Source organism: Biomphalaria glabrata, chromosome 1, assembly GCF_947242115.1.
Source record: "Biomphalaria glabrata chromosome 1, xgBioGlab47.1, whole genome shotgun sequence".
Lineage (NCBI taxonomy): Eukaryota > Metazoa > Mollusca > Gastropoda > Planorbidae > Biomphalaria > Biomphalaria glabrata.
The window spans coordinates 84,827,446-85,115,803 of NC_074711.1; the positions used below are offsets into that span (position 1 = coordinate 84,827,446).

The following is a 288,358-nucleotide window of genomic DNA, read 5'->3' on the forward strand; positions in this document are numbered from 1 at the left end:
CCCTAAATCAAATGTGAATATTCATTTGTTCTTCAAATTTGTATAGTTTCATTAGATTCTCTTCAGCTGAGGGCGAAGGGTCCCAAACAAAGAGACAATCTTGGTTTAATCACGTTTAAATGCAATTTTCTGTTTTAAGCTATTGTTTGATTTGTAAACATTTCTTTTAATAAACTCTGAAGCTTTATTTCATTTCTGTAAATAATTTGAACTGATTCTAAAATAAAAAAGCAGATTTTTGTGTACATTGTTTTTATTTTCCCGTTAACCCTTGGGGTGGTGCTCTTGTGCCCCAGATTTAAAGTATTTCTCCACCGTTTCAGCTCCAGGAATTCCCTCCAAAGAACTCAGGTTGTCAGGTATGTCTGACAAGTCCACTGTTTCATCGACAGCCCACGTGTAATTGTTAGCGTCCTTGAAGCAATAATTTGTCGGCTGCTGTTCGGGGTTGAAGGTCGAATACATTATATAAAAGTTGCACATCTCATCGTGATTGGTTGGCCTGTGAAGGAACACGTGAGTCAGTATGAGAAAAAGTGTGAATATTGAAAATAGATCAATAACAGTGTTTAGTAGCTGGGCCGGCCTTAAGTAATTGAAGGCCCTAGGCGAATGGAATAGGGTGGCCCCAAATGAAATAGAAAAACAAACAAATTAAGACTGAAAAATACGAGAAAATGAAAAACCTTCTTGTTAAGTTGTATCTATATTTAAACCAACAAACAAATTATATTTATATAGCGCGTAATGTGTTTCATGGACGATTCATGATTACCAGATTATAAATAACTTTACCACATTTCACCAGTGATCTTCTAACATTTGTAGTCTAGCTAATAGTCTAGCAATTATTCTTGAATAAATCTTGAATCATAGTAGAGACTTAAAGCTAGTCTAGTAGACATGATTCTTAATTTTTTTCTCTAAAAAATGTATTGGAGTCCTATGCCAGGGCCCCCAGCCATCGTTACGACCATTGAGATATTGTTATTAGATTTCTGAGAGTTTTAGAATCTCCAGTAAAATGTAGTTTTCTAGTTAGTTATCCTACCCAAGCCTGTGATTTGCTGCAGTGTATTTACAGTTTACTTTAATTATCTTATTAAATATGTATTTTCCTTTGTTAATCAATTCCTGATATTTCTTGAGACATTGATAGCCCTAGCTTTGTAAAGTCTTTGCATGGAGCACACTATCTTTAATACACTCCACATACCGCCAATCTTTCTAAAAAAAAATACATTAACCAACACACATAAATCCACTCCATACTAATTAATTTTTATCATGTCCCTTTGAGGCTTACCCTAGTTCTTACCCTATATTGGTTACTTCTGCTCTGGCCATACTGTTCATTGTACACCTGGACACCAAGACATCTCCATATCTGATGTCCATGCCAGGATTCGTTACTGGATAAAAAGTCTACAAAACAGTGAACAAAAATTATTTTATTACTCTAGATAAGATACGTACTTAAGTATAGTTACTCAAAGAGCAGAGTCCAAGAAATTAAAAAAATAAAAATCCACTAACCTGTGGCAGCTGTGGAGACATTCTTCCTATTTCCGTCCACTTCCCGTCGCGTATTCTGTAACCGGATGTGACGTAACCTTAAGGAAGAAGTAAACAAATAAGAAAGGCAATTATAATGGAGATACAAATAAAGGAAAAGGTAAACTTCAGATTTTTTGACAACATTGAATGCTACATAAGTTTTCTTCTTGCCAGCGTTTTGCTGCTGAGTTGTTAGCTATTATCTTCTTATCTTATATATTTAGCTACCTATTAGCTTACTGTAAGTTATTGAGAATGGACCATTCGAATATGTAAAAGTAAATTAAAGTTCCCCATTCAGACCTTGTGGTCTTTAGGGCAGATGATGTAAAAGCCATCTGTTTCTGTGGCCTACGGTTAACAAGGGTGTCACGTGGTCAGCACAACGACCAACCGCCTTTACTTTTCCCTAACTGATGTCAGGTACCCGCTAGAGCTGGGTGGACTCAGAGACGCCCGAAGATCCCGAAATTAAAAATCCCAGTCTTCACCAGGATTCGAACCCCGGTCCGGAAGTCAAGCGCTTTACCGCTCAGCCACCGCGCCTCCATTCGAATATGCCAAACATGAAATTTATTCTATCTTACAAACCAAGATTCTATGAACTATTTACAGTACTATGTACAAATACTATTATCACAGTAATAGTATTGAAACCCGAATATTTACCTAACTGAATCTACATTTTCCTTTATCTCGAGCCTTGATTTACATCTTATGTTAAGACTTTCCTATGTAATACCTAGACTACGTAAGATCGTCTAGCTTGCGCAATCTTTGTGATAATTTAATTTTAGAACATCTCTCATAAGTAGACTGTGTACAATCGTCTAGCTAGCGAAATTTTTGTGTTAACTTACCTTATAACATCTCTCATAAGTAAACTATGTGAAATAATTCAGTCTCAGTAACGTTCGTAACTCCTTATAACAAGTGACTTACCTAAATTATGAGAGTGAGTGCGATAACCGATTGGATAGATCGTAAAAGGTTGTCCAAACACGCAGGATGATTCCATATAGAAAGCTGAAGATAAAAACACATTAAAACAGAGATGAAATCTTTTCTCGAATTCAAGATTCCAAATAAAGAATAAATAATCTGTGTACTAGATTGGGTCAGAGTCCAAGCGAGTTTCCTTCTATTGGAGTGCTGTGTGGTCTTGTGGTATGCGCTCTGGACTGTTGCCCCAATGATCTCTGATGTTTGAACCCTGCCCGCTGCCATTCCACGTCGTTCTGTGGTAGGTTTGGGCTTGGAATAGGATGTAATAATCTTCAGATCTGAAGAAACATCCGACACATGTCAAACAAACAAGTGAAAATCTTTTGCCATGTCAATTACTGTATAGGCTATCCCCCTTTCGATGTGCGAAATATTTTTACTTGAAGACGCATTCAGCAGGGAGTATAAGGCGGAATAGCACAGATGTTGAACAGTACAGATGTTGAACAGTACAGATGTTGAACAGTACAAATGTTGTACAGTACAGATGTTGAATAGTACAGATGTTGAACAGTACAGATGTTGAACAGTACAGATGTTTAACAGTACAGATGTTAAACAGTACAGATGTTGAACGGTACAGATGTTGAACAGTACAGATGTTGAACAGTACAGATGTTGAACAGTACAGATGTTGAATAGTACAGATGTTGAATAGCACAGATGTGAATAGTACAGATGTTGAATAGTACAGACGTTGAACAGTACAGATGTTGAATAGTACAGATGTTGAATAGTACAGACGTTGAACAGTACAGATGTTGAATAGTACAGATGTTGAATCTGTTTAATGCGCCCAGAAAGCGCCCTAAGATCAACTCCGTCGTCAGTTTAGGCCTACCATCATTGTAATACATGTAAACAACTCGCTACAGTCGTCTGTTGAAAGAGACAGCTGGGGAAACTCTTGCACAGGTCGAGGGACATTCAGTTAACACCCAAAGAAAAAGCTTTGCCGAAGTCAAGAACTGACGCTCAAAATGAAAAAAAAAATAGGGAAATTTAAATGACCACTGGCGGACATCAGCTTTGCATCAGTCGTGTCAAAATATGTAGCTCGCAACTGGGGTATTCAAGTGAAAAATAATATGTAACAATAATACTTAATCTTCTGACTCGTCGTCAATACATTTGCCCTAGCTCAATAAGACAACTCAATCAAAATGTATGTTAAATAGATTACCTTTTTGTTTCGGTGGGATCCTGCCAAAGTTACCTAGGACTAGATAATTAGCTATCTGCTCTGGTCTGGGAATAGAAAAATCTTGATAATTATATCATTGACGTCCTTCTAAGAATTTTTTTTTCTTTATTTAAACAGCGCTTATCTAACATTAAAAGAGTATTGTTAATACACAAAATGGACAAACATTTGAGACACAAAGTAAAACCCTTGTTAAAAAAAAAGGCGCAGAAGACAAAAACTTAAATAGACTCCCAGCTTTGTCTGCATATGATGTGAAAAAAATATACAGGTCGCAACTGGTTTTGAATAGTCACGTGAAACACTGCACTCATCTTTAATCTTCGGAATCAAAGACATTACATTACATTCACTATATCACGTGATAAGGTATACACAGAGATTTTGCTAGAGGTGGCTTGCTTTGCAAATTCTGGCAATCGCTAACTTTTTTCGTAGGAGAGTTTCGGGGAAAGATACTTCCGCTCACCTTGTTGTGGTGATATTGTAAGCGTGGAGTATCGTTTCGTCCTTGACTGACGGTTGGTCGCCTTATGATAACAAGCGGTTGGACTTAGCGATAATTAAATCACTGTCAAGTAAGTAATCAGTTTTAATCAATTTTGTTCATTTATTACAGAATGTCTAGAGCAGTTTTTCTCAAACTTTTACCGGTGACGCCTCCAAATGGAAACCAAATTCGTTCACCCCCCCCCCAAAAAAAAATAAATAAATAAATAAATAAATAAAATAGGTGGGGACCTTGAGAATTTAGTGGCGTAGGAACTAGGAAGGTACTGGTGGGCCCAGGCTCAAGAATATGTTGTCAGACTCCCCCCCCCTTTTTTCCAATAAGACAAATTTAGTGTGTAGCTAATAAATCGAGTAGTCTGTATATTTAACAAAAGAAGACATTGAAATACAGGTAGTTTTAATAGGCCCATGTGGGCCCCGATCGGTCACGAGCCCCCAACGCAATGAAACCCACACTTGCTATGGTTGGTATGTCACAGGCTTTGGGCCCCTAATAGTCATAGGACTAGATGCTACTCCACTGGGAGCATTGTTGGCTCCCATAGTGTCGACCAAGTGGGTTTCAAGAATGTTATCAAAAAAAAAAATAAATATGCAAAACATTTTTTAAAAATGTTTCGTGTATAATTTTAATTTTTTAAATGTTAGATAAGGTTCTTTCTTGAGATTTTATTGGAAAAGTAGCGGGTTCAGCCCAGCGAGGAGATCAGGGGGATCTCTATACGGTCCCCATCCAGCAATGTCAGGGGCGTAGCTCCAGTGACACACGTTTTCCTGCAATCTGACCTTCAGAAATTCGTTTTCCTGACGTCTACAAAGTATTTTTTTTCGTAGTAAGAAGAGCGCATGTCGAAAAAAAAATAGTCATAGTAAAAAGGTTGAAGGTCAGGGCGATATTGACATGTTTTCTTGCAACTATTAATCCCAGTAAAAAAAAAAAGTCACAGGTAAAAAAAAGTCTAATAAACAAGGAGGCAGCTCTGGTCAATACTATTATGCGCGGAACATTGGAGGTACATATAGCGCACGTATGCTTGTCATGGAAGTAATAGTCATAACATCATCTTTGTATTAAGTAAGAGGTCTTACAGTAAGAAATCTTACAATGCATTCAAGAAGAGGTCTTACGGTAAGAAATCTTGCAATGCATTCAGTAAGAGGTCTTACAGTAAGAAATCTTACAATGTATTCAGTAAGAGGTCTTACAGTAAGAAATCTTACAATGTATTCAGTAAGAGGTCTTACAGTAAGAAATCTTACAATGTATTCAGTAAGAGGTCTTACGGTAAGAAACCTTGCAATGTATTCAGTAAGAGGTCTTACGGTAAGAAATCTTGCAATGTATTCAGTACGAGGTCTTACAGTAAGAAATCTTATCACTGACATTTCTTTCGTCCCAACAGAGTTCGTCATTATAACTATGTACAACAGATGTTTGTCTTTCCCCCACTTCTGACACCAGCCTAGAATCACGTTAGTGGAGAAGTTCTGAAAAGTCTTCTCCAAAAAATGTTCAGTTACAGTTGCTGACGACTCTTGCGAAAACAATATACATTTTATAATTTTTGAAACATTGGCTCAAGTGAAAGTTTCATTTTATTTTGTCAATATGCCAACATGGATTGATAAAACCATCTCCCAACCCCACCATTGTTAAGACGTTGGGGGTGCTTCTCCTAGTTTCAGAAATGCTGATCTACAGTCCCTATGCTGGCCCAGGACTCTGTGTATCTAAAAATTCCGTTAGATGAACAATATATGTATATAAAACTATTTGTGTTTTCTTATATATGAATAAAGTTCATTTTATTTTGGCCCATGTTTTAAAAATATTTGATAGCAAATAATAGCAAGCAATGCTTGTGTTATTTTCTTTCACTATAGCGATTAGACGTATCAAGGGAGGTAATCTGATATAAAATGAAATACAAGAAATTGACATAACTACCTCCCTTTAAATAAATACATAAAATAAATAATAATATAATTTTAGTATATTCAATACGTATATTAGGATAAAATGGAATGCTGATTTTAATAACTGCTATCGTACGAGTGAAATTATTGTCTTACCTTTTCTTTGTAAAGTCTATTGTTATTCCAGAGTTATCGGTAATGCCAGCTAAGGGAAGAAAACATTTTTAAAGACAACATCAGGGTAACATTTCCGGAAACACTTTCTCTGGCTAATAGCTGGAATTGGCTGGGAGGCTAGCTCATTTGGCATACAGTAAATGAATTTTTTTTAAAAGTTGTGTTCTTTAACTCCTGAATGTGACACTTGGCTTTGAAAGTAACCAAATTATTTCAAGTACAACCATGAACCGTTAACTATAAACTATCTCAGAATGACACATACTCTGAAATCTGAGATTTAGTTACTTTCTACGTAGGCCTACATTTAAAAGATAATCTCGTTCTGACTCCTCACTTGCGCTATTATATTTGCGACGATGAATTTATTATTGATGAGCTGCGGCGGGTATTTTACAACGAACAGTATAAATAATCATCAACTATATACAATGTCTCGATAACCCTGACTGCTCAACAATGCTATAGGGTCTGTCTCGTATGTTTATTTTCAGTTAAACTATAATGCGGATAAAGAAAAAGACATCAAAGAGTCTCTGACTTGATCTTAGAATGAAAACAAATGTTCTGGAAGCCAGAAATGGGAAAATTTGCCACTATGAGTTTTCTCCAGTGATTGCCAACTGTGTCCCTTCTTTTCTCCATCGACTGGCTCCAAACATCCCCCCATCCCTCGTTCCCCTTTCAGACCTTGTGATCTATATGGCTGATGATGTAAGGTGTTTCTGTGGCTAACAGTTAACGATCAACTGCCTTTACTTTTCCTCAACCAATGTCAGGTACCGATTCGAGCTTGGTGTACTCAGAGGCGCCCTAAAGATCCCGAAATTAAAATTCCCAGTCTTCACCTGGAATCGAACCTGGAACCCCCGGTTCCTTTACCAGTCAGACACCACGCCTTCCCAAAACATCCCTATAGAGAAAATAAAAGCAACAACCCACAACTTTACAAAGAGCTGCCTGATTGGGAAACCACCTGCGTAACACATCTCATACATAAGACTAAATACCTGAGTTTCACAACGCGATGATGAGAACAGACGAAGTCCGCTCTTCGAATCCCATGTGTCTTAATAAATCGAGGCGAAGTTTGAGATGCTAAGACCAGTAAGTAGGATTGATCAGTATGCACCTTAGTAACTGGTTGGTATGACATACCAATAAGAAGGACTAATAAGATGGTACCTTAGTAACTGGTTGGTATGACATACCAATAAGAAGGACTGATAAGATGGTACCTTAGTAACTGGTTGGTAAGACATACCAATAAGAAGGACTGATGAGATGGTACCTTAGTAACTGGTTGGTATGACATACCAATAAGAAGGACTGATGAGATGGTACCTTAGTAACAGGTTGGTATGACATACCAATAAGAAGGACTGATAAGATGGTACCTTAGTAACTGGTTGGTAAGACATACCAATAAGAAGGACTAATAAGATGGTACCTTAGTAACTGGTTGGTATGACATACCAATAAGAAGGACTGATGAGATGGTACCTTAGTAACTGGTTGGTATGACATACCAATAAGAAGGACTGATAAGATGGTACCTTAGTAACTGGTTGGTATGACATACCAATAAGAAGGACTGATGAGATGGTACCTTAGTAACAGGTTGGTAAGACATACCAATAAGAAGGACTGATGAGATGGTACCTTAGTAACAGGTTGGTAAGACATACCAATAAGAAGGACTGATAAGATGGTACCTTAGTAACAGGTTGGTATGACATACCAATAAGAAGGACTGATAAGATGGTACCTTAGTAACTGGTTGGTATGACATACCAATAAGAAGGACTGATAAGATGGTACCTTAGTAACAGGTTGGTATGACATACCAATAAGAAGGACTGATGAGATGGTACCTTAGTAACAGGTTGGTATGACATACCAATAAGAAGGACTGATGAGATGGTACCTTAGTAACTGGTTGGTATGACATACCAATAAGAAGGACTGATGAGATGGTACCTTAGTAACTGGTTGGTATGACATACCAATAAGAAGGACTGATGAGATGGTACCTTAGTAACTGGTTGGTATGACATACCAATAAGAAGGACTGATAAGATGGTACCTTAGTAACTGGTTGGTAAGACATACCAATAAGAAGGACTGATGAGATGGTACCTTAGTAACAGGTTGGTATGACATACCAATAAGAAGGACTGATGAGATGGTACCTTAGTAACAGGTTGGTAAGACATACCAATAAGAAGGACTGATGAGATGGTACCTTAGTAACTGGTTGGTATGACATACCAATAAGAAGGACTGATAAGATGGTACCTTAGTAACTGGTTGGTAAGACATACCAATAAGAAGGACTGATGAGATGGTACCTTAGTAACAGGTTGGTATGACATACCAATAAGAGGGACTGATGAGATGGTACCTTAGTAACTGGTTGGTAAGACATACCAATAAGAAGGACTGATGAGATGGTACCTTAGTAACAGGTTGGTATGACATACCAATAAGAAGGACTGATGAGATGGTACCTTAGTAACAGGTTGGTAAGACATACCAATAAGAAGGACTGATGAGATGGTACCTTAGTAACAGGTTGGTAAGACATACCAATAAGAAGGACTTATGAGATGGTACCTTAGTAACTGGTTGGTATGACATACCAATAAGAAGGACTGATAAGATGGTACCTTAGTAACTGGTTGGTAAGACATACCAATAAGAAGGACTGATGAGATGGTACCTTAGTAACAGGTTGGTATGACATACCAATAAGAAGGACTGATGAGATGGTACCTTAGTAACTGGTTGGTAAGACATACCAATAAGAAGGACTGATGAGATGGTACCTTAGTAACAGGTTGGTATGACATACCAATAAGAAGGACTGATGAGATGGTACCTTAGTAACTGGTTGGTAAGACATACCAATAAGAAGGACTGATGAGATGGTACCTTAGTAACTGGTTGGTATGACATAACAATAAGAAGGACTGATCAGATGGTACCTTAGTAACTGGTTGGTATGACATACCAATAAGAAGGACTGATGAGATGGTACCTTAGTAACAGGTTGGTATGACATACCAATAAGAAGGACTGATGAGATGGTACCTTAGTAACTGGTTGGTATGACATACCAATAAGAAGGACTGATGAGATGGTACCTTAGTAACAGGTTGGTATGACATACCAATAAGAAGGACTGATGAGATGGTACCTTAGTAACAGGTTGAAGATAAAATGATCCCCTTTTTCGACCTCGCGATCTATAGGGCAGACGATGTAAAGGTCACCTATTTCTGTGGCCTACGATTTACGAGGGTGTCATGTAACCAGCACAACGAACAACCATCTTTACCCTTCAACATCAGAGAGGTGCCATCGAATTCCGAAAATTAACAAAACCAGTCTTCACTAGAATTCGAACCCGGGACCTCCGGTTCGGAAGGCTAAAGCTTTATCTCTCAGCCAACGCGCCTACAACAAGTTAAAGGTATTTAAATCCAATTCAGGAACCAAAAATTCACATTGCATGCTATGTTAGAAAAAGATCTTACAGCGTGGCAATAACCGCAAATACAGAACTGGTACACAGAGGCACATTAACCCATATATACACTGATACACACATACATACACAATGGCAAATACATATGTTAATGTAAACACTTATATTTGTCATCAGCACAGCCACAGGCACAATTAATTCACATATCTACACATATTAACCTAAACAAGCATAGGTTACCGACAACAAACTACATACACCATTAAACACACACATGCATAATGCATATATATAGACCCTAAAAATGCTATTAACATAAGTCTTAAACTATGAAATTCTTACGCCTAAAAGCTGTCGCATAATGAAGTTGAACCACCAAATACTTGATGTTAGTTTGTCCTGAGACTCGGATCCCTACACCTGAAAAAAATAAGTTCCAACATAAGCTAAGATTTAATAAACAAATATAAACAAAGTTATAACTCATTGAAACAATGCTACTTTCTAAACATAACAATGGCAATCGTAAGCTATTGTATTTGACAAATTTGTTGAGCTCATAGAATTAGGCCTTGAATGAGATGGTCCATCAGACAGCGGTTCATCCATCTCTCTACGCAGCCGCTGTGTCTATAGAAACGGCAGATAACCAATAGTCTCACATCGCCAGCATGGGAGGATCAGCAGAGTGTAGCTCCTTGCAGAGGCGGCCTAGCATTAGGCCTTATTATTGTTGCAAAACATAGTACTTTCCATAGGTACTATAAAATGAGCTGTTCGATTTAATATCCTTGTAAAGTGTAATTGTTTTGCATATAAGATCTTGCTTGTAACATTTTGTCAGAATCTAATAGAATTAGATGCCATTAATCAATGTAACTAATGATTCAGAAAAAAAAATGGAAAAAAAAAATTGTCACGAGGCTCCCCCAAAAGCAGCCCCACTATCCACCCCCCCCCCTAAGGCCGCCTCTGCTCCAAGGTCAACGAGCCTTCTCCTGTCAGTGATACTGAGCTAGCTACACGTGAAGACAATGCTTTGGGCTCATGGTCAGAGGCTAAGTTAGACGCTTACCACTGGAAACATTTTGTATATATGATTGAGTGATTGAGTGCTTATATCTATTACCACTTTTGGCAATAATAACCGTACTGGACGAAATAACACAATTAAAGTTGTCTAATTGGTAGTTCTTATTAGCAAAATCCGATGTTCTTCCATTAACACCCTTTTGTCCACACGACCATTGGTGGACACTGGATTTTTTTAAATTTTAGGTTGGTATTACACAAAATGGTCACTTTGAAATGTCGGGATATAACCTAATCGCTTGCTCTAACGATAGTTTTCACCCGAGGGCTACTTTGAGGCATAGTAGCGTCCCAGGGATTGCAATACCATCAAACCGAGTCTTGTGTGTGTGTGTGTGTTCGCATGACTGTGTTTGTATGTAGATCTCTAATACTCCCAACTTCTTCTATTTAAATCATAATGACCATACCTTCTGGCAAGCTCTTGTCTGGAGCGTCCATAGCCCAAGCGAATAGAACCTGTCTTTCACCGTCGCCGCATACACCATTCTCGTCCGAGTTATCGGTGTTGAAACAATGCCTGGCAACAGTAAGAGATGACGTCATACAAGGTAAATCTCTTCCGAAACAATGAAATGTTACAATAATGTTACGAACAGGATATTATTGCCTTAAAGTTATTCTTTGACTGATATAAAAAAAATTGCTATGCTAATATTTGAAAGCGAAAGTACAACAATTACTGAAAGTAGAACCATTCGTATGAGCAACAAACACTATCTATGACACGGGTATGGGCAGTTTCGTCAGCTTGAGAGAAGGAAACATGCGGTTTGAGAAATGTCCGCATTGACATATCAGATGGAACAAAGAGTAATGGTCTATCAAAAATTTAGTTTCCTACGCGATTGCCTGACAGAATGCAGTTATATGATAAGAGATAAAGAGGTTAAAGGTCACATTATATGAGTTAGTCCTTTTTTTCTGTCTTCAACGACCAGAGTATTTTTTTTTACACTTATTTTTGGGAGACGGTAATGCTTTTATTTGAACGATCAAGCTGCCACTGAGAAACAGTTAATTATATGAGCTTATATCTGCATTCATTTTTAAGTACAAAGTTTATAACCAACTAGATTAATACCTACATTGATTAATTATATGATTTACAATGGCATTTAAAAAAAAATACATGATTTAAAGTAACACTAATTTACAATACTGTATTCCGAATTGTAGTGTTGGTTAAGCTTCACATATCTAGGAAGCATAGTATCAAATAGTATCAAATGACGCATCGCTTTCAAAGGAAGTTGATAAGTGTCTGGCCCTTGGGGGATTTTCTTTTTGGACCCCCTCCACCCCACTCTAGCTACGCCACTATCCTGTTTATTGGCATTTTCTCTAACTCTGATGACTACCTAAGACTCATGATAAAAACAACTTTACCAGCTGGCATCATGACTTGCTGGTTGGTGACAGCCATAGACCATCATATGGTGAGCGGTTTCTTTCTTGGCGTGTGGCTTGAATCTGACTGGGATAGGTTAAAAACATCTATATTCAAGAGGCTACATTGAACATTAAATAATATATGTTTTTATATAATGTAAGTGATATCGCAGTGGAAATTTAGTGAACGCAGGCAACGATAGGTACTCATTAGAGTTGGGTGGACTCAGGGGCGTCTTAAAATCCCAATATTAAAAATCTGGGACCCCCCCCCCCGGTATGGAAACGAAGAGCCCTACCACTCAGCCAACAATGCTCCTCCCCCATCCCCAAAAAATATTTTTTCGATATTTTGACTGTTCAACCGTGTTGTACAGTCTGGATGGGGATTCGTTCATATGTATGTCTTGTGTTTAATATATATATTAAAAGAAATTTCTATAAATTAAATAAGAACATAAAACTAAAATGTTATTTAACCTTGGTTAGGACAATAATGGAATATGCATCCTCCGTTTGGGACCCCTCAACTCAAGAAAACATTAAGAAACTGGAACAGACACAAAATAGAGCAGTGAGATTCATAACAAACGAATATTCACTAGAGTAACACCTTTAGTAAAATCACTAAATTTAGAAGGCCTTCAGAAGAGAAGACTCAAAAGTAAAGTAGCAATTGAATCATACATAAAACACTGAACCATAATCTTCAAATACAAAAACAAAATTTAATAAAATACTCAGAAAGTCACAAAGATAAAGGCACATTACTCGTCCCATATGCTAGGACAAATTTGTACAAATGCTCCTTCTTCTCTATTTTTGTTAGATCATGGAAAACCAGTGACTTGGCATAATTTATGTCATGCATGACTAGATGCATGACGCGTGGGACGAAATCCTCTTCTTTTTTGAAGTTACGTCTGTATTAATAAGATTAAAAGATTCAGACGATGGGTGAGGAAGAATTAACGTGTACATAAATTGTACCATACAGACAGACACAGCGAGTTGATATAACCTTTGTGAAAAAAAGACCATATATTATTGCTAATGGTTTGAACATTTAGCATGCGACAATAAACAATACACATCTTGTTTTGTCAAGAGATTGAGCCAATCATAAAAAATTCCACAGCCTTATTATATCAGTTGAATTATACCCAAAGAGATGATATAATTTGGGATTGTTCGAAATATTGTCAAAGAAATAGGTCCTGTCATCTTCATATTATTTACAGAGGAGTCTAAACAATCAGGAATAGCCCTCGACACTAAAATCAGACTGAGGCGCTACTAAAATCAGACTGAGGCGCTACTAAAATCAGACTGAGGCGCTCCCTGGTCACGCCATAATCTTATATGCTTGCGAATCTTAAACACTGACTGCAAATCTCGAGAGGAGCATCCTAGCAATTGAACTAAGAAGATCCTAGGTCTCACTTACAAAGAACGCATCACGAATGAAGAGATTAGAAGCAGGATTAATAAAGCAATTGGACCTTACGATGATCTACTAACCACTGTCAAATAACGTGAACTCAAACTCTATGGCCACATCACAAGGACCCCAGGGCTCGCAAAGACCTTTCTTCAGGGAACAAAACCAGGAAGAATAAGAATAAGAGGAAGACGAAGGGAAGACAACATTAATGAATGGACAGGCCTGTCAGTCAATAGAATTACATCCAAGGCAAAGGACAGAGAGAAATGGAGAAGGACGGTTAGGGATCTTGTGTGATGCCCCAACAGAACTAGGGATAGATGAAGGTGACTTAAGGTGAAAGAGTCCCGATAATCCAAACTTTGATTATCCAAAAGTCCGCTTAATCCGAATCCGAAATTAGTATATATTTAGGTTTAAAAAACTAAGAAATAATACGTGAATAATGCACTTGTGCACATTTGAAAGACAGACTTTATAATGAACAAAACAGTAAAATGTTATTTGTGGTTTTAAACAATACTATTCGACCCCCGGCGTAGCATACGCCGCTATTTTGCAGGGCCGGCATTTGGCCGGTGCAACCTATGCGACCGCACTGGGTACAGCACTTCCATAGGACCCGCGCTAATTCTAGGTGTAAATTATTAAATTAAACCAGTTTCTAACTTATAGCAGATTTCCAGCGGACTCCTTATTTACCGGGAGTTCTTGGAAATCTCCTGAAATTGCAAAATATACGAAAAAGTCCTGAAAATTATTAAAATTTTTTGAAAACACATACAAATCTCCTGAAATATAAAGACCACAAATGTCATTTTGGGGTGTCATTTAATATGGAAAAAGCCAATCCTATGCGCGATAAAAAAAAAGGCATTATGCATTACCCCTAATTGTGGAATCTGGTGAAAGAAGCTTCTCGCGCCTAAAACTAATTAAGAATTAGTTTGGGTGAAAACTATTCTCATAGATATATTTAAACATTTGGTAATTCTTTCTATTGAGCGTGATCTAGGTAGATATTTTTTATTATATGCTGTATGGCTTCGCTACACGCAAGGCTCGTAAAGTAATTCTGTACGTAGTAAGGAATGAATAAGATGCAAAGACGAATTTATTTTCTAATTGAAATTCTTAATTTTCACTTATTATCCGTATCCCTACCCTACTTGGCCCCTCCTAATCCGTTTCCATAGGACCCACAATGGTTATTTCCGATCCTGCTATTTAATGACGGGTGAATACAGAATAGATTACTTGTTTCCCCCCCCCCCTTTTTTTTTTACGTTGGGTAACTCTAGTCCGGCTTGCAGAAATAAAAGAGTGATCTTTCCATGACCTCTTGGCCATGTCTCAGTTTGGGCATTACTGGATTAGATCCATACCAAGCACCACACATAACACTTGTCACATTACAGGTACAACTTGTTTCCATGTCTGTAATGTTCATATGTATTCATACAATGTGTGGGCTATTACACCCCTAGCCATAAAGTGGTTAAGTCCGGCCCTGCTATTTAGTGACGGGTGAATACTACTTGTTCTCCCCACCCCCTCTCATTTTTTATCTCGCTAAAATTACGTGGGGTAACTCTAATCCGACATTTAGAAATAAAAGAGTGATCTTTCCTTTACGTCTTGGTGTCCAAACTGTTAAGCCGTGAAGAGAATTATATATATAGATTGGTTTAAAAAGGTCTGTTACATTTATTTTTTGTCGAAGAGAGGGTCGCTCTTTTGAAGCAAAGTTAAGGTATCCGCTGTTGTCAATGTGGACTACCCGGCTCTACCTGACATTAGTTGGGGAAAAGAAGGGGCGGTTGGTCGATGAGCTGGCCACATGACACCCTCGTTAACCGTAGGATGGCTGCCTGGGCGTGCAGTTTGCGCGCTGGACTGTCGTTCGGATTTATTGACGGTCGAGGGTTCAAACCCTGCCCGCTCCCATCCCCCGTCGTCCTGCGGGAGGTTTGGACTAGGAAGCAAACTATCTTCAACTCTGAAGGAACATCCGAAACATGTAAAACATTTTTACACCCTCTTTAACTGTGGGCCACAGAAACAGTTGACCTTTACATCATCTGTAAGATAGATTACAAGGTCTGAATGGGATCTTTTTTTAACAATGTGGACAATTGATGTAAGTAGCGTAGCGCTACATTATAGGTACTGGTATTTGACCATTGAAGAACTATTGTATTGCCTTCGAAAAGCAAAATGTTTATTAAATAGTAGTCTCGCATTTCATACACAGAATTGGTTTCAGAGAGATGGAATAAAATAACTCTGCTTATCATTATATCCTGTACCAGTTTATATCCTAACACGTTGCATTTGTTAAATATTGTAATAACTTAAGGGAGGCAACTCAACGAGGACATATACGTATATTTACATAGAGACATGACAAACACAAAGGGGCATCTGCCTTGAGTACAGCATCTCCATATTGGCTCTCTCCTTGGGCGGAAATCGTTAGTCTCTTCATGTCAACATCCGACTTGTCTGGTCACTGATAGTGCGCACCTTCTTTCTGCACTATCTTGGATGGCGGTGCGCATGGCAAAGTCATAACAATATGTTTATTTTCGTAAAGATTTCGGTAAATCCGATATATTCCTTAATCCGTAAATAGTCTCAATTATTTCTATCGCGTCTCTACCGTGTGATGAAATGTTATTGCGACGTTATTAAGTTGGAATTTGTAAATTGATTTATTTGTATCCTTTCGTTACTAATACTAATCTACTTATACTATCTGGCATTGATGTAGGTGCTGTTAGATTAGATCCATACCAAGCACCACACATAACACTTGTCTCATTACAGGTACAACTTGTTTCCATGTCTGTTATGTTCATATGTATTCATACAATGTGTGGGCTATTACACCTAGCCATAAAGAACAAATTGTACAATTTCGGAAGACCATATAGTCTTAACAGACAGACAGCCAGACAGACAGACACACACACACGCACGCACGCACACACACACACACACACACACACCCATATATCAGGGCCGGCCTTACAAATTGCGGGGCCCAATTTAATGAATGCTTACGAGGCCACTCTTTTATTTTTTTAAATTTTACAACAACCATTATTACTGTTGGTTATATCATTGTATCTACATGTATTATACAACATGCATGGGAAGCAACTCAAACGCAATAGATCCAGGGGCTTAATTAAAGCTACTTCAATCGTATGATACACTGAATATGTTAACCGTTTAAGTCCTACATCGCTAAAGGCCTGTGAAAGGAGCTATTAACGATATGCGTAAATGTAATTTTCGGGACCCCTTCCGTGGCGTGGGCCCAATTTGGAGCAATCGGTCAAACCAGCCTAAGCCCGGCCCTGATACATATGTAATATTTTTATACCAACACATTGTTGACATTGTGTTTATGTGTATGTGTTATATTTGCATGCAGAATTATTTCCCTTTGGTAAGAAAGTGATTATTATTGTGTTGTGTGTAACCCGTGGATAGTGAGAGTGTGTTATTAAAGCATATGAAATACCCAGCGTCTAGTGTTAGCGTCGCTTATTGAGTTCAGCGTTCTATAGTGTATAATTAAGCTTATACGTGTATTACTTAAGCTAACAAACATAATTTGCTGAATTTATTCTGGAAATACCATAACTTTATAAATAAACCTAACATATTACTTTTTTTTTAACTAGGATTTAAAGGGGGCTTGGACACTTTGTAACCTTCAGTACACAAATGGTTCACTTTCAGAATGTTACCAAGCTGTAACCTTTTTACATGTTTCGAGCACGATCCGAGAGTTGCTGAGATCTAATTTTTACAGCCCTTGTAATTTTTTTTTTTAAGTTCTAAACATGTCGACCATATTGGACAGACTTGCTGAGACAAACTCAAGTTAGAGTAACCCAGTGTGGCCTATTATCTAGTATTCTATTTTCCCAAAGATATATATCCACTGTCAGATTTCGACAAAAATCGTTAGAGCCATTTTCGAAATTCGATTCCAGTTTTTTTCTCAGTTCCCAAGAATTTGCAAGCTGAGTAGAGGAATTGTTAAAAAAGAAACATTCGAAATATTACTCCACTGTTTTAACACGTAGATAAAAAGCTAGCATTTTTTTAAACAATTATTTTCAATATAATAAAGAAGAAGAGGAAGACAGAGAAAGCGAAGGGAAGACAAGATCAAAGAATGGACAGGATTTTCGTTGAAGGACATTCTATCCAAGGCAAATCACAAAGAGCAATGAAGAAAGACAGTTAACAGATCTTATGTGGTCCTGCAATAGTTCAGAAGACTAAGGCAGTGTTTCCCAAACCCTTTTTCCGCGGAACCCTAGTGTTCGGTGAGGCCTGCATAGGTGTTCCAACAACTGCTGGAACTATTAACTAGTAGGCCACCACCGTGTTCCGATAAATACTCAAAACGTGCGAAGTGTTCCGATAAGGAAAAAAGGTTTGAGAAACACTGGACTAAAGGATAGGCGAAGAAGTTTCATAATATGTGATGGGTCTGGGTAAACCTTTACACGGTTCGGAGTTAGCCCTGGATGACCATTTCTCTGTAGTAACATGATCTTCTGACTATGTTTTAGATTTCTGTACACTGCTATTGGGGTTTATTTTTCGTCGGTATAGTATTCTTGCTCTAGCGGGGGAAAAATGTCATAGCGCCATCTGGTGGAGAAACCTGTTACACAAAGTGTTACAGGGCGATCATCCTGTTTATGTTTTCAAGTTGGACATTCGCGTTCATTACAGCGTGATGAGTTCACATGAGACAGATCTTAATGCCACGTGACTGGAGTATAAATTTAGCATTGACACACAGACAGCGACATTCTGTTAGGCAGACGTTTCACATATTCAGCAAGACTGAGTGTTGAAATGTATATTTTATAATATCAATAGTCGACCCACTGCGTAGCATACGCCGCTATTTTGCAGGGCCGGTCTAAGGCCACTGCAATCTATGCGACCGCAGTGGGCCACGCACTTTCATAGGTCCCGCGCTAATTCTAGATGTAAATTATTAAATTTAACCATTTTATAACTTATAACAGATTTCCCGCGGCTGACTGAATTACCAGGAGCTCTTTTTTTTTCGTGGCGTAAATTTAGTCCAACTTGCAGAAATAAAAGAGTGATCTTTCCTTTACTTCTTGATGTCCAAACTGTTGAGCGATGAAGAGAATTACATATATAGAGATTGGATCCTCTGACGTGTAATGTTTCGTTCCGATATTTGGTCGTGATTAAACCCTGCAAACAATGCAGTAACATTAAAAAAATTTAAAAAAAAAAAGACAATTACTCCCTACTTACGGGAGACATGATATGAGGCGTCTCCCCACACCCCACCTCCGATCGCAATTAGAAAGCCCCACCTCTTATCATTTGTATCCAGAAAATACAGTGAAAATAATTATAGTTGGTATTCTTGATAACGTCACCAATAGCCCATTGCCTAAAGATAAAAATATACGTTAAAATGTTTTAATTATCTTCAAAATTAAGGCAGCTATTAAAGACTGTCTGATTTTCCGGTTCCTAATTTTCTAGCCTTTCAGATAGTGCCCAATAAACCGGTGTCTAAATTTTAGTGTGCCCAAATTTGCGGTTGCCCAAATTTCCGGTTGCCCGGTTGCCTAAATTACGGAATGCATACATTTCTGGGTGTCCAAATTTCTGGGTGCCTAAATTACCGGTGCCTAAATTTCCAGTGCCTAAATTTCCTAGATTCCCCTTTTTTATTCATATGCTTTATACTTATGTATTTTATATTCATGTGCTTTAAAAGCAATCAGTAGAGATTTATGTCTATTTCACTTATAATCAGGCTTACATGCCCTCAATTCTCTTCTATAAATTCGTTATGCTGAAGCAGCTCAATCCAGGTGGTGAGATAGTGCCCATTACATTTCTTAACGACAGGATCATGCTATAAATATCCTGAGTTGTCATGTATTAAACATAATCTGGACCTCGGCGTAGTTTAATCACCACGCGATCCAGGGCCATAAAAGTATTGGACTAAATCTAGACTAGATTTCTATTTTTACGCTTTGTTTTGAACAAACTCACACGTTGGATTTAGAATATATACAAACCTAGAGTAGTTTGTTGATTATAATTTCAACAATTTCTACAGTTTTATGTAAGTAATTATTACTCATGTCAGGGAGCCCCCTATATTTTTTTGGCATTCGCTAGTTCAATTTTCGCTAGATGTATGTCTTTTTACATTTGTTCAATCTGATATAACATATAACTCTATTATAAGGCTGCTATAACATATTACTAAATTATGAGGCTATTATAACATATAACTCAATTATAAGGCTGCTATAACATACAACTCAATTATGAGGCTGCTATAACATATAACTCAATTATGACGCAGCTATAACATATAACTCAACTATGAGGCTGCTATAACATACAACTCAATTATGAGGCTGCTATAACATATAACTCAATTATGACGCAGCTATAACATATAACTCAACTATGAGGCTGCTATAACATACAACTCAATTATGAGACTGCTATAACATATGAGACTGCTATAACATATAACTCAATTATGAGGCAGCTATAACATATAACTGAATTATGAGGCTGTTATAACATATAGCTCAATTATGAGGCTGCTATAACATATAGCTCAATTATGAGGCTGTTATAACATACAACTCAATTATGAGGCTGTTATAACATACAACTCAATTATGAGGCTGTTATAACATATAGCTCAATTATGAGGCAGCTATAACATATAACTCAATTATGAGGCTGCTTTAACATACAATTCAATTATGAGGCAGCTTTAACATATAACTCAATTATGAGCCTATTTGGTTGATATGCGACTGTCTCTTTTTTCAGCTCTTGAATCTAAGTGTTATTTTTTCTATTAAACTTCATTCCTTGAGGTTATGGGCTCAAAGCTCAGAGAAGACTGGGATTTTGAATTTCGGGATTTTTATGCTGTCCCTGAGTCCGCCACTCTAATGGGTACCTGACATAAGTTGGGGAAACTAAAGGCGGTTGGTCATTGTGTTGCCCAGGTGACATCCTGATCGTTAACCATTGGCCATAGAAACAGATGACCTAAACATCATCTTCCCCATAGATCGCAAGGTCAGAACAACAACAAATAATGAATTGGATAATAAATTGGATGAGGTTGATGAGATTTTATCAGTGTATTTATGCCAGGCTCAACGAGCACTAATTTCATGTCGGTTTCTTTTTTGTTTTTATTTAGTTGTGATGAGGCTCGTTACATCAAAAATAAAGGTAGAGAAAGCAGTCAACAACTTCTTGACAATGACCCAGAATACAAATTAGGGATATGTTTTTCTTACCAGAATTTATGGTCTCTTTGTTTAAACATTGGGCCTCGTTTGGGCATATTTCAATAAGCTGCACCTGTATTAGTATATCTGTGATTGGGAACTGACTTTGCCCAAGCGCAAAAGGACTCATAACCCAGTCGGGAATATCGAAGTAAAGAATGTCTGCAAATCTTTGTATTAGGTTTCCATAGAATAGTAAGTAATAGATATATTCAACAGTAGTGAGTGGCGAGTCGATTGTTATTCAAACGATCTGATAGGATAAAATGGCTTTTAGCGAAGAAGTTGTTTAAAATGTATACAATTTTCATCTTTCTGCGGATCCGCGAACTGCAGTTTGAGAAACACTGTTCTACACCAACCAAAAGAGTGTCATGGAAGCTTACTCGTCCTCTTTACTTTATCTTTGCAGCCTGACATCTTCCTCAGTTCTCTACGCTTGTGTGATCTAGCGGTCCTTAGAGCTGGCCTCACCGCAACGCCTGAACTGCACTCGGCCTGTTTCCACGTCACCTGTCACCAATCCCAGTCCAAGATGCACCAAGCATTCAGCAGAAGCAGCTAGCCCTCTCATCCAGCTCGGCCAGAACTGCTCGGCATGAGGAAGAAACATAAGACCAGAGCATTGATGACAGTCGAGACACTCCCTGAGCACACCTAGCTATGACTACAATCTCTGACTAGAACCTAATGTTCATATTGGGTATTCGTCCATTTCTATACATGCTGTTGTAATTCTATCAAACCCTTTTTGTCAAACTCTATCTATGTACATAACTATTTAGAAATTCTAATTTCAAACCCGATCGTTGTCGTTTGTCTATAATAGTAGTGGGCCATATTCACACAATTGTATGTGCTAAGCGTAGCCAAATCACAAAACCCTAGACTTTACACACGCCAACATTCACAACAGCGCAGCGCAAGTCACACTAATGAGTGACAGATACAAAGGAACATTAGTTAAACAGCCCCTATTTCAGACCCTTGAAAAATGCTGGTTACGCCTTTGTATAAATCTACTCAGTCTCAGAGTGCTCGATACTCTCCCCTAAAACGTATCCCAAAACACGAGCACGGCCGGCGACCCGCAACAATAATATTATTAATGATAAAAGTATAATAAAAGTAATTTTGAATATCTGTGATGAAATTTGTTTTACAATTTTACATTATTAAATACCGATATATGCAGTTCACGCAATATAAGCGATTTTTTTTTAAATAGGCGCAGGGACCCTATACTTATTGTTCTCGCTATAAGCTTGTAAGTCCGGTACGTGACGTGTTGGCGCCGCCGTTTTGGCGCCGCCGTTTTGGCGACTGGACGTTTTGGCGCGAGCCGTTTTGGCGACGGGACGTTTTGGCGCGAGCCGTTTTGGCTACGGGACGTTTTGGCGCGAGATATCATTTGACGGTTATTTAATAAGCACGTAGCTTTTACAACAATGTTTATTTCACTCTACCATAATATTGTATGTATAGTATGAATTCTAACACCGTTCAGCGAATTGTTTTTTTTTTTAATTATAAAGGTTTTGCTTATTTCATGAATATAGGCCTTTAATAAGTCAGATTCCTGAATGGTAATGACATGCTATATGTGAGTTTTGCTAATCGCACTGGATGACATTTTTGGATTTCTTTCCAAAAGATTTTTTTTATTTGACATTAGTGTAATATACGAACTAGCTAAGTGTCACACTTTAATATAACAAAAACCATGTTAACATCTAAAGCTCTATTACGCTGAATGACGACAATAACTTCACACATAGTAAAGATCAAGACACGGAATGTGGTCAGTACAAACTCTAACGTGAATCCACAAATCTAAACAAACACTAGGGGCGACAATAGATAGAAACAAATTCACGACACTAAGATACTTTGAAAAGATATATTTTGAGAAATTGGGTAGGGGTGATTTGGGTGACAATACAGTCATTAAATAACAGTGTGCCTCTTAATAAACACACATACACAAGCCAAAATGTTTATTAAAGAAAACGATGTGAAAACAAACACACATTTACATTTATTACGTGAAAAATATGTGTTAACACACGACACTATTGCAAAACATAGATATGAATAATTCTTTTAAAAGAAATAATACAATAAACGTACATAATGTATTTAGCGCCAAAACGTCCCGTCGCCAAAACGGCTCGCGCCAAAGCGACCTTCGCGCCAAAACGGCGGGGCCAAAACGGCGTCGCCAAAACGGCGGCGCCAAAACGTCCTGCTTCGTTGTAAGTCTCAGACCATTTCGGCCTGGCCAAAACGAATAAGTCAATTTACCGAGACAAAATGTAACATTAACAACACATTAACAGTGTGACAACGTTCAGAGTTTGATTAAACCAAATACAAAACACAGTCCAAGCATTGATTTCCAACACATATTGTTATAGCAGATAGCAGGTTAAAGAATCCAATTTTTAAACTGGCTTTTTATTTAAAGAGGTTAATTAAAACTTAGTTTCTCTTTCCAAATCTTTATGCTTATCTAAATACTGTACTCACTGAGATACGCCTCTGCCGGGTCAAGTTTCACTCCTGTGCACACTAGATCGTCTGCCTGGTAGGAAAAATGTTTATTTTGATATTTGTCGACATTTTCTATGTTTCTATCTAGGTAGGTGAACGCAGGGATCTCATGAAAGTCTACACAATTAAACACATGTTCAAACATTTCATTAAAAAGAAACAAATCTACTCAGGTAAAAAAAAAAGATTAAGTTTTAAGACGCTACTGTTTCAGAGTCACACATTAGTATAGGGTGTATTTCTTGTACCGTATGACGAATTCCTATAAAGTTTTTTTTTTTTTTAGTAAGTGAATTCACATCAAAATAGAAGGTCCACTGGAGGAGAAATGTGACCCACTAGTAGATATATGGTCCGCCTATGCTGCTCACGAGTTCGACACATCCTTGCCTCCATTACTTGATGTTGTGCTATACAAGTATTTTAAGAAATATAGGCAGCACGGAACACCAACTCCTAGATACCCACTGGTCCACAAATGAGATTGGACCAAAAGCGCTCTGAGCATAAGCATGAAAGTAGTGCTATATAAAAGCTATAATAATAATATAGGGTCATGAAGTTATAGCATTAGACCAGGAGAACGGTAAAAAAATTTAAAATGTGTGAATTAGTGTTAGGAAATTTTCTATGAATTTAAAAAACAAGGAACGTTGTTCTTTGAAGAGTAATAGCTGAAAAACAGTAAAATTAACTCTCTCTAGTAGCTTGTAAGTCATTTATACTTGTATAAGGCGAGATATGGTCTTAGAGCAAGAGATACGTTTAGAGCAAGTGAGCGCTAGACTTAATTTGACAGAGTCGGTTGTTAGGTAATGGTGGATGCCATTGTGGAACTTTAGACAGGACTAGGGTTGAATAACTTCCGGTTCAAATCTGTCTGCATAGAGAGAACATGGGGCGTGTTGCTGCTCCGATTTCCCGAAATACACTTTTAAATAAGGTGGTCGTGTTGACATCTTCACTAAATAAAATTATCAGCTTAAGTCACTTAGTCAGCCAAAGTTTCACCTTCTCAACATCGAGGATGATTTGTCGCTGTACGTAGATCTACAGCTAGTTTATTAACACAATGAATCTGTAATTATATAATATCTGTGAGTTTGAATCTCTACTAATCACTATTTTCTCAACTCCATAGCGTGTGTAGTTTTAATTTTAAAAAAAAGGACGAGAAAGTGAGTAAATGTTAAAGAAAAAACTTAATCGTAAACTCAAAGGAGGCCCCTGAGAGTCAGCCAGTAGTATTACAATACACGCAAATTATTACTCAATCGCATTCACGGCAGTGATTTGAAATTATTAAGCATAAAAGTCCTACGGAAGCCATTGCTTACACGTCTAGTTTCACCATTTCAGCAAAGAAGCCGCCTCTTCTGTCCGCCATTTTGAAACACACACACACACACACATCGCAACAGGTGAGAAAACATCAAAAAATCACAATTGATTAAATTTATTGTAGTGTCTTTGGTAACTGTTTAATCCATTGTGATTTTTCCTAAGAACTCTAAAGTGTTATTGATTCAGCTTCTTTCTATTTGAATACAATGCAACAGTCTAGTCATCAAAGGTTCTCAAACTTTGTCTACCCTGGTATTTCGTTAAGCTTTTTCTAGTTTGTAGATTAATTATATTCTTGTGTTTCCATGATTGAAGTCTTTTACTAGCATCTTCTTATTGGAAAGGAAATAAACTTAAAATGGGTGTTCTTGGAAAAATAGTAGGAAGGACTTATTAAAACCCTAAAATGAGTATATTCTCTTTCCAAAGCAGAAATATGAATAATCAAATACCTCACTCAATACCACACACACGTTTTGTGTGGGGTGTAATTGTCATGGCGACATGTCATACCTCTAATTGTCTTGAATATATTAAAAAGGGCATGGATTTTCTGAGGAGCGACTTTAAAGGTGTGCAAAGTGTCGAAGTCTGGCTGCCCCGGCTTAAGTCTCATCTTCCTTCACCTTTCCCTTTCCTCAGTCTGTTTGACCTTTGGGGCACCACAGTAGATCTGTTCACCGTAACACTCCGTTCCTCTCTGTCTTTTGCCTTGAATACAATCTCTTTCAATGACATGCCCGACCATTATTTTATTTTGTCTTCCCATCGCTTTCTCTGTCTGCCTCTTCCTCTTTATCCTGTTACTGTTCCCTGAAGGAAGGTCTTTCCGAACCCCGAGGACCTTACGATATGGCCATAGAGTTTTAGTTTGCTTTTTTTGACAGTAGTTAGCAGGACATTTTTTTTTTAACTTACCAATCTATTAATTTTGAGGTAGCATGCCAGGATTGAGGGTCATTAAACAGGACCAATTCATTGTAGCCCCTTGACTGTGCCCAATGAGAAGTTTTTAAACGCGATGGCAGTTTATGAATGGTAGCAAGAGTTTCCTGTGGTATGTTCAGAGCCTTGGAGTTGTCAGACCACTTCGTATGGCATCGCTTTAAGGTATATAGTTATATTTTTTTTCAACTCTTAATCAAGATTCTGTCTGCATTTTTTATGCTACAAAATACAGAGTCACATATAAAAGAAGAGAAAGCGATATGGAAAAATGTGAGCGTGGGGCCATATAAAGGAATCTAAAAAAATAAGGGAAAAATCATTTCGAATATCGTATGTGTGAGATCTTATCTTATCTTATATAATACAGACGTTACTTCAAAAAAGAAGATGATTACGTCCTACGCATCATGCATCTAGTCGTGCATATTAACCAATGACTTAAATGTCTAAATAACTAGCTAAAAAAAGAACAACAATGTACTTGATGCTCAATCGTGCACAAAAATTATCATTTATCATTTAAAATACATAACTTATCAATACTTTCAATATTATGTACACAGAAAGCACCAAAAAAGTGAGCATTGATAGATATTTGCCAGTTCCCACGAAGTTGCAAGTTGAGTAGAGGAATTGTAAAAAGTAACATTCGCAATATTACTCCAATGTTTTAACACGTATAAAAGTCGTGCATTTTTTAAAGAATAATTATAATTTCGAACAATAAAGAAGAAGAGGCAGACAGATAAAGCGATGGGAAGACAACATGAAAGAACAGTCATGGCTGTCATTCAATGAAATTCTATCCAAGGCAAAAGACAGAGTGGAATGGAGAAAGACAGTTGACAGATCTTGTGTGGTGCTCCAACGGTTCATCAGACTTAAGTATAGGTGAAGGTGAAGATTCCAAAAATATGTGGTGGGTCGGAAAAGCATGTAACAGTTTAGGAGTTGGCCCATGACTCTCAAAATTATGTTTCATTGTTGTAGATTAATAAATAATCATTCAAGTTTTCTTCTAGAAAGGATTTTTAAAAAAAAATCGAATGTCTCTTAACAACAGGTAAATGTCGGACATTTCAAAGAAATGAAGTCTCATACGTCAAAACCCAGACTTTCTGCTGGGAGGCCGGGAATTCTGGAAGATTCTAAATTCCACTTGTATCCTGTAGTTGTTTTTACCTCTCCCATTTCATGATCGTACAAATGTTAAATGTCATGGTGCTATTTCATCAGAGGGCACTAACATTGGTAAGATACATTTTTCAACATTTTATTATTGGTTAAAAAATTGGGGGGGGGGGTGATTTTCTACTCTTTCTGCCGACGTTTTGGAGGGCCGGACGGAACCACGTTGCGGGCCGGATGTGGCCCGCGGGCCGTAGTTTGGGCATCACTGGTTTAGACTATATCTTATATGGCTTTGTTCAGAACAAAGAGAAAAAAAAAACGGTAAAAAATCTTACCCTGTCAGAAACTACATCTGGCATGCGAATGGTCAATGAGTACTCCTCTTTATCTATATCCACGTCTGTGTGGGGAACCACGCTGCATTGAGTAACGACGAACAAAACCACAACAGAAACAATATTTCGTAATCCCGCCACTTTCGAAGACATAATCAGAAGTCACACCAGACGACCAAATTTCCAATCCAGATTACGGGCACTGTTTGATCTAGCGATTTTCTATCCAGTGATCTCCCCCTTTTAAAAAACACAAGTAGGAAATAAGGGGAGTTAATGTCGTCTGCTTGACTATAAATAACCCGTGTGCATATTTCTGAATGACAGTGAATCTCTCTCTTGTTTACGGACAGTCGAACGTCAGTCTTTGCACAAAGTAAATTGTTCGTGATAGGTTCTGATTATAACCAACAGCTGGTGACGCACCCACGACCTCATCTGTGTGTACATTGTAGTTTTTTTTTTTTTTTTTTTTTAGAAATTATGTATGTAAGTGTGTGTGTGTGCGCGCGCGCACACGTGTTTGTAAGTACGATTGCGTCTGCTGTAACAGAAGGGGGTGGGGGGACTATTGTGATGAAGAGTTCGCTGAGCTTTTAAATGACTGGGATCAGTCCTGGTCGGCTATCATTGTGACAGTGAGGGCAGACCCTGTTATTAGATCTATATGCCAATTGTTTTTCTCTGGCCGAGGTGTAGGGCCTTATCTATGTGTCTCTTCGGTCTATGAATTTTAAACCAATGACAAGAAATTCTCTAAGTCTAACTAATCGATTGTATATATTCAAACCGTCCCTTTGAAGGATGAAAAAAAAAACTGTTGTCAGTCAAAATAAATATCAACTATTTCAACCCTAGTGGACTAGACTACGGAGGCGTGGTGGCTGAGCGGTAAAGCTCATGGCCTCTGAACCGGGGGTCCCGGGTTCGAATCCTGGTGAAGACTGGGATTTTTAATTTCGGGATCTTTGGGCGCCTCTGAGTTTGCCCAGCTCTAATGGGTACCTGACATTTGTTGGGGAAAAGTAAAGGTTGTTGTGCTGGCCACATGACACCCTCGTTAACCGTAGGCCACAGAATCAGATGACCTTTACATCATCTGCTCTATAGACCACAAGGTTTGAAAGGGGAACTTTATGGATGGATTGGCAACATGAGGGCCTGTATGGGGATATTAAATATACTAACATACAAATATTAATAAGCTTCCTGAGCCCTTGAATTCACTCTTATAATAAATAGATCTACATCTACTATAATTGTATCTGGACTCTGGGTCTAGATTTAAATATAATGTAAACCTACAAGCAAATGTTTTAATAAAAAAATGGATTTAGGTCGATTAGCAATTTTAATAACTCCATTCATACTCGCTTTCTTATAACATTATTATTTAGTTTAATTGTTTCTAATACACTAAATCAGTGACTATACCAGTGATACGCAATTGAAAACCTGCGGACCGCAGGTAATATATGGCTAGTATATATATATATATATATAGTTGCAAGCCTGCTGTTTTCCCCAATAAATATTTTAGAATCAATGGATAGTTCCCCTTTTTTTTTTTACAGGCGATGGTCTAAAACTCTAAATGAATGAAGAAACATTGTGTGCATGTAAATAACTCGTATAGGAATGAACAGAAGGCCTGAACACTGACCTGCCACGTCACAACCTCTGGGCAGTTTAGACCAACATCTATTTGACACGTCACATTTCTGTAAAACAAGGCAAAACTTAAAATATTGCATATGTGAGTAAGCATGGCAAAACATTGACAATACTTTTTTTTTATTCACTAACATTAAATGATGACATTTTTTGTTTGCAAATTTAATCTTTGTTGCCCTTTTTTTGGTGATGTAGTCTTATTTATTGAAAACACAGATTTAACAAAAAAAAGGGCAAACACTAATGATAACAACAAACTCTAGATCGAAAGTCTATGTCAGCTCGTTGAGCCTTTTACATTTCCTATCGACAACACACAACACACAACGCCCATCGTATATATCATTTAATATTGTTTCAATTCATTCAATTGTTATATCGCGATGTCTAGCTGACAGCTGAACATCGTCACTAGAGATTTCAGCGGTTATATTATAGAACTTACTGCTAAGACATTAACGCCAAGACATAAAAGACTTAATGGTCGTATATCCCCAAGTGTAAAACATTTCTAGACCGAGTCAAGCTTTAAATAGTTCGACCCCCCGGGGGCCAAGGTTCAAGAGTTTGTTGTTTTTTTTGCTTTACTTGCTGTGTCAATGGCTACGTAGTTCTAATCACATGGTTTGGTTACACGCTAATACGTCTTGAGTTTTTCTCCTTTAAGAGAGGGATTCCTATTGCTAACTGTACGTGTAAAACATTTTACAGTAATTAAAAAAAAAGGGTTCCCCTTTCAGACCTTGCGATCTATGTGGCAGATGATGTTAAGGTTATCTGTTTCTTTGCACAAAGGTTGAGGAGCAGGGTGTCATGTGGCCAGCACAACGAACAACCGCCTTTACTTTCCCCCAACTAAAGCCAGGTACCCATAAGATTTGGGTGAACTCAGGGGCGCCCTAAAAATCCCGACATTCGAAATATCAGTCTTCACCGAGATTCGAACCCAGAATCCCAGGTTCGGAAGCCCAGCGCTAACCTTTCAGCCACGGCGCCCCCATATTTTACAGTGGAGGCTAAAAAAAAACAAATTACAGGTCATTCTTGGAAGAAAACCAAAGTGGTCAGGAAACGCAATCTTATCGTTGCGCGCGGGTGGAAACGGTCGTTAGGGGAGACTATTAACCCAATCTGGAGTACCTAAGGACCGAGTCAGTTACCCTGGTTGGATGGAAGGGAGCCCTAACAACTAGGTCACTTTTCATACACCGTTCTTCAGTGGGCTGTGTTATGACGGACATCCGCACGGCTGATGTGGTACGTACAGAGAATGAATATGGTTGAGCTTCCTTGGTGTGTTCGACCTTCGGCCTCGCCTCTTACCCTAGTGTCTTCAGATAAGAGCCATCGGTAATAGAGATGTAACGGATTATATTAGCTTTGATCCTTACCAGGTGAAATAAACACACTTATTTTGTTACTATAGAACTTGGTTGAGCTGCTTGCCTTGAATTTACTACAGTATCCTCATGGAAGACCCAAAACAAAATGGATACCAGATGGGAAGAGGCTGTTAAGTTTGCTGGTGACTGATATCTGTGGAGACAGCTTGCCGGCTCGCCAACTCATAAACGGCGCATACAAAAAACGTGCTATGTCTAACATTTAATTTTAACATAAAGTCCAGGCCAAGACTTCAGTTGATCTATAATGTATATATCATAGCATTAAAATGTACAAAAAAAAAATATTTACATTCAAAATAGAGGAACATTATCGATCACTTTACTTCTTTTACACATGTACACAGCCCATGTCTCTAAACTAAACATTTTAGTGGAAAAACTAAAAAAAAAAAAATTACACTTGTCATAGAGCTTAACTGTGAGATAATGACATTAATAAAAAAACAGTGCACATTTTTTTCAGATGTGTTTAAACAAAGAGTTGTAGACTCCAAACACTGGATCAAAATTTCTATTAACCTTATTCTCACTAACCATGAGATATATCAATCATATGAAGACTAACCGATAGTGACTGAGATAAAAAAAAAAGAACAGACTACGTTGGGCAGGTCACCTTGAAAGAATGTCAGACAACAGAGGAGCGAAAATTGTATACAGGCAAAAAAACAAAAGGCAGGCGCTCCAAAGGCAGAACCCTATGGATTGATGATGTGGAGTCAGATCTGCAACAGCTTGGGGTTAGGGCGTGGAGACGAAGGGCCCAGGTGAGATCTGAATGGAAGAATGTGTTTATGCATGCCAGAGCCCCACATTGGCTGTAGCGCCACTGGGATGGATGATGATGATTATTCTCTCTACGAAATTAAAATTGTTCAATAAACTATACCATCAACTCGGACTATTGCTCCACTTATGATCTAAATAAAGCCATTTTTAATGTGGCGTCGATTGATAAACAAACAAATAAAAAAAAAAAGACTACTTATCAATAACCTAGAAATCCAGCGGTAAAACTCTATCTGGGAATTTAAACTTGGCAAAAAACACAGACAAAAAACCCTAAACGACAGTAGACTTGACGAAGAAGATTGACAGTCTTCTACATATGGGCTTTTGATTATTGAGACGATAAAGAAAAACATTAACTCTTTCTCTCCTAACAGACGATACCAACGTTGATTCCACCAGAATGTGGTAAATAGTTACGGAGAGAAAGAGTTAAAATAAAAATAAAAAAGAATGTTACAAGCTTAGGGACCTGGCCATTATACTATCAATTTTTTTTTTAAATTTCACGACTACCAATGTTACTTTAGTAATAACAAAATGAGGCTTTACATATCTGCAATACTCAGCACCATTAATTTAACCTCATGGCTTTAAAATTCTATAATTTTAGAACAATTCCTTAATCTTTTATAAGAGACATTTTTGAACGGAACTAGGTGCCTAAAGGTTTAGTAAAATATTGACCACACCCAAAGGTTCTAGACCCTCCTTAATAAAAAAAATACAAGATGGGGGTGGGGGGGGGGGCGGAAATCGCCATTAGCGACGCCTGATCGTTTTGCATGCGCCCTGGACTGTCGTTCAGTAGTTCGAGGGTTCCGGGTTCGAACCCTGCCCGATTAACCACCACACATTCATGCGGAATGTTTGGGCTAGCGGCTAGAATGTAATAATCTTCAAATCCAAAATGGATAAAAATATTTGTGAATGCATGAGCTATCTCTAATTCTCGATTTTTGTTATTTTATTGTTTTTTTCTTAGTTGTAAAAAGAGTCACTGATATTAGCATACTAACCGAGTAAGGACAATTGAGACACTTTTAGTCTGTCTTGGACGGAGCTATTTAAATATGCAAAGAACCAGCAATAATCCACTTCGAAGAATTTAAAAAACAAGCAAATTACAAATTAAAATAATACAATTAAATTGGTTATTTTTTTAATTAATTCGTTTATGGTCATCGACTATGACTATGAATAATTATGCAAAAGTTCAACTTGATCTGAAAATGGGACGTGGGAGAAAGAACGTGTACAATACGTAATAAAGGGACTTAATCCGGTTCCCGCTCATTTATAATCCTGCATAGCCTCAATGCGTTTAAACAGAACAGTGATTATTCAAGAGCATAAACTCACGCAAATACATATATACATATAACCACAAACACATATTTATAACAATATACAAACCCACAAATTTCGCATTATTATATCAACATTTACACTACCGAAAAGTTCTCTAGTTGAAAGTCTACAATTAGTCGAAACATTATATCAGCTACCAGAAAGTAAAAATTATGTATTATCTATAACAATTTTTTAGTTTAGTGTTCCAAACAAGTTTCCTATTCTCTGCTAAGATAATGAGGTTAAAATTCCCAAGAGCTTTATTACGTAATTTGGGAACCTTGTTTAAAAGAATCGCCATATTTACATCCACATCTGAGTCACTATTAGCATTTAACAGACATTTAACAGTATTTTTCGCACTAAAAAACAATAGACAATCTATAAACAAATGTTTCTCTTCCATTTCCACTGACCTGCTACATTTCTACATTTCGTATCTTCTTAACTTATACAATACAGACGTTACTTCAAAATAGGAGATGATTACGTCCTACGCGTCCTAAATTCTGCCAAGTCACTGGTTTTCCTGGCTGGCTCAGGCAACCCATTCCATGCTATAATAGCACTAGGGAAGAAGGAGCATTTTTTTTCAAACTTGTACAACAGATTTCAAAGATATTGACCTTCTTGTGCTTAATGGGTGTCCTTCCAAAAATAAGCCTATAGGTTTTTTCCCCTAGGCCTTGGGCGCAATGTGCGCATTACGAAGATTTATAACAGCGGTTCTCAACCTTTTAAGCTCGTCGACCCCTTTTTACAATCCCCCACTCTGACGCGACCCTTCTCCCACACACTGATACAGCAATAGAAGAATAGACAATACAAATCCATAGTTTCGATGGTCTTAGGCGACCAATGGAAAATCGTCAATCGACCCCTTAAGGGGTCTCGACCCACAGGTTGAGAACCCCTGATTTATAAAGTAATCTCTAATCTCTGTTATACACCTTTTATTTCCCCGTTTGATTCTTAGACCCAAGTTGTCCCTTAATGTGTACTTTAGTGCCGAGTAGATTTCCTTGAGCTTAATGTGTATTAAGCGTTCGTTTTACAAAAGGATTCGTGATACCGATCTATAAAATGGATGAATAAGTGCACCAAAGTAATGTGGGGGTATCATTCTGAATTGTGCACTAAAGTAATGTGGGGTATCAATCTGAATTGTGCACCAAAGTAATGTGGGGTATCATTCTGAATTGTGCACCAAAGTAATGTGGGGTATCATTCTGAATTGTGCACCAAAGTAATGTGGGGTATCATTCAGAAATGTGCACCAAAAAATGTGGGGTATCATTATGAATTGTGCACCAAAGTAATGTGGGGTATCATTCTAAATTGTGCACCAAAGTAATGTGGGGTATCATTCAGAATTGTGCACCAAAGTAATGTGGGGTATCATTCTAAATTGTGCACCAAAGTAATGTGGGGTATCATTCAGAATTGTGCACCAAAGTAATGTGGGGTATCATTCTAAATTGTGCACCAAAGTAATGTGGGGTATCATTCTGAATTGTGCACCAAAGTAATGTGGGGTATCATTCTAAATTGTGCACCAAAATAATGTGGGGTATCATTCTGAATTGTGCACCAAAGTAATGTGGAGTATCATTCTAAATTGTGCACCAAAGTAATGTGGGGGTATCATTCTAAATTGTGCACCAAAGTAATGTGGGGTATCATTCTGAATTGTGCACCAAAGTAATGTGGGGTATCATTCTAAATTGTGCACCAAAGTAATGTGGGGTATCATTCTGAATTGTGCACCAAAGTAATTTGGGGTATCATTCTAAATTGTGCACCAAAGTAATGTGGGGTATCATTCTAAATTGTGCACCAAAGTAATGTGGGGTATCATTCTGAATTGTGCACCAAAGTAATGTGGGTATCATTCTAAATTGTGCACCAAAGAAATGTGGGGTATCATTCTGAATTGTGCACCAAAGTAATGTGGGGTATCATTCTAAATTGTGCACCAAAGTAATGTGGGGTATCATTCTAAATTGCGCACCAAAGTAATGTGGGGTATCATTCTAAATTGTGCACCAAAGAAATGTGGGGTATCATTCTGAATTGTGCACCAAAGTAATGTGGGGTATCATTCTAAATTGTGCAACAAAGTAATGTGGGGTATCATTCTAAATTGTGCACCAAAGTAATGTGGGGTATCATTCTGAATTGTGCACCAAAGTAATGTGGGGTATCATTTTAAATTGTGCACCAAAGTAATGTGGGGTATCATTCAGAATTGTGCACCAAAGTAATGTGGGGTATCATTCTAAATTGTGCACCAATGTAATGTGGGGTATCATTCAGAATTGTGCACCAAAGTAATGTGGGGTATCATTCTAAATTGTGCACCAAAGTAATGTGGGGTATCATTCTAAATTGTGCACCAAAGTAATGTGGGGTATCATTCTGAATTGTGCACCAAAGTAATGTGGGGTATCATTCTAAATTGTGCACCAAAGAAATGTGGGGTATCATTCTGAATTGTGCACCAAAGTAATGTGGGGTATCATTCTGAATTGTGCACCAAAGTAATGTGGGGTATCATTCTGAATTGTGCACCAAAGTAATGTGGGGTATTATTCAGAAATGTGCACCAAAAAAATGTGGGGTATCATTCTGAATTGTGCACCAAAGTAATGTGGGGTATCATTCTAAATTGTGCACCAAAGTAATGTGGGGTATCATTCAGAATTGTGCACCAAAGTAATGTGGGGTATCATTCTAAATTGTGCACCAAAGTAATGTGGGATATCATTCAGAATTGTGCACCAAAGTAATGTGGGGTATCATTCTAAATTGTGCACCAAAGTAATGTGGGGTATCATTCTGAATTGTGCACCAAAGTAATGTGGGGTATCATTCTAAATTGTGCACCAAAGTAATGTGGGGTATCAATCTGAATTGTGCACCAAAGTAATGTGGGGTATCATTCTGAATTGTGCACCAAAGTAATGTGTGGTATCATTCTGAATTGTGCACCAAAGTAATGTGGGGTATCATTCAGAAATGTGCACCAAAAAAATGTGGGGTATCATTCTGAATTGTGCACCAAAGTAATGTGGGGTATCATTCTAAATTGTGCACCAAAGTAATGTGGGGTATCATTCAGAATTGTGCACCAAAGTAATGTGGGGTATCATTCTAAATTGTGCACCAAAGTAATGTGGGGTATCATTCAGAATTGTGCACCAAAGTAATGTGGGGTATCATTCTAAATTGTGCACCAAAGTAATGTGGGGTATCATTCTGAATTGTGCACCAAAGTAATGTGGGGTATCATTCTAAATTGTGCACCAAAGTAATGTGGGGTATCATTCTGAATTGTGAACCAAAGTAATGTGGGGTATCATTCTAAATTGTGCACCAAAGAAATGTGGGGTATCATTCTGAATTGTGCACCAAAGTAATGTGGGGTATCATTCTAAATTTTGCACCAAAGTAATGTGGGGTATCATTCTAAATTGCGCACCAAAGTAATGTGGGGTATCATTCTAAATTGTGCACCAAAGAAATGTGGGGTATCATTCTGAATTGCGCACCAAAGTAATGTGGGGTATCATTCTGAATTGTGCACCAAAGTAATGTGGGGTATCATTCTAAATTGTGCACCAAAGTAATGTGGGGTATCATTCTGAATTGTGCACTAAAGTAATGTGGGGTATCATTTTAAATTGTGCACCAAAGAAATGTGGGGTATCATTCTGAATTGTGCACCAAAGTAATGTGGGGTATCATTCTAAATTGTGCACCAAAGTAATGTGGGGTATCATTCTAAATTGTGCACCAAAGTAATGTGGGGTATCATTCTGAATTGTGCACCAAAGTAATGTGGTGTATCATTCTAAATTGTGCACCAAAGAAATGTGGGGTATCATTCTGAATTTTGCACCAAAGTAATGTGGGGTATCATTCTAAATTGTGCACCAAAGTAATGTGGAGTATCATTCTAAATTGTGCCCCAAAGTAATGTGGGGTTTCATTCAGGATTATGCACCAAAGTAATGTGGGGTAACATTCCGAATTGTAAGTAATCGCTCCATTCAAATTCTGTAATAATAAACTGCCAATGGGTAAAATATAGGGTTTCTTACTATGTGTTCGACGAACTTAGGTCTGAGTGCTTTAATCTGAACTCTAATATCCTGTAAATTAATTTCAACGTTTTACTTATCATGGATCTAATTGGGTTCCTGCCTGAAAATAAAGCTTCTAATTATTGCATTTATCTTGAATATGAAATTAGGAGTTTCTATGATATTAGCCACATAGACCCCCCCCCCTTTGGAATGACCGTATTATTAATCGAAATCGCCCTCCTAAATTGTATGTTTAAAATTGTTTATACATTTTAATTAAGTTTCAGGTGTTGTTATCAATGCTGTCCCACTGGTCTTTGGAATAATAAACAGGATTACATTTGAATACATGGGCGTAGTCATGACTTTTTTTCGCGAGGGGGGTTTGAGGTGAATTGTTTTCTTTCCTCCCGCCATATATCAATCAATCAATCAATCAATATTTATATATATATATATATATATATATGAATTTAGGCACCACATATTTACGGATATTTAGGCACCCGGAAATTTAGGCACCGGATAATTAGGCACTTTTTGAAAAGGCGGAAAATTAGGCACTCTTTAATTAGCAACCTTAATTTTGAAAATAATTAAAAAATGTTAGCATATATTTTATCCTTAGGCTATGGACTATCGGTGACGTTATAATAAATAGCAACTATAACGATTCTAACTAAAGAAAAGCTGACAAAATGGGAAAAAAATGGCAATCTGGGCAGGGAGGGTGTATAACTATTTTAGTGTAAAGATATACCCGGTATCTACGAACATGCTTGACTAGCCACGTCAGTGTTATTTTCTTGTCTGACCTCTCCACATTAAGCCAACACTATTGCATAACGCTTAATGCAGGGTAGTTTTACAGTATTATCGACTACACACGGACAGTACACTACATGTGGTCATGTGTATGTCTAGCTGACCAGGTTGTACACAGTCTATTTACTTTATGGTCAGAGAGGGTGTGGTTTAAGATTTTTTTTCTAGAGTTGGTTACTTAATAGATCTCAATAATAAGTCTATAAAAGGGTGAATTGATTTTTCTGCAGTTAAAAAAATATTGTTTGCCGCAAATGAATTGATTAAAACCACTAAATATTGACCTAACTCACTAATCAGATTCCCACTATAAACAGAAATTAAACACCTCCACGTGACTCACAACAAAATTCGGAACAACTCCATTCGTAAAACTGCATAGAAGCTTTTGGCAAAAAATGTTTAACATTTTATAATACTGCTACTTTCAAGTGCAAATATTTACTCCCATAACTTCTACCGGGATCTTACTTTACCCTCTTCAAATGCAGACTGTCTAAATAGTTGTTAACTGCATCATTTTTTTTTTGATAATCAAAGTTATCGATATCACATGACCAGAAAATAGGGAGTGCGTTTCAACCCTGACCACATGTTGAAAAGTTTTACAAATTTTAATTAAACTTTTTAGTTAGTAACTAAAATAAATTAATTAAACTACGATTTTTACTAAATTTTTCTTTGCCAGTTAAGAAATAGCCTTAACTATTTTTTTTTTTAGTGAAACTAAAAGTTTCTAACTTTTTAGTAAACTTTTGCCCATCACTAAACTTAATGGAGGAGGAGGTTTCAACACCAAACCCCTCTTGGCTTCCCTCATAGAATTTTGAGTGTGTAATTTGCTTTTTTCTTTATAAAAGACGTAGTTTTTAGCTTCAAACCCTGATGGGGGGGGGGTTAAACTCAAAACCCCTCTTGGCTACGCTCTTAGATTTTTGAGTGTGTAATTTGCGTTTTTTTTATATTGAAGAAGTAGTTTTTAGTTTCAAACCCCGCTGGAGGGGGGTTTTAAACACAAAGTCCCTCTTAGCTACGCTCATAGATTTTTGAGTGTGTAATTTGCGTTTTTTTTATTTTTTTATATTGAAGAAGTAGTTTTTAGTTTCAAACCCCGCTGGAGGGGGGTTTTAAACACAAAGTCCCTCTTAGCTACGCTCACAGAATCTGGTGAATGATGTATGCTTTAGTCTTATATTGAAGACGGGGTTTTATCGTAAAAGAATTTCGGGTGGGGTTTTAAAATCAAAATCTTCCTTAGCTATGCTCCTATGCTCTTGGAATTGGGGGATTTTTTTTTTGTTTTGTTTTATAGAAGAGGGGGATTTAACCGCAAAATCCGCTAGTAGGGGTTTTAAACTCACCCCCCCCCCCCTTGGCTGCGCTGGAACAAGTGATGGTTTAATATTAAAATCCCACCTAAAATAAACAATATCAAAGCAAAAAAACAGTCACTAAATTCCGACATTTACTGGCTACTCCCATGATTCAATACTTTGTCACAGATAATGCCATTACTGTCATGTTGAGCGAGAAAGTAAATTTAAACTTCCACTTTACACATCGCAGTCCTTAACAATATAATTTGTGAATTTTATTTGTTTTTATATCACAAAAAATCTATTTTAGAAATAGTTGAAAAGATTACGCATACAAAAATTTTAGGAAAAAAAAAGGTTTCACTTCAATGAAATTTAATTTAAACGTTGCAACTACTACTCCGAATAAAGCGCGATGGAAGATTCTTAGAATAGTTTATTGGAACTAAATGTGACAGACAGACAGAAAAAATCAACAGCAACACAATTGCGGTTTTTCCGTATATGATGTCAGAAACATGAATTCTAATTTTTGTAGTAACAACATACGCCTAGGGGTGTTTCTATGAACGTAACATTAGTTTATTCACACAAAATTAACAAAATATAAAAAATGTAAATGTAATTTTAAAAATCTTAATTTATTTAAGTACTTTTTATTGTTTGTAAGAAAAAAAAATTTTGTTGCTCTTACACAAATTGAAATTTTGTAAATCGTAATTTTTGGCTCTTCCGACTCAAAAGGTTGTTGACAACTGATCTATTCTACAGAATATCCAAAATTTGTCATCATCGATGTAGTAACTCAGTACTCTTCTGGAAGTACTTGTAGCATTTCATTAACTGCTTCTCACGCTACAAACTCTAGATCCTCACGTCTTAAGTCATACCAACTCTATCTTCTTGGCGATACATTCATAGCTACCATACAGGGTTTCAAGCCACACTGACACTGGCCCTAAAACATTAATATTGTAACAATCGATATAGTCTGATTCTAACAATTAAACAATATCCTTTACAATTACAAAATTCAAAGATCTTGAGAAAAAAACAAGGATTAACTTACCCACTAAAAGTGGATATTATACAACAAAGGTTTTTCAACTGTAACAACATTTGATAATAGACTAACCCAAACAATACTTAAGTCAATTACATGGCCTCCTCTTATAAGTTACATGGCTACTTCCTTCTATAAACACATTAAACAGTGGTCATCCTCGCAAATCAAAACAATGAGGGGTCATTCACAACAGAGGTCAGTTGAAGTCATCCACACAAACAGTCATAATAAACATACTAAAAAATATGTCTATTGGTTCTCAATAAGTGCAAGGAATCCGAAATTAAAATCTTATTCATAGGCTAAAATCATGTGCAACGGACTTACTAAGTTTAAGCTAGTTTTGTATCTTAATAATCTGTTAAAAATGGTTTTTAGATGGTATAGTCGTCCATTGCATCAATATTTTGCGCACCGTCTTGTGTAGAAATTAACTGGATTGTAATAGGTAAACTAGATTGTGCATGCTTACTGGAAAGACTCCTTGCAATATGCTGTTACTCGGTCGTTGGTTTTCAGTATTCCATTGTTATCAGTGAAAAGTGTAATTAAAATGATATAATGATGAAGTATTTTAAACTATTGTAAAATTGATATGAATAAACAACTCTGGCTAGAAGATTATAAAATATAATTTGATGAGTTGTGTCCCTTGGTTTGAAATGCATGCTAACCCTAAGGTACTTAGGTATTTGGATGACTGAGTTCGACAAAAATATTGAAGACCAAAATGTCTCTGAAAGCGTACAGATTATTTTCGGAAATTGAACATCTGGGGCAAGCGGCAAGCATCTTTCAAGGCTGTGCACTTATATTCCGGCGTCAGTTAGACTCTGACAGCTCGAATATTATGTGGTATATTCGTCTTTATTTTTTCATGTTATATATCAACATAGTCTATTCACCAACGACGTTCTTTGGACCGATGCTAAAAGTTTCCATGAAATTCATTTAAATAGTATAAAGCGAAGAATTTGTAGATTCTAATTTTGATGACCCAAAATAAAAAGAGCGATAACATCAGAGTCAAGATGATTTAATACAGGTTCAGTATAGCATGACAGACCAGTACAGTGAGTCCAGTATGAGACGGACAGTCCAGTACAGTTAACTCTTTCTCTCCGTAATTATTTTCCACGTTTCGACGGAATTCTTCATTTGGCTCATCGGTATTGTTCTACCCTGTTATGATTAAGCTTGAATCACTTTTTCGTATGTTATCAGAAAGTGTTTTATTTGGTATAGAATTAAAAGGGAATGCATGCTCTTTTTATATTACACAAAGTAAATTTTATACAATCAAACATTAATTCAATGAGGTCGAATTAAGGATGGCATTGTCAGTTAGGAGAGAAAGAGTTAAGTGATTGTGCATTTCGACATTTCGTGTGGCCAAGTGTGCAGTGTTGGCTGTGTAAAAGAGAACCCAGCTGTTGCTAATGTTGTCTTGTTCTTCATTTGGTTGTGCCATGACTCACAGTGTCCCCAGGGAGCCAGAGGCGTAGCAAGATGTATTTAGATTCTGAAAAGAAAGATTAGGGTGAGCCAACAAGCATCGGTCAACCTTAAAACTGAAGATCACAGGTTCAGATAGAATTATACAATCTTTAATGATTTTTTTTCACTATCAATATAGATAGCTTATAACAAGCAAAATATTAAAAAACAAACAAAAAACTAACAAAACTTACGTACGGGAAAGAACTCCGCACTTACAACTATATTCTCAACAATATTGAAGCTATTTCCCTTATTCAATAACAAACAAAATAATTAATTACCAATAATTGGTTAATTGACTCATGTTTGATAGGTACAATAAGATACTGTGTGAAGTTTCAACTTAATCCTATAATGGGTATGGGAGAAATAACGTGTACAAACATTTTATCAGACAGACAGACAGACAGACATACAGAGTGAGTTGATTTAAGATTTGTAAAAATGACAATATACAAGACTTCAAAGCGTTGCTTTGTGCTAATTATTCTCAGAATGAGGTTTATAACGATTGTTTTCCTAGCATACATTCTCGCACATACGAACACACACACACACACAATCACATACACGCACACTTACACCCCAAAATCCGCCAAGTAAAGCTAGTCATTTCAATTTGAAAAAAAAAATGTTTACGTAAAAAATACTAAGAAATTAAAAATATGTTAAAGGGACGTAACTACATACTTTTTAGACCAAAGACATTTTTGCAAGAGTTATCTCCATGCACGTGCCATTCTCGTTTTTCGTTCCAAGAGTGAAATCTGCGGTATATTTTAAAATGTAAATAATAAGGCTTATCTTCGAATCCGAAGATTAATTAGGATTGCAGTATTTCCCGTGGCAACGCAGCCCCAGCTGCGACCTACATATTTTGCCATATCCAGCGCGGGCATAACCATTGTCCGCCAGTGGTCGATTATGATTTTCGTTTCGCACTCCACGACTGTCCTCGGCAGCGGATTTTCTTTTGGTCTCAAATGTGTAAGTGACCTTGTAAGTGACCTTTAGCTGTCTCGTTCTAAAGCCGCATGCAACCAGGTGCTCTCTTCTATGTCAGCTAAAGCAAGTCTTTTTTTAAGCGTTTCCGTGGGGCCCCTCAGTTACGTCGACCACATTTCAGCTCACCATATTAATGCTTTATAAACCTCCTTGTTTTTAGGATAAAATGCTAAATGAACCTAGACACTATGCTGTACACAAGTACAGTAGACAAAGTGCAGTGAAAATAGAACACTTGTGTCGAGAGGCTAAGTACGCTTGATCTTGGCTTGGCTTGGCTACCTATGAAGGGGGCTCGAGATTCGACACCAGACTCGGGCAGAGTAGTGTTTACTGAGCGCTTAAAGGCAGCAAGGAAAAAACTTCTCTCAGATACCCCCTCCCCCCAATGGTCCGCAAATGAGATTGGACCAAAGCGCTCTGAGCATGCTATAAGCATGAAAGTAGCGCTAGTATAAAAACTATAATTACTATAATTAAGTAATAGTTCTCTCTCTCTCTCTCTCTCTCTCTCTCGTTCTCTCTCTCAACTTTTCAAAGCCAATCAGGAGCATGGATAAAACGTAAGAAAGACAATCTTGTATTGTTTTCAACTGGGAATTGGTGCGGAGCGTTTCATGATATGCCGGTAATATATAAATATTTTTGTATACAGTATGGGGATTTTTTCATAATATATATATATTTTATACTGATAGAATTTTTCTGAAAATCCACGAATATGGGAAAATCCTAGATATATTTTCCCCACTAATTTCTTATATATATATATAAAAAAACGCGAAACACTGAATTAGGAAAAGTTGAAGAACAGGGCGGCCAGGTTTCACTGCAATAGGAAATGCTCTTATGATGCCTGGAGGGGTTTCAATAAGAAAACAATAGATTTTAATTGTATGCCTTTGGGTGGTTGTAAAGGTCGTTGTCTAGTGGTTGGATCGCTAACAACTCCAAGACCCAGTTCAGTCTTCTGACGACAGTAAGACATCAACCTCCATGACCTACTATGTACTTTCTCTCTCTCTCTCTCTCTCTCTCTTTCACACACACACACACACACACAATTTCTCGTCCCCAACTCTCTCAAAGCCCTCTCTACAACTAAGACTAACAAAATTTAAACTTAAAAGAGTCCTGGTTAAGTGCTTGTATGTACCTACTCAGAGATAATAAATTCTAATGATAACCGTATAGATTTAGTATAGATCCAGACATAGAAGAAAGTGCGCGGAATGTATTTATTTATTTAATTCTTTAAAGAATACATGCAGGAATACGTATGCATGCTGAAGATATAGATTGTTAGACCTCAAGCCTAATTTAAATTTTTTTTATATTATAATTTGAAAAATTATAATGGTCAAACCAGAATTTTCCCAATATGGCTAATTGGATAGTATTAAATTTTTCTAGTCTGCCAAATGTCTAGAAAAATAGTTTTCAAGAACAGTGTCCACACTTGCATTTTTTGTTGACCCAATGAAGAATTTGTCAGCTGAATAGAGGGATTGTAAAAAAGAAAATGAGGCAGACGGAGAAAGAGACGGGAAGACAACATTAAAGAATGGACGGACCTGTCATTGAAAGAGATTGTATAAAAAAAAAAAAGCAACAACAACAGAGGAATTGAGAAAGACGGTCGTCAACGACTCATCAGAATAAGTGAAAGGTCAAGGAGACGTGAGGTGAAAGGTCAAGGAGACGTGAGGTGAAAGGTGAAGGAGACGTGATGTGAAAGGTCAAGGAGACGTAAGGTGAAAGGTCAAGGAGACGTAAGGTGAAAGGTCAAGGAGACGTGAGGTGAAAGGTGAAGGAGACGTGAGGTGAAAGGTGAAGGAGACGTGAGATGAAAGGTGAAGGAGACGTGAGGTGAAAGGTGATGGAGACGTGAGGTGAAAGGTGAAGGAGACGTGAGGTGAAAGGTCAAGGAGACGTGAGGTGAAAGGTGAAGGAGACGTGAGGTGAAAGATGAAGGAGACGTGAGGTGAAAGGTGAAGGAGACGTGAGATGAAAGGTGAAGGAGACGTGAGGTGAAAGGTGATGGAGACGTGAGGTGAAAGGTGAAGGAGACGTGAGATGAAAGGTGAAGGAGACGTGAGGTGAAAGGTGATGGAGACGTGAGGTGAAAGGTGACGGAGACGTAAGGTGAAAGGTCAAGGAGACGTAAGGTGAAAGGTCAAGGAGACGTGAGGTGAAAGGTCAAGGAGACGTAAGGTGAAAGGTCAAGGAGACGTGAGGTGAAAGGTGAAGGAGACGTAAGGTGAAAAGGGAAAGAGACGTGAGGTGAAAGGTCAAGGCGACGTGAGGTAAAAGGTCAAGGAGACGCGAGGTGAAAGGTGAAGGAGACGTGAGGTGAAAGGTGAAGGAGACGTGAGGTGAAAGGTGAAGGAGACGTGAGGTGAAAGAAACAAAACTATGAAAATGAAATTGGGAAGATTTTGAGAGATTTAATAATAATTAGACAATAATAAACATTATAGGGACACCTTTCTGAAATATCACAAAACTTTTACAATGTACAAACATGTGTAAATGGATTGTACGAATGTAATGTACTTTTCTTATTTATATACTTCTGTATCCTGTACACTGGACATACAAAAAAAAAAAAAAGAGGACTATTGTTGGTCTTTATATATAAACATCCTCAAGATTCCTTTATTCCCAGCTATTGTTTTTAAAATATCACGTAGACCCACTTTATTATATCTATATAGGCCAGTGAAACAAAATGAAAAAAAAACAAAAACTTTTAGTAACTACAGTACTAAGTAATATCCAAGTGCTGTACATTTTTGAGCAGTGATAAAACAATTAGCTAGTCCCAGTCTATGTATTAGTCTATGAGATGTATTTTTTAATTCTATTCTCTATATAAAAAAAGGATATATAACTTAAAAAACCATCGACCAGCTCTCTATTGTTTTGGAGTTCTTCCTTTTTTTTTTCCTTTTTATTTATTTACATGTTCATCTCTAGTTTCTGTCCCCACCTACCTCGCCCATTCATCTTCCTGTTCTCTCACGCCTTGCATGCCATTCTGTGGACCCCCACCCCACTCCCCCACACCACACACACACACACACGTGAAGGAATTGGCACCCTCGATTCCTTCGCGCGCTAACGGCTTCTTTCCCCCGTTGTGACGTAGGGATGGGAACGCTTTGATCGTTTATAGGCCAGTGTCGCTAACCAGCACGTCACACTCTCGGTCTAAGTGGGTGCTCTACTTCCGACTGGACTTTACCTTTTTCTACGTACATATAGGCAAGTGATAAAACAATGGCGTTAACAATTATGGACATTTTACAATGGGCGTTAATCACACTGTAAGGTAAGAACAAAATTCCATTAAAAAAAGGCGCACTTTATTTCATTTAAATGTCACGTCAATCCAGTGCTTTAGTGCAATCAATGACTTAGAGAAGTTAGCAAGGAACAAGCAGTACAGTCAAATATTTATTTTTAGTATTTGAGACTGACGTTTTTTTTTGTTTTTTTTCCAGGAAATTTTCTGCATTTTAAGTTTGCATAGATTTTTATAAACTATATGCTTACTCTGGAGACAGAGTGGTAAAACGCATGGCTTCTCAACCGAGAATTTTTTTGTTTATTTCGGGATCTTTAGAGCGTTATCCGAGGGCCACAGAAGCAGATGGTCTTTACATCTACTGATCCATAGATCGCAAGGTCTAAAAAGTGAACGTCACCACTTACGACTAAACGCTTACTCTAATTAGCAAAGTACAGTAGTTTTCCTTAAATGCATTTTTCGGTCGTCAGTAACAATTGTTTCATTAAATATAGAGAGAACCAATCAGTCATAGTTTTGAGAACGTATGAGTGTGTGTGCATTGAGAAAATTATGTGTAAGTGTTGAGTTTGCGGAAAAAAAGAGGTGGCACCTAACGCTGGTCATTAACAACAAAAAGTCAGGTCATGTCAAAAGAATAGTTCAGGTCAAATGGCTAATTTACGAGAAGGACCCTTCAACCGCAAAGACGCATTAAAATAGACTAAATAGACTATTATAGATTTATAACTTTACACATTTTGTTAGGAAGGCGAAAAAATCAGTGAATGAATGTATCTCATAGAAATCTCTATCCACATTGTCTTTGACTCCAAAAATGAGTGCAGTATTTCTCGTGATCAAGCCGACCCAATTTCGGCCTGTATATTTTGCTACAACAGATGCAGACAAATTTGATTTGTTCTTTGTTTGCGGGGGTCTTTTTTGCGTCAGTTTTCGTCGAGGACATTTCTTTTGGCCTCAAAATGTATTTGCCCGCGACTTTCTCGATATCTCTCTGTCTCTTTCAGAGGCCATCTGCTTTCAGCTGGTTTCCTCTATCCGAGTGAGGGCGAATGAGTTGTTCATTGTAGCGCTTCTGGAGGGAGGGGTCGTCTCTTTTGCGCCCTACCTCCTTTGAGGTCCCAATTAGATCAGCTTTTTCACGCGGTCGTCACCCATAAAGGATACTGACATACAGCCACACGCCTCGTTGACGAGCATTTCGCCATCGTTTTATATATATATATATTTTGCATTTTAAGCTATTACTGCCGTTTTTTGTCTATGAACTTGGTTTGATTGGTTACACACGACTTCTAAATAAGTAAGTAGTTGACTACAATAATTAACGCACACATCCACAGTAATGAAAGAACAAAATGAATCGCTCGAAATATGAGCAGTTAAAATCCGATGAAGTTTGGAACAGTCTAATGACGCTGAGTCCAAGAAGCTCTAACAGAATACGTGTTTACTTCTTAGAGTCTTCAAAGCAACTGTCAATAATTCGTCTTTACTCTAGGTCCGCGTAATATTTTTAAACTTCAGACACGTAAGTACAGAAATTCCGAATAGCTACTTCTTTCTACGTACAAGTCTGCTATATTATTACAACGTTCGTTATATACACTCTACTAAGATATAGGCTAATACTTTTAATAGCTGCGTAAACTCGTTACGAAGTTAGAACGCTGAATGCCAGTAGGTATATTAAGCTCTACACTATTCGATGGCCAAGCGCGAATTCTTGCAATAAAAAAATACACTTTAATAAATCGGCTTTCAATGTTAAAACGGTTGAACATATATATATATATATATATATATATATATAGTTATGTGTCTATCCAATACAATATCCATAAGTAGAGATGTCAACATTATTTTCATCAAAGATATAATGTTGTATGAGATGGCCTTCCGATAGGTAAGTCAGATTGATGTGTATGTATTTCTAAACTCCCGTCTGTTCCTCATAAAGATACTCACACAAAGGGTACTAAGTAGGTTGTGTAAAATTAAATTTTTACAGGTAACACTGCTTTTTAAAAAAAGATACCCATAGAAGCCCCTATTTGTCAAGGTCCCAGGCACAACGAACCCCTTCGAGCGTTGAATGATGTTAAGTGATCGTGTTATGTCTCTTATTATTTATGTTTGATATTTGTAATCTCCCCTTTGTGTCAATATAATCGCTTTATGAATTTATGCCTTCATATCTGAGTTAATCGTTGGCGAAAAGTGTAGCGACAATGCGAGATATGTGGCATTCTTTGCTAAACACATGAAGAAGTCAAGGCACTACTGAGACTACTCTGCCTGCTCCAGTTCTCCCGACTACATATCAGAATAGCAATCTCTTCTCTCTGAGATATCTCTTCTGTCATAACACTGCCATTTCACATTAAAATAAATGAGATCTATTTCTACAAGACTTCTTTTTTTATCGCCCTGCCGTCTCTCTTCCCTCCCTCCCACCCTCCCTCTCTCTTTGATTCACTTCTTATTCCCACCTTTGTATACCCCACACAAAAATTGGGGGTGCTTGCTGCTCTGGGGGTCCCCATCCTCCTAGTTTTTCATCTCCAAGTTCCAATTTTACGGTGACTAGTTCTGGGCCCGTCTTTCGAAAAGGGATAGGTTGAGCACGCCAGTGGAGCAAGAGCCAGTGGAGAGCACGCCGGTGGAGCAAGGCGGAGTTTGTCAATAATATCTTTTTTAGAAATAACCCTAGTATTGCGACATTCAGAATTACAGTTACACGTCAACAAAGTTTTGTATGTCGTAAAATGATGTGGAATGTTAAAGGATAATTTGTAAACTTCAGAGTAGAGTGTCTACCAGTTTCCCTCTGTCTCTCCCTCACACACGCACACTCTTTCTCTCACACACTCCTTTTCTCCATGGCTATCTATCTATCTATCTATCGTTATGTATGTATGTATGTATGTATGTCTATCATATCTATCTATCTATCTATCTATCTATCTATCTATCTATCTATCTATCTATCTATCTATCTATCTATCTATCTATCTATCTATCTATCTATCTATCTATCGTTATGTATGTATGTATTTATGTCTATCATATCTATCTATCTATCTATCTATCTATCTATCTATCTATCTATCTATCTATCTATCTATCTATCTATCTATCTATCTATCTATATCTATCTATATATATCTATCTATCTATCTATCTATCTATATCTATCTATCTATCTATCTATCTATCTATCTATCTATCTATCTATCTATCTATCTATCTATCTATCTATCTATCTATCTATCTATCTATCTATCTATCTATCTATCTATCTATCTATCTATCTATCTATCTATCTATCTATCTATCTATCTATCTATCTATCTATCTATCTATCTATCTATCTATCTATCTATCTATCTATCTATCTATCTATCTATCTATCTATCTATCTATCTATCTATCTATCTATCTATCTATCTATCTATCTATCTATCTATCTATCTATCTATCTATCTATCTATCTATCTATCTATCTATCTATCTATCTATCTATCTATCTATCTATCTATCTATCTCTATATATATATAAGAGGCCACTAGTGCGTGCACACAACACGTCGTGTTTAACACACTGGAATAACACAGTAAGATAACACACTAGGATTCGTCCAGTTGTAGCAGTCGTGCCCATCAAGGGAACGTCACTCGTCCTACACCGGAAATGTACCTCGCTAGCCTGTCCTGCCGAAATGTCTCGTGTGGCCGTCTAGGTCAAATATAATCACAAATCATTCAATCCCTCAAACTGACCACATAGCCAGAGCTATTTTAAATTTTACAGAGAAGGAATCCTATCTTTATTTCTTATCACAGCGTATGTTATATTCTAGGCTGCAAATAGATGCGTATGTTGTTTTATAAAAGAGGATAATTACCTCTTACGCGTATCGATGTGTAAATCGAACCATGCATGTTAATTAGAGACTTTAACTCTGCTGAGTCATTTGTATGCCGGGCTGATTCAGGCAACCCATTCCATGCAATGGGGAAGAAGAAAACTTTTACAAACTATTCTTTGCATATAGAAGAAGAAATATGCCCTTGTCTTTATGAGTTCAGGTTCAGTTTTTTATATCAACTTTACTTTTTTTTTTTTTTTGTGCCAAGTTCTGGGCAGGGTCGAAATTAAGGGAGGGTATGTGGGGCTACTCCATAAAATTGGAAAACAAAAATTCTAGAAAGTTGCCGTCTTGTCGGTAGATACCTTTTCGCAATTTAATGACAATAGTTAAATCTTACGATTGGTAACTCTGTCGTGATTAAGAAGAGTCCATTTGTAGCATGCTAGTAATATATCAATGTAGCTCCGGATTTACGGCAGTGCACTATTCTAGGGCCTTACCCTCCTCAAACTAAAAATATAATTTTTTAAAACCAAGATATGCAGATTAAATATTCTTTTTTTTTTTTTAGAACACTTTCAATTTCTTTCTTCTAAAATATGGCATGCTATTAGATAGAAGTATTAGGCTTTGAAAAAAGTATTTAGTCATGCATATTAACCAAGCATTTTACCATTCAGCCACTGCGCCCCTCAATATCATCTGACCTATTCCTTAGTCTGTTGAACCGTTGGGGCACCACATACGATTAGTCAACCGTTTTTCTCCATTCTTCTTTGTCTTTTGCCTTGGATAGAACGTCTTTCTATTGCAGGCCCGTCCATTCTTTCATGTTTTCTTCCTATCGCTTTCTCCGTTTGCCTCTTCTTTTTCCTGGTACTGTTCCCTGAAGGAAGGTCTTTGCAAGCACAGAGACCTTTTAATATGGCCTTAGAGTTTTAGTTAGTGTTGTTTTTTTTTTACAATATCTAGCAGGTCATCGTGGGACCCATTCTCTCAATATATCGTCCTCTAATTATCTTCTTCATAATTCATGTATGATGAAAATTGAAAGATGTTGAAATATATGTTAATTAAAGAAACCAACACCGATCTTGATCAACCTTAACTTGTATATAGGCAGACGACGTAGACATATTAGAACAACCCCCCCTCTTTGTTGAATAATAATAATAATAATTTTATTTATAAAGCGCTGTTAACAAACAAAATGTAGGTTCAAGGCGCTGCAATAACATTACAAACACAAACACGACATCAGTAATTAAAAACTGATCTAAAAAAGTTTTAAACAAGTAGGTCTTAATGTTCTTCTTAAAAGTGGTATTAGGGTAATGCATTTCGGTAACTTGATTTATACATCGACGATATTCCCTTCTCCCTTCCCAAGTTGTTTTTTTAAATTATGTTTGTAAGATTATTTTTAGAAGTAACAAACACCGAATTGAATGGATGTGGGTGTCCCTAAATTACAAGCAAACTGTTTCGAAAATTTGTTTTTCGACTGATCCAAAAGTAAGATCTTGAGCTATTGTCGTAATGTCCACCTAAAGGCTACCTCGCACATTACTTGGGCTATTCCCAAGTCAAACAACACTAAAGGAGATCCAAGCACTGATCTATGTTGGTGATAATGTCTTCATCGATTTTATTTAGCGAAGGTCCAGCCGATTGATATCAGAAGCAACGTTCCGTTTGCAACTATTCTAACGTGACTTAGTTCCGGATTAGACTTAGAGCGTAGATCTAAAAGTAGATACAATTTCTAGCATGAACGATCTTTGACTATAATATAATTGGTTTTGTAAAAATAATGAAAAATAACTATTGCAAATAGTTCAGTTTTTTTTGCAGTAGAATACTCTTTAAAAAATAAAACAGTTTGTCACTTTGTCACTGATATTAGGACGTAGGCGTAATCATCTTCTTTTTTGAAGTAACGTCTGTATTATATAAGATACTATGAATATAATGCCATTCATTTTTTAAAGATGCTTTTAGGCATGTTCTTGGTGCGTAGTATTACAGTCCGGAGATCGGACTAACAACATCTACTGGAACTACTTTCAGACGTGACCCATCAAGTCTTCAGTGTGTAACATGATGTTTATTAACAATAAAATAATCCGACTTACCGTCTTACCGTCCACCTATTGTAACAGACCCACTGAAACAACAAGAGTCTCAATGAATATTGATTTTATGAGTCCTCTTTACTCCCACATCTTGTTATTAATCTAACCTCCTTTTACACACAGTCCTCATTTATACACTTTCTTTGCTGTTCACTCAACCATGTACTATGAAGGTCAACTGGTCATTTCATATACACACGCACACACACTGCACTACCAGCCACTCAAAACACATACACTTACTATCACACCTTTCATTTAGTCTGTTGGACCATTGGGGCACCATACAAGAACTGTCAATCGTCTTTCTCTATTTGTATCTGTACTTTGCCTTGGATACAATTTCATTCACCGAAATTCTGTCCATTCTTTGATGTTATCATGTTCCTTTTTTTTCTTCTTCCTGGTACTGTTCCCTGAAGGAAGGTCTTTGAGGACCTTGTGATGTGGCCATAGAGTTTGGGTTTACGTATTTTGGGCAGTGGTTAGCAGGTCATCGTGGGTTCCAATTGCTGTATAAATTCATTTTATACATTCGTGATGCGGACTTTGTAAGTGATTTAAATAATTTACACTGTCTTGAAATATGCTGATCATTTTAAATTTCAATATGTACACACATTTTGTACACACTATCAGCTCTATTGTTCCCCTGGCAATCAAATCATTAAATAAGAACTAATCTGGTATAAACTTTGTCACATGTAAATTATGAGTGAGTCTGGTGTGAATGTACACTTTGGTTTTTTATAGTTATAATGTTTTTTGTTTGGTGTAATTCACAAATTGTAAGACAGATTTCCATACGGATAATAAAGATTATTATTATTATTATTATTATTATTATTATAACCATATTATTGTTTGGTCAAATTTCTAACTTCACTTGTAATATGGTCATATAGCGTATCATAACACCAAATTCAAAATTCACAATTTTTTTTCATAAACTTATTTCACTAACCAACAAAAAACTGACTTGTTATATCTTATCATATCTTATAAAATACAGACGTTATGTCCTACACGTCATGCATTTAGTCAAGCATGTTACCAAGGACTTAAATTCTGCAAAATCATTGGCTTTCCTGTATTAAAGTACGGTCTTATCTGACCTTGACTTTGTCACAAGTACTCCAGACATTTCAATCACTGAGTTATACCCGATTTAAACAAAATTTTTTTCTTTTCTAATCTGGAAGATTTTTTTAAAAGTCGTAAACCTAATCTCCTGATGAGAGCCCCCATTACATGTCCAGTATTAGGCACGCCTGCGAAGATTGATTGGTTCACGGTCATTTCCTACTTTCGATTGTTTCACCCTTGGGTGCGGTGTAGTTGAAAATTGCGTTTCGTTGTTTTAATTTTGAAAACATTTTTAGTCCAGCCCCATTCATCTTTCAATCTCCTGGTAGTCCGACCGTCAGCTGTCGTCCCTTAAACTTAAAAAACAACAAACTAGTCTGGGGCAGTTCTCAAAACAGGAATTTCAATTTCCTTTATGTTCTAAGTTTTCTAGACTTAACTCAATTAGGATTTGTAGAAGTCTAGATCTAAATTCTTAGGCAATAAAATTGAAATTAAAAGCTGTTTTTGTCATACCTCAATACATCCTGGATACAAGAGATATTCTAACGTAATTTAGATATAATAGTATTGCTGAGCTGGACAATTGTAAACAAAAAAAAGTAAGTTGCAGACCTTGTGATCTAGAGGGCTGATGATATAAAAGGCATCCGTTACTGTGGCCCACGGTTAACAAGGGTGTCAAGTGCCCAGCACAACGACCACCGCCTTTACTTTTTGCCAACCAATGTCAGGTACCCGTTAGAGCTGTGTGGACTCAAGAGGCGCCCTAAAGATATCGAAATTAAAAATCCGCTCAGCCCCCGCGCCACAATTGTAGTTAAACTTGATTTTCATTTGTTAGGAGCAATTATAAGTATCTTATCTTATCTTTTGATGGATAAATGTAATATCGCGACGAAATGATTCTTGTTCAGCCATGTCGACAATGATATAGGGGCCGGGCTTTCCAATGAACTTGGTCCTCTCGCCTACCCATAGCCCTAAACGAGTTCCAAAATTGTGTTGATCACACGATTGCTGATAGGGGAGATCACTACCTGAGAACATGGTTGTCCTTTGTTTTTCCCCTTTAGCCGCTTTTCCACTGTTGAATAAACATGCAGTCTCCCTTTACTAATAATGTATGATGTATAGCGCTGTTGTTTTGAAATTCAACCATATTTATTACAAAGCTTATATCAACTCACTCTGTCTGACTGTCTGTGTGTCTGTCTGTCTGTATGGCAAAAAGTTTGTACACGTTATTTCTCCGACACGCAATCTGGGATCAAGCTGAAATTTTGCACATTTCTTTTACCTGACTTGATAAATAGTTAATTAATTATTCGTAATAAATTATTTTGTTTGGTATCTCAAACAAGGGAAAGAAATAGTATTTGACTGAAGAGGAGGTATAAGCTGAATTAGTCCCCTTTATTTTAGCTTGTCTTCTAAGTGGGCTCAAACATGAAATAGAAGCAATAGATAACTCTACAATCTTCCATCTTCACTGACTCTTTGCTAGCAGAGTGGTTACCGCGTTGGCATTGGAATCTTCAGAAGTTCGAATTCAGGTCGCTTCCTTTAAAAAACAATACGTAGAAAAAGCGATCTTCCGGGGACCTTGTCACCCCCCCCCCCCAACCGTTCCCCCCCAAACCTTTCCAACAGGTCCAGAGAATGCTAAAAGCATAAAATAGCTCAAAAAAGTAAAAAAATATGTCTAACCGCACATATATATTATTGTTAGTCTAGATCTATTACAAATTTAATTACATGACTGATCCAAACTAATTGATACACTTAATGTAAGCTTTTTTTTTTGTGTAAAACTATTTTTTTTTCTGTATTTTGCTTGGGTCAGTCTAAAATCGATGATTAAAGTGTTCTCCCCTTTCAACGACACACACTATTTCCTTTCGACTTCATTTCGCGCGGAGTGATTTCAGAAACGATTCACACTGCACGACACAGCTTATCCATGGTCGTGTGATTCGTGCGCGGAGCTTTCCTAATGGTGGTCGTGAGTTCCTTCCCTTCTGGCTGTCATCCTCATACGCCCCGTCTTACGAGCTGAAGAAGGATTGGTCTAAGACGTAATATTCTTAATTTCAAAAAATTCAAATGCTCGTCAACGTACAATAAAATGAAGCCCAATGAGGCAGTTGAATCCAAAATAAAAAGAAAAAAAATTCTTTTCCATTGAGATAGAGGAGAAGGTTGTTCCGTGCTGCCTTTAGGTCCTGTAGTCATATCTTGTCATGTAATAATTGTATGTCGTGTAGTCATCTCTTGTCATGTAGTCATATCTTGTCATGTAGTCATCTCTTGTCGTGTAGTCATATCTTGTCATGTAGTCATATCTTGTCATGTAGTCATATCTTGTCATGTAGTTATATCTTGTCATGTAGTCATATCTTGTCATGTAGTCATATCTTGTCATGTAGTTATATCTTGTCATGTAGTTATATCTTGTCATGTAGTCATATCTTATCATGTAATAATTGTATGTCGTGTAGTCATATCTTGTCATGTAGTCATCTCTTGTCATGTAGTCATATCTTCTCATGTAGTCATATCTTCTCATGTAGTTATATCTTGTCATGTAATAATTGTATGTCATGTAGTCATATCTCGTCATGTAGTCATATCTCGTCATGTAGTCATATCTTGCAATGTAATCATACTTGTCATGTAGTCATATCTTGTCATGTAGTCATATCTTGTCATGAAGTCATATCTTGTCATGTAGTCATATCTTGTCATGTAATAATTGTATGTCATGTAGTCATATCTCGTCATGTAGTCATATCTTGTCATGTAGTCATATCTTGTCATGAAGTCATACTTGTCATGTAGTCATATCTTGTCATGTAGTCATATCTTGTCATGAAGTCATACTTGTCATGTAATCATACTTGTCATGTAGTCATATCTTGTCATGTAGTCATATCTTGTCATGTAGTCATACTTGTCATGTAATCATACTTGTCATGTAGTCATATCTTGTCATGTAGTCATATCTTGTCATGAAGTCATATCTTGTCATGTAGTCATATCTTGTCATGTAGTCATATCTTGTCATGTAGTCATACTTGTCATGTTATCATACTTGTCATGTAGTCATATCTTGTCATGTAGTCATATCTTGTCATGAAGTCATATCTTGTCATGTAGTCATATCTTGTAATGTAGTCATATCTTGTCATGAAGTCATACTTGTCATGTAGTCATATCTTGTCATGTAGTCATATCTTGTCGTGTAGTCATATCTTGTCATGTAGTCATATCTTCTCATGTAGTCATATCTTCTCATGTAGTCATATCTTGTCATGTAGTTATATCTTGTCATGTAGTCATATCTTGTCATGTAGTCATATCTTGTCATGTAGTCATATCTTGTCATGTAGTTATATCTTGTCATGTAGTCATATCTTGTCATGTAGTTATATCTTGTCATGTAGTCATATCTTGTCATGAAGTCATACTTGTCATGTAGTCATATCTTGTCATGTAGTCATATCTTGTCGTGTAGTCATATCTTGTCATGTAGTCATATCTTCTCATGTAGTCATATCTTCTCATGTAGTCATATCTTGTCATAAAGTTATATCTTGTCATGTAGTCATATCTTGTCATGTAGTTATATCTTGTCATGTAGTCATATCTTGTCATGTAGTTATATCTTGTCATGTAGTCATATCTTGTCATGTAGTCATATCTTGTCATGTAGTCATATCTTGTCATGTAGTTATATCTTGTCATGTAGTCATATCTTGTCATGTAGTTATATCTTGTCATGTAGTTATATCTTGTCATGTAGTCATATCTTGTCATGTAGTTATATCTTGTCATGTAGTCATATCTTGTCATGTAGTTATATCTTGTCATGTAGTTATATCTTGTCATGTAGTCATATCTTGTCATGTAGTCATATCTTGTCATGTAGTTATATCTTGTCATGTAGTTATATCTTGTCATGTAGTCATATCTTATCATGTAATAATTGTATGTCGTGTAGTCATATCTTGTCATGTAGTCATCTCTTGTCCTGTAGTCATATCTTCTCATGTAGTCATATCTTCTCATGTAGTTATATCTTGTCATGTAATAATTGTATGTCATGTATTCATATCTCGTCATGTAGTCATATCTCGTCATGTAGTCATATCTTGCAATGTAATCATACTTGTCATGTAGTCATATCTTGTCATGTAGTCATATCTTGTCATGTAGTCATATCTTGTCATGTAGTTATATCTTCTCATGTAGTCATATCTTGTCATGTAGTCATATCTTGTCGTGTAGTCATATCTTGTCATGTAGTCATATCTTCTCATGTAGTCATATCTTCTCATGTAGTCATATCTTGTCATGTAGTTATATCTTGTCATGTAGTTATATCTTGTCATGTAGTTATATCTTGTCATGTAGTCATATCTTGTCATGTAGTTATATCTTGTCATGTAGTCATATCTTGTCATGTAGTTATATCTTGTCATGTAGTCATATCTTGTCATGTAGTTATATCTTGTCATGTAGTTATATCTTGTCATGTAGTCATATCTTGTCATGTAGTCATATCTTGTCATGTAGTTATATCTTCTCATGTAGTCATATCTTGTCATGTAGTCATATCTTGTCATGTAGTCATATCTTGTCATGTACTCATATCTTCTTATGTAGTCATATCTTGTCATGTAGTCATATCTGGTCATGTAGTTATATCTTGTCATGTAGTCATATCTTGTCATGTAGTTATATCTTGTCATGTAGTCATATCTTGTCATGTAGTTATATCTTGTCATGTAGTTATATCTTGTCATGTAGTCATATCTTGTCATGTAGTCATATCTTGTCATGTAGTCATATCTTGTCATGTAGTCATATCTTCTCATGTAGTCATATCTTCTCATGTAGTCATATCTTGTCATGTAGTTATATCTTGTCATGTAGTCATATCTTGTCATGTAGTTATATCTTGTCATGTAGTTATATCTTGTCATGTAGTCATATCTTGTCGTGTAGTCATATCTTGTCGTGTAGTCATATCTTGTCATGTAGTCATATCTTCTCATGTAGTCATATCTTGTCATGTAGTCATATCTTCTCATGTAGTCATATCTTCTCATGTAGTCATATCTTGTCATGTAGTCATATCTTGTCGTGTAGTCATATCTTCTCATGTAGTCATATCTTGTCATGTAGTCATATCTTGTCATATAGTCATATCTTGTCATGTAATCATATCTTGTCATGTAGTCATATCTTGTCATGTAGTTATATCTTGTCATGTAGTCATATCTTGTCATGTAGTCATATCTTGTCATGTAGTCATATCTTGTCATGTAGTTATATCTTGTCATGTAGTCATATCTTGTCATGTAGTTATATCTTGTCATGTAGTTATATCTTGTCATGTAGTCATATCTTGTCATGTAGTTATATCTTGTCATGTAGTCATATCTTGTCATGTAGTTATATCTTGTCATGTAGTTATATCTTGTCATGTAGTCATATCTTGTCATGTAGTCATATCTTGTCATGTAGTTATATCTTGTCATGTAGTTATATCTTGTCATGTAGTCATATCTTATCATGTAATAATTGTATGTCGTGTAGTCATATCTTGTCATGTAGTCATCTCTTGTCCTGTAGTCATATCTTCTCATGTAGTCATATCTTCTCATGTAGTTATATCTTGTCTTGTAATAATTGTATGTCATGTATTCATATCTCGTCATGTAGTCATATCTCGTCATGTAGTCATATCTTGCAATGTAATCATACTTGTCATGTAGTCATATCTTGTCATGTAGTCATATCTTGTCATGTAGTCATATCTTGTCATGTAGTTATATCTTCTCATGTAGTCATATCTTGTCATGTAGTCATATCTTGTCGTGTAGTCATATCTTGTCATGTAGTCATATCTTCTCATGTAGTCATATCTTTTCATGTAGTCATATCTTGTCATGTAGTTATATCTTGTCATGTAGTCATATCTTGTCATGTAGTTATATCTTGTCATGTAGTTATATCTTGTCATGTAGTCATATCTTGTCATGTAGTTATATCTTGTCATGTAGTCATATCTTGTCATGTAGTTATATCTTGTCATGTAGTCATATCTTGTCATGTAGTTATATCTTGTCATGTAGTTATATCTTGTCATGTAGTCATATCTTGTCATGTAGTCATATCTTGTCATGTAGTTATATCTTCTCATGTAGTCATATCTTGTCATGTAGTCATATCTTGTCATGTAGTCATATCTTGTCATGTAGTCATATCTTCTTATGTAGTCATATCTTGTCATGTAGTCATATCTTGTCATGTAGTTATATCTTGTCATGTAGTCATATCTTGTCATGTAGTTATATCTTGTCATGTAGTCATATCTTGTCATGTAGTTATATCTTGTCATGTAGTTATATCTTGTCATGTAGTCATATCTTGTCATGTAGTCATATCTTGTCATGTAGTCATATCTTCTCATGTAGTCATATCTTCTCATGTAGTCATATCTTCTCATGTAGTCATATCTTGTCATGTAGTTATATCTTGTCATGTAGTCATATCTTGTCATGTAGTTATATCTTGTCATGTAGTTATATCTTGTCATGTAGTCATATCTTGTCGTGTAGTCATATCTTGTCGTGTAGTCATATCTTGTCATGTAGTCATATCTTCTCATGTAGTCATATCTTTTCATGTAGTCATATCTTCTCATGTAGTCATATCTTCTCATGTAGTCATATCTTGTCATGTAGTCATATCTTGTCGTGTAGTCATATCTTCTCATGTAGTCATATCTTGTCATGTAGTCATATCTTGTCATATAGTCATATCTTGTCATGTAATCATATCTTGTCATGTAGTCATATCTTGTCATGTAGTTATATCTTGTCATGTAGTCATATCTGTAGTCATATCTTGTCATGTAGTCATATCTTGTCATGTAGTCATATCTTGTCATGTAGTCATATCTTGTCATGTAGTCATATCTTGTCATGTAGTCATATCTTTTTGCAATAAAAAGAAACAAAAACAATTATCTATAATGTATATCTACATAGACAGTGATATCTCCATTATTGATGTTCTTCTTATTTTTTTTTAGCAAATAAATATTTTAGCTCAATATTAATAAACTGAGTAAACCCCAAGACCAACGCATACCGGAGAGCAAGAACTTTGGTTAAAAACTTCTTGTCAATTCTTAGTCTTTTCAATGACCAGAAAAGTCATATTTGACGTTCAAAATATATATTCCGTTGTTTTTCTACGTAAACTGTACAGCTATGGGATAACAGAGGAGGGTTGACTGTTAGTGCTTAGATCGTTGAAATGAGAGAAGACAAAGAAATCAGAAAAGAAGTTTAAAGAACAGAAGTGGACAATCAATATTGGCCATAGCGTGCTGGGCAGTCCAGATTGTCCATTTGTGTCCAGTCATCAAGAGCAGAGATTTCTGGCTGTCCAGCTGACCGAGGCGAGAACTTTAAACCATATTTTGCTCATCAACCTCTCGTTTCTAGATAAATGAGAGACAGAGAGACACAGGCAGACAGAAAGAGAAAGACAGAAAAAGATAGATAAAGAATGAGAGAGAATAGACGAAAGGAAGTGACGTATTCAGCTCTTAAACAGTGCAGACGACCTGGTGTTAGACAAGGCTGTGATTTTATGTCACGTCTCGTGTCATTTAGACCTGGAGTATTGCTGGTCATCCTTTAATTGTCCATTCCACTCATTCGTAACGTACTAGCATGCCAATGAAACTACAACCGGAAGGCATCTACAATATTCAAATAAAGGAATACCTATCTTAATCTCATGTTTTTTTGGTATGAATGTATGAAATAATGCAGCGGATCTAAGTGGAACAAAGTAAATGTAGGCCTTTTCTAAAATCTATATATTGTATTATATCTCAGTATTTCACTTTGCAAGATCGAACGGTGTTTTAGAAACAATCCTACCGAGAACAATACCAGGTGAATAAAAGAGAAAGACGATGACCGCCTGGTTGTGTGGAATGTGCTCTGGATTAAGGTCTTGATGGTCCCGAATTCAAACTCTGCCCTTTTGCCATTCCCTTCAGTTCTGCGTGACGCTTGTCTAAGGCAATGTTTCCCAAACTGTGTTCCGGCGAACCCTAGTGTTCTGAATAGGTGTTCTATGAACTACTGGAATAATTAACTAGTAGGCCACCACGGGAAATAACCTCTCTAAAAAAATAAGCAAAGTGTTTTGTCAAATACTCAGAATGTGCGAAATGTTCCATTAAGGAGAAGGTTTGGGAACCACTGGTCTAGGATGTAATAATCATAGATTCTGAAGGAACACCAGAAACATGTAGAGCTAAGAAATAAATAGAAAATAAAAAAAATGAAGAAAAAAACATACTAGTTGTTATTAATAACTAATAAATTAAAGCTTTTATATAGAGCTACTTTCATGCTTATAGCATGCTGAGAGCGCTTTGGTCCAATCTCATTTGTGGACCAGTGGAGGTGGGGGGAGGGGGAAGTATCTTGGAGAAGGTTTTCCATGCTTCTCTGTAAACACAGCTCTGCCCGAGTCGGGTGTCGAAACGCGAGCACCCTTCATGGGTAGCCAAGCCAAGCTTAAGTTCAACCACGCATTCCACCCACCTTTTAAAACATAAGTTCAAAACTCCATATTTTATCAAACGTGTTTCTTATTGTTATATATCATGTTACTATTTACGTCTGTCGGACACGAAACGCGTCTATTTCAGTAGTACTGTAATCTCTACAAATCTTATGTTATACTCTGGAATTCGGCAAATCTGGGATTTCTGACATAATTCAAATTGATTGGAAGACGATAACCTTATCAGTTGTTATGGACTGATGACATTTAATACATTGATTCGTATACAAAGCCTGTTCCCTAAATGAAGAAGTTAATTTAGACGTAGTTGTATCTTGAAAGACTCTCTGTCACTCAAGCCACTAAGTTCGTATAGATTGTTGATATCGGTTTCTCAAACCAGGCAGTTTGTATAAATAGAAACAAACCAAGCAGTTTGTATAGTTAGATTTTAACTGTTGTTCAAACCAAGCAGTTTGTATAGTTAGATTTTAACTGTTGTTCAAACCAAGCAGTTTGTATAGTTAGATTTTAACTGTTGTTCAAACCAGGCAGTTTGTATAGTTAGATTTTAACTGTTGTTCAAACCAGGCAGTTTGTATAGTTAGATTTTAACTGTTGTTCAAACCAAGCAGTTTGTATAGTTAGATTTTAACTGTTGTTCAAACCAAGCAGTTTGTATAGTTAGATTTTAACTGTTGTTCAAACCAAGCAGTTTGTATAGTTAGATTTTAACTGTTGTTCAAACCAGGCAGTTTGTATAGTTAGATTTTAACTGTTGTTCAAACCAAGCAGTTTGTATAGTTAGATTTTAACTGTTGTTCAAACCAGGCAGTTTGTCTAGTTAGATTTTAACTGTTGTTCAAACCAAGCAGTTTGTATAGTTAGATTTTAACTGTTGTTCAAACCAAGCAGTTTGTATAGTTAGATTTTAACTGTTGTTCAAACCAGGCAGTTTGTATAGTTAGATTTTAACTGTTGTTCAAACCAAGCAGTTTGTATAGTTAGATTTTAACTGTTGTTCAAACCAAGCAGTTTGTATAGTTAGATTTTAACTGTTGTTCAAACCAAGCAGTTTGTATAGTTAGATTTTAACTGTTGTTCAAACCAAGCAGTTTGTATAGTTAGATTTTAACTGTTGTTCAAACCAGGCAGTTTGTATAGTTAGATTTTAACTGTTGTTCAAACCAGGCAGTTTGTATAGTTAGATTTTAACTGTTGTTCAAACCAAGCAGTTTGTATAGTTAGATTTTAACTGTTGTTCAAACCAGGCAGTTTGTATAGTTAGATTTTAACTGTTGTTCAAACCAGGCAGTTTGTATAGTTAGATTTTAACTGTTGTTCAAACCAGGCAGTTTGTATAGTTAGATTTTAACTGTTGTTCAAACCAGGCAGTTTGTATAGTTAGATTTTAACTGTTGTTCAAACCAGGCAGTTTGTATAGTTAGATTTTAACTGTTGTTCAAACCAAGCAGTTTGTATAGTTAGATTTTAACTGTTGTTCAAACCAGGCAGTTTGTATAGTTAGATTTTAACTGTTGTTCAAACCAGGCAGTTTGTATAGTTAGATTTTAACTGTTGTTCAAACCAGGCAGTTTGTATAGTTAGATTTTAACTGTTGTTCAAACCAAGCAGTTTGTATAGTTAGATTTTAACTGTTGTTCAAACCAAGCAGTTTGTATAGTTAGATTTTAACTGTTGTTCAAACCAAGCAGTTTGTATAGTTAGATTTTAACTGTTGTTCAAACCAAGCAGTTTGTATAGTTAGATTTTAACTGTTGTTCAAACCAGGCAGTTTGTATAGCTAAGTGTCATCTCTTCTCAAACCAAGTTTGTAAAGTTACATGCCATTTGTTCTCAGAACTATTTAGTATAGAAACATGCTATCTGTTCTAAAACCTGGTTTGTATAGATACAAGCCATCTATTCAAAAACTCAGTTTGTATACAAACATATATATAAATATATATATATATATATATATATATATATATATATATGTTTATCTGTGTGACAAGCACGCTAACTCTTCCCGCTGTGAAGTGTCTAAAGTATCCTTAACTCTTTCTCTCCGTTATTATTTAACACGTTCTGATGGAATCAACGTTGGTATCGTCAGTTAGGAGAGAAAGAGTTAACTCTAAAGACACAGATTTACCGTTGGAGATTTACAGAAAACCTTTGAAGTCAGAGGCTATGAAGCACGTAAATTAGTTTTGAAAACTCATTTTGTTGCATAAGTTAAAGTCATTGGCAAAATATAAGTTTATAACGAAAGAAATAATAAAAATGTACAGACTATAAGATAATAATAATATTGCAACCAAATAACTTCGTCCGAACAAAAAAATTCTAAATCGATATTCAAACTGAAGTTTTACATTGATTAAACTAATTTCTAAAACATTATTCCAATGATTGAATATATCTACATAATAAAACATGAAAATAAAACAAGACTCATATAGCCATCCTTCATGAAATACCGACACAAGACAGACACTGGACATTGATTGATATGGGTAAAGTGATTCAGGAAAGTTGACTTCTCTTTTCACGCGCCACCACGTGAATGTAAAATTAATCACCGGAAAAGAAAGCGATAGCATAAAATCTGGGGCATACAAATGCAGTTATTCTGCACAATCTGGGCCATACAAATGCAGTTATTCTGCACAATCTGATCAAATTTGACTTTGAGTGGTAACAGATTTTAAAAAACAAAAATAACCGTCGTGCGCTTGGATACGTCTCGGAGATGTGTCTTCATTATTTTAGCAGCACTGTCAAATAGTTTTACACTTACTGGTCATTGTTTATTTATAGCTTTCAAGGATTAACTGGATTGTATCCCTTGGCAAAGAGTAATTTTGTAAAATAAAATACTTTTAATTTTTGTGTCAGATATTTCAGACTAGATATAAAAAACTAAGAACGATGAAAAAAAGACACTAATAAGTTTGTTTAATTGTTTGCATTTTTTTCGATGAAAGAGTTTACCTCTACGTTTCTTTAGAGTAATTTCTTTTAATTAATCAAAAGATTTATTGATTTTTTCGAAGGCCGCCTGGAAACGACTAGTCCGAAGCACCATAACAGTTTCCCTGACCTTATTGATCTCCCCTTGTCCATCTTCCCAACTCATTTGCTTTTAATCGTTAGTTTAAGGTTTCGTGGCTTGTTTGCACACGGCACTCTAAGGGTGTTCGCAATAGGTTCACCGCTCTTTTGCGTTGTATTGTGAACACGCTTGAAACGAAGATTTTGGGTCATTTTAAAATTAGGGAACGTGTGCAAAGAGGAACCAAAATAAAATAGTTGAGTTATGACATGTAGATAAGCTTCGATAAATCGACTTCTATACACGGATCAATGGGGGAAAGTAGTTCTTTTAATCTAACTTCACCTTAGGCTTTGATTTAACCTTACTTCAGTTTTGATTTAACTACACCTCAGACTATGATTTAACATAAACTCAGGCTTTGATTTAACTTTACTTCAGTTTTGATTTAACTTCACCCCAGGCTTTGACTTAACTTTACTTCAGTTTTGATTTAACTTCACCCCAGGCTTTGATTTAACTTCACCTCAGGCTTTGATTTAACTTCACCTCAGGCTTTGATTTAACTTCACCTCGGGCTTTGACTTAACTTCACCTCGGGCTTTGATTTAACTTCATCTCAGGCTTTGATTTAACTTCACCTCGGACTTTGATTTAACTTCACCTCGGGCTTTGATTTAACTTTACTTCAGTTTTGATTTAACTTCACCTCGGGCTTTGATTTAACTTTACTTCAGTTTTGATTTAACCTCACCTCAGGCTTTGATTTAACTTTACTTCAGTTTTGATTTAACTTCACCTCGGGCTTTGATTTAACTTTACTTCAGTTTTGATTTAACTTCACCTCGGGCTTTGATTTAACTTTACTTCAGTTTTGATTTAACTTCACCTCGGGCTTTGATTTAACCTCACTTCGGGCTTTGATTTAACCTCACCTCATGCTTTGATTTAACCTCACCTCAGACATTGGTAATTTTCATGGTTAATTCAAAGAAAATAATCTCCTTTATGTTTTTTTTTTTTTCAGATCCGGGTTACATTATGTAAAAAAAAATCAACATAGAAAAAGAAGGGATAACAATATGGAAAAATGTGGGTACAATATAAGGAAACCTAAGGAGAAACTTTGAAAAAAAAAAAGATAAACTAAATAATGTCAAGGACGTTTTATTAAAACATGAAAGCTACCAACTAAAAAACACAAATTGCTCTGTGCTTCAAGAGATAGTATTAGAAATTGGATTTTTTTATTTCTATAGAGTGGAATACAAAAATCATTTATCCTTTTATAATACCTACTATTTGTACACCTGATATACCAAATTAGCCAGCTATTAGTATTTTAGTTCATTAACTTCTGCTCAAGTTACACCTCTCATCTTCTACGTGGGTTTGTGACATTCAAACGAGGTGATAAAGTTTGATTGCTCGGGATCGAATCTCTTACATTCAGCTAATACACCGTTACCACTAGGTCATATTAAAGTATGATAAAAGTGGACACATATTTTAGAACAAAACATTTCTACGAAAGCTATAAAGATTTTAAGCATAAGGAATCAACCTCTCCTTCATGAGTATAACGTTTGACCATCACAAAGAAGATATAACACATCGATCACAAAAACATAATAGACACAAAAACTCTTTCGCTCCTTTGGCAATGAAATCGTTGAACAAAGTGTTACTTACTGTTGTAGATTTTGCAAGTAATGTTAAACAGAAACTGGGGTATGAACGTATAACTTGTGTGCTATTGTACAATGTTAGCTCTAATCGTGTATTGGTTTTTTGTATGTATTGAAAAACACATTTTCTCACGGATATTACTATTATTATGTTATAAACGAACGAGTATTCCTTCTCTGGCACTGCCAGGGTCGAGTTTGGATAAAAAAAAACAACACCAAAATTCATTGTAATCCCTTTATCAATTTCGACTGAGAAATGTTCTGGTGACGTTACAGATCTGCAGCAGTACCACCCTCTGGCAGACAACGCGAATCTTCTTAGGCATGTAAAGGGCCTTGAAGTTATCAGTGAGGTCAGTTGTCATTATCCCCTCGGTTGATATAACTATGGGGTATATTGTTATTTTAGATAACTTTCATAAACGCTTGGTAGTGCGGTTTGCGCGCTGGACTGTCGTTCGGATTTATCGACGGTCGAGGGTTCAAACCCTGCCCGCTCCCATCCCCCGTCGTCCTGCGGGAGGTTTGGACTAGTAAACTATCTTCAACTCTGAAGGAACATCCGAAACATGTAAAAACAAAACAATCTCCAAATTATTATTATTAAAAGCAAATATAATGTGTTCAGTGTGTCCTGGGCTACACGCATTCCTGAACTTTATGTCCTGGTTGAAACGTCTACAAATAGAGCGTGGAAATGATAAGACCTTTCTCCCAGTAGGTCAAACTACAAGCGAGGGATAGGGAGTACAAGACTTCATTCCTCTAGGGAAGAACGATAACCAGCGACTCGGAACTGAACTGGTAGTCTCCCCAAGACGGCAGAGTTCACAGCTAAGAAGGATCATTACAATTTACCATCTTTTGTCAATTTTGTCAAGCACGATGCTTTGAACATAGTGAAATACAAACTTAGAACGGTTTTGACCATAACGGATCATTAGCCAGAGAGAATGGATATTTCAAACATGCAAAATAAAAAATAAGAATAGTAATATGAAAAAAAAAAGTTTATCTAAGGAGAAGAGCTCCACATTTACAGTTCAATATAGCATTAATGTAGAATTTAAGATAAGATTACATAATGTTATTGGTCTAAACCAGGGGTTCTCAACCTGTGAGTCGCGACCCCCTTAGGGGTCGATTGACGATTTGCCAGGGGTCACCTAAGACCATCGAAAATATGGATTGTTTTTGTCTATTCTTCTATTGCTGTGTGGATGGGGGTTGCCGAAGAGTGAGATTGTAAAAAGGGGGTCGTCTAGCTTAAAAGGTTGAGAACCGCTGGTCTAAACAAATGGAAATGTAGTTTGACTACAATTGTCCACGCCAGCGTAACTGCTATAACAATAGCAATACAGATGCAATACGAACAGCATTTACACACAAAACACATACACTCATCACAACCAGCGCTTTTTGAATTAGGCATCTGTGTAATCCTCGGTTACGACTGATGACCTTTCAGTAGTTTAGCTATGGATTTGGGGCACGCGGGGCTTGACCTCTTTAGGGGACCCTGCATTTTGAAATTCGACATATCATGCCATTAGATAATGCTGTAATATGTAATGTAAAAACAAAATTTAGGACATTCATTTGGGGACCCCCTAAAGTGGGGGCCCAGGGGGGATTTTCAAATTTGGACTCCACTCCCCCCTCATAGTAACGCCACTGTGACCTGCAACATCAACCGAAAGTTGACCGAAAGTGGGATAAAGTAGCGTTTAAATATTTCTGTGATGGAAAGGAGACGACCATTTTGTCCAGATCTAATTATGGTTTATTTGGTGCAGATTGTCTTTAAGAATAGTGTGTGTTTTGGAAAGACATTTTTCATGATAAAGTCATTTAATAGATAGTAGCTATGTTTGAGTGATATACGATGCTTTTTTAATTAAACTATTTAGTCTAAAGTCTTTATGCCGAATGCCGGTGAAGTATTACCATACAAGCAGGTGATGGAAAATTTAATTATTTTTTTTTATATCTAACAAAATAATTAATTACCAGTATATAATTGACCAATTGGTTCATTTTTTTTTACTGATTCATGTTTTGTTGTAAAATGTTTTACATGTTTCGGATGTTCCTTCAGAGTTGAAGATAATTACTTCCTAGTCCAAACCTCCCGCAGGACGACGGGGGATGGGAGCGGGCAGGGTTTGAACCCGGGACCATCGATAAATCTGAACGACAGTCCAGCGTGCAAACCGCACGACCAGGCAGCCATGTTAGGTACCTTCCATCTGAAATATTAATTTCTCTTGTTGTTATGAAACAACAAAATTAATTATAAGTAATAAATTGACATTTTTAATGATTCATGTTTTGCCAGGTACAATAAATTAGTGTGTAAAGTTCCAACTTGATCCGAGATATGGAAGTGGGAGATATAACGTGTTTAAATTTTTTTACGAAACAGACAGAGTGGATGTAAGCTTTGTAAAAACAAACAAACTCCAAAATAAAGCAATGTAAAACCAGACTCATTAGTAGCTAAAACCAAAATCAAATGTATGTAAATCCAGAATCATTTGTAGGTAAAACAGAATCATATTTAGGTAAAACTGAACCATATGTAGGTAAAACCGGAATCATATGTATGATAAACCTGAATCAGATGTCCTTAAGGTTCGAGAACGTCCCGTTCCCTATTATGGACCTCTTGACCAAGGAAAGGATTTTATCCATGGCCAGGATGAGGCATCGGCTCTTCACCAATCCCTCTGTCCGACGTCCCGCCTTATCCGAAGTGATCATGTATTCACACCCGGTGTGTCGCTGGACACGACCCCCTTGAGCCAAGCTCGAGTTCCCTCTCTCCTGCGAGGCCGGAGTCCGAGCCGCTTGGGGGCCCTGCGTATGCCTATACTGTCCCACCGAACCTGTGCGAGGGCCCATCACCGCCCGTATGGCCCCCGTTAGGGAACAAATCGGTGGGGGGTTGGACGGGTTAGCGAGCCTTTGTTACATCCCCACCATGTGCAGTGTACAGCCCACTGAGAGCTATGTGCGCTACCGTACTTAGCCTATCCCACTCCCTTAGCGGACGTTTCCACGGAGGCGCCAAGCTGAGGAGACGGTAGTTGGAATTTCCTCCGTGTAGGTAATCCAGAATTATATGTAGGTAAAACTTGAATTAATAAATGTAAAACCAGAATCATATGTAGGTAAAACCAGAATCATATGTAGGTAAAAATCAAAGACCAACGTATGTAAAACCAGAATCATATGTAGGTAAAACCAGAATCACAAATAAATAAAAGCAGAATAATATGTAGGTAAAACCGGAATCATAATTAGTAAAAACCAGAATCATAAGTAGGTAAAACCAGAATCATAAGTAGGTAAACCAGAATCATAAGTAGGTAAAACCAGAATCATAAGTAGGTAAAACCAGAATCATAAGTAGGTAAAACGAGAATCATAAGTAGGTAAAATCAGAATCATATATATGAACAACCAGAAATATATATAATTAAAACCAGAATCAAACGTTTGTAAAGCCAGAATCCGTCTTTCATTTAAAGCAATCAGAAAACACTGGCTCCAATTCCAAGCAACATACAAGTTTTTAGGACATCGGATTTTCAATGACAGACGGACGTACAAACAACACAAAATCATAGACAGCCTTTTCTTTACTTGGGCTGCTAACAATTAGAAACAGTTTAAAAACAAAACAACGAAAAAAACATAAATAAGGAAAAAGTTTCGAAAACGACAAAAACTATAAAAAAGAATCGTTCTATTATATCCGTTTTTTTTTTTAAGTTGGCTTTTAAATTAGATCTTAGTGGGCTTAGAAAGAATATTAACAAGTTCTAAAAAAAAAAAGAGTTTAGAAGAAAGCAAAAAAAGAATGAAGTTAAAAAAAAAAAAAGGATAGCAATAAACTCAAGTAAATAAAGTTGGATTGGAAACATGAACAGAAAAAAAAAAAAATTCCCTGGGCGTAGTAGGACACTAAAAAGCTTTGAAAAAAAAAAATCCCATATATATAGCAGGGTTGAAATCTAGATTAAAATCATTCAATAAAAATCTGGAAATCGAGAGACAATTTGAAGTAGTCTAGAAATAATTCGCATACATTGGGGGACTCTCCGGGATGTTTACTTTGATCTTTTATGAGAGAAATATCATGTGATAGCGGTGCTAGAGGCTCTATACGCATGCGCACAGCTTCACAGCCCGTAGGTTATAGAAAAAAAAAACGTCGCGCGGAGAAATAAAAAAAATTGGAGCAGTGAAGAGATAGGAACCAGACAAAATGAAACAAACTAGATTTTTTTTTTTAATTCATAATCTCGGGTTTAATAAAAAAAAAAATTCTCATATATCTTTAAGTGTGTATCATGTATGTAGCGTGTAGATTGTAAATAACAATAAATAATCAAATATGTTTGACAGAGAAAGAAAGTACTGCATATGATTAAGCAGTAGCGTCACTACGTTTGGATTACATTTTGAGACTATTAAAAACGAAATATAGGAATCTTTATATATATTTATAGATAGATATAAATAAGGTGAATACTAAATTGTGTAAATATTTTTGTAGAAGTCACTGCGTTTATGCAATTTTTTTTTAGAGAGTTAATTTCTGAAATGTTATTTCCCTGCTTTTCATGTACACACACTGATTGTAAAAAAAACAATTATTATTTTACATGTTTATATTGCAATATACAGCTGCAAATGTGTGTATTCAGGTAAAATACTGCACTCTTTCTTAATCTTCAGGCACAACGACTAGTTCTTATTATTAATAATAAAATAAGAATTTTCTTCTTCTTTGTTCTTATTTTACATGTCGAAGGGTTCAAATCAGTTATACTGCGCAGTGGTTTCCAGTGGTTTCCATGTACACACACTGATTGTAAAAAAAACAATTATTATTTTACATGTTTATATTGCAATATACAGCTGCATGTGTGTATTCAGGTAAAATACTGCACTCTTTCTTAATCTTCAGGCACAACGACTTGTTCATATTATTAATAATAAAATAAGAATTCTCTTCTTCTTCGTTCTTATTTTACATGTCGAAGGGTTCAAATCAGTTATACTGCGCAGTGGTTTCCAGTGGCAGTTCTCCGTATAGTATTTTTTTCCATAGGCGTGTTTTGAGGCCAGGGTCTTGTTCGGGCCTCTTGATGTAGTATGCAGCTTTGAAGAACATTGTCAGTATCCTCTGGTGATGCTACACAAGGGCAGGTTTTGCTCGTCCCGACTTTAAGCTTCCGGAACATAATGTTGTCTCATTCTGTTCGGTTCTGAGTCGAAGTATTTACAAATGAAAATTCTGAATTTTAGGAAACATTTGTGACTTTTTTCAAAATTCTATTTTCTAACTGAGGACTTTTATTTTTCTTTAAACCTTGTAGGAAAATAACAATTTATTTTAAAATGTGTCAACGGAAGTTCAGAAATCAGCAGCTTTTTACGTTCAAGACAGATATAGAGAGACAATTTTAGCTTGTAATGGAAAGGTTCGAAATGTAGAGATATAAGTCTGATGGGATGCTTTACATCGCTCGGCCACCCGGGCCTCCACATTAACTATAGTTAAGACTTTTATCTGTAATCACCTTCTTATAAATAAATAACACTCTTATATCTTTTCTGGCATTGATTATATAGGTATTCTCTACAAACTATTACCCCAGATCTAGCACACGTTAGTCAGGTCTTATTTGAAGAGCCATGGTTTTGACCTCTCTGAATACATTCAATCTAAATCGAGTTTAAGACCACTTTTGTATACATATCCCTGCATAATGAATAAGAAATCAGTTTTACAAAGCTTAATATTAACTCACTCCGCCTGTCTGTCCGGTACAAAGTCTGTGCACGCTTTTTCTGTCATTCTCCATTCTCGGATCAAATTGAAATTTCGCATAATTATTCATAGTCGATTACAATACGTGAATTAAAAAAAAAATAACCGATTTGTAACTCAATTAATTGTAGTTAATTAATTTTGTTATATATAGTTAAACTTTGAAGTGTTGAGTTATATGGCAGTGATTATGCGGTTCTTTCACTTAGATAAACTTTGCTAAAAAAAAGTATTTTTGTATTTTGCTTAAAGCTAGAAAGTAATTATTTCTATTACCAAATAAATCTTTAAATAAATGTTTATAAATGTCATACATCTTCGATGACATTAAAATGCTAAGGTCACGCCTCGTACTTATCAATTTAAAAAAGAAAACAAAATTCTATGCTGTTCTGTTTCCTAAATAGCTAATGTACTTAATGTCAGTGACCTGTACGTACCCCGCCACTACGACCATATACTTCCACATGAGATACTCCTGATACTCTTTCTCGCCCGAAGAAATCATTAAACCACACTCACCGTACTGTGACGCCATTAGAAGCAGCCATCTAGCCATCAACAAACAGTGGGAATCAGTGCAGCGAGTTGGAACCTAATTAGCGAGATAGTAATTAGCAAGGACATAACTACGGATCTCACGTGACTAGCTTCCCTTCTAGGTAACGTTACAAGTTAAATAAAAACGAAACAATTCTGAATGACTTTAAACAATCTCTTGAGAATTTAATCTGAAGCAATCGACTAGTCATGGGACTCAAAAGACAAACACAAACGCAGACCGAAATGAAGCACAGTTCGTGGAGCAAAATAGTAAAAGTATTTCATAAGGCTTGTCTTCGAGTCCGAAGATTAGTGAGGAGTGCAGTATTTCCCGTGGCTGCGCAGCCCCACCTGTGACCTACATATTTTGCCACATTCAGGGGTAGCATAACCATCAGGTGGTCGATTTAGATTTTCTTTTCGCCGTCTGCGTTTGTGCTCCGGAGCGGATTTTCTTTTGGTCTCAAATGTGTATCCCGCGGCCTACGTGGGTGACATTCAGCTGTCTCGTTCTAAAGCCGCATGCAACCAGGTGCTCTCTTCTATGTCAGCTAAGGAAAGTATTTGATAATTGTGCATTTGTTATGCTGCATGTATAAGAGCTCTTATTAGTCACTTATATGTTTTATAACTAGATCTAAGATATTTACATCCCGTAATATCCTATGCAGGTTACACACAAATGTATAGCTAGTGGTGGCTTAGGGATAAAGCGCTTGACTTCCAAACCAAATGGTCTTGGGTTTGAATCTTGGTGAATTTTTTTTTCGGAGTCCCTCAGCGCGCCCAACTCTAATGGATACCTGATATTAAGGTAAGTTGAGTTGGCTGGTCGTTGTGCTGTTCACATTAAACCCTCGTTACCTGTCGACCTTAAATGACATTACATCATCTGCCTTTAAGCCAGTAAGGTCAGACAGGTGTACTTAACTTTAGTTCATCTTTCTAGCTCAAGAACTTCTATACTCATATCCCAGTCAGAAAATACATTTTGAAACTAGCGTAGTCCTAATTTACGCTTACAGTGAGATCGATCAGATCGATAGAAAATTAAATTTGTATTTGTGTAAACTTTTGCACCGTAACGTTAATATGCTCCAAATGTAATGGACATTGCTAGAAAGAATCAGGTCGCCTGTGAACTGGTTCATTGGTCTTGCTGAGTGTAAAGTGGTTGTGAGATAATAAAAGGCTGCCCCTGGTCGCGTGGTTTGCACTCTGGGCTGTCATCTAGATAGTCCAAGGTTCAAACCCTGCCCGCCTTCATTCCTCATTGTCCTGCGAGAGATTAAGGGCAGGCTGTAATCATCACAACTGAAGAGATTAAAGACAGGGTTGCTACTACAATTGGACCACACGATGACCTGCTAACTTTTATATAAAAAAAATCATACTAAAATACATACATACTAAAGCTCTATGGCCATTTTAAAAGGTCTTCGGGGCTTGCAAAGACTTTCCTTCAGGAAGCAGTACCAGGAAGGAGAAGAAGAGGCAGACAGAGATAGTGATGAAAAGACAGTATAAAAGAATGGACGGGCCTGCCATTGAAAGAGGTTCTATCCAAGACAAAAGACAGAGGAATGTAGAAAGACGGTCGACGAATCGCACGGATCGTGTGTGGTGCCCCGACAGTCCAACAGACTAAAGAAAGGTGAAGGTGAATTTTGAAGGAGCATCCCTAACATCTAAAATAAACACAGCCTATGTTTTTCTTGGTTTGTTGCTGACACCAACATGTAAATTAAACACAGCCTATGTTTTTCTTGGTTTGTTTCTGACACCAGCTGCAACACCGATGACAATGTATAATTGCCTTCATTAATTATGCAATGAAGCAATGCAGCAACGTCAATAAAAACAGCTAAAGAGATAACATGGAAAAACCAAGGAAAAAACAAGACAAAAAAAAAACACAAACAAATGATTCATTTTTTATTTGCCCACCTTAGGTAGAGACGACCTTGAGTGTTTCTTAAGTCTTGTCTTCCTAAGAAAACACCTTCATCATTCCCTGATAAATTGCTGTTATTTAGCGCCTACAATCTCCTTATCTCGGCTGACCTACATAAAAAGGGGCGGTCATCTGGTGCAGGTGACACTTGGTCAGACTTAAAGTAGCTCTATGTCTTTCTCGTCTGTTTTATAACGGCAGCAGACGACAAGACAAAAAAAAAAAGACACAAAACAAAAACAAAACAAAACAAACTCTCTAGTGTTCGTCCGTTCTCTCATGACAGATGATCTTTTCACAAAGCTTCCAACCGTGTCAACAACACTCTTTATGAGCAAAAGTGGTCTTCAATATAAAATATACCTTTATGTCTGTAGCGGTTGACTTACACAGTCTACACAGTCTAGATACTCACATTAGATACGCAGTTTAGATACGCAGTTTAGATACGCAGTCTAGATACGCAGTCTAGATACGCAGTCTAGATACGCAGTCGAAATGCGCACTTTAGATACGTACTTTAGATACGCAGTTTAGATAAGCACTTTAGATACGCACTTTAGATACGCACTTTAGATACGTAGTCTAGATACGAAGTCTAGATACGCAGTATAGAGACGCAGACTATATATGCACTTTAGATACGCAGTCTAGATACGCAGTCTAGAGACGCAGTCTAGATAAGCAGTCTATATATGCACTTTAGATACGCAGTCTCGAAACGCAGTCTAAATACGCAGTATACACACGCAGTCTAGATACGCATTCTAGATACGCAGTTTAGATACGCAGTCTAGATACTCAGTCAAGATACGCAGTTTAGATACGCAGTCTAGATACGCAGTCTAGATACGCAGTTTCAATACGCAGTATAGATATGCAGTCTACACACGCAGTCTAGATAAGCAGTCTAGATACGCAGTCTAGATACACAGTTCAGATACGCATTTTAGATACGCAGTGTAGATACGCAGTCTAGATACTCAGTCTAGATACGCAGTTTAGATACGCAGTCTAGATACGCAGTCTAGATACGCAGTTTCGATACGCAGTATAGATATGCAGTCTACACACGCAGTCTAGATAAGCAGTCTAGATACGCAGTCTAGATACGCACTTTACATACGCAGTTTAGATACGCAGTTCAGATACGCATTTTAGATACGCAGTGTAGATACGCAGTCTAGATACTCAGTCTAGATACGCAGTTTAGATACACAGTCTAGATACGCAGTATAGATATGCAGTCTACACACGCAGTCTAGATAAGCAGTCTAGATACGCAGTCTAGATACGCACTTTACATACGCAGTTTAGATACGCAGTTCAGATACGCATTTTAGATACGCAGTGTAGATACGCAGTATAGATACTCAGTCTAGATACGCAGTTTAGATACACAGTCTAGATACGCAGTCTACACACGCAGTCTACACTCGCAGTCTAGATAAGCATTCTAGATACGCAGTCTACACACTCAGTGTAGATACGCAGTCTAGATACAGTCTAGATACGCAGTCTAGATACACAGTCTAGATGCGCAGTCTAGATACGCAGTCTAGTTACGCAGTTTAGATACTATCAATACGCATCCTTTGCTTTTGGGAAAAGTAAAAATAAAAAATCTAAAAAATGAAGATTAAGTAATTTATACAAAAATGATTAAGAATTTAAGGTTCAACCTTATAACAAAGTTTTTGAATAAGAGTGTAATTAAAAATAAAACGGAATTTATTTGGTAAAGGGAGAATACCAAATGCCAAAGACTATGTTGATTTGTGGAACATTTAATCTACATCTAAAAAGTTGTGTATGTGTGTTTGTTACGGGTAGGTGGAAAAATTAAAACAAAAAAAAATGCATAAAAAAATAAATTTGAAGATATTCCTTTATTGTTATAGGACTGTGTGATTAAACCAATGTTTTTTTTTTGCTTTACTGACAGGAACAACCTTTTTAAAAACTATTTAGCATAAAGATATAGAGCCCCAAAATTAAACGCTGTATAGATATAAACAAGGAAGTCTATGATATTAAATGGTATTTCCATTAATATATTATTATTATATGTTTAAGCTAATCACCTTTCAATTTGTTATGATCTAATACTTGTGAATTATGAGAACTTACAAATAAAAAACCATATAATAAAAAAAAAGCCCACAAAAGAGGCAAGAGGGCCCATAAAAGAGGCATATAAAGCCCAAAAAAAAGAGGCCTAAAGCCCAAGGATTCCTATGAGGATAAAGCTAAAATTGAAGAGCGTAAATTCTGAGGTTTCCTAAATAAAAATGAAATACTTTTTGTATTATTATTAATATACAATATGTTACGTGTTTTCCTGAATATAAAAAATTATTTAAATTTAAAAAAAAAAAAAGAGGCCTAGGTCCCAAGGATTCCTAGGATGAAAAAGCTAAAAATGCATAGCACAAAGGCTGAGGTTTCATTTTAAAAAATATTTTTAAAATGTAATCTTTTCTACCGAATAAATAAAATAAAGCTTCCATTTCCCCCAACACATCAAGCCACATCCTCCCATTTCCCCCAACACATCAAGCCACATCCTTCCATTTCCTCCAACACATCAAGCCACATCATTCCATTTCCTCCAACACATCAAGCCACATCATTCCATTTCCTCCAACACATCAAGCCACATCATTCCATTTCCTCCAACACATCAAGCCACATCATTCCATTTCCTCCAACACATCAAGCCACATCCTTCCATTTCCAGTCCCAGAGATACATTTTAGTTTTGTATGCATTCTATGTAATTACTGGTCGATCAAGTTGGTTACAAATGTTTGTGACATTGTCATAAAAATGTAATAGTTAGATGTCAATTTCTTTTTTTTTTTTTTTGTATTGTCTTTTTTTAAAAAACTTTAATTGTAAATTTTATTAAATAATATTAAGGATGTAAAGATAAGATAAGATAATTTTTATTGATCCAATCGAATGGAAATTCAGTTTGACCACAATTGACAACCTCAGCGTAACTACTTTAGAAAAACAATATTGATTAAAAATTCGAACAACATTCACACACGAAACACATACACATTCACAACCAGCGCTTTATGAATTAGACTTCTATGAACTTCTCGATGACGACAGATGATCTTGTAACACTCTGACCGACAGTGGGAAAAATGAGTTTTTAAATCTTTCAGTTTTACTCCTAATGGAAAAGAGACGACCACTTCTTTTCAGATCTTATGTAACAGTGGTTTAATGTTTTCTAATGTGGTGATATGGAATGAATATTATATATATATATTGACACACGAGTTCACCACTCTGATTATAACCTGAAATTGTTGCGATCAATTTATCCTTTAAAACAAAAACAGGACTTACTCCCTACAAATTAATTGATGATTTGTGTCTTGTTCAGCGCCATAACCTTGTTTACCTTAACAACTAAGTCGTCACTTCCTCCCAGAGCGGTCACGTGATAGGTTTTGGAATTCTGGGAATATTATAGAGATGATCGTTTGCTATAAATTACATGCTAGTACATTACTCATATGTTTGACTTGCTAACTGCTAACAAGAATAAAAAGTAAGATTGCAAACAAAAAAAAAAAAAAAACAACAACAACAACACATAGTCATGGACATTTGTTGTGTTGATTAGCCCACTTTGTGGTACATAAAAACAGTTACAATAAGACTTCAAGCTTGTAGGTAAACGCACCCCGGGTACGCTGTTCTGCCTCAACGTGGCACCCAGGTGGAAACAGCTACTTGAGGGGGTAGCTAGGCTAAATGAATGGCGAAACATAACTCCCGTGGGGATGCCCACGGGTAGACGAGAGTCCACCTCTTGCACGGGCGGATTTGCAAAAAAGTCCCCACAAACCTGTCACACATCCATGCGCTGTTCCTCAAAGGGACCGTTACATAAATGGCGAGTCCCCCACGGTTAGCTTGGTATAACGAAGGAAAATGGCGGAGGCTCCCGGTGTCCTCGGCCTTCGGACATGTGCAGCCAAGCATGCGTCGGGGGCCAAAGGCATTGGAAACAGCAATGCTTAACATAAGCATTGACTCAGGTCTCTCTCAAACAGAACTGTGTTCACACAGGTTTTTGTTTTTTACTGTTTGGCGTCCAAACAGGTTTTTTTTTTCAAACTTAGAGCTCGAAGAGCCTTAGATTCAGCTCTTAAGACGATCAAACGGTAAACGCACCAACATAAACATTTATATTTCTTGGAACCTTTGGGCTTCAATAGAAAGAAGGAAAGATCCTTCCAAAAGAATCCCAATGTCAAGGACCTCGTTCGTCTCCAACAGAGGACAATGGACAACCACGTGACCGTCAAGTTTTGGACAATTTCTGATCAATGTTAACGTGAACGGTTGTGTAAGCCTGGAACTTTTTGTCTTATGTGTTGCTGGTAATGTCATCTCTTCTAGTGAATAAAAAAACAAACATATAGATCTACTCTTACTGGTAAGAATGACAATTATGTTGGTGCTAGATAGTATTATAAACTCATCCATGACCTCGAGCAGTGTTGGGTTCCTACGTCCTTCAGACCTTTGTTCAGACATAATAAACTATACTTCTGGACTTAGGTGTAGCTAGGGTGGGCGGATGGAAGGGGGAGAATTTGTAAATTCCCCCGAGATCTCTAATGAGTGTTATTTACATTAAATATTACCCAAAATGCAAGGGACCCCAAAGAGGTCAAGCCCCCCAAATGATGACGAATTCCTGACTTCGCTTCTGGAGTAACGTCTGGAACTTGTAAAACAAAGGTGTACATCAAATCTCAAATAAACACATTTCTAGGTATTTCAACCCAGAAATTATTCATTTTTTGGAGTCACCTTTTTGAACCAATGTCTGTTCCTATTAGGAATTTCCGCCTAAACAGTTTCGGTTACACTAGATCTACTTATAGCTAGCGTGTTGATCAATAAGTGATATTATTAGTACATTGAATATCTGGTCGCCTCGAATCGTCAAGCTGAATGGTGGACAGCAGAAGCAGCGACATAAGATTTAAAATTCAAAGCATACGTCTATAGCCAATGAAACATAAGCCTGAAACATAACGTGGTTAGTCTCCTTTGGTTTTTGGTTAGATCGAGGCTCGCGATTCCCCGCCATCTGATTGGATTACTTCGGCTGGTTATGATGAAATAAGAAAGAACTGGATTTGCAGAAATTCACAACGCCTTGGGAAACTTTGAATAACTGGACGTGCCAGGATTGCATATTGGGGGACACGAGGAGTGTGTGTGGTGTGCAGGGAACATTGGACTGGGTGGCCCTGAGAGTATGTGTGTGGTGCGCAGGGAACATTGGACTGTGTGGCCCTGAGAGTATTTGTGTGGGTCGCAAGAAAGATTACGTAGTGGAGCCCCGAGAGTGTGTGTGGGATGAGAGGAGCTTTAATGCGAGCGTGGGAGGAGATCTATCAACAGAAAAGTTCAGAGTAGATTTTGATGAGGGCATGTTCTTATAATAATTGATCTACTTGACATACAAAACATTTCCAAATTCAGATATTTCTAAACTCCAAAAAGATTTCCGATCATCTCCTATATAACCTTCTTCTCTTGTAGACTACTGAACGAGTTCTATGATCGATGGCCAGGAGAAGGTGAAGACATGGCATCTTGAGGTTGTAAGAATGGGAATAACTCCATAATTATAGTTTACAGACGTCCCTTCAAGAAAGACTTTGTGGGTGTATTCATGCTTATTCTAGTTGTGCATTTTAATTAGACTTAAACTCTACTATCCATTGGTTTATTAACTCAGTGAGGCCTTGTGACAAGAGGGACAATAAGGGTAGCTACTTTTTTCAATAAGAGTTAGTCCCCCTTTAATACATTATTTAAGTCCCAGTTAACTGTTTACAATTGCCACTTCCTCTTGAGCCTTTGAGTTGACCAGTGTACATTATTGTTGATTAAGTAATTCTCCATAATGTTTATATAATAGTGTTGTTATTATGCCCTGACTATGTTAATCAAGAGGAGTGTGCTACTTTATGGGAATGTATCTTTCACTAACGAGCTAAGTAGACTTTATTTATTTGTTGTTAATAAGTTGGTTTATGTAAATATTATGTCTACTTAGTCTCTTATCATCTCCTGTGTGTTTGTTTTTTTATAAAGACCAGATTTGGGTCGTATAGTATGTAAAAGTCAAACGTTTGTCTTGATACGAGACAGTTGTGTGTCTCATGGATGACGGTCCTTTGACTGTTAGGACCCGTATTACATTATTGTAAGCCATCGTTTTGATTTTGAGATGAGACACTATTGTGCCTCTGTGATGGCGGTTCTTTGATTATTTTGAACTGAACCTGTCCTACTAGTTTGATTTTTCATTATTTGACTTGCTTTTGTTGGCCTGGTCTGTTTTCTTTGAATTAACTTTTTCTTTTGTTCCTAAATAAACTCTTTGTTAGTTGTAACTGAACTCTCATTGTTATGACTTGTACGTCTCAGTAAGTTATAGATCTAGAGGTTATAATTAATAGCCTAGGTAGTATAATTTGGTACCACGAAATACCACTGGACTAACTTGCCAGTACAGCTGAAGTCACTGGTCTTATGACGTAACCATAATACAAGGGTCACAGGCCTGAATAGGTGCTCCACCAGCTACTGGATTAAATAACTAGTATGTCACCACGTGAGTTAATCTCTCTAAAAAAATTAAGCAAATGTTCCGCTAAATATGTGCGAAGTGTTCCTTTATGGGAAATGTTTGGGATCCTCTATCCTAGCTAATTAAGACAATCAATGCTCTAACTGCGCTAAGAAAGAAGAACTTGCATTTATTCACTCAAGCATATCAAATAAGAAAAGTGAATTGACTATTACAATACCTCTATTCAACTCGTATTTTCGTAGAGCCTGGAACATGCCTGAACACAGATCTCGAAATCGGCTCTATTTTCCTAGATATTTAGCACTTGATGTTAATCGCTGAAGACTAACAATAATGAATATTTGTATAAATGTTTTTGTTTAGGGCAATTTCATTTTTTTTTTGTTTCAGTGCGCTATGCTCCTATCTTTTGTCTGGACCAGCTGGGAAAAAGGGCAGGGGGTGAATGAAAGAAGGAAGTATCTGGGTGAATGTTACCGTGATCGCTTTCTTAATTGTATTTCATAAAAAAAAAGTTGTTACGACTTGAGAGAGAGAGAGAGAGAGGTAGAGAGAGAAAGAAAGAAAGAGAGAGGTAGAGAGAGAAAGAAAGAGAGAGAGGTAGAGAGAGAAAGAAAGAGAGAGAGAGGGGTAGAGAGAGAAAGAAAGAGAGAGAGAGCGAGAGAGAGGTAGAGAGAGAAAGAAAGAGAGAGGTAGAGAGAGAAAGAAAGAGAGAGAGAGGTAGAGAGAGAAAGAAAGAGAGAGAGAGAGAGGTAGAGAGAGAAAGAAAGAAAGAGATAGGTAGAGAGAGAAAGAAAGATAGAGAGAGATAGAGGGAGAAAGAAAGAGAGAGAGAGGTAGAGAGAGAGAGAGAGGTAGAGAGAGAAAGAAAGAAAGAGAGAGGTAGAGAGAGAAAGAAAGAGAGAGAGAAAGAGAAAGAGAGAGAGATGCGACCCCCCATTTTTTAAAAACGAGGCCCTCGAAAGAAAAAGGTTTATCACCCTTGATTGCACCTACAACAGCCTAGAGTCCGGGCATGGAGACGCAAAGCCCAGGATAGATCAGAACGGAAAGATCTGCTAGAGCAGGCCAGGGCCCTTCCATGAGCTGTAGTGTCACTGGGTTGGATGGATGGATAGATGGATGGATGGATGAATGGATGTGGGGATGGATCCTGTACAGCCTTTCTTCTACTAACTGCATGTTCGTTCTGACCCAAATAACATTTGATTTTTTTTTTAAAGGTCTTGTCTTTGAAATTGGGTAATCTTTCTTTCTTTCTTACTTTCTTTCTTTCTTACATTCTGTATGGAATGAACGCAACATGAATACGACAATATTTCTTTGATCTTCTCAGCAGGACATCACAGTTCTATAGCAGGTGATCAGAGATTCCATTACATCTTCGCAGCGTCTCTTTTTTTTTTTTTAAGCAAACAAGATTACAGGAATTTCGTATTTGTCATTGGCGGCGACTTTAAAAAGAAAAAAAATATTTTTTTTCTAAAATAAACAAGCAAACTCATTTGTGACATCTTCAAAAAATGTTTATTTTCCTTTTCTGTACTTTATTTAGTCTAGTTTTTTTTTTCTCTTCTTGTATAAATAGTGCTTTAAAAAATGTGTTTTATGTTTATAGATTTCTTAACATTTTCTATATATTTTTTATTAGCGTATGAACATTCCCCCTACAAAAGTTCATTTGATATGTTTATTTTGTAACTACCTTTCATGCAGGCTAAAATATTCAGAGTTTGAAAATAAATAAATAAATAAAAACATTTTGGGTTAAATGTGTAATACGTCTGATATAAATATTAGACTCCATATAAAATAAAATGTTATAGAATTCTATACTGACCAACTAATTAAAAAATTTAACAAAGTCTTAAGTGTTTATAAAAAAAAAAAGGTTTTACAAATTAAACCAGAGTTAAAATATTAAAATGCGTTTTAAACTTTATCAAATCGACATTAAAATGCTCGTCTATTCCTCCTCGACCAACTGGGGATGATTCAGTATGCGGCAATTGTAACGGATGCAAAACTAGTGCCTTGAGATCTATTTATAACTAATGACTATTCACATTTGGTTAGAGTAACATCTTTAGTAAATCCCTTAGCTAGGTAACTCTCCAGGACAGAAAAATTAACAATTAAAATAATAATAAATAAAATATTGAAATGTAAAATATAAATAAAAAACACAATCTAATTGTCACGGACTTATTTTAGTATCGCAACTATAGTTTTGTATCAGTTTGTCCGATCTCCAATCCAATTAGATAATGAGGACACATTCGTCTAATGGAAAGGGGAGAGGGGGTATTATTGAAAATATCTCCAGGTGGAGACAGACGAGACAGGTCGAGACAGATGAAGACAGACGGAGACAGATGTAGACAGACGGAGACAGATAGAGACAGACGGAGACAGATGAAGACAGACGGAGACAGATGGAGACAGATGGAAACAGATGAAGATAGATGAAGACAGGTGGAGACAGATGAAGACAGACGGAGACAGGTTGAGACAGATGAAGACAGGTGGAGACAGATGACAGACGGAGACAGATGGAGACAAGTGGAGACAGACGGAGACAGGTGGAGACAGATGGAGACAGATGAAGACAGATGAAGACAGATGGAGACAGATGAAGACAGATAAAGACAGATGGAGACAAGTGGAGACAGACAGAGACAGATGGAGACAAGTGGAGACAGACAGAGACAGGTGGAGACATATGGAGACAGATGAAGAAAGGTGGAGACAGATGGAGACAGATGAAGACAGGTGGAGACAGATGAAGACAGACGGAGACAGGTGGAGACAGGTGGAGACAGATGAAGACAGATAAAGACAGGTAGAGACAGGTGGAGACAGATGAAGATAGACGGAGACAGGTGGAGACAGATGAAGACAGGTGGAGACAGATGAAGACAGACGGAGACAGGTGGAGACAGATAAAGACAAATGATGACAGGTGGAGACAGATGGAGACAGATGAAGACAGGTGGAGACAGATGAAGACAGGCGTAGACAGGTGGGGACAGATGGAGACAGATAAAGACAGGTAGAGACAGATGAAGACAGGTGGAGACAGATGGAGACAGATGCAGACAGATTAAGACATATTAAGACAGATTAAGACAGGTGGAGACAGATGTGACAGATGGAGACATATGAAGACAGGTGGAGACAGACGGAGACAGACGGAGACAGACGGAGACAGATAGAGACAGACGGAGGCAGATGGAGACAGATAGAGACAGACGGAGGTAAACTAACTCAGACCTTTATACTCCCTCGTAGTTCGGAGCGTAGAGCAGAAAGTTTCTCCACAGACTAAGGGATAGGTGTAAGTCAAGGTTCAACCTTATCAACGCTCCCTTTATTTTTACACCGGATACACCAAAAAGGCTTACGATTTAAAGAATTGCCGCCATCCACGAAAATTTCCACACATATTCACGCTTATTCACGCATGGCGTCAAATGCCAAGTTAATTGATAGATCAAGGGGCCTTGCGGTGTCTTTGACAGTAAGGAAGTTATTATTTAATTACTAATACTTTTTAACCGCAAGAACATAACGGATGTCTCCACAAAGTGAAGGTGAGAATAGAAAAAAAAACACAAAAAAAAACTTCCGGTATTTATTACTGTCCACGCCCTAAACCAAAGGCGCCCATCACGCCATTGAGCCGACACTCCCTGTACATCACGAGCCTCCGAGAGCACGTCCAGCTGAGACCATTGACCTTCAGATTGTCAGGAGATGACCAGATTGCGGTGCCATCGATGTGATCCCGGAATCCAAAAGACCACAAAGAGACCAATTATCTAATGGTCAGAGTCAAGTGGAGGCTACGAGGGGGCTACTTGGAAAGCTGGCTGTTGTCTTAGCTCTAATGCCTGGGATATGAGAACGTATTGATTTGGCATTAATTGTTTTCTGCTGATAGTTAAAAAATAATTTGTCTCCGAGTTCATGTGTGTGGTGTGTTATTTGTATGTTATATGTGTCGGGGAGGGTGTGTGAAGAAGGGGGTGGCACTTCAGTAAGTGTGCTGTATGAATAGCAGATCACGGGTTTGAAAAAAAAAACTGATTAAAAAGGAATCTGATATAATAGTAAGAATAAGGGAGACCATCCTCAAGGAACACATTTATTTTCTTTTTAAACCTTTAAACTTATTCAAAATGAGAGACACCAGATACAAAACACAACTTGCTTTCTATAAGTTGTCAGACTTTCACACTCATCTTTTTCTGCGGATTGGTTAGGGAATTTAAAATAAGAAAAGGAATTTAAGCTTGTCGGCTGGTGCACGCACCAACAGAAACATTAATATATCTTGGAACCTTTGGGCTTCTTGTGGAAATTAAGACAGATCCTTCCGAACGAATCCCATGATCAAGGACTTCGTTCTTCTACAACACAGCCATGATCAAGGACTTCGTTCTTCTACAACACAGGACAATGGACAACCTAGTGGTCGTCAAGGTTGTACATTTTCTGAACAATATCAACCTTAATTGCTGTGTAAACCTGCAACCTATGTTTTGGTCTTATGTGTTGTTAGCAATATAATCTCTTCTAATGAATAAAAAACATTATATAAAAAAATTATAATTAACAAGAGTAACTGATTTTTATATTGACCACTCACTAATGCTCCTATATCTGCGATTACAAGATAACAGAGCCTGTATACACAACCTTACTCACAATTTCAGAATGACTGAGTACTGACAACACACTATCCATGAAAACTTGTGTGTTGTATGTCTCCCAGAACTGTTGGACTTTACTAGTAAATAAAGGCATTGACCTTCAAAACTTCGGAGATCAGGCATTTCGTGTGAGATGCAAGGCCATGTGGGTTGTATGCTGACTTCCATGCGTCTAGGGCAGGAAAAAAGACAAGCAAATGAAAGCAAGAACTATGGACAATTTCTGAACAATTTTTTTTACATTTGTTGTTGTGATACCATAAAATTGTTTTGTTTTTTTTTTTGTTTTTTTTTGCAATGTATCTTTTCAAAAATAAAGTGGAAAAAAAAGGTCATGATGACAATACACCATCCACAAAAACTTTTGTGCGTGTATGTGTCCCAGAAATGTTGGACTTTACTAGTAAATAAAGTCATTGACCTTTAAAATTTTTTTTACATATTTATTTAGAATAAAATAAAAGTAGATGATGCATATATAAGTGTACTTGGGGAGTCATCTATTTTGAACCACTGCGCCCTCAGAAGTCATCTTCACTTTGTTTTGTTGTCCTTTGGGTTGTGTATACAACATTGAAGTAACTATAAAAAATACAGAAAATTAAGCATTGAGTCGGTAGGATAATATAGCTTATAAGGAAATTGAGCTCATGACGGCTATGTATGGAAATAAATAATTATTGTCAAATTGTTTATAATTCATTTGAAAGTTATAAATAGGGCTGGAGAGGCAGGTAGATTTATGTATGTTCCTGGGCACTAGTAAACACTAAAATGATTACTCTCACATATAATATTTTCTGTCTTTCAGTAAGGAGTGAGTCTAGCACAGGGGTTCTCAACCTGTGGGTCGCGACCCTTTTGGGGGTTGATTGACCATTTGCCAGGGGTCGCTTAAGACCATCGAAAATATGGATTGTTATTGTCTACTCTTCTATTGCTGTATGTGTATTTGGAGGGGGGGGGTGGTCGCGGCAGATTGGGGGATTATAAAAAGGGGTCGCCGAGCTTAAAAGGTTGAGAACCGCTGGTCTAGCAGAACTCCAATGCTTCTCGGTGTCAACTGATGGAGATTGTTTGTCCCGGGGTTTGATTGGGGAAACATTATCGACAGCTCAGACATGCTAGTAATCATAATCCACTTATATCTAGTCCACTAAAGGATGGTATACTGCCACTAAATTTGTCACGAGCTCACTGTAATGTTGGTTAGCCTCAATCTTGACTCGACGACTAGACCTCAGTCGAAGTCATCTGGAACACGGAGCTCGTCCTGTCCACTTGTAGAAGTTTATCTTTTTATGGTGTAGTATAAACAGCATGGGCGTAGCCAGGATTTTTTTTCGGGGAGGGTTTTTGGGGGGGCGGATTCTTTTTGTTTTGTTTTATAGAAAAGGGGGATTTAACTGCAAAAACCTCTGGTAGGGGATTTAAAATTCAAAACCCTCTGTAGGGGTTTTTTAAACTCAAAGCCCCCTGGTAGAGGGATTTGTATCTCAAAACCCCTGATAGGGTTTTTTTTTTAATCTCAAAACCCCCTGGTAGGGGGATTTAAACTCAAAACCCCCTGGTAGAAGGTTTTTAACTCAAAACTGCCTCGGCTGTGCTGTGGTAAGTGATGATTTAGTATTAAAATCTCACCTAAAATAAACAAAATGAAAGCAAAAATCAGTCACTTAATTCCGTTCCCCCCCCCCGGGGGGGGGATTTCATTTCGGGGGGGGGGGGGTTGAACCCCAAGAACCCCCCCCCCTGGCTACGCCCATGATAAACAGTATAAACAGTCATAGTAATAAAGTTCCTTTGGAAATTTCAGTCTGCATGCAATGGTGCAAAAAAACACAAGCCTCACCCACAGTTTGAGAATGACAGAGTAATGACAACACACCATCCATAAAAACCTTTTGCATTATGTGTCCCGGAAATGTTGGACTTTGGAAGTAACTAAAGACAGCGACTTAAAAAAAATCCCAATCTTAAGCATTTCGTTTCGTGTGAGGTGTAAACACATGTGGGATGATCAGGACTTCTACCTTGCGGGAAAGTCACCTTCAGCTTCACCTATCTATTAGTCTGTTGAACCGTTGGGCGATCTGTGAACCGTCTTTTTCCAGTCCTGTCTGTTCTTCGCAATGGATGGAATTTCATTCACTGATATGTCTGTCCATTGTTTGATTTTGTTTTCCCATCGCTTCCTCTGTCTTCCTCTTCTTATTTTTCCTGGTACTGTTCCCTGAAGGAATGTCTTTGCGAGCCCTGAGGAACTTGTGATGTGGCTATATGAAAAAAAAAAGGACAACAAAATGAACGAATTAACTCTGAAAAAGTTTTACATTTCTTGTTGTGAGACCATGAAACTTGTTATGTTTGCCTTGTGTTTTTCGGCAATGTCAACTTTTGGAAATATTGTAACAAGCAAAATACAAAAATATACTTTTTAATATCACAAAAATTATATTAAGTGTATCAATAAGTTAAGATCAGCCATGAGATTAAATTTGTAATAGATCTAGAATAATAATAATAAATCTGTGCCATTTTAATATTTTTACCAGCTGTTTTTGTTTAGCGCAATTTCATGATTTTAGCTTTCTCAATATGCTATGACCAGTTGGAAAAGTCTAGAGGCAAAAGAGCGGGGTATCTGGGTGATCGTTTTTTAAGTGTTAAACAAAAAAGTGAGCAACCTGAATTTGAACTCGTGGGCTAAAGTCTTCTCAGGCTTCTCAAGTCAACACTGTAACCACTCTGCTAGCGAAGAGCGTATGAACATGGAAGATCTATTGTTTCTATTCCGTTTTTGTGTTCACTAAGCCTCTGCCGACGACCTATAAAGGGGAATAATTCAGCTAATACCACCACTTCAGTCAAGTACAATTTGTTTCCCTTTATCGAGATACCAAAAAAAAATATCAATAGTTAATTAACTAATTGTTTATTTTTTTTATTGATTCTTGTGTTGTCCGGTAAAAATAATTGTGCGAAATTTCAGCTTGATCCGAGAAGGTTGTGGGAGAAATACAAACATTTTGCCAGACAGACAGACAGACAGAGTGAGTTGACAGAAGCTTTTTTCTTTAAAAAAAACGCCAAATGTAGTATGAAATCACTTGCAGACTACATCAGTGACCAAACACACACATAGCAACGATGACAAAACACTTACTCTCCCATCACTAATTATATACACACACACACGCAATTAACTAATCGTGCATCACACACGAGCTGTCGCACACCCACACATTACATAACCAAGCTACCCAACTACACACACACACACACACACGTTGTTCAACTCGCCAGCCTGACCTGTTTACGTTGTTTAAAAGTTGTGACCAACAAACAAACAATGGCGCGCCCCCTGTCTCCAGTCAAGGGGAGAGCAGCCAAACAAACGTAGAACATGTTCTGATCAATGTCGAGCGCCACGTTCAACTGAGCACTGGCAGGGACAGCAACTCTGTCCATTTGTTTATGATTGAAATTAAAAGAAAAAAAAACCCAGATTGATGTGTGTTTGCGAAGTACTTGATCAAATATAAAGTTTGCATGCCACGTTAAGAGTCTCAGCTCCAGCAGCAGTGCATGGGAAAATATTGACTCAAGCTAAAGTGTTGGTTACTGTTTTTTTGTATTGAATCAATTATCCTCTTATAAGTTCATTATTGTCATCCGTTGTGCGAACTTGTCTGTTGTCCCATTTTGATCTTCCATTTAATGATCATCCTTTCCTCCATTGATCTGTTCTTATGTTCGTTGGTTCGTGTGTTCTAGTTTAAATTTAGTGATAATCTTCTGTTCGTTGGTTCGTGTGTTCTAGTATAAATTTAGTGAGAATCTTCCGTTCGTTGCTTCGTGTGTTCTGGTATTGATTTAATGATCATCTTTTCATCCAAAGATCTTTTCTTCCGTTCGTTGGTTCATGTGTTCTGGTATAGATGTGCAAAAAGTGCCACAGCTCTGGACTAAAGGGGCTCAGCTCCAAACTTTGTTCAGCGATGTTCTTCTGTCTGAAAATTTTCCGCTTAATTGTACGATTACTCAGCGATCTAACCGCCCCCCAAAAATGCAGTGGGGGTTGTTAGGATCAGCACGCACGACCCACTGACTACCCTCTAACTGTAGAGCTGAGACGCGTCATTTTTGTGTGTGCCTATATTGGAATTTGTCATCCATGGAGGAGAAACTGAAAGTAGCCAGCTTTTTGGCGTATCGGTGTTCAAAATAAAGGAAGTCCGGATAACCTATGTTTTTTTTAAAAGGTATTTAACCCTTAAAACGCGTGTCTTAGTTTAGCCTCTAAACATCAGAATTGTTATTCCATTTTGTATGAACTCATTGTAAAACAGCGCAGCACTTTAAGGGTTAATAATAACGTTTTGTATATTTCTTAACACAGCAGACGTGAATTTTCTAAGTTCGTTCCGTGTGTAGCACAACATGATTTCAACATGGAAAAAGCATTAGGCTTTCACTCTGTGACTTAAAACTTATTTAGAAACAAATGGGCGATTAACTAGCGGTAATTAATGAGATTTGATAGGACTATCAACAGCTACACAATGAGATGTTGTTAAAATTATAACACAATTCTTTTTTTTTATTTGTTAGGTAACAGTAAAATTCAATTTAGCATCCTTGACATTGTTTAGTCTTTAACGAAACTCCCCAGTGCGCAAGGCCTAAACATGTAATAGTCCGAACAAGACCATGTATGTTTTTTTTTAACTGTTTGATTTCTTGATTCAGCTATCTTTAATGTATGTAATATTTGTTTCTTAATTCCACCCATCTGTTTTTCAATCATTTAATATTAGATCTGATAATTACTCAATCCATATTTTAATCATCCGCTAATCGAAAAATCCATGTATCGATTTATCTAGTTATTTCTTTCCCTGTAAGTTTTGCGTTGCATTGATTGTTATATTTATCAATCTATGCCTCGTCTCGTGACGCTAATAGTTTCGTAGCTTTTTTTTAATCCAGCTCTTAAATACATATATAAATTTTAAGCTTTACCACTTCCTTAAACAATAATTAGATTGACAAAAGTGACAGAATGAATGTGGGGTCAGAACGGAGGGACGACTTTTGCTATGTTTTGATAATGTTTAACGCTTGGTTATGTCCCCTTCTGTTTCCTACTTCCGTTTATTAGCTCTTATCCATTCATCTGCATCAATGCTACTAAATGTTACATCAGACTTTCGCCACACTTACACTTACGCAATAGCCCTGCTACTCCCCAAATGATTCTTTAATAGCAACATGCCAGTATTATCCTTTATGGGGGAACTCTGTTCTGCGGACACATCCATAAGTTTTATATAGGACTAGCTGGATGTGACCCGAGGCCTAAAGGCCTTAAATTGGGTATAAATGATCTACTGGATTGAATCTAGATCAATGTCAAGCATTTAGAATGTTTCTTTCACATTTTTTAAAATTTTGCCACCAAAATAAAAGTAGAGTTTGAAATTGGGTTTGCCCGATCAACCGACATAGTCATAACAAATATGAAATACTGTGACGACGGGTTTTCCCGATTTGTTAAAAAGTTTCTTTTTTAATAGAGATACAGGTCGGTAATTTTTGTCTATTTTAGCACCTTCCGTTTCAGGGATGGACATTAAACATACTGTAGTAACTAGTAGCACAGACCGAAAGGGTTAATGTTTGTGCAGCCTACTGATGCACACGATTCAGGCCAATCACACAGGTCAACGGGTCAACGGCTGTAGAACAAGGGACATTACTGCTAGTACACGCAAATATGACCAGTATTATGGTCATGTGACCGAAAGCCGTCACGGTCGAGAGACAGTGTGTAAAAAAAGGACAGTCGAGTCCAGGACAGCAAAGAGTTAGGACTGTGTCATGGTACTTTGTGAGTCCTTGAAAATGTAGCTGTACGAGTCTAGAAGTAGACAGAGAAAGACTTGTAGTGTTTAATAGGCAGTTCTATTGTACGAGAAAGCATTTGAATCTGTAGTAGCCAATTGTGTTGTATTGGCTTTTCATGTATTTGCCATTAAACCGCCACATTGTTTATTGAAGCTCTTGTTGTCATGTGGATGTCTTGGATGTGCTGTTGTGTTGAGCAGTGTTTACAGAAGGCCTGATAGAGAGAATCGTAACAATACACTACAGTCTCCGTCATGATCTATGGACCATCTATGCCAAGTTTTATCAAGATTGGTCAAACGGTTTTGATTTTTATTCGGGACATACATGCTCCTTAATTTCTGCTGTATATTATGGATCAGTGATGCCCAATATACGGCCCGCGGGCCACATCCGGCCCGCGACGTGGCTCCATCCGGCCCGCCGAAACGTTGGCATAAGAAAGTGTAGAAAATCCTTTCTCATAAAAAAAAAAGTTTGAAAAAAGATGTAGCTTTCTCTACTTAAGAGTAAATGGATTGGTACCGATAATAATCCACCATATTTTTTTATATAAAGATAGAGTGGCTCTTTTAAAGGACATGAACAGCTTTGTGAAATCAAATACATAAATTAATAAGGCGTCATGTTTGGATTAAGACGCGATTCCTAGATTTCACCTAGAAAGGAGGATTGATGAGAATATTGACCAAAAAGAACCATTTTCCGACGGCGAATACATACAAAAGTGTTTGCTAGCGATGATGGAAGAACTGTGTTATGAAAAGACGTTGTCAATCTTTCTCTTCAAGGCGAGAGAAAGATATGGGCTGATATCTTCATTCAAATGTAACAGACAAACCAGATTTCGAAATGTTTTCTATTGCCACTGACGAGTCTACCGACATATCTGATAGCGGTCAAAATCTTGGTATTTATTCACGGTAAAAAAAAACAGTTTAGAAATCAGAGAAGTTAGGTAGCAATGAAGAACATGCATGGGACCACCACTAGCAAAGTCCTGTCAAAGAAGTTTCAACCATCACAGAGGACCTTTCTCTTGCTTGGGAGAAATTAGTGGGAGTAACTACTGATCGTGCAACAAGTAAAGTTGACAGCAAGAGTTATAAGAAAAATTGTCGACTCAAAAGGATTCAAGCCTTTGTGGCTTCATTGAGTTATTCACCAACAAGCTGTTCAGTCTGGACCCATGTGATGATGCTCATATTCTGATTGACCAAAGTTCGTCGTTTCGAAAAATCCATCTGCGTCCAATGAGTCATGTGCCCAGACAGAGCTGCAACTGAAACTGACTAACAAAGTTAAACATTCCTGTTTGGCAAATTTCAAGTGATTCAGATCATGGATTTCTACTCCGTGTTGCTTGCAGAAACTTTGTCTAAATCTCCGAAAACAAGCGTTAATGATGATCACAATAATCATTAGTGGAGAATATTGAGAACAAACCTTTACAGTGATGAATCGGGCGAAACACATATTACATAATCGTCTCACGGACGAACAGATAGAATTCTAGATTCAGGGCTACAACTCGGCATCTCATCTATGCAGCCGGATATTTTAAAGCTGGTTAAGGATAAACTTTCATGAATAAATGTAAGTACTAGATTCACTGGTTTCTAATAAAAATGGTTTATTGTCTATTTCCTGTTTCCCCCCCCCCATCCGTTTTGTTGATGTGGCCCGCGAAACGAATGTTGGAAATTAAAATGGCCAGCCAACCGAACGAATAAGGTTGAGCATCACTGTTATAGATAAATTATTGAAAGTCTTGATATGTCTGAACTTTGTTGGACGAAGTAGAGGCCTAGCCAGCTTAAAATGCGCATATTATGCAGAATTTAATTAGCTCAACTGAAACACAAATTTCCAGTCTTGGTACATATTCGTTATCACTCGAAAGCCCCACAGCACTCGATAAAGTACTTTTCAAGAACTTGTCTCTTTTTTTTTTTCTTTCCCTCCCTCTCTGTCATTCCATGACACTCATTACCTCCTGTCCACCGCCTGCTCACCCTCCCCACCAACTGCTCCAGTAGTCCAAAACCCTTTCTTTACCCAGACCATCTCTCTCACACACACTCACCGATTGCTTTCGTGGCGTCCACCAACGTTTTTTCACGTCACTTCCGGTTGAATTACGGATTCGAGTCCTAGGCATCCATTTACAATCTGTCTTATTGAAATAGAATCGATTACCAATTATCATAACAGGACGAGCAGGGCCGATACTAAGCCTTAAGCTAACACAACTAGGCGGGGGCGAACAGTGGCGAGTGTCTGTGGTGAAGATGTAAGAAGGACTTGGACCAAACAGGGGCGGATACTGTTATTTCACGCTTATGCTTAGGGTCACCAGACGTTCAGAAAAAAGGAGGACAGGTCCTCCTTTTTTAGGTCCGGCAGACAAATTGTAAACATTTCCGTTTTTTACTATTTGTTTACTAAATAATAAATTCTACGCCATAATTTAATTCATCATATATTATTGTTTAAAGCAGTGATGCCCAAAATACGACCCGCGGGCCAGATCCGGTCCGCGACGTGGTTCCATCCGGCCTACCGAAACGTCGGCACAAAGTGTAGAAATCTCCTTCCCAAACAAAAAAAAAAGGTTGAAAAATGAATCTTTACATACGTTTGGGCCCTCACTTTTTCTCCGATGCATTGATACCATAACCTTTAACATTTGTGTATTTATGAAATGGGACTCTGAATGTACAATCTACGAGGAAAACTGAACATATCTTGACTTTTTTGTTAAACATGGTAATAAGCCAACATATAAACAACAACATAAAATGGCATAAAATAAATATGGCGGCATTCTTGGTTTGAGTCGCGAATAAAAGATTGTGAAGCTATGCCTAGAGATGGGAATAGTTACCAAAAAGAGACCACAAAATGAGTCGTTGGTAAAGCTTCCTATTACACTGTTGCTTACATTTTAAGAAGCTTAATTAAGCTATTTTTTGAATCGTAAAAAATATAATTGTCAAATAATCTATTAAATAAGTGTCAAATCTACAGGTTTCTACCGAAATAGTTTCAGAACAATTTCATTTAGTATTTACAACTTTTCGGTCATGTGGCCCGCGAGACGAGTAATGGAAATTAAAATGGCCCGGGGGTCGAATTAGGTTGGGCATTACTGGTTTAAAGACATAAACTCATTTCTAGATCTAAATATGCATTGTCTTGCCAACAGTACCTAAAGGAATTGAGTATTGATCCAAATTACTTTTTTTTGCTTGACCAGTAGACCTACAGCACTTTGAGATCGTTGGTAAGACAGTAAGAAGACACGTTGTTTTGACAAACTGTGATGTTCGCCTATTTAAGGCTGTTCACGCGAAGTTTTCCCCAGTGTGGCCCATGAGCTAATAATTCTTTTCCCAACGCCATTCATTAACTGTTAAATTTCGTCAGAGCCGTTTTTGAGATCTGTTGTGACACGGTTACTGTGTGAGGTCAACCGTGACACACGGTCAAGTGTTGGGTATCGGAGAGTTAAGGGAAGTCAGCGAGTGAAGTTAGGTGTCTGTCTATAACCTTGCCTTGTATATATGTTTTGTTAAAATGTTCCACAATTAAAAGGCACTTTAAACGTAAAAGGACTTGTTTCTTCACAAGATCCTTGTCAAAGTTTCGGAGCCCAGTCACACAGAGTGTACCGCAGAGCTCGCACGACTGTACGTATATAGAGAGGTATCAAAGTAATTACAAAAATTAATTGTAATATAAATAACTGTAAACACAATGTTAAAACAATGACAAATATTACCCATATGTCTTTTTTTTTTTTTACCGTTTCACTTCTAAAAAAAAGTTATAAAAAAACACACACACACAAACAAAATAAAACACACACACACGCAAATGAAATCCTGTTAAAGGAGAAAACCAGAGTGGCCCCCCTTTGCAAACGAGGTAAAAAAGGGGCAAGCACTCTCTGTGTGAGTGTGAGATTGAAGCTATGGTCAACATGATCATGAATGTAGTTTCACTTTTTAAAGTTCTTAATCAAAATTTGAGAACAAAAAAAAAAAATTGAAGTTTAATCAGTGGCCTTGACATTCCGCATGGAGACATGTTGAAGTTCAACTGCAGTTTATTTTCTTTTTTCTATTCTTTCACAATTTGAATTTTCGTTGGTATGGTAACCTGTCGAAAAACAAGAAAAACAATTTTATAATATATTTTTTTAAAAAAGGCATCGATAGCGCTACATAGTAATAAATATAATGAAATAATAAAAATAAAAGTAATTTTAAAAATATTTGATTCAATTCGTGTTTCAAACCCGTGACACCGTCAGCTGCTTGATTGTCTACAATTGAAACGACGTTCAATTTACTGTTATCGCATCATCGCATTATTATGGTAATACGCCTAACTACGCCATGTTGGCTTTACACCTAGATAGATTTGTAATTCTTTAGCCAAATTTACATTTTTTTTTTTTTACTTTGAAAAATTATAGCGTTTTCTCCGTGTGGCCAACGAGCTAGTAATTCTTTTCTTAGCGATATACAGCAACTGTTGAATTTCTAGGAAAATCTTTAGAGCAATATTCAAGACCAGCATTCAGACTCCTTGAAAGAGTGACTTCAATATAGTTTTTTTTTTTTTTGAAAAAGTGACATTTTGTGATTATTAAAGAAGAGACACCGAAAATTGGTGTGTGTGTTTAGGTTTAGGTTTAAAAGTTAACTTTCTTCTGATTGTTGACAAACAAAATATGAAACCATCTTTGTGTTTTTTCAATTAGTACGTAAACATTTATAGAAAAATTTATTTGAAATTTGCTTTTAAGATACTTAGCCATATCTCTGATTACTGAAGGATTAGTATCCCTTATAGGTATCAAAAAAATAGAAAATAGAAATAACACGTTAAAATTTTTATCAGACAGACAGACTGACAGACGAACAGATTTGATATAAGGTTTGTAAAAAATAAAATTGTATTAAGGACATAAAAAAAAAACCCACAGTCTAGGTCACTTTGTTATAAGTCGCATGCACTTTTATCAGCTTCGAACTGGACCTAGTCGCTTCTATTTCACTGTCGCTTGTCCCTTTTCCAAAAAACAGCATACAAAAAATAAGTCGCTTTCCGGCAGACGTCCCGTGTACTTTATCCAACTGGATAGACGTGTATGACGTCTTGGATTCATTCCTGACGAGTCTCGGGGGGTTTGCCCTTGAGACATGTATCAGATCAGCGCACCCCCCCCCCCTCTTTCCTTATTCGCCTTGGCAATTTATTCACCATCATACACACTGTATTTATATTGCTTAACTATTCACAATGAGGCTCACCACTTTTCCGACATGTATTGTCTATGGAAAGTTTGAAGATATATAGGTTTAGATCTATATATTGCGCTATAAGAAGCCGTTTTCTCGTTAAAAAACAAACAAAAAGCGTACAGGAACAGATAAAACGTGTTTACGAATTTGAAAGCCAGATAGTGAATGGATCTCCAGCGTAAACAGTGATGTCTAGATGGGGGACCTGGGTTAAAGACATCCATCCCTTTCCCTCCCCCCCCCCCCCCCTTTCCATTTTTTTTTTTTTTTTAAATCTGAAAACTGAATTGGGTTGGGAAGTCCACTGAGGCTCTAATTCCTACGTCTGACACAGACTTCCGGTTTTATAGACCTGATTGTGTTTGCGCGGGAGCAAGCGTGTGCGGGGGACGTGTGGGGACGTGCGGGGGACGTGTGGGGACGTGCGGGGGACGTGTGTGCGTATTCACACTACGAGGGGGGGGAAGAAAAAAAGTGCTTTCGTCATGAATAATTTGACAAGTTCAGAGAGACAATCGAAAAGATGTGCCAGCAATATTGGCATTCTTGCCGGGTGTGTTCGAGTCGCTGACACTAGGCCTTCAGACAGTGATGGATTGGAATCGAATATAGTGTAGAGAACACGGTGCTCTTGGGATTAGTGCAGGCTGGTCGTACTAATGCCAAAAATTAGATTAGTAATTATAATCGAAGATAACATCAACAAGTGCTCGATGTATATCAGGGGTTCTCAGCCTGTGTCGATTGACGATTTGCCAAGGGTCGCCTAAGACCATCGAAAAAATGGATTGTTATTGTCTATTCTTCTGTTGCTGTATGTATGTGCGGGGGGGGGGGGGTCGCGGCAGAGTTGGGCATTGTAAAAAGGGGTCGCCGAGCCTAAAAGGTTGAGAACCGCTGATGTATATCAAACATAACAAAGAAATCGTTTCAGAAGACAAGTGGTTACACGGTCGTTGGGTTGTAGCTCTAGACAGCTTGGACAACTAAACCGTTGTAAAAGCATTATTTGATTGTTTGATTAATATATAGTATTTGTTTAACACAGATCTTGAATAAGACTTGTACACAGGTCTTTTAAAATAAAATTAACTTTAATTGACAATATGTAAGTCTTTCTATTCCAATGTAGATATACTTTGAAAATGTAATAGTAAGATGTTGAACAAATTGAACAAAATACCAATCATCTCAAAACTACAATAAACACACGTCCCCCTGTATCTCGGTCTCCGACCTCGACCCACTTTCACCAGCTGTTCATCTCTATTTATAAACTCATTTACCCTTGCTTTGTTCATTGTTACATCAGAACTCATTAACAAGTACACACACACACACACATACACAGACACATACACTTACACACACACACACATATTTCATAATACCAACAGTCTTTTTTTTTAATGTCAGTCACCCATTAGATTTGGAATCAGGGGCGTCGTCCTAAAATACCGAAATTTAAAAATCCCATTTTTCACAGAGATTTTAATTCGATTGGGCGCAAAACTATTTAAGATGTGGTAGGAGCCATTTTTTGTTGATAGGGTGTTAAGTGTGTATAAAATATTTACAATGCTCTAATGAAGAAGCTAAATATAGATACAGTCTGATAAGCTTGATAAGCGCAATCGGAATGCTATCAGCATGTATGATACGCTAAACAAAACTAGTCAGTAAAATATATAGCAAAAAATGTATTATTCTTAGTTTAGGTGTATTACACTACATGATCCATGCAATTACAATCAATATAATCTTTGTAGTTTTAAAATATCTTTTTTTTTATTTTACTTGAAAGCAAAAAGATTTATATATATATATATTGATATGAGTGTATCAATGAGTAAGGAACTCATTTTGACCCCTACATTACACCAAATGTGTCAGGATTTCGTGATTTTACCATCACAAAAGAGATACAAGACACCGAAAGCAAAGACAAACAGACACAAACACTCTTTTGTTCCCCTGGCAATCAAATCATTAAATAAGAACAATCTGGTATAAACTTTGTCACATGTAAATTATGAGTGCGTCTGGTGTGAATGTACACTTTGGTTTCTTATAGTTATAATGTTTTTTGTTTGGTGTAATGCACAAATTGTAAGACAAATTTCCTTACGGATAATAAAGATTATTATTATTATTATTATTATTATTACGTCATTTACCATTAGTGCAGCGTGGTGCGAATGTTTGATGAAGGAGGTAACGCAAATCATAGGAATGATTCCAGAAAGAGAGGGAGATAGAGAGATAGAGAGAGAGAGAGAGAGAAAGAGAAAGGGAGAGAGAAAGAGAGAGAGAGAAAGAGAGAGTGAAAGAGGAGAGAAAGAGAGAGAAAGAGAGAGAGAAATAGAGAGAGAATGAAAGAGAGAGAGAGAGAAAGAGAGAGAGAGAAAGAGAGAGAGAGAGAAAGAGAGAGAGAGAGAGAGAGAAAGAGAGAGAGAGAAAGAGAGAAAAAGAGAGAGAGAAAGAGAGAGAGAGAGAAAGAGAGAGAGAGAGAAAGAGAGAGAGAGAGATGGGAGGGGGCAGCATGAGATGAGGTCAATGGCCATTGTTGAAGATTCTAGATTTTTTAAATGATAATTGTCAATTTCAGAACTAGATCTTTATTACTATTTTAGTCTGATGTTAAGTTTATAATTGTATTAAATTAGATACAATTCTAACTCATAGCGTAGAACTAATTACATTGATAACTGTTACAAATAAAATTGACTATCTGTGTTTAATCGTACAGATAATGTTATCCCATTTCCCTCTCGTTTAATTTGACCTCATTAGAGTAATCATCTAATTATCATCAAAATAACCGATTTAAAAAAAAAAAAGATTTGATCTGAGCTGTAAAGAAATAAAAATGTCCTCTCCACCAGCCCCACCCCAGCACGCGTCTCTCCTAACATATGACGTCATTTTCTCTCATATGATCTAAGTGCCAATGTCCAGTGCTGGCCTCGGGGGTTAAGGGGGTTCACTATTGACATAGCAGCCAAAAAATGTTTGAAGCCTCTGAGGCACACTAAAGACAGATAAAAAATGTATATAGCTTAAGTTTATATCTCTGTGAGATGCTAGTTTTAGCTGATATTAATTTCTACTGGGAAATATTACTTTTCTACTGAAGGGTTATTATTATGGTTTTAAAATAATTAGTCTATGTATTTTATGTTGAAAGCCATAGAATTGTCATTCAAAGTCTCGTGTAGAAGAATAAAATATCTATCTATCTGTGGGAGAACAAAATATTTAGACTTTGTCTGTGGGAGAACAAAATATTTAGACTTTGTCTGTGGGAGAACAAAATATTTAGACTTTGTCTGTGGGAGAACAAAATATTTAGACTTTGTCTGTGGGAGAACAAAATATTTAGACTTTGTCTGTGGGAGAACAAAATATTTAGACTTTGTCTGTGGGAGAACAAAATATTTAGACTTTGTCTGTGGGAGAACAAAATATTTAGACTTTGTTTTTCAAATTTGAGTTATTGACATATTTAAATTCTGCGTTAAAAGTTGTAATAGTAAACATTTTACCATTTTTTATTTAAATGCTTAGAAACATTTATAATTAATAAACTAGACAGTAAATTCTTGACATCTTAAAAAAAAAAACGGGGATACTTTTAGATGTTTTTTTAAGTTAGGCATACGTCACTTTCATCAACAATACTGAAAGGGAAATTAAATTTGACCAGTCGTATCGCTTCATTCTTACAGTAGCTGTTAGGCTGTAAGTCTTAGTGACGGCCTAGTCAAGCGCTATGGTACAGTTATATATAAATAGATAGATTTAAAAGCATTAGGACAAACAACTCGAGAAAAAAAAAGTAACATTTTCATCTAAGCCCCTCCCTGTCCCAGGAAGTAAATAGATCGCAGGTCTGACTGGTCAGTGTAAGACTAGTCTAGACTACGTGTAGTCGGTCATGACAAGACAACCAAGCCATAGTGTTTGTTGTGTGTTGAGTGGTCAGGTGAGAAGATACACACTGCCGTGGTTAGTCAAGCATGTAAATCTCCTTTTAACAAACATTTTTTTCTTTGCTTACAAGATCTAGATCTAACTGCATAGACGAAGATATATTTCTTTTACGAGAATGTACACGTTACTGTATTATTTTCCGTTATACAGTAAGTCAATAGATTAAATTAATAGGCATGTGTAAGATGAAAATATATTTTTAAAAATTATAACGGTCAAACCAGTTTTCACTGTGTGGCCAATTAAGTAGCAATATTTTTCCCAAAGACATAAAACTGTCAAATAACTTCGAAATTAAAGTCCAAGTTTCACAGTGTCCTAAACTCATCCACAGTTTGCGAACCATTCAAAGGAATCGTAATACGATAAAAACAATGAATATATTATCCTATTTTATCTTATCTTATATAATACAGACGTTACTTCCAAAAAGAAGATGATTACGTCCTATGCGTCATGCATTTAGTCATGCATATTAACCAATGACTTAAATTCTGCCAAGTCACTGGTTTTCCTGGCTAGCTCAGGCAACCCATTCCATGCTCTAATAGCACTAGGGAAGAAGGAGTATTTGTGAAAATTTGTCCTAGCATATGGGACGAGGAATGTGCCTTTATCTTTGTGTCTTTCAGAGTATTTTATTAAATTTTGTTTTTGTATTTGAAGATTATGGTTCACTGTTTTATGTATAATTGCTACTTTACTTTTGAGTCTTCTGTCCTGAAGGCTTTCTAAATTTAATGATTTTACTAAAGGTGTTATGAATCTCACTGCTCTATTTTGTGTCTGTTCCAGTTTCTTAATGTTTTCTTGATTGGGAACTTATTAAAATACTTTAAGCTCCGCCCTTTTCATTATCAAATAATTACATCATTTTCTAAACACATGAACCAGAACTCATAAAATACAATATCAAAAATATACTGTCTGTCTAGTCTGTCCTTTCACACATAGATACATAGGTATTTTAAAGCTGACATAGGTGGCTTCCTGGTGGGGCGCTGTCTTGCTACCCATGACAAAATGCTACATTGCTTCCATATGAATAGCATCTGCTAAACTAATTCCATATAATTTCCTCGATAAAAAGTATATATATTAAAGTAGAATATCCCTTTCAGAGAGGGCCGGTCCTAACAATTCCGGACCCTATGCAAAACTGATTCCGCGGGGCCTAGTCTGAGTGGGGATAAGGATAATGAGTGAAAATTAAGATTTTGTATTAGAAAAAAAAATGCAACTTTACTAGTACAAAATTGCGATCAAATTAACTTTACTTTATGAATCTGTCCTAGGTTAATGCATTTATATGTCAGTAACTATAAAAGTAAATAAATTATTGTATATATATTAAGCTTCCGATTACGGTAAAAATTCGCCCGATTAATACATGTTATTACAGGAAAGCTGACAATGCCTTTTTTCTTTTATCACACGTTAGGATTGAAGTTTTCCACAATGAATGATGCCCACAAATGTGACATTTTTTTTAGTAGGTTTTTATGAGTTTTCAGGATATTTTAATAAATTCAGGAGATTTCCAGGAATTTTTCGTATATATTTTGCAATTTAATAATTACACCTAGAGTTAGCTCGGGGCCTATGAAAGCGCGGGGCCCACTGCGACCGCATAGGCTGCAGTGGCCAAAGACCGGCCCTGCTTTCAGAACTTGCGATCTATAGGTCGGATGATGTAACGGTTTAACTGTCTTTAATGCCCGTGGATAACAAAGGTGTTATGTGACCAGCACAACGACCAACCGCCTTTATTTTACCTAAGTAAAGTCAGGTACATATTAAAGTTGGGTATACTAAGGGGCGCCCTAAAAATCCCAGTCTTCATCAAGATTCGAGCCCGGGACTTAGGAAGCCAAGCGCTTCACCACTCAGCCACCGAATAACAACAAGCCAGGAGCAAGTCTCTTGAGAATGCCAGCATATAGCGCCCCTGCTGATATGACGCTCTACTGAAGAACTACAAATTATGAAACGCACTTAGCAGCTACTCACCAGCAAACCACTCCAGGCCTGTCCGTAAGGCAACAACTGAAAGATAAAGAAAATAATCGATAACAAAAAAAAAAATTTGATGAAAATTCTGGCGCATATTAAAAGAAGACTGGTGTAATTTTAATGCCACCCCCCTTGTCGACCTTCACCTGACGAGAGGGTGATGTTCACGTCCACTCAGCAATCCGCCCCAGGGCGTTCCATACATCGATCGCAACCCATACTCCTAACCTTGCGCCACTAAATCTAATTTTTAGATGAAATTTTTAACTAGGAGAAATCCCCAATATTTGATTTGATAAAAAAAAAAAAGAAAAGATTACGCTGAAGAGTTGCACGCAATAGCTCCTTAATGAATGGACGTTACACCGACTGGCACGAGATGAGTGCGATATAATTGTTCTTCTCTGTAGTGTCCTATTTATTACAAAGTTTATTTTAACACACATCGTCTGTCTGTCTGGATGGATGGATTCTTTTACACGTTTTCCCCCCCACTTTTCATTATCGGAACCTGTTGAAACTATGCTCAATTATTCATTGATGATAACTTCACGTGAATCAATAAAAATAAAATTAATTCGTTAATTATTTAGTAACAATGATTATTTTTTTAAGAAAAGGGAAATAAATATTTCAGTGTTGAGGGAAATTGCAGCGATTATGAGTGTTTTTTTTTCTCATTTTATGAGCTTTTTTTTTTTTAAGTAATTTAAATATTTTGTTCCTTTGAAATTTATCTCTCGTTATTTCCAGAGGATATGATCCTCTCCAACACACACACTTACTTACACAGGCATGACGTCACTCTAAAATGAAATTGTCCATATTTATGTCACTTAAGTCATCTATTGCCAACTTAAATACAAGAATGGAAAGGGAATGGTAGCCTGATACACAACACTAAATCGGGAAAACTAATTGATTTGCCATGCGTAAAAATGCTTAATTTAGCAGTGAAACCAAATCGAGTCCTACTTGAAAGTGCCAAAAACTTAATGGCTTTAAGTAAAAATTTAGAAATTCTGTGACACTGGACGGTGACCAAAATTAGCCTTTTGGTTTGACCGCTGACCACGTAGATATGTTCATTGCGACAAGAGATATTCGGACAAATGAATTAAACGCGTTGACTTTCGATGGTTCATTTCGGTTCATTGGTTGTTCGGGGCTAAATGCCATCTTAAAATGATAGAAGTCGTGTGATGTAGTAACAATAAGGCTTGTCTGCTAGTCCGCCACATCTAGTTCAGAGGTGTACGCTTCAGTACACTCGGAATAAGTAAATAGGGCTCCAGATTTACGACAGTGCGTCTACCAAGGACCTTACCTTATACAAACTCAAAAATATACATTTTTAAAAACTAAAATATGCTTCTAAATATATTTTTTTTTAAAAAGGAAAGCGAGATTAAATTAAATCTTTATTTCTTTCTTTTAAAATATAGCATGCTTTTAGAGTATTTTCATTCGCAATTGGATCTTTATTAAAGCATTCGAAAAATTGGAGGGGTCTCCACAAAAATCCTCCATCGGGGCCTCTACATTCTTAAATCCGGTCCTGGGCTAACTATATGTCCTAATCGGCCCTGACTTTACCATACAATCCTTTCCACAAAGTATGTGCTATGTGTTGGGTATCAATTCCCACCTATCGACATTGTCCAATCGGTGGTGTCCCCCCCCCCCCCAACGGTCCACTGAGTGCCGACCCACAGGGTTTTTCGTCCACAATAGCCAATCCGCTCCTGTGCAGAAATAAATAACAAACTTCTCCAACCTAGAACATGAATTTAAATTATAGACTTTTAAATGAGCTGATTAAAATTAGAACAGTTCAAAATGTGTTTTATTTAAAACTTCTATTATTTCAACCGTATTTCCATTCTCCACGATCAATCCTTCTATATCATTCCTTCTATTATTCATCTTAAAGCTCCTCAACTCAAATGCCAACATGGATTTTATGAAGGCAAGTGCTTCTATCAAACGATGTGATAGGCATTAAAACATGCAGCATCCCTCTTGCACAACCCTCTCCGCGACGGTGTCAACGACTGTCCCTTTTTCTTCTTTTTTTTTGTCCCTGAGCGCAATAAATGTGTCAATCAGACTGTCTGTCTTCGAGTGTAAGCCTGGGCCAGTGTCTCCTTCAAAACATTAGCATTTAATGAGGGGACATTCGTATCTTAGATGGGCAAGATGGCTCCTTGTGTCTGAGTTGAACATGGCTAGATAAAAGATAGGGCTAGATAGATAAAAGGCAAGGCTCGTTAGATAGATACCAAGGAAGGTTAGATAGATAAAAGGCAAGGCTCGTTAGATAGATACTAAGGAAGGTTAGATAGATAAAAGGCAAGGCTCGTTAGATAGATACCAAGGAAGGTTAGATAGATGAAAGGTAAGGCTCGTTAGATAGATACCAAGGAAGGCTAGATAGATAAAAGGCAAGGCTCGTTAGATAGATACCAAGGAAGGTTAGATAGATGAAAGGCAAGGCTCGTTAGATAGATACCAAGGAAGGCTAGATAGACAAAAGGCAAGGCTCGTTAGATAGATACCAAGGAAGGCTAGATAGATAAAAGGCAAGGCTCGTTAGATAGATACCAAGGAAGGCTAGATAGATAAAAGGCGAGGCTCGTTAGATAGATACCAAGGAAGGTTAGATAGATAAAAGGCGAGGCTCGTTAGATAGATACCAAGGAAGGCTAGATAGATAAAAGGCAAGGCTCGTTAGATAGATACCAAGGAAGGTTAGATAGATAAAAGGCGAGGCTCGTTAGATAGATACCAAGGAAGGTTAGATAGATAAAAGGCAAGGCTCGTTAGATAGATACTAAGGAAGGTTAGATAGATAAAAGGCAAGGCTCGTTAGATAGATACCAAGGAAGGCTAGATAGATAAAAGGCAAGGCTCGTTAGATAGATACCAAGGAAGGTTAGATAGATAAAAGGCAAGGCTCGTTAGATAGATACCAAGGAAGGCTAGATAGATAAAAGGCAAGGCTCGTTAGATAGATACTAAGGAAGGTTAGATAGATAAAAGGCAAGGCTCGTTAGATAGATACCAAGGAAGGCTAGATAGATAAAAGGCAAGGCTCGTTAGATAGATACCAAGGAAGGCTAGATAGATAAAAGGCCAGGCTCGTTAGATAGATACCAAGGAAGGCTAGATAGATAAAAGGCCAGGCTCGTTAGATAGATACCAAGGAAGGCTAGATAGATAAAAGGCCAGGCTCGTTAGATAGATACCAAGGAAGGCTAGATAGATAAAAGGCAAGGCTCGTTAGATAGATACCAAGGAAGGCTAGATAGATAAAAGGCAAGGCTCGTTAGATAGATACCAAGGAAGGCTAGATAGATAAAAGGCAAGGCTCGTTAGATGGATAAAAGGCAAGGCTAGATAGATAAAAGGCAAGGCTCGTTAGATAGATACCAAGGAAGGTTAGATAGATAAAAGGCGAGGCTCGTTAGATAGATACCAAGGAAGGTTAGATAGATAAAAGGCAAGGCTCGTTAGATAGATACCAAGGAAGGCTAGATAGATAAAAGGCAAGGCTCGTTAGATAGATAGTAAGGAAGGTTAGATAGATAAAAGGCAAGGCTCGTTAGATAGATACCAAGGAAGGTTAGATAGATAAAAGGCAAGGCTCGTTAGATAGATACCAAGGAAGGCTAGATAGATAAAAGGCAAGGCTCGTTAGATAGATACTAAGGAAGGCTAGATAGATGGGCCTACATGGAACATAGTTATTTATTTAATTATAAATATGGCTAGATCGATGCAATACGGGTAGCTAGATGTTGGTCATGGCTAGCTAGATATTGGTCAAAGCTAGCTAGATATTGATCATGTTTAGCTAGATATTGGTCATGTCTAGCTAGATATTGATCATGTCTAGCTAGATATTGGTTAAGACTAGTTAGATATTGGTCAAGTGTAGCTAAATATTGGTCATGAATAGCTAGATATTGGTCATGTCTAGCTAAATATTGGTCATGACTAGCTAGATATTGATCATGTCTAGCTAATATTGGTCCAGGCTAGCTAGATATTGGTCATGGCTAGCTAGATATTGGTCATGGGCTGGCGAGATATAGGAGATGTATTGATACGAGACAGGGCTGGCTAGGTATAGGAAATGTGTTGATACGAGACAGGGCTGGCTAGATATAGGAGATGTATTGATACGAGACAGGGCTGGCTAGGTATAGGAAATGTGTTGATACGAGACAGGGCTGGCTAGATATAGGAGATGTATTGATACGAGACAGGGCTGGCTAGGTATAGGAAATGTGTTGATACGAGTCAGGGCTGGCGAGATATAGGAAATGTGTTGATACGAGACAGGGCTGGCTAGATATAGGAAATGTGTTGATACGAGACAGGGCTGGCTAGATATAGGAGATGTATTGATACGAGACAGGGCTGGCGAGATATAGGAAATGTGTTGATACGAGACAGGGCTGGCTAGGTATAGGAAATGTGTTGATATGAGACAGGGCTGGCTAGGTATAGGAAATGTGTTGATACGAGTCAGGGCTGGCGAGATATAGGAAATGTGTTGATACGAGTCAGGGCTGGCTAGGTATAGGAAATGTGTTGATACGAGACAGGGCTGGCTAGATATAGGAGATGTGTTGATACGAGTCAGGGCTGGATAGGTATAGGAAATGTGTTGATACGAGTCAGGGCTGGCGAGATATAGGAAATGTGTTGATACGAGACAGGGCTGGCGAGATATAGGAAATGTGTTGATACGAGTCAGGTCTGGCGAGATATAGGAGATGTGTTGATACGAGTCAGGGCTGGCGAGATATAGGAAATGTGTTGATACGAGTCAGGGCTGGCGAGATATAGGAAATGTGTTGATACGAGTCAGGGCTGGCGAGATATAGGAAATGTGTTGATACGAGTCAGGGCTGGCGAGATATAGGAAATGTGTTGATACGAGACAGGGCTGGCGAGATATAGGAAATGTGTTGATACGAGACAGGGCTGGCGAGATATAGGAAATGTGTTGATACGAGTCAGGGCTGGCGAGATATAGGAAATGTGTTGATACGAGTCAGGGCTGGCGAGATATAGGAAATGTGTTGATACGAGTCAGGGCTGGCGAGATATAGGAAATGTGTTGATACGAGACAGGGCTGGCGAGATATAGGAAATGTGTTGATACGAGACAGGGCTGGCGAGATATAGGAAATGTGTTGATACGAGACAGGGCTGGCTAGGTATAGGAAATGTGTTGATACGAGTCAGGGCTGGCGAGATATAGGAAATGTGTTAATACGAGACAGGGCTGGCGAGATATAGGAAATGTGTTGATACGAGACAGGGCTGGCGAGATATAGGAAATGTGTTGATACGAGACAGGGCTGGCTAGATATAGGGGATGTGTTGATACGAGACAGGGCTGGCTAGATATAGGAGATGTGTTGATACGAGTCAGGGCTGGCTAGATATATTAGATGTGTTGATACGAGACAGGGCTGGCTAGATATAGGAAATGTGTTGATACGAGACAGGGCTGGCTAGATATAGGAGATGTATTGATACGATACAGGGCTGGCGAGATATAGGAAATGTGTTGATACGAGTCAGGGCTGGCGAGATATAGGAAATGTGTTGATACGAGACAGGGCTGGCGAGATATAGGAAATGTGTTGATACGAGTCAGGGCTGGCGAGATATAGGAAATGTGTTGAAACGAGTCAGGGCTGGCGAGATATAGGAAATGTGTTGATACGAGTCAGGGCTGGCTAGATATAGGAGATGTATTGATACGATACAGGGCTGGCGAGATATAGGAAATGTGTTGATACGAGTCAGGGCTGGCGAGATATAGGAAATGTGTTGATACGAGACAGGGCTGGCGAGATATAGGAAATGTGTTGATACGAGTCAGGGCTGGCGAGATATAGGAAATGTGTTGATACGAGTCAGGGCTGGCGAGATATAGGAAATGTGTTGATACGAGTCAGGGCTGGCGAGATATAGGAAATGTGTTGATACGAGACAGGGCTGGCGAGATATAGGAAATGTGTTGATACGAGACAGGGCTGGCGAGATATAGGAAATGTGTTGATACGAGTCAGGGCTGGCGAGATATAGGAAATGTGTTGATACGAGTCAGGGCTGGCGAGATATAGGAAATGTGTTGATACGAGACAGGGCTGGCGAGATATAGGAAATGTGTTGATACGAGACAGGGCTGGCGAGATATAGGAAATGTGTTGATACGAGACAGGGCTGGCTAGGTATAGGAAATGTGTTGATACGAGTCAGGGCTGGCGAGATATAGGAAATGTGTTAATACGAGACAGGGCTGGCGAGATATAGGAAATGTGTTGATACGAGACAGGGCTGGCGAGATATAGGAAATGTGTTGATACGAGACAGGGCTGGCTAGATATAGGAGATGTGTTGATACGAGACAGGGCTGGCTAGATATAGGAGATGTGTTGATACGAGTCAGGGCTGGCTAGATATATGAGATGTGTTGATACGAGACAGGGCTGGCTAGATATAGGAAATGTGTTGATACGAGACAGGGCTGGCTAGATATAGGAGATGTATTGATACGATACAGGGCTGGCGAGATATAGGAAATGTGTTGATACGAGACAGGGCTGGCGAGATATAGGAAATGTGTTGATACGAGACAGGGCTGGCGAGATATAGGAAATGTGTTGATACGAGACAGGGCTGGCTAGGTATAGGAAATGTGTTGATACGAGTCAGGGCTGGCGAGATATAGGAAATGTGTTGATACGAGACAGGGCTGGCTAGATATAGGAGATGTGTTGATACGAGTCAGGGCTGGCTAGATATATGAGATGTGTTGATACGAGACAGGGCTGGCTAGATATAGGAAATGTGTTGATACGAGACAGGGCTGGCTAGATATAGGAGATGTATTGATACGATACAGGGCTGGCGAGATATAGGAAATGTGTTGATACGAGTCAGGGCTGGCGAGATATAGGAAATGTGTTGATACGAGACAGGGCTGGCGAGATATAGGAAATGTGTTGATACGAGACAGGTCTGGCGAGATATAGGAGATGTGTTGATACGAGTCAGGGCTGGCTAGGTATAGGAAATGTGTTGATACGAGTCAGGGCTGGCGAGATATAGGAAATGTGTTGATACGAGACAGGGCTGGCGAGATATAGGAAATGTGTTGATACGAGACAGGGCTGGCGAGATATAGGAAATGTGTTGATACGAGACAGGGCTGGCTAGATATAGGAGATGTGTTGATACGAGACAGGGCTGGCTAGATATAGGAGATGTGTTGATACGAGTCAGGGCTGGCTAGATATATGAGATGTGTTGATACGAGACAGGGCTGGCTAGATATAGGAAATGTGTTGATACGAGACAGGGCTGGCTAGATGTAGGAGATGTATTGATACGATACAGGGCTGGCGAGATATAGGAAATGTGTTGATACGAGTCAGGGCTGGCGAGATATAGGAAATGTGTTGATACGAGACAGGGCTGGCGAGATATAGGAAATGTGTTGATACGAGACAGGGCTGGCGAGATATAGGAAATGTGTTGATACGAGACAGGTCTGGCGAGATATAGGAAATGTGTTGATACGAGACAGGTCTGGCGAGATATAGGAAATGTGTTGATACGAGTCAGGGCTGGCTAGATATATGAGATGTGTTGATACGATACAGGGCTGGCGAGATATAGGAAATGTGTTGTTACAGGACAGGGCTGGCTAGAAATAGGAAATGTGTTGATACAGGACAGGGCTGACTAGAAATAGGAAATGTGTTTATGTTAAACATGACAACTTAATGTGGGGGACTAAAATACAAACTTATATAAAAAGGTTTGCCTTCAAGTCTACAGATTAATTCAGAGCATTGCAGTATTTCACATGGCTACACAGCCCCAGCTGCGACCTACATTCTTTCCCACATTCAGCGCTGACATAACTATTGTCTGATCTATTTAGATTCTCTTTTCGCCTTCTACCTCAGTAGATTTTCTTTTGGTCTCAAATGTGTATCCCGCGGCCTTTGTAAGTGATTCCCAGATGTCTCATTGCCAAGCCGACAACAACCAGGTGCTCTTTTTCTATGTCAGTTAAAGCAAGTTAGCGCCTAAGCTGAACTCGTATACAGCATATGTTTCAATTGCAAAATATTTTTTATTTTTACCAGAATAGATACCAGGATAGACAATATACTCTGTTGGATGATCCAGTGTATCTCTAACTTATCTTTTCTCAATAACATCACATCCACGTGTATGGGTCTCACACAAGAACATCCACACAGCAAGCACCCTGTTCTCATTCGCCTCCTAATTTCATCACATGCTCCCCTCCCGCCGCCCCCAATCGAACACCTCGTCTCGGGGCGCCCCGAAGTTCATCGTCCCTCACCCCCATTCACATCTATAACGTGGCGCACTGGTGGTAGACTATGACATTCATGCCAATTAGAGAACTAATTTATTGAGGCGCCACTGATACCCCCCCACACACACACACACAGACACACAGTAGTCTTCTTCCAGTTACCCCTTTCCCCTTCCGCCCGCACTGACCAACTCAAGCCACAAAGGACAGAGTGAGATTTTATTCTTTTATTCTTATCTTTCTCTTTTCGCAACGCCAGAATTTGACGTATTACCAGGGGCGGATCTCTGTGGCTTTTGGACGTGACAGAAGCGCAGAATACTAACGTCAAATAGATAGTGGGTCGAAAAAAATACGAACGATCAAGTGTGTGAGAGAGAGAGAGAAAGAGGGAGGGAGAGAGAGAGATAGAGGAGAGAGAGAGAGAAAGAGAGAGAGAGAGAGAGAGAGAGGGTGGTGAAAAGGAGAACTAGAACTAGGGACTTCTTGGTGCTAGGAACACAGAAACTGTATGACAGAATGGAAACTAAAAGATGGTCACTTGCTGGCTTCGGGGGGAAATGTGACTGTGTGTTAATTCTTAGTGATCAGAAAATAATTGATTGTGAATCGTGTGACTGTTATCTGAAGCCAGAGGTATCACTATTTTCACTTGTTCCTATGGTCTGGACAATGTCTTCAAAGGTTTTATCCCTATATTTTTGAGTCTATAAAAGTAGTAAAGTTCCCCTTTCAGACCTTGTGGTCTATAGGGCAGATGATGTAAAGGTCATCTGTTTCTGTGGCCTACGGTTAACAAGGGTGTCATGTGGCCAGCACAACGACCAACCGCCTTTACTTTTCCCCCAACTAATGTCAGGTACCCATTAGAGCTGGGTGGACTCAGAGGCGAAGATCCCGAAATTAAAAAATCCCAGTCTTCACCAGGATTCGAACCCCCGTCCCCGGTTCGGAAGTCAAGCGCTTTACCGCTTAGCCACCGCGCCTCCAATAGAGTCTATACCTCTAACAAATTACAAATGTTTCCTTCAAAAAAAATATTAAGTCCGCCATCACCCGTTCCATACTGTCATGACTTGACGAAGGATAGAGAACGTGTATAACTTTGTTATGGCACATGAGAGATATAATATGACATTACATGTTTTTATTTCATAACACTCATCATGTTAAATTCTTGGTTGACAAGTGATTGTTTTGGTTTAGTGTCCGCCTCTTCAACTCTGCCCTTAGATTATTGAACCATTGAAACACCACACATGACTCTAAAAGCTTGTTGCTGTTTAAAAACGTGCGTAATATATTTTTCAACATCTTCTTGAAAGGATAATAGGACACAACCTCGAAGCTTACAGAGACACTGTAATCATGTTATCTTATCTAAAACAGACGTTACTTCAAAAAAGAAGATGATTACGTCCTACGCGTCATGCATCTAATCATGCATGTTAACCAATTACTTAAATTCTGCCATGTCGTTGGTTTTCCTGGCTAGCTCAGGCAACCCATTCCATGCTCTAAGAGCATTAGGGAAGAAGGAGTATTGGTACAAATTTGTCCTAGCATATGGAACTGAGAATGTGCCTCTATCTTTGTGTCTTTCTGAGTATTTTATTAAATTTTGTTTTTGTATTTGAAGATTATGGTTCAGTGCTTTTTGCATAATTGCTACTTTACTTTTGATGCTTCTCTCCTGAAGACTTTCTAAATTTAGTGATTTTACTAAAGGTGTTACTTGCGCTTCACCGGTGACGTAGATGGACTGGTAAGGACAGACCAAGAGTTTTCTGAGTCTTAAATTGAAGAGAAATAAAAAAGAACATAACTGAACGAAAAAAGAACGAGAACATCAAATATAAAGGAAAAGACATCTGACAACATATCTTACAACATCTTACAACATATCTTACAACATATCTTACAACATCTTAGACGCACGGAAGAATCTGGGATCTGGAATAGGATGTTGTGCTAATTATGATATCATCTTTGAGAAAGTCATCGACTAGGATAAACATCACCCTCAGTGTTCAGGTTATAATGTATCGTCTTTTCATTGCATGGACTAATCGATACCGTATAGAACTCAAAGCATACACACACACACCCACACAACGCATACACACGTTGAAGCCCAAAGCGAGATACAGATATTAATGAATTATGATTATACTTTCCCTATTGGTTAATTAATTACTGAAAATTATGTACTTGAAATCAAGACTCTAACTGACATGTATTGCAGAATGGTTCAAATATGTGGAATACGTATCTATCTATCTATCTATCTATCTATCTATCTATCTATCTATCTATCTATCTATCTATCTATCTATCTATCTATCCATCCATCCATCCATCCATCCATCCATCCATCCATCTATGTATGTATCTATCTATCTATTTATCTATCTATCTATCTATCTATCTATCTATCTATCTATCTATCTATCTATCTATCTATCTATCTATCTATCTATCTATCTATCCATCCATCCATCCATCCATCCATCCATCCATCCATCTATCTATCTATGTATGTATCTATCTATCTATCTATCTATCTATCTATCTATCTATCTATCTATCTATCTATCTATCTATCTATCTATCTATCTATCTATCTATCTATCTATCTATCTATCCATCTATCTATCTATCTATCTATCTATCTATCTATCTATCTATCTATCTATCTATCTATCTATCTATCTATCTGTCTGTCTGTCTGTCTATCTATCTATCTATCTATCTATCTATCTATCTATCTATCTATCTATCTATCTATCTATCTATCTATCTATCTATCTATCCATCCATCTATCTATCCATCCATCCATCGATCCATCTATCTATCTATCTATCTATCTATCTATCTATCTATCTATCTATCTATCTATCTTTGTATCTATCTATCTATCTATCTAATCTATCTATCTATCTATCTATCTATCTATCTATCTATCTATCTATCTATCTATCTATCTATCTATCTATCTATCTATCTATCTTTGTATCTATCGATATTTTTTCTGTCTTTCTCTCATCTTTTTCTGACTGTCTGTCTGTTTCTCTCTCTTTCTCTCTGTATACCGTCGTAAGGCACCTTTATGAAAAAAAATATTACTTTTCTTGTGTTTGAACGTATATTATTAATTTTTAGTAGTCAAAAGTTAGGCAATAAACTACAAAGTACCGGCACCGAATCACTGAGTACCGGCACCTATTTAAAAAAAAAAAAAAACACTGTCTGTATATATATATGTGAGGTTGTGTAGTTACCCTCATATCTGTAATTGAATCTGTACTGCCGCAAAAAGAGTGCTCATATGTAAACTTTTGTTGACAATATCATAGCTTGGTATCTTTCAATTATTTGTACAGTCATTTGTGTTTCAACTGCTCACGTTTACATTACACCATCACAAGCTAGAGTAGAACTTTAGGATTGGACAGTACTGCGTCCTCACTCAGTCTCTACGGTAATTATGTTTTTCCATCCATCCATTTATCCAACTACCAATATCGACGTATTATTAAATGTGGTTTTCAGTTTATGCATATTTTTGACGTATTTCATAAAACTTATTACGTTTTGGCACTATCTTTTTTTTTAGAATCATTTGTTTCGAAGCTTAATTACTATTTTTAATCGATTGACTAGATGAGTAGCAATTCGCACATTTGTGATAAACTATTTTTTCAGAAATCATATAGCTAACATCATTTTAGTATTACCACTCTTTGTAAATTCTACCGGCTATAGTCTTGATTCGGAATGAGAAATTTTTGCGACATAGGAAAAGATAATAAAATGAGTCATACACAAGTCAAGAAAACAAAGAATAATGTTATAGGGGCGAATGCTAAATCATCCTGAGCTTGAGTTGAGTTTGAGTTTTTGGCCCATCGGCACAATTTAGGTCAGGTCGTACCATGTCGTGCCCGTAATCCTTCAAGGGTTACTCTCCCTAGATCATCCTATTGCACTGTAAAAAAAAAACAACAACATATGGATGCATATGCAGCTAAAAATAGAAATATTAGGGTCAAAGTTGACAAAGACCAGACTTACACATCATTCAAATTGCGCAATAAATTATTTCTTATGGTGTTTTGATGTTGTTGTGGTGTGTAGTAGTAAATGTTGAAATGTAGATTACTTGATATAAACTATTAATCATTCACAGTCTGGATTGCGGTTCATTCACCCAACATATATTCCAGTCCAGAAAAAAATTCATAAACGATTCTTCAACATTAAAATAAATTTAATCCACAATAAAGGGGGCACAGTCCAAATGTCAACAGTCCTAATAAGTTCACGTCTTGCTGCGCCATAAGAGTGAGTCGTGACTTTTTAAACCGTCGTGATATCCCATAATTCCTACTTCCGTCCAAATAAAGTTCTATTTAAAGTCGCGTCGCTCAAAAGGAAATCCCCGATAACACTAAACCTATAACAATGTCTTTATATGTTTCTATGGGAACGACTGAGAAAAACTAACTTTATCTACGTTTGTCAAACCCTGAAAATCTTGGGAGTGAATTTTTGTGGGCGTTTGGAGGAAACGAATCTCCTCCCTTTGTACTTATTCAACGAAAAAGCAACAAGTGACCGGAAGTTGAAGGAAGAAAGGGGGTGGGGGTGGTAGTGAATGGAGGTTTTTTGTTCCTTTCCTCAACGATCCTGGTCTTGTCGCCCCCCACAAAAAAAACTCCCCTCCTCCTCCCTTCACTTCCTCACCTTTCTATCTCCAGTTTGTGTATCCAGACTTGAGGGATTTGACCAGGCCTGATAGAGTTGACTCAACACCAAGACAACACCCGCTCCCATGGACGGAGGCCAACGCTTAACGTGGTCAGCGGCGTTGTCACAGCACATGTCAGATGTCCTGATAGGACATGAACCCTCGTTGTGGTGGGGGAAGGTGGGGCGGGGGAGGTTGGAGAGGGGGTGTTACAAAGAAGGAAATAGACCCGAAAAAAAATATATATATGACAGAAATGTTTTTTAACGATAAGCTCCTAGGTTTGATGAAATTATGGGATGGAGTGAAACAAAAAGTATAAGGGAAAGGTTGAGAGTCATTGTTAAGTCACGCTTTTAATTATACGAAACGAAGCAGGACAAATGAATGGAAATGAAGATCTAATATTATTTAATACGTTGTTTGAGCTTTTCATAAGAAGTTTATTAAGAGAAGGAAAACTCTGAATACAAACAGGTATTTGTTTTACATACATGTTTTGGAAGTTTCTTAAGAGATAAAGATGATCAACACCAGGGCCCGAACCTCCCGCATGAAGAGTGGGAACGGCAGACGGAAGGGTATGAACCCGGGACCATTGAGAAGACCGAAAAAAAGTCCAGCGCGAATACTACACGACCAGGCAGCATTAGGGCTCTACCCAAACACAAGAAAAACTTCAGGAGTTGAAGAATTAGGTGGTGACCCTCAGGCAGCTTGCAGCAGACAGTGCTACACCCTGGCAGAGCATTCGAAGCAGCTGTTCACGATCTGTATCCAGTCTTTCTTTCATTTGGAGACACTGCTACACCCTGGCGGAGCTTTCGAAGCAGCTGTTCACAGTCTGTTTCCAGTCTTTCTTTCATTTGGAGACACTGCTACACCCTGGCGGAGCTTTCGAAGCAGCTGTTCACAGTCTGTTTCCAGTCTTTCTTTCATTTGGAGACACTGCTACACCCTGGCGGAGCTTTCGAAGCAGCTGTTCACAGTCTGTTTCCAGTCTTTCTTTCCTTTGGAGACACTGTTGGAAGATGGGGAAAATGATGTTTGGGCGACATTCTTAACAACGATAACCATTGCATTCGCTTCCGTCTCATTTCTATGTGATGATCCATAGTAGATCTTCGATAGAAGTAATCCAGCGAAGCTTTGGCATGTATTCACCAGTCTCATGTCTCCCCCTTCCATACCTTGCGATCTATAGGGCTGACGATCATCTGTTTCTATGGCCAACGGTTAACGATCAGGGTGTACTGTGGCCAGCACAACGACTTACCACGTTTGCTTTCTCCAACTAAAGTCTGGTACTGTAGTGAAACTGAGTTGATTTTCTGCGTGCGTCCAGCGTGTCAGAAGTTCATGCCCAGTGCGTGTTTCATGTCCAGTGTGTGTGTGTGTGTATAGACTGCATCAGTGTTATGCGAGACGTGCTGTTTTCAATCACTGTTTACTGTAGTCTAATTTTGTCAAATAAAGCCATGGTATTGGTATTTTAGTATTTGTTGTTTCATTACAGGTACTCCTTAGATAATGTTTATAGTAACAATATATGCAGGTCGCTACTTGGACTAGAAAGTCAGATGAAATACTGCGCTCATACCTTCGGACTCTCAATGGCATTTGTAAACCTGTATTTACTTACTGAATACGGAGGCAAACCTTTCTTCATGCCATGGCTGCTGCGCCACTGTTTTGAAAATCTTATAAAGGGTCTGGCATGTCGTCCGATGGTCCAGAGTTCAAACCCTTCTCGCCGTCATATCAGGTGACAGGCTGTCTCGCCGTCACACCGGATGGCTGCCTTTTATAGCTGTATGCATTTCAAACTGTTGTACTATGGTCAGGAGTTCAAGCCCTTCTCGCCTTCATATGCTTCCGTCATGCAGGAAGGTTGGGCCAGGAGGTAATCTTTGTTTCTATACAAACCTTCAAACGTCCATAAATTGTCGCAACAAGGAAGCTATGCCGTTAAACCATGCATCTCTCTATGGAGTGAGGTTATCATTTAGTCAGCATTTGTGACCTAAGCCTCATCAAATATAGACAGTGCTGGATTTACCTAATGGCGTAACGTAAGCTATAGCTTGCCCCCCCCCCCAAATTGTTTGTTTGTAAAATGTTTGACATGTTTCGGATGTTCCTTCAGAGTTGAAGATAGTTTACTTCCTAGTCCAAACCTCCCGCAGTACGACGGGGGATGGGAGCGGGCAGGGTTTGAACCCTCGACCGTCGATAAATCCGAACGACAGTCCAGCGAGCAAACCGCACGACCAGGCAGCCATCCTTGCTTAAGACCCCCAAGGGTCCCCCAAAAATGGTTAAAGTGCTATTTTTTTTAGCATTTCTCATAAAGATAAAAAAAATTGGCTTTCAAGGGGCCCAATATCTTTAATAGCTAAGGGCCTTATTAATTCTGAATATTAGAGAGAACACCTTAGAATTACGTTTAATTCAAAGAAAAGTACTGGGCTTTGCTTTTTTTTTATGCCTTTAAAAGTAAAAGTAACAAAAAAAAAAGTGTTAATTGTTTAGATTTTATGAATTGCATTTATTGTTTTCATTACAAAGACACACGGACGTTACTTTGGAATTGTATATAGTTTAGTGATCGTTTACGCTGTTCATAAATCTATTTTTGTTTTCTATACATTATGAATTAATCACCAAAAATAGATGAGAAATGCGTTTTTGGTTAAATTTATTACTGCCAAGTTTTTTTCCACGAATAAAATTGATATTGTAAGGGATTATAAAGTTTCAGTAAATAACTTAAATTAGCTTTCGTTGTTTCATTTTTTTTATTGCCATTATTATTTTAAAAACAACTAACAAATAACAAATAACATATAATTAGATACATCGCAATTGGCAACAACTGTCTTTACAAAAACCTAGTCTCTGCTCCGCACTGACTTCACACACCGTGCTGGTTCTCGCCTCGTACTGGTCACATTGCGAGGTAACGTGAAGTCAAGTCTTTCGTGAAGTCAAAATAATATTTATTATTTAGTTTAGTTCTTTTAATAAATCCAGTGAATTATTTTTTTTTTGTATCATATCGTATAAGCTGTTTCTTTTCTAGTACCATTAGACTAGTCACCAGAGCAGAGAATGGGCTGCATTAGTCAGCCAGAAACAACCAATGACTTTATAAAGTATAAAGAAAAATCTCTAAAACAGACTGTCTTAAGTTTAAAGAATAAAGAAGCGTGCAGTTTACGTAACAAAAGACCCATAATTGACCTAGATAATTAGCACACCTGACTCAGTTTTAAATACACATTAAAAAACTATTGAACGTGTTTTGATAATTTATTGTGGGAATTTATACTCTTTTAACTCTGAGAATGATCTCTCTCAAGAGTTTCCGGTTGCCTTGAAATGTAATCGATTCCCTGTTTCAACAGAAAACACAATTCCGATTCTTAAGTTTCGATTTGCCGTTGTCTCCTCTGTAAGAAGATTCCCAGCTTAGTCAATCTCCCTCCTAGTGTGAAGGCAGGTCATCTCCGCCTAAGTACTAACGCTGGAGGTCAAGCAATACTATTCTGGTCGAAGGGCGGGTGTTGAAAAATCTTTTTATTTCTGCCTCAATGGCCATTCTGGAGGGCAGACAAATTTCTTGGAAAAATCGTCTCTAATGAAGCGTGAAAGTAAATCATTTGCATGGTAGATTTTTTCATTTTTTTTTCGTTTTTTGTTTTTGTTTCAGCCCCAATGAATTGTACTGGTGAACAAAAGCTTAGAAGAAGGCCATAATGACGCAAGCCTCGTTGGTTATAAGGACGTCTAATAGTAGCGTTTTACGCGGTAAGTAGTCCGTTCAAACCAAAGTGTTTCTCATCTGTAAACATGGGGTTCTGAACAGGGAATGCACTGATGTTTCAAAGTCAACATTTTAATTGGACGTCTTTTACTGTTTCTAAAAAAATCCTCCTCTTCATCTACAACATCAACGACAGCATCAACTTCAACATCATCAACATTAACAACAACGACAACTTCGTTAACAACATCGTCAACATCAACCATAACATTATTAACAGCATTTTCAAAATCATCAACAACATCATCAAAAACATCATCAACATCAACAACAACATCCTTAACAACATCATCAACATCATTAACAACATTATCAACATCAACCTCAGCATCATCATCAAAAATTAACAACATCATTAACAACATCAACAACATCTTTATCAACATCATCATCAACAACAACAACATCACCATCAACATTATCAACATCAGCTGCAACATCATTAACGACAAATTCCACGTCCACACCAGCATCATTAACACATCATCAACATCAACACAAAACATCATTAACGAAATCATCAACACCAACAACAGAAACCCACGCTACCATAAGAACTTTGTTTACAAACACCAAAGACCAGGGAATAATTAGCTTTTTATGTCGCGTCAACCTCCACCATTTCTTCTAATCTCCTTCTCTCTAATGAAGATGTTTTTCTGTCTCTTTAATTCCTAAACTACTTTTTAGAATACAATTTTGAGCTGCGACAAACATTTTATTTCTGAACAATCTTTTAAAAAAATCTTATCTACGTGGCAAGAAAATGTTTGGAAATTCTTTTTACGAAGCTTATATCAACTCACTTTGTCTGTCTGTCTGTTTATCTGTCTGTCTGGTAAAAATTGTGTCCACGTTATTTCTCCACCACCAATTCCAGGTTTAAGTTGATATTTTGAACAATTAAAAAAAAATTAACAAAATAGTTACTGGCAATTAATTATTTTGTTTACTACCAACAAGGGAAGTTAATCCTTTAATATTCACGGATATGGCTAAATAATGTAGGGTTTTGTCCCCATAATATAGTTGTTGACATTATTTCTCCCGCACCCATTCTCGGATCAAGTTGAGACTTTACACAATTATTGTATCTAACAAAATACGAATTAATAAAAAAAAATAACCGTTAGTCAATTAATTATTGGTCATCAATTATTTTATTTGATATCGAACAATGAACATAACTTCTATATTACTGAGGGATACAGTTGTAAGTGCGGAGCTCTTTCCTTTAGATAAGCTTTGTTTTATTTAAGTTTTTTAAAATATATTTTTCTAGTATTGTTTTTAATGGACCTGGATATGATGTGAAATTTATTTGAAAATAGTCCGATATGTATAAAGAATACTATCATTCCATTGATTTTAAGTAGCGTCTCTTTCATTTGATAGCATTCTTAGTGCGATAAAAAAAAAATCAATCTCTTTTGTTGACTTGAGGGCGGGAGGTGGGGGGCAGAGGGTGTGTCTTGGAGAAGGCTTCCGTGCTGTTTTATGATGCTCAGCAAACACAACTCAGCTCAAGTTGGGATTCGAACTCTCGAGCCCCGTCCTCACCCTTGATAGATAGCCAAGTTGTATATATCACTCAGCCACACACACACACCCACAAGTATATAGGCTCTATTGATTAAGTGTTAAATTTATTTTAAAAAAAATAACGTCGATTCTTTTTGTTTATTCACACTAAGCAGGGCCGGTCCTACATATTGTGGGGCCCTATGCGAAACGGATTGCGCAGGGCCTATTCTGGGTTGTGATAAGGATAATATGTGATAATTAAGATTTTGTATTAGAAAATAAGTCTTTGCATTTTATTCATACTTTACTAAAAAAAACAATATCACTGTCAAATTAGCTTTACGAGCCATCTACATTTCATAATAGTTTTTCAGCAAAAAGCTGATAAACATTCAGATTTGCCTTTTAGATTTATTATCGACAAGCAAAATATCTCTTTTAATTTTTTTTAAGAGGTCGAGAAAGATTGAGATCTATATTTGTGTGCCAGTGACTATTAAAGTAAATTAAGAATTTGAACTTCTTGTTTTGGTTAAAATTCGCCTTATTATTACATTTTTATTAATTGAAAGCTGACAATGCTGTTTTTTTTTTTATTGCTAGTAGGATTGGCGTTATCCATATTGAATGACACCCAGAAATGACAATTTTGTCTGTTTTTAAGGAGATTTAATAATAATAATAATAATAATAATAATAATCTTTATTATCCGTAAGGAAATTTGTCTTACAATTTGTGCATTACACCAAACAAAAAACATTATAACTATAAGAAACGCCACTTGTTACGTCTTCATATTGGATGAGACTCTTTAGACATGAAAACGACAAATCACAATTTATAAATACTTTAATCTTTATTAATACTGAAAACACTTTCTTGTTCATATTCCTCCATTTTGATTCTTTCTTCCTTTCAACATGCAATCGCACCATTTCACATTCACACTAAGATGCGCACGTAACACCCCCCCCCCCCCCCCCTGTTTAACAAGTTCGATGCACATCGAACGTCCAAAATACAAATCACTGAATATATTATCAGACTATTCCAAGTTAAAAAAATCGGTAACATATAAAACCATAATGTAATAACTAAACAAAATCAAACACAATGTCATGTTAATACCAATACAATCCCAACATGAAATAACAATTATATTCATCACAATAATAACTGTTATTATGAGCAATTGAAACCACTTCTGTTAACATTTATCTATAAGTAATCATATTTCTATCAATACAACTCCCCACTCATAATTGTATGCCTGTACAAAACACCATCATTCCAGTCGTAATCAAATAGTTAACAAACAAAGTCTATCTTGCTCCATGCATATTGTAACAACAATATTCAATTCATTACACATATATTTATTCATTGTAGAATAGAACAATAAATAATGTCCATCATTCCTACCTTTTCTAATCATATCTATATAATTCTAACATTATTGACATGCCATCCTTTCCGCTTCCCTCCTTTGCAATGATGTCCCATTGTGATTCTACTACCTAATGAATTAGCTGTACTGTTTTCTAGGCTGCTAATATCCCTCTCTTTTCTCGTATACGCCTCTTCACTATTGTACCTTGAATCCTTAATTCTAATTAACTGTTGACACTGTCTTCTAATATGCCCCCTTCTCCCACAATTAAAGCATAAGATGTATGGATTTGTACGTCTGTATGTGGGCTTATATCGCTTTCCCTGTACCACTGATTGCCTTACTTTACTTTGATTTGGACACATTCCTATTGCATTGCTTTCTACCTTATCTGTTAATTCTTTCTTCTCGTGCTCTCTGCTACCCATGTCATCTGATGTATGAGATCTTATGTCTTCTTCCACATCCCCATTTCTACCTCGCGTAGACTTTATCCCATAATATTTCTTCCAATTCACAATCTCCCTTACTGAACATTTTTTCACCCCATGGATATTCCCAATAATTAACAAATCAGTTTTAAGTATATTTTAATAATTTCAGGAGATTTTTATGACTTTTTCGTATATTTTACAATTTCTGGAGAATTCCAGAAAACCTTTAATAATAAGTTAAAATGGTTTATTTTAATAATGTACACCTAAAATTCGCTCTGGGCCTAAGAAAGTGCGAGGCCCACTGTGGCCGCATAGGTTGCAGTGGCCTAAGATCTGCCCTGACATTACGTGTAGGCCTATTCTAAGCACAAGGTTGCGCTATAACAGTCAAGAAATAAAATATTTTCTTCTGGAACGCTATCTGAGGCTATTACAACACTTTGCCATCTTATGCATTTATTATGGTTCCATCCATCAAGTAATGACACCATCGTCTGCGATGTGCTTATTATTAATGTCATATTAACATGTCTTGGACATCACATGTAAAATCGTACTCTCTAATATTGGCCGCAGACGAACACGCTCACGCGCCATACCACCAACCAATCAACTGCCTCGATTCTTGTCACGTGTCACTTCCACTTCATTCGAGACAATGTGTCTATTATTTCAAAATCCCTTTTTTACATACGGGATAGCAATTAGTAGTTTCGTAAATCGAAATAGAATTAAATTGACTTTAATAGTTTTAAAAAGCTAGACAACACTTATCGAAGCGACGCACTTTAGTTGACGGAATTGAAACGCGACTTTTAGTGACGTCACAGATAGTCGGGTTGGGCTTGTTTATATGTTATTTTATTCCGCTGGTATCAGGACTTTAAGGTAATAACATCGATTATTGACAGAGACTCGACTGAAGACCTTTATGTATTAAAATTGGTTCGAATTGCTGAACAGTCCTGACTTAGTTCTTCACCAGTTCTTGTGGTGGTTTTGTCTTTGCACTGAGCTTGCATAAATTTAAAATACAACCACTCAACACTCGATGTTAGACATACACTTACAACATCAAGGCAACCATTACAGTTGGCTTTGTACTAGTAGTAGTTATATAAAAAAAAATTCATTAGTTATCGACTGCACACCCCGAAAAAAAAAGTAATGGTGCTACTAAACACAGGCACCTACTGTTAACTTTTTAATGTATTTTTTTGATTGATTTCGCTTAAAATTATAATTTTCTTCTGCCTCTTTTCCTTTAGGCCCACATCCGTTTAATTTCCATGTCCCTTCATTTCAAAACTTGGAAGTTAAAAAGAAATGATTCTATTCATTTAATAAGATGAGTTGGATTCAAACCAACGTTGAAATAATTGCATTGAATTGAACTTTAATGGAACAATTATTAAGCAGCAGCGTAACATGCCAGGGCACGGTTCTATGAATATATTGTTATGGCACAATAAGGAATTTGTTATTTGTTTCATAGAATGGGAAAAGTTTTGACTTAGAGACAATGACGCGACTAGAAAAACACAAGGCTAGGATTTAAGCAAGAATTGCGAAATGTAAACAGACTTGTTCTGAAGAATTTAGAGAGAGGCAGGTTTTATGGATGTAGAGATTTACCTTCATGACATTCGACAGTTCCCTTCTTTAGTATTTAACTTCTCGTTCGACATTGGCTATCAGCGTCAACTAAATTATATTCTTGACCTTTCATCTTTGTTATTTGATTTTCCATTTGACTTATCTGCGTAAATGAGTGGAAGCGCCTAACACTTGCATCAAATCGTTCGATAAATTTTATTGTGTCTGTCTGTCTGTCTGGTCAGATTCTTTTACACGTTTTTTTCTCCAACTTTACATTCTCGGATCAAGTTCAAACTTTGGACAATCACTCATTATCGACGACAACTCATAAATCAATCAAAAAAAATCAGTTAATTAATTAGTGTTTTATATAAAAAGGTGGAGGCGCGGTGGCTGAGCGGTAAGGCGCTTGGCATCCGAACCAAGGGTCCCGGGTTCGAATCCTGGTGAAGACTGGGATTTTTAACTTCGGGATCTTTGGGCGCCTCTGAGTCCACCCAGCTCTAATGGGTAGCTTATATTAGTTAGGGAAAAGTAAAGGCGGTTGGTCGTTTTGCAGGCCTCATGACACCCTCGTCAACCGTAGGCCATAGAAACAGATGACCTTTACATCATCTGCCCTATAGACCACAGGTCTGAAAGGGGAACTTTACTTTACTATATAAAAAAGGGAAATAAATCTAAGAGTATTGAAAAAGGGGCAGCAATTCAGCAGCTATTTCCCTTACGTAAGCTTTGTTTTTCAAAACGTACATTTTATTTTTGGTTTCTTTCATACACATTTTATTTAAAAATCTAATCTCTAAAACAAAAATTGCTCGAGATGGTAACAGTATTGCACGAACTAAAACTCCAGCAAAACATGTCCTAGATCAGTGGTTCTCAACCTTTTCAGCTGGGCGACCACTCTTTACAATCCCACACTCTGCCGCGACTCCCACCCCCTCCTTTCCCCCACTCTCAGACACAAAGCAATAGAAGAATAGACAAATCTATTCATTTTTTCGATGGTCTCTGGCGACCCCTGGCACATCGTCAATCGACCCCCCCCCAAGGGGGTCGCAACCCACAGGTTGAGAACCACTGTCCTAGAATATCTACTTAGGATGCGAACACGTTTTTCTTTACTGCCTATGAATCTTTTTTTTTTCTTTTAAAAGTTTTTTTTCCCAGTTGTCGTGAAAATCAATTGGGGTGGCTTGTCTGTAGGATGCCTGGTCCAATGAGCCTCCTTCACGTCATAAAAACGTGCAGGCCTGTCTATTCTTAGAACTACTCGCTCCTGATTTGGCTTCATTCACCTCTTTCTCCTCATTTCTTTTTTCTCTTAAATACTCTAAATGTTATGCCAAGCTGGAATAAAAATGTCGCCGTGTTTACAGAAAAGGTCAAGAGAAAAAACAAATATTAGAACATTTCGTCTTGAAAACTATTTTTTTTTCATTTTTGAATTAATAATAACAATAATATAAGAATAATAATATATTTTAATCCGAAACGTGTAAAATAATATACATATAAAAATTGTTTTTTTTCGGTTCGCAGAATGTGGGGTTGGGTTGGATTGAACCGGCGAAACTCGAGACGACAGTCTAGAGCGTATACCATGCCACCAGGCGGCTTTCTCTATGGTCAAAATCATTCTGGGTTTGATTTATTAGAATCAGAGGTGACAAATTTTAGGGTGGCAAATATGTATTTATGTGCAGTGGGTGGGAATATGATATTTTTTGTGTGACTGTCAGGCAATGTTAAGGGCATAAGATTCTGAGTTTGATTTTCGTCATGTATCGAGGTTTCACCAAAACCTTTGAAAATCTTTTGCTACAGTTTACAGTATACTAAAAAAAAAACAACCTCCCGTCCCCCCGATCAGAACATTGGAGGTTACTTGGAATGGGCCATCGGTCTCTGTTGAATATCCCCCCAAGCTGTCGAAGACATGTGCCTTGGAAATCCACCGGAAGTCAGGTTTTTCTCACGTTGTTATCTCATCTGTTTTCACCGACGGACATTCCCACCAGGGCGTCACAACGGGGTCACGGGAGCTGGAATCCCTGGCCGAAGTATGTCCAGACTTTTTCAAGCATAAAAGACGTCATAAGTCATATACATTTCTGTCAGATGTCCGACGTAGCTGGCGCCTATGATATAAATTACATATAATATAATAATAATACTTCATGTGAAAGGTGGCCACACTTTGTCACCAGTGTATCTATAATAAAGAAATGCCATTGTACCTTAGTGAACTGATCACTACATATGTCCCTCGTAGAGCCCTGCGTTCAGTGGAGTCAACGCTTCTAGTGGTGCCACGTTTCTCCCTCAAAAGCTACGGTCTGCTGGCTTTCTTAGTGCACGGACCAAAGGTTTGGAACTCACTTCCATATAATATCAGACAGACAACATGCTACACAGCATTCAAGAAGGACATTAAGACCTATCTGTTATAAACTATTTTAGATTAGTTTGTCATTTTAGCTCTCGTGTTCATGTTTGTAATGTTATCACAGCACCTTGAACCTACATTTTATTGTTATCAGCGCTCTATAAATCAAATTATTATTAAAATTCAAGTTAAAGTTTACAGCTAAACCCAGTTTCCGGAGACTCTAACGTTATTACTATTATTTCCATAATCCACTGTCGTAAGAGAAATAAAACTTTTTTCTGACATTTAGGAGTCTAATACCATCACAACCCAACCAATCTACACTTTGAAATCTTCACTAATCAAAATGTGTGTGATTAGATTTCTTTTTGTTTCTAATTTTAATCTCCTACACAACAACTAAATCAAAGAGACTCAGGAACTGTTTCACAGGCCAGGCTGACCTGGACGCTGACCTTGGCTAGGTTTATTACAGACTGACACCACCCAAGACGATGTCTGGGATAATCCTCGGTACGTGGCTAGTACCAGATAATGCCTGATTTATTCCGGTAAACTCCGCGGTCGCTGATCCCGAGACTGGATTCCCTCGTGAATCCTACCCAGCGTATATGATGCAGCCCAGAGATGAGGAACAGCCTGCAGTGTTAAGGGTTAATTCCCCTGTTGACGGATATATAGACATTTAAACTCGTTTTTCTTATAGAGAAACGTTTGGTCCGATATTTTCGATAGGCAAATAATAGATCTGCTAAAGTCAGTGCTGGAGTTAAGAGTATTAAAACAGGCATAAGATTTTACTGTTGGATTCTACATAGAGATAGAACGATATACAAACCTAAAAAAAAAAAAAAAACGCGATAAAACACTGAATCATAAAATACACATAAAGTATTCTAACCAGATAAAACGCATACAAGGACAAATTAATAAAACAAATATCTACCCCAGTAGCTAGGACACACTCGTAAAAGTCATATTTTTTACATTTCCACTCGTGAAAGAAACGGGTTGTCTGTATCAGTCGATGACTTAGTGGAGTGTCGATGTGTCATTATCATTGTGTTAACCAAGTAACGTGCGCTTTTGTCAAGATAAGTGTATATTATATTGTCAAGATAAGTGTATATTATATTGTCAAGATAAGTGTATACTATATTGTCAAGATAAGTGTATATTATATTGTCAAGATAAGTGTTTATTATATTGCCAAGATAAGTGTATATTATATTGTCATGATAAGTGTATACTATATTGTCAAGATAAGTGTATACTATATTGTCAAGATAAGTGTTTATTATATTGCCAAGATAAGTGTATATTATATTGTCAAGATAAGTGTATACTATATTGTCAAGATAAGTGTATACTATATTGTCAAGATAAGTGTTTATTATATTGCCAAGATAAGTGTATATTATATTGTCATGATAAGTGTTTAATATATTGTCAGGATAAGTTTATAATATATTGTCAAAATAAGTGTATATTATATTGTCAAGATAAGTGTATATTATATTGTCAAGATAAGTGTATATTATATTGTCAAGATAAGTGTATATTATATTGTCAAAATAAGTGTATACTATATTGTCAAGATAAGTGTATACTATATTGTCAAGATAAGTGTTTATTATATTGCCAAGATAAGTGTATATTATATTGTCAAAATAAGTGTATATTATATTGTCAAGATAAGTGTATGTTATATTGTCAAAATAAGTGTATACTATATTGTCAAGATAAGTGTATACTATATTGTCAAGATAAGTGTTTATTATATTGCCAAGATAAGTGTATATTATATTGTCAAGATAAGTGTATATTATATTGTCAAGATAAGTGTATACTATATTGTCAAGATAAGTGTTTATTATATTGCCAAGATAAGTGTATATTATATTGTCATGATAAGTGTTTAATATATTGTCAGGATAAGTGTATAATATATTGTCAAAATAAGTGTATATTATATTGTCAAGATAAGTGTATAATATATTGTCAAAAAAAGTGTATATTATATTGTCAAGATAAGTGTTTAATATATTGTCAAGATAAGTAAATAATATATTGTCAAGATAAGTGTATATTATATTGTCAAGACAAGTGTATATTATATTGTCAAGATAAGTGTTTAATATATTGTCAAGATAAGTAAATAATATATTGTCAAGATAAGTATATATTATATTGTGAAGATACGTGTATATTATATTGTCAAGATAAGTGTATACTATATTGTCAAGATAAGTGTTTATTATATTGCCAAGATAAGTGTATATTATATTGTCATGATAAGTGTTTAATATATTGTCAGGATAAGTGTATAATATATTGTCAAGATAAGTGTATATTATATTGTCAAGACAAGTGTATATTATATTGTCAAGATAAGTGTATAATATATTGTCAAGATAAGTGTATATTATATTGTCAAGACAAGTGTATATTATATTGTCAAGATAAGTGTTTAATATATTGTCAAGATAAGTAAATAATATATTGTCAAGATAAGTGTATATTATATTGTCAAGACAAGTGTATATTATATTGTCAAGATAAGTGTTTAATATATTGTCAAGATAAGTGAATAATATATTGTCAAGATAAGTATATATTATATTGTGAAGATAAGTGTATACTATATTGTCAAGATAAGTGTTTATTATATTGCCAAGATAAGTGTATATTATATTGTCATGATAAAAGTTTAATATATTGTCAGGATAAGTGTATAATATATTGTCAAAATAAGTGTATATTATATTGTCAAGACAAGTGTATATTATATTGTCAAGATAAGTGTATAATATATTGTCAAAATAAGTGTATATTATATTGTCAAGATAAGTGTTTAATATATTGTCAAGATAAGTAAATAATATATTGTCAAGATAAGTGTATATTATATTGTCAAGACAAGTGTATATTATATTGTCAAGATAAGTGTTTAATATATTGTGAAGATAAGTGAATAATATATTGTCAAGATAAGTGTATATTATATTGTCATGACAAGTGTATATTATATTGTCATGATAAGTGTTTAATATATTGTCAGGATAAGTGTATATTATATTGTCAAGACAAGTGTATATTATATTGTCATGATAAGTGTTTAATATATTGTCAGGATAAGTGTATAATATATTGTCAAGATAAGTGTATATTATATTGTCAAGACAAGTGTATATTATATTGTCAAGATAGGTGTATAATATATTGTCAAAATAAGTGTATATTATATTGTCAAGATAAGTGTTTAATATATTGTCAAGATAAGTGTATATTATATTGTCAAGACCAGTGTATGGTCATGATCAGTGTATAATATATTGTCAAGATAAGAGTATATTATATTGTCGTATAGGGACGGAGAGAAACGGACAAACACGGTTTAACTCTTTTTCTCCGTAATTTTTTAACACATTCTGGTGGAATCAACGTTGGTATCGTCAGTTAGGAGAGAAAGAGTTAAACGACTAAGGAATAGGTGAAGGTGAAGAAATATATTTAATTTGACACTTCATTTTCTAGACAATACACACATTTGAGAACCGCTGATGTTGAACCTTGGAAAACGTAAAAATTGATTCCTTTTTTTTGTTAAATATCTTAATCGACTAGACGAATAAAAAAAAAAAAAAGCAACTATAATCTACATGTTACTGAGAAAAGTTGAAATAGTTTGTGACTGGTGCACACGAGGTGGAGACGATCCAGTCAACAGTGCTATCATGAATGCTCGAGTTCTGAAATTTCATCAGAAATGTAACCGACGTGCCGGAAGTAGACTTAACAACGAATCAACCAATGTAATTCAAGGAGACAATTGTTGAAGGGATAGTTATCATGTTTGTTTTTCTATTGACACCGTTTACTGGACAACTTCTTATGACATTGAAAAAAACAAATATTTTCGTTTATTGTTTTTGTTCATCGATTTTTTGAGCGTCTTTCAAAGTGGTTCTATTGTTTTCATTACAAGTGGACATCGAGTATACACCAGGTTGTTTTATCTATTGGTCTGGGCAGCTGCCTCTTGAAGACAAGTGGGCTCCACCAATGTTGATTCTAGCTTCGAAGTACGAATCAAGCTGCAAGATATAAATCATACACATTAATAAATATTTCTTTATACTTAGGCCTAAAAATGTTTGTCGGAATAAAGCGGCATTCTTCCAAACAAGAAACGACTGGAATGTTTATTCAAAAAGAAAAACTCTGACGCTTGTTGAACTATCCGCCAACATTGTTGTGTGTTTTAGTTTTTTTTTTACTAAAAATGTTTTCCGTTGAAAAAAAAAAGGATTTCTTTTTTGTTATATTTTTATGTGTTGCAATGAGAACTGCGCCGCTAAAACTGGGCTCTTAATTCTAAATTAGAAAAAAAAACTAGATTTAAAAAAAAGAAGAAAAAAGTCATTTATTTTGTAATCAAGGGGGAACAACAGATAAAAATACACGAGTGTTATTATTCATTTTTATCGTTTTGTTCATCTTTCTGTCCCTCTTTCTTTCTGTCCCTCTTTCTTTCTGTCCCTCTTTCTTTCTGTCCCTCTTTCTTTCTGTCCCTCTTTCTTTCTGTCCCTGATTCTTTCTATCTTTCTCACGGTTAGGGTTCGTCTCTCTGACATGTTTTGTTCCGCCAATTTTTCTACCTTTCTCTCTGTCTTTCTTCTATACATCTAATTCTCTGTCTTTCTTTCCGTCCACCTTTCAATCTTTCTTTCTGTCCTTTATTCTTTCTGTTTTTATTTCCAACATTTTTGTCCACCTTTCTGTCTGTCTTTCTTTCTGTCCACTTTACTCTGTATTTTTCTTTCTGTCCATCTTTCTCTATGTCTTCCCTTTAGTCAACCTTTCTCTATCATTCTTTCTGTCCACCTTTTTCTTTTTCCTTTAATCCACCTTTCTCTGTCATTCTTTCTGTCCACCTTTCTCTCTGTCTCCCTTTAGTCAACCTTTCTCTGTCATTCTTTCTGTACATTTTTTTCTTTTTTTTCTTTAGTCAACCTTTCTCTGTCATTCTTTCTGTCCATCTTTCTCTGTCTCCCTTTAGTCAACCTTTCTCTGTCATTCTTTCTGTCCACCTTTCTCTGTCTCCCTTTAGTCAACCTTTCTCTGTCATTCTTTCTGTCCACCTTTCTCTCTGTCTCCCTTTAGTCAACCTTTCTCTGTCATTCTTTATGTACAACTTTTTCTTTTTCCTTTAGTCAACCTTTCTCTGTCATTCTTTCTGTCCACCTTTCTCTCTGTCTCCCTTTAGTCAACCTTTCTCTGTCATTCTTTCTGTACAACTTTCTCTTTTTCCTTTAGTCAACCTTTCTCTGTCATTCTTTCTGTCCACCTTTCTCTCTGTCTCCCTTTAGTCAACCTTTCTCTGTCATTCTTTCTGTACAACTTTCTCTTTTTCCTTTAGTCAACCTTTCTCTGTCATTCTTTCTGTCCACCTTTCTCACTGTCTCCCTTTAGTCAACCTTTCTCTGTCATTCTTTCTGTACAACTTTCTCTTTTTCCTTTAGTCAACCTTTCTCTGTCATTCTTTCTGTCCACCTTTCTCACTGTCTCCCTTTAGTCAACCTTTCTCTGTCATTCTTTCTGTACAACTTTCTCTTTTTCCTTTAGTCAACCTTTCTCTGTCATTCTTTCTGTCCACCTTTCTCTCTGTCTCCCTTTAGTCAACCTTTCTCTGTCATTCTTTCTGTACAACTTTCTCTCTGTCTTTCTTTCTGGCCAATTTGCGGCTTACCCTTCTGTCAAACTTTCTGTAAACCTTTCCTTTTCTGTCAAAAGTTCTGTACCATCATCCGTTAATCTCTCTGCGCTCTTTCTGCCAATATACCTAAGAGACACCCGGAGGACGTAATCATCTTCAAGTAACGTCAGTATTTTATAAGAAAGATAAGATAATCTTTAAGCGGTTGTGTGTGCTCCACCACAGAAGTGACTGGATAAAAATGTTTAGTGCTTTAAGACTTTTTATTGAAACTACCAGATAAGCGGCAAGTTTAGGGACATCAACCCCCATCCCCACGCTACACACACATACGCACACACACACCCACGTGTAAAGTTAAGTAGTGCTTAATGTTCGGCTAGAATGATGTTGACCATTAACCGGACCGGGCTGACCAGACAGCGTAACATCAGATCGCTTTCTGTCTGAGTGATTTCAACTGAAATGGGAATAGTTTAGGCTATCTGAGTGACCGAACGTTTGGAAGTAACGAAATGAAAAAAAAAAGTCCTGCAAAAGAATAAAAATTGTACAAATCAGTATTCTAGTTACTCTAAACTGTTCAGTTCTACAGGCCTACTAAAACATGAAATAATAATATAGGTTTATATGGCTAGAATTGAAAAGAATATCATTGAACTTAACATTAAAAGCCTGTATTAGGTTTTGTAACAATCACCCACTGTTTTGTGTTGAATATTGGTTTATTAATTGTAGTTATGTATTGTGTAAATACTAACCATGTCAAACTCCTGTTTTAAGAAGACGGATTTAGAAATGATTTTTAAACTGCTAGAACTAGAAGGCGTGGGTTCAAACTTCAGATACATCTGTCTTTTTCCATTTCTTATACTTGGGCCTTATACAAAGTACTGTGTTGTACACTATGCTACTTTTGTGATAATAATATTAATATATTGGCCTCCTTCAGTCGTAGAACGACTATGGTTCATCTCAGAGCACACTTCCTCATGTGGCTGTGGAGCCCTATTTTGGAGAGACACTCCGTCCACAAAATAGCGCAGGTTAAGGTGGCTTTTGCTTTGGTGGTAGAGGAGCTGGCCATTTTTCGAATTGTACGTTTTTCTTCCTGAGCTGAGACCCATGTTCTTTCACTGTCATAGCCTTTTTGGTCTCTCTCTCTATCTCCATCTGTAATAATATTAATACTACTACTACTACTACTACTAATAATAATAATGATAAACCTCTCCCACGTTACAGGCAAAAACTCTCCCTGGAACATCTTCGTTGCCTGTCAGAGGGCGGTACTGCTGCAGACCTGCCACATCACCAGAAAATTCCTCAGTGGAAACGCCTTTTCACAAACATTAAACGAGGACAGTTTTCTCAGTAATCGTAATCTTTGCTGCCCTTTTTGGCTGATATAATCAGTATATGCAGTAAAATTTAGTTGTCTAGGATAGTACCAAGATACTAAGTAAATGAAAGCCCTGGCCAGATTTTTTTAAAAGGCTACTACCCTCTTCAGATATCAATATATAACTGCACTTAATTATATGAATACATCTAAAAGCATGTCATACTTATCAATAAAGAAATGGAACACTTGTAGATTTTATCATATTGCGCTTATTTTTCTTGTATATTAACATGCATGTATTTTGTAAAACAATATTACTCATAAGTGAGGACAAAGCTTCGGAAGGCCGTACAGTTTTGCGATGCCCTAAATCTAGCACATCTTAGAAAAGCGAAGTCCTCATAAATTAGCTGCGTGCGAGCCCGTTAGTGTGATATGGTACTGTATATATGGTCTACGCTCACGGTCACGGGCCCTCGTATGACCATCGCCCGGAACCCCGCGAACTGGTTAGGCCGCCTCTGGGCCAATAATTTGGTTGATGGTGTCATTATGAATCTAATCAGTAATTATCTTCCATAAGCTATTATTAAAAGTGAAAAGGTCTAAGTGTGTCTATACGCCACACAGTGACAACTTTCACATAATACAGCTGTTATAAAATTAAATTGATAATCTAGACGTCATTTTAAACGATACGTATTTATTTTAAAGTCCACTCGGAAGAATTTCGAACCAAAAAAAAAAAACAAAACACTTTGCCAAACCTGTTCCTGTGTATGGTCATTAGATTCGATGACCCCCTTTTTTTCTCCCTTCCTCCGTCTGGCCAACTAGTAATTCAATTACTCAGGAATGAGATATCGACACGGAGAGAGTGTATGCTGGATCGGCCTCTTCAAATCCATTCTGCGACTTCAGGCCTTCCGGCTTTCCAAGGCCTGACCACGTGATAATGCCAGCTGTGATGTCATCCCGTCAATGTCACGTGGTTCGCTTTGAATATCGTAGGAACAGGGGCGGCGTGCATGAGTCTAGGCCGTTATGGAAACGATGCAGTTAATCGGATCTTCTTTTCATTTCATCTATCTACACAAGTAGAATAACGTTTTTTTAAAAATGCACTTATAAATGCAAACATAAGAAGTAAAATAAAAAACGAAACAATTATAAACAGATCTTTCTCACCTGATTCACAAACATACTAACACATATACAAGTCAGTGCTTCAGTTGAGACTCTAGAATGTTAATCAAAGTCGCTACCATCTTACCAAAAAAGCACTTTATAATATCAATATGTAAATCTAATAGCATATCATGTTTATTTATAGAACTAAATAAGACTAGAAGTCACGCAATGTATGCGTCAAGGTCTCCTAGTTTAAAATTAAATAAAATGTTTATAACAAGTCAAGTTCGAGAAGCTACGGCAATTACACATCAAAGTCTTTTTGTTTACATAAATATTTTATTTTAAATTAACTAGCATCGACCAAATGCGATTTCTTGCGCGTAGTAGAAATTGGAAATTCTATATACTAAATTTATATTTCTAGTTAATTCCGAGGACTTGGCTGTATATACAAAGAAGGACAACAAAATAAAAGAGTAATAAAATGAGTTATCTTTCCATGACTTTTTTTTTCACCGTTGTGTCCTGCATAGTTGGCCACGAAGAACATTATATATATATATATTAAAAAACTGGAACAGACACAAAATAGAGCAGTGAGATTCATAACAAACGAATATTCACATTTGACTAGAGTAACACCTTTAGTAAAATCACTAAATTTAGAAAGCCTTCAGGACAGAAGGCTCAAAAGTAAAGTAGCAATCATACATAAAACACTGAACCATAATCTTCAAATACAAAAACAAAATTTAATAGAATACTATGAAAGACACAAAGATAAAGGCACATTCCTCATCCCATATGCTAGGACAAATTTGTACAAATACTCCTTCTTCTCTAGTGCTATTAGAGCATGAAATGGGTTGCCTGAGCTAGCCAGGAAAACCAGTGACTTGGCTGAATTTAAGTCAATTGGTTAATATGCATGACTAAATGCATGACGCGTAGGACGTAATCATCTTCTTTTTTGAAGTAATGTCTGTATTATATAAGATAAGATATATATATATATATATTATTTTATTTTCATCGAGGCTGTTTAACAACAACTTTGAGATAAGATGGTCTCTATGTCCTGTTAGCGCGTGTTGTGGCTTCAAAAGTGCCGAATAGTTGGTAGCACACGTTCTTTAGTAATGAGTATGAGACTTGGACAGTGGGAGGTTTCTAATTGGAACATTATTGGTCGAGTTTTTAGCCTCACGCTTGATCGAGACAATCGATTAGACGGCCGTCAGGAGGGGGGAGTCGCTCGGAGAGATGGTTTAAAATAACAATTGTTGTATTGACCGAAATACTGACCAAGGCGAACCTGGAATATTAAATACATCATTACTGGATGTACAGTCTGGTCCGCGTGGCGGTGTAGTAGGAGTTTTCTACTATTTAGCTGTTAGCATGGAATTATCCTCTTTATGTCTTCCACACTCTCTCTATCATTATTTCTGCTTTCTCTGACTTTCTTTCAGAGATTCTCTCTTTCTCTCCCTCCCTCCGCTGTCTCAAAAATCTCATTTTCTGCGCTTTTTCAGGGTATCTTTCAGATTATTATTTCTTTTCTGTGTTCTCTCTCTCTCTCTCACTCTTGTTTTGACTCTCCGGCCCAGAATCTCTTCAGATTCGTCTTCTCTCCGACTCACTCTTTCACTCTGCTCGTTTTTCATATTAACTTACTCTTTCAGACGACCTCTCTCTCTCTCTCTCTATCTCTCTCTCTCTCTCTCTCTATCTCTCTCTCTCTCTCTTTCTTTCTTTCTTTCTTTCTCATACACATGTTAGCTTTATCATATGCTCTTTACATTTTTTCTCTTCTTCCTGTCTCTCAAATGTGTTATTCTCTCTCGCACCTCCTTTATTGCCATGCCTCTCCGTTTCTCTTAACTTTCTAGGCCTCTCTCTCTATTTTTCTGTCTTTCACTCCAATTATTCAGCGTTCTCCTTCTTTCTCTCTCTCTCTCTCTCTCTCTCCCCCCTCTCTATCTGTCTCTCTCTTCTGGCTCACGCTCGATCTCTCTCCCAATTATGCAAATGATTAATCGTATCTTCTATTCTCAAATAAAACTGATGCGTCTGGATAATTTTTTTGGGTATGTTTAAATATGCCTGCAATAGTTTCAAACACTATAACGCTCTATAACTCTATGAGAATACGCTTACAAATATATATTTTTTTAATTTAAACCATAAAATATCGGCTCTAGCTTTTACTGACACTGAATGATCAACATCATGCACTATGTTCAATGTATGTTTAATGATCAACACAATTCACAGACTCCAGGGGCGGACTGGCTATATGGGCATTCGGGCAAATGCCCCTTGGGCCGGTACCTAAATGGCCCGGTAAGGTCACCTAAAGGGCCTCACGAATGTCACTATAGAACGTATTAAATTTTTGAAAGGTTTTATAGCTTTCTGTTGCAAAAGGGACCCTCTGAGCGTCGTGTTAAAAAAAAAAAACAACTTTAACAGACTCTTACAGTATAATGCTACTTTTATCTTATCACATTTTCTGAAATAATGTAGGCTAATAGCCAATACCCGTAGTAGGCTTCATCCTTGAAGGGCCTCTACATAAGTTATCCATTACAAAGCAACATAACGCTTATATTTCGTATAAAGATATAGAGTTTACTGTGTGCATGCGTTCAGTTATCGATACATTATCAAACTTAACATATTGATTTTAAGAACAAGTAGAACGAATTGAATGCCTTTTATATGATATTCAAGTTTTGGTATAGAAATGCCGAGAGTCCGCCCCTGACAGACTCTAGTCAAATGTTGAATGCCTAGCATCATTACTTGTTAAACAACCATCCGTCAGTATCCTCATGAATGTTTTTTTTTTAATTCTATTTATCAATAATGACTTTTTGTCCGGAACACTCCTATTGACCTCTGTTGTGCATCGTCAATGTTTTGATTTGTGAAAATGACCAGTGTGTAATGTGTAAATAGAGGGCAAGGTGACCCCAAACGTGTAACAAGAGGCTATGATGTTGACGCGGAGGCGGTGGCTGAGTGATATAGAGCTTGGCTTCCGAAACGGTGGTCCCGGGTTTGAATCCTTGTGAAGACTGGGATTTCTAATTTCTGTATCTTTTGTGCGCCTCTGAGTCAACATGGCCAGCATGGAACTCTCGTTAAGCGTGGGCTATAGAAACAGATGATCTTTACATCATCTGCGCTATATAACAGCATGCTCTGAAGGAAAATATGTGGTTAACTTAACTACTGGCCAGTGACTGTGTGTCAACTGTGTTTTGTGAGAAGATGAAGCAGTTTTGTATGACCCAAGAATTAAAGAACTCGTACGAGGAGCAGTTGATGAGTTGATATGCGTGTAGCTGTATGTTGATAAATGAATTTAGAGAAAAGAAGTATTTGGTTGTAACCTCTGAGTAAAGCCTGAATTCTTGTTCAGCTGTAGCTTTTGTACTCAGGTATATATATATTATTATATATAAAATTTTGAACAGTTATTTCTTTTACCTGACAACACAAGAATCAATAAAAAAAATTAACACATTAGTTAATTAATTAATGGTAATTAATTATTTTGTTTGGTATATCGAACAAGGGAAACAAATTGTACTTGACTGAAGTGTTGGTATAAGCTGAATTGAATTAATCCCCTTTATTGGTCGTAGTCTGAGGCTTAGTGAACACAAACATGAAATAGAAACAATAGATAACTATACAATCCTTCATGCTCATACGCTCTTCGCTAGCACAGTGGTTACCTCGTTGGCTTGAGAAGCCTGAGAAGGCTTAAGACCACGAGTTTGAATTCAGATAAATCACTTTTTTAAAATAAGTACATTTAGAAAACAATCACCCAGATACCCTCTTCTTTCTCCATTACCCCTTTCCAACTGGTCCAGACAAGTGATTTGATAATAGCTTCTTGAGAAAGCTAAAAGCATGAAATTGCGCTAAACAAAACAATTGGTAAAAATATTTCTAATGGCACATATTTATTATTGTTAGTCTAGATGTATTACACATTTACTCACATGACTGATCCAAACTAATTGATACACTTAATATGAGCTTTGTCGTAATTGTTTTTTAAAGTATATTTTTGTATTTTGTTTGTTTTTGTTCAATATTATAAAAGTAAATACTTTATGTTGACCATTGACCATTTGGCCTCCTTCAGTCGTAGAACGACTATGGTTCATCTCAGAGCACACTTCCTCATGTGGCTGAATAGTGAGATGAAAGCCTGGGCATTGTTTATGGTCGGAACGATGTCGCCCACACAGCAGTTCCCAGCTCATCGCGCAGCTGATGTGACCAAAGTAACGGAATATCCAATACAGTTTGGGATCAGTAGCGCCGCAGGATCTGCCAGGCTGTAGCACGGTGTGCCACAATCTGCCTAAGGATCTCCAGCTCCTGATTGTTCCTCAGGGTTGTCTCCCGAAGCCTTTCCCGTGTTTGGGTATAGCCGCAGGGCAGCGGAGATTTGGATTCAGAGTTTTCCTTCTCCTAGATGCCTGGCATTCACTGTATGTTATGTTCATGAAAACATTCCTGAGCGTCAATTATTATTGTAATAATTAGTTTCTATGTTTCTGACACCAATTACTCTGGTTCCTGTTACCAATCAGCATTTAGATTTAGTTGATAATCAAAAAGTGTCCGTCTCCGTAATTTTCATCAGTCATCAACAACATCATCTTTCCTTAGTGTTCCTCAAGGAACATATCGCCTCAGTAAAATCACGCATTTCTTGGCGTTGTTTTGTTAGTTTTTTTAATGGCTTCCCAGCTCTTTCCTGTCCTCTCAGCTTCATCTAGTACACTGCGTCGCCACGTTCTTTTTGGTCTTCCACTACGTCTTGTGTCCTTGGGGTTCCACTCTAAGCCCAAAGGCCTGTCTAGCTCTGTTGTTGATATCTTTTCTAAGGGTGTGACTTTAATCAATACCAAATACAAAACAACGGATCATTAAGAATTGAAACATATATTCTGGAGCAAGAATCAAACCCGGCACTCATGAGCATGTATCTAAAGGAACGGGAAGTGCAGAAACAGCTTGGAGTCAGCCGCGTCGCAGGCTCTGCCAGTGTGTAGTACTGTATGCTGCAGGCTCTGCCAGTGTGTAGTACTGTATGCTGCAGGCTCTGCCAGTGTGTAGTACTGTATGCTGCAGGCTGCCTAAAATACGCCGGCTTATGTTTTCTTCACAAGGTTTAATCCTGAAGCGTTTCCATTTTTGGGTATAGCTGCAGGAAAACAGAGGTTAGAATTCAAAATGTTCCTTCTACTAATAGGCTAATCAGCCCAAGCTAGCAAGCCCATCCTGCACGAAATTAGCTGGTTTAGGTTCATCGCCTCTGCCCCTTCTCCTGTATTGATAACTGTTCCGTCGGCTTAGATCTGAGCAACACATGAAGGCCAGGAGCTGGACTGGTTTGTCTGAGGCTATTTTAGACGCATGACATTCGAATAGTTTTATAGGTAGCAATGTCTTATGTCTATTACCTTTTCTGGCAATAAAAACGTTACGTTTAGTAGGTATCCAACTACTAATAAGTGTTATTAAATCTTTTCCCACTAAAATGCGTGTAACACATGTTTGGCTTTAAATGATTTGATGTATTCAGTGAATATTTATAACTGTTTGTATTGAATGTTTAGTCTGTAGAAAATGTCATTTCTTTCATTTAATGAAACCTTCCTAGTACACAAAAAGCGTCAGCTAAACAAACATTTTACCAGAGTTTTCTAGATAAGTGTTCTGTATACCGACAGTCTAAATTTAGATATGGGTCAACTGTGACTTGAATTGTCATAAAACTGGTCAACAAATACATGAATTTCCAAGGAAAGAAAAAAACTTTATTTGCATTCTGAGCAAACAGCAACATTTACAGACCTCGAAAAGCTTCTGGAAATACAGCACAACACAAAAAGTTTCATTTTTTTTTGTTAACTTTTCTCCATTTTTTCCCCTTGTAGTTGTGCCCCCTTCTTTCACCAATCTCCTATACACAAAAAATTGACACCAGATATAATCTTGGAAGTTTCTTCAACATACCGGCTAGATCAATGAATCTGTTTGGCAACAGCAAATAATTGAGTAAATTTGATTCAGTAAAAAATGGGGGTAAATGTGACTGGTTTGTATGGGGCGGGGAGGAACTCTAGGGGAGCATGGAACTATTGAAGATTTAAATACAGAATTTCGGAACAGTTCTGAAGAAGATTTTTTTTCTCCCTCTTTGACAACTAGATCTATGGATTCTGCGCACTTTAATTATTTTCAGAAAGTTACGTGCAATGCTTCGTGTATGGTGAAAAATCTGAGTACTCTCCCTTGAATAAGAGTACTCTCCCCCTTACGCTGGAACCTTTGGCCCCCCCTGTTACCAAGATAAGGGAAAAGTCTATTTCCTCTTTGTGAGTCTTTGTAGGGATACTTCTGGTTCTCAGCGGGCAGCCTCAGAGAGAAGGTTCCACATATGCGCTTTATTTGGAGAATGTGGACTCTATCAATAAGTAAAAGTGACTGGGGGTTGGGAGATTGGTGATGTGGTGAGTTGGTGTTGGGGTTGTACATGTCAACCATAACTGAAGTTATGTTAGTTCTGTGTCACTGTGTCTTTACAATATGACATTCTGCTCGTTTGGGGGGGGGGGAGGAGCGGATGGTGGCCTAAACCCTCGGTGTTATCCCCATTCCCACCTATAGATGGCATACCACATATATATATAAAGTTCACCTTTCACACCTTACGATCTATAGGGGAGATGATGTAAAGGTCATCTGTGTCTGTGGGCCACGGTTAACGAGGGCGTCATGTAGACAGCATAACGACCAACCGCCTTTTACTTTTCTTCAACTGTGGACTCCGAGGCTATCTAAGGATTCCAAATTAAAAATCCCAATGTTTACCAGGATTCGAACCTGGGACCCCCCGGTTTGGATACCCAGCGCTTTAGCACTCAGCCACCGCACGTCCTTGATGTGCATGAATCGAAATGTTTTTTTCTCTTGTGCCTTTACCCTACCCTCACGTCCTCTGTACACATGGCGACCTCTTAGTGAATAGAAAGAATTCGGCTATCTTTGAGTTTCTAAGGGAAGTGACGTCAGCTGAGGGAAACAGATCTTCATTGTGAGACAGTGTGGCATTGATCAAGATCAAAGCATGCAGACTTTGTTTTTTTTTAACTTTTTTTTTTTAAAATTAGACTAAAAAAAAACACAAAAACTTGATAAGCAATAACAACAAATCAAATCTACTCTCAGCAATAATGGCACAATATAAAACCTTTGCAGTATGTGGTTATTTTTCAAATATTTCTTGTAAAATGTCTTGAAGCCGCGTTAATAAAAATATGTATCTAAAATGCGCTTTTGTTTTCGTTTGTAGCTGATGAAGGCCTGGTGTCCCTAACTCTATTTGTTTTTGCTTGGGTCCTAAAGGGTTTATTATATTTTTGCTTCTTTTTTTTTTTTAAGGTGATGAATGATTGGAAATGATCTACACTGATCAATACACATATCTAGCAAATTTAATAAATACAAATGCAATACAGTGTAGACCGGAAATATTACATGTTTTATATGTTGATAATAAACTAGTCCTAAAACTCTTTATTTACCCATCGGGTCAAGTGCGGCTTTCATTAAATTTATAAAAAATACACAACACTGTTACAGGAAAGCCTAGTGAATAGGATTAAGTGGGGGAGAGTTCTTGGGGTGACAGAATTCAAGAACACATTCATAAACCTACACAGTAAACATTTCCCACCAAAAGCTAGAGAGATTAGTTATAGACTTATCTTTGGGATGACCCTATGGTTAGAAGACGGGCAAATGACCGTGAATGTATATTATGCCACCTTGAAAATGCTGATAATGAGAAACATATGTATTTGGAATGTCCATTATTCCTTCAAGTTAGAAGCACTGTAATGGACCTATTGGAAGCAAACTGTGGCAATTATGTAAATGTTTATTTGTCTATTATTTTAAACAAGCTGCCAAAACTAAAAAATAAAATGATACATAACTTTAACTTGATTACTGTTTCCGAATACAGGAATCTTGTTTAGGCTAGCTGGCTCAAATGTCTACATAATAATAAGGTGTTTGATCCTAATCACTTGGAATTAACATTTACAAAAATAATGGACTTTAGGGTAGAGAATTATCTAGTTTGATTTTCATATACCTGTACAATGCTCATGTAGTTTTCCAGAAATAGGGTGTTGGGGGTCAGGGATATCTGATATTGTGTTGATTGTTCTGGAGTAGAGTATACTTGTATCATTTTTCTGTCTTTAGGGGGTTCATTGGTTAGGTAGTATGTCTTTGATATTAAATAATATTTCTATTACTATTATTATATTTTTAGGTTAATCACTTTTCAATTGTTTATGATTTAATACTTGTGAATTATGATAAATTACAAATAAAAACATATAATAAAAAAAAAATAAAAAAAAAAAAAAGCCCACAAAAGAGGCAAGATGGCCCATAAAAGAGGCACATCAAGCCCAAAAAAGAGGCAAAGAAAAGAGGCCTAAGGCCCAAGGATTCCTATGATGATAAAGCTAAAACTGAATAGCGCAAATTCTGAGGTTTCCTTTTAGAAAGAAAAAAAAATAAAAAAAAAATAAAAAAATAAATAAATTTAATAAAGATTAAAATAAAATTATGAAATAGTATTTATAATAAAAAAAAATATTATCATTAAGAAGTTTAATCGGTCGAAACCACATGCAGGTTTGCTGTAGATATAAACTGTCAAGGTTCGAACCTTTTTGTAATGACAGACCATGGACATGGACATAACACACAAAGCAGCAGCCAATTAAAAGGTTTCCTTTGTTTATAATTAAGTATGCTTTTACATACCTATTTTTTCCCTGTATGGCGTTCCTTGCAATACAATGAATTTTGCTTGTGGTCTGAAATTCAATTGTATACAAATGGCCAAAGATGCAAAGTATTAATGCAATAATATTTCTATTTTTTTAAAAGGGAGAATGGGAAAATGGCGTCTAGATTTTCTTTTTCATAAATGTTTTCTTTTAAGATTATACTAATAGGTTTCCAGCATCTTTCGACTTGAGGGCTATATCAATTTCAGACACTCTTATCCAGGACCGAATTTAAACACCAAGCCATTTCAAACATTGGGCCCCTTTTAAATGTAACCCCCCATACTGGCAACGCCCATGTTCACAACATCATACAATTTTTTCCCTTAGCTTTTCCTTCAAAGTAATTGAAAATATCACTGCTATCTTTTTTTTTTAGCGGTCCGAAGCTATAGTTTTGTGTATTGTCTATATTCAGTACTGCTTGTACCACTGACTTTATCTGCGAAGTAAAATCAGAGATCATGGGACCAGGCTTCAGAGGCTGTGTTGCTGTAACCCAGCTGTTGGGTTGCTTGAGTGTGTAGTTATATTGTATTAATAGACATGTCTTTGTGTTTCTCTATTTCTGCCAACGCGAATATCTCTCAGGAGCTCATTACTTACACAACGAATACAATGCACTAAATACATTGAGCAAAATACTTTGTTGCAGGAAAGAGGTTTAATAAATAAATATAGTTTGGCTAATCCAGCCCCAAAGGCAGAAAAGTTAACATCATAAAATACCGTTACTGTTCCATGATCAGAATAAACTAAACTTCACAAAGTACATATTACAGCTGAGAACTACCTAGACGTCCTTACTCTACAAGGACCAGAAAAACTACCGAGGTTTTTCCCTCATGGTCAGTAACAGACCGATAGCTTTTCCCTGCAAAAGGCACGAGATAATCAATTGACTATGAAATCACTTCATGCCATAGTGAGTCTCATGCGAGTCTGTCACAGTTGTCTGAATAAGCCAGGAAAACCAATGACTTAGCAGAGTTGAGGACATTGAATACCATGCATGGCTAGATTGACACATGATATACGTAGGACACAATTATCTTAGTTTTGAAGTTATGTCTGTAATATATAAGATAAGATAAGATAAGAAGATAAGATAAGGTGGTCGTAGGAAAGAGCACTGATGCAATTAATAGGGTCGTGGGATGGACATCACTGATTTAATTAATAGGGTCGTGGGATGGCCACAACTGATTTAACTAATAGGGTCGTGGGATGGCCACAACTGATTTAACTAATAGGGTCGTGGGATGGCCACAACTGATTTAACTAATAGGGTCGTGGGATGGCCACAACTGATTTAACTAATAGGGTCGTGGGATGGCCACAACTGATTTAACTAATAGGGTCGTGGGATGGCCACAACTGATTCAACTAATAGGGTCGTGGGATGGCCACAACTGATTTAACTAATAGGGTCGTGGGATGGCCACAACTGATTTAACTAATAGGGTCGTGGGATGGCCACAACTGATTTAACTAATAGGGTCGTGGGATGGCCACAACTGATTTAACTAATAGGGTCGTGGGATGGCCACAACTGATTTAACTAATAGGGTCGTGGGATGGCCACAACTGATTTAACTAATAGGGTCGTAGGATGGACATCACTGATTTAATTAATAGGGTCGTGGGATGGCCACAACTGATTTAACTAATAGGGTCGTGGGATGGCCACAACTGATTTAACTAATAGGGTCGTGGGATGGCCACAACTGATTTAACTAATAGGGTCGTGGGATGGCCACAACTGATTTAACTAATAGGGTCGTGGGATGGCCACAACTGATTTAACTAATAGGGTCGTGGGATGGCCACAACTGATTTAACTAATAGGGTCGTGGGATGGCCACAACTGATTTAACTAATAGGGTCATGGGATGGCCACAACAGATTTAACTAATAGGGTCACAGAATGAACACCACTGATTTAAGTAATAGTTTCGTACGATGCACACCATTGATTTAACAAATAGGCCCTTAGGATGGACATATAGGCCCTTTATCTACAAATGTATGAATTACAACTGATATATATTTATCAATTTTGCTGAGGCTCTGTGTTGACGCTTACCCAACTCTAGTTAGTACCTGGCATACTTAGGACTTGAGGTGATTGGTCATTGTACTGTCCACAAGGTACCCGGTGATTGGTCATTGTACTGTCCACAAGGTACCCTCGTTAACAGTCAGCCACACAAACAGATAAGCTTTACATCCTCCTCCCTCATAAATCGCAAGGTCTGAAATGGGGTACTCTTCATTTTGTTTACTTTTACCGTATGATAAAACATTTGTGAATTTTTTTTCCCCCACCAAAAGTACACATTTCCGAGTCGTCTGTGTTTGTGAGTGTTTACACGTTTCTACATGTGTGGATGTTTAGCAAAGCGTGTGTGTTTGTATTGGTTACTGGTAAATTTATTGCTTGGTAGGCGAAGATCACTATAAAGTGAAAATCATAAGACTGTTTCTAGAGTCCTTCTGCGGAGCAATATCCCCGTCTTTTATTGCTCCCACGTGACTAAAGAGCTCTGTCAGAGTTACTCAGACTCATCGAGGGTAAGACACGGACAGACGGGGGGAGGGAGAGAGAACAGACTGAAAGTAAAATAAACCCTTGGAGTTTATAGACGAGCGATACTCTCTCTTCTAATCAGTCCAGACAGTTTTTTTTGTTTGGTAAATGGCTTAATTGTTAGCGCTTATTGCGGTCCGTCTAATTAAAAACTGCGTACTGAATCATTAAGTTGTCATAGAGTGGGTCATATAATGGTCATGTATTGAGTCATAGAGTGGGTCATATAATGGTCATGTATTGAGTCATTCATAGAGTGGGTCATATAATGGTCATGTATTGAGTCATTCATAGAGTGGGTCATATAATGGTCATGTATTGAGTCATTCATAGAGTGGGTCATATAATGGTCATGTATTGAGTCATTCATAGAGTGGGTCATATAATGGTCATGTATTGAGTCATTCATAGAGTGGGTCATATAATGGTCATGTATTGAGTCATTCATAGAGTGGGTCATATAATGGTCATCTATTGAGTCATTCATAGAGTGGGTCATATAATGGTTATGTATTGAGTCATTCATAGAGTGGGTCATATAATGGTCATGTATTGAGTCATTCATAGAGTGGGTCATATAATGGTCATGTATTGAGTCATTCATAGAGTGGGTCATATAATGGTCATGTATTGAGTCATTCATAGAGTGGGTCATATAATGGTCATGTATTGAGTCATTCATAGAGTGGGTCATATAATGGTCATGTATTGAGTCATAGAGTGGGTCATATAATGGTCATGCATTGAGTCATTCATAGAGTGGGTCATATAATGGTCATGTATTGAGTCATAGACTGGGTCATATAATGGTCATGCATTGAGTCATAGAGTGGGTCATATAATGGTCATGTATTGAGTCATAGACTGGGTCATATAATGGTCATGTATTGAGTCATAGACTGGGTCATAAATGAGTGTATAAGGGGTTATATTGTTTGGGTCAAATAGTGGGTCATATAATTGATCTTATGGGTCAAATAATAATAATAATAATTCTGTGATAGACACATTTTGACTGACAAGACGGTTGATTTTAATCGCCCAAATTTACAGTAACTTGACACACACACAAAAATCCGCAACCCATCACTGACATCGCCATACCACTATACCACAATGTAATGAAGTTTGAGATTCAAAAACAAAGAAATTATGAGAAGCTAAGATTAGAGATTAAGCGGCTGTGGAAGATATCCACAGTAACATACGCCTTGTGGACGTGGTTGTATCAACCGAGGTGATAATGACAACTGACTTCACATAAACATCCGTAGCCCTAAGCATACTTGAGAGGATCCTTACTATCTGTCAAAGGGCAGTATTGCTGTAGACCTGCCACATCATTAACAAATTTATAGGTGGACACTTTTAATGGGACTACAGTGAATTTTGCTTCCCTTTAGCGAAGGAAATTTGTTTTAAAATTGTGCTTCACACGTAACTAAATATTATAAAAACTAACAAAGCACACGATAGCACCCAAAATAATCGTTCATACCCACAGTTTTTCTTACACCAAAAGATCATTTGAGACCAAAAGAAAATCCGCTGCCGAGGACAGACACGGACGGCGAAAAGAAAATCTTAATCGACCACCGGCGAAAATAGTTATGCTTGCCCTCAATGTGGCTAAATAGGTAGGTCGCAGGTGGGATTTCGTAGTCTTCGGACTCGAAGACAAGCCTTATTTATGGATCACAGGTAACTACTAAACATTATAAAAACACAAAATATACGTTCATATCCACAGTTTTTCTAAGACATGACTGGAACAAATTGACATAGTATTCCTAGTGTATTATGTGGGTTATATCCTGGGCCACATAGTGGAATCATAGCGGATCATATAGAGGATGGAATAGCGAAACGGGAGATTTTCGGGCAGATGTTTTGGCGCAGTGGCCGTTTTGGCGCAGCCTTTTTTAGCGCCGGACATTTTGGCTTAAATGTTAGTAAAGTTCTCTTATGGGGCAGATGATGTAAAGGTCATCTGTTTCTGTGGCCTACGGTTAACTAGGGTGTCATGTGGCCAGCACAAAGACCAACCGCCTTTACTTTTCCCCAACTAATGTCAGGTACCCATTAGAGCTGGGTGGGCTCAGAGGCGCCCAAAGATCACGTTCTTAAAAATCCCTGTCTTCAGGATTCAAACCCGAGGCCCCCAGTCCGGAAGCTAAGCGCTTTACCGCTAAGCCACCGCGCCTCCGGCTTAAATGTTAGGGACACATTATTTATGTTTGATGGAGTCCTTAACAAGAATGATATGTAATTATGTTTTGTATGTATGTTAGTTGTCAAACGTATACTTCGGTAAATATCAATAGCTCGTCAGAACTCTGACGTGGCAACGAGGCTGAGCGAGTTAATGGTCTAAACTGCCCACAGGTTGCGAGGTCGCAGGTCAGTGTTCAGGTGTGTCCAACCTAAACCTAACCCTAACAATTGATTATACAGAGGTTCAGACTATGACTATATCATTCGGTAAAGTAAAAAAATTAATAAGAGTACCCCTTTCCAGACCTTGCAATTTAAAGGGCACATGTTTCTAAAGCTGATGGTTATGAGGATTTCATGTGGCCAGCATAACTACCAATCGACTTTACTTTCTTCAGCTTATTCTAAGTACCTATTAGGTGTGTATGGGCTAAATGAATCCCGGAATTCAAAATCCCAGTCTTAGTTGAGATTCAAACCCAAGAACCCTCTGTTCTAAATCCAAGCTCTGCCACCACACCTCTCATCTATGTATGAAGTACTTAGTTCTATCCAAAAAAAAAAAGCAGAAATTAATGTTCAAATAATAATAAGAATAGTAATCTTTATTATCCATAAGGAAATTTGTCGTACAATTTGTGCATTACACCAAACAAAACATTATAACCATATAAAACCAAAATATACATTCACACCAGACGTGCTCATTATTGACATGCGATGTGTTCATATCAGATGGTTTAATTTAATTTAATGATTTGATTGCCACGGGAACTAATGAGTGTTTGTGTCTGTTTGTCTTTGCTATCAGTGTCTTGTATCTCTTTTGTAATGGTAAAATCACGAAATCCTGACGCAAAGGGTGATCTCATACTGCGTACACGCTAAAGACGAAACATATGTGAATGTTATTACAATTTTGTTGTTGTAATTGATAGTTTTAAGGTTGGCATTTCTTGCCTCATTTGACTCCATTCTGTTCTACTGCTTTGTGTTTACACAGCTGGACCTTGAAACCGAATGATGGGAAGTGGTCAGTGGTCAGTCAAGTTAACTCACACTAGCCTAGCACGCACAGTTGCCTGGACACCTCAATATTCTTGGTCTAGCCGGATATTACAATGACCACTCGACTGCCATTGTCTGGACCTAAAGGCTTGTCAAGTGTAGTTTGGTCCCTTAGAACATTAGACTCTGGGGCAGGGTATCTTTTTTCTTTTTTAATATTGGGTTCCTAGTTGATGAAGGTGACCGGTTACTGGACATTGGCTTTCTGGACACCCGGGGGGCAACAATGTGTTGTCTTCCTATAGACTAAAGAAATGAGAACAGAAAGTAGAAAAAAGCTAGAAGGAAAGAGTAAAAGATAGAGAGTGACATGGAGAGGAGAGAAAGAAAGAGAGAAAGAAAAAAAGAGAGGGAAAGAGAAAAAGAGAGGTACCGAAGAGGGTGTATAAGAGATTGTAAAAGAGAACAAAAAGAAAGAAAGAGAGCGAGTAAAGTGGTTGTAATAAAGAACAAAGAGAGAGAGAGAGAGACAGAGTAAGACAGAGAAAGATAGACAGAGTGAGAGAGACAGAGTGAGAGAGACAGAGTGAGAGAGACAGAGTGAGAGAGACAGTGAGACAGAGTGAGAGAGACAGACAGACAGAAAGAGATGGAGAAACAGAGATAGAGACAGAGAGATAAAGATAAACAGAGAGAGAGACAGAGAGAAAGAGACAGAGAAAGACAAAGAGATAGAGAAAATAGTTCAAGCTTAATTGCGACAGGTTTAAGAAAAACAAAAGAGATGGAGAAGCAAAAGAGAGAGAGAGAGAGAGAGAGAGAGAGAGAGATACAGAGACAGAGAAAAAGATGCAGAGACAGAAATATAATATCAAATAAAATTTGATCCATCACTTCTGCGTTCTTCCCAGTGGCTACAAGAACACATCCTACCCTCATCAACGTAGCGTAGATATAGGTATAGGTCAGTGAATTGTAGAAAAAATGAAGTCAACCAACACACTGTCAAATGACGCAGCACACATGCAACCCACAAAAATAGTAAAGTTAAATGTAAAAATATTTCATCACATCTAAACAACCAAAAACTGTGTTGATTTTTAAACCAAAACTATGTTTTTCTTAGAAAAAAAAACATTCGCTAATTTTCTTTTAATAAATTAATTATTTTCTTTGAACTTTTTTCCCTATTAACTAACGTAACACCAAAAGCAATTAATCTGTTAGGTAATGGATGAAAACTACAATGCCTTGTTGCTCTTAGAAAATTCCTAGTTTTTTTGTATAAATTTCCTTTGATAGTGTAGATGTTATGCTTGTTATATATAGGTCATGTTGGTAATACGTATAGGGTATATAGGTCATGCTGCTGATATGTATGTTACATATATGTCATGTTGGGGATGTATGAAATTTATAGATCATGTCGACGATAGATGTCATATATAGGTCATGTTGGGGATGTATGAAATATATAGATCATGTCGACGATAGATGTCATATGTAGGTCATGTTGGGGGTGTATGAAATATATAGATCATCTCGACGATAGATGTCATATATAGGTTATGTAAGTGATACGCATGTTACGTTTGGTGATGTACAGGTCATTAATGTTTTAGTTCTATTGGTATAGAGGACAATCTGTACAATCATTTTCACCCAATTCCTCTGCCAATAGAGTCAATAGACAAACTCAGACATAGCGAATAAGAATATCAAGTTTTGTGTGTCACTGTAGCCGACCGACAAAAGGGATAACCTTACTCCCCATACGCTGTTCTGTTAGCTCCTAGCGATCATACTTTCGATATGGGCCTCTTTGCATTTCGTTTGACGTGACGTATTAGTTATAGGAATGAAAGCACAAGAATTCCCTCCCCTTCCCTAGTAAAATAAACAATAACAGGGTTTCGTCCCTTTATTTTTTTTTTTTTGTGTGTGCTTGTTATATACGGTATCAAGGGTATTGGTTTATAGATTATCACACAGGCTTATGGCCATCGCAAATAAACAAAATCACGATAACAGAAACAAACCGTGTTTTAGAGAGAGGAGCAAGAGAGAGAGAGAGAGAGAGAGAGAGAGAGACGGATGGGGGGGGGGGGGCTGTCATGTTTACTGCGGAGTACAGATATCGCTTAGAATACCAAGCATGTCGCAGACAAGCTGTCCTGGGACATTCAGGAAACGATAGGTAGGACGATGGGTGTCCTAAGCGCGATGGACAAGCACGTGAAAGGTTATACCCTGGGTGATTGAACGGACTGACTGAGATGGACATCTAGCCACCTTTTGGGATTTAAGGACAGAGAGAATTCACGTCACTCGAGGAAGTCGGCCCTGACTTGGTTTCAGAGCATGCGCAATGTGATCAATTAGATGAAAACCCTAGAAAAGGTAATACCAACCCAGAGAGGAGAGGAGCGTTAAATAGAAGAGTGCTTTTTAGTTTTAGATCTAAAAGTACAATTTGCAAAGTAAAATTAAAACACTTGAGAAAATGAAGGATTAGTAGACAGATCTGTTTTGGATTAATACAGACTCATTAATGATACTTCGTAACTGTCCAAAGATTTTAATCAAAGACTCTTGGATATCTAGGCTCATGGAATTTCTCCTCTTTACTATTCTGTCTAAGCTGATCTAATTTGTTACGTAGATTAGAGGCGAAGTCGAAGGCCGAGTACACCGGGAATCCCCACCATATTCTGTCAATGTAACATATCAGCCGTGCGTGTGTACCCTCAGTACCGGCCCTAGATAAGGCAAGTAGGGTAACCGTCCCATGCTCCGCGCCTGAGGGGAGAGGGGATGCTGGGATCGTAGATCAGTTCTCATTAACTAGGAACTGTTAGTGTTTATTTCGGAAGCTTTCCCGGCATTTATACATATATATGATACAAATAACCATGCAAGCTCTTAACATGACATTTTTGGTTTCAAATACCTTTTAGTTGAGGTACAAGCCAGACCTCATCTACCATTTAGACCACAAGGGCCCCGTCCTTGCGCCAAGGCCGCCCCTGGAGCGTCATAAAAGGCTCTTGGAGGAGCGTTGTGATGTCAGGGCTCTCTTAAGCATTCCCATGGGGTTCTGTTTTGATTCTCTACTGGCTTCATTCTCTCATCTAACGTGTGGTATATTTCCTAAGTATCGAATGTTATCTAAGTATCGTATATTGTCTAAATATTGTATATTGCCTAAGTATCGCATTATGTTTAAGTATCATATTTTATCTAAATATCGTATTTGGTCTAAGTATCGAATTTTATTTTAACATTTCGATTTTGTTTAATTTGAATTTTCATTCTCAAGTTCAAGCGTATCTTGACAACATCAAGGCCATCGAGTTTATTTTTAACTGAGCTTGTATCAGCTTCAGCGGACATTTCTTTCCCGCTTCATCGAAAGTGCGAGTATGCCTAAAAGGGAGATAATTGAAAGAATATTCCTGGATCTACTAGCAGACGATAACAACAAAATGCAGAAAGAGCAGGAACAAATTTAGTATTGAAAGAATTATCTGAGCTTATAAAGACAGTTTGAGACCAACAATCAACTTCCATGAATCGTATCTTCAGTGGCGCGTGTTTTCCGTCGTGACGTCCATACGCCCTTGAGTTCACACGCAGACGACACAGACCAGGCACATTTAAATATTCAGATAATTTGATTTACAATCCAAGTTAGGATCCTTTTCTTTTCTAAGCTAGGGTACAAAGCTATTCGTTTCATTCGGTTCTGTGTCTGATAAAGAGCTGAACATATGGAGATGCTTCTTCCGAAGTATTATTAAGTTAGGCAAGTTGGTGGGGGTGATACAGAAACTAGACCATTATTTTTTCGTGAAATACAAGCTTGAGTGTCTAGAATAGCAGTTTCAAACTAACTGGCCAATATTTTTTTTAGAGGGTTAGGGTTAGGGTTAGTGAGACTTTGGAAGAATGTACCGGAATGTTCGAAGAGATTGATCTCTGCTACTACAATCAATCTGAAAGTTTTAGCTAGTGTGTGTGTGTGTGTGTGCCTGGTACGATGATTGAGAAGAGGTTACCGGTTAAACACATTCGATGACTTTATAAACGACATCTTAAGAAGACATTGATAGATTTTTCTAGACGGAATTCACCCGAACAGATGGCGAGGTTGCTTTTTTTTATCGAAACTAACAATGTTAATGATATTGATATGTGGAGGTCAGTATCTTTTTTTATTCTTGTGAGAAGTTTCCTTCCACGATATCATTGTACGATACCAGGACTTTTCTGGACTAAATAGATTAGAAGAAGTTCTGTTGAGACCTACAAACATTTTGGAAGAGTCAGTTCTGTGATCTGTCCTAGTGATTGATGGTCAGCAAGGGTGCCTGCATTTCCTTTGGCATATCAGCTGCAGAGGGGGGGGGGGTGTCGTTTTACAACATTGTTCCGACAATAGTTTACGCCCAGGGTTAAATCTCATTTCTATGAGATGGTCCTTTTTATTTTATGTCGACTGAAAAACGCCCTAATGCAATAAGGTGGTTGAGCAGTCTCTCTTTCTAAGTGGTAATCTATCTTGCAGCTGGCACAAGCAAAACTTGACTCTTTCAGGCTTTCTGTCTTGTTCTCACTATAGCCGACTTTGTTTAATGTTTTTTGAGCGCTCGGAGTACCAGCTTTAACAATATGGTCCGGAAATAGCGAGCTTCTGTACATTTAGTAAGTCCCATGCTACTCATAGATATCAGTAGCAAAGCTTTTAATATCATAGTTGGCAGAGTACATATTTTTCCAATATTACTTTGTTAACTTTTTTTTAAATTCAGAAGAATGTTAAAATCTTAGGCATGATGCAAAGGACAACAAAACATGTCATGAATGCTTCTGGTGTCAGGGTCACCCTGCTGACTAAATGTTTTTACAATATCTACTTCCACAGAGAAATGGTTTTTGACATCTCAATTGTTGAGACAGTTCGTAATAAACTGAGGCAGTTCGTTGTTTATTGAAGAAGTTCCTTTGTTTATTGAGGCAGTTCGTCTTTCATTAAGGCTGTTCGTTGTTCATTGAGGCAGTTTGTTTTTCATTGAGACAGTTCGTTGTTCATTAAGGCTGTTCGTCTTTCATTGAGACAGTTCGTTGTTCATTGAGACAGTTCGTTGTTCCTAACAAAAGGTAAAGACTAATGACATTCTGCTCAGTTTTCCAAAGACAAAATTTCTGCTATCTTTTTTCCTACTTTATAAAGAAATAGTATATATTATCCATCATCATTTCGCTCGTTTGTAGGTTCATATGAAACGCTTTAAAGACCAGCTTAGGCGCCAGCTTGCCTTAACTGAATTAGAATAGAGCATCTAGTTGTATGCGGCTTTAGAACGAGGCAGCTGGAGGTCACTCACAAATGCCTCGGCGTACACAAAAAAGAAAAAGAAAATCCGTTACCGAGGACAGACGCGGACGGCGAAAAGAAAATTTTAATCGACCACTGGCGGACAATGGTTGGATGGCTGCCTGGTCGTGCGGTTTGCACGCTGGACTGTCGTTCATATTTATCGATGGTCCCGGGTTCAAGCCCTGCCCGCTCCCATCCCCCGTCGTCCTTCGGGAGGTTTGGACTAGGAAGTAATTATCTTCAACTCTGAAGGAACATCCGAAACATGTAAAACAAACAAAACAAACAAAACAATGGTTATGCTTGCCATGGAAGTGACAAAGCATATGCAAGTTGACCAAATAAAACAATTTTCATTGTCCATTACAAATTACGAGAAGGCTTCTGATGTATTAGCTCTGAATAGCTAAGGTCACTGGCCAGTTTAAATAATTGTTTAGTATTGCATGTCTGTTGAACGTTGTCCGAAGTTGATCCCAAGCATTAACTAGGAAAATATCATCCTGTCGCCCGGCAGTGTGTTTGAGGGGCTATGGTTTGAATCCATTCTGATGCTATTTAGCGACGCAGTTGACGTCATGCAGATTTCAATTGAGACGTAGTGTGCATTTATGCTTTAAGCTGAAATAGATTTTTAGTCCTCAAGGTCTGTTCTGGTGGTAGCTATTCCTTCCTGAACCCAGGGACAGCTCATCTCTACCAGTTGACACCGGGAGATCCAGGAGGTCTGATAGAATCACTCCACATACAGATTAAATTAAAAAAAAACAACACACAATGAAATAGTGTCTGTCAGTGCCGATTAATATTCATAATTTTAAGTCTCAAAAAATAAGTCAATCTGTTTGTTAAATGTTTTACATGCTTCGGATGTTCCTTCCAAGTTGAGGATAATTGCTTCCTGGTCCGGGCCTCCAGCAGGACGACGGAGGATGGGAGCGGGAAGGGTTTAAACCTTGGACCATCAAAAAATCTGAACGACAGTCCAGCGCGCAAGCCGCACGACCAGGCAGCTTCTTCTTATCCCCCCCCCCATCCTGTTTATTGAGTTTGAATCTCAAACAATGACTACAACACATCAGACATATAGATTGACATGAGAAGCAAGCATTATCAACAGGTTGTATGTAGTCCATAATCATTTCCATTGTTCCTTAGTCTATAAGGGCCGCATTTCATAAATTATGAATTCATCGTCCCAAATAAGGGAGCTCGCGCAAGTTGACAGAATAAGAGATATGTTTTTAATGTTTATGACAAATGCAACTCCTTCTTTATTTATAGATTAGGTACAATCTTTTTTTTTTAATAAGGAAACCTCAGAATTTGCGCTATTCAATTTTAGCTTTATCATCATAGGAATCCTTGGGCCTTAGGCCTCTTTTCTTTGTCTCTTTTGTGGGCCTTTTTTAAATAGGTTTTTATTTGTTAGTTGTTTTTTTTTCAAATAACAAAGTCTTTTATTGAGACTAAATGGAGAAAGAAAACAAAAAGTTTGAAGACGATTATATTATTAGTATTTTTTTTTCTTTTTTGCCTATAGTATTTAGAGAATTTCATAGATATTTCTAATTTGTTAGTTCTAATGATTTAAGATTATTGTCTCAGTTATCCGATTATCCAAATTTATTCTGCGAAATACTTATTAATAATATTACTGATGTAGATATGGTTAACAGAAAAAAAAAATCCAAGACTACCATCGACTACCGATTTTAAGAAGAGAGCGAAGGAATGTATTAGTAATGTATTAGTAATTAGTATTATTCCTTTATTTTATTATTCAATGTAATAATATAACTCAGGCGACAAAAAAGCAACACTATTAAGCAAATTAAAACAATGATCGGCCCCGTACATTTCAATCTTGTAAATTACAGACGTTTCTTCGCAACAAAATTTAATTACGTCCTACGCGTATCCTTGTGCCAATCTAGTCATGAATATTAATTAAATATTTAAACTCTTCAAAGCCATTCGTCTTTCTGGCAATGAATTTCACGCTCTAATCCCCATGGGAAGAAAAAGCACTTCTATAAAGTAGTCCTAGCATTTGGAATAAGAAATGTGCCGTAAGTAAAGTACATTTTATGAGTATTTTATTAGGTTTTGGTCTTGTAATTTCTAATGTATTGTTAATTATTTTCTGTAGTATTTTTACGTTACTTTATAGTCTTCTGTCCTGAAGTCTTTTAATTTAGTGGTTTCACTAATGGTGTTATTCCAGTCAAACGAAAAAAAAGTCTTAAGGCTCTTTTCTGTCCATTGGTTGACTAAAACGCTCTCAACAAAAGTATAGCCCGATATCAAGTCCATTTTTACAACTCACTCTGTCTGTCTGGTAAAAAGTTTGTACACGTTATTTCTCCCAGACCGTATCTCGGATCAAGCTGAAATTTTGCACAATTATTTCTTTTACCTGACAACACAAGAATCAATTTTTAAAAAATTAACGAGTTAGTTAATTAACTATATGTAATTAATTATTTTGTTTGGTATCTCGAACTAGGGAAAGAAATTGTACTTGACTTAGGTAGTGGTATCAGCTGAATTAGTTTCTTTTACAGGTCGCCGCTTTAAAGTAAGTTTAAAACAAACACTAGATAACTATCCGAACCTTGTATTTCATACACACCTCACTAGCAGAGTGGTTAGAGCGTCGGCTTGAGGAGGCTTGAGTCATGAGTTCGAATCGATGACGTTCCCCCAGTTTTGTCTTTAATAAATGTTATTTCCCCCTCCCGTATTCCCAACAAGTCCAGAGATAAGATCACAGCGTAGTGAGAAAGCTAAAAGTATGAAATAGCGCTAAACAAAAACAATCCGTAAAAATATTTTTAATTGCACAGATGCATTGTTGTTGGTCTAGACCAGGGGTTCTAAACCTGTGGGTCGTGACCCCTTTGGGTGGCGATTGACGATTTGCCAGGGGTCGCCTAAGACCATCGAAAATATGGATTGTTTTGTCTATTCTTCTATTGCTGTGTGTGTGTGTAAGGGTGGGGGTGGGGGTCGAGGCAAAGTGAGGGATTGTAAAAAGGGGTCGCCGAGCTTAAAAGGTTGAGAACTGCTGGTCTAGACAGTTTGAGTCTAGATCTATAACACATTTAATTACATGACTGATCCAAACTAATAGATAGGACTACAACATCATTTCGTATACGTTTTTTTTTTAAATATATATTTTTTTTTAAATTAGTTATCTGCTTGTATTAATGAACAATGTTATCATCACCTTTTTTGAAGTAACGTCAGTATTCTATAAGAATGTGACGTGAAAGATGTGATAACTGCTGAAATGTTCTATTTGATTGAGGTTCGAATCCCTTTAATCTACTTACTAATCGGCTTTATGAGCAAAGAAAACAAATTCTTTGACACCATCACCAGCTTCCTACACTTGCTCTGGTCGTCATGAGATTCAATTTATGGAGTAGACACTGCGGGGTCAAGTGACTGTCTTTGCGACCAAACTGGACAAGCAACCCCTGGGATTTCTCCAGGGATAGCGCCGCATACGCCGGCCAGTCTGACTGGGGGCACGAGTGGTCTTGACCGCTGGGCATGCCAGGGAATTCGGAAACGTCGGCGCGAATAGATTGAATCACTAAGATGACCAAGGCGTCCAGCAAGGAATAACAACCCGGGAAAGCTGGAAACGTAGCCGATGTTAAGACAACACAGGGGAAATCTGTGTCGACATTCTCGTCTCTAAGTTGCGCGAAAAGTTTTGCATACCATAAGTCTGACACGTGATATGCAATAAGTGTTTCATTCACACTAATGACGTGGACAGTTATTAGAATGGCACGTGTCAATAAGAAAGTGATCACGATATAATTGACATGTATCTAGACTAAGCTTTGTTACTGGCAGTGGCGTAGCTAGGAATTTGCCATCATTCGGGGGCCCGGAGGGGGGGCGTGATATCTTCGGACCCCCCTCCATTTTGCGTAATATTTTATATTTAATTTAAAAAAATACTCATTTGGGGCCCCTTCAAGTGGGGGCCTGGGGGATTTTCAAATTTCCCCTCCCTCCCCCACCCTATCTACGCCTTTTGTTGCTGGTAACAAAGGAAGTAGCTTCGCGACATGACCAATCAACAACTTTAGGCGACATAAATGACATCCGGTTTGTATCGTCTCTACCGACGCCAATCTCGTTTTTTGTTTCTAAAACGAGGCCATAAGGTAAACAGCGAGATATTTCACAGCATCAATATATATATATATATATATATATATATATATATATATATATATATATATATATATATATATATATATATATATATATATACTAATCGCAAACGGTTTCAGATAAAATTGTTAAAAGTTGGTGAACATGCAAAAAAAAAAAAATCCATTCATCTCTCAAAAAAAGACCGCTTTGGGAAATAACGCTAATGGTCTATACACAATAACAATGAAAATAAAAAAAAATGTCACATTTCTAGAAGATTTGCATGTGTAGAGCAATATTAGGACATTAAGGCGTGCCCTTAATGTGCACAAAATAAACATGCCAGGTCTGGACAAATTTAATTTGTTGCCTTATCCACTGCCCATTGCCTTCATTGACCAACTTAGTTTGGGGCACACCAGTTCAACGAGCGTTAGTGTCAGCTTTAAAACGGAAGGACAACTAAACAAGGGAAGACAATGCATGCACATTAAACAAATATAATTTGAAAAGATTTACATATCCCGAATGAACTAGTCTCCCTTTCCCTTTCAGCAATCAGTGACAGGTGATTGAAAAACAAAACCAATTCCCTTTTTTTATTTCATAAAATTATGTGTTCAGTCTAATGCAGGGGTTCTCAACCTGTGGGTCGCGACCACCCCCCTTGGGGGTCGATCGACGATTTGGCAGGGGTCGCCTAAGACCATCGAAAATATGGATTGTTATTGTCTATTCTTCTATTGCTGAATGTGTGTGTGTGGAGGGGGTGGGGTCGCCAGGAGTGGGGGATTGTAAAAAGGGGTCGCCGAGCTTAATAGGCTGAGAACCGCTGGTCTAATGGATAGCTTGAAATCCTATTTGTCCAGCACTCATGCATCAAAAGGAACAAAATATGCGTGAAACAAAATGATAATCTATTATTACAATACATGATGCATCTGCCATTAAATATATGTTAAGAAAATATTTCATTTCTATACATGATGAAAGTGTATCACCAATTCTAATTATTTATAAACTAAATGTCAAGCCCAATCTGTATATATAATTCACTACGTCGCCCAACCATGCGGGACACCGGGCACGCACGCCGACTCTATAACCCTCGATGCAAAAGTCACGAAAAGATAACTTTTATTTCTGCAAGTCGGACTAGAGTTACCCCACGTAACTTTCGCGGAGACAGAGAGCGCGGCTCAGAAAAAAAAAGGATGTGTGTATATAGTTCTCTACGTCGCCCAACCATGCGGGACACCACGCACGTACACCGAGGCTTTAACCCCCCTCCCGCCTTCCTCCCACCCGCTCCCGTGCCATCCTCACTATCCAGGCATGCGCACACAGTCGTTTGCCCAAACCCACCTCACTTTCAGGGAGTGTTTACTAGTCACTAAATAGCGGCGTATGCTACGTCTCGGGTCGGCTCGTGTCAATAAAAGAAATGAACAATTTTATTACATTTCTAAAAAAATAAAAATATTCCAACAATTAAGAGAAACGAAAGATCGTAAGGTTTTAAAAGGATACTTTATATATTTTTTTTAAGAATCTATCACAATAAGTCCAAGTCTTTTACAATGATGAACCAAACATACAATTGTTTATGCTTTCATTTCCAATACTTTAAAAAGAGTATTATTCAAGTACTCCACCACCTTTTCTTCGCACTTTTCGGTTGCGGCTTTGGCTTGAGTAAGCACAACTCCCCGCAGCCAAAAACTTTCCGGAAGCTGCATATGCAGATACATGCGTAAAAGAGCGTTGCAAAGAGGACCAGCAGCTGAATGATGTTCCAGGTGAGCAGCAGATTCACCACAAACATGAGGCCCTCTCGATCCTCTCGAATCTTCTGCAGCTTGCTAGTCAGTATGGGGTCAGTCAGTCTGGACTCTAAGTACTCATCGTCCTCCTCATGGCGTAAGTGTTCTTCTGCGTTGGAGTTCCAGTTTAAACCTGAGGGGAAAAAAATGACTTGGTTTTAGTACCATCAGGCGTCAGGATAAAATGTGTTTGTCTAAGACCAACTGGCTTTGAAAATTAACTACTTATGGAAGAGAGAGAGTCGAGATAGAAATAGCGGTTGGTAAAAAGACACAATGGAATCTTAAGTCAAATATTTTTTAGATCTTTGACATAACAATGGTCCGAAAACAGCATTAATAGCTCTAAGTACTCTTAAAGATCAAGATCATCATCTGTCCCTGGACTTTTAGCGTAGGGTACAATTACAGTTCGCCATTTTACCCTGTCAGCAGTTGTCCATTTTTTTTTATATTGTCCAGCCAGCTTTTCTCTGGACGACCCTTTCATCAGGCTTCCTCCACTGTACCTTGAAGAATGACTTTCGACTTTAAGTCATGTGTTACAATATGACTTAACCAGCTCAGCTTTCGTCTCTTTACAGTATTGAGTAGTTCTTTCATCTCGTCTTAAATATATACCAGAGCTATCACCGCTTTTAGATCGTTACTAAGTCTTTTTATAGAGATTTCGTTTTTTTTTTTTTTAAATCAAAATACTACATACCTGTATCGTTTGTAAGTGAAATTGGATTTTCTAAGTGTAATCGTCCATCAAGCTCAGACCTGTGCACATTTGATGACCTGACTTGTAGTTCTCTATTTAAGTTACCTATCAGTGTACTAATTTCTTTGTTTATATTGCTGTCGTTCAAGATCAGTTCCCTTGACATTTGGTTGTTTTCTTGACTGCCGAGATGGCAGCCAATTAAGTAGTTTGCTTTTGTCGTTAAATGCAAGCTCGTTTTGTCATATTCACACTGAAGGTGATGAGCATTCTCAGAATGTTTGATGACTTCGTTCTCTGGAACACTGTTACAGCAAAGTCTGGCGCAGGAAGTACTTGAGGACTCATTCCAAACATAACACTTAGTGACAACATTAGTTTCAGAGAAGGAAGATCGAAGAGTACGTTCCGCAGTGAGTTTTTTGTGAAGAGAATGATCACTGCAGAGCTCACTGCAGGTGGAGTCTGTAAATAATACGTCATTTTTTGTTCTTACTTTACCTTTCAGATATTTGCTTCTTCTAACAACAAATTTCCTCTTTCCTGAGTGTGGAGAAAATAAATGATATCTCTTTAAAGAGCTGAAATCAACGGAATTTCGGCTTCTAACGGTAGTATTTATATGCCTATGCCTACTGGAATGCCTACTGTTTACTGCGGTACCTATATGCCTATGCCTACTGGAATGCCTACTGTTTATTGCAGTACCTATATGCCTATGCCTACTGGAATGCCTACTGTTTATTGCGGTACCTATATGCCTATGCCTACTGGAATGCCTACTGTTAATTGCAGTACCTATATGCCTACGCCTTCTGGAATGCCTACTGTTTATTGCAGTACCTATATGCCTATGCCTACTGGAATGCCTACTGTTTATTGCAGTACCTATATGCCTATGCCTACTGGAATGCCTACTGTTTATTGCAGTACCTATATGCCTATGCCTACTGGAATGCCTACTGTTTATTGCAGTACCTATATGCTTATGTCTCTGATGCTCTTTGTGAGACTCTAGGGATAAGCTACAACCTTGTTTTTCTATTTCTGATGTTTCGCACTTCTTACAATGTTGAATTTCCGACAGAGTGATGTCAACGTTTAGGCAATCTGTACTGCATTTCGCATGCAAGCCTTCGTCCAGGCGATTGCGCTGTTCTACTAAGCTCTCAGAATCGCGTAGGAGGACATCGCTCTTAGGGCTTTGGGCCACTAGCGGGATGTCGCCGTAACTGAAGCCATCTGTAACGTATGTCTCCGAGCCGAAGTCAGCGGGCTCGTTGGAGGCATCGCCGCTGTCGTCCACGACAACGTGAAGCCCCGCCCACAGCTGGGATGTATCAGCGGATATGACGTCATCGCTCGGTTCGAGGCAGTCGTAAAACAGCGTGCACCCGTGACCCCTGAACTTATGACCCTGCAGCTGGCTAGCAACGTCTTCACGGCTGTCCCTGTACTTGTTGGTGGTCCAGTGGTCGGCAAAACCGTCGGTCATCTGATATTGGCACAGGTGCTCATATCATAACCTGACCTATGTCCAGGGCTACTCCGGTCACTCACGAGGCAGTGGACGACTCCTGTAAAATAAAAACGACTACATTATAATTCCCTTGTATTTCCACTAATAAAGCATCAGTTTATAAGAAAAACAAGGTTACAAAGACAAACTCGAAATCGGCCCCCCGAAGTGGTCCACTCAGGCAGGTTTTTAATATTTTCAGAAAGAACATCAGAATGAATTCTATCAAAGACAAACGACAGACATAGCTAACATAACCCAAACATAATTAATTTCGATGCTTTTTAAGTTAATAGCTATAGATCATAATTTGGTGAGGACGCCATAACGGTTAGTTACTTAAATAGAATTAGGCCTAGATAAGAGTATTTATTTTTGTAGCTGGAATGCCTAGAACTGTGTAACAAATAATGTTAAATTATTAATTGTTTAGCTCGGACTAAAGGTCTAGTTTACACAGGGACGAAATCATGTTGTTGTCAATTTGTGTGTTTTTCTTATCCACCTTCTCGCCGACTAGATTTTGTTATACATTGATAACACATCACTTGTGCAACAACTGTTACAACCTCTCCAGCATATCGTTTGTAACACATTATTTGTTACACATCATTTGTAACACATCATTTGTTACACATCATTTGTAACACATCATTTGTTACACATCATTTGTAACATATCATTTGTAACACATCATTTGTTACACATCATTTGTAACACATCATTTGTTACACATCATTTGTAACATATCATTTGTTACACATCATTTGTAACACATCATTTGTAACACAGTATATGTTACACATTTATTGCATATCCTTAGAAACACATCAGTATCACATCATTCAGTAACACATCGTTTGTTTGGAATAATTCATAATACATTTGTAACACCTTAGTAACACATCCTTTTCGCATTGAGGCAATATCACCAATATTCGGAAACTTTGAATATTGGTTAGACAGGGTTATGATAACATACTAGTAGTTGGAACCAATAACTTAGGGAATTCCTCAAATGGAGAGGCTTGTAGGGCTAGATGCAAGGTTATAATAAGTCAGTACATTGGAGTATTTAAGTGGGTAGTAAGCAATTAACGGTCGAGGGGTCTGGTTGTTGAGATGAGTCAGTAGAGGAGTAAAGAGGGTGAGTGTGAGAATTATTGACGATATGTGTGAGGAGTAAAGAGGACAAGTGTGAGGATTAAAGAGGACAGGTGTGGGGAGTAAAGAGGGCAGGCTTATGGAATAAAGAAGACGAGTGTAAGTTAAGTATTGAAAATCCTTCCCTGTGAAGTCAAAGGAGTGTTTGGTTGTGGCGACACCTGCGATGTTACGATTGCTGTCTTCACAAACATCGAGTGCCTATCATCTCATGTAAAATATAGCTACCTATAGTAAAAGCATAGGAACAGACAAACCGCATTCGAGCACCTATTTGAGAAAAACATTTCTAAGAAAGTTATAAAAATTGTAAGCATGTTCATAATCTTAGAATTATATCATCACAAACAATATATAAGACTACGATCACAAAAAAAAAATAGATATTTTAGCTCTTATGATTCTTTGGAATTAAATCGTTGAAAACATTTCGCCTGTAATGTCTTAGAGCAGCAGTTCTCAACCTTTTAAGCTCGGCGACCCCTTTTTACATTCTCTCACTCCACCTCGACCCCCCCCCCCGACACACAGATACAGCAGTAGAAGAGTAGACAATAACAATTTATATTTTCGATGGTCTTAGGCGACCCCTGGCAAATCGTCAATCGACCCCCAAGGGGGTCGCGACCCACAGGTTGAGAACCCCTGTCTTAGAGTAACTGGAGTATAAATGTATATTTTGTTTGCTATCGTACACATTGTTTACACTATCTAAATATGTATTGTTACTTGTGCATATCTTATCTTATCTTATATAATACAGACGTTACTTCAAAAAAGAAGATGATTACGTCCTACGCGTCATGCATTTAGTCATGCATATTAACCAATGACTTAAATTCTGCCAAGTCACTGGTTTTCCTGGCTAGCTCAGGCAACCCATTCCATGCTCTAATAGCACTAGGGAAGAAGGAGTATTTGTACAAATTTGTCCTAGCATATGGGACGAGGAATGTGCCTATGTGCATATTGTGTTACTTGTAATGCACAATTGTAAAACGAATTTCAATTTCCTCACACATAACAAGGATTATTGATTGATTGATTGATATCTAGATCTATTGACTAGATCTTTATCTTTTCAAAACTAAAATTCACAGTGACTAAGGGCTTATTGAATCTCTTCTTTTGTATACTGACGAAGTAAGAATTAGATCTAGATCTATTATAGGTCTAGTATTTGGTTTTAATCAGCGAAGGAATTTAAATCTAGAATACATCTATAGTAGGGTAATACTCTTCATTTTGTACTAATGATGTCATCCAACTGAATGCTTATTCTAGATCTATAATAATAATAATGAGGCTAGTCTTCCAGTCGGAACATTAGTGAGGAATGCAGTATTTCCCGTGGCTGCGCACTCTCTAGACTCTAGATCTATAAACACAATATATTAACCAATGACTTAAATTCTGCCAAGTCACTGGTTTTCCTGGCTAGCTCAGGCAACCCATTCCATGCTCTAATAGCACTAGGGAAGAAGGAGTATTTGTACAAATTTGTCCTAGCCTATGGAACAAGGAATGTGCCCTTATCTTTGTGTCTTTCAGAGTATTTTATTAGATTTTGTTTTTGTATTTGAAGATTATGGTTCAGTGTTTTATGTATAATTGCTACTTTACTTTTAAGTCTTCTATCCATCTAACATTCATTAAAAATGATAATAAAAATCGAAAGTTGAATCGATTGGAACTACAAAATGAGATACAGGTCTAGGTCTACAATCTAAGTGTACATACTTGATATTGTTTACATAGTTCAATAGGGTCGCCATTAAACCGGAAGACAAGTTCATCAAAAAGTTTCTTTTAAAAAGAAATTGGTTTCTAGATTATTTTTTTAGTGCAATAAAAATAGTTCATCAGTGGTCATCACCACCAACGTAGCAACGAAACGAAAAGTCGATTTTTTAAATAATAAAGTATGTAGATTTATAAAGCAGTCATTGATTTCGATATAGATACAGATATGTTTTTAATCAATAGTGTGATTTAATTTTTTCGTTGTTGATTTTATTTTATTTTTTATTTGGGGCCACCAAAGTCACTTCGCTTTGGGCTTCCTATTACCTAAGTCCGACCCTGCACCAAATTCCCTAACCCTAGTCCCAAGCCTTGTCACTGGCTGAAAGAAAGATGTATATATTACTTTTTTTTTTGTCATCAAAACCATTTCTAAGACAAAGCCAATGTACAATCAACTAATTAGCCCAGCATCTAACCAAACATTAATTGTTGAGCTCTGCTATGAAAGAATGGAACAACAAGGGAGACAAAAAGAAAGCAGAACCCAATCAGCTCATTTATTTCAGTTCAATTTATTTTAAGCTGAATATCGATTCCAACTCTGTACTGTCACGTGTCGTCGTCCAGCAGGGAGACTTTCAAAAAAAAAAAAAAAAGTTTTTTGTCCATTTTGCAGCTTGTCCTACGTTCTTCCCGTCCGGTGTCTAAACAGTGCAGCTGCGCGGCTCAATCGTCTGCCTTTCACACTCCACGGATGCATGTGACGCAGACTCATTACAGCAGCCTCGGGTAATCCAGTTAGAACCGTCCTCAGCCACCTAAAAAATAAATTCACCACGCAATAAAAATGGGGGTGAATTTTATCGCTGTGAGAGTGTGTGTGTGTTTCCTATTTGTATCTTTTGTGTAAGTGTGTGGGCCTGTAACGAAAACAAAAAGTGTGTGTGAGGAAATCGTAGAGTCTGTTGCTGTGACAAGGGGGGTGAGGTTGTCCCCCAGTAACGTCACGAGGAAAAATGTCATGTCCCAAACATTGTTCCACTATAATCTAATTTTCTGGACTCTAAGGTAATCCTGGGAAAAACAATATATTTGTCGAATTTCTAGACAGCAGTGGTTCTCAATGTGATGTCTGTGATATAGTTTAATAAAGTACTAAAAACTACATTTAGTGTTGATTTTCACGATAAACTACACAATGTCAAGGACTCTAATTAAACTTAAATGTAGCCATCTAGGTTAAAAAAAGTGCGCTTCGACAGGGCCGGCCTAACTAGTGCGAGGCCCTATGCGAAACAGATAGCTCGGGGCCCAGTCTGGGTAGGGATAAGCATAATGTCAACATTTAGATTTTTATTAGAAAATAAATTCGTCAATGAAATACATTTTTATTAAATGAAAGCTGACAATGCCGTTTTTTTTTTTAGCGCTCATAAGATTGGCACCCCAAAAGGACAATGAGTTTTCAGGATATTTTAATAATTTCAGGACTTTTTCTTATATTTTGCAATTCCAGGTGATTTCCTGGAGGCCCTAGAAAATTATGAGGCTGCGGATACGCTGCTATTACATATACGTTTTCATGGTTTAATTTAATAATTAGTCATGGAATGAGCGCGGGGCCTATGAAAGTGCGGGGCCCACTGCGGCCGCATAGGTGCAGTGGCCTAAGGCCGGCCCTGAGCTTAGAGAATTACATTCTGTAGTTCTAAAAAATTAGATCATAGGCCTTTTAAAATAGCGTATCAATGCTTAATTTACCATGTCCACCGAATACACCGAAGCCAGCTATTTAAAGTTTTTTTCTGCCATGGATAAAAATCTCTCAGGTATGATGAGTTTAGCTTGATGTTGGTCAACAATAAACTATTTGTATATGAGGTATTGTAATGCTTTATTTAGAATACAAGATGTCTAGATGTTAAAAAGGAATTTGATCTAGATCTATACATTTTAAAATAAACTGAGATTTGTGGAGATGATATTGTGTTCACATTCTCACGTTTGAGGACCTCTGTCATTGTGAGCTGGGGTGTCATAAGCCCATGAGAAAACAAGCGGAAAAAAAAAATTAAATAAAAAAAAAAGAAACTTAGAAGGGAAAGCAATGTTGAGATTCGGAAAGGTTTACTTCCCCTTTTCTGTATAAACAAAAAAATTAATTACTACTACTTGATTAATTAATTGTTGTTGTTGTTGTTTGTTATATTACTTCATGTGTTGTCATCGACAATGAAGAACTGGGCGAAATTAAACTTGAACCGAGAATGCGAAATTGGAGAAAAAAAAATGTGTAAACAAACTGACCAGACCGACAGACAGACGGAGTGAGTTAATATAAGCGTTTTTAAGAATGCTGTTAAAAGTTAGCAAGTATGTATAGATAGAGGGAGACATAAAGATATAGATATAGATAGATAGATAGACAGATAGACAGATAGATAGATAGATAGATAGATAGATAGATAGATAGATAGATAGATAGATAGATAGATAGATAGATAGATAGATAGATGAAGCAAGTATGTATAGATAGAGGGAGACATAAAGATATAGATATAGATAGATAGATAGACAGATAGACAGATAGATAGATAGATAGATAGATAGATAGATAGATAGATAGATAGATAGATAGATAGATAGATAGATAGATAGATAGATAGATAGATAGATAGATAGATAGATAGATAGATAGATGAATAACCTTTAAAGAATGTATCAATTTTCTCCTAACTGGATCCATTATTTCAGCGAGTTCAATAATGTTATTTTTTTTGGTTAGGACGCAGTAAGAGCCTCAACACCTGCGACGCCCTTGTTATATTCAATAAGGCATGGCTACCTGGTTGTGTGGTATGCGCTCTGGGCTGTCTTCTCAGGGATCCCAGACTCGACCCCTTTCCTTCGTTACTCCCCTCTTCCTGTGGGAGTTTTTTGCTAGGATGCAACAATCTTACATTATGGGGGTACTGCAGAGTATTATAAACAAACAGAAGAAATTCAAATCAGATTTTACAATCTGTATATTTATGTTGTTTTTAATTTAAAGATATACATAGGCACTCTAACTACCGAGCAAATTATGCCCCACTGCAGTTTCATTAACCCCTTAATTTATATTTTCTATATTAATTCTTTATATTTTTTTGTAATTATAAATCTGTTTCGATTCTTTGACTGCCAAGCTTGGAGGTAAAGACTATCTAAATGTTTCTGCCTTCTCTCTATCCCGAACGACAAGCGTGTGTAAGTAGCGACTGCAACGAACTTTATACATCACATAGTTTTTATTTCCCTTGATCTTAACACACTTAGCTCCCTTTATTCGTGCTATGAGAAGAATATTGATAAATATATATATATATTTAAAAAACCGAATTGTATGAATCCTAAATTACTGGCTCTGAACAAGGACACATAAGAAAAATGATTGCGTTACATTAATAAAGGTAGGCGCGTGGCTGAGCGGCAAAGCGTTTGGCTTCCGAACCGGGGATCCAGGGTTCGAATCCTGGAGAAGACTGGGAGTTTTTAATTTAATTTCTTTGGGCGCTAGTTGGGGAAAAGTAAAGGCGGTTGGTCGTTGTGCTGGCCACATGACGCCCTCGTTAACCGTAGGCCACAGAAACAGATGACCTTTACATCATCTGCCCTAAAGACCACACGGTCTGAAAGGGGGAACTTACACGAATAAATGTATTTAGTTCATTAAGTTCGTGTCAGGATCTAAGCAGACGTAGAAAGAAGCAGAAGTTGCAAAAGGAAGGAAGAGTGCTCTTTTCTTTTCTCGTGTTTTATTCCTTCAGTTTCACTGTTCTGTCACTGGGGGGCGTCAATGTCTCAGATATTGTCTTCCCCGCTCATTGTGAGTTCTCTTTAGCCCGCTCTCTCTGACCTTGTTTCTGCGTCTCTCTCTCTCTCTCTCTTTTTCTCTCTCTCTCAATTATACACTTTTTACACGTAAATATTACTATTCGCCTAAAGGTCTAATAATTGTTCTGTCACTAGTCTTTTTTTTTAATTTTGATCTCAACTTTATTTCAATGAATTTTAAATAAGAGAAAAATTGTGTCCATCCTTTAGATGCCCCTCTTCCAAGCCAACTTCCCCTGTTCAGTATTTCGTCTAATGAGTCAAACGATATTTTGATAGACTGAGCCTCAATACAGAAAACAAACACCATCATTATCATCACCCAGTAAGGGAAAGAGCAGTATGTATCTGTTTCCTGCGTTAATGTTGTTCGTATTTGCATCCATATATTGTTATTGTTATAGCAGTTACGCCGAGGTGGTTAATTGGAGTCAAACTGAATTTCCATTTGATTGGACCAAAAAAATATCTTATCATCATCATTGGCCTCCTTCAGTCGTAGAACGACTATGGTTCATCTCAGAGCACACTTCCTCATGTGGCTGTGGAGCCCTATTTTGGAGAGACACTCCCGTCCACAGATAGCGCAGGTTAAGGTGGCCGCGGGCGCGTTGCCCTGCCTCATCGTGGCGCCCGCGTGGAAACGGCCATTAGAGGAAGTGGCTAGGCTAAATGGGTAGCAACACAAGACTCCCGTGGGAATGCTCACGGGTAGACGAGAGTCCACCCATTGTACGGGCGGGGTTGTAAAAAAGTCCCCACGAACACGTCCCACATCCATGCGCTGTTCCTCAAAGGGACCGTTACATCAATGGCGGTTCCCGCACAGCTAGCTTGGTACAGCGAAGGAAAATGGCGGAGGCTCCCGGTGCCCTCGGCCTTCGGCCATGTGCAGCCAAGCATGCGTCGGGGCCAAAGGCATTGGAAACAGCAATGTTTTACATAGGCATAGACTCGGGTCTCTCTCAAACAGAACTGTGTTCTCACAGGTTGTTTTTTTTTTACTGTTTGGCGTCCAAACAGGTTTTTTTTCAAACTTAGAGCTCGAAGAGCCTTCGGCTCAGCTCTTGGACATCAACAAGGTTAAGGTGGCTTTTGCTTCGGTGGTAGAGGAGCTGGCCGTTTTTCGGATTGTACGTTTTTCTTCCTGAGCTGAGACCCATGTACTTTCACTGTCCATCATCATCATCATTACTATCATCAAACTCCATTTGAGTGAGAGCTTGAGAGGCTCAAATCCTGTCTAGCAAAGCTCTGGACAGAAACCCTGCAGATTTGAGGAGTGCGTGCATGTCATCATGAAGGTCGAGAGTTCTGGGAGACACCTTTTACCTTCCACCAAACTATGAGAAGAGTTCCCTTGATGTTATTGTTTTACTACCACTACACTGATCCTGGAGGCGCGGGTTCAAATCCTGATGAAGACTGGGATTTTTAATTTCGGGATTTTTAAGGGGCCTCTGAGTCCACCCAGCTCTAATGGGTACCTAACATTAGTTGGGGAAAAGTAAAGGCGGTTGGTCATTGCGCTGGCCACATTACACCCTCGTTAGCCTTGGGCCACAGAAATGATTGATCTTTACATCATCTGGCCTATAGATGGCAATGTCTGAAAGGAAACTGTTTGTTTTACACTGATCTGGTTGGTTTAGAGGCGAGATAGAAGACCTCTAAGACTGAACAAACATATCTGTGAGTTTGTTGAAAAAAATCAAAATAAAAAAAAATACTTTATAAAATCAAAGCTTATTAAAAGGAAAGAGGGAAAATACTGACATATATCTCAATACTGCAATATGAATCTCCTTTTTCTATACAAAACAAAATTAATGGATTACTACAACTTATGTTAATTTTTTATGTGATTTATGTATAGTCTTCGACATTGAATAATTGTGCAAAATTTCAACTTAACCCAAGAATGGGTGTGATAGAGTTAACTCGAATACGATTTGTATGTTGAATAGAGTTCCATTGCATTCACGTTACATGCGCACACACAAATGTTTTTTTAGCTTGTAACTTTAATTACACAATAGGATCATGGGACTCCCAATGTGCATTGTTGTCCAGACGTGGCATCCTATCAGATGTACGCTCAACATTGTATGTTTTCGAATTTTTATTTAACATGTATATAGCATGACGTAATCAAATTATGTGCAGCTTCCAAGAGTTGTCATTCCTCCCTCTGATGATATTAAAATGGACAGTCGCATTGAAATAATGAGATAAAGGGACACATTCCGAACAGAATTAAAAATTAGAGATATTGAGAATAAGTCAATCCAGTTACCCCTTTAATGGTCTCTTATGCGGATTGACGCCCTAAATCTGCATTATAAAATTAGACCTCCACCAGTTTATGCGCGTCAGGGAATCGTTCACAGCACGTGCCAGTGAAGGTCAAATAATTTAAATTTGTGCGCACACTTGAAATGACGTCTGCTTTCATAATCCGAGTAAAAGCGAAAACAAATGTTACGAATTTAGGTCATAGCCTCCAAGGCCCAGTAATGCAGATTGTATTGTATAACATTTATATAAACTAGAGCAGCTTGCGTTTATCAAACTGATGCGCGCGCATCCCCCTAGGGGAGAGACATGTGCTATAAAAATGGGTGCAAAAGGCACCATTTTATCAAGGACAAATAAAAATCTATTCTATATACTATATAAATTGTTGTTTTAAAACCATTTTTGAGAATGAATTTATAAAAAATGATATTATTATTGTCAGGATGAATGTGTGCCGTCTATTTTTACTTGTACAGGGCACTTGGGAAGTATGAGCAAATTACTGGCAGTGTGTATGTTTGCGTACGGGCAGTCGGCAGTGTGTGGCGTTATGCAGAGATAATACGATTTGTGAACGGCGATACGATAGTGTAATTTTAGTGTTTAGTGACATGGGGCGGTGAGTGAGTAGTTTGTGCCCCTGGCTACCGAACCGAGGGGTTTCGTATTCGAATCTTAATGAAGACTAGGGTTTGAATTTCGGGATTTTTATGAAGCCCCTGAGTCCACCCAGCTGTAAATGGGTACCCGGCATTAGTTCGGGAAAGTAAAGACGGTTGGTCGTTGTGCTGGCCACATGACACCCTCGTTAATTGTCGGCCATAGAAACGTACTTTACTGAGATTTTTCTATATCAGATTCCGAGGAAGCCTGGACAGTGGTGAAATACTTGTTTAGGTGTACCGAGACTCATCGTTACAGAAGGCCTGAGCACTGACCTGCAACGTCACAACCTGTGGGCAGGCCAATAGCTCGTTGTCACGTCGTACAGACCTATGACGTGGCAACGGGCAATTGGTCTAAACTGCCCTCAGGTTGTGACGTTGCAAGTCAGTGTTCAAGCCTTCTAAAACGACGACTCGCTCAAGGCGGCCAGTGTTTGCTTAAATCCGTCTCTACAAACGTCCCAGCCGCCATCAGGATCCAAATACACGACCAACACATCACAATGACAGCGCTCTACTCACCGACCATTCAATCTGCTTATCTGCCCCTCAGCTAGTTCAACAGACCGTTCCTGTTAGGTCAGCTGGTGTTTATACACCGCTTTAAAGCATTGGTCACTGTCAGTCTGTGGCGGTCAGTCCTTCGTTTGACTAACCAACGAACGGATGGAATAATAAAACTAGCAAACGTGGAAAGTCAGAAAAATCAACATTAAAAGTAAAACTTCCCCTCCCCCTTTTCCAAAAAGAACATTTCCCTCCACCCCCCACCCTAAAAAGTCCTACACTGATCCCTGAAAAACAACCACCTTAACTCAACCCCCCCCCCCCCCCACCATTTAAAAAGAAAACGTGAATTTAGGATCAGACATCTGGCTAGACACTTGCGGAGTCGCAAATCTCGTGTGAAATGTAAATCGAGAGTTTCAGCGAGAGTTCGTGCGAGACGTTGCGCCATGAGACTCCTGCTAAGAATTCTCTTAAAGCTCCTCTCTTAAGTGAGATAGACGTTTAAAGAAAGGAATATCTATTATTGACTCAAACAACATTCTTTTTATTCTCTCCCTTGCCGCATCGCAATCGTAAAAATAGAATCGAAACCTAATTTTCGGTAATAGCTCAGCTCTAGAAAGGGAAGAAAAATGGAAGCCATCTTTGCTCCCCTGACCTACTTTCTGATATTTGCACTGCGCCCATTGGTTGTTTAATATAATGATGTCCCATTGCTTGTATTTCTAAAGACACCCTTTTGGGTAGTGTTTATGTTGACATAGGTCCAATACTGTCCTTAAGTATATCATTAAGGAAGTTTTTATTGCTCAGTCTTTGCATATTTGAATATGACATGAATGCTGAGAAGTGGACATCTATCTCTGCTATATGTGTAGTGGGGAAGGTAATATTTACCTCGTCAAGTCCTTGGCAAGTGTCCTTTAAGCCCGCCTAAGAGCTGCCGAATTCAGCTTCGATGAAACGGGAAAGTCTCTTGCTCTACATGTACGCATTTACGCAACCGCCAGTTTTTATTTAGGGCATTTTGAAGAGAGTATTTAAGCATGCGGGGGGGGGGGGGGAGGGGGCCTAATGGTAAAGCGCTTCGCTTGGTTTCCGAACCGAGGGGGTCCCGGATTTTTATCTCGGTGAAGCCTGGGATTTTTAATTTCAGGATTTTAAGGTCGTCATTGAGACCACCCAACTCTGATGGGTGCGTGGCATTATTTCATTTAGTTATGAAATTAAAGCGGCTGGTCGTTGTGCTGGCCACATGACATCCTTGTTAGCTGTCGACCATAGAAACAGATTATCTGCCTTATAGCTCGCAAGGTCAGAAAGATTTTTTTTTACTTTACTTGATATTGTCCTGGCTAGGATTTGTCAAGGGACACACCAACTAACTCAGCGGTTCTCAACCTTTTATGCTTGGCGACCCCTTTTTACAATGCCCCACTCTGCCGCGACCCCCTCCCCGCACACACACATACAGCAATAGATGAGTAGTCAATAACAATCCATATTTTGGATCGTCTTAGGCGACCCCTGGCAAATCGTCAATCGACTCTCAAGGGGGTCGCGATCCACAGGTTGAGAACCCCTGAACTAACTATTCACTTAAAGAACAATTATATATTTGATAACAGCTATGAAGAATTCAAATGATGTTAATTTACAAATTGGAGTGATTGTTTTGGCTATCTATTCGTTGCTTTGACTCGCAGTGTCTTTATTATAAATCTTTCTTCTCTCATGTACCCCTGTTCTGCAAAGTCACTCGTCTGTCTCGCTACGTCACTACTTTTTAACGTCACTAAATATAATACACACTAATTTTCTTTACAAAACTAAGCTACTCTCTAAACTAAACTAGGTCACTACAGCATGCAACCACTTCTGAATCGCTTTGCATGATGTTTACATGCTACATCACTCTATTTGCGCTATGGTAAAATTTATTTGTGGACATTGACGAGAACAGAGTATCTAGGAGAGAATTGATTAGATGGTCGTGTGTTAAGCGCTTTGGACTGTCATTTAGATCGTCATGGGCTAGATTCCGTCTTCATTCCCCGCTGTCATGTGGGAGGTTTGGGCCAGGACGCTCAGCTAACACAAACCAGTGTCGGCATTTGAATTCTGGCCCAAACAAATCCAAAAATTAAGATCATAATGCCTTGAAGATCGACAAACATGTCACTTATATTTAAGAATTTTTCAAAATATATCTCGATCACAATTTGTTTTTCCAATTCCTCTGTGACTTGTAACCCAGCTATTTTCAATAGCAACAGTTGGCGTTGGGCACACTAAAGCCTCATCACAGTATTTGTTTATGTTTGAATTCTTAAGATCCACGTTCTTTGCACAACAAAATACTTTAAAAGAGAAAAAGAAGAGAAAGGGATAAGAAGAAATGTGATGGCGATTGATTGGAACCTACAGGAAAACGTAAGGACATGAAAACATGAAGATTGAGATATTTTTTTATTTACATCTTTTAGTCATTCTTAGCCAAGCTTACATCAGCTCCCTCTGTCTGGATGTAATCTTGTACACGTTATTTGTCCAACTTAAAACATTGCACAAGTATTCATTGTTTAGGACAATACATGAATCAATGAGGAAACAAAAAAAAACACCTACTTAGTTAATTCATTAGTCGTAATTAATTAATTTAGTTTTATATAGAGACAGTAGTGTCTAGTATGCTAAGAAGAGATAATCCCTTTAAACTAATAACCCACAGTCCACAATTTTGATTTTACCAAAGCATACAGGTTGCGTTAAAAAAAAATTGTCCAATCCCACAAAATTAATAATGCTTAACTAGATGAACTAAAAATTAATTATACGATTGATTCAAAATAGTAAAGATATTTCACTCAATATAAGCCGTCATATGCAAAGAGTGCATTCTAATAGTTTTACTTCTTTTTAAGAACTAGCGTATGTTACACCTATTGAAACTTATGGCGTATAGACTAGGCAGCAAAAAGTTTAAAAAAAAAAACAAAAAAACTTGATTTGTTTGCAGTTTGTATTAAATCTTTATCATATTCTATGCATGCTGTGGAAATATATTATTACTAAGCGTCTTTCAATGTGCTAAAGTATTAACAGAGCAACGGTTTCGAAAAAAAAAATGCAACTTGGCATCTGAGAATTAGAGCCAGCCTCGAACAACAAAAACGAAAAGAGTATGTATTGGGAGGGGGGAGGGAGGAAGGGGAGGCACACCCTGGCACTGCCCGCCACAAACTGGCAGTTTGAAGCTGTGGCATTATTTAAGGGCCATTGCCCGTTTGGCTTATAATGACCAGCCTAGTCTGGACAACCTGTGATTGGCTCGCTATCTCGAAAGTCGAGGCAACAAATTCTATATATTTACACTCGCCTATTAATGTCCTCTCTCCAGTTCTTTTTTCTTTTTTCATGTTCAATTGTTTCGCGCCTTTGCGTCTAATCATCACTGTCCAGATTTTTTCGAGCGGGGAGAACAAAAAATGCACATTTCTCCATTATCATTTCTTGAGTTTGGCGTTTCCCTAAATATAGGAATTAGGTTTATTTCAAAGTTGGCTAATACTGACGAGTTATTTGAGAAAGCTCTTGATGCTAAGAGGAATCTTTTGATTTTATATTACATAAACATTAGAGGGAAACGCAAAAAGATATTGGACTTTTTTTTTGTGTTAAAATTTTTTTTCTTTGATATTTCATAAAACATTTTCTTAGGAAATAGTATAGTCAGGTTTTTTTTTTTTTTTTTTTTTTAAATAAGTAAATAAGTGCTTTAGTTTTCTATAAAGTTTTCTATAAAGACTAATGACATTTATTATTTATTTATTATTGGATGGCTGCCTGGTTGCACGCGGCCTCAGAACGAGACAGCTGGAGGTCACTCACGAAGGCCGCGGGATACACATTTGATACCAAAAGAAAATCTCTGGGTGCCTCTGAGTCCACACAGCTCTAATGGGTGGCTGACATTACTTGGGGAAGAGTAAAGGCGGTTGGTCGTTGTGCTGGTCACATGACACCCTTGTTAACCGTAGGCAAAAACAGATGACCATTATATCATCAGCCCTATATACCACTAGGTCTGAATGGGGAACTTTACTTTTATGTATCGAGTACTTGTTTGGCTGCAATAGTAACTAAAGACATTGACTTTTTAAAAATCCCAAGTTCAAGAATTGCTCGCTTAAGAGTATAGGATACATACTTACATAGGCCTACATACAAAAATTGCTCGCTTAAGAGTATCTTCTTCTTCTTCTTCTTAAACTCTCAGGTAGAGTTGAGCCTTCAGCTCTTGGAACTCTAGGCCAGCAAAAGTGAACAAGAGCTCCCTCTCAACGGCCTGTATGAAAACAATGTACACTGTTTTGTCTGGCGGGTGGATCAGACTCGCGTCAAGAGGCCGCGTATAGATATACTAAGACCCCCGCCATTTTTCTTTTCTATACCAGGCTAACCGTGCGGGGCAAGCCATTTATTATGTAACGGCCCCTTGAGGAACAGTGCCTGGATTGTGACAAGGTTGTGGGAGCGTTTTTACAACTCCGCGCAGTGCAATGAGGATGCTCTCGCACCCCCTAAGGCACCCCCACAGGAGTCTTGTTTTGCTACCCTTTAGCCTAATCGTTTCCTCCTATGATCGTTTCCACCCGGGCGCCACTATGAGGCAAGGTAGCATGCACGGGCGCTTAAGAGTATAGGATACATACTTACATACATACAAGAATTGCTCGCTTAAGAGTATAGGATAAGAAATTGGAATAAAAAAATACCTGTTATTTTTTGTAATTAGTTGAAAACTTGTTTTCCTTTATATATTTACAAATCCAGCCACCAAATCTTATTCAAATATTTAAAATAATATTAAGCTAGATAAATCACATAATTTTAATTGATAAGTAGGTCTTTGGTTAGATTAAATCGCCAGATCAGATATCCTTGTAATCAGTATCCACTTGTTTCTTGTCCGATAATTTATGAATTGTTCCCAGTTGATGAGGTCACAGCTATGCTGTGCGATGTAAGCACAGAAATGTTCCCACTTGATGAGGTCACAGCTATGTTGTGCGATGTAAGCACAGAAATGTTCCCACTTGATGAGGTCACAGTTATGTTGTGCGATGTAAGCACAGATATGTTCCCACTTGATGAGTTCACAGCTATGTTGTTGTGCGATGCAAGCACAGAAATGTTCCCACTTGATGAGTTCGCAGCTATGTTGTGCGATGTAAGCACAGAAATGTTCCCACTTGATGAGTTCACAGCTATGTTGTGCGATGTAAGCACAGAAATATTCCCACTTGATGAGTTCACAGCTATGTTGTGCGATGTAAGCACAGAAATGTTCCCACTTGATGAGTTCACAGCTATGTTGTGCGATGTAAGCACAGAAATATTCCCACTTGATGAGTTCGCAGCTATGTTGTGCGATGTAAGCACAGAAATGTTCCCACTTAATGAGGTCACAGCTATGTTGTGCGATGTAAGCACAGAAATGTTCCCACTTGATGAGGTCACAGCTATGTTGTGCGATGTAAGCACAAATGAGAACGTCACGTGTGTCGCCAGCAGGGACTAAAAGAAACAACCAAAATGAGCATGAACTGTGAACATTTTCTGAACAAAGTTTGAGCATTTGTGTCTTTTTGGCAATGTCAACTTTTGGAACCAAGATGTGAACTAGGAACCAATTTCGGATTTACGCGCATTCAGAAATCTGAGATCTTTGTGATCAACATTCAAAACTCATCTCGTTCTGACCACTCGCCTTATGCTCCTACATCGGCGACAATGAATTTATAATTAATGAACTGTGGCGGGTATATTACAATGAAGAATGTATATGATCATGACTATTTGTATCGATAAACGTTGGCAGTCTTATATATATGATAACTTGTTTCACTTGTGCGGATTGATGATGTAGAAGCAGATCTGAAGCAGCTTGGGGTCAGGGCATGGAGACGAAAGGCCCAGGAGAGATCTGAATGGAAGGATGTGCTAAAGCAGGCCAGTGCCCGCCATGGGCTGTAGCGCCACTGGGGTGGATGGGTGGATGGATGGATGGATGGATGGATTGATGGATGGGTGGATGGATGGATGGATGGATGGATGGATGGGTGGATGGATGGATGGATGGATGGATGGATGGATGGATGGATGGATGGGTGGATGGATGGGTGGGTGGATGGATGGATGGATGGGTGGATGGGTGGATGGATGTATGGATGCATGTGTAGGTGGGTGGATGGATGGATGGGTGTTTCACTTGTGCATTATTGTAAGTTGATTTATAAGTCAGAAGAACAAAATATTTTCAAAGATACATTTTTTTTAAAAAAGATAATGGCTTCGTTATACAGCTTCTAGAGCGATTATTTTCTATTCATTATATTTTGTTAATGGAGGCGCGGTGGCTGAGTGGTAAAGCGCTTGGCTTCCGAACCGGGGACCGGGGTTCGAATCCTGGTGAAGACTGGGATTTTTAATTTCGGGATCTTCGGGCGCCTCTGAGTCCACCCAGCTCTAATGGGTACCTGACATTAGTTAGTGAAAAGTAAAGGCGGTTGGTAGTTGTGCTGGCTACATGACACCCTTGTTAACCATAGGCCACAGAAACAGATGACATTTACATCATTTGCCTTATAGATCACTAGGTTTGAAATGGGAACTTTACTTTTTACTACTATATGTTGTTAATAAACACATGCCTTTCACAGGGACTAGCAATAGAGCTAGAATTTTATTCCAAAGATATACTTCAACAGTCAAAGTTTTAGGAAAATCGTTAGAGACTTTTTTGAGAACCGTACCCACCCTGGTTCCTGGATTTTACTGTTTTTGCCGATGAATAAGCAGCCTGAATGTAGGAATTATATTTAAAAAAAAAGATATAATTAGGTCTATTAAAATATGAAGAATAATAGCAAAAAATAGAGTGCAATATATATATAAAGAATGGACTTTCCTGGGGACAAATCAGCGAATGCAGCCAGAGTGTAATTTCTAGTATTCGTATAAATGCTTAAATAAGTACGAAGTCAAAATGGATGTAATTATTTCGATGCTAAAAAAAAACATATATCGTAGTTGGCATGACAAATGTCTTTAAGATGAAAGATAAAACAAAAACAGCTGACGACAAGGCTAAAAATAGAATAGCGTTGTGTCTACATGTAAAGCCCATAGTTAGTTGTTTCCGCATCCGTCAAATGGAGTCTGGAGAATGATCGTGATCATGACAAAACGTAATCCGGCCTCTGAAACCAATATCAAAGTTTCCCTACGCTAGGTTCCCCCCCCCCCCCTCCATCTCTGGCAGGGATATCCCCATACCCCCCCCTTATCCCCCATCATCCTTACACGACATCCCTATGACATGGACGCAAATAAAGTGTCATAGAATATCGATACTACAAACTCGGTTGGTGAAGTCAACAAGTCGTGTTGGAAGGAAAACAAACTAACCGCTTGGCTGAACAACAAGGACACAAAATATGATTTCGTTGTAATAGTATGTTACTAGTTGTTTCCCTTAGGATAACGCTAACGGAATTAATGCTCCTACTTTTGACCTAGTTTTTTTATTTTATATTTTTGATACTATTACTACTTCTAAAAAAAAAAAAAGTCCCCTTTCAGACCTTGTGATCTTTAGGGCAGATGATGTAAAGGTCATCTTTTTCTGTGCCCTACGGTTAACAAGGGTGTCATGTATCCAGCACAACGACCAACCGCCTTTACTTTCCCTCAACTAATATTAGATACCCATTAGAGCAGGGTGGACAAAGATGCGCCCAAAGATACCGAAATTAAGAATCCCAGTCTTCACCTGGATTCGAAGCTTTGCCCCCGGTTTAGAAGCAAAGCGCTTTACCACTAAGACACCGCGCCTTCCACTACTACTACTACTTATCTTTATTATCCTTGAGAAAATGTGTTTTACACTTGCGCATTACAAATAACTACAGGTAACTATGAAAAGCAATATGTATGAAAGTACACATAATATACTTTCATACCCCAGTTTCTCTTAAGCATTTCGCGTGAAATTAACATCAGTTGGATTTTTTTTATTCAACGATTTTAATGATTAAAGGAACAAAAGAGTTGATTGGTTACTTTGGTTTTGTCTTCGGTGTATTTTATATAAGGGCCGGCCTTAGGTAATCGGAGGCTCTGGCGAAGTAAATAGTGTGGCACCTAATGAAATAGAAGGCAGAACGGAAAACCAACTCCTAGATACCCCCTCCCCCCCCCCCCCCCCACAGGTCCACACATGAGATTGGACCAAAAAGCGTTCTGAGCTTGCTATAAGCATGAAAGTAGCGCGATATAAAAGCTATAATAATAATAATAACAACAAAAAATTAAGATCAAAAAGTAAGCGAAGTATTATAAACTTGCTGTATCTAGATCTAAATCAACAAATAAGCTAATCGTATAGCGTCGATAGCACAAATGCGCTTCATAGACGATTCAAGATCACCAGACTAGAAATAACGCGTCTGAAATTCCACTAAAAAGGAAGAAACAATGGTCTTTTAACATACGTAGTCTAACAAGTAGATCTAAACATTTGTAAATAAAATTATAGTAGAGACTTGGAACTAGGCTAGTAGACAAATATCTCTGCTATGTTGGAGATTTGATCCATGCTTCGCAATTTTTTTCCAAAACATTTCTTTGAGTGCAAGGTCCCCACCAATCGGAGGCCCATGGCCTATGCCTAAGGCCGGCCCTGCGGTTATATCTTCTTTGTACAATGTACATTTGAACCTAATATTTGAATTTTTTTTTCTTTTGCGTATCGTCTATAATTGCAATGTTTTAAGATTTATTATTTATCTCGAAAAAAGGCTTGCCAAAATGAATGGCCGACTCTTTTGTTCCCAATATTAAGTACTTCTGTTATCTAGGTTTTACCCAATATTAAAATTTAATTGACTAGTATCACGATTGTATTCAGAGAGAGCTTTGTATTGCCTCATATGACATTCGGAGGTGCTTTTAAATTTATCACAATTCACTGCTACAATACACTGAAGAAACTAAGCGCTAAATATATTTCTCTTGGGTTAAATGTCTTCAAACTCGAATTAACACAATCCTTATATATCATTCTCTAAGTCGCCCAACCATGCGGACACCACGCACGCACGCCGACTCTCTAACCCTCCTCTCACCCCCTTCCACCCGCACCCACGCCTTCCTCGCTCTCCAGGCATGCGCACATAGTCGTTTGCCCAAATGCACCCCATTTGGACAACTATGTCTTTCAGAAAGTGTTCACCTGTCACTAAATAGCGGCGTATGCTACACCGCGGGTCGGCTCGTTAATAATATAAAATATGATTCACAGTGCTAAATTGGCTTACATAAGGGTAGACATTTAGAGATACATATTATAAATAATCTATTGCGAAACAGTAATAATCGTCCAGTACTAATTAATTACTTGTAACAATGGCTACTTGAAACAATGACCAAAGTAACGTGAACAATGACCGAGTGACCCTAGCGATGGCTAGTTTCACATTTATATCATATAGTATATCGATCTTTCAATTTTTCGACACTGATAGAAGTTATTATCCATTCCCAAGATTCCGTGTTTTTTATTTTACCATATCTCTAGTTTGCATAAACTGATGTCTCATCTTTAAAAAATCTGCATAATTAACCCCATACATTCAATGTGACGTCATAATACCGTGGGAAGCGTGGTCGAGAGGCTAAGTGCGCTTGAACTTATCTTGGCTTGGCTACCCATGAAGGGGGCTCGAGTGATTTTTTTAGTGTTTATTCAGAATGTCAATCATTCATTTTCGGTCCTCTTAAATGTAGCTACTTATGTCTCAGTGACAGATAAAGCGTTCCTAGACATTGTGCGACTTTGACCTTCTAACCATAATAAAACTAACTTTGAGCTTTTAAAATTCTTGATGGAATAGTTTTTATTCTAACTACTAATTAATATTTACAAGTTTCAAAGTGGTTGAAATTGTCATATTTCCTCCCCTTAGTTGTAAAAATCTATAATTACAAACTACTTATGAATAAAAGCTACAAAATTGGCGGGAGTTATCATATTTACTTTATAGATTGCCATCAACTCTTGGAGTTTCCAGTCGACACCATAATTATTTAGCGTTGTAAGGGCTTGTCATTGTGTCCAGTTGCAGACGATAATTTGATAACCAATTATGAGTTGGTAGGTTAAAGAAATGTATTCAAAGAAAGGTAATCTAGTGTTTGAATAGTTTACTTGGGCTGTAAGGTTTTATTTGCATACGTCATAAAATCACTATTATTTCTGAAATCGGAATGTTTTTAAAATAAAAAAATTCATAAAGTTATAGTAGAAATAAATGTCAGATTTCTCTCAAAATTAAATAAAAATGTCTAAATTTTGTCACACTGTAAAATAAAAGTATTTCGGATTTTTAAAAATGTCAGAGAGTTATTGAACTTTAGTGTAAATACTTTGTTTAAAAAAAAAGGATTCTGTTGAAATAGCTGTCTATTCTTTGTGTTCGAAAGCAGAGTCTCAGGAATGCTTGTCGGTTGTTTCAAGTACCTCTCTCTAACACTTTTCAAAAATAAATTGGGCTTGGAGAAGTACACGTTTGAGATACGTTGGACTAGTAGAGCAGAAGTGAGAAAAAAAAATTGCGGGAAAGGGGGAGAGAATAAAGTCCAAGAGAGGGAATAAAGAGTATGAAGTGCGAGGATTCCCCACTTGCCAAATTGTCAATTAACTGGCACCTCTCTGCTAGTCTTGTTAAAGCCGAGACAAACAGACGTGTCCTATAGAACATTGCCGTCCCACCATCAATACATTTGAATTTTTGTCTGTATCAGGAGCATCACGCAAACTTCTGCTCTCCCCCTTCCCGTCAGACTATCACTTCCTGTTTCAGCAGACGAGGAGTAAATTCTAAATTTGAGATGAACTCCTCTACTTATTGAGTTATAATGAGCTTAGTTTTCGTCTCTTACTGAGTTTTGCGTTGTAAAATAGAGTGGAGCCTGCACTTTAGCTCTTTCCTTTTGTGTGTGACTTCTTTGCACCAAAAGTTTCTTCTATTATCCTACAACAGGGCCGGCCTTAGGCATAGGCAAACTAGGCAACGCCATGGGCCTCCGATTGATAGTGTAATGACACAAGATGCGTAGAAGTTGAGGTGAATCGGGTTTTTCCTAAGTAATGTGACGAGTAAGAACAGAGTAGGATTACGAACAAGAAGAATAACGGACAATATACGCCTTAGAGAGACGACGCTAGGCTAGCGACGAAAGAGGACTGTGCCCTTTTTATTGTTTATTAAATTGTTGAAGTTATCAGCCTGCGTTATTAAGTATATTCTTTATTCATTCTGTTGTTGTGTCATATGGACTCGCATGCACCATTAACATATATACTCATCAACAAAATAGACCATCAACAATAGAGAGGAAATAGAAAAACTTGTCCTTAATGTTATTGTTGGAGACTCCTCCAACTTGGAGAACACAAAGTTTTTAATACAGGGAAGTTGATAACCGTCTGGCCAGGCCCAGTAGCGCCTTTGGAGGACTTCAGGCGAGAGTTTGGCTTAATAAATCGCTCCGCCTACCTACAAAAATCAGTGTCTACCAGGCGGTGGTTCTCTCAACCCTTCACTATGGATTTGAGACATGGACACTATACAGAAAACAACTAAGACTACTTGAGCGCTTTCACCAAAGGTGCTTGCGCTCCATCATGGACATACGGTGGCAGGACCGCACTACAAACAGCGATGTCCTTCAGAACGCTGGTATGGACATTATAAAGGGACTTCTTATGGTCCGATTGTTACGCTGGGCAGGGCACGTATCCCGTATGGGGTACGACCGTATGCCAAAGGCTGTCTTTTTTTGGTGAGCTTAAGGGTGGTCGACAAAGGCGCCCCACGGAAACGCTTCAAAGACCAAAACAGGCACCAACTTGCCTTAGCTGACATAGAAGAGAGAGCACCTGGTGACATGCTGCCTCAGATCGAGACAGCTGGAGGTCACTCACAAGGGCCGCGGGATACACATTTGAGATCAAAAGAAAATCTGCTGCAGAGGACAGACGCAGAAGGCGATTAGCAAATCTAAATCGACCACCTGCGGACAATGGTTACGCTTGCCCTGGATGTGGCAAAATATGTAGCTCACAGTTGGGGCTGCGCAGCCACGGAAATACTGCATTTGTCACTTATCTTCGGACTCGTAGACAAGCCTTATATAATATATAAATATATATATATATATAATTTTTCTATATGATTTGCGGTCACCATATTCACGTTGCCTATGACCTCGGCTAAGGCCGGCAAAGCTAACAAATGTAGGGAATTTTTTTATAGGTAATATTATTGTAGTAGTCTGCCCCTTGTTTACGTTTAGATTGTTTAGCATACGGTTTACGCTCTTTACGCTACTTAATATTGTAAGAGAGAAAAAGAAGAGAAAGCGATATGGTGAAAAACGAAGGTTGATATCATGGAACTCATGAAACACTCAAGAAAATGGACAGAAAAAAATGGATGAAATTCTAAACAAAGCACAAAATAGACAATCTCAAAAAGGTCATATTGAAAGACCACTGCTGCCAACCGAATCATAGAAACAAGACTGATATAAAATAAATTCTATAAAAAAGAAAACACAGATAAAGAACTGCATATTTATAGCCTCATATAAATATTATAGGATTTATTTCCCTTTATCAATAGCAAACTGAATTAATTAAATACCGCTAATTACTTATTTGGTTAATTTTTTATTTTTTTTTTGTAGGGACAAGGAATAATTGAGCAAAGTTTCTACTCAATCTGGGAATTGGAAGTGGGAGAAAAACGTGTAAAAAAAATTGTACCGGACAGACAGACAGACAGACAGAGTGAGTTCATATAAGCTTTGTAAATCATGTTCTTCTTTTTCGGAAATAACTTTCTCTAATAGTGAAGCTATTGTTTTCTAGCCTATTCTCCTAGAGTGTAATTCACTGGTCTCACTTTAACCTTTGTTGGCTTTTTTGTTTTATTCTGAGCAATTAGTGATTGTACAGGATTTAAGACTAGTTTTGGAATGTGATTTAATCATTTTAGGCTGACTAAACGATGCTACGGGATAGGGTTACATAGAGACAAAGTTTCCTTCCACCAGGGTGTGTTAGATAGCTAGTTGAGTTAGTTGGGTTGCGCACTTTATTAGGCTGACGGTGAACATACAGTTTATAGGGACGACATAGACTTTGGTTTAGAGATTAGAATAGACTTTTAATTAATCAGTTACTGCTAGACTCTTGAGGGAATAACATTGTTTATTAGTAACAGACTAGACTGTGGCACATTCTGTAATAAACGTTTGTTTGAAGTTCACCTTGAGTCAACTTGGTCATTGAGTCTGTGTTCCTGTTTAGTACCTGTTCAATCTTGTAACGTGATGTTCATGTCCCGAACTTGCAGACGTAATACACTCAACAAGGTACGCACGCGCTTAGTCTAATTAAGCATCTTCTAGAAATACTTCAGCTACATTTGATATACACATGCATCCGTTACAGGTGATAGTTTATGCTGTATAATGCGTCACCTTTCTAGTAGATTAGTTTAGAAAAGCTACCCATACAAAAACAATCTTTGTTGAACATCAAATTTTAACTTAATGTTAGAAAATGCTTCCTCAGCTTGAAAATAACAAAAAATTTAAAGCAACTAGAACAGTCGCACAATAGAGCGTGACAGTTTTAACAAACGAACATTCACATTTGACTAGAGTAACACCATTAGTAAAATTACTAAATTGAGAGACATTTCAGAACAGAAGAATTAAAACGTAAAGTAGCTATAAAACATAAAACACTGAACCATAACTTACAAATAAAAAACACATAACCTACAAAATACTGAGAAAGACACAAAAGATAAATACACATTTCTTATTCCATACGCAAGAAAAAATGTGTACAAGTGCTCCTTCTTCCCTAGTGCAATTAGAGAATGGAATGGGTTGCCTGACCAGAAAAACCAACGACTTAGCAAATTTGTGTCTTTAATGTCTTTAATAAGCATGCATGGCTAGATTGACACATGAATATGCATAGCACGTAATTATCTTATCTTTGAAAGTAAATTGCGTAATTTATATGACAACACAACTCTAACATACTGTTTCTTTTATCTCAACAGATGTCTGTCGGTGTGTCTTAAGAGACGTCTGCCTGTGTTCAATAAACACTTGAAGGGACAACACCACCAGCAGCATTCTAGTAGACAACCAACACCCGAAGACACCTCGGAGACACACTAGGGCTTCTCGCTCCCAGACCAGGCGACACATCTCCCTCGCTTGTCCCTCATAACTTTACGTGACAAGATTGCCTGGGAGATGTCATCCCCTGACAAATTGACGTCCACGGTCTGGCACATCACCCCTCGTCCATTCAACGGCAGGCGAAATTTATGCAAATTGCGAGACTCCTCCTGAAAACGGTTGTGTGGACGCTACATTTCGATTCCAGATACAGACGGTTGTTTCTGTAAAAAATGTTTCGAGTTCCTAAAAATCGGAGAAGGAGCACGGCATCAATAGCTTGGACCTTTCATTAATCATATGAAAGCCAAGTTAATTACTTATGTTTAGAGAAGTAAAGCTAATTGCTGAATCAATACACCGAAGCGTGATGTCGACATTTAAAAAAAAGAGATACTTCTGGCGTGAAAACGGGTCGCTATCAGGTGGAGATCAATCCATCATGTCCGGTTATCAAGACAAACTGCTTGGCATACAACTTTCTGACCTTTGATTTTAGCATCAACATCTAAAAAAAAGAAATTATATAAAGTGGAGAAGAAGGATAATGTCAGATGAGCTGGCCTGCGTGGAAATAATCGCAAGACACGCATGCTTGGCACCTGACCTTAGAGCCATTAATCATCTTTATATATAAGGAAAAATGTGTTTTGTAAGGTTCTAAAAAATACAGGTCCGAAAAGAGACGAAACGAATAAAAAAATTAAAAAGAAACAATTATTTCTAAAAGATGTAACGCTAATACTTTTCAAAGGGGCTAAAACTAAAATTAAGTTATATATATATTATATAATTATAATTGTCTAGATTAGATAGGCAGTAATAGCTCAGTAATCGTGTCATGGCGTCCACTCTGGATACGTGGGTCACGCCGTCAGAATATTCCGTTCCGGATTTGGTCATTCTGACCTACACCAATGAATCCACATTTTTCGACCCCAACGATTCATCATGGGACAACGATACATTTTTCGACTCAACCCAGGTGCCGCCTCTGCCTTGGTGGATGTCCAGCTACCCCAGCGGCTACACCTGGCCCCATATCATCATCGGGGCGATCATCATCACCATCATCATCTTAATGATTATAATCGGCAATTTCTTGGTCATCTGGGCCATCCTTCATGACCGGACGTTGAAGACCACTCAGAATCTCTTCATCATGTCCTTGGCGTTTGCAGACTTCTTCCTTGGGATGATCGTCATTCCTTTCTCCTTGACCAACGAGCTAATGGGCTATTGGATCTTCGGGGTTATCTGGTGTGAGCTGTATAAAGCTATCGACATCTTACTGTGCACGGCTTCTATAATGTCCCTGTGTTTAATATCGCTTGACCGGTACTGGTCGATAACCAGAGCTGTCCACTACGCACGACAGCGCACCAGAAAACGTGCGGCCATTATGATATTCACTGTCTGGTTCATTTCAGCCGTGGTCAGCATTCCTCCGTTGATCGGATGGAAGCAGCCGACCCGTGAGTCGCAATGGGCCATGTGCACGCTTAGTGAGGATATTGGCTACGTCGTTTACTCTGCGTTCGGATCCTTCTTCATTCCGGCCTTCATCATGGTGTTCGTGTACTTCAAAATATACCAGGCAGCCAAGGAGAGGGCAAGGAAGAACGTGATTAAAGCCCCTGCCACGAAATCCTCGGAAAAGCCCGAACAGAAACATTCCACAGAGTCCAGCGTCACGGAGCATGCTGGTAACAAAGACTACTCCCAGGACATGGACGAAGACAACATGAGCATCCCCCCGGACCCTCACGAGCATCGCGGTCACGTGACGGACGACACAACGTGCGACACGGCTGCCGAAAATGTACCTCCAACAACCTCTGAGGACGAAGCACATATGCAAGTAAGAAAATCTCGAGAACCAGCCGCGAGTGCTTTACAGGAAGCCGAATATTCTAGACTTCTGTGTACTGATTCGGATTCATGTGGGCCGTCGGAACGGGTTGTGTTAAAACTAAGCCCCGTTAAGCATGATATCGAGCTGATTCCTTCCAGCGATTCGGCAAGTCATAAGAACGTTCTGGTCACGTCGTCTATGGAGACTCTAAACACCTACGAAGACCATAGCAACGGTTCGCTTCGAAGGTTCAAAATTCTAGAGCTTCGTGCCAACGGCAGCTCCTCTGTTACAAACGATGGTAAGCCGGATACTGTGAAGTCCACGGTGCTGGACACACTACGAAAGCGCCTTTTGGTGAGAGCGAGAAACAGCCGGAAGCGGAAACCAGCGCCTCCACGAACGGAATGCGGGAAAACGGTGGACTTCCAAACTGCCGACAAGCAGAAAAGAAAACTAGCCAAAGCTCGCGAGCGCAGAGCCACAGTAGTCCTTGGACTTGTCATGGCCGCCTTCATCCTCTGCTGGCTTCCCTTTTTCGGGCTTTACTTGACCTCTGCGTTTTGTGCCGGCTGCTTTCCGGAAATGGTTTTTACAGTTTTCTTCTGGATCGGCTACTGCAACTCAGCCCTGAACCCGATTATATACACGGTTTTCAATAGGGACTTCCGGCGAGCCTTTCACAAGATCCTTTTTGGACGAAAACGAGGTCGCCGGTGAATTGTAAACACGCAAAATTAAATGATTTGAACAATTACCAATGTTTTTATGTATAGCTTCTTTTCTCTTTTTGTTTCTTTATGCAGACATCACTTACCGCACCGTGGTATTTGTATAGAAGCACAGTCACTTTTTTGCTTTTTAACACTGATTCTTTGACATTTCTTTGCAAAAATGACAAAATGTATAACTCTTTCAATGCTGCTGACTTTGTTTCATATTATTCTATGTACGTAAAGATGTGATACGTGAATACACTTGACGAGTTCATGTTTAAACATTTGCAGAAAAAGATTAAGAGAGAATAAGAAAAAGAATGTATAGCTATCATGATTAATATAATCTTAATGCTATAGAAAGATGTAGTAAAGTTGTTGTTTTTTAAATACGCAACATGTCTAAACGTAAGGAATGAGTCTAACTCAGCGGTTCTCAGCCTTTTAAGCTCGGCGACCCCTTTTTACAATCCCCCACTCTGCCGCGACCCCCCCCCCCCCGCACACGCACACAGCAATAAAGGAATAGACAAAAACAATAAACTTTTTCGATGGCGACCCCTGGCAAATTGTCAATCGACCCCCAAGGGGGTCGCGATCCACAGGTTGAAAACCCCTGGTCTAACTGCTACCATTTTATCTCTAAATTTGGTGTAGGCCGATTTGTACATTGGTCTGTTTATATATATCCAGAATACAGGGAGTTCTAGTATTTTGTCATAGCTAAAATAAAAATAAAAATCAATAAAAAAATAATAAAGTTTGGCTTTTAACCTACGAATTGCAATATACGGAAATGTCCTTGATTTTAGAGATTGCAATATTGAATATGTCTTTGCTGTGATATACTTATTCTCTATATGTTTCCCCACAATATATGTAGATAAAACTATAATTTTGTTAACTAGTAATCAATTATCTCCTCTTTTTCTTAAAAAGCTTATATGAATAATTGTATGAATTGGTCGTAATTATTTAATTTTGTTTCATATAATGCATTACTAGTTAAAGGGGAAATAAACCTTGTGTGTGGAATCAGGTCGTCGCCTTAAAATTTGAGACTATAAAGCCTTGATATTTTTATAAGCACTTGGTCCAGCTTAGTAACTAGCGTGTCCGCCTTCCATTTAGGAAGCTTTTTAAATTGCTTTTGAAAAGCCAGTACGTAAACCTTCTCTCAGATAAGCCTTCATTCCCCCAGCCCCTGACTGGTCCAAACAAGTGACTGGAACATAGTGCATTGAGCATACTCAGAACATGAAATTTTGCAAAACAAAAAAACAAAATGGCACAAATATTCCTAATCGTACAGATTTTTAGGTCTATTACAAATAAATAACATGATTGATGCAAAAATAATGATACAATCACACTAAATATAAGATTTTGAAAGATAACTTTCCGTTGTCTCTCATCGTGTGTACAGTGTATTTAGGATAAGTATTTTAGCGGTAACAGTAAACTGGCACTTAAAGGAAGCCGTTGGTTAAAATTGCGCCTCTTAAATCACCGAAAAATATTGTCCTTATTATCCTGTTGTCGGGTAAAATGGCTCGATTCATGCCAGTGTTGTTTAATATACATTTCCTATATATGTATGAAGTGGAATTGTTTTTTTATGCATTGAAAGTACACCAGAAATTAATCACGTTATGAAATGTATAAATATATAATGAATTAAATTAACGTGGCAAGCATAATTCTCACTAAAAGAAAAAGAAATTTAACATTTGAAATGATTGTTCATTATCCATTCCATTCTATGTGCGTAGTAATGCACACCATACAAAAGGATAAGCGAATCTATAAGAAAGTGCTTCTAATTAATTAATAATAGTTTAATAAAATGCTGTTTATTTATATGGTCTTGTACCTTTTTTTTAACTAATAAAAGTTCTTTTTATTCACATATGCTTCAAATTTCCGGCACTATGTATACTACAAACATCAATGACAATATAACAGCTATTTTGATAATGTATAATGCAAAACCATTAATCAATGAAACATAAACCCATTTGCCGCTTCTACCGACAGAGGAGTTTTAAGTTCCACTAAATTCTTACAATGTGTTACAAATAGTAGTTTACTGAATAGTTCAATGGTTGATGATCGAGATAGTACTGGAAATTTCCATCACAGTGATGAACATCAGCCCCCACCCTCAGCTTGATGAGGACGCAATGATGGCAAGGGACATTAAATCCTTTGATTAATCCAGTTTTAAATACATATTATTGTAAATAAGTTGTAACTATATTTCTTGAAATTCACGCTAATGTTGTAAAAACATCCCCCAAAAAGTTGTGCATTATGTGTCACGTACCCCTTCTAGAAATCCAAGACATCATAGCCTTTAAAAACAAAAACAACAACCAAAAAAAAATTATAAACCCGAGGACCTTCTTGTGAGATGAGTGAACCTTTGTGATGGACGAGGACCTCGACGCATCTGAAACCTAAACTAATGAACACCCAAATGAACATGAACTAGGAACAATATCTGAACAATCTTGACATTTCTCGTCGTAAGACCATAAAACACGCATTGTGTGTTTTGTTTGTTATTCGGCAATGCAATCTGCTTGACCAACTGAAAAACACTTTTATTTTTTTTTTAAAGCGACCCGAGCCGTCATCATTCTCATCTAGACTGTTAGACTATGCTAGCTTTTAATTTGGAATGTTGGATAGATTCAGATTCATTTGTTTTGGGTTAGGGTTTATATAGCGACAATAACATCACCGAGGATAACAAAGACTTGGACAATTAATTAATATAGCTATTATATAGCTTTTATATAGCTTTTATATATGCTTAGAGCGCTTTTGGTCCAATCTCATTTGTGGACCGGTGGGAGGAGGGGAGGGGGTATCTAGGAGTTGCTGTGCTGCCTTTAGGCGCTCGGTAAACACAACTCTGCCCGAGTCGGGTGTCGAACCTCGTGCCCCCTTCTAGGTAGCCAAGCCAAGTTCAAGTGCACTTGGCCTCTCGACCACGCTTTCCACCAAGCTACGGAATATAGTCTGGCAAGTTTTGTTCTCTTTGAAGGTTGTTGGGACTTCGGTATTTAGCTGAGCCACGACAGAGACTGATCCCCTAAGCTTATTTTTTAAATGGTTCTGAATTGATCATCATTCTCAATAGTCATTGCATTGTTAGCCTTCGCGCGTGTTCAATTGCTAGTTTTGGGTGTTACCTCCAGTTTAAACATAGCTTATCAAGAAACAGAGCAGAAGTTACCAACAAGATACTACCTTAGGTGTGGTAGTCAAAATTATCATGGTCATTGAAACATTTAAAAAAAAGTCTTGAACTATGAACAATGGGCTATCCAAGTTATCATGGACAGTGAACCATTTCACAATAATGTTGGCAGTCACTTGTTTCTTCGTAGGTTTTTTATAATTTGAAATAGTAAAAAAAAAAGGGGGGTGGACGCTACAAGACATTTAAAGAAAAGAATAATTACATTAAGCCAGTGATGCCCAATCAAATTCGACCTGCGGGCCATTTTAATTTCTGACACTAGTGTCGCGGGCCACATGAACGAAAATGCGCAAAACAAAAACGAAATGAAATTTACCTGAATTTGAGACTATTTGATTAGAAACCCCTGGATCTAGTAGTTGCATTTTTTTTCACGCATTAGAAAATGGCTTAATTTCTGTACTTACAATATAAGCAACAATTTAGCTAGCTTTAACACCAACTCATTTTCTTGTCGCTTATTTTGCTAAATATTTCCATCTATCTCCAATCTGTAGGCGTAGTTTAACAATCTTTTTATTCGCGGCTCAAACCAAGAATGCCGTCATATTTGTTTCATAATGACGTTTATATATTGTTCTTTTTTTAAACAGCCACACTTTCTTTACAAGTGAGGCCAAACATAATTTGACCTTTTTTTTTTTTGAGGGATGTGTCTACACTTTATGCCAGCATCTCGGCGGGCCGGACGGAACCACGTCGCGGGCCGAATCTGGCCCGCGGGTCGTATTATGGGCATCACTGCATTAAGCCATTCATTCTGTCATTCCCAAGATTTTTGTCAGGAATTCGTCTTTCGGTGATGTAAAAAACGATGTTTAGTCAGCCATCACTGAACGATGATCACAGGGGCTGGGGGTTAGGGCTGACCGCATACCAAAGGCGATCTTAAAGGAGGACGGCTTAACAGAGGTGCTCCTTGGAAAGATCAAATCAGGCGCTATTCTGCTCTCATTGGCATGGAGAAAAGCAGCTGGCAACGGATGGCCTCAGAAAGAGACAGCTGGAGAGCTCTCACTAAGGTCGCGGGGCAAATATTTGAGACTCATGTAATAGCCCCTTGTCGAAAATTTAATTAAATTACCCCATCTTTGCACCTGAACACTTACTTCGCGTAAAGCTGATAAACTGACGATGCTTGTAACTTGACCATAGTTTATATTGTTCATTGATCTTGCTAATAAGCGTACGAATGAAACGATTTCATTACAAATCCGCTTCGCAAAATAATTTACAAAAGATAGAATAACTAATTAACCACCATGAGCATTATTATGAACACTGCTTTCAGAGGGGACTCCACTCTTATAATACATGTAAGCGTGTGTGTACGGTAATTATAGCTTTTTAAAGGAGTTAATTATGAAAGTACTTGTTACTCTGGTATTTACCTCTTTACAAGACTGCTGTGTTAAAGTTCCATGTATTTTGACTCACGTATGTCCGGGATGACCCTTAATAGCATGCATGGGTACTGACTTAATGTAAAATAGATCACTACTTAAGTACAATGTCTAACTATAAAATATTTAATATCTAAAAAAAATCTTATATACATGTATGTATTTATAATAATAATACTACCAGTTACTAATTCCAAACAAATCCATAATCAATCAATTACAATGTTATAAATCTCAAATAGAATAGGGAACCATGCTTCAACGCTGTTGACTCTTATTGACTTGTAGCCCCAAACTGCTGGTTAGACAGCTGTAGGCGTATAGTATTTTAACTTGTAAAATTTGAAATAACTTGAATCACTTCTTTTATGAGCAATACTTCTTCTTCTTCTTCTTGAAACTGTCAGGTAGAGTTGAGCCTTCAGCTCTTGGAACTCTAAGTCAGCAGAGCTTCCTCTCACTGGCCTGAAAGAGAACAGTGTACACTGTTCTGTCTGACGGGTGGGTCAGACTCGCGGCAAGAGGCCGCGTACACTAAGACCCCCGCCATTTTCCTTTTCTATACCAGGCTAACCGTGCGGGACACGCCAGTTATGTAACGGCCCCTTGAGGAACAGTGCCTGGATTGTGACAAGGTTGTGGGAGCTTTTTTTACAACTCCGCGCAGTGCAATGAGGATGCTCTCGCACCCCCTTAGGCACCTCCACGGGAGTCTTGTTGGCCTAATCGTTTCCTCCTACGATCGTTTCCACCCGGGGACCACTATGAGGCAGGGTAGCATGCCCGGGATGAACAATACAAAATAGAGTTTTTATTACACTATAGACAAATCAAATTCACCTTGAGATAAAATGAAATAATCGTAGTGGACTTAAGTAATAATGTAAAATGGTATTTTGAACAATAACTCAATACAAAACATGTCTTTTCACTCTTGCAATTTGGAGTTCTCTCTCCTGCCTAAGTCCATTGACAACAATACCGTTTAACGTGCATCATTCACAGCCAATCGCTAACGTCATCTCACCGTCACCATAGAAACACACACACACACTCCACAACAATCTACATATAAGAACAATTGAGATCTAACTTCATCTAAATCTGGATCAGATGACAAACACCTTAAGCCGAAAACTTTACAGAATAAATAATATGCATCAAAACAGGAAAAATATAAAACATACTTTATAAAAAAACAAAAAAAGCTTATATTGAGCGTAGTTGTATCAATTAGTTTGAATCAGTAATATAATTAAATTTGTAATAAATCTAGACTTACTATAATAAATCTGTGCGATTAGAAATATTTTTACCATTTATTTAATTAAAAGAAATTTCATACTTTTTGCTTTCTCAATCTTATAACTTGTTTGGACCAGTTGGGGAAAGGCAGGGCAAAATAAGGGGGATATACCTGAATGTTAATGTGATCGCTTTTTAAATAAATAAAAAACAAACTTGTACGACCTACATAATTTGATCTCAGGGCACAAGCCTCCTTAAGGGCACTAATTCAACTTATACCACCAAATCAATCAAGTATGATTTTTTTTCTCTTGTTCGATACCCCAAAAAAAAATATTTATTACCAATATTTAAAAAACTAATGTGTGTATTTTTTAAAAATTGATTCTTGTTTGTCAAGTACAAGAAATAATTGTGCGAAATTTAAATTTGATTTGAGATTATCTGTGGTAGAAATAACGTGTACAAAATTTTTACCAGACAAACAAATAGACAGACGTAGTGAGTTGATATAAGTTTTGTAATAAGTTAAACCTATCGACCTATATTTTAATCTAATCTTATTCTAATTGAAATAGAAATTGATGTACACCCAAACGTAAAACACGTCATTTTAATTAATTTTTTTCCTTACGCTTAGAAAATGGTGCGGGGAAAAAAACTGAAACTGTACACCTAATGCAATTGTGTTGATCATCTAAACACCGCAAAAAGAACTCGTCACATAAAGCGTTCGCTTAAAATGTCTCGCCTCAAACAGACAGAACTCCAGGTCAATAAAGCAACAAAAAAAACAAAAAATAGATTGCGCCATCATTTAATTTTGACTCCTAGATTTTTTTTTTCTAAGTTTAATTTGCTAACGGCAAGTGGATGAAAACGGTGGCAGAGCGTAGCGCTGAAGATGAGCAGAAATACAGAGTAGATCAGAAAAATGGAGCGAGAGAGTAATTATTTGGGTTTTTATGGTTTTTTTTCAAGATTGGACAACTCGATGAAATTGAATTACTTGCGATAACTGGTTTTTTATTTTTGATGTTCGATTCGAAAGCGTCGCGTCATAAAGTGTAGAAAAGTAGAGAATGAGGCATGTTGATGAGAGAAAGTAGAAAATTGGGCAAGTTTATGGAACGAAATAGAAAATAAGGCAACTTTATGTAAAGGAAAAAAAAAAAAGTTCCCCTTTCAGACCTTTTGGTCTATAGGGCAGATGATGTAAAGGTCACCTGTTTCTGTGGCCTACGGTTAACGAGGGTGTCATGTGGCCAGCACAACGACCAACCGCCTTCACTTTTCCCCAACTAATGTCAGGTACCCATTAGAGCTGGGTGGACTCAGAGGCGCCCAAAGATCCCGAAATAAAAATCCCAGTCTTCACCAGGATTCGAACCTGGGACCCCGGTACGAAAGCCAAGCGCTTTACCGCTCAGCCATCGCGCCTCAGAGAAAGAAAGTAAAAAATGAATCAAGTTTATGTATACTATTAATGATTTTGGCAAAAAAAGTGAGATAGGACACGTATCTATTTAGAGATCACTTGACCAGTGGTCTGTATTTTCGCACCAATTTAAGTTCTGTACTTTATAGAGTGCATTAAATGACTACGCATACTTTTATAAAAATGCTAATCTGACTTTTATTGATGATGATATTTCTCTAGCAAAGAATATGTATATATTGCAATGACTTAAATATTCAGTTGGATGAATACTATACGATACGATACGTCAGTTTATGTCATTTCATTGACAATAAAATGTCTGAATTTAATTGTTGTTAAGTCTCTTTCTCTTCCATTTGTGTGTGTGTGTGTGTATATACATATATCCTCCTTTCCCTTTTCAGACCTTGCGATCCAAAGGGCAGGTGACGTAAAGGTCATCTGTTTCTGTGGCCCACGGTTATTGGGGTGTCATGTGGCTAGCACAACAACCAACCGTCCTTACTTTTCACCAAATAATGTCAGGTACCCATTAGTGCTGGGTTGACTCGGAGGCATCCAAATATTTTCTAAAAATTACTAAAATCTCAGTCTTAGGGATTCGAACCTGGGACCCCCATTTCGGAGCCAAGCGTTACCACTCAGTCCAAATTCTGCATTTACGTAAGTAATAAATACCACAGAAGTATCAGATGTTAACTAGTTAAGGATAACTAAGCTCTACATACGTTTAAACTTTAGATACCTTACTGCCATTTCCTCCATTTAGTAAATGTAAATACCGTTGCGAAGTAAAGTCTTAAAAGTGCTTTAGTTTTTGTTTTTTTTTTCAATGCTCAGCTGAAGACATAATTAACGACATCGACCAGGACTGGGTCATGATAACCTGTCCATACACACTAAGGAAATACCATAACATCAGATCAGGTGTCAGTAGAACCTGCCTCCTTCTAGTTCCTTCAGATGTGTCTGCCTCCAGACCACGTGACAAAAAGCACAACATCCACGTTTCCATAGAGATTACATCCGATACAATGGGGAAAAAAATAGTTCAAGTAGCTTATATCAGACTTCAATAGTACCAGGACTGTTATCTTATTTTAAAGAAAATTATGACCATAGTTTGAAAATAAACAAACTAGTAGACTTTTTAGTTTAGATATTAAGACTCAACGTTTGACAGGCTTTTTGAGAGGACAGGTTTCTACAACTCACTTATTGATTCAGCAGTTTTTTTAAATTGCTTTTGTATAGCAGAACTTTCATGCTTATAATAATAATAATAATAATAATAATCTTTATTGTCCGTATGATATTGGTCTTACAATTAGTGCATTACGCCAAACAAAAAACATTATAACTATAAGAAACCAAAGTGTACATTCACACCAGACTCACTCATGAGTCTTATAGCATGCTTCGTCCGATCTTTAAGGACCAGTGGGGGGGGGGGGTGTATCCGGGAGAAGGCTTCTGTGCTGTCTTTAGGCGTTCAGCAAACAAAACTGCTCCAGTGGGCTTTCGAACTCTATCCCCCCTTTGATAAGAAGCCAAGCGGTTTTCATCAATCAGCCACCCGAAAAGACGCAAAAAGCACATTTCTCATTCCATAGGCTAGGAAAAAATTCTTACAGTTGTTCCTTCCCCCGAAATACCACGGGAGCATAAAACGAGTGGCGTGAATCAGCCAGAAAAAAATAAAACGATTTGTCAAAGTTTAAATCTCTAAGTAACATACACGACTAGATTGACACATGGACACCCGTAGGGCGCAATAATCTTCTTTTATCAAGCAACTCTGTAATTAGAGAATAAAATACGTAATCATACATCAATATTTATTATTGAAGACCTAGATCTCATGAATCATTCCTATATACGGGTAAGACCCACTCACGCCAGAGTTCAAAACGCATGGCAATTAAGCTAATGGTCACAGCATAGGGTCAGCCGCACGTGACTTTTACAAGGCCTTTCAGTTGACCTAAAACCTGCACGTGTCCTTTGACCTTCTCACATACGTGAAGCTTATTTTTTTTTCTCCTTATATTATTTCCAGCAAAAGGGGGAGAGTGGACAAAACAAAAAAAAAGCCAAAATGCATCGAGGTTGTTTCAACGCTGACTGAACGTCCAAAAGGGAAGATTTTTGAAGCTCCACTGCGCATGAGCAGGTTTTAGCTCTGCGCGTGCGAATGAAACAGTGGGTACAGTTTAAGAAATAATCCCCCTCCATGTAGATGGAGCCACGGCCCTAGATTTGGGTGAGGCGTAGAAGGATATATATATCTAGAAAAATCGAAAGTTTTATAGACACACGTCTTCAACTTATAGCCTTTTTAATCAATTATATTGTGTTAGTATGAAGATAGTATCTGCGTTCATGAAAATAAAATGTCTTTATTTTTCAAGACATTTATTTCAAGTTTGGGTAGATCCATTGCAAATAAAAGAAATGTAATCATTTAGATTGAGCTACCTTCAGTGCCTCAAATCAAGGCAGTGCCTCAAATTACTGCAGTGTCTCAAATTACTGCAGTGCCTCAAATTACTGCAGTGCCTCAAATCACTGCAGTGTCTCAAATCAAGACAGTGTCTCAAATTACTGCAGTGTCTCAAATTACTGCAGTGCCTCAAATTACTGCAGTGCCTCAAATTACTGCAGTGTCTCAAATTACTGCAGTGTCTCAAATTATTGCAGTGCCTCAAATCATTGCACTGTCTCAAATCACTGCAGTGTCTCAAATCACTGCAGTGTCTCAAATCCCTGCAGTGTCTCAAATCATTGTAGTGTCTCAAATCACTGCAGTGTCTCAAATCAATGCAGTGTCTCAAATCTCAAATCATTGCACTGTCTCATATCACTGCAGTGTCTCTAATTATTGCAGTGCCTCAAATCATTGCAATGTCTCAAATCACTGCAGTGTCTCAAATCACTGCAGTGTCTCAAATCACTGCAGTGTTTCAAATCATTGTAGTGTCTAAAATCACTGCAGTGCCTCAAATCAGCTGTGTCTCAAATCAAGGCAGTGTTTCAAATCATTGTAGTGTCTTAAATCACTGCAGTGTCTCAAATCACTGCAGTGTCTCAAATCACTGCAGTGTCTCAAATCATTGCACTGTCTCAAATCACTGCAGTGTCTCAAATCAACGCAGTGCCTCAAATCATTGCACTGTCTCAAATCACTGCAGTGTCTCAAATCACTGCAGTGTCTCAAATCATTGCACTGTCTCAAATCACTGCAGTGTCTCAAATCAACGCAGTGCCTCAAATCATTGCACTTTCTCAAATCACTGCAGTGTCTCAAATCATTGCACTGTCTCAAATCACTGCAGTGTCTCAAATCACTGCAATGTCTTATATCACTACAGTGTCTGGAATCCCTACAGTGTCTCAAATCATTGCACTGTCTCAAATCATTGCACTGTCTCAAATCATTGCAGTGTCTCAAATCATTGCAGTGTCTCAAATTATTGCACTGTCTGGAATCACTACAGTGTCTCAAATCATTGCACTGTCTCAAATCATTGCACTGTCTCAATTCATTGCAGTGTCTCAAATCATTGCAGTGTCTCAAATTATTGCACTGTCTCAAATCACTGCAGTGTCTCAAATCACTGCAGTGTCTCAAATCACTACAGAGTCTCAAATCATTGCACTGTTTCAAATCATTGCACTGTCTCAAATCATTGCACTGTCTCAAATCATTGCAGTGTCTCAAATCATTGCAGTGTCTCAAATTATTGCACTGTCTCAAATCACTGCAGTGTCTCAAATCACTGCAGTGTCTTATATCACTACAGTGTCTGGAATCACTGCAGTGTCTCAAATCATTGCACTGTCTCAAATCATTGCACTGTCTCAAATCATTGCACTGTCTCAAATCATTGCACTGTCTCAAATCATTGCACTGTCTCAAATCATTGCACTGTCTCAAATCATTGCACTGTCTCAAATCATTGCAGTGTCTCAAATCATTGCAGTGTCTCAAATTATTGCACTGTCTCAAATCACTGCAGTGTCTCAAATCACTGCAGTGTCTCAAATCACTGCAGTGTCTTATATCACTGCAGTGTCTGGAATCACTGCTATGTTTTGTAAAATGTTTACTGTTTCCTTTGTTCCTTTAGAGTTGCTCTGTCTCAAATTACGGCTGCCCTTAGAATACGTTTGCGCCTCGATTCACGGCTACGCTTTAAATCAAGCATTAGCTTCCATTTACAGACACGCTTTTCATCACGACTTCGCCTCAATTCACGGCTACGCCTCAATCGATAACGCCTCTCTATAGCTCTATATATGTAAAATAAAATAAGAAAACAATAATGACACAAATGTTTTAGTCTATAAATTAGATCTTCATCTAATTCATAAAAGTCTTTAGAATTGAGTCTAAGACTTTTGGAACTTTAGGCCCACGGAAGCTCGCTTCCATCTTCCTGCCTGAATGAACTATAAAAGTCTTACGTCCTAATGTACAGACAGGTTCGAACATCGAAACATGAGTCTTGTACCAAATTTCATGCTAATTTTAGGTTTCCTCTGGAGTTCTATTAGAATTGCGACTTATCAAGAAAAAGGTCACTAGAGTAAAAATATTATTGAAATCATTATTAAAGGCACTTCAGGACAGAAGACTGCAAGGTAAAGTAACAATAATGAATAAATCCTGAACTTTACAAATAAAATACACAGCCTAATAAAATACCCAGAGAGCAACAATATTTTTTATTCCATATGCTAGGACAAAGTCATGCAGGTGCTCCTTCCTTCGTATTGCCCTTAAAGCATAGAACGGGTTGCCTGAATCAGCCTGGAAAACCAATGACTAAGCAGAGCTTAATTCTCTAAATAATATTTACGACTAGATAAGCCCATGGAAACGGGTGCTACGTAATTGTCTTCTTATTTGAACGAACGTCTGTAATTTATAAGATAAGTTTCAAAACTATGAATGTCTCCCGAAACAAACACATACGCACATATTTACACATTCAAGCTAAGATATTCACATGTTCCAACATATGCCTGATTCATATACCATACACCATAGATGAAGACCCCAAAAAATAGGTGTGTTCTTTACAGCGAACAACGAACATCATAAGAACCTCTTTATGCAGAACTGGGGGGGGGGGGGCAGAACATTCTGTTGAAAACACATTGGGGCTTAGAAATAAGTCTGCAGTTGCCATAATTGAATTCCGGCACGTTCCAGCATGCTGCTCAGAAAGGCATGATGGGAGGCGCTTATTTACAAGTGATTTTGGAGGCGGGAGGGGCATGTGGGCGTAAAGGGAGGGTGGAGGGGGTGGAAGAAACATGCCTTGTAAAAAAAACAAACAATTTTATGTAAGTAGTAAAAAAAAAAAAGAATTGATGAAAAGCTCTGATGATATTAAAGAAATGGTGTGCGGCGAATGTAAGCTTTATGCCATACAGAACAGGATCACAGAATGAGGAACAAATTTTAATGGAAACAGCAGGACATTGAAATGCTACTGGGAAGGATTTTCTCTCTCTCTCTCTCTCCTCTTTCTCCCCCTTTCTATATATAAATTTCTCTCTAACTCTTTCCATCTCTGTTTCTTTCTCTTTATCCCTCTCTCTCTTTCTCTGCCTCTCTCTATTTATCTCGCTCCCCCTTCCTTCCTCCCTTATTGTCACCCTTTCTCTCTCCACCTCTCTTTCTCTTCCCTTTCTCTCTTCTCCTATCTCTCTTTCCTTTTCTCTCTCCTCCTATCTGTCACTTCCCTTTCTCTCTCCTCCTATCTCTCTTTCTCTTCCCTTTCTCTCTACTCCTATCTCTCTTTCACTTCCCTTTCTCTCTACTCCTATCTATCACTTCCCTTTCTCTCTCCTCCTATCTCTCTTTCACTTCCCTTTCTCTCTCCTCCTATCTCTCATTTTCTTCCCTTTCTCTCTCCTCCTATCTCTCTTTCACTTCCCTTTCTCTCTCCTCCTATCTCTCTTTCTATTCATTTTCTCTCTCCTCCTATCTCTCTTTCTATTCATTTTCTCTCTCCTCCTATCTCTCTTTCTCTTTCCCTTTCTCTCTCCTCCTATCTCTCTTTCTCTTTCCCTTTCTCTCTCCTCCTATCTCTCTTTCTCTTTCCCTTTCTCTCTCCTCCTATCTCTCTTTCTCTTTCCCTTTCTCTCTCCTCCTATCGCTCTTTCTCTTCCCCTTTCTCTCTCCTCCTATCTCTCTTTCTCTTTCCCTTTCTCTCTTCTCCTATCTCTCTTTCTCTTTCCCTTTCTCTCTTCTCCTATCTCTCTTTCTCTTTCCCTTTCTCTCTTCTCCTATCTCTCTTTCCCTTTCTCTCTCCTCCTATCTCTCTTTCTCTTTCCCTTTCTCTCTTCTCCTATCTCTCTTTCTCTTTCCCTTTCTCTCTCCTCCTATCTCTCTTTCTCTTCCCTTTCTCTCTACTCCTATCTCTCTTTCACTTCCCTTTCTCTCTACTCCTATCTCTCTTTCACTTCCCTTTCTCTCTCCTCCTATCTCTCTTTCACTTCCCTTTCTCTCTCCTCCTATCTCTCATTTTCTTCCCTTTCTCTCTCCTCCTATCTCTCTTTCACTTCCCTTTCTCTCTCCTCCTATCTCTCTTTCTATTCATTTTCTCTCTCCTCCTATCTCTCTTTCTATTCATTTTCTCTCTCCTCCTATCTCTCTTTCTCTTTCCCTTTCTCTCTCCTCCTATCTCTCTTTCTCTTTCCCTTTCTCTCTCCTCCTATCTCTCTTTCTCTTTCCCTTTCTCTCTCCTCCTATCTCTCTTTCTCTTTCCCTTTCTCTCTCCTCCTATCGCTCTTTCTCTTCCCCTTTCTCTCTCCTCCTATCTCTCTTTCTCTTTCCCTTTCTCTCTTCTCCTATCTCTCTTTCTCTTTCCCTTTCTCTCTTCTCCTATCTCTCTTTCCCTTTCTCTCTCCTCCTATCTCTCTTTCTCTTTCCCTTTCTCTCTCCTCCTATCTCTCTTTCTCTTCCCCTTTCTCTCTCCTCCTATCTCTCTTTCTCTTTCCCTTTCTCTCTCCTCCTATCTCTCTTTCTCTTCCCCTTTCTCTCTCCTCCTATCTCTCTTTCTCTTTCCCTTTCTCTCTCCTCCTTTCTCTCTTTCTCTTTCCCTTTCTCTCTTCTCCTATCTCTCTTTCTCTTTCCCTTTCTCTCTTCTCCTATCTCTCTTTCCCTTTCTCTCTCCTCCTATCTCTCTTTCTCTTTCCCTTTCTCTCTTCTCCTATCTCTCTTTCTCTTTCCCTTTCTCTCTCCTCCTATCTCTCTTTCTCTTTCCCTTTCTCTCTCCTCCTATCTCTCTTTCTCTTTCCCTTTCTCTCTCCTCCTATCTCTCTTTCTCTTCCCCTGTCTCACACCAAACAAACATAATTTCTTTTAATGTTATAAATAACGAATGAACAACAGATTTGATAAAAAGAAAATTTGAACTAAAAGATATTAAAACGAAATGTTAACACCGAAATGCAAATAAAAAATAGTGGTTGCAATCCTTGCTAATACAATCTCCACAAGCTTTCCTGCTAACTCAAGCCCCGCAGCCATTCACTATTTGTAATTACACACGCGAAAAAAAAAAAAGCTAATCCTTAGAGATTTGTTTAATGATGCAGTTTGAAATCCGCTTGGCTTTGGGACTACCTGCCCGAATATTTCGATATCAATACAAAAATCTATGAGCCATTTACAATTTTTGTTTCGGGTCTTTACAATTCAGTTTAAAGAGTATAATAAAGCCAAGTAAGTAGGTCAAACCGAATGACGTCATGGTTTTCAAGCACCTTGGAGTAGAGATTATTCTGACAGTGACATCGGTGCACTGAAGAACTCGTCTGCTGATCCAAAGTAGTGAAAAATCAATGGAAGAATGATTGAATAACCTCACATTTAATAATTAAACACAGAGCGATGACTCTAGACGTCTGCTGAGGTTGGGGCTTATATAAAATGCAGGGGATAAAAAAGCTTATCCGAAGCAAGCAATTAAAGAAAATTGTTTGACGGGCAGTACCAAGGGAATTAAATGTTTCTAGATCTTATAAATTATCGAATCGTTTTTTTACTTTCAAAAAAATTCACTCAAGTCTATAAAAAAAAAAAAGGTTTTCATTTAATGAAACAAACTAAAATGCATACACTTATACAACATTTTGAATCGCATTGCTGAATATATAAATAAGAACTTATTGGTTGAGAATAAAAGTATTAATGGAATCTTAAATTTATTTTAGAAATTTGTGTTTCTCACATAGCTAGCGATTTGCGGACCCGGTTGACGTGCTTTCTGTGCAGAAAAGACGTCTATAACATCCTCTAGATCAGTGATTCACAAAGTGATCTATATAGACCCGCAGGAGTCTAAGAAGACTTCCAAGGGGTCTACGAAATTTAAAAATGGAATTGGGGGTCTATGAGATGTGCACGGGGGTCTACGATAAAGAATCTCAATTCAGCATGTCGTGACTTTAATTTTGACAATTGGAATTTTTTTCATACACACATTTATGATTTGTACCATAGGAAATCATTAAAATTTTTATCCTGCTGATTGAAAAATTGTTTTATTTAATTTAATAACTATATTTAAATAGTGTAGTTTTGTCTAGTTATAACATTTACAAATAGAAATGTATACTGTACAGCGTTAAGTATTAGAAATTGAACTTCATTACTTCGTTGTCAAACAGCGAGTGTTAATGTGCCATTTTTTATGATGCTATAAAACCAATTAAGCTGGAGGATCATTTGAGATGATGCCACCCTGATAAAAAGTTAAAAGTTTGCAAAACTTTCAAACACTCAAAGATAAAGTTCAGAATACACCCACCAAATCTCTCTCTGACCTCATATTGAGAAGATGATGATTAGTGAGCGTTTTACTATATCTCTTTACTTATAGTAAAATACTGAAAACCTCACACTTTAGGCAACTTATTGAATTTAACAGCCGTTGAAGACATTGTATAAACTCAATGGTCCCAATTTTGAGCTTCCGAAAAATATGTTTTCTCATTATGATGTGTACGGTTCTGATGTGAAAAATTACAAGTGGCCCTATCGGGATAGTTTATAAAAGCTCACTATTAATTTCTTCCTTTCTTCCGGATAGAGTGCGATGTTCAAGTGTGTATTTGTTTTCTCACATTTGGCAAGTGTGTCATCCTTCTTTTTCCTTCTATTTCAACAGTTGTTTTGCTGTTGTTGAGCTCTACAAGGTCACACAATATGTTTTGTACAAAATCTTTTGGATGTTCCTTCAGATTATGTGGATAATTACATCCTAGCCCAAACCTGACGGGAGATGCAAGCAGGCAAGGTGACCACCGAACGTCAGTCCAGGCATCATGAGCTGTTTTATTTAGGAGGCATCAGAGTTTTTCAAGCTTTGAAGGACTGTTTTTATATTGGTCACAAAATAAATCTAACTGTTCGATGAACTTGGCTGATTCGCTAGCATGGTAGCTGTAAGCTCCCAGTGCTCATATTTCTTCTCTGTGATTGTCATAGAGCTCATTAGTTATAATAACTTAATTTTTAAATTATTTTTTCTCCATTGGGCCATTCAATGAGTATTCCAGCTCCTCCGTTTGTGGTGGCTTTCTAAGAACCATTCATGCAAACTCTGGCCCATTGGTTGTTAGGGGAATGAATTTGTAGAGTTCACTAAATTCTTGAGCTCAGTTGGAATGTAGTCAAATATTTTTTTCTTCTTAAGTAAGTCTTTGCAAACGACATATTTCTGCAAACAACATATTTCTCTACACAGCTGGCTGAGTCAACCTTGTCTGGTAATGATGTATTTTTTTATTCAAATTATTATGGCTCAAGAAATCCACGAAAAACTGCTCTTTCTGAAAACTTTTACTTTGAAACTCCTTAAGGCACATTAATATTTAATGTTTTAAAGAACTACTTTATAAAACAACAAATCCCTTTATGAAACATAATATCCGTAGAAACGGATGGCGAGTTTGCAAACCTTTAAAAACAAAAAGTTTCCAGTGTGTTTAGTGATTGTATGCTATACGTATTAACTGTTATAAAATGGGTTTAAATTTCAATTTTGTTAATTAATTTATTTTTAAAAATTTATTCAACTTAAAATGTAGTTTTAAATTACTTTTTCACTCATCGTATCACTGGTTAGAAATTATGTTAAACAAAATGTGTAATTTGAAATTGATGAATTTTCAAAAATTCAATATAACTCAGTGTATCTACGGAATACCAGAAAACATTGCAAGGGGTCTACGAGACAAAAAAAGTTTGGGAATCACTGAATTCTAGATCTACGCTGTCTTGTATTTTTTGACTCCACCAGAATAGCTAGATTACATGGCAGTGGCATAATATTCAATATTTAAAGTAAAAAAAATTAGCGCATTCATTTGGTGACCTCCCAGTTGGGGGTCCGTGGAACTTTCGAATTTGGAGCCCACCCTAGCTACGCCACTGCTTACCTAGATAACATTTGAATAAAATTGCAAATAAGAAACTGATGTTTAGCGACATTTGGACAATAACAGTCGCAACAGACAGTTAAAAAAACGACGTTGGAAGATAATGTCTTTTTCAATGACACTGGATCAAAGTCGCCCTTAAAAGAAAACTATTGTTTAACGACATAGGAACCATATAGCCTAAAAGAAACTGTTGTATCAACTTCGAATGTATAAAATATCAAAGTGAAGCATGTTGATTGTAGCTAGACACTTTTAATAATGACACATAGTAATGGGAAAACTTAATATATTTGGTTGTGATATGTTTAATCTGGGTCTGTAGAGTTAGTAATTTGGTATTGACTAGAAAAGTGGTTCACAAACCTTTTCCTTAACGGGGTATTCAACTGAGGTTTCGCTGGACATTTAAAATGTAATTTTTTAATTATTTTATGACTAGCGAAACCAGTTTAATGGACTGCGTGTGCAGGAGTAATGCAAGACAAAAAAATGTAAACAAAGTCGTCGCGCCTGTACTAGGCAATTACCTATCGAATAAAGATAAGCACCCATTGGTATGGTACAAAATAAAGATACTTAGCGATGTTGTAAAGAATAAAGATATGAACTTATCATTGTATTACTGAATAAAGATATGAACTTATCATTGTATTACTGAATAAATATATGTACTTATCATTGTATTACTGAATAAAGATATGAACTTATCATTGTATTACTGAATAAAGATATGAACTTATCATTGTATTACTGAATAAAGATAGGTGCTTATCATTTTATTACTGAATAAAGATATGAACTTATCATTGTATTACTGAATAAAGATAGGTACTTATCATTGTATTACTGAATAAAGATAGGTACTTATCATTGTGTTACTGAATAATGATTGGTATTTATCATTGTATTACTGAATAAAGATAGGTACTTATCATTGTATTACTGAAAAATGATAGGTACTTATCAGTGTGGTAATTCATAAAGATAGGTACCTATCTGTGTATTTTATCTTATCTTATATAATACAAACGTTACTATAAAAAAAGAAGATGATTACGTCCTATGCGTCATGCATTTAGTCATGCATGTTAACCAATGACTTAAATTCTGCCAAGTCACTGGTTTTCCTGGCTAGCTCAAGCAACCCATTCCATGCTCTAATAGCACTAGGGAAGAAGGAGAACTTGTACAAATTTGTCCTAGCATATGGGGCAATGAATGTGTAGCACTCTAAAACACCAGTATTAAATTAAGTTAGGTACTTATTGGTGTTGCACTTTGAAATACCAATACTGTATCAATTTAAGATGTCACTGTGTGTTTTTGTCAGCAGCAGGATATTAAAACTCAGTACATGCTTCCCCGGAGTGTCACCTTTTTAGTGAAGCTTTGAGTCGTGTCTCTCCCCATGGGAAACGTGGCTGAGGACAATCAGGGTTGATTTAAAACAGTTCTCGCCTTCATCCGTTTCAACTATCATTTTGTTCCGTTTATTTAATCTTATTGATTTATGTTTTTCAATTAATTTTAAGATTGCATTTTTTTTTTTAAATTCAAAACTGATTAAGAGAGTTTTTTTCCATTGCTTTGATTTTATCCGCAAACATTGAGTGTCCTGTTAAACAAGGTCGAATCGACATGAGCTAAGATGTAATTCATGACACGAGCTGAGATGTTATTCATGACATGAGCTAAGATGTAATTCATGACACGAGCTGAGATGTCATTCATGACATGAGCTGAGATGTCATTCATGACACGAGCTGAGATGTCATTCATGACACGAGCTGAGATGTCATTCATGACACGAGCTGAGATGTCATTCATGACACGAGCTGAGATGTCATTCATGATATTTAATTCTCACAATACATCAATGTTGTGGTATACATTTAGAAATGAGGTAGTTCAGTGATGCCCACACTATGGCCTGCTGGACACAGTCGGCCCGTGTAGTAGTGCCATCAGAAAAGTCAGCTAACAGTAAACAATGAAGTATAGGTTGCACTGGACTGGACGATTGGTGCAGCACAAGACACGTGGGTCTAAAATTGATATGGCCCCATGCCTAAAAAGTTTGGGCACCCCTGAGGTAATTTGTAAAAAAAAATAAGGAAGATTGTGTTGACTGGGAATCAATAATCACATCTTCATTTAAGGCCAAAGAGTTGTCCGATAATTGAAGTTAAGAGAAAGAGAAAGAGAGACAAAGAGGGAGAGAGAAAAAGAGAAAGAGAGTGAAAGACAAAGAGAAAGAAAGAAAGAGAAAGTCTGACAGAAAGAGAGAGAGAGAGAGAAAATGAGAGTGAAAGAGAGACAAAGAGACAGAGACAAAGATGGAGAGAGAAAAAGAAAGAGAGAGGGAAAGAGAGACAAAGAGACAGAGACAAAGAGGGAGAGAGAAAAAGAGAAAGGGAGAGAGTGAAAGTCTGAGAGAGAGAGAGAAAGAGAGAGAGAGAAAGAGAGTGAAAGAGAGACAAAGAGAGAGAGAGAGACAAAGATGGAGAGAGAAAAAGAAAGAGAGAGGGAGAGAGAGAAAGAGAGTAAGAGAAAGAGAAAGAGAGAAAACAGAGAGAAGGAGATAGACAAAGACAGAGAAAGAAAATGTGAAAGGAAGAGAGAGAAAAAGAGAAAGACTGGGATAGAGAAAGAGAGAGATAAAGAGAAACTGAGAGAGGGAGAAAGAGATAGAGAGAAAGAAAAGAGAAAGAAAGAGAGAGAAAGAAAGAAAGAGAAAGAGAGAGAGAGAGTGAATGAAAGGAAGACAAAGAAAACAAAGAGAAAACGAGAAAGGTGAAGAACGTAATAATAAGAACGGCTGCTTGGTCGTACGGTACGCGCTCTGGACTGTCATCTCCATGGTCTACGGTTTGAACCCCCATCGGGTCACCAGTCCTGCGGAAGGTTTAAACAAGGATTTAATAATCTTCAATTCTAAAGGGACCTCCAAAACTAGTCACAAACAAAAAGACAGTTAAGGAAAGAAGATTTTAGGGAGTGTGTTGGGGTAGAGGAAATAGAAAACGGCTTAAGAGATAGAAAGAAAGAATCAAAAAGACGCATGGAAAAAAAATCAGGAGATAAAAAAGAGAAATTATAACAAAAGAAAAACAGAGAAAGAAAGAGAGAGAAAAAAAAAAGAAAGTGTTAAAGAGAGAGAGACAGAAAAAAAAGAGAAATTGAAAGAGAAAGAAATAAAACGGGAGTGAGAGAGCCAGCCTTGTCTACCTGACCCTTCGTTTTCCCATCAGTCATTAATCTGGCCAGTAATGACGCCGGTATGTCCACAATTATCCCACCCCTGGCTACCCCAACTCCTGTAACAACCATTGAGCTTTGAGGGGGGGGGGGGCTCTAGCGATAATCGAGGACCAATTAATTGGAAACTGTGTCAGTGGTCTCCCCTGACGAACTAAAGTTATTGTTAGCGGGCTGTGTTCGGGGGCTTTTGTTCAAGAGACTTCTAAATCAGAGAGAGTTGTGTACAATCTATATTCAGGGATGATTGCACAGCCACTCACTAGACAATGGTCAACTCGAAAACTATCTCTCACTCTCTCTTTACATATTTGTAACTTACGCTGTTTAAGACTCTCTCTCTCTCTCTCTCTCTCTCGCAAGCTCTCTTTTTTTTTTTTTTAGTTGGCCTCTTTACAAAGCTTATATCAAATCACATTGTCTGTCTAGTACAATGTTTGTATGCGTTGTTATTCTCCCACACCCATTCTCAGATCATTTGAAACTTTACACTATTATTTGTTGTACAAAACATGAGAGATGGGGGGCTATATATATGTGGAGTTATTCCCCTTTTTTTTTCGTAATGCATATGTTTTTCTTTCCCTTCCCATTCTTGGATCAGGAAAAACTTTGGCTTAATGATTCATAGGAATCGACGAAATATTCCACAATTTTGTTTTAATTTAGAAAAGGGAGCTCATTCCTGCAGTATTGGGATATATAACAATTATTTTGATGTTCTCTTTGGATATTCTAATAGATTTTCTGATCTAAGGAATCTTGGAAAACGCAATATTTAGACGAAATATTTAGGATATATAGCAGGTATTTAATATCGGACTTACAAAGGGCACAAATAAGGCCCTATATCAATTAGCTTAGGACCTTTTCCATCTTAATTTTAGCTCTGCGGTGTAGTCTTATAAAGGGTTGGTTGAAACAGAACTTATAGACATCTAGATGGCCCTGATTTAGATATCTATTTACTGATTAAAATTCTACTGAATGGACAGAGGTGATCTACTCCAGTGATGCCCAACCTAATTCGACCTGCGGGCCATTTTAATTTCCGACACTCGTGTCGCGGGCCACATGAACGAAAACGTAGGCCTACAAAAACGATAGACTTGAAACCCGTAGATCCTGTGCTTCATTAATTAATGGGATATTTGAAATGTATCTTTTTTCCCCGCCTCAGAAGATGGCTTCATTTCTCTACTTAAAATATCAGCAACATTGGGCTTCATCTCTGTACTTAGAATATGTGCTAGTTCTACAACCGAGTCATTTTCCTGTCTCTTTTTGGTAAAATATTTCCATCAATCCTCCAATTTCTAGGCTTAGTTTAACAATCGCGGCACAAACCAAGAATGCCGTCATATTTGTTTCATAATGTCGTTTATATGTTGTTGTTGTTTTTTTCTAACTAGCCACACTTTCTCTATAAAACAAATATGTTGGCCTAGTATCATGTTCCACACAAAAGTAAAGAACCGAGTCACTTTTCTTGGTTGAAAACGTACATTCTACACTCAGATACCTATTTCATAAACGCACAAATGCTAAATGTCATGGTATCAATCAATCAGGAGAAAAATTGAGGGCTCTAAGCCCCTAACGTAAGTACAGATACATTTTTGCACCTTCTAATTCTTTTTTTTTTGGGAGGGGGGGGGGGAGGGGGATTTTCTACATTTTGTGCCTACATTTCGGCGGGCCGGATGGAATCACGTCGTGGGCCGGATCTGGCCCGCGGGCCGTACTTAGTGCATCACTGATCTACTCCATAAGGGAAACAATAATAATTGTTCTTTCTTTCTTTTTTTTTTTATAAATCTCGATTCTTATAAAATAATAATAGATGTAATTTTTCGTAATATCCTGAAGTCTATGAGTGGTAATTATTGATCTGTGGGTGAAAACATTGAAGTTGAAAGTATTCCAACTTTGCAAAGGAACCAAATGGGACCATGCACCTGATCACTTGACAGTATGTATGATAAGAGAATAAGAAAATGACAACGTAAGAGAAGGACCGAATTCGTGTGTCAAGTCTCCTCAAGCCGACACTCTAGCCACTCTGCTAGTGAAGTCTGAAAATAGAAGATTGTATTGTATTGTATGTTTGTTTCTACAGTTTCGTCGTATTTCCTGTTTGTATCAACTAAGACTCAGGCGACAACCTATAAAGGGGATTAATTCAACTTATACCACTACTTCAGTCAAGTACAATTTCTTTCTCTTGTTCGAGATACACAACAAAATAATAAATTACCAATAGCTAATTAACTAATTGCTTTTTTAAAAAATTGTTTCCTGTGTTGTCAAGTGAAAGAAAAAATTGTGCAAATTTTCAGCTTAATCCCAAATAGGGTGTAGAAAATTAACGTAGGAACTTTTAACCTGACAGACAGACAGACAGACAGATTGAATTGATATAAGCTTTGTAAATCACTTTGTGCTACAATCGAAATGATTTAGAAATTTAATTGTTCAGTGCTAAAAGATGCACGCTATTTCTGATATACATCTTACCAGAGGCATAGTGAGCAAAGCGTTCGCCCTGTAAAGTTCCTTTTTTGGCGCCCCCCTCACAATTTTCCATGAACATCACATTGAAATATAGGCTGCGTGTTGCGCCCCTCTTAGGGCGGCGCCCGAGGCATCGTGCTCCCTTTGCACACCCATCACTACGCCATTGCCTTTTACAATATAAAGATTCTAAATAAATTTAAACGCCAGAAATACCGAAATAGCTAGCTATTTTTAACTATTCGTTATAGTTGCAATTCTTCAATAGAGTTTTAGTTTTATTGAGAATACTAAGCTGCGTTACAAATACTTCAATCATTTTTTATGTCTTTTTTCAAATTTTTTTTTCTTCTAATTTTCGACAATAGTGAACAGAATGTCAAAAGAAGAAATCGCTTTCAAGATGTCAGGGGGAGATAAGTGAAAAGTTCTCCATAAAATAAAATAAAAATATCTCTATTTAACAGCTTAATAGAAAATTTAAGGATTCTCCATATTTTTCTTCCCTTCTCTCCTTGTTGATGGCTGTATTGAGTTCTGCTCCTCAGCGACCAGTCGCCGGAAATGAAACAGAACCAAACCAAGTACTACTTGCCGACCATCGTTGCCAGACTTTCAATTTTAATTAGACTTTCTTGCGATAGAGAGGGGAGGGGTTTCACTCAATTCAAAAGTGGAATGGGAAGGGAGAGGGAGTTATGAAATTTGAGAAGGAAGTAACTATTATAATAAAATGATTTGTCAGGAATGTCTACAATATAAGGTGATATTTCATTAGAATTACTATGTCGGCTCAAAGAATAAACTTTATCACGTTGGTAAGAAATTTAAAAAAAAAAAAACAGCACCACTGTACTGAGAATTTGACCATTATGTATCATATATACATTGAACATTGTCATAGGCAAAACAGACTCACCAGATATTAAACTCTATTATGGTGAAAAAAACAACAACAACTGCGTTTGAATAATAAGTAATAACTAATATTCAATAATTTTAATTACCCTTTTGCAGTGAAGCCTAGCCTACGTTCAAAGGGCCATATCCGACCAATTAGACGATGTTATGGGGAGTTTGTGTGTGTGTGTTTCTGACTCAGCTTCTGTGCTTTTGTACAACTATGGAGGATAGTTTGGCTAGAGGCTGTAGAGGCTGAATAGGTTCTGTAACTATGAGTGCCACTGTTGCGGATAATGTAGCTCTAGAGGCTGAATAGGTTCTGTAACTATGAGTGCCACTGTGGCGTATAATGTAGCTCTAGAGGCTGAATAGGTTCTGTGACTATGAGTGCCACTGTGGCGTATAATGTAGCTCTAGAGGCGGAATAGGTTCTGTAACTATGAGTGCCACTGTTGCGGATAATGTAGCTCTAGAGGCTGAATAGGTTCTGTAACTATGAGTGCCACTGTGGCGTATAATGTAGCTCTAGAGGCTGAATAGGTTCTGTAACTATGAGTGCCACTGTTGCGGATAATGTAGCTCTAGAGGCTGAATAGGTTCTGTGACTATGAGTGCCACTGTTGCGGATAATGTAGCTCTAGAGGCTGAATAGATTCTGTAACTATGAGTGCCACTGTTGCGGATAATAAGATAAGATAACTTTATTGATCCAAACAAATGGAAATTCAGTTTCACTACAATTGACACCCTCAGTGTAACTACTGTACAATATAGATAACAATATAGATGCACATACGAACAACATTCACACACGATAAAAACAACACATAGACACTCATAACCAGCGCTCTATAAATAGACTTCTATGTACTTCTCGATGATGACAGAATGTTAATTTTTAATGCTGGTCATCCAGGGTCTATTATTACTAGTGTCTTTAATTTTCTTCTTTGATATAATTATGTTGTCACAGAACTGGATGTACGAATTAACAGTTGTGTTAAGTTCATCTGTCTGGGCAGTTGTTTACAAACATGTCCCAATCTGCTCCAGACAACAGCGTCATCAGACCGTGACTGGATGGACTGTTCAAGTTCCCCTTTCAGACTTTGTGGTCTATAGGGCAGATGATGTAAAGGTCATCTGTTTCTGTGTTTCTGTGGCCCACGGTTAACGAGGGTGTCATGTAGCCAGCACAACGACCAACCGCCTTTACTTTTTCCCCAACTAATGTTAGGTACCCATCAGAGCTGGGTGAACTCAAAGGCGCCCAAAGATCCCGAAATTAAAAAATCCCAGTCTTCACCAGGATTCGAACCCCGGACCTCGGTTCGGAAGTCAAGCGCTTTACCGCTCAGCCGCCGCGCCTCCGGATGGACTGTACTTCGGGTTTCGCTGTTTTTAAAACCGGATTGTACATGGGTGGTCCGACTCTCCGAGCGGTAATGACCATCGAGATGTGTAGGCCATTTTTATGTTGCTATAACACATGTCCAATGTTTTATCTTGCTAGTGCAGTTCTAGAGGCTGAATAGATTCTGATGTAGCTACGAGGAAGTCTGTAGAAGCTAAAGTTGTATAAATAGTGGAATGAGAGTTGAGATGGAGGAGACGAGACAGAGACCAGAGACAGAAAGTCTCGTAGTTTAAGTTAGTTGCAATGTTTAAATTATTAGCTCACCTGTGTTTCTACATACATTAAACATTGAGGTCAAAAGCTGCATTTTGTCACTAATTAAATAATTTGAATTTCATAAAACGTTTGCATTTAGAGATAAGTACGCCTATAACGGTTTAGTTTAGACTGTAACAATACGCGGTGATAGCTCTGTCATCGTTTGTTGGACAGTGACAAGTGCTAGCTGTGAAGCACGGGGTACACATGTTTATGGTGATTATGATATTGCACGGGAGAGTTAGGAATTATGGGCAGGAAATCTCGTTCTGAGAGTTGACCACACGGCCAGAAATAAGTCGACCCCATTGAAATAGAAGAAGACAGACGTGTCGTGTTAGTAGTTTAAAAAGCATTATTAGTATTGTACTAAGCCAGACTTGAATCAGTGAATTTTAAAACATGTTGTGTTGTGCTAATTAGAGCAGACATACGTGATATCAAGTAGTACGTCAGTTCAAGGAAGGAAGACATCATTAAAGATCTCACAGCAGACATACGTGATATCAAGTAGTACGTCAGTTCAAGGAAGGAAGACATCATTAAAGATCTCACAGCAGACATACGTGATATCAAGTAGTACGTCAGTTCAAGGAAGGAAGACATCATTAAAGATCTCACAGCAGACATACGTGATATCAAGTAGTACGTCAGTTCAAGGAAGGAAGACATCATTAAAGATCTCACAGCAGACATACGTGATATCAAGTAGTACGTCAGTTCAAGGAAGGAAGACATCATTAAAGATCTCACAGCAGACATACGTGATATCAAGTAGTACGTCAGTTCAAGGAAGGAAGGCATCATTAATGATCTCACAGCAGACTTACGTGATATCAAGTAGTACGTCAGTTCAAGGAAGGAAGGCATCATTAATGATCTCACAGCAGACTTACGTGATATCAAGTAGTACGTCAGTTCAAGGAAGGAAGGCAACATTAAAGATCTCACAGCAGACATACGTGATATCAAGTAGTACGTCAGTTCAAGGAAGGAAGGCATCATTAATGATCTCACAGCAGACATACGTGATATCAAGTAGTACGTCAGTTCAAGGAAGGAAGGCATCATTAATGATCTCACAGCAGACATACGTGATATCAAGTAGTACGTCAGTTCAAGGAAGGAAGGCAACATTAATGATCTCACAGCAGACATACGTGATATCAAGTAGTACGTCAGTTCAAGGAAGGAAGGCATCATTAATGATCTCACAGCAGACATACGTGATATCAAGTAGTACGTCAGTTCAAGGAAGGAAGGCATCATTAATGATCGCACAGCAGACACCTAAACATGCATCATCAAAAAAACACCTAAGAGGTGACAATCTCGCTCATTGAAACGTCTGTCGCAATAAAGAAAGAAAGAAGCAAAATTAATTAAGTGCCGATATTTAAATAGATTTTTTTTGGTTTGATTTGTGTTGTTTGTTTGTAAAAATGTTTTGTTTTACAGGTTTCGGATGTTCCTTTAGAGTTGAAGCTAGTTTACTTCCTAGTGCAAACCTCCCGAAGAACGACGGGGGAGGGGGAGCGGGCAGGGTTTGAACCCGGGACCATCCATAAATACAAACGACAGTCCAGCTCGCAAACCGCACGACCAGGCAGCCATACTTTGGTTTTGTTAGGAACGCTGAATAATTGTGCAAGGCTTAAACTTGATCCGAGAACTGGAAGTGGAGAAATAGCGTGTTCGAAATTTGTACAAGACAGAACGAGTGAGTTGATATAACCTTTTTTTTAACAAAAAAATAGTAAGAATTTTTATCGGAAACTGGATAGGCCCTTGATGTGCATTTCAGAAATATATAGATACATGGTCACCTTGCCACAATTACTTTGGATTATTGCTCTATAATAATCACGGCCGAAAAGGTAATTAAAAGATATCTAAACCTACTTTATGTAGGTCTAAATATATCAAAGTACGTTCTCGTAACTTCCAGTGGAGTATACAGAATTTGAGTCTACTGTATGTACTAACACTGCTAGGGGGGATAACAATGAATTTCGTTTCCCTTTCTAAGAATCTCAGTTATTGAAAAAGTAATTGCCCCTGATTAATAATAATTATTATTAATTTAAAAGAAAAATGTTATTATCCCGAAGGCAATGCATTATAGGATCAATAAACTGTGGGCACAAATTGTGATGCTGTGAAATTTGTTTCCTTAAAAAAAGTTATCAAATATTTACAATGACCCAGAGACATGCGCATCGACACTATCTAGCCAGACAATATGGGAACAACGTACAACAGTTCGAAGCTAGTAGAAAAGAGGAGCTCCAGATCGCAGGTGGTGTACCCATCAGAAGTAGGCAGGAGGCTGAAAACAAAAGCTCGCCTGAGGAGGCATACCTAAGACTGATCGTACGGTTTGCGCGCTGGACTGTCGTTCGGATTTATCGACGGTCGAGGGTTCAAACCCTGCCCGCTCCCATCCCTAAGACTGATCGTACTAAAGGCATGAGATGTAACAAAAGACCATAGACTTAAAAGTTATCTGAAATAAAAGCAAAACAAAATAAAATTTAAAAAAAAAATCGTATCCAAGAGGAGAACATCACTCAGTTTTTTTTGTTGTTTTTTTTTGTAGTTATCTCCCTTTTTATATCATCAAAATAATTAATAATTAATTATCAATAATTAATTTCGTTCTTTTTTTTTTTTTTTGTTTTTGGGTGTGGGGGGGGGGTTGTTTAGGTGCAATAAATAATTGTGGAAAATTTCAACTTGATACGAGAAAGGGTGTGGGAGAAATAACGTGTACAATTATCACAGGAGACAAAATGCCACATACGTAGCCATACATATTTATGCTGACAGATCAAACTGCTTTGTTGGTACCAAACAAAATAATTAATCACCAGTAATTAATTGACTTTTTTAATTGCCTTTTGTTGTTGTTGTTTTGTCGATTCATGTTCTGTGAGGTACAACAATCAATCAGTTTCGACTTGTTACGAGAATGGGTGTGCGTGAAATAACGAGCTCAAACTTTTTACCAGACAGACAGACAGTGTAAGTTCTTATAAGCTTTTTTTTTAAGCTCTCTAAAAATCCAGCTTCATGGCCTCGTTAAATCCTGAAATGAACTCAGAAAACATTTTGAGTTAAATCAAGAAAAAGAAGTATTACATTTCTGAGACTATCTCTTCTTATTTCGGGCATTGAATAAATAAGTATGTCTATTTTGTTCACCCTAAGTACAGAAGTACAACATAAAAAAAGACCTCTCTAAATGACCCCAAAACCTTTTTGTGTCAAACAGTACTTTCCAATCTGCGACCTACTTCTTTAAAATCATGCACAACGCAAACTACAAGTTTCAAACCACGACTTCTGAGTCGCACGAGGATTGCCCACGCTGTCGGTGTGTGATTTTGTGCGTCAACTAGTCATTAAGAGGCAGAATCAGAAGTGGCAGAAGTAAAATGGAAGAACACGTGATTGGGCTTTAGTAAGCCCCAGCCAATCAAAGTGTCACGTCAGAGAACCGGAAGCTACAAAGGAATAAACCGTTTCATCCAACCGGAAGTTTCGAACTAGGATCTTTTCAAGCACTTAGAATGAGCTTTCCAAGTTGAAGAATCGAATTGTAAAGAAAAGCTTAAAGACATAACATTCACTTCATTCTAAGCTCTTTATGTCAAAGAGTGTCTTTGTCCTCTTAATAAATAGGCCATAGCCAGTCCTAGCGAATAAAATCTTGTATTTTTTTCTAAATATATCAAATTAGATCAAGATCAATTTTGTTATCACATGTCACATGAGTTTACTTAAGGCGTATGTAAAATACGTCTACCAAGAATAGATCAATCATATTTCCTAATGTTCTATTAATAGTATTTTGAATTCCCTATTCCGTCTATTAAAAATTTATTGTCATCCAGAACTACGCAGCGCAATGTTCTCTGAGGCTTCTTCTTCGTTGTTTGTCGTGTGTAAAACCCCATGAGGCTTTTATTTTTAAAACCTTAAACTTTCTTAAGAGTCTGTGCGATCTTTTAACAGTACTAGACTAGGTTGTTGTTGTTTTTTTATTCTTTGCGCTATTTACCATTATTTTAGTTTAGTTCCTCAAAATTCAATTGAAGAGCTTCTGAGTAAAATTAGATTGTAAGCTATTTTAATTCTCCGACTTAAGTATTCCTAGAGGGCAAAGTCAGTATAGTTGTCATTTTGTTCAATGTTCCTGCATTGTATATTTCGCTGGAAATTGTGTATGTCAACATGTTGTATGAGGAATGAAAAATGTGTGGTTATGGATAGTAAGTGTTATGATCACCACCAGGGGCGTAGCTATGAAATTCCATCGTTTGGAGGCCCGGGGGCTTGACCTCTTTGGGGGCCTCTGCGTTTTGCGTAATATTTAATTTTTAATGTAAAAAACACTCATTTGGGGTCCCTCTCAAGTGGTGGTCCGAGAGGGTTCGAATTCTCCCCCTCCTCCCCCCACCCTAGCTACGCCACTTGTCACCACACATAAATGATCGTCTGCTACTTTCCGTAAACAAAAGGTAGAGTCTACGTTACATTTTCTTCACTAGCAATGACTACTATATATGCACTATTTGCATATTCATCTGTCATGAATCAAATGCCCTATTGCTATCTATATACTCGCTCAAAAGTATCGAAACCTGCCTTATGACCTGTATTACTTACTAAGCAATACGCCCTTGTGGGCCGCCTACGAGTTTGTATGAAAAGAAATAATTGTTAGCAATGAGCATTAAAGATGAAGCGCATAGCTGTTAACGGGTTGCAGAAAGTTCAAACCCTGATTTGTGTCAGATGAAAGGAATTTTTTTTCAGTCTCTTTGGCGTTCACTGGGGGGGGGGGGGGGAGGGGGATGGTGTTGGTGTTTAGTCGTTGTAGGGGCTACTTGATATTGTCGTCGAACTCAGCCTACTTGAAGAGAAATAAACTCTTTGTTGATCTCTCTGGGTGTGACAAGAGGGACAATAAGGATGGCTACCTTTTTTTTTTTAAATTAGAGTTAGTCCCCCTTATTACTTGATTTAAGTCCCTTTTAACTGTTTACAATGGCCAATTTCTCTTGAGTCTTTCAACTGACCAGTGTAGTTTGAACTAAATCTCTATAATGTTTAACTAAATACTTGTGTTGTTGTACTATTGCTGTGTTACTCAAGAGGAGTGTGCCACTGTTGTGGGAAGAGTATTTCGATAATGAGCTAAGTTGACTTTATTTATTTGTTAGTACTTAGTTGGTTTATGTAAATGGTATAGGTCTACTTAGTCTCTTATCCTCTCCTGTACGTTTTTTTTTAAAGACATCTTTTGTTTAGATACGAGACAGTAGTGTGTTTCATGAATGACGTCATTACATTGTTAATGCATGTATGATATTATAGTAAACCATCTTTTTGGTTTTTCGGCATAAGACATTATTGTGCCTCTAGGATGGTGGTTCTTTAATGATATTGACCGGAAACTGTCTTGCTACTTTGCTTTGTTTCATTATGTCATTTTCTTTGGTGAGCCTTTATTGCTAATTATATTTTTCATGATCTTTTTCTTTTGTTTGTAAATAAACTCCTTTTTTTTTTGTTGCAACTGAAATCTCAGAATTATTACTTGTCTGTCTCAGTAGTTTTGTACATCTAGAGGCTATAGTTATGAGCCTAGATAATATAATTGGGACCACAAAGTACCACTGGACTTACTTGCCAGTACAGTACAGGTCACTGGTCTTATGACCTATCCTAATTCTAGGTCACACTGGGTCACAATGGCTTTACTAAATAGGACATAATCATGACATTTCCTAGGTGATACAATATATTTTCTTATAACTAACTAGGCTCTTTAACCAGATCTCCTTGAAAGGGGAACTTTTACTTTTTTACCTTGAAGATAGCAGTTAAACACCTTAAAGTAGAAGGCTCAAACTCATTAACACAAACTAATGAGAGTTTTTGAGATTATCTTGGAGTATTTTATTTCATACATCAACTATGAGCACACACGCACACATACAAAACGGATGAGAAAATATTTTGTGAAAATTTAGACTAATCAATGAATTGATCCAGAGCAGTTAAATCATCAGTTTAAGTACAAATATTTTTTAAAAAAAATTAGTCTTATTAATTGCTAAATAATTGTACTCTTTCTATAGAAATTTAAGATGTCTTTCAAAATAGCAGAAAATGAATGAAAAAAAAAAAAGAGGAAACTACATAATATATTTTGAAATCATTTAAAATCTAGATTTTAATAGACTTTATTATGGATGTGGCAAAATATGTATGTCACAGCAGGGGCTGCGTAGCCACAAAAATTTGCATTCCTCATTAATTTTCGGACTCGAAGACAAGCCTTATTATTATTATATTCAATGAGGCTCCAACCTAAATTAAGTAATTTGTTTTTGTTATACAATGTTTTTGAAATAAAATCACGTATTGTGACTTTTATTTAAAACTCTATTTAAACAAGTTGCCAAAACCAAAAAATAAAATGGTACATAACTTTAACTTAATTATTGTTTCCGAATACAGGAATCTTGTTTGGGCTAGCTGGCTCAAACTCTACATAATAATAAGGTGTTTGATCCTAATCACTTAGAATTGACATTTAGAAAAGTAATGGATTTTAGGCTAGTTTGATTTTCATATACTTGTACAATGCTCAGGTAGTATTCCATAAATGGGGTGTTGGGGGTCAGGGAGTTCTGATATTGTGTGGATTGTTCTGGAGTAGAGGATTCTTGTATCATTTTTCTGTCTCTGGTGGGTTCAATGGTTAGGATGGTTAGGTAGTATGTCTTTAATATTAAATAATATTTCTATTATTATATTTTTAGGTTAATCACTTTTCAATTGTTTATGATTTAATACTTGTGAATTATGAGAACTTAAAAATAAAAACATTAAAAAAAAAAGCCCACAAAAGAGGCAAGATGGCCCATAAAAGAGGCACATAAAGCCCCAAAAAGAGGCGAAGCAAAGAGGCCCAAGGCCCAAGGATTCCTATGATGATAAAGCTAAAATTGAATAGCGCAAATTCTGAGGTTTCCTTTTTAAAAAAAAAAACTCTCCTGGAGATGCCTATCATCAAGGAATCGATCTCTTCTTTAAATGTAACAAATTTCAAAATGTTTTTAAAACCTATAGAAAGTATAATTGTGTCTCTAAAACGTAACAAATAATGTTCTACTTCTATTCATTTGGTTCTCTCCGTGGCTCTGCACACACTCAGAAACACACACGCACACATCACATATAACACACACACTGAAAGAAAAAAAAATGGCGAAAAAACACTTTCTCTTGTTGCGTGAGAGATGCCTGTATAACTTGTATGACTTGTGACAGGCTTCAGAGAACATAGTATTAGAGAAAGTCAAAAGTACCACTTCTCCTCCCCCCGGCCCCCCCCCCCACACACACACACTCCAGGGCCACCCTTCCAGTTTTCCCACATCAAACGTAAACATTAAAAGACGAGTACTGAGATGGTACTCAAACATGGTTTCACTATTACTACGGTGATGTTAAAAATACAGATTCGTGCTTTGGTGAGAGAGAAAAGGTTTCGTAAGACTTTGAAGTGGATAAATAGTAAAAAAAAAGACAACACAATTTGTGAAGAATGGCTGCTACAGTGAAATAGCTCTGTGTTAAACGATCTCTTCTTATTCTACCATGTTGACATCTGTATGACATGACATTGTATTGAATCACATACAGTGGTATCCCTTTATGTCAGGTCTTGGGGATACCACTTCTTTGACACTACTGCGGGTAAACCACTTATAGTGATATTCGTCTATGACACTCTATGATATAGCTTAAATTAATTGAATTTTTTTTTGTCGCCTATTGTCTTTCTTTTTCTAGAACTTCCAGAAATTAATTTACGGTAGTTAATAAATAAATAGATAAATAGTTTATGTTGAAGTATAAATATATAAATTTAGAGAGAAGATAATAAGTTATTAAGAGTTATCCACTGAGCTTTAGTGTGATTCATTCATAGCGTGCCTTTCATAGTTAGCTAACTCCGTCTGACAACATGTCTGTTTGTCCGGTAAAAACTTCCCATTCCCAGATCAAGTTAAAACTTTGCACAATTATTCATTGTCATTAACAAAACATGAATTTAAAAAAAAAATTAACAATTAATTACTTGAATTGTAATGATTGTCTATTTTTGTTTGCTAGAGAAAAATGGAGATAAATCTTACAGTATTGAGTGTTACGACAGCAAATGTGCAGTTCTTTCCCTTATGTAAGCTTTGCTTTTTAAAAAAAGTATTTTTATATTTTGCTTGTTTGAAATATTATTAGAGTTTCTGATATTCTATGAATGCCTTTATTTGAAATAGATTTTCTTCTATTCTATTCTATTACAATATTCTCGGATTACGCTGGTATATTGCTTATACGCTTCTAGATTTCTGCCTAGAATTACTACTGTGTACTAACCTGATAACATTATCTATAAAGTTATAGATGACATGTGCTAAATCACTTACAGTGCCATCCGTTAAGTACGCTTCAAACGACAGTGCTTTCTGCCCCCTAAACAGTCTGCCTTGACCTCTCCCTACCATTGCACGCGCTTGGCGTGTGCTTCCAACTTTGGTAGCGGCCCGAACGAGACACAGTTGTATTTGTGGTAGCTGTTGGGCCAGACTTTCTCGTTTGTCGTCAACGTTTTCAAAGTCAATGTTTGAGTTTCAATCAGCCAACGCTCGTGCAAATTAGCAAAGTCTATAGAGTTTCGACCTAACACAGGATTGGGATCACGGCATATACGGCAAGTCATACATATAAATAACGTCAATTATCACAAGGAAAAATTGTAAATAAAAAAGCTTCTACTAAGCGAACTTGTATCAATTCGTTTAGATCTGTCATGTATTTAATTTTGTAGTAGATCTAGACTAACACTAATGAAAGTCAATATTACCGTGATCACTTTTTAAATGCATTTATAAAAATATTTTTAAAAAGTTGGAACGACCTGAATTCGAACTTGATGGCTCAAGACCTATTTAAGCCTTCTCAAGAAAACATACTAACCACTGTGCCAGATAAGTGCTTATGAAAATAGGAGGTTTTATAGTTATCTATTGTTAGTTTCAAACTTTAAAGCGGCCATTTATTTCTTTCTACATAGTTTAAAAAAGGGGAGGGGGCAATTCAACCTATACCACCACATCAGTCAAGTACAATTTCTTTCCCTTGTTCGAGACCAAACAAAATAATTAATTACCAAAAATTATTTTAACTTATTAACTGTTTTTAAAAATAGATTCTTGTGTTGTCAGGTAAAAGAAACAATTGTGCGAAATTTCAGCTAGATCCAAGATTGGGTGTGGGACAAATAACGCGTGCACACTTTTTACCAAACAGATTGAGTTGATATAAACTTTGTAAAAATGTATAAAAATGTATAGTGACCAATTGGCAGTATTCTACCCCAAATTTAGACCGGTAATAAGATAAGAAACTCTTTAACAAAGTTATTATTTTCTTAGCACGTCATGGACGTGTACTTACGTCCTTTATCATTCTGTACCAGAAGTTATGTTTGTATGATACAAGTACCATTTAGTCAGTGTGTTCTTGGATATTCTAAGTGCTGCTAAATGCAGTGATTTTTGTGTCTGGCGATGTTACACTCTCTATTTGGAAGGCCAAACGATACCACTTTATCAAGCCAACATACAGACACCGCTCAGTACAGTTGACAGCCACCGTTGGGCCTCACCGACTATCTCTCCGGTTCGATTACATCCGGGATCGATACTGGGTGAAATAAAAGAGAGTAACGGAATGTCTATGATGTTTATCTAGTGTCACGGAATACTGCATGCAGATATAATATTGTGTTAGACGATACCCGCTCGTGATACTTCATGTTTGGACTGGGCAGTGTCCATAACGAGGCTAGATGGAGAGGGGGGGGGGAGATAAAAAAAAAAAGAAAAGAAAAGAAAAAGGTCAAATCGGAGATCGATATGTCAAAAAGGGCGGGATCGACACGGTAGCCATCGTTCAGTATGACGTCATTATGCTTGATCTTGAGCTGTGGTGGGTTGGGGGAGAGGTTTGTGAGGGCTTCGGTTGAAATATGGCTTAAATACTTTTTAACATCTAACACAAAAAGGGTTGCCAAAACGTTTTGAGGCCAGACGTAAAGCGGGAAGCAAATTACAATCTATAATTAGCATCACACACAACACACATGCACCTCACGTACACAGTACCCATACAACTCACTCACATTAAAACACTAAAAACACACACTTGACATTGCAAAAAAAAAGAAAAAATAGCACACTGACAAAACTCATATTTCACATACACTACACAAAAATACACACACAGTAACTCGCTAGTTACACAGCACACAGAACAGATAAGAAGATCTACACAACACACAAACACATGCGTTCTAGGTTTGGGCGTTTTTCTTTAAATCGAGCAACGACTATATTCCAAAGATGTATAGAATGTGTCAACTCAGTATGTGAAACACAAACACAGACCAATCACGTGATTCCTACTACATTTACCATTGGCTGCTTTGACTATTAAATGACGATAATAATACGTGACACTGGTATTGAAAGGTTAGTACAACTCCGTATATTCTTATTATCTGATACAGACGTTGATTCAAAGAAGATAATTGCTTCTAAGTCCTACGTGAAGTCTAATGACGCAACACAGAGCGTAGCCAATGACGTAACAGAGAATTAGCCAATGACGTATCATTTAGCGTAGCCAGGGATACCTAAATTGGTGAAGAAAAAAACAAAAATCCTCTTGAAGAATGATTTATTTAATAATAGAAATTGAAACAGTGAAATGTATAAACACAATATTCCAAGTAGGGAACACAATTGAATTAATTTTAATAGAGAATCCACAAAATAGTTCATTATCAACGTATGCACCCTTAATATGCCGAGTCTTTAACGAAGAGACATGAACTGTTACATATTTCATACACAGAAATACGTTTTCCAACGATCTTGACACATTTTATTGCGTAGCATAATAATATTAGTAGCAGCTATATACTGCAATATTAAAACCTCTGTGCACCTTATATGTTTTATGTGCAAAGACAAATGTATTTACAATATTGAACAATATCAAACATTACATTGTAAAATCTGATATTTCAAGGGACTAAGAGACTCGAAGAACAGCAGACAACATTGCCCTAGATCAGCGGTTCTCAACCTTTTAAGCACGGCGACCCCTTTTTACAATCTCCCACTCTGCCGCGACCCCACCTCACACACACACACATACAGCAATAGAAGAATAGACAATAACAATCCATATTTTTGATGGTCTTAAGCGACCCCTGGCAAATCGTCAATCGACCCCCAAGGGGGACGCGACCCACAGGTTGAGAACCCATGCCCTAGATTGTCCTAGACAGGAATCCACAAGGAAAGAGAAATTATGGTATCCCAAGGCAAACATGGAGGAAAACAAGAACTCAAGAAGCAAAGACGGCAGGATGAGAATAAACCCAGCTAAGGAGAATCGCCCAAAACAGAACCCATTGGAGAAATGATGTTGTGGCCCTAAGCCCTTCTGTAAGTCATTGTCGAAATGACTAAGTCAAGTAAGTCAAGTTCGAAGACACTGATTAAGCAATCTGGAGTGAATATCCTTGAAAACTACCTTTCCACAAATATTCTAAATTTGTACATTTCGTTGAAATTTTAATGTTTAACTGGTGAAATTTGTTTACGACAGTTATCTTCATTCACACAGATCAACACATGCTATTAGATTTAAAATATTTCTGAAAGCTTAAATTGTACTGCCGCATCACGGGATTCTTAGGCTCGCATAGACATTTCTGTATGGAACAGTGCCAAGGGAAAGAAGAGAGACCAAAGAAGAGATGTGAAGAATCGGTACGGCCTGGCAAAGAAAAACAACATCCTGAAAATGACAAAGAGAAAATGTGATAGTTGGTCTTCAGATCATGTGGTGCAAAAGACCAAGTGACAAGTGAAGGTGTAGTTAAATAATTTACTTGCACTTTTATGTCACAGTAATTTATAAACAGCACAAGTCAGTTTATATAAATATGCACATATGTCAATACCATAATGAGCCTTTGTAAGGGATTTAATGCACGATGCGTAGAGCTGTTAAAGAGAAGGGAGCTCTTTTTCCAGTCCTTTTTGCACTAAATGTTACCGGATACTGACACAGGAAAGATTGAGTGAGGTCAAAGTACTGGCAATATCATCAATCATAAAACTAAGGTCATAGGTCTACTTTTACTTGTATCATGCCATGTATACTTTAGCCGGTGAAACACAGATGCCCCTCCAAAGAATGGTCGGCCACAGAGCTATGTGTTAGTGTAAATAGATACATGCTAGAGCACTCTTTGTAAGATAGCATTCTACAGACTCATTACTGATTTGTACGTGTAGATAGATAGATAGATAGATAGATAGACAGATAGATAGATTGATAGATAGATAGATGGATAGCAGATAGATAGATAGATAGATAGATAGATAGATAGATAGATAGATAGATAGATAGATAGATAGATAGATAGTTAGATAGATAGATAGATAGATAGATAGATAGATAGATAGATAGATAGATAGATAGATAGATAGATAACAGATGGATAGATAGATAGATAGATAACAGATAGATAGATAGATAACAGATAGATAGATAGATAGATAGATAGATAGATAGATAGATAGATAGATAGATAGATAGATAGATAGATAGATAGATAGATAGATAGATAACAGATAGATAGATAGATAGATAGATAGATAAACAGATAGACAGATAGATAGATTGATAGATAGATAGATGGATAGCAGATAGATAGATAGATAGATAACAGATAGATAGATAGATAGATAGATAGATAGATAGATAGATAGATAACAGATAGATAGATACATAGATAACAGATAGATAGATAGATAGATAACAGATAGATAGATAGATAGATAGATAGATAGATAGATAGATAGATAGATAGATAGATAGATAGATAGACGCATCTGTTTAATTTAGATAGATAGATAGATAGATAGATAGATAGATAGATAGATAGATAACAGATAGATAGATAGATAGATAGATAGATAGATAGATAGATAGATAGATAGATAGATAGATAGATAGATAACAGATAGATAGATAGATAGATAGATAGATAAACAGATAGACAGATAGATAGATTGATAGATAGATAGATAGATAGATAGATAGATAGATAGATAGATAGATAGATAGATAGATAGATAACAGATAGATAGATACATAGATAACAGATAGATAGATAGATAGATAACAGATAGATAGATAGATAGATAGATAGATAGATAGATAGATAGATAGATAGATAGATAGATAGATAGATAGATAGATAGACGCATCTGTTTAATTTATCTACTGAATGAATCTGCTAATTACATCTGCTAAATACATCTGCTTTACATGTTTGCTAAATTCATTTTCCAAATACATCTGCTATACTAATCTGCTAAATGCATCTGCTAAACACATATGCTTAATAGGCTACATGTGATAAACAAATATGCTAAACATATCTACTGCTAAATACATCTGCTAAAACATCTTCTAAATACACACACAAAAAAAAGCTAAACACATCTGCTAAATCCATCTGCTACATTTATCTGATAAGTGCATCTGATAAATACTTCTGCTATATATATTTGCTAAATATATCTGCTTAATTAATGAGCTAAATACATCATCTGCTAAACACAACTATTAAACACATTAGTTAATCACGTTTAAATACATCTGCTAAACACATCTACTAAATATATCTGCTAAACTCGCTGGGCAAATCATGTGTGTCGTATCGATCAAGACACCCCTCCCTATTTCTATCCATTCTCGAATTAATTCATACAACTGGGAAATCCAATTTCCCACTTATCCTGTCTGGAGTTTGAAAACCTGCTGACCACTGTCCACTACCCTTGTCCGACTGCGAAATAATCCAGCAGTTCTCCCGACCAGGCGTCGACAACATTGTTTCCCCGCCGCTGCTTAAATCCTTCCCTGTGTGGTCAGCATTAGCCGGACACTTCGGAGCGGTCAGTTGTCATTAAAAGTGTTGCCATGTGGGGATGAAACAAGAGTCCTGGTCAAGATAGGATGGTGCTTTATTAGATCAGATAATCTCCCGCCCTCGTCTCATCCTGCGGCGCAGATATTGAGATGAGGGCCGTCGCTAGAAAGTCTGGGTCCTCGGGGTCCGTAAACATTGTTACTCATTCTTTCAATGAATCATATTTTATTTACAAAGTTGTAAAATCATTCAATTAAGTGACTTCTTAAAGACTTTTCCGACATTTTGAATGTATAGGTTTTCAAAACAATCCACAAAAATCTAGCGTTTCGTGTATACGGTATTTAAAAAATACAAACATATAAGCAAAGCATTTTAATATATCATATAATCATTTTTTGTGCAATGTCATCATTTTAGCATCAAATTTTATTCTCTTTTGCTTGTATTATAAAATAATTTTTATAAGTTAGTTTGCAACAGTGATTTTCAATATAGCGTCCTTGACTTTTTTCATTTCAAAAGTTCTCAAAAATTTCCTCATATCGTTATGCATTTTACTTTTGATTCCATTATATATATATATTAAAATATGAATACAAATACAGCCACAATTACAGATACCAACACAAATACAAGCAAGAGTGACAGTGAGATTACGTGAATGGCTACTCCAGTAGGAAAATTTCAGAATTCTCTGTTTTCAAGGAGAGTTCTGTCTACATAACAACTAGCCAGGTTTTTTTTGTGTGTACCTTTAATTCTTAGGGTTAAAAAAAATATAAACGAATGGAAGAAAATGTATTTACTCCTGCTTGAATGTTTAGTTTCGAATAAAAACAACTTTATTTCTTCTCTTAATAGTCCCAGCACTTCTGTCTCTGTAACCCAGATGAAGTGAAATTGGACACTACAACTGGAATAATGACGTCATCGGACACCGTCTGCTATTCACTAAGGGAGACTATTAAAAAGACAGCAGAAGTGAAATCAAAAAAAAAAAAAAGTATTCCTTTGGGTTCCGAAGAGTCTAGTCAAACAAATAAAAAAAAGGTTCCTGATGTGTCTTGTGTCTTGATGTCAAATGTACCCTAAATTGCGCAATGGTAAGATCTATTTTTCTTATGGATAGGGTATGAAGTAATGAATGGAAAGATCCTATTGGTTTACCTTTAATGAGGTAGAATATACAAAATAGCAACTTTTAAGAACCTGATATACATACTTGTTCAAAATACATTATTCTAGATGTGATGTCCATCCTGTCTTGGGCTCTTGTCTAAATCTGTGATGTCCATTCTGTATTCGGCTCTGGTCTAGATCTGTGATGTCCATCCTGCCTTGGGCTCTGGTCTAGATATGTGATGTCCATCCTGCCTTGGGCTCTGGTCTAGATATGTGATGTCCATACTGTCTTGGGCTCTGGTCTAGATATGTGATGTCCATACTGTCTTGGGCTCTGGTCTAGATCTGTGATGTCCATAACGTCTTGGGCTCTGGTCTAGATCTGTGATGTCCATCCTGCCTTGGGCTCTGGTCTAGATTTGTGATGTCCATCCTGTCTTGGACTCTGGTCCATCTAAATGTCAGGCCCGTGTACCACCGCCCCACATTACACAAAAACATCGAGCCCAATAGATTCGAGCCTCTGAGGCTTTATTCTGCACTGTGTGTACAAGTTCAGAGGCTCGAGTACTTTGGCAGGATATAGCCCGTTGGCCTTAGATTTGGGATCACTGGTCTAGATCGTGGCTGAGGTCTGATGCGCATAATATCTAATTGTCTGCATTGCCAGGTAACAAATTTGGACGTAAAAGTTGAACTTGTCTGTTGTTTTGTTTTGCAAAATTTATGCACGCACAATGCAACTTGTTCTAGTCAAAATAGAAAGCGTATTTAAACTAAATTAGATTTAAATATAAAATTGCAGGGACACAGGGTCTATGACGTTGCTTACTTTATTTTTTTCAAGTTGAAGAGCAAAGCTTTTTGAGTATTCGTCTTTCTATTTCTGTTTAATCGTTTGTGACGTCATTTAAGAAAACAAGTTTATAATTAAATCAGGTGCTTGATCTAGAACTGTGAATAAATACATTTTTCTTGAATTTTAAAAAGCATAACAATTGAAACGAGAAGCTTCCGATGGTGTCCAAAAATGTGTATGTGAAACATTTAATTGTGTGTTCTCTCAATCACGTTATCCTGATCGTGTTGAGTTCAAAACCAGAAAATCTTTCCCAAATCTTTCCCTTTCAAACTGGCTCAACCTGCTTTTCCATTCAGAAGAGATGTCAACAATGTAATGATTTTTTTAGAGAGCTGAAAGGAGTTTATGTTGCGACCCAATTGATTTAAGATAGCACTTGAATCTTTTTTTTTTTTTTTAGACAAAATACAAAATATTTATTAACTTAGAACGAGTTGAAACTAGTCACTTTAAGAGAAACAATTCTTGAAATGTTCAAAGTCTTTATCTATCGAAGTTTCTCATCTACAACAATTGTTTCTATATTATGAAACAATGATTACCAAATTACGATTCGCGGGTCAGATGCTGCTCGTAAAGCAGTGCTTTTCCAACCCTCAATTCTTAAACCCTCGTTGCATTATGAAACTTCAGAGGATCGACTCAAATATGAGACGAAGGTTGTTTTTTTTTTTTTGTGCAGTGATTCGTTTATTTCAAGCTAAAATGTGTACATATCAGTATGTCTGGTTAGTGAAGTTGATAGAACGTAGCGGCAATGAGTAGTGGGTGTAGTGGGCTTGATCAAGATTCATTGTTATAGTAGGCCTCAACACTGACGTACAAGCCAGTGACGTGGCAACGAACTATTTGTCTCTACTACCCACAGGTTGCGACGTCTAAGGTCTGTGTTTGAGGCCTACCCTACTGTAACGATTGCCTTCGGTTTGATCCCTACACTGGCCTAATAATTTCTATTGACATCTAAACAATGAATTTATAGTCTACTATACTCTTGGAACATAAAATAGTAATTGATTTATAAAAATAAATATGTTTTTAATTTTATTCCACTATAAGAACTTAAGCGAGAGAAGTTATTTGTTTCATAGCTAAGTAAAGCTTGGACTCCGAAGCCTTTCTCATGATTGGGTATAGCTGCAAGGCAACAGAGGTTTGAATTCAGAGTTTTCCTTCTCCTATGAGGATAGCCAGCCATGGCCAACGAACCCCTCCTGCCCGAAGCTTACTGGTTAAGGCGCCAGTTACTCGCCTTTGCCCCTTCTCCTGTTAGTGAGAACCCTGAGGAAAAATCAGGAGCTGACGACCATAAGGCAGTTTGCAGCACCCAGTGCTACGCTCTGGCAGAACCTGCAACGCCGCTGACCCCAAACTGTATCGGCACTGCCGTTCCTTTGGATACATCAGCTGCGTGGAGATGTGTGGGCGACATCGTTCCGACCATAGCTAATGCCCAGGCATTCATCTCACCGAGATGTTCCATAGTCGCTTCGCGACTGAAGGAGGCCATGGAGAGACTGTGACGTGACTATTAAAAACAAAACCAGGATTGAGGAAGTGTAGAGACTCTCGGCAGCTTTAGAAAGCGGTCGGCTTTAGTTTCTGAAGTAGATATTTAGATACTACGACATTCGACGGTTCCCTTCATTAAGCTTCTCATTCGGCAGCGTTCTTCACGGTTGTTGGCCCTTCGCCTGTGTTATTTCTTTATTTAGGTGTTACCTCCGTAGAGACCAGCGGTTCTCAACCTCTTAAGCTCGGCGACCCCTTTTTACAATCCCCACTCTGCGGCGACACTCATCCACACAGCAATAGACGAAAAGACAAAAACAATCCATATTTTCTATGGTCTTAGGCGACCCCTAGGAAATCGTCAGGGGGTCGCGACCCACAGGCTGAGAACCTCTGGTATAGACTTATCTGCACAAGACACAGTGTGGAGGCGCCTGGCAAATCGTCAGGGGGTCGCGACCCACAGGTTGAGAACCTCTGGTATAGACTTATCTGCACAAGACACAGTGTGGAGGCGCCTGGCAAATCGTCAGGGGGTCGCGACCCACAGGTTGAGAACCTCTGGTATAGACTTATCTGCACAAGACACAGTGTGGAGGCGCCTGGCTAATCGTCAGGGGGTCGCGACTCACAGGTTGAGAACCTCTGGTATAGACTTATCTGCACAAGACACAGTGTGGAGGCGCCTAGCATTATATTACTCGTTTTCATGTGAACATTTTTTTTTTCTAAAATATTTGCCTAGAAGGTCAGAAAAAAATCTATAGGTAATTATTGCAAATAGAAATCTTGTTCTAGAAATTATCCACCTACAAGTGTTATTGTCACTTCATACATTAAATTAGAATATTTTAAGGCCATTTCACATCTTTTCGTTCCATCCCGTTGTAGTGACGGCGTCTGTTGTTGTCAAGTCAATGCGGCAAATGAGAAAATAAAATCCTAATTATGGTAACATGTCTAGGGCATGCTGTCAGATGCCGTCTCATTACCAATGCAGATGTCTTCAGGTTATTATCAAACCTTTTTTTTTTTGGGGGGGGGGGGGGGGGCAGTGATGGGAGGTGGTTGAAATTGTAGTGTCAATATGTTTTTTTTTTTAAATATTCAATGTCCATATTGCTCATATTTATAAATAAATGCACAGGGATGTTAGATACGTGTTTAAAACACAAGATTACAAACATAGAGTAGACTTTTACTAATATTTAAAATGGATATGATATGCAGGGGCGTAGTTAGCAAAACGTGCGCCTAGGGCAAGAAACTTTTTTGGCACTTCCCCCCCCCCCATTTTCCATAAACTACACATAGAAATTTAGGCCTATAAATAATAAAAAAAAATAATATAGTTCAAATAACCTTCGAATGAATTACCTAACTAAAATATCTACAATAATGTTATTTTAGGAGCCTCCCCCCCCCCAGGTAGCGCCCGGGGCATCGTTCCCCTCTTGCCCTCCCCTCACTACGCCACTGGATACATACGATCTATGGGTTTAAAAAATAGCTATATTCCGAAAGGCCCTGGTGTATTATCCACAGTATCTATCTATCTATCTATCTATCTATCTATCTATCTATCTATCTATCTATCTATCTATCTATCTATCTGTCTGTCTGTCTATCTATCTATCTATCTATCTATTTATCTGTCTGTCTGTCTGTCTGTCTATCTATCTATCTATCTATCTATCTATCTATCTAGTGCTCTTTATTCCAATGAGCTACAGAAAACTCTTCATAGTCACACTGAAACTTAATCACAGCTATCTTTTCCTTGTTACACGCTTTGATTTGTAAGATTTTCTTTCCGTTCTTGGCCTAACAAAAAAATATTAGTAAGCGAGAAGAAGAAATATTGTGGCGATATAATGGGTTCTTAAGGAAAGCAAAAGCAATTGGAAAAAAAAAGGATGATTTGGAGTGAATTTGAAATAAATTGATAGAATGGACATTGAAAATGCAATTTTTATGACTATGGAAAAATAAAAACAAGGCTTATGAATCGTTTATGAAAATGTTAATTAAGACAGTGTGAGTTACTGAATCCTTTATAACTTATAATTAATAAATAACAAACATTCTTTGATATAATCTTTACATATTTGATCTACATGTCTTCGAATTCCAATCATCTAATTCTCTACACAAAGGCTTATCTCCCACTATCATCTGCAGAGTATATCTCTAAGTAAACAAACTTAATTACTTAGAAATAAGACAAATTGATGAACTAATTGTATGGTCAATCTCATCTTTTCATGTGTTGTCATTGAGCATAAACTTGTATGCAAAATATGATGACGATTGGATGAGAAGTGATCGATCAATCGATGTCGAGAATCCAAACATACAAAAAACCATACAGAGTGATTTAATATAAAGGTTGTAACAATTATTTCGTGCTACAATCGAATAAACTCAGAAATTTGATTCTACAGTCTGAAAACTGCAACAAAAAAAAAAAAAAAATATTTGTTCCATTAAAATACTTCGCTTATCAATACTCTTGCATTCTGTACACTGGAGACTCCAAAAAGCTTTATGGATTCGCCTCCATGTAGGCTTTGAAAATCGACTTTATTTACTTAGTAACATTAACTCATTGTCTGCCAGAATAGAAACCAATAGCACTACCTCTGGTACATGTCTTCTAGCCAACCCAAGCAGCCCCCCTCTCCCCATACATTCATCTGCTTGAAATGTTAATTTCCCCCTGTGGCGTCACTAGGGCAGCACTATGCAGACTATATAATAGAGGAGGCAAGGCTTCTATTATACGGATAGATCTGCCCTGTTTTTTTTTTTTGGTATGTGTATATTGAAGATTGAGGATACAATAGAGACTTAGGGTGAAGAAGAAACCAATCACCAAATAACAAAAAGAAGGAGAAGAAAATGGGGGAGGGTTGGGTGCGGATGGAAGATAGTCAATAGTTTCTGCTTTATTGTTTGGGATTCTTTTTTTTTTTATTCCAGATTGTTAATGTTCAGGGTTTTTTTTATCTGAAAATGAGGATCTTGTACGTTAAGTTTTCAATGTTGATGTTGTATAATGATGCTGTGATGATGTTGTGTGTTGATGTTGTATGTTGATGCTGTGATGATGTTGCGTGTTGATGTTGTATGTTGATGCTGTGAGGATGTTGTGTGTCGATGTTGTATGTTGATGCTGTGAGGACGTTGCGTGTTGATGTTGTATGTTGATGCTGTGAGGATGTTGTGTGTCGATGTTGTATGTTGATGCTGTGAGGACGTTGCGTGTTGATGTTGTATGATGATGCTGTGATGATGCTGTGTGTTGATGCTGTGATGATGTTGTGTTTTGATGTTGTATGTTGATGATGTGAGGATGTTGTATATTGATGTTGTGATGATGTTGTGTGTTGATGTTGTATGTTGATGCTGTGAGGATGTTGTGTGTTGATGTTGTATGTTGATGCTGTGATGATGTTGTGTGTTGATGTTGTATGTTGATGCTGTGAGGATGTTGTGTGTTGATGTTGTATGTTGATGCTGTGATGATGTTGTGTGTTGATGTTGTATGTTGATCCAGTGATGATGTTGTGTGTTGATGTTGAATGTTGATGATCTGATAGTGTTCTGTGTTGATGTTGTACGTTGATGATGCATAATCCCCAGTCCTGGTCCATTCTTTCCATCTTGTTCCAAATGTAACCAAACATCAGAGTGCATATCTCTGGTTACCTTCGCCTGGTTACCGATTCTAGCTCCTGCCTCCAAGCCATGGCTGGCTTGGGGGGAAGTCACCTTTGGTAGAAGAGGCATTAGGCGCCGCAAATAACATCCTCCTATTTAATAGAGCTGTCATCTTTATGCAGTGGATGCCATCGTACTTCGGCGTGGGGGGGGGTAACGAGGCGGCTGAAGCTCTGGCACCAGAAGGAGCGCTGGCCGTGCCCACTTTCGAACCCCTAATTTTGTTTAACCAAGCTACGACATTAATCCGAGTGTGGGTACATGACAAGTGGTTGAAATCCTGGGATGGCTCCAACAAAGCCCGTGGAGCATTTGCGTCGCCCAGACCGCGACGATCCATGGTGGAGGCTAAAAAGGTTGGAACAATCCATCATTGCGCAGTGTAGAACGGGGCATCGCCCTGTTGGTGCTTACTTTGCCCGGTTCCGGCCAAATTTTGATGCCCGATGCCGACACCGTGAAGAGTCGGTGGAAACAGTGACGCATCTCTTGCAAGAGTGTCCGCAGCTCCTAGAGCTTCAGGATAGTTTGTCTGCAGAGTCACTTGACCTGTATGGGAGCTTAAACGCACTACGCCTAACAGCAGAGTTTCTCGCCAAGACTCTACGGGAGGACTAATCCTTCCAGCCTTGTTACCAAATGGAGTTCATCTCTCAGGTTACCGTGGCCAGGTGTTTCAAAGACGCCCTCTTTTCATAGCGAGGAGGACCCTTCAATGTTAGCTACCTGTTAAAAATAAATGCAACATGTTTGTACAATATTTGGTAAAGATGAGCTTGCAAAAAAACTAGCAAGAGGCAAATTATAAAGAGAGAAATAGACAGAGAGTGAAAGAAGGAACGAGTAGACCTACCTCCGTCTTATCCAAAAAAAAGGCAAAGAGAGAGAGAAAGGAAAAAAATAACTAATAATGGAAAATTGAAAGAAAGAGACAGGCTTAGAGAGGGAACAAGAGAGAGGGAGAGAGAGAGAGAGAAAGAGAGAGCTAATAATGAGAGAGATACATAAAAATAAAAGAGGAAGAAAGGGAATACGAAGGGAGGAGGTGAGTGCGTAAAGGCAATTGACATTCTAACCTAGATTCACTTTCCGTTTGAGTTCACACTCCCATTAAGAAAGAAAGATGTGCATCTCTAGCTCAGGCCAGTGGTAGATGCCATTTGTGGGTCGTTGGCTTTATTGGCCTCGGCAAAGAGCCACGCTATTTGGCTACCAGGCTGAGATGAAATATGTGGCAATCTGATCTCGACAGTCGAAAATACACTTTTGATACAAAAATATTGTTAATGCTTCCTCCTTTTTTAAAGAGCTATACTAGCACAAAGTTCTAAAACAAATCATCATCAGTTTTAAAAATTGAAACCCAGAATGAACCAGTTATTCGAAGTTTTGTATTCACAAGCAGTAGAAAAAGAATACTTTAAAAAAAAAAAACCACTTACTTAAGTGAAACAACGATAATTACTGTCATTTACTGAAAAATGCAGAGTTTAGCTCCCTTTCTGATATATAAAACAAAATTAATTAGTAATAAATGATTAAATTATTAAATAATTGGTTAATTTTTGGATTGATACTATATTGCAATCAATTATGAATAATTATGAGAAATTTCAACTTGATTCGAGAATGGGAGGAAAAAAAACGTGTCAAAACGTAACAGAGGGAATTAAATCCATTTATACATCCACATCTCTAATTTATTGGCATTTATTTCCCCTTTTTTCGATATCAAACTAAATAATTTATCACCAAAAATTAATTAAATAATTGGTTGTTGTTTTTTTTGTTGATACACGCACGTCTTATCAGGTTAAATGAATATTTGTGCAAAGTTTTAACTTGATCCGTGAATGGGAAATGGAAGAAAAAACATATTCAAACTTTTTACCAGACAGACAGTGAGTTGATATAAGCTTTGTATAAATCCTACCTAATACGAATTATTTTTTTGCCTTGTCAAGACCGAGCAATTCTAATTAAAGGCAGACTGGTACTACGTGTGTTTTACGCTTCTATTGTCTTCACAATGTTCATTAATTGAATAATTATGAATGACAATGTCTTTCAAAGATTAATTATGAGTGAAGTGTTTCACACGTATCACAGCAAAGCCAGCTGCGACCTGCATATTTTCCAAAATGTAGTGCAGTTAAAGCCGTTGTCCGGCGGGGGTGTATTCAAGTTTTTCTGTTAGTTCTCTGTGTCTATTTACTAAAAAGAATTTTCTTTTGGCCTCAACTGTGTGTCCCGCGGCCTCCGTGAGGGCTCTCCAATAGTCACCTTCAGAGGCCATCTGCTGCCAGCTACTTTCCTCTGTTAGTGAGGGCAAAATGGCGTCTGGGTTGATCTTTATAGCGCATACGGTAGGCAGCTCTATTACGCCGTGACCTCCGTGACCCCGTGTCCTCCGTGACCTCCGTGACCCCGTGTCGAAGGCGCCGGTTACGCCATCCTCCATTAAATTCGACAGTCATCAGTATCCCCCAACAGTAATTATATTAATTACTTTTAAAGCTGTATCCCCACTTAGCTAGACGCTGCAGACATCTTACTTCGTAGTATCTCAGGAGTACCGTGTTACACTATTTGTTACACTGTTTCTTTGTTATGGAGACGCGGTGGCTGAGCAGTAAAACGCTTGACATCCAAACCGGGGGTCTTGGGTTCGAATCCTGGGATTTTTTATCGCCTCTGAGTCCACCCAGCTCTAATGGTACGATATCTGACATTAGTTGGGGAAAAGTAAAGGCGGTTGGTTGTTGTGCCGGCCATATGATACCCTCGTTAACCGTTGGCCACAGAAACTAATGACCTATACACCACAAGGTCTGAAAGGTCTTTACTTTACTTACTTTGCTTGTTCGTTGTATTATTTGTTATATTATTTGCTAACTGCTCTATTTGTTATTTAATTTATTGCACTGAATGGTTGTTACAACATTTCTTTGTTAGACTATATGTAGATTACACTAGTAATTAGTTGCTCCATCTATTACCCTGTTTCTTTCATTGCTTGTTAGTTACACTATTCGTTACAAGTTATAATCATACATAACACAAAACTCCTTCCTGCTGAGTGCCAGACGCAATAATAGAGTTTTCCCTTCTCGCCTTGGATAATTTTTGTCTATATGTCCAGTCTTAGCTTCCTGATCAGAGCATTTTTTTTTGTGTGTGTATTGCCCTTGATAGATGTGTCTTTCTTGTCAAAAATCTCGGCAGAATGGACCTAAGTGGAAAGGGGGGGGGGAGGTGGTGGTAGCCTGATATGGGGTGGAGTGGGGTGGACTGGAATGAAGAATCATAGACATCAGTTAGGAGCTGAAAAATATGGCGGGAAGACAGTATAATGATGTATATTTGGAATCGCCAAAAGGGTCAATAAAAAAAAGATAAAAAAAAGAGGGGTTCTTCACGGTGAGTAGATAATCTGAAATGAGACTAAGTATGAGGTCTACTGTTTTATTTAATCACGCGATACACGCGAAGAAATACGCGCACACAGACATATACATATATTCATTGATGAATACACTTGGATACACACTCACACAGACACATTGAGAAGCAAACACATGGATAAACACGCAAGGCTAAACACATAAACAGAAACACACATAGATGGATACAGAAGATGAAATGATGAGTAATCACACATGAAAATTCACACACATGGATACAAACACATGGATAGACAAACACATGGATACAAACACATGGATACAAACACATGGATACAATCACATGGATACAAACACATGGATACAATCACATGGATACAAACACATGGATACAAACATATGGATACAAACATATGGATACAAACACATGGATACAAACACATGGATACAAACACATGGATAGACAAACATATAAATACACATATATGTATATAGGTCTACACAGATTCAAACGGATACACTTTTTCACGGGTACACAATCGCACGAACACTCACTCACATGGATACACAAAGATAAACTTATGATTAATCATACATGAAATACACATGTGGATAAATTCGATAAACACACATATGAATACATATATACATATACAGATTGTAGGCCCTAGGCGAAGGGAATTTTGTGGCTCCAAATAAAATAAAAAAATAAAAAATGTACAGCGAAAAAAAAGAAATTATGCAATTTATTAAAACCTAGTGTACTCCGGCAATAAAGTTGAGGACACATTTCGCTATTTCTTCTCTAATATAATAACAGCAGTAGCAGAGACCTCAACAAACCGGAGGCCCTAGGCTTGCCTAGTTTACCTATGCCTAAGATTGGCCCTGTTAACATTAATTTATTCAAATACACGTGGTCACACAACACACATGAACACTCACACATAGGTACACACTTATACACATGGGGGTTTACGCACACATGGAGATGGGTATACACACATAGACAGACACACACACACACACACACACCAGTCCTACCGAGCCAAGATGGAGCGTATGTTAACATGAGACTAAGACATGTGCTTTTAACGAAAGCATGTATTCCAATGGTGCTGGTTCTTATTAGAATGGAACTAGTGCCGGATATGGGTGCGTGGAGGTCATGGGGAGGATTTTTGCGGAAGCCCCCTAACCAGTGGCGTAGCTAAGATACATGATGCCCAGTGCGGCCCGCACTACTCGCACATGGCTAAGCTACGCCTCTGCCCCTAACCCTCTTCAAATTTCAATATAAATACATTTATGATTTAAATTAATCTTATAGCATGCCATATTGTGAATGAATAAAAAGAACACTTGCAAAAGTTAACCCTTTTCCCCCTGTTATATTTAATATGCAGACTTTGTCCGGCCCCCTTTTTATATTTTTTTAAATATGGAGGCCCAATTTAACCCTTAAAGTGCTGAGCTGTTTTACAATGAGTGCATACAAAATGGAATTACAATTCTGATGTTTAGAGGCTAAACTACCACACGTGTTTTAAGGGTTTAAGGGTCAGGCCCTGAGTAGTTACACAGTATAGTACTATCGTCAATTCTCCCACTGAATCAGACAATGAGGTTTTGATAAGTTTTCGATCTGCAATAGTTCTACAAATATATTTCAGTTCAATATTGGTAGGCCTTCTTTTTTTATTATTAAAATAAATTCATTGTTATAGGCCAAACACCATTTTTTTAAACATAGGTAATACGCTTTAAGTCAGCTTAACAAAATAAATAGACAAGATCATAATAAGTTTAAGGCATAAAGATCGCCCAATATTTAGCAGCCCCCGAAATCGCAAAAGGCCAAGAGCCGCTATTGATTTTGGATGGTCTGTCTTTCCGTCTGTCACATTTAGAGCCCAAATACTAAAATGCCATTAAAAAACCTACATCACCATATTTTGTAGCTAAGTTTAGGTGCAAAGGCTACTTTTTATAGTACAACGCTTAATACTCTTATATGCTTATAACTCACTCCGTCTGTCAGTCTGTCCGTCTTGCAGAGTGCATCCTTTTACCATTTTTTTTCCTCCCACTTCCCGTTCTCTAATCAAGTTGAAATTGTGCAGAATTATTCATTGTCGACGACAACAAATCAATTAAAAAAAAATAATAATTCACAGTTATTTAATCAATTCGTGATAATTAATTAATTTTTATTTTATATAGAAAATGGGGGATAAAACTTGGAATATTGAGAGATATAGCAGCATTTTAATGGTGTTCTCTCTTCAATATAAGCTTTGTATTTTTTCGTTTTTTTTTTTGTTAAGTATTTTAAAAATATTTTGCTTGTTTACAGTCTGGGACAGGCAGTTACAAAGAAAATGTCGTTTGTTATTTTATCATTAAAGTTTAAACCAAAAAGCGAAACAAATGTTTCCGATACAAAAATTGATGACGTCTTTAATTGCATTTCCCCACACCTATTGCGAAATACTCTCTGACGAATAGTCGTATGAGTAGTGGCTGAATTATTTTTTTTTCCAACGCTGCATCTTGCTTGAACATCATGATGACGTCATTAACGGCCTAGCTCCCTGCTAACGTAAAGATGTTTATCGTCGAAATAGGTCGTCGTCGATGATAGACTAATAACTCCGGGGCACTCGTCCAGTTTTGGTCCAGTATGGTCCGGTGTATCACTGTGACGGCTAATCATCTTTTAACGAGAAGACGGGATGTGCCCGGACAGGAGAACCATGCCCGGAAGCCAAATGATCCCCCCTTGGGGAGGAAACCCTTTCTCGTGTACCTCCCCTTTAAACTGTTTGTACCGAATTAGCGCTGGAGTGACTTCCACCAGAGAGAAGCTTATAAGCCCCATTGTCTCCTGGTGTTATGGCGGTCGGATGATGAAGTGCGGCCAATTACTTTTGTCGGTCGCTTGGTCTTCTTAGGGACTTGTTTACTGGAGATTGAAGGACTGAATCCCGATATATCATTGGTACTGTCCTTGTAGAGATGATCGCTGGTGATTCACTAGTGTTTCTATTTAAATATAGACATTTGATTGTCTTTTTGCAGAGCTTCTGGTGATTATGGCTTTTCTTTATTTACCATACGATATAGTATTCTATATATGTCTTAGTAAAAAAAAATACATACATAAATAGACTAAAAAAGCACAGCCAAGACGTCTAGGATATCTGTGACATACAATAAAGAAAAAGGGGTTGAATTTCGTGTGCAAAAAAGGGGCAGCAACTTCAGAAAAATAATGATCAGGGGAGAGAAAACGCAAAATTTATATAAATTAAAAAATAATATTAAGATATAAATCAAGAGTAGAGAAGAAATAAAATGTAAATATAAGATTAAATAAGAAGAAAAGATATACCCCATTCTCAGCTATCATGTAGGACAAATAGAAAAGAGGAACATCTAGTCAAAGCAAGAAAATATCCCTTTTTCCGCCTATCCCAATGGCCAGAAATTGATATGCTTATTGTAGTACAGTAAATATAGATGTGTCTTCAATGGCAAAACATAACATCATCCTAACCGCATCATCAGCAATTCGTATTTACATATACAGAGGTTGGCTATTGATGAAGCTTCTCAAGACTAATTTGATAAGTGATTAGTGTTTACGACTCTAGGTTATGCATTTTCCATGTCTGTGGCATTTTACTTCTCGAGAAACGATCTTTTCCCTTTGCAACTTCTTGTGTGACTCAAGACTCATCCTTGATGCACAGCTGCGGTCACAGGTTGGGAATATGTAATCACCAGGCGCCGTTGCATTTTCACCCTTCTTTCAACTACTGTTGTGTATGGCATCTGTAATCCAAGACCCTTCCTTTATCTTCTCTCTCCATGTGGATCTATCCAATGCCACTTTTTCCCAGTTGCTTGTGTTGATTTTGAAGTGCTTCATGTTTCGTTTGCATACATCCGTATACCGTAAAACTGGCCGACCAGCGACTCTCCTGCCTTCTGTTAGATCGCCATACAGAATGTCTTGTGAAAGCCGACCTTCTAGCATTCTATGAATTCTACTAATAACACAGCGGTTATCCTGGCACCTTGCTCTTCGAAGCACTCCCTCATTGGTTATTTTATCTTGCCTCCTTATTTTAAAGATCCGCCTTAGGCATCGGAGGTGGAAGACATTCAGCTTTTTTTTCCTGCCATGAGTAGGTTGACATGTTTCACTTCCGTATAGCAAAGTGCTCATCACACAGATCCGGTAGACTAAGGCTTTAGTATTGTTAGTCATCAATATGTTGTCCCACACTCTTTTCTGCAGCTGTGACATGGTGCCCATTGCTTTGACTATCCTGTTGTTAATGTATTTTCCTATTCCGAGTCCAAGAAGTCTATTATCTCGTGTATCCTAAGCCTTGAAACCTCATTTTTTCCTATCCACCTACTAGGCGTGAATTTTCAGACATAAGATCTACATATCTAGGGTCTTATTACAACACCCAAAGCTTTAGCCTATATATGGTTTCAAAAATTTACTAGAATGTTGGACCATAGATATGCTAGGAAGTAGAGCGTCGCTAGAGTGGTACAATCAATGTGAGAGCTTCTAGATTCTTTTCAGAATTTCAATGTAGATCCAATCAACATTCCTTGAGGTCAGCAGCGGTGTCAAACGGGGATCAAGGTCGAACTTAGATAATTGGACGCCCTAGGCGAAATGCATTTGGTGGCCCGAAATGTTAATTACTATAAGAATTTAAATGTATCAATCCTTATTTAATAATAGGTTAAATATAATTGCATTGTGTTATTAAAGATGTATATCCAAAGTACGTATATATTAGTTAATTAAAATGTATTTTACGTTTTTGTGTTGAGAAAGAAGCTCGTTCTAATTAGCTCAAGCTATTCAATTAAAAATATAATACAATATAATACAATACAAAATATAATCCTAAAACGGTTTAGTTGTTTGGAGCTACAAACCAACCACCGACCATCAACAGTCAGTCATTAGACGTTTGAAGCAACAATGTTATTCTGTCTAGTTGCTTTTCATTACTGTATCCGCCTTTCGATGTGGGGAACCAAGTTAATTAGTTAAAGTCATCACCTAGTTTAACCTTGTTGAAACCCCACACTGACAGAGGGAAACTGCAGAAGGATCTAGTCCTAGGTCGGCCTAGTTCCAATCTCAGGTTTGCGGATGATACAGAGGTCAAAATGCAGACCAGGTACAAGATCTTACTAGACCAGGTACAAGATCTTACTAGACCAGGTACAAGATCTTACTAGACCAGGTACAAGATCTTACTAGACCAGGTACAAGATCTTACTAGACCAGGTACAAGATCTTACTAGACCAGGTACAAGATCTTACTAGACCAGGTACAAGATCTTACTAGACCAGGTACAAGATCTTACTAGACCAGGTACAATATCTTACTAGACCAGGTACAAGATCTTACTAGACCAGGTACAAGATCTTACTAGACCAGGTACAAGATCTTACTAGACCAGGTACAATATCTTACTAGACCAGGTACAAGATCTTACTAGACCAGGTACAAGATCTTACTAGACCAGGTACAAGATCTTACTAGACCAGGTACAATATCTTACTAGACCAGGTACAAGATCTTACTAGACCAGGTACAATATCTTACTAGACCAGGTACAAGATCTTACTAGACCAGGTACAAGATCTTACTAGACCAGGTACAAGATCTTACTAGACCAGCTACAAGATCTTACTAGACCAGCTACAAGATCTTACTAGACCAGCTACAAGATCTTACTAGACCAGGTACAAGATCTTACTAGACCAGGTACAAGATCTTACTAGACCAGGTACAAGATCTTACTAGACCAGGTACAAGATCTTACTAGACCAGGTACAAGATCTTACTAGACCAGGTACAAGATCTTACTAGACCAGGGTACAAGATCTTACTAGACCAGGTACAAGATCTTACTAGACCAGGTACAAGATCTTACTAGACCAGGTACAAGATCTTACTAGACCAGGTACAAGATCTTACTAGACCAGGTACAAGATCTTACTAGACCAGGTACAAGATCTTACTAGACCAGCTACAAGATCTTACTAGACCAGGTACAAGATCTTACTAGACCAGGTACAAGATCTTACTAGACCAGGTACAAGATCTTACTAGACCAGGTACAAGATCTTACTAGACCAGGTACAAGATCTTACTAGACCAGGTACAATATCTTACTAGACCAGGTACAAGATCTTACTAGACCAGGTACAAGATCTTACTAGACCAGGTACAAGATCTTACTAGACCAGCTACAAGATCTTACTAGACCAGCTACAAGATCTTACTAGACCAGGTACAAGATCTTACTAGACCAGGTACAAGATCTTACTAGACCAGGTACAAGATCTTACTAGACCAGGTACAAGATCTTACTAGACCAGGTACAAGATCTTACTAGACCAGGTACAAGATCTTACTAGACCAGGTACAAGATCTTACTAGACCAGGTACAAGATCTTACTAGACCAGGTACAAGATCTTACTAGACCAGGGTACAAGATCTTACTAGACCAGGTACAAGATCTTACTAGACCAGGTACAAGATCTTACTAGACCAGGTACAAGATCTTACTAGACCAGGTACAAGATCTTACTAGACCAGGTACAAGATCTTACTAGACCAGGTACAAGATCTTACTAGACCAGGTACAAGATCTTACTAGACCAGGTACAATATCTTACTAGACCAGGTACAAGATCTTACTAGACCAGGTACAATATCTTACTAGACCAGGTACAAGATCTTACTAGACCAGGTACAAGATCTTACTAGACCAGGTACAAGATCTTACTAGACCAGGTACAAGATCTTACTAGACCAGCTACAAGATCTTACTAGACCAGCTACAAGATCTTACTAGACCAGGTACAAGATCTTACTAGACCAGGTACAAGATCTTACTAGACCAGGTACAAGATCTTACTAGACCAGGTACAAGATCTTACTAGACCAGGTACAAGATCTTACTAGACCAGGTACAAGATCTTACTAGACCAGGGTACAAGATCTTACTAGACCAGGTACAAGATCTTACTAGACCAGGTACAAGATCTTACTAGACCAGGTACAAGATCTTACTAGACCAGGTACAAGATCTTACTAGACCAGGTACAAGATCTTACTAGACCAGGTACAAGATCTTACTAGACCAGCTACAAGATCTTACTAGACCAGGTACAAGATCTTACTAGACCAGGTACAAGATCTTACTAGACCAGGTACAAGATCTTACTAGACCAGGTACAAGATCTTACTAGACCAGGTACAAGATCTTACTAGACCAGGTACAATATCTTACTAGACCAGGTACAAGATCTTACTAGACCAGGTACAAGATCTTACTAGACCAGGTACAAGATCTTACTAGACCAGCTACAAGATCTTACTAGACCAGCTACAAGATCTTACTAGACCAGGTACAAGATCTTACTAGACCAGGTACAAGATCTTACTAGACCAGGTACAAGATCTTACTAGACCAGGTACAAGATCTTACTAGACCAGGTACAAGATCTTACTAGACCAGGTACAAGATCTTACTAGACCAGGTACAAGATCTTACTAGACCAGGTACAAGATCTTACTAGACCAGGTACAAGATCTTACTAGACCAGGGTACAAGATCTTACTAGACCAGGTACAAGATCTTACTAGACCAGGTACAAGATCTTACTAGACCAGGTACAAGATCTTACTAGACCAGGTACAAGATCTTACTAGACCAGGTACAAGATCTTACTAGACCAGGTACAAGATCTTACTAGACCAGGTACAAGATCTTACTTCAAGACTGGATGCTGCAGCTAAAGAAGTTGGCAAGGATATTGTTGATATGTGATGTAATGTTGTGTGAGAGTTAATCCCTTTAGCGGATTAGGAAGTGTGTGTTGCAGTTCGTTATCTAATATGGTGGAATAAAGCCTGTGTGTGTGTTTTGTAAACCGGCCTTGTTGTTTATCTATTTCTAATTATATTTAAGAGTATATCAACAGATATTGGTGTAGAAAATACCAAAATACTAGATTGCGTGGGAGATAGTAAGAGATGTTCATACTGCTAAATGGCCAATTATTAATTAAAAGAAGTTGACTAATTTAAATAATTAGGGTCAAACATAACAACAGATTGAGAACCACAAAAAGTTTTTTTTCTTAATAAGTTTTGAAATATTTGGAAGAGTAATGTCAGATTTCAAATAACATTAAAATTATACCTCATTAGTAATCTCTGTACCTCTAAAATGTTGACAATATCGGACACTGAACGCGGACTCTGAAAGAGTAATTCAATCCTTTGAGCGTAAATGCTACAGAAAACTGTTGGGTATCAGATATCAGGAAAAGAAAACAAAAGTGTTTTCTAACCCTAACCCTAACCCTACTTTTACAAGTCAACACTCTACTGTGAAGAGACGAAAGCTGAGCTGGTTCGGTCATATTGTAAGGCATGACTCACTGTCAAAAGTCATCCTTCAAGATACAGAGGAGGGGGCACAAAGGAGGTCGTCCAGAGAAAGGCTGGCTAGACAACATGAAAAATATGGACCGGCCTCGCTTTTGATATTCTGCTATGAACAACTGCTGACCGGAAAGAGTTGCGGGATTTGTTTACGCGAACCGTCACAGTATACTACGACGCAATTCAAGAGACTTGTGAAAATAAACAACTTTAAAATAGTGTAAAATATTAAAGCTGTGAAAGTTGTTTTCAAAGGGACATAGCTCTACATTTGAGTATAACTCTAAAAGTAACTCCGATGCTTTCCCTTGTTAGCAAAATAGACTTTCCACGACTCAAAGTTCTCATTGAAAGTATGGACACAAAATATACTTGTGTGAAAATAATATATTTCATCTGGATCTAGATTTCCATATTTACATGCATCTGTTAATTTAATAGTTGTATTAGTTTTTTTTTTTTTTTTGTTAAACATGATAATTTTTCATATTTAATTTTGAAATAATTTATCATTTTTATGCACTTGACTATATAAAAAGGAAAACAATAATAAGTCTTCAATATAAGAAATCAAGAATTCATTGTTTGGTGTATCAAGATGGCGTCATACGCGGATGAAATGAAAAAGTTCTTCGAAGCTAACAGCAGAACACGCGATGTGCAAGCGCATACAGCGAAAGTTCATTCAGTAGCATGGAGTTGTGATGGACGTCGCCTTGCATCTGGTTCCTTTGACAAAACAGTATGCATTTACATGTTGGATAAAGATCGATTGGTAAAACTCTTTTACTTAATTTTAAATTACACTTCTTCAAGTTCTTGTCTTGATGATTTGAATCAACTGAGTTGTATTTCACTATTAACCCTATTTGTGGAATGGACATTAAGTCTGACAGTCACAATGAATTCAAATGATTTAAACTCATGACAATGGGTTGCCGAAGAAATCAGCGAGGAAAACCAAATACTTTGGAGTTAGCATAGTAAGCCATAGTTTAAGTTTAAGTCCCTGATTCTGGGAATGAAATGATGCATGACTAGAGTCTACTAGAGAGAAAATGCGTCTACGTCGACTACGTAGGGTAAGAAATAATTAGATCTATATAGATCTAATTATCTCTCTTGAAGTAATGCCTCTAATTGTAATCTTTAAGATAAGTAGTGATCTTATAGAGCTAGACTACTAGTTAAGTACTAACATGTTTGTTTGTAAAATGTTTTACATGTTTCGGATGTTCCTTCAGAGTTGAAGATAGTTTACTTCCTAGTCCAAACCTCCCGCAGGATGACGGGGGATGGGAGCGGGCAGGGTTTGAACCCTCGACCGTCGATAAATCCGAACGACAGTCCAGCACGCAAATCGCACGACCAGGTAGCCAGGACTAGAAAATAGATTTTTGAATGCATGCACAGCCTTTTCCATGGAAGTTGAACTGCAGCAGAACACTGGCCTGAATACAATATAGATCTAGATTATTCTAGATCTAGGTGCTCTACAAACTACTGGAATAATGGGAAGCGTGGTCAAGAGGCTAAGTACGCTTGAACTTGGCTTGTCTTGGCTACCTATGAAGGGGGCTTGAGGTTAGACATTCGATTAAAAACCTTCTCACAGATACCCCACCACCCACGGTCTACAAATGAGATTGGACCATATCGCTTTGAGCATTTTATAAAAAAAAGCATGAAAGTAGCGCTATAAAAGATAATAATTATTAACTAGTAGGCCTACACTTACGTTCATCTCTAAATAAAAGCAGAAAAATAAAATTATATTTTTTTTTTTGGTAATAAAATAACTTTGAACTGATCTGACTCTAAATTGAAACAAAGAAATATAAAGTTCATCCTTTAAATTATTTCTAGTCAAGTTTGTCTGAAGAATATCACAATATTTTAAAACAAGCTATAGATCAATTACTTAGCAAAAAAGTCTTGATGCTGCATCCGATGCTAGAATTCAGATTGCTGATATCAGGAAGTTATTAATGCTCTTCCAGGATATTATACCAAAAGTCATGAAACCGTATTATTATAATGTTTAAATTAATATATTTTTTAAAAGTGTCATTCTTGAAAAAATGCTTACTTTTAAAGTTGTTTTAGAATAAAATATATACAACAAAAAAATACAGCAGGCTTAGCATTTCCTTAAATACTCTGAATGTGTGAAGTGTTCTGTTTTAGGAGAAAGTTTAGGAAACACTGCTATTAATGAAAGAGACAACATAGTCTCATTACTCAGTAGATTTTTTTTTTCTCTAGACATCTAGATCTAGTAGACTAGAATATTTATACAGTTTAGGATCTGATCTCTCACTTTTAACTCTATTCTGTCAGTCCTACCAGAGTTGACTCACTTTATAATTCTTTATTGAAAGCAAGTTTAAAGTTGGCAGTTTCATGTCTATTTCAAAATGTCAATTTTTTTATCCCAGTACACTTTCTCACTAATGTCACTATTTTAGTGACTCAGACTAAAACCTAAATGTAAATCTAGGCTAAGACTCTGTAGACTAGGCTCTCTCTGGATCAGTAGATCTACTATTATCTATAAATTGTATCTAAATCTAGTTATAAAATGTTAGCAGAAATGTCGTGAGGGATACAGTACATATTTTCTAATAAGTCCTATTTAGAAGATAAATTTTAAAAAGTAAATTATTATAATTTTTGAAGCATTTGTAATCATGTAATTTTACTTATTTAATATTCAAACATGGATTTATAACTAAAATCAAATAGACCTACCAAAAATTGTATTTCCTTTGAAAAAAAAAGATCTAAATGCCTTTGTATTCCCCTTCAGAAAATCTCAAACCTCTTTGGGAGGCACCTTCCATGCTGCTATACCTAGAATTAATTATTTATAATATTTTTTTTTCTCCAAGACTAAAGATTACACTGTGTTTCGAGGCCATGGTGCAAGTGTAGATCAGCTTTGCTGGAACCCGAGAAATCCTGATCAGCTCGCTACAGCCAGTGGAGATAAAACAGTCAGAATATGGGATGCAAGAACTAACAAAGCAGCAGCAACAGTCAACACTAAAGGTTTCAAACACAATTTAATTTTTTCAAGATTGATCTTGAATATTACAATTTGTTTGTGCAATTAGTTCCCAAAATAAAAAACTGCATTATATTTTCTTTTTAGGCATGCTTATAGCTCCAAGTTATTTAAGTTCCCTTTTACTAATTATGCAAGCTTTGCACTATAGAAATCATGCTATTTTTTTTTTTTTTTTCTGCAGGTGAAAATATCAACATCTGTTGGTCCCCAGATGGCAGCACAATAGCAGTTGGAAACAAAGATGATCTAGTTACATTTATTGATGTCAAAACTCATCGGTCAAAAGCAGAGGAACAGTTTAAATTTGAAGTCAATGAAATCTCATGGGACAACGAAGGGGATCTATTTTTCTTAACCAGTGGCCATGGAAGCATACATATATTCAGGTAAATTACCTTTGGATCTTTAATTCTTTAGACTGTTGTTTAGTGGTTGGTTAAAAATAGGGATTGCTTTCCTTAATACTACCCTCATTAGTCACTAATTATTGAATGATATATAAATGATAACCAATGTTGGATTTGAATTAAAATCTTCCTTTTGGAAAATTAAAAATGTATTTAAAAAAAAAATAAAGAAGAAAAAGACGTATGGAAAGTATTGGTAAACAAGATTAGTTCATAGAATAATAAAATTATAGGTACTGTGAAACATATTTTTAACACCAATCTGAAACATCAAGAACTTATAATGTTTCTAATCTGTTTGGCATGCTATGGATGTTCCTTCAGATTTGAAGTAATTACATCTAAGCTCAAACCTTCAACAGGACTACAGGGGATATGAAAAGATTAAATATCATTTTAAGCACACTATAGAATATTAATAAACTTGACAGCCTCTTCCATGCCTCAAGTAAGGCATCTAATTTAGATGGAGAGAATAGGTATGATTTTTATACTACTTTTTTGCTGTTATTCTTCTGTTCAACCAAATTTCGTGGAACTGTTGCAAGTGTAAGCATCTGAATGGTATAGGATAAAGTCAGTAAACCAAGGCTGAAGTTATTAAAATTGGCACTGTAAGTAATACTACGAATGTGGATAGTTCAGATTCACATATCACTACTGCAATGTTGTACTAATGACAAAGTCCCCAAACTACAACATAATTCAGAACTGCAATGCAGGCATAGTTTTGTGCATAGAAAGTCCTTTTTCCACTTAAGCTTTCCTGCATACACTCCATAGGCTTTAACTTGTTTCTTTTATTACCGTACAGGAACATTTATTTTTTTAAAAATCAGACATTACTGTATTCGACCTTCTTGTTTTTGTTATTTTTGCATTGATTGTGAAAATATATTCAAGATGGCATACAATCACTACATATGCTGCCTGGTCGTGCGGTTTGCACGCTGGACTGTCGTTCAGATTTATCGATGGTCCCGGGTTCAAACCCTGCCCGCTCCCATCCCCCGTCGTCCTGTGGGAGGTTTGGACTAGGAAGTAATTGTCTTCAACTCTGAAGGAACATCCGAAACATCCGAAACATGTAAAACAACATGCATCTGAAAGATACAATCCAATACTTAAATATATTCAAGATGGCATACAATCCCTACATGTGCATCTGAAAGATACAATCCAATACTTTAGGCTGGTACTTTTCATTCCTGTTATATTCATTAAGGTTATTCTAATCTTGACTCCTCTATTTCTTTCAGTTACCCAGAGCTAAAGACTCTTCATGTTCTAAATGCCCATCCTGCTAATTGTATATGTATTGAGTTTGACCCAACCGGGCACTATTTTGCCATCGGCAGTGCAGATGCTCTTGTGAGCTTGTGGAGTCTTCCTGAATTGGTTTGCATGAGGGCTTTCTCAAGGTCATTATTTTTATTTTTGCATTTTGTTATTCATTGAAATGTTTAGTTAAAATTACATTGAAACTTATTTGTACAAAATCTCTATTCAAGTCACTCCTTCATGGATGCTGATATCAAATACTACTGAATCGATTCTCCTTTAATTTAACAGTTGATGTATATTGCTGTGAAAAGAATTACCAGCTTGTTGGAAACATGGGGAAAAATCTAGTTTTACTGTTACAATTTTTCAAATAAAAATGATAAATTAAAAAAAAAATTAAATTTGGCTAGAGACTAAATCTAGGTCTACATCCAACATCAGTTTTGAATGGACTATTGCATTCAGGAATTTCCTAGTGTAAAGCATTATTGATTCAACTAATTTTCAGCAAAATTGTGCGCTTCTTCTTCTAAGTCTTAGATTAAAAGGCTTGGATCTACATCAATGGAATTATTCAATAAAAAAACAACAACAGTTCGTTACAATAATAAGTTGCTCTGAGTTTATTGATAGATTATCTAAGCTTTGCTTTGCTTATATTTTTACATAAATCTAATATAGATTATGTCAATATTCTACATATAGAATAAGATTTAGATATTGACTAGATATTTAGAAGTATATCTATATCTTGACTAGATCTCAAAGAGTTCTATAAACATACCAATAAATAATAGATTTCCTTTACAATTCCCCCTGGCCTAATTGGTAGAATTGTTAGATCAAGAAGGTTTTTGGTGTCAACAGTACGAGTTTGATAGTCAATTGGAGTTTACACATTTTTAAAAATATTTTATTTTATTTTAAGTTGTATAATGGAAATATTGTCTTGTTAAAAAATGTAAATTTTTAAATGTTTTTCTTGTTGTCTACAATACTCTTATTTTATGTAGCCTGCCTAGTAAATATTGATTTAAATTGAAACATCTGCAGTCTTTATAGTCAGCCATGAGTTTTAAATTTTGACTATTGTAGTATGTCAGCCCACACAACTCCCCCTTTGTAGACACTGCACCCACCCTTATGAAACCGTAAACCATTTCCTTTTTGAATGCCCCTTCCTAATCCACCTTAGGCAGACCCTACTACCACTCCAGCCCAACATAACCAACACCCTGTACGGCAGTGCTGAACAACTGAAGAAAACTGCAGACTATTTTTCCCTGGCACAGTCTGCTTAAGAGCTGACAGCTCAGCAGCAAAAAGCTGGCTAGTAGAAGAAGTATGTCAGCTTATAATTGCTTTACCTAGTGCTTTTATTGGAAAATTTATTGTTTGAGTTATTTTGTATGCTTTTGTACAAGTCATCTAATTATCTCCTCCTTCGAGGGCTTTAATGACAAATTTAATCCAATCACAAAGGAGCAAAATTTAAGCATCGCACTTTTTGAATTAATTTTTTATGTGTTTAATTTCACTTAATTTATAACTTTAAAAATGTTTTTTTTGCTTTTTTTTTTTTTTCAGACTTGAGTGGCCAGTTAGGACGTTGAGTTTCAGTAATGATGGGAAGATGCTAGCTTCTGCCTCAGAGGATCTAGTCATAGACATTGCTGAAGTAGAAACTGGTTAGTCCTTAAGTAGACAGAATAATTTAGTGAGTTTAATTAGTTTACCCAGACAATGCTTTTATGTTCCCCCCTTGCTTACTGTGATTTCAATGTAAGACCAACAAATAATTCCCTATTTTATCCATTCAATATTAAAAAAGGAAATGGCTGTTTATAGGTGTGGAAAATCAAATCTATAGGGCAATGATTATTTTAAAAATCATTTATTAGATAAGTGACAACAATTTTTTTTTAATTCCTATAAATTCTGGATTTTTCTTATGAACCAGAAGTTAAATATGAAATTTGTTTTAAAAATACACTAAATGTAAAAAATGTTCTATGAAATGGGGAAAAAAATGGAGCAAATCTGAAATATAAAACTATTTCTATGCATTTGAAGATTTAAATCCACATTCAAATGCTGATTCTTTCTCTCGCTAGAACTACTTAGCTTTTGCTTACTAATTTTTAAATGCTTATAGAGAAGTATATACCCAACACTGTTGAAATTTGAGTCCCCAAACCCTGTCAAGCGACTTTGATAGTTTGACAGATACCATGACTTTGACTACCCATAGCACCACCTGCTGACAGATACCATGACTTTGACTACCCATATGGCACCACCTGCTGACAGATACCATGACTTTGACTACCCATAGCACCACCTGCTGACAGATACCATGACTTAGACTACCCATAGCACCACCTGCTGACAGATACCATGACTTTGACTACCCATAGCACCACCTGCTGACAGATACCATGACTTAGACTAACCATAGCACCACCTGCTGACAGATACCATGACTTAGACTACCCATAGCTCCACCTGCTGACAGATATCATCACTTTGACTACCCATAGCTCCCCCTGCTGCTTGCCAATTTTTGTAAATATAGGAACTTTCACCATTACATTATATTAGATTGATAATGATCCTTAGAAAAAAACAACAAGTGAAATACCAATCCCAAAACAGCAGAAATTATTTTTTTTAATTGCATTTTTGTAGCATATCTCTCATGCTATAGCATTCTAGTTGTAAAATAATATAGTGGAGAAACCTCATACAAGACTTTATTTGGCCAGAAGAAGACAAGTGACAAAGATTAGATTGATAATGATTCTTTAAATGAGACTAAAATAAAACTCCAGAACAACACTTTTTTTTTTGTCTTGAATTTCTTTGGTATAGTATATAGTATATCTCTCATGCAATAGCAGACTAATTGTAAAAGGACTACAAAAAATAAAGCAGAGAAACCCAATAAAAGCTTTATGAAGCTACAACACCACAGCTGACAAAGAAAGCAGTGCACAATGTCAATAGTGTGAACACATTCTCATAATGTTACTGTCACAGATTACATTATAGAATTGTTTGTACATTTCACTTTTGAAAGTAATATAAGCCCTCGACATGAGTCTCGGGATTTAATCCTCAAATTTAGACACTTGTCATTCAAGTCAGGATTTACCCAAGGGACTTAATTAGTATGTTTGAAATCTATTGGTTGATTTGAATTTAAACAAAGACATTTTTGAAAAGAGTTAGCGCCAGAGAATTGGCGGTAGTAAAAAAGTAAAGGGAGTCGATAATATTAAGTCCTTGTAGCTAGTCACGTTTCTAAGAGCTCTGTTTGAAAAGCCTTTGTAATATGTTCCATGCTCATTGATTTGTAATTTGTACATAAACTGTACTTACGTTGTATTTAATAAAGTTCCAGAGTTTTGTTTTATCAAAGAATTGTCAATTGTGATTCTAGATCTTCATTTTTGTTAACTATTGAATTCAAATAAAATCCCCGGCATCACAACACATCGTGACGTCATACCATCCGAATGTTGTTGTGACAGTTACATAAACATAAACAAAAAAAGTCAAGGATATCACCACATTCAATGCATTCCAGTCCAATCTCATTTGTTGACTTGTGCAGGGAGGGGTGTCTGAGAAGCTTCTATGCTGACGTATCTCAATTCTCCAATAAAAACTTGAAGACTAAATACAGTTTCAAAGTTGATCTCCCTTGCTAAGTCGTGTTTGCCACTCACCCACCCATCCCACATTTACGTAAAACATTTCACTGCAGTGATCTTTGGCATTCTGCATTTATAAAAAAAACAGTGGCGTAGCTAGGATGGGGGGAGGGTGAATCTGAAATTCTCCCTGCCCACCCCCCCACTTGAGGGAGGTCCCCAAATGAGACTTTTTTTTTTTTTTTGCATTTAATATTAAATATTACGCAAAATGCAGGGCCCTGAAGAGGTCAAGCTCCAGGCCCTCAAATGATGGCGAATTCCTAGCTATGTATAAATATTCGATATTTATTTAATTATAAGGGGGAAACTGCTGTGTCAGAGACAGCATTGGTGAACCAAAGTCATTCTACGGTTGAAAGTGGCAACATGTATGAAGTGCTACAAAATTAGCCATTGAAGTTTTTCAATGCTTTAAATCTTGATTTCCCTTTCTATCTCTGAAGGTTATAGTTCTCGTTTTAAACAAACAAAACACAATTATTTCTTCTCTACAGTCTTGTTTCTGTTGTGTTTATTTTGACTTTAAAAAAAAAGAAATACCAATACTTATTATTTTTATTGTTTCAGGTGAAAAACTTCATCAAATCACCTGCGACTCACCAACTTTCACTGTGGCCTGGCATCCAAAAAGGCATCTTTTAGCCTATGCTTGTGACGACAGGCGAGACAGGGATGCAGGGATTGTCCGTGTATTTGGTTTCCCATCAGACACGTGACCTGGTTGTGGCACACCCACAATGTACATAAATGTATAACTGCAGCTGTATGTGACTTTGCTTGAGAGATTCTTGTAGATGGAAATAAGGACTCAATTGAAATGCGTCATTTTAATGACCTGAGATGCTCTAAGCTCAAGTCATACCAAATGAGGCTTGTAAATGGATGTAAAATCAAGAGACAGTGTCAGAAGGTGTAACTGGATAACTTGTTGGCAATGTTCTTGTGCTAAATCCAAAAATCTTTGATCTTGTGTATGCAGTAAGAATTGATCAGAGTTATCAATATCATTGTTACTTCACAAATAGTTTAATTACTATTTGTTTTATGGACTTCATTATGTTGCAATTTTTTTAAATAAAATGTTGTTTTTTTATGTGACAATTGGCTGTCCTTTTTGTGTTTAGTTGCCAAAATTTAAGCAATTTAATTTTATTGAAATTGTGTGCACTTAAAGCTATTTACCAAAATTAATTTTTAGTTTTGAACTTTTAAATTATCATATAAATACAGACATTACGTTGTTACAAAAAAAAATTATGTGAAAATAAGTTGTTAAAAAAACTTATATGTTGGTAAAATTTAAAGCAATTCTACCTGATATTTAAGTATGAAATGGCTCCCCTCTCGCAAGGTATACACTTCGGACTTGCCAAGCCTAAACCCTGCCCACTGTTCTAACCTGCTCATTTGGAGAAGATTTGCACTCGACTGTAGTAAACATTGTTTTATAAAACAAAACCATAGAAACATGGATGTAGAAAACTCAATATAAATTATTGACTTTTAAATGCAGTACGGGACTAGTCCTATATGCTTTGCTTAGTACGGGACTAGTCCTTTATACTTTGCTTAGTACGGGACTAGTCCTTTATACTTTGCTTAGTACGGGACTAGTCCTTTATACTTTGCTTAGTACGGGACTAGTCCTATACTTTGCTTAGTACGGGACTAGTCCTATACTTTGCTTAGTACGGGACTAGTCCTATATGCTTTGCTTAGTACGGGACTAGTCCTTTATACTTTGCTTAGTACGGGACTAGTCCTATATACTTTGCTTAGTACGGGACTAGTCCTATATACTTTGCTTAGTACGGGACTAGTCCTATATACTTCGCTTAGTACGGGACTAGTCCTATATGCTTTGCTTAGTACGGGACTAGTCCTATATACTTTGCTTAGTACGGGACTAGTCCTTTATACTTTTCTTAGTACGGGACTAGTCCTATATGCTTTGCTTAGTACGGGACTAGTCCTTTATACTTTGCTTAGTATGGGACTAGTCCTTTATACTTTGCTTAGTACGGGACTAGTCCTATACTTTGCTTAGTACAGGACTAGTCCTATATGCTTTGCTTAGTACGGGACTAGTCCTATATGCTTTGCTTAGTACGGGACTAGTCCTTTATACTTTGCTTAGTACGGGACTAGTCCTTTATACTTTGCTTAGTACGGGACTAGTCCTATACTTTGCTTAGTACGGGACTAGTCCTATATGCTTTGCTTAGTACGGGACTAGTCCTTTATACTTTGCTTAGTACAGGACTAGTCCTATATTTTGCTTAGTACGGGACTAGTCCTATACTTTGCTTAGTACGGGACTAGTTCTTTATACTTTGCTTAGTATGGGACTAGTCCTATACTTTGCTTAGTACGGGACTAGTCCTATACTTTGCTTAGTACGGGACTAGTTCTTTATACTTTGCTTAGTACGGGACTAGTCTTTTATACTTTGCTTAGTACGGGTCTAGTCCTTTATACTTTGCTTAGTACGGGACTAGTCCTATACTTTGCTTAGTACGGGACTAGTCCTATACTTTGCTTAGTACGGGACTAGTCCTATACTTTGCTTAGTACGGGACTAGTCCTATATGCTTTGCTTAGTACGGGATTAGTCCTTTATACTTTGCTTAGTATGGGACTAGTCCTATACTTTGCTTAGTACGGGACTAGTCCTATATACTTTGCTTACTACGGTACGGGACTAGTCCTATACTTTGCTTAGTACGGGACTAGTCCTTTATACTTTGCTTAGTACGGGACTAGTCCTATACTTTGCTTAGTACGGGACTAGTCCTATACTTTGCTTAGTACGGGACTAATCTTTTATACTTTGCTTAGTACGGGACTAGTCCTTTATACTTTGCTTAGTACGGGACTAGTCTTTTATACTTTGCTTAGTACGGGACTAGTCCTTTATACTTTGCTTAGTACGGGACTAGTCCTTTATACTTTGCTTAGTACGGGACTAGTCTTTTATACTTTGCTTAGTACGGGACTAGTCCTTTATACTTTGCTTAGTACGGGACTAGTCCTTTATACTTTGCTTAGTACGGGACTAGTCCTATACTTTGCTTAGTACGGGACTAGTCCTTTATACTTTGCTTAGTACGGGACTAGTCCTTTATACTTTGCTTAGTACGGGACTAGTCCTATATACTTTGCTTAGTACGGGACTAGTCCTATATACTTTGCTTAGTACGGGACTAGTCCTATATACTTTGCTTAGTACGGGACTAGTCCTATATACTTTGCTTAGTACGGGACTAGTCCTATACTTTGCTTAGTACGGGACTAGTCCTATATACTTTGCTTAGTACGGGACTAGTCCTATACTTTGCTTAGTACGGGACTAGTCCTATATACTTTGCTTAGTACGGGACTAGTCCTATACTTTGCTTAGTACGGGACTAGTCTTATACTTTGCTTAGTACGGGACTAGTCCTATATGCTTTGCTTAGTACGGGACTAGTCTTATACTTTGCTTAGTACGGGACTAGTCCTATATGCTTTGAAGTGACTGCAGGCACGACATGGCCTAAATTGTGCCGATGTGCCTCAAATCAAAAATCAAAATCAAATCACCTATGCTTTGCTTAGTACGGGACTAGTCTTATACTTTGCTTAGTACGGGACTAGTCCTTTATACTTTGCTTAGTACGGGATTAGTCCTTTATACTTCGCTTATTACGGGACTAGTCCTTTATACTTTGCTTAGTACGGGACTAGTCCTTTATACTTTGCTTAGTACGGGACTAGTCCTTTATACGTCTCCTGACGCTCAAACCTAGCCTCTTCCGAGCCTCTTTCTTCTCTCTATCATATTCATCTTTGCGTTCCTTCACATATTTCTCTAATCTTTCCCCTTCGTACCCCATAGCACGGCCATCACTAATAATCTGAGCAGTATCCAACATCCGAGAGAAGACGCCTCATTCCAGGCCGATGCGTAGAAATATAGCTGCTACAGGGACTTCCAACACAGGAACGATGGCCTCTAACACCGGTATCAACGGTCAATCCCCACACACTTGCCTGTTACCGGGAGTGAGAAGACACTCGTCACTCGGTCGTAAGCGAAGCACAAAATTACATGAAAGAAAAAAAATTAAATAAATGAATTTAAATCACAATCTTGAAATATCAACACATTTAGTAAATATGATGGTGACTTCAAACTAATTAATGATTAATTTCACAATGTTTCAAGTCTCTGCTACTTTTGATGTACATGGTAATAATTATGGGAAGTACACAAACAATTTTTTTTCTTCAGCAAATTGTACACAATAACATCACATATAAATGGTATATAGGGATATTAAGCAGTATATTTGTATAAGTTGATTCAATGCCTCAAACACATTTTGATATTATCCAACAGGTCTGTGAATAATACCTTACATTCACTCTGACAATTGTGTCTATTGTCGCGTAGTTAAAACCTTAAAACTTAATATAAAATTTAAAAAAAAAAAATTATAAAATTATTTTTTTTCACATCGCCTTGCTGTTTGAAATGATGTGTAACCTTTTTTGGCCTACCGCCCCCTTTCCATATTTTTCCTTTTAAAAACTCCGCCAGCGCCCCCTATAAGAGCGTGAGAAGGCCGATTCGAAAAAAATGTAATTTATGTATAAATTTTTATGCATCCATAACACTTATCCCACACGGGAGACGACCGCATGCCAAAGGCGATCCTCTTTGGCGAGCTTAGAGGAGGGCGGCGTTACAGAGGCTCCCCCCGTAAGCGCCATAAAGATCCACTCGGGCGCAATTTCGCCCTCGCTGGCATAGAGGAAACTACCTGGCAGCATTCTCTGACAGCAGATGGCCTCTGAGAGAGGCAGTTGGGTTTGCGTGGTCATGTGAAACACTGCACTCAGCCTTAATCTTCGGAATCGAAGACATTGTCATTATTATCATTATACAAAAAATGATGTCAAATAATTTGCCGTGATTACACATAAAAATTAATCTCATTGTCATGACTTTCTTTCAAATCCTAAGAATAGGCCCCTTTTAAATCATGAAATATTAGGGCCTACTGTCTTTAGGTTTAATTGTAAATCTAGTTTTGTTTTTAATATAAACATTATTATTGCTGAATTCACTGCAAAATGAAATTAAGCAAAGCCTAGTACCTACTGCAGTCTGACAATGTTATAAATTTCAGCTTTAAAATAGCCAATCGTACGCTCGGCAAAAAAAAACAACAACTGCATTGTCAGCTTTTATTTAATAAAAAATTATTGCAAAGACGAATGTTTTTTCTAATAAAATCTAAATTTTGAAATTATCCTTACCCCTACCCAGACTGGGCCCCGCGCAATCCGTTTCGCATTGGGCCCCGCCATTGTTAGGACCGGCCCAGTATATTGGTCTAGTCATCTGAACGCTCCAACATAAAAAAATAAGAACAAAGGAGAATAAAAAGAAGCTCACACTTGAGTCTGTTTCACACTTTACTCTCTGTTTCACACCTGAGTCCCTATTTTGAACCATTTATTTTGGAAACTTTTCATTATCTTGTGGAGCTGAAATTGTTCACTTTAACTCGTGCTACATATATATATATATATGGCTTGTCTTCAAGTCCGAAGATTAGTGAGGAATACAGTATTTCCCGTGGCTGCGCAGCCCCAGCTGTGACCTACATATTTTGCCACATCCAATGCTACATAACATTTTATTAAAATTACAGGAAAATCACATAATTAATTATTCAATTGATTGTTATTTCTCATTTATTATTGACCGTTAGAACTCAGTGTTCTGGGACTCACTTTATTATTGGCCTCCTTCAGTCGTAGGACGACTCTGGTTCATCTCGAACACTTTTTCACTTGGCTGTGGAGCCCTATTTTGGAGAGACACTCCCATCCACAAAATATCGCAGGTTAAGGTGGCTTTCGCTTCGGTGGTAGAGGAGCTGGCCATTTTCCGGGACTCAAGTAAACTAATACTTTTTTTGAGGGGGGTTATTACTGAGTATCAGTATCAAGACTTCTATATGCTGTCTACGTTTCAAAGGCGTACACAACGTCGGATGGGTGTTAGCCCCGAGAGATCCCTACTTTTGTGATACTAGGATGCACTGGCCTTGGCAATTCGCAAGTCAGTTTTATTATCTAGGATAAGACAGGATAAGATAAGATAATTTTTAAATGGTCCAATCAAATGGAAATTTGACTAGGCCTACATCAGCGTAAATAGGCCTACTATAATAAAAACAATATAGATGCTAATACGAACAACATTCACACACGAAACACATAAACACTCACAACCAGCGCTTTATGAATAAGACTTCTATGTACTTCTCGATTACGACAGATGACCTTGTAACACTGACCGAAAGTGGGATGAAGGAGTTTTAAAATCTTTCTGTTTTAGTCCTAATGGAAAGGAGACGACCACTTAATATCTGATGTAACAGTGGTTTAATGGGTGCCAGTTGTCTTTAAGAATCGTGTGTGTTTTGGAAAGAAATCTTTCATGAAAAATTAAGAGATGGTAGCTGTGATCGAGTGATACATAAGGCTTACATAGACAGGACATACAGAAACAAGGCTTACATAGACAGGACATACATATACAAGACTTGCAATAGACAGGACATACATAAACAAGGCTTACAGAAATAAGTCTTACATAAACAAGGCTTAAAGAAATTAAGAATGTTTTTTTTTTTTTTTACTTTGTCCGCAGGGAAGTTTCTGACAAATCTTCGATTTAAAAAAATCTAGATCTAGACTAGAAGACCGTCGCTCCAACCTCGATCTGGGTAGGCCAAATGACGCGGTGAACTGCTGTCTTTATGAATGAACTCGTGTTGTATAGCCTCTAAACAAAATGAAACGTTTTATGCACGGTCAATTTCACAAAGTACTCTCTGCCCCTGTCACCTCGCGCATCGCTCAGCAGACGACGAGCAGAAAGAACACTCAACTTTCCAAAACAAGTGGCGGGAAACAAAGGTGTCTAGAAACCGAAAGGTGGAGCCTTTAGGCCTGTCAACTAGCTAAGCCCCACCCATCAACGAAACCCGTTTTCTTTTTTTTTTTTTTTTTTCATTAATACAAAAAAATATTTTCTTTCAACATAAAAACTTTATAATTTGTACAAGTAAAAAAAAAATATGTGTGAATGTCAATTATTGCAAATTAATGTTAAAGAAAGTGATTAAGAACTGAACAAAATAATCTTTAATCTGGATTAATTAAATTTTGCGGACTGAGTTAAAGACAGGCAGGTAATAGCATTGTTTTCTTGTCTATTTTATTTTACTAGATGTTAACTTTACATACATTTTAATGTGTATTAAATAGAGAAAGAAAGAGAGAGTGAGAGAGAGAGACAGATATTGTTTAGTGTTTGTTTAGTCTGTTAAGGAACCCTCTAATTAAGAAAACTTAAAGAAACTGGAGCAGACGCAAACTAGAGCTTTGAGATTTTCTAGGATCTTGTTAGCTTGTTTATAGATGTTTGTCTCAAACAGCTGCCCAAATGGGGTTTATTTTTTGCCAATGATTTTACCAGCAGCATTTAGGATTCTAGAAAGTTTATTTTTATTTTTAATGCTCAGATTGCCATACCAGGCAGTGATATTGAAACTTAAAATATTGTAGATGTGAGCACAAATTGCATGTCGCCACAGTGCAGAGCCATTTTGAAAAAAAAAAGGGACTTCTAAAGGGTCCCATATTTCAATTAGGTTATGGTCTTTTCAAGTCTATATACAGTACTGATTGTACTGAGCTTGAGATTTTATCTATATAATGTTTCTAAATATGTAAGTTTGAATTACAAAGACATTTAGGGAATACAAGAAATTCTAATGCCAATACATACGTTTAAACACAGATATCAATGCAATCATTCTAACACGATTTAGTAGTGAGAACTAGAGTTAAAAGATAGCATTCCTTTCTTGTTGCTTGATGCGTATTAGGTCGGAACGAACCATGATGTGTCAAAGAACAGGGAATATTTTATATTATAGACAGGTTGTGGATCTACTTTTAGTACAGAAGACCTAGTTAGAACAAAACCACACATTCAGTGTGTGCATCAGAGGAAATGTGGGAGTTTGGCGTTGGAAATAAAATTCTAACTACAGTTCACAGGGAAATAAATCAACTAACACTAATACAGGCATGTCAGACTCATTAAGGTGTATTGGCCAATTAAAAAACTTACAATGACCTGAGGCCAATAATAGAATATGCATCCTCCGTTTGGGACCCCTCAACTCAAGAAAACATTAAGAAACTGGAACAGACACAAAATAGAGCAGTGAGATTCATAACAAACGAATATTCACATTTGACTAGAGTAACACCTTTAGTAAAATCACTAAATTTAGAAAGCCTTCAGGACAGAAGGCTCAAAAGTAAAGTAGCAATCATACATAAAACACTGAACCATAATCTTCAAATACAAAAACAAAATTTAATAAAATACTCTGAAAGACACAAAGATAAAGGCACATTCCTCGTCCCATATGCTAGGACAAATTTGTACAAATACTCCTTCTTCCCTAGTGCTATTAGAGCATGGAATGGGTTGCCTGAGCTAGCCAGGAAAACCAGTGACTTGGCAGAATTTAAGTCATTGGTTAATATGCATGACTAAATGCATGACGCGTAGGACGTAATCATCTTCTTTTTTGAAGTAACGTCTATATTATATAAGATAAGATAAGAGGGGCCGCAGCAAAAAATCAGTTGCAAAATAGCCAACTACTTTTATGTAAATTAGAAACAATACAATAAAATACAATATTTAATGACATACCTATCTCTTAGCTAAATGTGTAGCATTATTCGGTAATACAAAAATTACTATGATTATGCATTATTATCTATGTCCTGATGCTTGACATCTTTTCTGGGATACAAGTTTATTAATGTCAGGTTGAAGTTTGTTTGCCACTGACACTTTCATCACAGACGACAAATTTTGATCAGATAATCTCGAACTGTGAGGTGTTTTTGTAGCTTTTATTATGAAAAAGAACTGCTTACAGTGATCAATGCTTGCAAACATAGCTAGAATTCTGGCTGCAAATTTCCGCAATTCAACATACCGCTCAGGGTAAATAACTGTACAATTTTGGCACAGCCAATTCTATATCTGACTGCTATTTTATCAGCTCTAGTTTAACATTACCAGCAGCATTTTCAGAAGCAAATGGAGATACAAGCAACGAAAATTCTTGCTCGTATGAAACGAAGTCACGAAAACGGTCATTGAGAGCATCTGCTAACGATTCCAGGTGTGAGACATATATACCAAATGTTGTAGCCATACTTAATCTTTTTAGTTCCTGACACGTTGAGAAGTGAACAAGATTTTTCTATTTCCCTATTTGGTTTATCCACAGTCGTAATTTTGCTTGAAAGCACTTCACATGATCACACGCAATTGTGACAATTTTGTCTTTACTTTGAAGTTTCAAATTCAAGTCTTGCAGGTGACCAGTGAGATCAACTGCAAATGCCAAATCATGAACCCATTCGTCAGTTTGGGAATGTTCAACTGGTTCACCATTCATGTTCAGAAACAATACAATTTCCTCACGCTGTGCAAAAAATATCTTCAATACTTTATGACAGGAGAGCCAGCAAACTTCTTGTCCAATGTCAGTCAGAAACATTGAATATTGGCGATGATTTAAGCCACGGGCACGACTGAAAACGGTCTCATGACATGTTGGAACTTTAATTGCTTTGTGCAGAATGCTTCTTGCTGAATGAAGCTCTGAAAATTAGCAAATTTATAATTAGCATCAGTCTCTCTAATTTTTGCATTTCTTACCCCAAACATGGTTGGTACCCCATCCGTTGCTAGACTAGTGAAACTTTACCAAAGATAAATTGTACTGCAATATCACCTCCTCTAATTTCTCAAAAACATCCTCGCTTGTTGTGATGTTATGCATAGAACAGAGTTCAAGCAGTTCCTCATGTATCTCAAAATTCCTGTCAAAGGCTCTTATGAATATAACCAACTGTGCTACACCCGTTAAAACAATTGATTTATCGAGAGCCAATGAAAAGAATTCAAAATCAGCTATTTTGTTCTTTAATAGTTCACGCAATCTGACTGACATGTCATTTATTCTGTCTGCTAACCGTGTTTCTAGTTAACGCTATTTCTTTGAATGCTTTCACCTTTTCTGTATTGTTTCTAATTTACATAAAACTAGTTGGCTGTTTTGAAACTGATTTTTTGGCTGCGGCCCCTCAGGTCATAGTAAGTGTTTTATGTGGCCCATACACCTTAATGAACTTGACAAGACTGCTATAAATGTTTCCATAAACCTATACATTGACATAAATAACTAAATAAATAAAACTATCATTTAGTTACAAAAATGTTTTGCTAAATAAACGATAAATTAACACATATTGTTGTCTGTAAAATATATAAGTGTATCTCAAACAGTAATCCGAAAGAGGCACATAAAGCCCAAAAAAGAGGCAAAGAATAGAGGCCCAAGGATTCCTATGATGATAATGCTAAAATTGAATAGCGCAAATTCGGAGGTTTCCTATTTAAAAAAAAATCCGCAATGCCTGTAAAGGTGTTCCACGAACTACTGAAATAAATAAACGAAATAATAACTTGTAGGCCACCACGTCAATAAAGGAAAATAATAATAAGTAAAGCGTTCCGCTATATCTCAGAATGGGTGAAATGTCCCGTTATTAAGGAAAAGTTGGGGACCACCGCTTTATTCAATGTAACCATTGAGGCACCACACATGATCTGCCAACTGTCTTCCTCTCGTTCGTTTGATTAAAGTAAAATCTCCTTCAGTGACAGGCCTGTCCACTCGTAGCGCAGCGGTACATTAAAGGCAAGAAAATGGATCCAGGAAAATTATGTTAAAATTATTCTAAGATGTGCGATAATTAACATGGATGCAACACTACGATACTTGTATTTTAATATCTGGTACGGTAATGGACCTCATTCACCAATCGTAAACAAACAACTTTTAGACACGTGGTGTCTTCTATCTCTTCTATATAGTTTACGATCTCATGTTTTAATTCATGATGGTTGTCACGTGACAGTTCTTTTCGTTGTTTTATCTATAAGATCACGTGATAGGGCGCCAATGGTTACCTCGCCGCTGTATAAGAAACATTTCCCTTTTTAGTCACGCATTTCATACATAAAATTGGTGTCAGAGAGATGGAATAAAATAAACTCTGCTTATCACTATATCACTTTATTTCATTACTCGTTGTATTTCATAATTATATGAATTTTTGTAATAATTTCATTTAATTCGAAACATTAGTTTATCCCAAGTGACCCAACTTAATCCCAATCAGCTCGACTATCGAGACTCCACTGTCTTTTCCTACCCGCGCATTAATGCACATCATACACATTATACGTATTGTCAGCGGCGTAGCTAGGGTGCCAGACGCCCTAGACAGCAAGGCCTGTCGGTGCCAGAATCCCCCATCTCCCAACAGTGTATTTATGTACATCATTAAGTAATAGAAAAGATACATCTAATATAAACAAAAGTTAGCAAATGTAGCGATAGGAATATATGAAATTTTATTTAGTGTTTCAATGCCTACTCTAATGCTACCTCATGGGCAAGGGGGTTCTCCGTTCCACCTGTCCTCCTCTTGGTACATCAGTAGCCCAGCGCGTGAACATATTGTGAATCTATTGTACTCAAAAGAACAAATGCTTTGTTTAAAAAAGGAGATTAAATCCTTTTCCAGGGTCGTTGATGAGTACATGACCTATGACCTATGACCTATGATCATGTAGATGATATTGGTAGTTTGTGTCTATCGTTCTTCCTTGGCTCCAAGTCTTTTGGTTAATATTTTTCCTTTGTCTTCAAGTCTTTTTGCTAATACTTTTCTTTTGGCTTCAAGTCTTTTTGCTAATATTTTTCCTTTGGCTTCAAGTCTTTTTGCTAATATTTTTCTTTTGGCTTCAAGTCTTTTTGCTAATATTTTTCTTTTGGCTTCAAGTCTTTTTGCTAATATTTTTCCTTTGGCTTCAAGTCTTTTTGCTAATATTTTTCTTTTGGCTTCAAGTCTTTTTGCTAATATTTTTCTTTTGGCTTCAAGTCTTTTTGCTAATATTTTTCCTTTGTCTTCAAGTCTTTTTGCTAATATTTTTCCTTTGGCACCAAGTCTTTTTGCTAATATTTTTCCTTTGGCACCAAGTCTTTTTGCTAATATTTTTCCTTTGGCACCAAGTCTTTTTGCTAATATTCTTCCTTTGGCTCCAAGTCTTTTTGCTAATATTTTTCCTTTGGCTCCAAGTCTTTTTGCTAATATTTTTCCTTTGGCACCAAGTCTTTTTGCTAATATTTTTCCTTTGGCACCAAGTCTTTTTGCTAATATTTTTCCTTTGGCACCAAGTCTTTTTGCTAATATTTTTCCTTTGGCACCAAATCTTTTTGCTAATATTTTTCCTTTGGCACCAAGTCTTTTTGCTAATATTTTTCCTTTGGCACCAAGTCTTTTTGCTATTATTTTTCCTTTGGCACCAAGTCTTTATGCTATTATTTTTCCTTTGGCACCAAGTCTTTTTGCTAATATTTTTCCTTTGGCTCCAAGTCTTTTTGCTAATATTTTTCCTTTGGCACCAAGTCTTTTTGCTAATATTTTTCCTTTGGCTCCAAGTCTTTTTGCTTTAATTTTTTTATTGACACCAACTCTTTTGGCTAGTAATTTTTGGTTTGGCTTAACGATTTTTGGCAAATATTTTTCCTTTGGCTCCAAGTCTTTTTGCAATAATTTTTTCATTGACACCAAGTCTTTTTGCTAATATTTTTCCTTTGGCACCAAGTCTTTTTGCAATAATTTCTTCATTGACACCAACTCTTTTGGCTAGTAATTTTTTGGTTTGGCTCCACTATTTTTGGCAACTATTTTTCCTTTGCTTTTTTCTTTGTCTCTTGACTTGAAACACAGACACTTGATGCTCCGGACTATAAGGAACAATCATGAGTTATTTCCCCAGTCATGGTGGTCGATTTCCCTTTCCTTGAGAGTATATCTTTGTATTTCATTTCAACGCCATCCACTGCACAGCTTGGTGTTTGGTATGACCAAAAGTAACGCACGTTTAGAAAATATTCCATTTTTCAAATCATATGAGGATTAAAATACTGTTACGAATCTCCCTATCCAGGCTCGCTGCAATTTGCACTAAACGACACCACCAACTTAAAGAACTTGACAACTCTGGGCTTCAAAGTAACGTAATAGTTTAATGTCAATAAATAACAGCCAATACTGTACAATTGGCAGCACGTAACACAAGACTGTACAAATATCTCTACGCCGTATCAACTCTTGCACTGGTCTCTCTCTGTCTCGTCTCGGACTTGTACTGAGCCGTTGTAACGAACTGTAGATCGGGATATATATATATATATTCGCTCTTTATAAAGGGTCCCAGCTGGCCTTCTAGAACCGGACAGAACGTCGCTCGACCATTCTGGGTGGTCAGATGACTACATCCCTCGTGACGCTCCTGAGCTTTGTTCGCGACGTCGATCCTTCCCGAACCATCATCATCGGCCGACCGAGATACATTATTATTATTATAGCTTTTATATAGCGCTACTTTCATGCTTATAGCATGCTCAGAGCGCTTTTGGTGATAATCTTTCAATTGCAATAGTAATTTATAAGTCACTCCGTGGTTACTATGGTTGGTGATTTGGTGTGACGTCGTTTGTACACATGAGCCACATTTTGTCGTCTGCTTTTTTTTCATGGTTAGTCTGTCTTGATTATCTTATCTTATATTATACAGACGTTACTTCAAATAAGAAGATGATTACGTCCTACGCGTCATGCATATTAACCAACGACCTAAACTCCGCCAAGTCACTGGTTTTCCTGGCTAGCTCAGGCAGCCCATTCCATGCTCTAATAGCACTAGGGAAGAAGGAGCATTATGTAACCATGGATTGACTTATAAATTACTATTGCAATTGAAAGATTATCGCTTCAAATATAATCACGATTATATTTATTTTCGTCGTCCAGTGCACTAAAGGCTTTGCACTATAAAAATATTCTATATATTAAAGCAGTCTAATAAATATGTAGATTTTGAGACTTTGATGTTTGGAACAGGAAGTATTATTATTATAGCTTTTATATAGCGCTACTTTCATGCTTATAGCATGCTCAGAGCGCTTTTGGTCCAATCTCATTTGTGGACCAGTGGGGGGGGTATCTAGGAGTTGGTTGGCGCTCAGTAAACACAACTCTGCCCGAGTCGGGTGTCGAACCTCGAGCCCCCTTCTAGGAAGACAAGCCAAGCCAAGTTCAAGCGCATTTGTCTCTCGACCAAGCTTCCCATGTTTCCATGTTTCGGATGTTCCTTCAGAGTTGAAGATAGTTTACTTCCTAGTCCAAACCTCCCGCAGGACGACGGGGGATGGGAGCGGGCAGGGTGTGAACCCGAGACCATCGATAAATTTGAACGACAGTCCAGAGCGCAAACTGCACGAACCAGGCAGCCTTCCACATCCACAGCCATTATCTTCAACTCTGAAGGAACACCGGACATTTTTTATATAGTGTGAATGTGTATTACAAAATATGTATTTTAAAAAGTTGCTTTAACATCAAATTAAAATGTTCTATACGTAGACCAGTAGTAAATAATAACACTTCTAAAATCCATCCACTTTTTGAATAGTGTTTTTTTTTAATACTGTGCTCTGTGCAGCAGCTCCGGTACGATGGATGTTGATTACATAGTGTTCTGCATGCTCTATTTGTGTTGATTCTAGTATATTACCTTATGCCAGGGGTTCTCAACCTGTAGGTCGCGGCCCTTTTGGGGGTCGAATGACGATTTTCCAGGGGTTGCCTAAGACCCATATGAACAAAGTATTTTTTCGTCTAAAAAGAAACATTGTAAAAACAAAATTGCAGTGGTAGTTACTATTTTTTTTACTATCATTGGCATTTACGGTAGGCTGATAAGACAAAAAATAGATCAGAATCCTTTCTAGCATGGTATTCGTCGCAGCAGCAAAACATTTGTAAAAGTTTCAATTACTGTCCATCAAACGGCGCGGCGAAAAGTATCGTTGCGCTATTGCAAAAATCGTAAGTATTGTTTCTATGGCGAAAATTTACCCACGGTATAAAATAGAACACCCGTTTATTACCCAGTTATATGCCGTCATGTTATTGTAGATTATGTTCTTATAATGAAACCACCCATGAAAATAGATCTCTATAACATTAGAGACAACACATAGTGAGAAATTGCAAAATGGGGTCGCGGAAATAAAAAGTTTGAGAATCGCTGCCTTAGGTAAATTTAGCTGTAGACAAATACCAAACAAAAAGAACTTATTTAAGGGAGACGTAGGTCTTCCAAAATGCCAACTATTTAAATACCACTGAGTGTTACCTAAGTCCTCCGTAAACATAGTACGTCCTTACTCTATGAACTCTCTAGCATCCTCTATTTGTCCGTTGATTTGGTCACCTAGCTAAATCGCGTTATATTTTTTAATCTATCATTGCGTCTTTTAGAAATTTCCGATTTTGCTACTTGTACGCACCAGCCTATTGAATAACTACTATTTTATCCATATATATTTAGGCTAGAAAATGCAAAACTATAAAATTGTTACATAATTTTTTTTGTTATATATTACATAAGACCAAAATTTTATTTCTATATCTTCTATACCTTAGGCCATAGTGGGCAAAATACGTTCCGCGGGCCTCATTCGGCCCTCCGGCACTTACCGAAGTCAGATGTGCTCACAGTGAAACACTTATAAAAATGCAAATATATAAAAAAATAATATAAATATAAATGATTGAAACTGTCATTATTTAAGCAAACCAAGACTGCTTATTGGCTATACATCAATACACTCAATTCAAGACACAGTCTCTGATCAGTATTTATTAAATGCTATGAAGAACTGTGTTGAATGCTGGGTATGCTTGGAACAAGATGGCAAGGAAGACATCTGGTGGAGATTGATCTTTGACTGAGTAAAATGGTGGGTTTTTTTAAATACCCACACCATAAACTTTAAACAGAAAAGTTTGCACAAGGCTGCATAAAATTTCGTGTTTAAAAGAGGTAATAAAGGTAAAACATATTTAGACTAGATTTATATTAACCACAGGTAGTTCCGATTATGAACAAACTAATCCAATATATCCGCTATCTTATCATGGGCAAGGTAAACGAGTATAATATAAAATCTCAAGGAAGAAATTGTTGTTACTTGAAGGACATTGACTGTGACTTTGTTACCAATATTTCTAATGAAGAGTGGAAGACAGGTTTCAGGTTTCATATCCTCTAATGCAATGAGCCCCTTGCATATGAAATGTAAATGGATGTTAAATCTTTTCAAACAAGGCCTTCCCATTTCTACAAGCAAGCAAAAGAAAACAGGCTTTGTCATTTTCCCTTGCTGAAAGGTGAAATTATTTCTAGTGAAATGATTAAAAGTACAGCACTTATTTAGATTCCCTAATTTTGCAATTTATAAAAGCAAATTTTAAGACGTCAATAACCGGTTTTCAATACCACTAGCTCACCATTTAGCGCAGAAGCTGATTTAGCTCCAGAGGACATAACTCCGAGCACAGAGAATTTCTAGTCAGTACTTCCACAGGAGTCTTATAGGTGCCAGAAGCTGTATGTCAACACTTTTAAAAACTTTGCTGCTGTTCACACTATTTGTGTACACATACATCTGTTCTTCTTCTTCTTTGTTCTCATTTTACATGTTGGAGGGTTCAGATCAGTAATTCTATATCTAAGATGAACTGCGCAATGTTTTTCAGGTCAGGCAGTTCTCCGAATAGTTTTGGTTCTTTAGGAGGGCTTTGGGGCCAGAGTCCTGTTCGGGTATCTGATTTAGTATGCACCATTGAAGGACATGGTCAGCATTCTCTGAGGATGCCCCAAAAGGGCAAGTTTCGCTCGTCCCGACATTTAACTTCCGGAACATATATTGTCTCATCCAGTGAACAAGCATTATATTTTGGGTGGGGGGGAAACTAAAGTATAATTACTGGTCGATTTTGACTGACTGTAATTTGACAGCAGTCACAAGGGTAACAACTAGTAAGCTAGTTCCACAGTTCCTGAACATTATGCACGAGTGTAAAAAGTAGAATACTGCACATTAAGTACAACTGTATATTAGTGGGTTATTGTAATATAAAAAGACAACAGCAAGTTAAAAAAATTATTAATTGATTTAAAAAATTTGCTAACTCTTCTTGTAATTCCTTAACGTGGAGTGTGGAAAAAAAGAAACGTGACTATAATACAGTGTAACTATGAATTAAAAGTTAGCTAGAGTATGCTTCGACATATTGCCAATGAGAATCCTTTTTGTTTCGTAAAACATTTAAGAATTATGGAGAATATTTTCTTTAGGTTCTTTATCATCAGTTTCAATTATTCTGTAGACAGAAGTTTAAAAAACTATTTAGATAATTAAAAGTATCTATTTTTTTTTTTAAATATATGAATCTTTATACATATAATCTGTGGAACACTACAGTTCTGTAGGTGTCGGCGGGCCGCATAAAACGCTCTGGGGGGCCGCATGTGGCCCGCGGTCCGTATTTTGAACTTTAATTTCAAAACATTAACTTTTATTTTCTTGAAGATCTGCAAGAGCTTACTTGACTGTCTTAATGCTCTACAAAATCAGCTTGCAGGATTGTGCTACTAAATCAGGAGTGAAGCCCTTTAGATTGAATTCTTTCTTTCAAACCGCCTATGGAGCAATGTAGTGTTATCTCTGAGCTGAATTCATAAGCGGTTATTAGTGTCAACACATACCAACTATTTTTTTTATTGACTAGACTTTTAAACAACCCCAGCTGTGACATACATAATTTCAGAACTTCTAACGAAGGCATAACCATTGTCCGCCGGTGGTCAATTAAGATTTTCTTTTGTCTCCAGAGACAATAGATGCACTCAGACAAACCACTGGTTTTGGGCTCTTTCTTGAGTGTCTGGTGTGACTAAAGTCGATTCTGGAGCGTCAAAGTTTGCCACAGTTCGTGTTTTAGGGCTATCTGATGTGCGGCTTTCTTTCTCATTCTCAAGGCCAAGGTCGCGTTGTTTCTTTCGCTCTCGGCGACGTACGTACCAGTATTCACAGTCTGTCTCCAAGCTGTCCGATCTTGCGCGATTTCCTCCCTCGTTCTTTCACGGATATGATAAAAGTAAAGTTCCCCTCTCAGACTTTGTGGTCTATAGGTCAGATGATGTCAAGGTCATCTGTTTCTGTGACCTACGGTTAACGAGGGTGTCATGGTGCCAGCACAACGACTAACCGCTTTTACTTTTACCCAACTAATGTCCAGTACCCATTAGAGGTGGGTGGACTCAGAAAGGCCTAAAGATATTGATATGATACATGCCTATAAATAAGTAGATGACGCATATTCTAAAACTGTCCTAACCCGGCTAGATATCTTATCTTATCTTATATGATATAATTTAGTTGTATATTCTTGTTTGGTTTGCAAGACGTTCTCGTGATAAGCCCTAATGTTTTTATGTTTTTGTTTTTATGTTGTTGTTTTTTTAATTTTTCAACATAGGGGATTCCATAATAAGCTTTAATTAGCTGTGCTGTGCAACCGGTAAAACTAATTTATACATTTCTGATTTCAGATGGAGGACATTGAAACGGGCGAAGATAATGCCAAGACAAAGTGGCCAGGTTACTGTCAGACATTTATAGTGAAAGGTGGGTCAAAGGTCATCTCATTGTAAGAACATTCACGTGCATTCTCAAACCATGTCTTAACTCTCCAGAGCTAGCTACTTTCATTCAATGATATTCCAATCATTAAATAACTAAACTTTGGGCAGGAAGAGCTCGTTAGACTTGGGGTTGGCTACCCAACCAGGAGTAGGTAAACTACAAATTCAAATATCTGCTTCCATGCGGCTACATGGGAAAGTCTTCGGGAGTCAACCCTGAGGTAAAATCAGGAGTCTGTGACATTGAGGCAGCTAGGAGCTCACAGTGCTTTATTCTGGCAGAACCTGCGATTTCACACTGAATCAGTTATTCGCCGGTCGTTTGGATAGATCAGCTGGGTAGGTAGGGAAGAATAGCTGTGTGGGCGACATCGTTCCGACCATAGCTAATCCCCCAGGCTTTCACCTCATTTTCTACGAATAATAATAAACATAAAATCCTCCACTTTTATACAAGTAGCGGTTGCATACTAAATTGACATATGTTCCCTACGTCTTTTATGATTTACACAAGTCCACTGTGCACTTTTTCTTTAGTTACTTTGATTCATAGCGGTGCGAACGATTTCATGAACCAATTGACAAAACATTGCTCTGACGTAAGACAAGTCCAAGAGTGAGGTGACAAGGTGAAGGACGGCTCCATTTAAAAAAAAAAATCAAAATGCGAATTGTAATTTTAATATCAACTGCCCTAGTTGATTTATTTATTTTTAAATATACGATCAAATCACTTGTTATAGTACATTCAGTCACCTGACTTTCCTTATGTTTAACTAGATCTACTGTATATAGTCTAAACTAACTCGAATTAAAATAATCTAACTTCCAATTTAAAGTTCATTACACTTGTATTTATAATTGTGCGGTATCACCTGGTCTCCCGTGAGCTGCGCTGAGGTGCTAAATAGCTATTCAGGATCATGCTCCGCTTGGCTTGCTAAGCGCAGCAGAAGTGGGAGACGCTCGCGCACACACAAAAAAAGCGAACGTGAAACGTCGTCGCAGTGAGACTAATTCACAGTCTCACTAGTGACACCATTTTAAGAGGCATACAAGGTAAACACAGCCGCTACTCAAGGATCGCGTGCATTTCTTCACAATCCTATCGCACAATCAGTCCATGAGTTCATTCCATCATGCTTTAAAAAGATCGTCACGCGACGGCTGAGACTTCAAAAGGCAGCACAAATTTTGCCACTTTCAATTGGCGCGTTTTTCTGGGTGCAAACGGCTTGAAAAAAAGAACGGCTCTATGTAGCTAAGGGTTGTCAACAAATTAATTTAAGAAGTGTATTCAAGTATGTACATGTATATTGGTATCGGAATCATAAAGAGAGATTGAAAAGAAATTTGATTAGGTTTTTACGTTTGACACCTACCATTCAATTAAAGGGTCGTTTATAATAGGAAGGTCACGGTTAAGCTAGGCCGAGCAGATTTGACTATATACATCAATGAAGTGATTTTGTCAAAATAGTGCAAACAGTTTTTGTAAAACACACATATGAAATCGTTGTCTTATGCTATCCACGGTGGCTGAGCGGTAAAGCACTTGGCTTCCGGGTTCGAATCTGGTGAAGACTAGGATTTTCATTTTTGGGATTTTCCGGCGCCTCTGAGTCCACCCAGCTCTAATGGATACATGACATTAGTTGGGGAAAAGTAAATGTGGTTGGCACGTTGTGCTGGCCAGCAACCGTAGGCCACAGAAACAGATGACCTTTACATCATCTGCCCTTTAGACCACAAGGTCTGAAATGAGAACTTAACTTTTTTTTTCTCTATCCACATCAGAGCAGCTCAATGGGAAAACATTATTGTAGTACAATAATTAAACAAAAATTGAGCTCCAGATATAAGAGTTAGCAGTCCTACGAGGCCCATCTTCTGATTTTGTGAAGTAGGAAATCAAAAACAGCTTTCAAGAATAGATCGGCCAGTAAATTACCTATATTAAAATGATAGACAATACACAAAATTCTACATAGTCAAGTAATACAGGTGAATTAAATTTCTTGCTACGAGGTTCGCATTTTTTAATTAATTGTATTTAGGCTTAATGTCTTTTCTTAAAAGCGAACTCACTTGAGAAAAACTTTATTTCATTACACAAAATGATCACCATAACTCCTAAGCAATTTCGAAAGTAAGTATACTATAGATTAGAGCTTTTGTATACTGGTCCAACTTCTTATGTGAAAATATGTGCTATGAAGTAATGTCTGCAAGACGTTTCCCTGCTGCGTATAGGCGCTCAGCGAATACATTCATCTCGAGTCAATTCTCCCCCCAAAAAAATCCCTAGTCTACACCGGGGATTCGAACTCAAGCCCCTCTCAATTAGGTAGCTTCCCATGCCATATCTTCCATCACACAGAACAGTAACGAAACCGTTCACAACCAAACATCGTCTAGAAATGAACTATTTTTCTCCCCTCTCATCTAGAGCCCAATGGTAACATCAAAGAGCTGGTCTTCCCTAAAGCGTTGGACTTGGACCGGCCGAAAAGGGAAAGGACTACGTTTTCTAACAGGCAGCTCCAGCACCTCGAGGAAGAGTTTAACAGCAACCAGTACATTGTAGGGAAAGACAGAACACGATTGGCCAAATCTTTGGGTCTCTCGGAAACACAGGTAATCACTTAAAATAACTTGTATGCTTAATAGTAATATAGATGTAGCAACCTTTATCTGATATCTCAATTCCTATTAAACGAAATCAATTCATAAGCATATTGCACTATGATCCTATCACTTGTCTAGGCCAGTTGGCAAAGGGGGAGGGAAGAAGGGGGTATCGTTGTGAATGTTTACATGATCGTTTTTTAAATGCATAAAAAAAAGTTTCAGTACGGGTTCAGAAGACTCAAGGGAAGTAATTAAACTTATACCGCCACATCTGACTAGTAATTAACTAATTGTTGTTTTTTTTAGTTGAGTCTTGTGTTGTCAGGTGCAAGAAATAATTGTGCAAAATTTCAGCTTGATCCGAGATTGGGTGTAGGAGAAATAACGTGTACTAACTTTTTGCCAGGCTGACAGAGGGAGTTGATATAAGCTTTGTAAAAATATGCTTAGTGTTTTCAACGACAAAACCCATTTAATGTTCTCGGTTTTGCACTTTGGAAGTCTAGCTAGGGTGGGGGGAGGGGGAGGAGAATTTGAAAATCCTCACTGGCTCCTACTTGAGGGGGGGGGGCCAAGTGAGTTTTTTTATATTAACAATTAAATGTTACGCAAGATGCCGGGTCCCAGGGAGGTCAAGCCCCCTGACCCCAAAATGAAAATTCCTAGTTACGCCCCTGTCAGTTTCATTGACCAGGGGGAAGTTGGGATGCACTGGGCTTTCTGAGGACCTTTTGTTTTGCCAGCTTTACTGTATGTGCATTTCCGAATGATGTCAAACAGTGTTTCTCTTAATATAACAAAGATTGATCTAGTTTTGGTTTTCTCTTTTGTAGGTCAAAGTTTGGTTTCAGAATCGTCGAACGAAGCTGAAGAAAGACAACGAGCGAAAGGAGAGTCTGAACGATCCCCAGGCCGAGAGCAAGGCAGCCCAGAACGTCCTCAAATTATTATCCTTCCGAACCAACGCTGCGTACCCCAACTTTCATAACCGGCTATCGCACCCGCCGTCCATCTTAGAGGCCGTTTTATCTCCCCCGCGAAGAGAAACTTCAACGCCTGAGCTTAGATGTCAAGGAGCTCAAGGATTGGACGAGTCCTTCACCGCCAGCAGTTTGGGAGATGATAACTCTATTGAGGTCAGCGCAGATGGAAACGTTTTGCCACCGATGTCTGCAGTACACTTCCCTCTTTCAGCCTCTGGCGTAAGCTCTGCAGTAACAGACCCTGCAGTGACAATGCAATCCAACTACAGCCCAGTAGCGGCCATGAACTGTGGACTGAGTCAAGCAAAGAACTATGACCACTTCGGTGTTTCGCCGGCTACATCGTTTTGTCCCAGAGAGTTCGATCCTTCAGTGCGTGATGGCTCTATTATTGGACATCAACAAGAGGTGAGTGTGTCACTGGTGTGTCCGTCATTTGTACCATGTCTTTCAATTACTTACATCGACTTAACCCTCGTGGCATCGTGTAGTTCTGGGATATCAGACGTGAACTGGAGAAAGTCTGTTAGTCGTAATCCTGAACTCAGAACTTACTAGTTAACATTTGGCCTAGATTTAGAAATCAGGCAATTTAATTCATCTGCCAACATGAACCACTAGTTATCATAAATTAATTTCACTTTCTACAAAGCTTACTTATATCAACTCACTATTTATGTCCGTCTGTCTGTCTGGTAAAAAAAAATTGAACACGTTATTTCTCCCACACCCATTCTTGGATCAAGCTGAAACTTCCCACTGTTATTTATTAACCAATCAGTCAATTGATTATTGGTAATGAATTATTTTGTTTGATATTGAAAGAGGAAAAAAAATTATACTCTTCTAAGATATATTTGTAAAAATGGAGTTCTTTCCTTACATATGCCTTGGCGGTACTCAGTGCCTAGCTTTTATCTACTAATAAATTAATAATAAACATTAAAATACATGAAAAGAAATATTTTTTCCCCACATTGAAAAAGGTCCCGGTACGGCGTACCGATGCGTACAGTCACAAAAAAGCAAAGCACTGAATACATATATATATGGTTTTTTTTTCTGTTTATGTTTTTGGGGATAGATATAAGCAAGAAGAGCCTAATTTCAGCGAACATGTTTTGTTTTTATTTTTGTTTGTGTTTTCGTGTTATATTTTTTAAAGCAATCATTTTTGTTTCTAAATAGATGCTTACTTTCAACGCCCTGACCAACGACCCCAGACACTCCGCGAAGACCATGCCTCTCGGCTATCCAGGTAATGTCCCGGCTTACTACAGACACGCTGAAGCCGCGATGCCTCAGTTTGCCAACTTGCCATGTTGGCTTGACGATTACCAGAGAATGAATTTATTGAAACATTCTAAGATGGATTGGCACCAGAACCGCCAGCATGTCTCTCATCCAGGCGCGCCACCTGTCTTGCACGTGCCTGGAGGTATTCGCCCACAACATCATCCCTTTGACGCCTATGCCAACATGTACACGTCTGGACAAAGCCTGCAACAGCCGCCACTTCCTGCGGGTCTGGTCTGGAGATACATCCACCCTGCCCAAACGAAAAAGGGGAACTTCCAAACTTTCCCCAACCATCTAGACGGCAGATGACCTTTGACACGGTTCGTTGACACACTGTAAAAAACTATTTCTTGTTTAAATTATTCTTCATGCCGTTCACCTATGTTGAATGAAATGACGGTGGACTCTACCTGGTTTCGTGTTAAACATAAATGTTACATAATGGCAATGATTGTTGTTAATTATATTAAACACATAGTTCTTATGCTAGTTTCTGATCAATGGGTGGACTGGCTATATGGGCATTCGGGCAAATGCCATTTGGGGCGGTAACATAATGGCTGGTAGGACCACCGAAAATAGTTAAAGATTTTATAATATTCTCTTATAAAGAGTCCATCTTTCACAAACTCTACACATCACAAATCTAAGAAATTTTCCGAAATCTGTAGACAGTGCTAATAGTAGGCTTCATCCTATAAAGATATACGAGTTCACTCTGTGCATGCATATCGATATATTATCAAAATTAACATAATGATTGTGAGGACAGGTAGGCTTAGAATTAGATGCCCATCATATGATATTGAATTTGTGGGCCGAATTGTATAGAAATGCCCGGGCCGATTTTGACAACCAGTCCGCGCCTGATTCTGACTGACAAAATCAGCTGTCATACTGGGTAACAACAAAAAGTCCCAAAGTGACATTACTCCTAAATACTGAGTAGCATAACCTTTCCAATACACATACTAGAAAATTAGTATAGCAATATGTCAGGTTGATTTCATCTATTAGATCTGTTACTGTGTGAATTTACTGCATTGTTTTACTGCACAATAGTGAATGACTTTCTATTATTATTATAACACGATGTTTTTCTGCGTGTATTTTATATATTGGAAAAAAATAATAAATGAATTGAAAATGATTTTTTTTTTGTTATTTTAACATAACAGTAATGTTGATGAAATTGTAGATATAAATTGTTTTTTTTTTTCATTTTTAATTTTGTTAACTGAATTTGTTGTAAATGTAAATGTTGTTGAATGTTGTAGTTCCATGCAATTTTATGTTGTTGAATGTTGTTGTTGTATGTTGTCGTTAACTGTAGTTATGCAGCATTGTATTTAAAAATACTAACTATAAGGTAAACACAGAAATATGATATAAACAAAATATTTATGAAAACTTATACGTTGAATTTCTTTTGATAGATAAACATGTCTAAATATATTTTGATGTTTAGATAGATATATTCATGTCTAGATCTAACAGAATCATCTGTCCGACGTTTCGGCGGGCCAAATGAAACCATGTCGCGGGCCGGATCTGGCCCGCGGGACTTATTTCGGGCATCACAGACCAATGAAGTTTAATTATTGGCCCGGTTTATACTTACTGGGTTAATAGCGGGAAATGCTTAAACAAACCTCCATATCTCTGAGTTTAGAAAGGACAATATACAATCTAAAGCTACACCGAACAAATTGACCAGTACAATAGCTTAATAAGAATTGAAAACACTTGGGACGTAGGTGGCCATTGATAGAGCAATGAGGGAACAAACGCTTCGTGTGTCAAAGCAACAGCGAGGGCGAACTTGAGATACCAGGGAGACCACTTAGTAGTCAAGTTCTCTCGCGAATGCATCGCGACACGGTTAAGAAGGAAGAGCGCCCTAAGAACAAGGGACTAACAATCGGGGATGTTAATTGCGGACACCAGGCGCCCCCCCCCCCTCCTTGCCTTCCACCTCCCTCACAAAATCAAAATGCACTTGTGCCAGTCCGCTGCAAAGAGACGGACAATTAAAGTCCTGGACACAGGGGTCACTCCTGGACGATCCCTATTTTAAATCTTAACTGCTTCTGTGTGTCAGAGAAATCTCGTGTGGATTAAACTGACAATTAGCCACTGACCGCCTCGGCACTAACACTGGACACTGGCCATCAAGTGGAACTGTGAAAGATGTGCACAGCATCAGTTCGACTCCCCGGGACGACCATTGTTGCTAATAATGTGGTTGTTATTTGCTAAATATTTGTTATTGTTATTATTCAAAGCGTTTCAATGTTTGAAATGGTCAATTGGTTAACTCCTGACTGACTTACCGTATGTAGTAGGTTCAAATGCAGCGTAACTGTCTTTTCTTTATTTAGAGTCTGACTCATTCACACAGATCTAAATAGTCTTAGTAACGTTAAAGCGGTCGGTCGTTGTGCTGCTTACTCAGAACCCTCGTAGCCAGTTTACTGATAAAAAGTTAATATTATCTGCTTCGTAAATAGCTAGACCTCCCTCAACATTACTTTTGTACTAAATGTTTGTAGCATTTTCTTTTTAGTTCTTATCTTATCTTATATAATACAGACGTTACTTCAAAAAAGAAGATGATTACGTCCTACGCGTCATGCATTTATTCATGCATATTAACCAATGACATAAACTCTGCCAAGTCACTGGTTTTCTAAAGGTCCTCTAAGAGAAAGAGACAGCAAGAAAGATTGAGAAAGAGAGATAGAAAAAGAGAATACGGGAGAAAGAAGGAGAACTAGAGTTTGAGAAAGGGAGAGAAAAAGTTCTGAAGAATTCAAGAGAAAAAAATATTTTTTCAATATTCCCTTACATTCGAAAAGGAGCAAGGGAAAGAATAAAAAGAAAATAACCCATCTTTAAAAATAGAACAACCTTATATTGTGCGAAGGGATAGCACCATTCAATCACTGCACTATTTCTCATACTGCATATTGCTATGTATAATACAATTAATGAATTACGACTAGTTGATTAAATACATGGTTAATCTTTTATTGATTCATAAGTTGTCATCGACAATGAATAATTGTGCGGAATTTCAACTTGACCCGGGAAAAGGAATTAGTAGTAAAAAGTGAAAAAATAGGCCTCTCTATCCAGACAGACAGACAGACAGAATAAATATAAGCTTTGTAAAAAAAAACAACGTCGGTATTATTTCTCCACCAAATCCAAAAGATGGCTAAAGGTTAAAGGTCAGACACTGAGTCTTAAAAAGGCCTGATTCATTGTATGTCACAGTTATGCTTCTTTTACTCTTACCCCCTTTAAAACATGGCCTCGTCCGGCCATAAAATGGCGAGATTTGTGCCAATGGGGTGTCCTGCTGTGACAAGTATTTGTGACAACTTTGTGCCATGCTGTTCAGTCAAGTTCTACACGTGTCAAGCCACCCCCTCCCCAACTCCCCCTTGCAGTCAATCAGTTCATCTCGTCTGCTGACAGAAAAGTTTCACTGGAAGCTTCAAACTAAATAAGCAGTTATAAGCATCATGAACAAGTTGAGCAATTCTTGAAAAAAAAAATACTTATATATACATTTTATAGACGTCTTTTTTTACAATAAAAACAATGAATATAAAGACTTGCTGTTGGGTTCAGGTGGTCATCTTTGTATTGTTTTTTTACAAGTCCAATTATAAGCTCAAACTTTCGTCAGTGTCAATACCACAAATAAAACTGAAAACCATAAGTTAAAAACATACAATTACTACAATATAGAACTACAATGAGGACACACAATAAGACACATTCACACTGAATTATCGGAATTGTTAGTTGTTTATTTAGTCGTACTATTAAAGTAAATTTGTTTGATACACAAACTGGCTTTTTTTTAAATTTTATTTTTCAACGGCAAAAAAAAAAATAAAAATATGAACATGCATTAGGTATTAATTTTTAAAAAATTACTTGTTTTTATTTTATCTTTAATCTTTAAAAACATTTGTGAGTTTTTAGATAACTTTGACAATACAAAGGGAAATAAACATATGGAAAAGGTCAAGAGTGTAAAGTTCAAATGTGAATTGCTCAATTGGAATTACAGAACACACCAGTTGACTTACACAGAAATAAACATTCGGTCTACAGAACAGATAATGAAAAGGTCATCTGTTTCTCTGACCCACTGGTGACAAGGGTGACATGTGGCCAGCACAACGACCAACCGTCTTTATTTTTTTCTTAACTAATTTCAGGTATCCATTAGAGCTGGATGGACTCAGATGTGCCCTATAGATCCCGAAATTAAAAATCCCAATCTTCACCAGGATTCGAACCTGGGACCCTCTTGACCCACTCAGCCACCATGTCTCTCCTATAAATAAGGCTGGTATTTAACTGGAATGTTTATATGAGCCCAAGTAAAAATATCATTTAAGTTACAAATATGTTTGATTTACTCTTTTGAGAAAAAGTTAGATTAATTGTTTTCATATTAAACTTTTATTATACCCAATAGCTCTATTGACCTATATATTTGTGTTTCTTGTAAGTCTATGATCTAAACAGAACAGTTCACTGCAATGAATGTTTTTTTTTCGTGAAACCATCGTTAATACACACAGATTTTTTGGTGCTTAAGACTTTCTCGTTTTGTCGACAAATTGACTTAAAGAAGACAGAATAGTCCTAGCTAGTGCTGAAACAGGGTGAAGGACACGCACTAACCATAAGATATATGAATTTTATGAACACCCACCAATAGTAACCGAAATAAAAAAAGAACAGACCACGTTGGGCAGATCACATTGCAAGGAAACTAGAAAATTGTATACAGGTAAAAACCAAAAGACAGACGAGCCAAAGGCAGACCCCAGAATACGATGGATTGATGATGTGGAGGCAGATCTACAACAGCTTAGGGTTCGGGCGTGGAGACGAAGGGCCCAGGAGAGATCTGAATGGAAGGATGTGTTGAAGCAGGCCAGAGCCCTGCATGGACTGTAGCGCCACTGGGGTGGATGGTATAGTTCTAGCAGTCTTTAACAACCACGCCTTAATTTTCAGGAATGGAGGAAGTGATGTATGTTTTGTCACCAAACTAAGCGCATTCCTAATTTTATTTCAAACATAGAGCAATAGGAAACTTAAGGCATTAATTCAGTAGCCATTGATTTAGATACACTCCATGGTTTCATGTACACCTGCACTTTTATGATGTACAAATCACCTAGTAAATTTTACCTATCATCTCTAGCGTAGATTAGGATGTTCATACTATGTTTGTTATATGGAAACCATGATTTAATCACGATAGCTTTTATCTTCCTTTTTGAAGTAACGTCTGTAATGTGTAAGATAACAATATAAGAATAGCTGTCGTCTCGAATCACGATAAATAAACTTTTTAGAAATGAATTACTCAGAGAAAATTATAAGTTAGTCTAAAGAGTTGCATGTAAATTTATAATAATAATAGAAACAAATTTACCTCCCGCTGGTACATACTTAAAAAAGGGAGATAATGCACCTTTTATAGTTTACGAAAAGTGTTCATAAAATAATATGGTTATGTCC

At 37.4% G+C, this 288,358-nt stretch overlaps 6 protein-coding genes across 7 annotated transcripts; 4 read left to right on the forward strand and 2 right to left on the reverse strand.

Annotated features, from left to right (window-relative positions):
• Positions 1–235: 235 nt before the first annotated feature.
• LOC106051779 (peptidylglycine alpha-hydroxylating monooxygenase-like) lies at positions 236–27,873 on the reverse strand. The gene is made up of 11 exons (XM_056018270.1): positions 27,467–27,873; positions 23,685–23,739; positions 12,345–12,432; positions 11,366–11,475; positions 10,206–10,283; positions 6,353–6,401; positions 3,746–3,810; positions 2,500–2,583; positions 1,537–1,613; positions 1,319–1,425; positions 236–502 (listed from the first exon to the last, which is right to left on the reverse strand). The coding sequence occupies exons 1-11, from the start codon at positions 27,617–27,619 to the stop codon at positions 265–267; spliced, it is 1,104 nt and encodes a 367-aa protein (XP_055874245.1). The 5' UTR covers positions 27,620–27,873; the 3' UTR covers positions 236–264.
• A 17,777-nt stretch (positions 27,874–45,650) lies between these two features.
• Positions 45,651–191,683, forward strand: LOC106079500 (alpha-2C adrenergic receptor-like). The gene is made up of 3 exons (XM_056018273.1): positions 45,651–45,822; positions 120,037–120,134; positions 188,501–191,683. The coding sequence occupies exon 3, from the start codon at positions 189,466–189,468 to the stop codon at positions 191,197–191,199; it is 1,734 nt and encodes a 577-aa protein (XP_055874248.1). The 5' UTR covers positions 45,651–45,822; positions 120,037–120,134; positions 188,501–189,465; the 3' UTR covers positions 191,200–191,683.
• Positions 161,507–167,031, reverse strand: LOC106051777 (uncharacterized). 2 transcript variants are annotated; one of them, XM_056018272.1, is made up of 4 exons: positions 166,936–167,031; positions 163,491–164,089; positions 162,513–163,055; positions 161,507–161,939 (listed from the first exon to the last, which is right to left on the reverse strand). In XM_056018272.1, the coding sequence occupies exons 2-4, from the start codon at positions 164,005–164,007 to the stop codon at positions 161,626–161,628; spliced, it is 1,374 nt and encodes a 457-aa protein (XP_055874247.1). In that variant the 5' UTR covers positions 164,008–164,089; positions 166,936–167,031; the 3' UTR covers positions 161,507–161,625. The 2 variants fall into 2 exon arrangements, with proteins under 2 accessions (XP_055874247.1, XP_055874246.1); XM_056018271.1 differs by having other exon boundaries at positions 162,513–164,089.
• Positions 179,329–179,874, forward strand: LOC129926497 (uncharacterized). The gene has a single exon (XM_056030942.1). The coding sequence runs from the start codon at positions 179,329–179,331 to the stop codon at positions 179,872–179,874; it is 546 nt and encodes a 181-aa protein (XP_055886917.1).
• A 59,500-nt stretch (positions 191,684–251,183) lies between the features above and the next one.
• On the forward strand, positions 251,184–260,098 carry LOC106079501 (THO complex subunit 3-like). The gene is made up of 6 exons (XM_056018276.1): positions 251,184–251,385; positions 253,502–253,661; positions 253,862–254,066; positions 255,347–255,508; positions 256,959–257,059; positions 259,658–260,098. The coding sequence occupies exons 1-6, from the start codon at positions 251,209–251,211 to the stop codon at positions 259,804–259,806; spliced, it is 954 nt and encodes a 317-aa protein (XP_055874251.1). The 5' UTR covers positions 251,184–251,208; the 3' UTR covers positions 259,807–260,098.
• A 6,133-nt stretch (positions 260,099–266,231) lies between these two features.
• On the forward strand, positions 266,232–283,151 carry LOC106079502 (uncharacterized). The gene is made up of 5 exons (XM_013240673.2): positions 266,232–266,343; positions 277,794–277,869; positions 280,336–280,523; positions 281,351–281,908; positions 282,689–283,151. Exons 2-5 carry the CDS (start codon positions 277,794–277,796, stop codon positions 283,106–283,108), a joined length of 1,242 nt encoding a protein of 413 aa, XP_013096127.2. The 5' UTR covers positions 266,232–266,343; the 3' UTR covers positions 283,109–283,151.
• Positions 283,152–288,358: the final 5,207 nt, after the last annotated feature.

Coding starts and splice junctions, on each gene's coding strand:
- LOC106051779 (XM_056018270.1), bottom strand. CDS start 27,619: ATGTCTTCGAAAGTGGCGGGATTACGAAATATTGTTTCTGTTGTGGTT. Junction 11,476..12,344: donor GCAAGTCATGATGCCAGCTG/GTAAAGTTGTTT, acceptor TACTGTTGCCAG/GCATTGTTTCAACACCGATA. Junction 1,614..2,499: donor CACTCACTCTCATAATTTAG/GTAAGTCACTTG, acceptor TTCTTCCTTAAG/GTTACGTCACATCCGGTTAC.
- LOC106051777 (XM_056018271.1), bottom strand. CDS start 164,007: ATGACCGACGGTTTTGCCGACCACTGGACCACCAACAAGTACAGGGAC. Junction 161,940..162,512: donor TTCACTTACAAACGATACAG/GTATGTAGTATT, acceptor TTTTCCCCTCAG/GTTTAAACTGGAACTCCAAC.
- LOC129926497 (XM_056030942.1), top strand. CDS start 179,329: ATGTTCCCACTTGATGAGGTCACAGCTATGTTGTGCGATGTAAGCACA.
- LOC106079500 (XM_056018273.1), top strand. CDS start 189,466: ATGGCGTCCACTCTGGATACGTGGGTCACGCCGTCAGAATATTCCGTT.
- LOC106079501 (XM_056018276.1), top strand. CDS start 251,209: ATGGCGTCATACGCGGATGAAATGAAAAAGTTCTTCGAAGCTAACAGC. Junction 255,509..256,958: donor TGCATGAGGGCTTTCTCAAG/GTCATTATTTTT, acceptor TTTTTTTTTCAG/ACTTGAGTGGCCAGTTAGGA. Junction 257,060..259,657: donor CATTGCTGAAGTAGAAACTG/GTTAGTCCTTAA, acceptor TTATTGTTTCAG/GTGAAAAACTTCATCAAATC.
- LOC106079502 (XM_013240673.2), top strand. CDS start 277,794: ATGGAGGACATTGAAACGGGCGAAGATAATGCCAAGACAAAGTGGCCA. Junction 277,870..280,335: donor TCAGACATTTATAGTGAAAG/GTGGGTCAAAGG, acceptor CCTCTCATCTAG/AGCCCAATGGTAACATCAAA. Junction 280,524..281,350: donor TGGGTCTCTCGGAAACACAG/GTAATCACTTAA, acceptor TCTCTTTTGTAG/GTCAAAGTTTGGTTTCAGAA.